The sequence below is a fragment of the Diceros bicornis genome, chromosome 27, assembly GCF_020826845.1.
Source record: "Diceros bicornis minor isolate mBicDic1 chromosome 27, mDicBic1.mat.cur, whole genome shotgun sequence".
Taxonomy (NCBI): Eukaryota; Metazoa; Chordata; class Mammalia; order Perissodactyla; family Rhinocerotidae; genus Diceros; species Diceros bicornis.
The window spans coordinates 29,824,962-30,113,319 of record NC_080766.1 but is presented as its reverse complement, the minus strand read 5'-3'; the positions used below and the strand labels follow the sequence as shown (position 1 = coordinate 30,113,319).

The 288,358-nt window shown below is 38.3% G+C and overlaps 5 protein-coding genes and 1 pseudogene across 14 annotated transcripts; 4 read left to right on the top strand and 2 right to left on the bottom strand.

Moving 5' to 3' along the window:
* Positions 1-67,605: 67,605 nt before the first annotated feature.
* Positions 67,606-136,714, bottom strand: MAP3K7CL (MAP3K7 C-terminal like). The gene is made up of 5 exons (XM_058522981.1): positions 136,058-136,714; positions 98,511-98,619; positions 86,854-86,915; positions 76,341-76,456; positions 67,606-68,012 (listed from the first exon to the last, which is right to left on the bottom strand). Exons 1-5 carry the CDS (start codon positions 136,073-136,075, stop codon positions 67,832-67,834), a joined length of 486 nt encoding a protein of 161 aa, XP_058378964.1. The 5' UTR covers positions 136,076-136,714; the 3' UTR covers positions 67,606-67,831.
* Positions 136,715-159,767: 23,053 nt separating this feature from the next.
* On the top strand, positions 159,768-173,425 carry CCT8 (chaperonin containing TCP1 subunit 8). Its single transcript, XM_058522980.1, has 15 exons — positions 159,768-159,873; positions 162,345-162,435; positions 163,144-163,223; positions 164,557-164,706; positions 165,178-165,358; positions 165,469-165,530; positions 166,491-166,628; positions 167,560-167,738; positions 168,453-168,519; positions 168,597-168,684; positions 168,773-168,888; positions 169,442-169,513; positions 169,592-169,756; positions 170,089-170,208; positions 173,210-173,425. The coding sequence occupies exons 1-15, from the start codon at positions 159,814-159,816 to the stop codon at positions 173,285-173,287; spliced, it is 1,647 nt and encodes a 548-aa protein (XP_058378963.1). The 5' UTR covers positions 159,768-159,813; the 3' UTR covers positions 173,288-173,425.
* A 1,395-nt stretch (positions 173,426-174,820) lies between these two features.
* USP16 (ubiquitin specific peptidase 16) lies at positions 174,821-201,651 on the bottom strand. Of its 5 annotated transcripts, none has more exons than XM_058522975.1 (18): positions 201,543-201,651; positions 198,297-198,398; positions 196,455-196,633; positions 193,132-193,235; positions 192,236-192,339; positions 191,082-191,266; positions 190,167-190,262; positions 189,181-189,311; positions 188,798-188,885; positions 187,659-187,737; positions 186,245-186,336; positions 185,367-185,423; positions 184,275-184,451; positions 181,351-182,011; positions 180,159-180,253; positions 179,143-179,229; positions 175,143-175,299; positions 174,821-175,033 (listed from the first exon to the last, which is right to left on the bottom strand). In XM_058522975.1, the coding sequence occupies exons 2-18, from the start codon at positions 198,355-198,357 to the stop codon at positions 174,909-174,911; spliced, it is 2,478 nt and encodes an 825-aa protein (XP_058378958.1). In that variant the 5' UTR covers positions 198,358-198,398; positions 201,543-201,651; the 3' UTR covers positions 174,821-174,908. The 5 variants fall into 5 exon arrangements, with proteins under 5 accessions (XP_058378958.1, XP_058378959.1, XP_058378960.1 ...); XM_058522976.1 differs by lacking the exon at positions 201,543-201,651 and adding an exon at positions 200,931-201,526; XM_058522979.1 differs by lacking the exon at positions 174,821-175,033 and adding an exon at positions 178,886-178,955 and having other exon boundaries at positions 175,224-175,299.
* Positions 201,652-204,704: 3,053 nt separating this feature from the next.
* LOC131392804 (RWD domain-containing protein 2B) lies at positions 204,705-218,264 on the top strand. Of its 3 annotated transcripts, XM_058522974.1 has the most exons (8): positions 204,705-204,842; positions 208,412-208,786; positions 209,664-209,838; positions 209,928-210,059; positions 214,852-215,078; positions 215,166-215,233; positions 215,358-215,720; positions 216,347-218,264. In XM_058522974.1, exons 5-8 carry the CDS (start codon positions 214,872-214,874, stop codon positions 216,579-216,581), a joined length of 873 nt encoding a protein of 290 aa, XP_058378957.1. In that variant the 5' UTR covers positions 204,705-204,842; positions 208,412-208,786; positions 209,664-209,838; positions 209,928-210,059; positions 214,852-214,871; the 3' UTR covers positions 216,582-218,264. The 3 variants fall into 3 exon arrangements, with proteins under 3 accessions (XP_058378957.1, XP_058378955.1, XP_058378956.1); XM_058522972.1 differs by lacking the exon at positions 208,412-208,786; XM_058522973.1 differs by lacking the exons at positions 208,412-208,786; positions 209,664-209,838; positions 209,928-210,059 and having other exon boundaries at positions 216,347-218,263.
* A 571-nt stretch (positions 218,265-218,835) lies between these two features.
* LOC131423058 (RWD domain-containing protein 2B-like) lies at positions 218,836-228,761 on the top strand (annotated as a pseudogene).
* A 2,330-nt stretch (positions 228,762-231,091) lies between these two features.
* Positions 231,092-285,621, top strand: LTN1 (listerin E3 ubiquitin protein ligase 1). Of its 4 annotated transcripts, none has more exons than XM_058522968.1 (30): positions 231,092-231,197; positions 236,004-236,207; positions 236,704-236,802; positions 237,571-237,801; positions 240,206-240,258; positions 240,975-241,155; positions 248,488-248,661; positions 248,983-249,173; positions 250,233-250,368; positions 251,229-252,038; positions 252,897-252,938; positions 255,474-255,663; positions 256,140-256,379; positions 257,209-257,362; positions 258,136-258,280; positions 258,745-258,931; positions 260,427-260,586; positions 261,527-261,631; positions 265,787-265,929; positions 269,662-269,797; positions 270,033-270,177; positions 271,061-271,274; positions 271,755-271,992; positions 272,345-272,419; positions 274,397-274,583; positions 278,537-278,708; positions 279,601-279,821; positions 281,393-281,587; positions 282,491-282,658; positions 283,239-285,621. In XM_058522968.1, exons 1-30 carry the CDS (start codon positions 231,156-231,158, stop codon positions 283,299-283,301), a joined length of 5,301 nt encoding a protein of 1,766 aa, XP_058378951.1. In that variant the 5' UTR covers positions 231,092-231,155; the 3' UTR covers positions 283,302-285,621. The 4 variants fall into 4 exon arrangements, with proteins under 4 accessions (XP_058378951.1, XP_058378952.1, XP_058378954.1 ...); XM_058522969.1 differs by having other exon boundaries at positions 271,061-271,278; positions 271,762-271,992; XM_058522970.1 differs by having other exon boundaries at positions 231,093-231,197; positions 271,758-271,992.
* Positions 285,622-288,358: the final 2,737 nt, after the last annotated feature.

Sequence of the window (288,358 nt, the reverse complement as noted above, 5' to 3'; positions counted from 1 at the left end):
CCCAACCAAAAGCTAGATCAGAGGGAGTACATTGATATGGTCCCTACGCAGATCAGCCTCCCAGGGAACAGAGTGAGGTGGAGAATGGTGGAGAGTGGAAATGGGCGGGCCCATGGAAGACATCCTTCATAGAAGACATCCTTCATAGAAGAGTGTCATTTTCTTATCCATACAAAGGCATCAATGGAGTTGGCAGCTACCTTAGTGTCCACATTTTATAGTTGCAGGAAGACAGAAATAATTTAAATGTCCATCAATAAAGGACCACAGACTGAATTAATGTGCATGATACAATAGAATGCTATTGGGATTTTTTTTAAATGAATGAAGAAAATGTATATGGACTAATCTGAAAAGGAAACCACTAAAACATTTTAAGTTAAAGTGTGAATGATTCTCTCAATGTATGTGTATACACATACTTAGACAGATAACATACATATAGTAGGAAATGTTACATTATATAAGAATACAATTTTATATGCCTGGAAATTTCTGGAAGGATACCTGAGACTCTTAAAAGGAGAGACCAGGGAGAGACAAGAGGAGAGATTGTTGGGAGGAACAGAGTAGGATACTTCATATTTTCATTATATTACTCTTATAATAACAAAACAAAAGTAACGTAAAGGTTACTTTAGCAAAAACTATTTTTAATATTCTTTACCAGAGATGTATTAATACTTTGAAAAATACATGTGATATAAGATTAAGACATGGCACAATTGCATACACAATGTAATTGTAAAAACCTATTAGAAAATATATAGGGGAGAAAACTTAAAAAAAAGAAACACCAGACGTTAACAGCAGTTGTGTGGGGGCCGGCCCCGTGGCTTAGTGGTTAAGTGCGTGCGCTCCACTACTGGCACCTGGGTTCGGATCCCAGGCGCACCGAGGCACTGCTTGTCCGGCCATGCTGAGACGGCATCCCACATACAGCATCTAGAGGGATGTGCAACTATGACATACAACTATCTACTGGGGCTTTGGGGAGAAAAGGGGAAAAAAAAAAAGGAGGAGGATTGGCAATAGATGTTAACTCAGGGCTGGTCTTCCTCAGCAAAAACAGGAGGATTGGCATGGATGTTAGCTCAGGGCTGAGCTTCCTCACCAAAAAAAAAAAAAAAGAAAGAAAGAAAAAAAAAAACAGTGGTTGTGTGTAGATGGGGTTATTGACGTTTTAACTCTTTTGCATTTCCTAAATGTTTTTAATGAGAATACGGTACTTTTATAATGGAAAAAGGAAGTATTCTAAAGTGGTGGTTTTAAACTTTTAATGAAGTGGAAATTATTTTCAAATGAATTCTTATGCAGAGCCCCAATCATAAAGAAGACATTTAAACATTTTCTGGATGGATTTTGAATGTTTAAAGTTAAAAATGGTTGGGAACACCAAATGTAATGAGATATTAAAACGTCTTCAATCTCATTACATAAAAACTACAGAAAAGTGGATATTGTTATCAGTCATCACTGAACATTTAAAAAAATGTACATACACATTATTAGTACTTTAAACCAAGTTCTGATTTCTTAATTTTTCTTCATTGAGCAAAGAGTCAGATTATAGGAAAAAGTTGAAAGCTAGAAATGTTGACTTTAAACATAAAAATAAATAGAAATTTTAGTCCTAGCTAAAGCTGAATAGGGAGTTTAGTTCTAAAAATCTCTACATATAGCCTTCTTATTAGGAGAGGAGAGGCAAATACAAATTATATGATTTCAGGAGCTTGGATGGAACCCCAGATTTTTAGAATCTGCAACAGGAGAAGGACAAAGGAGTGTTTGTCTTTTTCTTTAGTGAAGCTGACTCTCACCCACACAGCTCTCCTCACAGAAGGAAAGCCATGTTGTAAAAATTCCATGTCTCATTTGTGACTAAATGAAACATCGGAACACTTGCTGTACGATACAACTTTTAAGGGAAGGTTAGCCAGTTTTCTTCTTGGAAGAAGAAATGAAATCATCCAAAAAAAGCACTTTGGGTACTATGACGAGAATGGGGAAATAAGCCCTTCCTCTTGTGGGTAAAGATGCAGCGTTACTATATCTAATAGAGAATAAACTAAATAGAAAATATTTAAAGATATATATATAGAAAAATAGAAAATATTTAGTAGGAAGTTTCTGTTAATATAAGATATAATAAGAAAGATAAGTTACATAAAATTCGCTGACTACCCATGTTAGAAGTTCATGTGACCAGAAGACAGAGCTTTTATTGGAAAAAAAATAATCATTCAATAATATATATTCTACTTTTTGTTGATTATTTTCTCTATGTGAACAAGAATCATTATATAGTAAACGGGAAATTAATTGGGTGCTGCATGAAATAACATTGGACAATTTTTGTTTTTAATTAACTCAAGTGTAGAGTTATAAAGAATTGAGATGTAGGGAATAAACCAAAGTTTTTCCATTGAGAAGTGGTAAACTCACATTCTTACTAGAGGTCAAAGCAAACTTATTGCCTGCATTTCCTCACCTTCTTTTTCATAAGGATTTTGAAGTATGAGAAATCTTGATGTGGACATTCTTAAAACAGATGAAGAAATGTTTCCCATTTTTCACCTTGTACAATCAATTTAAAATATGAATTTCAAATGTAAAATGTGAATATGACTATAATTCCCAAGGATATTTCTTTTAAAATTGTTTTCAATAGATTTTATTTTTAGGGCAGTTTTAGGTTCACAGCCAAATTGATAGGAAGGTGCAGAGATTTTCCATGTACCCCCTACCCTCACTCACATATACCCTTCCCCCATTATCAACATCCCTCCAAAGAATGTACGTTTAATAATTGATCACCCTACATTGACCCAAAGTCCATAGTTTACATTAGGTTCACTCTTGGTGTTGCACATTCTATCGCTTTGGACAAACATATAATAACATGTATCTACCATTATAGTATCATACAGAGTAGTTTCATTGCCTTAAAAATCCTATATTCTGCCTATTCATCCTGGCCTCCCTCCCCCAAGCTCCTGGCAACCACTGATTCTTTTACTGTCTCCACAGTTTTGCCTTTTCCAGAATATCATATAGTTGGAATCATACAGTATGCAGTCTTTTCAGATTGGTTTTTTTCACTTAGTAATATGCATTTAAGATTTCTCCATATCTTTTCATGGATTGATAGCTCATTTCCTTTTAGCGCTGAATAATATTCCATTATTTGGATGTGCCATAGTTAATTTATCCATTCACCTACTGTAGGACATCTTGGTTGCTTCCCGGTTTTGACAATTATGAATAAAGCTGCTATAAACATCCATGTGCACGTTTTTGTATGGACATAAGTTTTCAGCTCCTTGGGACGAATACCAAGGAGCACAATTGCTTGATTGTACGGTAAGAGTATGTTTAGTTTCATAAGAAACCACCAAACTGTCTTCCAAAGTGTCTGTACCATTTTGCATTCCCTCCAGTCATGAATGAGAGTTCCTTTTGCTCCACGTCCTCTCCAGCATTTGGTGCTGTCAGCGTTCTGGATTTTCGCTGTTCTAATAGATGTGTAGTGGTATCTCATTGTTGTTTTAATTTGCATTTCTCTATAGACATATGATCTTGAACATCTTTTCATGTGCTTATTTGCCATCTGTATTTCTTTGGTGAGGTGTCCAGTGTCATTTCTTGATAGGACAAGTATTCCTCAGAAGCACATTCAAGTCCTTTTCTGCAGAAGCACAGCCTTGAGAGTGGTCAGCCTCAAATTAATATCCCTGCATAAATTTTTCAAAGCTGCCAAATAAAGGAATTTTTTTCCTTTAGAAGAGCAAATGGCTTGAAATCAGAAAACCTGGAATTCAGACTCAGCTCACTCTTAGAAGCTGTGAGCAAGACACAACTTCACTTGGGCTTGGTTGCTTCATTTGTAAAGTTGACAGGTCCCAGATGGCCACCACGTCCCATAATTCCCACTGGACATCATTCCATAAATACGTATTCTAACAAATCCAGGCTCAAGTGAAGACAAGTACCAGGGATGTAATGTACAACATGATGACTCTAGTTAACACTGCTGTATGATATGTAGGAAAGTTGGTAAGAGGGTAGATCTAAGGTTCTCATCGCAAGGAGAAATTTTTTTTTCTTTTCTGTTTATTATATCTATATGAGTGAATGAATATTAACTAAATCTATTGTGGGACTCACTTAACAATACATGTCAATCAAACCATCATGCTGTACACCTTAAATTTATACAGTGATGTATGTCAATTATTTACCAAAAAAACTGGAAAAAAAAGAAAAGAGATAATGCCCCTTGATAAACCTATAAAATAACGATTTCTCTTATAACTAAACATTCTAGTGAACGGCTACCCTTTATCTAACAAAGTAGCCTGCACACAGTTACTTCTTAATAAATATTTGCTGGAATACTTCAAGAATATAGCCTGTGCATTCTTCTCATCGGTTTTTTTTCTTCATAATTATTAAAAAACATCAAATAAAAATGTGTGGTACATTTTCTCTTTCTCAAACCATTTCTCATGAATACAAAACTTTAGATAGAAATAATAAAGTTTAGGTATAAACATGGAACATTTCTCAAAATGATTTTCAAGTCACAACATCCTTATATCTTTGTAATGTTCAGTTACTCAGATAGCGTAACATAATACAACCTTTCATAGTAATCTTATCATAAAACTTAATTAACATCTACATGGGCCGGCCCTGTGGCTTAGCGGTTAAGTGCACGCGCTCCGCCGCTGGTCGCCCGGGTTCGGATCCCGGGCGCGGATCCCGGGCACGCACTGATGCACTGCTTCTCCGGCCATGCTGAGGCCGCGTCCCACATACAGCAACTAGAAGGATGTGCAGCTATGACATACAGCTATCTACTGGGGCTTTGGGGAAAAATAAATAAATTAAAAAAAAAATCTACAAAAAAGATTAAAATCCTGGGTTAAAAATAAAACATTTGTAGAAATATATTTTCGTATTTGTTGTTAACATTTGACCAACACTGTATGGACTGAGAGAGTAAAGGATTCATGGCCTAGCTCTGTCACTGTAAGCTGTAACTTTGGGCAATTGATTTTAAGCTTGGCTTTCTTATCTATAAAATGACCATCATTTTATAATGGTCCTCACAGTTTGGTATATGGAGAGTGGAAAAAATACATACAACCCCCACTTAACACTCAAATATGGGTGCTGATGGCCCAAGAAGCTTGGTTCATTTGTTCCAGTTAGCTTGCTGGCTCTGAGAAACAGCTTAGGAATGACATCAAACCACTGAAGTTCATTTTCTTGTAATAGTGGTGGAGGTGGTTGTGGTTTCAGTGGTTGTGTTTGCAGAGAGTGGGCAGAGAGCTAGAAGTTCACTGAAATTTATCTGACCAAGATCTGCTATAAGGTGAAAGTGTGTAGCTGCTCTGGGGCTGCAAAAGTGAGACAACTTGCAGCTACCACATAGTTGGGTCAGGTCTATGCCTATAACAGCAGATCTCTGAGTTGTTTACAGAAACGTACGCCTAAAATGAGTCCACTGTCTTCAGCTGCCAGGATTAATGTCCCCGTGGAGCAGGTCTGAGCTGTTTTTAGGGGCACGGCTCGGGCAAGCTGTTGAGAAATGTGGCCTAGTGCACCCAGGATTCCCGACATAGGTAATTAGGGTTGATGGTCCAGTTTCCAGAACTATCCAAAATTACAGAGAGGGCTCCTGTGGGGCCTGGGCTTGCTCGGCTCTGTCAGGCTCTGTCATCGTTGTCTCCTGTCTCTCCAGTAAAGAGCCTGAGGAGATGCTTGCCAGGATGAGCACATGGAGAGAACACTTACTCTAGCAGTTGGCAGATCAGAAACAGAAACTCAGCTGCCTGAGTTTTAATCTAGTGTATTTCCCAACCACACTTGGGGAGAGTAAATAAACCGTTACCGTTTTAATTATTTGATGATGAAAATAATATTTTTAGCTTTCCTGCTGGAGAGAGTATGCATCAAAACAGCACCCTTTGCCATATGCTCGGGTTTATGTACCCCACTTTTTTGGGGGGCTCCTCATTTAGCTTCCTTTGATTTACAAGACACCCATGTGAAGGTTCCTGAGGAAAGATGTATTAAAATACTTGAAATATCCTAGGCCTCATCTTCCTAATCTTTAACGCACTACCTTTAACAAAATTGATTTATATTTTTCAACCATGAAAATACAAGAACTCAATGTGTTTGTGAGTTCTGGAAACCTTCTTGAAAGTAGTTACATTTTTTTAGAGTACTTAAAATATTCAAGAATAATTACAAGTAATGGCATATTGCCCTTGTTCTCCCCCACAATTGGTGCATTTCTCACACTTGCATACAACTGCTGATTGAGAAGTTGCTTAACTTTCTAACTTCTTTTTATTAATAAAGCATGAAAGAATTGTTGTCATTAATGATGAATCATACCCTTAAAGGGGTGGTAAATATGGGCAGAGACATCAAAAAAAGTGGGAAGACATAGGACCCCTCCACCTTCCCAAGATCAAAAGGAGTAGGACCACATAATGTTAGAACAAGAAGGGACTTAGAAAATGTCTATCCCCCAACTCCTCATTATATAAAAGAGGACATAATGGGAAGTAGTTTGGCCCACCTTAGAAAGCCATTTGTGACTGATATAGAACAAGAAAGTAGATTTCCTGTCTCTTTCCATTAAACCAGACCTCCATTGCCTACATTGAGGTAAGTCAATGGTGTTCTAGAAGAAAATCTGCATTGCATTCCACCTTTTTGTTAATAGCATCCAATCTTGGCCTCCATTTCACAATGTAGAAAGAATAAAGGGGAGATTAAAAAAAAGGGAAATGTTGGAACTATCGGGAGGTGGCTACTACCTTATTGCAGTGGGCATAAAAGTGAAATACAGGGTGTCCCATGAAGTCAGGAAACAGGACAAAATCATTTTCAGCTATGAGTCAGTTACATTGTCAAACAATACACTCAGTCTGTATTTCTCCAACTTTCAGACCCCTTAAAAAGTATAGTGATTATATTATTTTACCTGCACTCCCAGAATTTTGGGGCAGTCAGTAGTGTTTTATTAGAGTTTTTTCTTTCCCCAGATTAGCAATTAGGCCTATTGCTTTAAATGTAGAGCAAATCCAGCTCACCTGAAAGCATATTGAGCCTGTTAACTTGAAAACGTAACTAACATATTGTTTTAACTACAGTTTATCCTATGTTTCCTGACTGCAAATACATTGTAAAATGCGGACTAAAAGGCAAACAACAAGAAATTGTTTGTCAAGAAATGCAGTAGATGAATAAAGTAAGCTGACTTAGTCAGGTGCCTAAAACCTTTTAAAAGATGCTTAATAAATGAATCTACACTCTGATACTCTTGAACTATTTAAGCCTTAAAAATTACCAAGCTCATTTTTCAGAATGTGTTGTTTTGATACCTAATGCTGGAGAATAAGTTCCCCAAGGGTAGTGGTACATGTCAATTTTATTCATTGGGAGTCCCCAATACTTGGAAGTGTGTCTGGCACATAGAAAACATTCAATAAGTATTTTTAAATGAGGGCTGCCATACATGGAAAGAGGATTAACTTGGTTTGTCTAGCTAAATAATCAGCTCACTGAACACTGAGTGGTTGAGCAAAATCCCCAGTGCCTCTTGCTCGAGGATGGGTTGCATAATGAGAATCCCTCTGACCACATAGGTTATCTGGGAATTACATCAAACATGTCAGCTTAACAAAGACACCTCAGTGAGTTATCTTGGGAATTCATCATCTTCTGCATGTCTAAAGAAATACAGCACATTTTGACAGAGAGTCACAATTCACGGTTTCATGATATAATTGACATAATTGCAGCACTTAAAATAAGTTTTCCTTGTTTTGGGGTAGATCTTGCCATCCTCTAATGCACACTGTATTTTTTTAGAAGAGGATATAAACAGTGAAGAACAAACATCTTAATTATATAAAGTGTGTTAGCATAATTCTTTTTAGAGAAAACTTCCTCATTTTAAGTATGTCATTGTCAAATATATTGCACAACTCTAAGAGGCTACTCTTTTGGTTAGTAGGGTGAAAGAAAGGCTCTAAAGGACCCAATTACTCATAGAGAAACTGAGAAAGTGGAAAATGTTGGGAATTAAGATGAGACAGACCAAACAAGCTTTGGGTTTCTACGGTATCAGTAACCACTGCTTTGCAGTTAGAGGTGGAAACTCTACCTGCCTGACATACTTTCTGGAAAAGCCTAGGTTGAGGAGGGGTGTGAGGTACGTGGGTGGGGGCACCAGAAAAAAATTATAGAGAAGAAGAGCTGTGTTCCTTTTTAAACAAAGCAGTATGTAGACGGTACAAGAGCTACTGCTAGTGGCGTGGGACGAAAACCCAGGCAACTTGACTGTAAAAATGCCAACCCAACAAGTAGCTGCAAGGCAGCTCACGGAATCTTAAGAAAGGGAATTTTATGCTAAATCAGTCTCTTTGGTGCATAAACTGAAATCGTATTACTTGGCAATATCTTCTCTCCAGAGCATGAGCCATGAATCAAATCACCATTGTTCTTGTCTGAGTTTCACCACTGGCCAACAGTGGGGCATTGGGCAAGTAATAACTCTCTCAAGGTCTCAATTCCATGTCTCCAAAACGGAGAGAATAGTCCCACTTCTCATGTCTATAGAGGCCTTTGCACAGGGGGTGGCATACCGGAAAATGTCAATAAGTGGTAGCCATTATTTTTCATCTTCTGTAGGGAGGGGTATGGACATTTTCATTTCTTTTTATATTTTCCCTTGGTATTTCAATCAAGTTCTTTTCCAAAATATTGGGTTCTCGTCAAAAGTGCCAACGTGGAGTAAGAAAAGGTGATAATGTCATTGTTTGGATTTGAAAGAGCATCGAATGCAGGGAGTCCTAGTACAGTAACTGCAGTTCCCTGAAGTAAGTCAGCATGAAAGGCAGTAAGTCAGCACGAAAGAAGATGGGGAGCCTTGAGGCAGTCATTCCCCTCTCTATTGACTGCTCTGCATTATATGTTCTTTTCTTTTCTGGAACTAGACTGGGTATTTTGTTCATTCATTTGTTTAGTTACTCATTCCATTCATCACAAATGCCAGGCATTGTGTTAAATGTGGAAAAAGAGGGAGAAAACAGCTGGAAGCCCAAGCTCTTTCAAATCCCAAGGTCCAGGAGAGGATCAGACAAGGAAAATGACAAATGTAATGCCGACTGATGAAGGGGAAAGGTTTAAGGAGATGTTCCCATGCAATTCCATTTCTGATAAAAGACCACTGATTTTGGTGCCAAGACATGTAAAGATGGTAAAATATTTTACTGACATTATGTATTACAATACTTACTGTTCTTCAAAAAAGCCAATAAAAAGAAATAATTATAGGAGGGCTTCTTTTACTTTGTTAGCAAAGATGTTTTGCATATACTGGAAACCATTCTGATTTCTGGAAAGAGAGGGAAATTCTCTGATTATTCTACACTGAAATCAGATTTTTCTCCTATTTCAAGTTTATTATAGGAATTCATTATTGTCACAGGTCAGAAGCACACGTCCTTCTTTAGACTTCCAAGAAAGTCTAAAAGTCAAGAAAAAGAGTCTCACCATCTAAGCTATGTGTCCCATGAAAAAGATGCACTGATAAAACAGCAAGATAATCCAAAAAAATTCACCTGTGGAAAGTGAGCAAAAATGTTGATCTCTATAATCCCTCTAAATCAGGGAAATAGACTCATGTTGTGTTCTTATTATAATTAATTAATCAATTAATTAAAATCAGAGAAATAGATGCATTTATTCTTATGTCTTGCTCTTCTGTTGTCTTCTACTTCTTGAACTTGTCTTGGAGCCAAGTCACCCAGGTCTCTGCTTATGCCGATTCCTGCATCTTCTGGCCTGGCTCCAAACCACAATGATTTTGCAGCTGCAAGAGCACGATTTCAGAGTCAGCCAAAAGAAGAGGAAAGTGGACTTTTATGAACACCAAAGCCACCAAATGAAATCAAAAGATGAAGTCGCTATGGAAAACAGTATGGATATTCCTCAAAAAATCAAGGATAGAACTACCATATGATCCAGCTATTCCACTGCTGGGTATTTATCCAAAGAACTTGAAAACACCAATGTGTAAAGATACATGCACCCCTGTGTTCATTGCAGCGTTATTCACAATAGCCAAGACTTGGAAGCAACCTAAGTGCCCATCAAGGCACGAATGGATAAAGAAGATGTGGTATATATACACAATGGAATACTACTCAGCCATAAGAAACAATGAAATCCAGCCATTTGTGACAACATGGATGGACATTGAGGGTATTATGCAAAGTGAAATAAGTCAGAGGGAGAAGATAAAATTCCGTATGATTCCCTTCATTAAGTAGTAGGTAATAACAACAATAAACAAACCCATAGAGACAGAGATTGGATTGGTGGTTACCAGAGGGGAAGGGGGGAGGGAGGAGGGCGAAAGGGATAATTCAGCACATGTGTGTGGTGATGGGTTGTAATTAGTATTTGGGTGGTGAACATGATATAATCTATGCAGAAATAGAAGTATAATGATGTACCCCTGAAATTTATACAATGTTATAAACCAATGTTACTGCAATAAACAAAAAATTAAAAAAAAAAAAAAGATGAAGTCAAACGAATGGAAGCACCTCACAGCAAAGGAGATATGGTCTATCTAAGGCAGGAATCAGTGAACCTCAAGGGAGTTAGAACAGAGCCAGACTTCATCTCACCAAAGGAAGACTGGTATAGGCCTTCCTAAATGTGAAAACCAAAGAGATCTTCTTCTCTCTCCTTTATGTAACAGCATTCAAGTGTAGGAAAGATAGATTTATGGATCAGAGGCTTCTGTCCAGAGCCACACCTTTCTCCTGAAGTTACATGTCTAAAACGTCAGCTCCAAATGATGGGTGATGTATTGTTTCCCATATTGGCTCCCTTCCCTATAAGGTGACTACACAGCCCAGCCCATTTCCAGGTGACTTGTAGTGCCTCTGAACAGGCGGAGTATACTTCTCTGCCACATTATCAGGTTTGGCCATATGACTTGTCTGAGCCAATGAAATGTAAGCAGAGGTGACAGTGTGCCAGCTACAAGCAAATGCTTTGAAGAATCACATTTTTCAGCCAATTGTCTCTTTTTCTCTCTGCCACAAAAATAGCATGTCCCAACTAAGTGCTGCTCTTTTACTGGTTCCTGGAAAGAGGAGATACTTGGAGCAGAATCGTAGCAACTGACAGGCAACCCCCACCATGTAATACGAGTGGGAAATGAAAATGTGTTAGTGTGAGCCCTGAGATTTGGAGACTGTGTGTTACTGCAGCTAAGCTGACTAATATATCTGATACCACAAAGTAATAACACAACTGTACAGGGATAGCATCCCATCTCCAAGGGCATCCCATCCCTTAAGGGGCTTGGATTTTATTCTAAAGATGAGCAAAAGGAGATTAGATAGGATTGGTTCGAGCCCTATGTCATCTATAACCAGACAGTACCAGCGATAAAAGAACAATTGTTGGACCACCCTAGAAGATGTGGGTTTCTATAAAATAAGCCATAGTTATCCTGACAAGTCATAATTAACTCTTCCACAGTTCTAGGAGTGGCCATGAAGTAGATCAGCCTTGATGGAGTGGGGCACAGCATAGGTTTATATTTGTCCCACTACAACTCATTTCTTAGAATCCAAAGCAAGTTAATTTGTCCTCCATGCCCGAGTTCAAGGAATAAATACACACAGTCAAGGCTATTAGAGAGTCACTAAACAGAAACTTTCCTTTGGCTCTCAGTTCTTCAATTGCCTTTACGACCCCACCTTTCCGTTTAACTTGTTTACGTATGAGCTGTTTGACTGCTCTACTGCTAAGCCAGTGGCCTTGGGGTACAATTACTAATACTTTAAAACTCAAAGTTAGCATGTTTTTCAAATCAATTAAAAGCATTTAAAACTATCTAGAGAAGAAGCCAAGAGCAACCAAAGTCCTAACCACCTGGACAGGCCCACAGGAACTTACAGGGCCTGACAGACCCAGTCTTGCCAGGACCAGCAGGGAGCGGAGGAGAGATGCGAGATTCAGAAAATGAGTTGGATGTTGGAAAAGCATGGCAGAGCAGAGGGGAGCTCTCTCTAATCCGGGAAGGACAGACAGGGCTGGGAAGCAGACTTCAAGCATAGCTATGGGAGCTATATCCCAATCACTGGCAAGCTTAGCTTGATGGTGGGGCCCAGGCCTCATAAGAACAGCCAGCAATGAGCTGACTGGAGCAATCAGAAATGATGTCTACTGTCCCTGGGGTGAGTTATTCTTCAGAAGATGAGTATCAAAGAGGATTCACTCTTTGGCTAGACAAACTTGAGGAGATGACTCACCTTCTGGGACTTAGGAGTCTGGCAAAGGATAAGCAGAAGGAATTCACGGAAGACAAAGCTCAATGGGAGCAAAACAAAGATTGTCCAAGGATGTCCTATCACAGAGCAGCCATATCTGGAAAGGACCTGAGAGACAGTTTTCCCTATAAAACCTGTCCTCTTCTTTTACAGATGAGGAAACCGAGCCAAGAGAGGTGAAATGACCCACTCAAGGCCACACAGCCAGTGAGAACATGGCAGAGGCAGGGCTGAGGGCCAAATTTCCCATCTTCTGGTGAGAGCTATTCCTGAGTCCCTACACTGGCCTGTTCTAAAATAAACATAAGGGCTTTGCAGGAACCTAAAGTCCAGTCCAACAGGCAGAAGGTGTGACTACAGCCAGAAGGGCTTATGAATCTTGTCACAACTGACAAGTGATCAGCCCAGAACATTGACCCTTATGCTCAAAGTTTCCAAAAAGAATAGGGGTATTATGATACTATTGTATAGATGTTATCTGTGTGTGTCTTGGAGGGTGGAGGGGGATTAAACCATGTGATCGCCAAACCATTCAAAGTTCATATTCGAGAATTCCATACGTCAACTGTATGGTCAGTGGTAAGGTTCCTCTCTAATGAGAATTCCTTAAAGCATAAGTAAAATGCATCACACTCTATTTGGGGCTGGGGGTGAGGAAGGCAGGTGGGTGGAGTGGAAGGAGGCCAGAAGAGGAAGGAAGATGAGGGAAGTGCTTAACAAAAGCACTTACTGACAAATAATGAAAACAAAGAACTTGACTGGGGTGGGTGCAGCTATATTAGGTTTTCATATGAGAAACAGAGCAAAAGACTCATTTAAAACACTTTTAGGTAGACTGAAAGTTGTTTGAAAACACTAGATTGACATAAAGATCTTAAAAATATGCATAAAATGCACATTTCCGTGGATTTTCCTCACCATTGCCGGTTGTCAAACTTTCACTTCCTCCCAAATCACATTCTAAATACCCATTCAGCAAAATATAATATGTGAGATCATAAACAGACATCTTCAACTATCAGAAAAGCAACTTAACTTCATTCTACAAAGAATGAAGCCTCCGGTAGAAGATGTTCTTTTCTTTATCACTTAGTTGCATTTGGGCTTCACAAAATGATGAACTCTCAGGAGGAGAAGCTTCTCTAGTCTTTGCTGAATTCGTTTAGTTACTTCTATGGATGGCCTCTCGTGGTTCCCCTTCTTACTATTTGGGGAAGATTATGACCAGCGTTTCTCTTTGCATAAACCACACAATAACCATGACCTCAGAATAGCTTTCAGGGCTTATTGAGCTGTGACAAATCTCAAACAACAATGTGAGTTAAAGCGTTTCAAAGAATCACTGAGGCATCAGAGCTCTTCTGAAAATGATTCTGTGACGTGACTATCTAATAGGGACCAAACCTGTTTGAAAATTAAGAGACAGTGAGAAACTAGATAGGCGATGTGATTCCATGACTTGGGCTCCTCCTCTACAAAGAAAGCCAATGCAGACACAAGAAGGCATTTAAGCCCATACTCATTTTAGAAGCAAATTCCTTGTGACTCCCTCCACCCGTCCACTCCTCCTTCCTTAGGTCCCTACTCGAGACCGTGAACCTGATCCTTAAAGGAATTAAAATCCATCTACAAAAGGGAAAACATTAAGTGGATTGATTTTAAGCTTCACACAATAATGCATTATGTATCAGAGCAATATTTGTCTTAGCATTGATATTAGAATGGAAATTTGGTCTTTGTCTAGAGTGGTCACTTTATAGCCAATTTTTAATCACAAAGCATGGTAGAGGTCCCAGAGAGAGCATGGCTCACACATAATCCAAGAGCCTTTCTAGTCTGTGGCTTCAAAATCACCTTCCCCAAGAAGAGTGAGCAAAGTTGATGTCAGAGAAACCCAAATGACCAGTTTGAGTTTCATTTCCCTCCACTCAAGACATAATGATGAAATACCACAAAAGTAACTGCTTTAAAAAACACCTAGATTCCCCAGGTTGTTTTAGACTTTCTCATGAGAAAAAGCAAAATAACTGGTGGGAAAAAACTAATGTAGAATTAGTTTGGAGGTTATTTCTTAATGCCGAGGTAATTAAGATATTTTGATCATCTTTTTATTATTTACTTATAATTTTTAAAATTACGATGAGATTATGTGGCCTGTAAAAATCTATACTTTAATATTTGTTAAAGTCTTTTTGGTGAACAAGCACACATATAAGACCTCAGGTAGGTATATGCTGTGGACTGAATTGTGTCCCCCTCTTCAAAACCTATATGGTGAAGCCCTAACCCCCAGTACCTCAGAATGTGACTGTTTTTGGAGATAAGGTCTTTAAAGAGGTGATTAAGGTAAAATGAGATATTAGAGTGGGCCTTAATCCAATATGACTGGAGTCCTGATAAGAAGAGGAGATTAGCACACAGACACACACAGATGGAAGACCACGTGAGGACACGGGGAGAAGACAGCCATCTACAAGCCAAGGAGAGAGCACTCAGGACAAACCAAGGCTTCTCTTGATCTCAGACTTTTAGCCTCCAGAATTGGAGGCTTTATACTTTGTTATAGCAGCCCTAACAAACTAGTACAGTATATTAACTATATACCCCAACATGTACATTAATAAATTAAAAATTCACCACTGGGGACTCACTTAAAACTAAATATAATCTGTCTCTCATATTTAATATTTTGTTAATGTCCACATTTCATCAGAGACACATCTGAATAACCAACATAATGACACAATCAGCCTGGAAGTTTGGGCTCTCAAATCTGTAATTCAACTATGCGGGCATCAACATTCACAGTTTGCTACTATCATCTCCACTTTACAGATGTGACAAATGAGGCATTAAAAGGCTAAACAACTTGTTCAAATTGTGCAACTGGAAAAGGCATGGGCTAGGATTTGAACCTCGATAGCCTGAGTTGGAAGTGGTATTCTTACCAATCACAAGACTTTACCTCTGCAAGGAGGGAGAAAAGAGATTGTGATATATGGTCGTCCCCTTTTATTCTCTATTTCACTTTCAGTGGTTTCAGTTACCCACAGTCAACCATGGTCCAAAAATATGAAATGGAAAATTCCAGAAATAAACAAGTCATAAGTATTAAATTGCAAGCTGTTCTGAGTAGGATAATGAAATCTCACACCATCCTGCCCCGTTCCGCCCAGGACATGAATCATCCCTTTGTCCAGAGGATCTAGTCTGTAGACGCCACCTGCCTGTTAGTCACTTAGTAGCCGTCTCAGTTATCAGATTGACTGTCACGGTGTCACAGTGTTTGTGTTCAAGTCACCCTTATTTTATTTAATAATGGCCCCAAAGCACAAGAGCAGTGATGCTGGCAATGTGGATATGCCAAAGAGAAGCTGTAAAGTGCTTCCTTTAAATGAAAAGGTGAACGTTCTCAACTTAATAAGGAAAGAAAAAAATTGTTTGCTGAGGTTGCCAAGATCTATGGTAACTTTTATTACAGTATATTGTTATAATTGTTCTATTTTATTATTTGTTATTGTTAATCTCTTACTGTGTCTAATTCATAAATGAAACTTTATCACGGGTATGTATGTAGAGGAAAAAACATAGTATATATAGGGTTCGGTACCATCCCCAGTTTCAGACATCCACTGGGGGTCTTGGAACGTATCCTCTGGGATAAGGGAGGACTACAGTATTCTGATCTTTAATGGCTAAGAGAAAGGTTGTATCACTAGCAGAAACAGAGAAGATTTCAAAGTTTTGTTTTGAGGGGAAAACAAAAGTTGTTTGAGCTGGATGTTAGATCTGTTAACTCCAGTGGAGCTGGGAGAGCCAGGGCATATGGCCAGTGGTGGGGATAATGGGGCTCCTCTGCATAAGAAATGGAAGTAGATGAGACCTTGAAGCAGAAAATCCTAAAGAGACAAGAGAATGACAAGGACTTTGAGTAGGGCCACGATTAAGAAGAGAATGAGGGAGAAGCATCTATGAAGAAAACACAGAGTCCCAGGGATCAAGGGTAAAATAATGTGAAGGATGCGGTGGCAAATACACAGAATAGCAAACCGCTGACTTGTGTTGTTAGCAAATAGAAATAACTGTTATATTGAACTATTATGAGGGCAGCCAATTGGTTTGACTTAACTTTCATTATTGAGGTATTTGGGTCACTATATAATAAAAACTTGCACTTTCAAAAAACTCAATTCTTGGTGTTCAGTTAAACACAGGAAAAAATGTAAAGTAGATAGAAACAAAAACAAATTGGCTTTTCAAATAATCACAATGATCTGAGTATGAAAGAATGCTATAAAATCACTTCTTAAATTCAGAAAAATATTTAAGTGCTTAAAAAACCAACAGAGAGGGGCCAGCCTTGTGGTGTAGTGGTTAAGTTCAGCCTGTTCTGCTTTGGCAACTGGAGTTCCCAGGCCTGGATACCGGTCGTGGACCTACACCACTCATCAGCCTTGTTGAGGCAGAGATCTACATGCAAAATAGAAAAAGACTGGCACAGATATTAGCTCAGGGCTAATCTTCCTCAAACCAAAAAAGTTAAAAGAGAAAAGAAAAACCAACAGAGAGATAGTTACGTTTTGACAAAATAATGGATACTAGTAATACAAATATCTAGTGATCCCTAACTTGTGACAAACCGAAAAAATAAAACTGTAATCTAATAAGAAAGAAGTAGAAGCCCTGTTGCTTGGCTTAATCAGTGAAAAGAAAAGGTCTTTTAGAGAAGTATTGTCGTTGTTGAGAAAGAAGGAGAATCCCCCGTCTGCCCTTTCCCTTAAGGTTCTTATGGCCGGCCAAATAATTAAGAGATGGGTTAGCAGGAGAAAATAATACCAAGTTTAATAACATGTGTACATGGGAGAAACCAGGGAAACTGAGTTTCTCAACAAACAGCGGAAATTTTCACCTTAAATAGCATGTTCAGTTGGACAAAGGAGGACGTTGAGGGTCGGGGAGGAGACAGCTATAGGAGATTGCCAGAAAGCACAGCAATTAATGGAATGTAGATTTAAGTCCTCTCCTTCCATCCTGATAAGTGTTTCCAGAGATAAGGTGATCCCCCTCTCTTCCCAGTACAGAGAGGGAGATACCTTTACAAATGTAAATATTTGGTAAACAGAACTTTGAAAAGAATGGGCTTAGCAAGGACCCTGTCAGTCTCTCCACACCCAGAGTTAAATTCCTTTAGGCAGTTAGTGGGGGAGGTCAAATGTCCATCAGAGAAAATAATTAACTTAAAGAGATATATTTTGGGGTGGCCAAATTTTGATCTCCCACATCATTTATGGAAAAATGCATATATCCCACACATTTATTATCATTTTTCAAAAAATTAGACTAAATCTTACTACTTAACATAGAATCTTTGAGTCAGAAAAACCATTCAAGCTAAACCACCACACCATATATATAGGCGGGAGTTCCTTCTGCAACATCCCCAACAGTGGTCACTCAATAGTCCACATCACTGTCTCTGTTAAATACAGAAAATTCTTCTTAATATTGAGTTTAAAGCTGCCTCTCTGTAACATCAATCAAATGCTTCCCTTGGGACAGGGTAAAGCAAGTCTGGACCAAAATAATTAGCCTCCCTCTCATTAATCTTCTCTTCTGCACATTCCTAATTCTTCCACTGGATCTCCTAGTAAGTAGTTTTCAGACCCTCCCTGTTGGGCCATCATTATTTGTGTGCACTCCAGCTTAGCAAATGACCCCTAAAATGTGACAGTCAACTTTTAATACTATACTCCAGCTATGTTTTGACCATTATAGTTTACTCAATAAACAATAATTGAGAATTTATTAAGTGCAAGACACTGGGGATATAAAGAGGCATAAAACATGGTGTTTAGAACTCAGATCTTCTGGACGTTATCTGCAATTAGAAGACTGTGTTAAGTTTTTGGCAGCCATGTAGTCTTTTGACTTCACAACAAATTCACATTTGTTCGTGTTTTATTTATTTATTTATTTATTTAATTCATTTATTTTATGAGAAAGATCAACCCTGAGCTAACATCCATGCCAATCCTCCTCTTTTTGCTGAGGAAGACCGGCCCTGAGCTAACATCTATTGCCAATCCTCCTCCTTTTTCTCCCCAAAGCCCCAATAGATAGTTGTATGTCATGGTAGTTGCACATCCTTCTAGTTGCTGTATGTGGGACGCGGCCTCAGCATGGCCGGAGAAGCAGTGCGTCGGTGCACACCCAAATCCGAACCCGGGCTGCCAGCAGCAGAGCACGTGCACTCAACTGCAAAGCCACGGGGCCGGCCCTATTTTTGTTTTCACAAAAACTTGTTAAAAAAAGTTTTGTGTGTTCTATCTCATCATTGTAAAATTGACCTTTTGAAGGTGACAATGGGAACTAACATATTTAATGTCATTTTATAGCCAGTTGTCCAGCCTAGTGAGATTATATAGAACCCCTCGTCTTTCACCCCCAGCTTTGTGAATTGTAAATTTGTAAGTTTTATAAACATGGCTTTTATGTTTATGTCCAAGTCACCGATAAAAATTTTCACAGGAAAAGTCCAAGAACAAAGAACTGTGGCAGGCCTGGAGAAATTTCCTACCAGGCTGACCTCCCTTGATTTATATCCTTTTATGTGACTGTCAACTACCTGAAAAGCCATCTGTTTGTAGCATCAGCCATCCCACATGCCTCTATCCTGTTCATGGGATATTGAGATTATTGAGGTAGGCTTTATCCAATGCAATATAATAATAAAGATTGCCAAGGGTCTATTTGTGCTGTTTTTAGTTACTTCTATGGAAAGAAGAAAAAGAAGAACTGTACAGATGGCTAACTGATAAGAAAGCCAAAGGAGGAACCAACCACAAAAACAACAGCAGAAACTGTAAAGAAATGACAGGACTCAGATAGTGGGGCACACCGCCAAATCATGTGCAAATGGTCATGAGAATGCAGAAATCCTTATCCTCTAGGGAAATTCCCCTGTTTCTAGGAAATATGCTTCTTCTCTCCCCCGGGAATATTGTGAAATAATTTGGGATGTGTGAAAGGAGCACACTGTATATTACAGGATGAGGTAGATGCAATGATTATAGAGGTGGAGAACACCTGATCATACAATCATACATCATACAATCATACACAATCTCACATACCTAGATTGTGATCACACACTCTAGGAAATCTATGATAAAAGAAAATGAGAGTTTACTTTGACTGACCTATTCTTAGTAAATGTATGTCAGTCTCTATTGACTACCATCTTTTGTTCCAAGTGTTCATCAACCATCTAGCTAATAAAAGATTCTAGATTTCTCAAGTCTATTTTTTAAATATTTGCATATTGCCAGGCTTCTTTCACTTCTATAATTCCCTAATATCTCTGACAACACATCCAGAAAACCTTTACACTCTGAGAGGTAATTTATCTAATACTAGAGGCATGAACACATTTAAGATCTCTTGAGGCTCTCTTACTCACTTCCCAAATCCCAGGCTTGGTGATAGAGTGGAAAGAGAACAATTTTGGATTCAGAAAGCCAAATATCAAGCTCCTGGCTCTGCCACTTATTAGCAGTGTGACTTTGGGCAAACTGCCAACCCACACAAGCCTCATTAAGTTTCTCTATAAATTGGAGATACCTCTTAATTCACAAGGTTAATATAAGAATTAAATAAAAATATGCAAGCAAACCAAAGAAATAACAAAATATTAGCAAATTAAATCCAGCAATATATAAAAATAATTATACAATATGACTAAGTGGTGTTCATCCTGGAAATGCAAATCTGGATCAATCAATGCAATCCATCATATCGAGAGCCTACAGAAGAAAAACCATATCATTATATCAACTGATTCAGAAAGGCGTTTGACAAAATTCAACATTCATTCCTGAATTAAAAAAAAAAACTCTCTGCAAACTAGAATAGAAGCAAACTTCCTAAGCCTGATAAAGTCATTTGCAAAAAATCTTCAGATAACATCATACTTAATGGTAAAAGACTGAGTGCTTTCCCCCTAAAATAAGGAATAAGCCAGAGATATCCACTCTCACTACTCCTATTCAACATCACGCTAGAAGTCCTAGCCAGTACAATAAGGCAAAAAATGAAAATAAAAGGCCTACAGATTGGAAACAAATAAATAAAACTGTCCCTATTTGCAGATGATGTGATTGTCTACATAGACTGTCCCAAGGTTTCTACGAGAAAAAAAAAAAACCTCCTAGTAATAAGTAGGGTTATCATGGTCAATGACATAAGGTCACCACATAAAAGTTAATTATATTTCTATCTACTAGCAATAAACAATTGAAAACCAAAATTAAAATCACAATACCATTGATAATAGCTCCAAAAATATAAAACGCTTAGGTATAAATCCAATGAAACATGTTCAGAATCTACATGCTGAAAACTATAAAACACTGATGAAAGTAATCAAAAAAGACCTAAATAAGTGGAAAGACATACTATGTTCATGGACTGGAAGATGCAACACTGTAAAGATGTAAATTCTCCCTAATTTGTCAATAGATCCAATGAAATCTCAATGAAAATTTCAGCAAGATTTTAATAAACATATACAAACATTTTAAAACTGGTATAGAATAGCAAAGGAACACGAATATCCAAAACAATTTTTAAAAAGAGGAATAAAGTTGGAAGAACCACACTACTTTATTCTAAGATTTACTAAAAAGTTACAATAATTAAGACAATGTGGTACTAGTGAAAGTTTAGACATACTGAAGGGTGGAATTAAATAGAGTGCCCAATTAGACCCACACTAATATGGCCAATTAGTTTTGACAAAGTTCTAAAGGCAATTCAGTGTGGAAAGGTAGTCTTTTCAACAAACAGTATTGAAATAATTAGACATTCATATGCAAAAAATAAACCTCAACTTAAACCTCACACCTTATACAAACATCAACTCAAAATGGACCATAGATCTAACTGTAAAACATACAACTATAAAACTTTGGGATGAAAACATAGGAGAAAATCTTCAGTATCGAGGTTAGGCAAAGTGTTCTTGGACGTGGCATCAAAAGCACAATCCATACAAGAAAAAATGATAAATTAGACTTCATCAAAATTAAAAACTTTTAGGGGCCAGCCCGGTGGCGTAGCGGTTAAGTTCACACGTTCCACTTTGGCGGCCCGGGGTTTGCCAGTTTGGATCCTGGGCACAGACCTACTCACCACTCATCAAGCCATGCTGAGGTGGCATCCCACATAGAAGAGCTACAACTCTGCAACTATGACACACAACTACGTACTGGGACTTTGGGGAGAAAAAAAAAAAAAGAGGAAGATTGGCAAAGATGTTAGCGCAGGGACAATCTTCCTCAAAACAAAAGAAGAAAAAAAATTAAAAACTTTTACTCTGTGAAAGATACTGTTAAAAGAATGAAAAGACAAGCTGTTGACTGGGAGAAAATACTTGAAAATCATATATTTGACAAAGCACTCGTATCCAGAATGTATAAAGATCTCTCAAAATTCAACAGTAGAAAATCAAACAACTCAATTTAAAAATGGGTAAGACTTAGACATTTTATCAAAGAGGATGAGGATGTCAAGTAAACACACTAAAAGATGTTCAAAATTACTTGCTGTTAGAGAAATGCAAATTAAAACCAGGATGAGATAATACTACATAACTATTAGAATGGCTAAAATAAAAAACACTGACAATACCAACTGCTGACTAGAATGAAAAGCAACTGGAACTTTCATATACTGCTGGTGGAAATGCAAAAATGGTACAGACACATTGGAAAACAATTGACAGCTTCTTATAAAGTTAAATGTAGACTTACCATATGACCCAGCAATCCCATGCCTAGGTATTTACCCCAGAGAAATGAAAACTTACATTCACACAAAAACTTTTACACGAATATTTATAGCTGCTGTGTTCATACTTACCCCAAACTGGAAAGAACCATGCTCTTCAATGGGTGAATGAAACTGTGGTTCATTCATTAAAAGAAATAATACTTAGCAATGAAAAGGAACAAACTATTGATTCACACAACACTTTGGATGAATCTCAAAGGCAGTATACTGGGTAAAAGAAGCTAGTCTCAAAAGGTTAGATACTGTAATATTCCATTTATTAAAAAGATAAAACTATAATCACAGAGAACAGATGAGTGTTTGCCAGAGATTAGCTGTAGGAGGAGGATGTGATTACCAAGGAATAGCACTAAGAAATGGTGAGAGGATAAGAAAACTATTCTGTATCCTTATTGTGGTAGCAGCTACATGAATCTATCCACGTGTTAGAACTCAGAGAACTGTACACCAAAAGATAAAAGTCAATTTTACCATATGTTAATTTAAAAGTTTGCCATAAAGTAAAAAAAGATATACTCGAACACACTTCATTTTTATTTCCTTTTCTATAAAATAGGAGTTTTACACTTACTTTATAGGATGCAGTTAAATAACAGGCAAAACTGTTTATCAATGTGATTTCTGCATCGAGTAGTCAAGCTTCCTCAGGCATAAAGTTTGGAACAGAGGTAAGTACATGTATTTCAATTTTACAAGTTAAATTAAAGGCACAGGCCCCTGTGAGAACTGGCTTTAACTGAGTATCATTCTTTAAAGGAGTTGCTTTCCTGGACGACTACCAGAATCTTCTCCCTAAATGTCTGTTGGGTCAACCCCAGGTGATTTTCTTCTGTTTTTGTTTGAGTTCTACGTTACCCTTTGATTCAGTTCAGTATCCCATGCTAACTGGTCAACCATGCACTGATTTACAAATTTTAAATCAATGGTCAACTATGAATTAATTTACAAATTTTAGAGATTTTCAAGTCTCTATTTGAAAAGAGCTCAATGTTCAGTTCTTAAAATAGAGTATATACCATCATCCATCTATAGCTCCAACAAGTGCTTGACCCAATGCTTGAACTGTAGAAATTCCAAGTCACCTCTAATGAAAGCCATGAAAATTGACTTCTCTCCTTTCCCCACTGCCTCTGGCAGTATGGTCTTAGAGACATTCTAAGTCTCCCTGACTTTCAGAGAACAGAGAATAACTTCTAAATTGGAAACTATCTCAAAAATCTTCTTCCAGTGTTAACACACACATACACACCAGCATTACTTCAGAAAAAGAAATTACTGTTTAAGGTGGAGGAACAAAGCGGCCTGGTAGTACTTTTTACCTAATACCTAACAAGAAATATTAACTATTTTTGAAACTGCAAAAGCAAAAGTTTAGCAGCAGATTCCAAATAAAGTAAGGGCTACAACTAATTGTCATTAACTTTAATAAATAAAAATAAAAGAGGCAGAAGATTGTGTACCACAGCAGAAGAGCATGGCATAGCTCCTAATTTCACTCCTATCTCCTAAGAAGCCACATTGGTCTGCAAACAAAATCCTGAGAATTCTCATCTACATATGCTCACACACACATCTGAAAAGAAGTAAATATGGTATATATTCTTATCTTCTCCCTCTTTTGACAGGGAAGGGTGAAAAATAGGCACTAAAGAAAAGCAGGAGATGTACACAACATAACTGATTTTCTGTGAAGGAAATGAAGTCCCTAAGATGCTCGTGAATTGAGGACCAATGTGAATCCAAGATCTAGGCATAGAATACACCCCAACCAGTCAAGAGAGAATCCAGGTGCATGGCATTAAAGAGTCTCAAAAGTGAGAGCAGAGGCCAGCCACACACACACACACACACACACACCATGCCCTCAGGATACGGGATAGTGAACAATACACAAATCTCTGTTGTGGTAGTGATGGGTGATACAACAAACTGAAGCTAGGCTAGACTCAAAGTCTGGTCCAGATTTGAGTACTGGTGAGAACATTCAGACTCTGCTTAAGTTACTTGCACTTATTTCACAATGAAGTCACCAAATAGCGCTAAAGTTCAAAGTTTCAAGTGGGTGGGAGTAGATCTCAATGCCTCCCTTTGCTCCTCAAAGAAAGTCACCTAAAGTCCAATGATATCTTAAAGAAAGCAAACAATCTGCTGGCTAGAAGAGTGAAGAACCATGGCCAAAAATAAAAGTGAATGAAATTTTTAAAATAATAGATGGCATGACAACAGTGAAAAGATACTATAGACAAATAAGAGAAGAAGAAAGAACGTATAATATATAAATAATAAAGAACCTAACCTAGAAAAAACAAAGCAAACAAGAAACAGAAGGAAAATTTTCAGAAGAGCTTTGAGTAATAGAATAAGTTAACAACCACCGCTTGAATTTGACAAAATAAGAGCACAAAGATTAGATTATAAAGAACATTATAATATGAAAAGAGAAAATACTATTCTCAGTATTGAGGACCAAAACAAGGTCATTAAAAATAAGCAAGTTAAGAACAACAAGAAACAAACAAATAAGACTGAAAAAGCAAGAAAAATAATCAACTTACACTTAGAAAAAGATTATGATCTTCATAGTAATGAAAAGGAACATGGGTGCTTAAAGAATCATAGACAAACTACTAATATAGAGGACCAAAACTGGCCCTGAACAAGTGTATAATTGATACCGTAGAGGAAAAATAACAACTGGAACAAAAGAAATATTACAAAGATCTAGTACAGGACAATATCCCTGAAATGAAGAACTAAATCTGCACAGTGAATGAATATGGAAATTAAGTATAGAATTCTGTACATTGATATATGTCCCTGTTACGTTAATGAATTTCAAGAATGAAGAAATAATTATTCAGGCATCAGGAAAAGCTATCACCTCCACAGGGAAAAGAAAATCAGACAGACCTAAGACTTCTGCACAGCAACATTTCATGCTCCACTGTAAATGAGAATTGTCTGCAGTATACTGTCCAATATGACTGCCACTAGCTACGTATGGCCTTTGAGCACTTGAAACGCGGCTAGTTCAAACTGAGATATGCTGTAAGTGTACAATACATGCTGGATTTTGAAGATTTAGTATGAAAAAAAGAATTTAAAAATCTCATTAATATTGTTTTATGTTGACTACATGTTAAAATGATATTTTGACATATTGGGTTAAATAAAATATATTCTTAAAATTAATTTTGCCTGTTCCTGTATATTATTTTTAATGTGGCTACTAGAAAATTTAACATTACATTATGTTTACATTATATTTCTATCAGACATCATTGATCTACATAGTTCTTTACAATATAATAGCCACTCAAGATGTTTTAAAGTAATTTGTAACTGGTATATATTTTTGAATATAGAAAAAATAAAATTCAGCTCTCATAAACCTTTATTGAAGAAACTACTTGATGAAATTCAGAAAAGAATAAAAAATGAAGGACTCAAAATTGGAGAAGTCATGATAAAGAGGGCTACTGGTGTGTATGGTATCCATTTAAATATAATGATACCAAAAAATGCAGAAATTATGGTTACAAAGCAGATAATAAATATTATAATTCTTGATAATATAAAAAGTAACAATATAACAGGAGTAAACAAACTTTTCCTGAAAAGGGCCAAATAGTAAACATTTTTAGGCTTTGTGAGCTGTATGGTCTCTGTCAAGAGTATTTAATTTCACTGCTGTAACTCAAAAGCAGGAAGAGACCACACATAAACAAAAGGGTGTGGGTGTGTTATACTAAAACTTTACAAAAACAGGGCCATATTGCCCGCATCAAGATGACTCAGTTTCACTGCTGCAGCTTGGAAGCAAGAATTGACAATAAATAAACAAATGAGCACGGGCAATGGGACAAGTTACAATAAAACTTTATTGACTAAAACAGGCAGCAGGCCAGATTGGGCTGTGGTTTCCTAACCCTGTAACAAAGGGGAGAGAAGAGAAATGCGATATGAGAAAACTCCCATCTTCATAGTGGGTATTCAAAAACGACTATCTAAAATTGTAATATACTGTTTTAAAAACACGTAAAATCTATAGTAAAATTAGTTTAATATATTTTGCTTTAAGGAGGGCTTTTGCAGAAAATAATATTTTTGAGGATTAAGAAATCTTAGTCTAAAATTCAATTTCCTTAGTTTTATCTAAATTTATTTTCTCTTTCAGTTAAATTCAAATAACATTGAAAAAATTTTTACTTTAAAAAGTTACTCACAGATTATTTTTATGCCACAGGATTAATGTATTCCTTCCCTCTTGCTCTTTAACCCTTTTATAACCATATAGCAAAAAATGGGTATGATTGCATTTTTTTTAAATGGTCATTGAAAAATATTTCACTTGGAATTGAAAAATTTCAGAGTACAAAATAAGCAGTTATGTTACAATTACCATCTGTCATGTTAGGTTCCATATTCTCCAAATCTGACCCATTAGAACCCTCTCTGCTTTTTCTCTGAGTTCCCCACTGTTTTTCCGGATAGCATTAGCTATTCTTTAAAATGAGCCACTGGTTTTTTTTCAGCTTAGGCTCTTTGGTCAACTCAGGTCAACCATCCTGATAATGTGTGATCCCCTCTCATATCATCTGACCCTAAAAATACATCCCGCCAAAGTCAAAGAATGTGTTTTTTTTCCCCAAGATATTTAAATAGGTATACGATTCCTAAACTAAAGAATTATAACTAATGGAATTTCAGGCACGGAGGGCACTGGGGTGAGGAAATTCTTTCATCAAGACCCCTGTGGCCAGTCACCATTTCTGTTGCCGTTTTGGTCCTTCAATTAGAAGAGATCGTCCAGTCTCTGTAGGTGGAATGCTGTCCACAGAACACAACTAAAATCAGAAGGGACTTCCCGGTTCTCTGAGAAAAGCAACAACTGGACCTTCATAAAAAAGTCAGATATCTTTTACAAGGGAGATTAATTTCTAAAATGATAAATCTTTTGCCTGATACTTGTTCAAACATGAACTCAAATGTCCTGAACCCTTTATTAGATACAGTCTTTCAGTCTAATTTCTTCCTTAATACTTGAAAAATCTTACTACAATTCTAAGCATGGCTAGAACACCTTAAGCAAGGTTGCCAGTCATTAATTAAATACCAACCATTTCAATTTTAATACTTTCAATGACTTCTATCATGTATTTGAACATTAATCTAAATATAATAGTTCAGGCCTAAAAAGAAGAAAAGAGAAACTTTTTCACCTGAATAATCCACATTCTCCCCCACAAGTAATCTCATCTCAAGAACAACCCGTTTTCTGAAAATCACTATCACTGTCATGGAGCCAGTTTATTGCAGAAAAAGAAAAATGAAGTTTCTTGTACTGTACAGATTATATCTATTTTCCTCTGATCTCATCATGGCTCTTAGGCTGTGTCATCTTAGTGGCAATGTAAATTGTTAGATAATTTTTATGATAGATATATTTTACTCAAGCGCCATTCAAATATTTAAAAATAATTTTCTCTTGAAGAGAAAAATCTATTCCAGACTTCAGATAGGATAATTCTCATGCACTCCTTAAATAGTAAGGTACGTCATCAACCTCAAAGCGCCAAACACTCAGGGTTCCTACAGAAATAGTCATTCTGTTTGTTCAGCTGCACATCACCCCACATATCTCAGCCCATGCATGCTTGGTATATTTAGTAAGTGCTCAAGTTGCTTATCTTTCTTTAGCATATTCTTTAATAATCCCAAGTAAGAAACTCCTGCTGCTCTAAAAATTTATCTCCATTTTGCTTGTAGTCAATGAGTCTTGTGGTTTGAGATTCCTTCACCCATGCTTTGACTCAGAGGAGGTTATCACTGCCCACAAAATTCCATTAAAGGAGCTTAGATAAGAGAGGAGATCATATTAGGATGCAGGAATCAGGGATGTCTGCATCCACAATGCTAGGCATTGCGGTAACCACCAAAGGCAATATGAGAGTGGGAATGGCTGGGCCCATGGAGCCCACTGCTCTGCTGCAGTGTGTCTTGATTCTCACATCCTGGTCAGGGATAAGGAGAAGAGTGAGTGAGGGCCCTGGTGAATTTATAACAGTGTATCCAAAATATTGGTAGGTGCTTTCTGGGTTCCAAAGAAAAAGGATGTACTACTAAATAATTTCTAATCAAGCCTCAACTTTTGTTCCAGGAAGACAAGGAGACGGTTGCTGTATTTGTTCCTTGTTTGTTTTTTTTGCCTCGACTATGAACAAGGAAGGAAAACAAAAAAAGAGGCAGATATTTAAACAGAACATCTGAGATCTAGATTCAATTCTGGAAGGATTTCTAGACTGATCAGTTAAATATAGAGATAATTTACTAGGTGAGGTTGTAAACTTCTCACATAGCAGGGTTTTAAGAAGATCTTGAGCAGTCATTAGAAAGCAACTAATTGCTTTTTTAAAAATACAAAATCACGGATCCTGTAACTTCAATATGTCTCCTTCATTAGTACTGACAGCCTATCTAATATTATGGTTACAAGCATGGCCTCTGGAGCCAGACTACGTGAGCTCAAATCCTAGGTCTGCCATTTATGGGCTTGGTCAAGTTAACCATTTAGTGACTCGGTTTCCTTGTCTGTAAAAGTATCTACCTCAAAAGATTGTTGTAAAAATTAAATGTGTTAATTTAACGTGCCTGGCACATGGTGAGCACCATCTGTGATTGCTGCTATTATCTTCATTGCACATCTCACATTTCATTTCTTATCAGGATAAAATACTTTGTTTAAATTTGATTTTCTTAATGTCTTTATAGATATAGTCTATAATGGAAACCTGGCATAAAGGCAAAGACAGATGAACTATTAAATTCTACTATTCCTTATTTATTCACTCACTTTGTGTGTTCATTCATTCATTCACATGGCATGTATTGAAAACTTATTATGGACCTTATATAGTGCAGGACTCTAAGGACACAAAGAGAAATAAAATATAATCTTCGGGAGAGAAGAGAGAGTCACATATGGTGCTAAGCACATCAATGTCACAGGTCGTATGGTAGGAGAATGAACAGTGTACAGGGGAGATATGAGTAAGGGAAAAAGGAATTCTACCCTGGAGAAGGGTTAGGAAAAGCTCTACTGAGGAAAGGATGCTTGAGCTGAGTACTGAAAGATGAGCAAGTTTCCCCCAGGGTCTGGGTTGGTCTGAGGACAGCATGTTATATGTAAAGACGACACAAGGACAACCTCAGCAGGTGAAGCAGAGGTCCTCCAGCAACCTAGTGGACAAACCTGACACAGACTTTTCCCATGCTAGATAAAACAGCATAAGAAAAAATAGCCATGCTTGAAAGAAAGAAAAGGAAACAAACCCATGGGTTCAAGAAATGAAGAAAGAAATCAAATGCAAAGTAGTAAATCAAGCTTATGCAGCAGCCTCCCAAGGGCTTGTCAGCCTCCTTAGGAGTGGAGGCTGAGTTTTAGTGTCCAGGCAGGAGAGGAAAAAGACACAGCCCGTATGAGGTGGAGAGCTGGAACTGAGATCTCTGCACTTAGCCAGGTCCATCTATGAAAAGGGAACCAGAAATACTCCACCTACCAGCCCAGAGATGTAGCAAGGAAGTTCACCATCTGCCTGGAGTATAGGGTGGGGAAAAAATAGAAAACCTAAAACCTAAGGCACACGTGAATGGGAGGGTCCAATTTGTATTTTCCCCATGGTATCAAAATTGCAGGCTAAGACACTAACATAAAGCTGATCTAGAACCCATGAAACCACTAGGAAACTGGCAAAACTGGTTCTTCGACTACTTAAGGCACTACTCCCATGGGGAAAAAAATCAACCCTTGCTGAAGATTATCTCACAGTAAAATAAATAAATACAAATCACACACACAGACACACAGAGACACTAGGAAACAACCCACCATCATGGGAAAAAGTGAATAAATGTAACACATGGAAAATTCACGTCACAAAAACTAGATATAATAGATCTGAGCAAGGCTATAAAATAAGTATGGTTTAAATAACCAAAGAGATAAAAGAAGAAATAGAAACAATGAAAAAACAGGATGATGATGAAAAAGACAAAGAAGTTAATGCAGCATGGTCCATTTAGATAAATACTTGGAACTCAGCATCTCTACAGTGGGTAGGTGAGGTGGGGAGTGGAGGGGTGTAAGGGTGGTTGTGTGTATTGGTGGGAGTATAGAAGTAGTCATGTGTATTAGGGTGAATAGAGGTGGTTGTGTTGTGTGTAGTGGGGGGGTAGAGGTGGTCATGTGTATTAGTGGGGGTATAAGGATGGTTGTGTGTATTAGGGAGGTAGAGGTGGTAGTGTGTGTTGGTGGGGATGCAGTGGTGGTTGTGTGTATAGGTGGAGGGTTGAGGTGATTGTGTGTCTTGGTGGATGTGCAGGGGTGATTGTATGTGTTGATGGGGGGATAGGGGGAGAATAGAGAAGATGCATCAAAAGATAAGTCCTGAGAGGTAGATAGGATCAAGTTATGTAGGGTCTTGGATGACATCCTAAAAAGTTAAACTTTATCACTTAGCAAGGGGAAGACTTTGAAGAGTTTTAAACAAGAGAATAATGAATAGATTTGTTTTAGAATGTTCTCTTTGGCAGTAATTGGAGAATGATTGAAAGGAGACAAGAATGGAGGTATTGAGACCACTCAGAAGATTTGGTTACAGTGGACCAGATGTCTTTAGTTCCAAGCTGCATTTACAGGCCCAAAGAACATTCCTATACACTTACTAGAGCTCAAAACTTTGTCCTGCAAACACTAGCAGAACCCCAGAAGCTGCAGGACTGCTCCCAGCTTTAGCATACATGGAGCATTTATGCTGTCAGATGTTACAGATGTTGGGGATACAGAGATGAATAAAAATGAGTTCTGTGTTTCTCTCCTTCTCCAACTGCTCACAAACTAGCAAAAGAATCAGACATGTAAATAAATAATCGTTACACAATGTAATGTATATAAGAGAGGTACAAACAGAACAGTGGGGAGCTGGGGCAGAAGACTGTTGACAAAGGCATTACAGAAAAGGGAACATGTGAGTTGAGTCTTGAAGGAAGAATAAGAACATTCTTATGCAGGAGGAATTTTGTAACTGCAAAGACTCATAAGTGTGACATCTATATGATGTAATTTCAGGAAAGACTTCCCATAAACTTCATATCTTGATGATATTCTGTCATATGAGTCATCATGTAGTATAAGCGAAGAATAAAACTTGATTCTCAGGGAGCTTTTAATACAACGATAATTCCTTATTTTGGTATATCTTAACAATTTTACAAGCATTACACATATTCTCTTATTTTATTCCCACAATAACGCTGTGAGGTTGATCTTATTCTACCCATTTTGAGATGAAGAAATTTATTAATAGAAAAGTAATTAAAAACAAGACTAATTCACAAGAAATAACAAATTTTATAGGCAAAGCAGTGTGTGTAATGGTGGTGGTGGGTCCACAGTTGTTCCATCTCGCAGGGAAATTCACAACTGTTCTGAGCAGTTCCATCTAGGCCAGGACACCCTGTTTTTCTTTTACTCTTCCTGCCCTGACAAGGTGACTGTAGGGTGGAAGAATAAGCCACCGCAAAATACGCCACTTTGGCATAAAGATTATTTTGAGCTGAAGACAATTGAAAAGAAGCAGATATAAGAAAAGCTCTCTGCCCTACTCCTATTTGCCTAAAGGCAGGACATAAATTTACAAAGGTGTCCCCCACCCCCCTTCCCTCTCTACCAAGAAGGACAAAAGTTAATCACCAGAGACAAGTTTAGGCCCTTATCAGCCTGAAGAAGCCACCGGAGGAATTAACATAAACTTTACTAACTAGCCTTTATGTATCATGGGTTTCCCATACCTTTGCCTTCTCACAGTTTGCTGCCCTAGAAGCTCAAAGACCTTTTCCTTTGTCTTGTCACTTTTCTAAAAATTTATTGTTCCTTTGCTAAGATGCTATATAAGCCCAAGTTCTAACCACCCCTTTGAGTTACTCGTCTCTGAATGTTCCCATGTGTAAGTCTGATGCACACGCTAATAAACTTGTTTGTTTTTCTCTTGTTCATCTGTCTTTTATCTGTCAATTTACAGGGCTCCAGCCAGGAAACTTAGGATAGTGGTACAAAAAAGTTTCCCCTTTGCTGCAACTACCCCACCTCTATTCAGGGGACAAATAAAGGCTCAGTACTTTTAGATGATGGTCTGTCCAGGGACAGTAGGTTACTGAGGGCAAGTTGATCTCAAACAGAGGGTGGCATTGACTCCCTCCACATCCCCGTCCTTCCTCCCACTCCCTGGCTCCACTCTGATGACTCTGTTGCCTTCACACCTTCCTCTCATATCCCAATCGTCCTTCTGCCGTCTTCTCATGGTCTCAGCCCCAGACTTACGTAGCGTTTACAAGCAAGCATCTGAAAATGCTTAAGTACATGTTTGATTAGAATCTGGTGGTGCCCTTGGGTTCAGGTGAGGGTAAGACATAAGGAAAGGGAAATACACAGATATCAGATTAATATTCAAGATAACCCTGCCATGTGTGCTATAGCCTAAAGAGGAAATTGGAGTTCAGAGAAAGAACAGCTAATTTAAACGTAGGAATTTTGCCAAGGCCAGTGCTGGGCTGGGATGGAAAGGCATTTGGAGAGGAGAGAGAAGCTTATAAATTTGAGGACTGAACGGCATCTTAGAGATCTTGGAGTCTGTCCTTCTGCCACCCCCACATCTTAGTCCTGGTCAGAAGGGCCATAATAAGCAAAAGTACAGCTTGGACTACATGGAGCCCTGTGAGGAGGCAGGCCTCACAAAGGACATCCTTAATTTCAAGAAATAGTAGGAGAACAAGAGGATTTGGAAAAATATAAATCTGTGAATAATGAGCACTTCCTTTGATAAGCAGAACCAGTGTTACAATTTTATTAAGTTCATATTTCTTGTCCACTAAAGAGTCCATTCTCTTGACCCAGGAAACCCTAGAGGAACAGATTGTTCTTAAGAATGTACTATGTTCTTGAATAGCGGATGTTAATTGTATCTTCCCACTCACAAGTACATTAGTGTACTAAATTGCTTTCTCTTAGTGAGGAAACCTCTTGTTTGTGAATTATGTATCTTTGATTGGACAGCAAATCTTTAGGCCGCTAGCAAACTATTGAGAAGATTACTATTCCACCATAATATACTATCATTCAAGTATGTAAAAATACTTTGAGTTCTGGGGAAGAACAGCCTTATACAAATAAACTCTAGGTGTAGAATTAGCCACTCAGTTTAGTGCAGGCACTGGCGAACTTGATCACAAGGGCCAAATCTGTGTGCCACTTGTTTCTGTAAATAAAGTTGCATTGGAGCACAGCCACACCCAATCGTTTAAGTACTGTCTATAACTACTTTCCTGCTATCACAGCAGAGTCGAGTAGTTGTGAAAGAGACCGGATGGCCTGCATAGCATAAAGTATTTACTATCTGGCCCTTTCCCAAAATAGTTTGCCAGCTCCTGGTCACTCTTAGTTTTGTTGCCTGCAAAATGTGAATAGAAATACATCCCGATCCTCGCTATCTCCCTCTATCCAATAAACCTTTACCGAGCACCCACTATGCAGTAGACCCTGAAGTAAGCACTGTGTGGGAGGGGTACAAAGATGAAGAAGACAAGGCTCCTGCCAGGAACATTCTAAGGGCTGAGAAAGAGGTAACATGGGTAATTTGGAGGTGTGTTAAAGATTGAGATAAAAATATGCTCTAACAATGTGAAGGCAAAATAGGAGGAGAACTTACCGGAAACTGGAGACAGCATTCTGGAGACATCAAGCCACAGCCAAGTGACAAAGGATGAGAAGTTAGCCAATGAAAGGGCTGAAAGGAAATTGGGAGAATTCAAAAGCCTACATTGGCAGTCAGAAACCAAATATTGGCTCCTTCTCTTTGCGTTTCTGCTGTAACAGTCTTTACTGAGACAATGGATCCTGAAGGCTGGAAGACTGGGAGTGTCTTGTAGATTACATAGTTTGCAGTTTACTTCCTAATGACTTGCTACTTAAAGACCAATGATGAGGAAGGAAAGAGTGAAAACCTTTAATATTAAACTTGTGTAAAATGAAGCTTTTATCTCCGTGAATCTCTAGTCGTATTTTTAAAAGCCACTTAGAACTTATTGATAAATCACTCTATGTGCAAAAAATATAAACATCATATTTTTTTTCTTTTCTTTTTTTTTGTGTGTGAGGAAGATCAGTGCTGTGCTAACATCTGCCAATCCTCCCCTTTTTTTTTTTTTGCTGAGGAAGTCTGGACCTGGGCTAACATCCGTGCCCATCTTCCTCCACTTTATATGGGACACCACCACAGCATGGCTTGCCAAGTGGTGCGTTGGTGCACGCCCGGGATCCGAACCGGCGAACTCCAGGCCACCGCAGCAGAGCACGCGCACTTAACTGCTTGTGCCACTGGGCCAGCCCCAACATCATATGTTTTTTAATGTGTAAAAATCTGGACAATATCCACTCTGTAACAGGGTATGAAGTAAAACTTTTTCAGTCTCATTTTCGGCTAAGCCCCCAAAACCAATTCAATAGGTAACAAGTAACCCCCCAGAGGAAATTCTTAGTAAACTTGTCTACATGGTGTGAATTGAAGATAAAAAAGATCCTAAGCTCCAGAAGTACCTCTTCCACGAGCCACTTAAATTCTAGTCATTGGAGGCACCCTTGTGGGTTAACACAGTAAATTTCCAAAGGCCATTTATCATTCAGGTGTGTATACTTGGTACCTGAGCGGTATCACACATTAATGTCTTTCCTTTCACCAAAAACACTAGCAGGAATTATTTTTTCTAACTAGTAATCGAAAAGTAAAACCTAAGGGCCTAGGACAAAAGACCACAAATCCCGTCAGGGTTTTTAGGAAGCAGGAAAGATCTGGAACATGAGACACTGCCCTGGAAGATTTAAATGGACTATATGTTGTAGAAAGAGGTCCAGAGAACAAATAGGAAGCATAAAGACTGAGGGCTTGTTTTTCCACGTGCAAGGTCTGTGAATGTGTGTGTCTATGTGTTTGTACATTTGTGTCTCTAGTGTTTGGCAGGGGCAGGGTTTACAGAGAGAAAGAAGGCAGGATAGTACCAAAGAAAGGAAAGAATGGGTGGGCAGAGTTTATCAGAGAGAAACTTTCCCACATTCCAGTTTCTGCTTAGCCATTTTTTTTAAGGACACTTTTTTTTTTTTTTTGCTGGGAAAGAGTCACCCTGAGCTAACACCTGTTGCCAATCTTCCTCTTTTTTTTTTCCCTGTCCAAAGCCCCAGTACATGGTTGTATATTCTAGTTGTAAGTCCTGCTAGTTCTATGTGAGCCACCACCACAACACAGCTACTGACAGATGGGTGGTGTGGTTCCATGCCCAGGAACCAAACCCTGGCTGCTGAAGCGAAGCATGCCAAACTTTAACCACTAGGCCATCAGGGCTGGCTCTGCTTAGCCATTTTATAAATACGGCCATGCATCTCTTAAGGACGGGGGTATGTTCTAAGAAATGCATCATTAGGCAATTTCATTGTTGTGCAAACATCATGGAGTGTACTTACACAAACCTGGATGATATAGCCTACTACACACCTGGGCTGTATGGTATAGCCTATTGCCCCTAGCCCACAAACCTGTACGGCATGTTACTGTACTGCAAACTGTAGGCAGTCATAACACAATGTCTAAATATATTTAGATATTTGTGTATCTAAATATATCTAAACATAGAAAAGGTACAGTAAAAATACAGTATCAAAGATAAAAAATGGTACACCTACATAGGGCACTTACCATGAGTGGAGACTGCAGGATGGAAGTTGCTCTGGGTGAGTCAGGTCAGTGAGTGAGTGGTGAGTAAATGTGAAGGCCTAGGACATTACTGTACACTCCTGTAGACTTTATAAACACTGTACACTAGGCCACACTAAATTTATAAAAAATTATTTTTCTTTCTTCAATAACAAATTAACCTTAGCTTACTGTAATTTTTTACTTTATTAGCTTTTTAATTTTTTTAAAATTTTGACTCTTTTGAAATAACGCTTAGCTTAAAACACAAACTCATTGTACAGCTATACAAAAATATTTTCTTTCTTTATATCCTTATTCTATAAGCCTTTTTCTATTTTTAAATTTTTTTATTTTTGTTTTTTTACTTTTTAAACTTTTTTGTTAAAAACTAAGACACACATACACACACTAGCCTTGGCCTACGCAGGGTCAGGATCATCAATATCACTGTCTCCCACCTCCACATCTTGTCCCACTGGAAGGTCTTCAGGGGCAATAACACACATGGAGCTGTCATCTCCTATGATATCAATGCCTTCTTCTGGAACACCTCCTAGAGGATCTGCCTGAGGCTCTTCTCGAGGAGGTGTCACTCTTATCAGAAATGTATCCATGGTGATTTGCTTTGTTGGTTTTTCTTGTTCATTATAGATTTGTTTGTAAGCAGATAATGCACCATGAACATTTCTCTCTATTAATGAAAACTTTTCCATGTTAGGGTCTATGTTTTCAAAGTTTTAAAGGAGCTTGTTGAGGTCTTCAAAAGCTTCTGCTAAATGCTTAACTGTGAATTTTCTTGGGGTTTCTTCTTTTTCGTCTCCTGAGTTTCTTTTTATCTTGCCTCTTCTTCAGCTATGCATTCCTGTTCTAGTTCCAACAATTCCTCATTAGTCAATTCCTCAGGAACCACCTCAAGAAGCTCCTCAATGTCATCCTCATCCACACACAGGGTAAAGTTATTTGCCATCTCGACACAGCCTTGTTGATTTTTGCAATCTCCTCACCCTTGCCAAATCCTTCAAAGTCATGGACAAACCTCTTGAGTGTCTTCTTCCAGATACCATTCATACACTTTTTGATGACATCACCTCAAGCCCAAGCAAGGTTCTTGATGCAGTCATAGATGTCGTAATCCTTCCAGAATTGCATCAGTGTCTTCTCAGTGTCTTCTTCGTTTACAGCAATAGCCTGGGCAAAGGTCCTCCTCACATAGTAGGCCTTAAAAGCTGCTATAACTCCATTGGTTGGATCAAAGAGGTGGTGTTTGGAGGGAGAAACACTGCTTTGACATTGGGATAAAGATCACCAGTAAAAGGAGGATGTTCATGAGCATTATCAACAATAAGCAAAATCTTGAAAGGTATGTTATTCTCCAAACAGCACTTCTCCATTTTGCTGGGAGAGCAATTCAGGAGGCATCTTGGAAGAGGAGCTGGGTCACCCGTGACTTCTTATTGCTCCTGTAGTACACCGGCAGTGCGTGCTTACTGAAATGCTTGAAGGCCCTGGGGTTCTCACTGTGCCAGATCAAAAAGGGTTTCAACTGTAGCCTGCAGCATTGCACCCAAGTAAGACTGTTATCCTGTCCTTAAAAGCCGTGAGACCTGGCATTGACTTGGCCTCCTTATGGATGGAAGTTCTTTCAGGCATCTGTTTCCAGAATAGGAAGGTTTCACCCATATTGAATATTTGCTCTGGCAAGTAATTTTCCTCCACAGTCAGCTTATCTACAGTTGCCAAAAATTCTTCAGCTGCCTTCACATCAGCACTTGCAGACTCACCACTTACTTTCACATTATGTAATGAATAACCATTCTTGATTCGTTTAAATCACCCAGAACTACCAGTAAATTCAACATCATAGTCAGGTTCAGCCTTTTCTTTCAACATCACAAAATTTTTGCTTTGGCCGTGATCATCGTGGTGCTGAGAGGGATACACTTCTGTGTCTGGTCTTCAATCCAGGTCATTAGAAGTTTCTCCATGTCTGTTATAGGTCCTTGTCAAATTTTTGTTAGTCTCATTGCCTTCAATGAAGCAGATCCTTTAACAGCTTCCATCGCTTTGTTCTTCAAGATTGTAGCTATGGTGGAACAGGACATGCCTGACTGGAGAACAATAACCGTAACTGATTTTCCACATTCATAGCCCTTGCTCACTTTTAATATCATTTCTAGATCAATCACTCAATATGGCCCCTTACTGGCAACATTACCAGTGTATTTTGTATACTTAGGGGTCCTGATGAACAAAACAACACAAGATTAAATCAAGCACTAGAGAAAATGATACAATCAAGAGATGCAATAAACAAGAGATGTGTGAGGCTGCTGCCAATGTAACACAGCATACTGTTTTACAATAAACTTTTCTATCTATTTATTTACTTATTTGTTTGTTTATTTTTTGTGAGGAAGATCAGCCCTGAGCTAACATCCATGCCAGTTCTCCGCTTTTTGCTGAGGAAGACCGGCCCTGAGCTCACATCCATTGCAAATCCTTCACCTTTTTTTTTCCCCTTTTTCTCCCCAAAGCCCCAGTAGATAGTTGTATGTCATAGCTGTACATCCTCCTAGTTGCTGTATGTGGGACGCGGCCTCAGCATGGCCGGACAAGCAGTGCGTCGGTGCGTGCCCGGGATCCAAACCCCGGGCCGCCAGTAGCAGAGCACAAGACTGCTAAGCCACGGGGCTGGCCCTAAACTTTTCTTTTTAGAAGTAGAAAGAATACACTCTAAAATAGTGATAAAAAATATAGTATAGTAAATACATAAACCAGTGACATAGTAGTTTATTATCATTACCAAGTATTAGGTACTGTATATAATTGTCTGTGCTATACTTCTATATGACTGGCAGTGCGGTAGGTTTGTTTACGCCAGCATCACCACAAACATGTGAGTAATGCATTGTGCTATGACATTATGAGGGCTACAAGGTCACTAGGTGATAGGAATTTTTCAGGTCTGTTATAATCTTATGGGACCACCATCGTATATGCAATCCATCATTGACTGAAACATCATTATGCAGTGCATGACTGTAATCTTAAGTCTATAATTAAAAGGTAAATATATCCTAAGCCTGACAAAGGTATTTCTACATATTAGTATACAACGTGAACCATTTGGAGGTGATTTGTGGTCAACAAGATGTGAATATTGGTATTTTTTTGTTTTGAGTATCATCCCCCGAGTGTTGCTCTTTATAGATCTTGTACCTCCTAATTTTGAAATTACTTCCACCAGATGCAAATTCATTCTCTCAGTTCAGTGAGGGTTATCACAGTGCACTATATCTCAAGTCCTAAAGAGAGGGGTTAGCACAGATATTATCCAGGGGTGGGAAAGGAGGTCTGACAGAGGGTTTGAAAGAAGATTGTTTTCTACTTTGCCTCCTAATAAGGCCAGCCGATTCAAAAACTGGTTCCATATCCAAAACGTGATTATCAAGTCATGAAACTAGTTTCTTTATGTGGCATATAACCCAATCCTGAAGGAAAAACCCAACTAAAAGATAATATTTTTAAAAACACCATTAGCAGTACATTTAAAATAAATTAAGAGCTCCTAGGAGGCTTCCTTGGAGGCTATCACTTGTGCTAGTCCGTTATCTGAAGTCTTTGCTGGTGGGATGGTGGCAGGTAGGCAGTATACACATCTAAAAGCTGAGTCTTTTATTTAGTCTAATCTCAAATTTTAGACACCTGTCAGAAAAGCATAAAATAAATCAAAGGGCTCAGTCAAGTCATTCAAAAGTAACATAAACAGAAACAGAAGATGGCAGACATACGGAACCAGCAGTGACTTCTCTTCACTGTGCTCACGTGCTCATCACTGTGCCCAGGTTTTCCTCCATCCTTTTTCTGTGTACCAGTCAAGCCTTCCCCATGGACTACAGGTGTGAAGGTATCTTCGACTTTACGTCAAGCATTTCTATCACTTATGTAACGTTATCTAATGGACCACTTATGTCATTATTTTTAAGAAACAGTCTCTAAATAATGGCATTGTAAATATTATAAAATTTGTTCCCACCTGAGGTACAAAAAGGGTTTTTTCCTATATCCATAAACTAGAAAATAACATTAAGAAACAAAAATATCGCTCTAAATTTTAAGTTAACAATGGAAAGAAAATATTCCTGGGGCTGCATTGTCTCACACGGTAGCCATGGGTTATATGTAGCTATTTATATTTAAATTAATTAAAGTCAGAAAATTCAATACTCTGTTTCTCACTTCCATTAGCCATGTTTCAAGTGTTCAACAGCCCCATGTGGCTGCCATATTTGACTGTGTAGATATGAAACATTTTCATTATTACAGAAAGTTATTTTGAACAATGCCATTCTAGAGTTTCAGAGCCAATCATTTTTGACACTGGGGAAAAAAACTCGTTTGCTCTGCGTGACTAGATTCTTAATATTTTAATCCTCAGTGAATTTGAGTTTTTGTGAAGTATGAAGGTATGTGATACCAGAGGCTTGTAAGAACAGAATATTATTCCTCATTTTAGAGTCAGGCTGAATTCCCTTGATAATTTTATTTTTAAATAGCTTTATTATGGTCAAAAGACAGGGAGAAATCCAGAATTGCAAAACTTTTTCCTAGAGGCATGAATGCCTTTCAGATTGCTTGCAAACCATAAAAATTCAGCACTGGGGGATTTAAAATGTTGAGTTAGTGACCTTATGCATTTAGTTTTTTCTCAGAAATTTTTATGGTTTCTCTACTAAAGACACAATGCACTTCTTTGTAGCACATTCTTTTCCCATATTTGTAATTTTCACTTCCTTTTTACATGAAATTTATTTTAATATATTAAGGCTACATTATTTACTGACACAGATAGATATTAGTGCAAGTATTGAAGAAGAAAGAACTTTCAGGAACATTTTTGGAATTCTGTCATTTTAAAGGCTAATAAACCTAGAGATTTGTTATTTGTCTGGAACAAGAAAAATTATGAGGTTTCAATATTTTAGATTTCACTATACAGCTCTTGATTCTGACAGTCACACTTGTAAAAATAAATTATTATGATAAAGAATGTTATTTTTCATATAAGCAGAATTTATGTTTTTAACTCTTAGGAACTCTTTTTAAGTAGAAAGGGATCATTAATACACCCTCCACCCTTTCCTACGATTAAAGAAAGACTTAGACTGACTTTGGAAAACAAATTGACAGTTTAGAGAACAATTTAGAGAACGTTATTAATTTTCTAAAGTTTACTAAGGTCCCCCTTATAATTTTCCCAGGGCCAACCATAATATTAGCATAAAATAAAGCACATAGGATATTAGAATTCAGAAAAGAAAAAGAGGAACAAAGGTTTCGATTGAAATGAATGGTAACACTTTTGAATTTCCAGGAAGGGAAGCACTGCAAGGAATTCCAGATGGAGCACGCAATGAGACAAGGGCGTAAGAAGAATGAGCATAAGTCAGGATGAGTCAGAATGCCAAATGCTGTAATCCAGGCTTTTCAGACTTAAAGTGCATAGGGATCTCATCTTGCCAAAATGCAGCTTTTGATAAAATAAACCTATATTAAGCCCTGAGATTCTGCATTTCTAACAGGCTCCCAGATAATGTGTGCGATGCTGTGCCTCCATAGACCACATTTTGAGTAACAAAGCTGTGATAGACTCAATTACCCTAATCAGTAAATAACTCAAATTTATATTGATGCTTTGTTATCTGAGACTAGCCTTCAATATTTTACTTCATTTGATCATAAACAAATGAAATAGGATTCTATGAAATATCTGGTCTTATACATCACCTCAAATCTACTATGCTTGTCTTTCCCAAATTGGGTGTGATTAGATATGCCAGTAATAAAAATGCTCCATGCTCAAAGAGGTTTGGAAAATGCTGAGTTAAACACAGATAAGTTACTTTACTACAAGATCCTCAGAGCCTTTAACATAAATGTACATTATTGAATCTTCAAGAGAGAGAATTGACCACACCATAATGCTTTCTTCCCAGTAAACCTATTAACACCTCCTGGAGAAACTTACCTACACTGTGAATAGTGAGGTTTTGAATACAAGTTCTCAAGTCTCATTGGTTCTTAAGTTCCTAGATAATACCTTGGTCAGTGTAATTGGTGACCTATACTTAAATGTAAGTCACTGATAAGAGAGTTTTCAAAGAGGGTCAAGGCATCGGGTTAGAAATAATGATCACTTTTGCACCAGTCAATCAGATGGGGTTGAGCAGAGAATGGCTACTGTAGAAAACACAGGAAAGAGCATCATGTTGAGAATGTACAGAAAACCTGTTACAGAACTGGCATGTTGAAAACCACCATTTCATTTGGTACAGCATAGCTGTAAGCTGTAAGGAAATGATAGTGGCAAACTGGACAGACCAGTCTTCTGCGTACCAAACAGAAACTGAATGGCTCATCACAAGTAAGAGGAGAAGTGCCCCACCCAGGAACACCGTTTAAACAGAAGTTTTCCAATAATACCATACAGTGCCTGTGATCATTGCCTTCGCAATTGATGAGCAAGAGCAAATGTTTTCCAGCACAAGATTTGGGAAGTCTGATCTCAACTCTGCCCATTATGATGACTGGGAGAGAAGCTTCTAACTATATAAAATATGTGAAGTCCAAAGCTTCAAGGAATATGCCTCTGACTTTTCTTTGGACTGGTTATGTTGAAATAGACAGTAATTGAGGTTTTGCCTAAAATAAATGGACACAAGGTGTTGATAGGCCACTTTCTAAGGTGAATTCTAAGTAAGCAGATAATGAACTTCTTCCTTGTGATATAAAAAAATTAAAAGAGCTTCAACCAAACTGACTTTCTCTTTTACACATATGTAGGATTTCATGCTTTTAAACTTCAGGGGGAATTAGCAAATATACTCTCATGATAGCTGAGTCTCCCTGACATCAAAGTCCCATCCCATAGGAAACTGGGGTGTGATGGTTCTCAAAATTTAACTGCATCAGAATCACTTGGAGAGCTTGTTAGAACACAGATTATTGGGACCCACCCTGGAGTTTCCGATTCAGTTGGGCTGGGGTAGGGCCTGAGGATTAGCATTTCTGACAAGTTCTCAGGTGATGCTGCCTCTGCTGGTCCAAGATCCACACTTTAAAGAACACTGCTGAAATGGAAAGAGCCTTAGTGATCACCTGGGCCATCCCCTTACCTTACAGATGAAGAGGCTGAGGCACATCCAGGAACTTATCACTCAAGGTGGGGCCAGAAATAGTCCCCTTGGCCACAAGTGCTGTGTGCCATCTCTGTACTCTTCTCAGTTGTCTACTGTGTTTCAATCACATGTCCGGTCTCTCAGACTGTAGCTCCACCCACACTCTCCTCTCTACTCCTGTATCAGGAAAAACTGTGAAAGACTTTGATGTGGGCAAAAAAGACTACTGGGTGTCCTATCTACCCTTCTAATGTATCTTTGCCTTTCACTATCTTTCAGCTATTTTACCACTCTGAAAATTGTAGAAAAGTGATAATAATGCAAATGATCCTTTTCTGAAGAAATGAAAGTGAACTGGGCTTTGTGAAATACAATTGATTATTGGATTGTTGGTATTAACCAAATATACATTTATTTGTAAAACTATTTCAGTATTCCCAATTACCTCGATGTGTGTCTGTGCTCTTTCAATTCTCTCTTGATTTGTAACACCTTACTGGGTCCCACATTTAGTAATGAGTTACTTAAAATCATTGGCATGTGTTCATTTAATATTTGTATAATTTGTGTCATGATTTTACCTTTTTTAAAGTCTATCTTTTAATATCCTAAAAAAGGGGAGTGCTTCTTGAATGGCAGAATAAGGACCCCAAAAAATCTGCTCCTCCATAAAAGCAGTGGCAAAAATTGTCAAAATCAACTTTTTCCAAATTCTGGAAATTAACTAAAGGATTGCAAAATTCCAAGGAGTATTTATCAAGAAAAATGTCTGAATCTTGGTAAGAACAGCTAGCTGCTTTGTGGCATTTTAACTTGACCTAATCCTGTCTCCCTCTTGCCAGCTCCGTTGTAGCCTTGAAAACCAAAATCTTTACAACTATGTTAGCTGTGCAAACCAGCAGTCCAGCAACCACTGGAGAGGGTAGAATGAGTTTGGAACTTCCACAAAGCCCTATAATTGCTAATATTTGACCAGAGTGGTAGCTCATTGAAAATCCTCATTCTTGGGGTTTGTCTTTATTTGACCAGACTCAGAACATGCTTTGTGCCAACAGCCCCATCTCTAGGGAATTTGCTGAAAAAAAAAAAATCAGTGGCAATTGTTTAACATTGCAGTTGCCTGAGACGATGTCACTGGGTGGGGCTAACCAAAACACTTAAAGAGAACAACTGGAGAATGAGAGGTCCACAAGGGACTTTGAAAAGCTCACACATATTCTTGAGAATCTAGAAGACCATGTGCAGGGCTGCGTGCATGCATAGGAAAGACCTAAAAAGGTCCTAATCTCTCATCTCTAGCTTGCCTTGAGGCCCTGCACAAGCAGAAAGCAAAGGCTAAGGCAGGGTTGTAAACTGCCTGCAAGATCATTGAAGATATACCCCAACACATACACATAGCCAATCAGCAAAGGCTGGGAGACTTATTGGTTCAAAGCATTTATGTAAATCTCTGTCTAATCATTAGCTGATCACTAAACTAACCAGTCAGAGACTTCGATGGCTGCACATGACAAAGAACACAGACTTTATAGAAATAGTGCAGGAAAGTCACTAAACAAATAAATAAACAGCAATAATAATAATAAAAAAAACCCACAGCAACAACAACACACCCTGGGAAGAGGAGAGCATCTGCTTTCCGGAGTTTCCACAATATACTATTTAAAATATCCAGTTTTCAACAAAAAAATGTGAGACACACAAAGAAACAGGAATGTACAGCCCATGCAAAAGAAAACAACCAGTCAGTTCTCCCTGACAAAGTCCAGACTTTGGACTTATTAAACAAAGACTTTAAATCATCTAATGAACTAAAGGAAATCATCTTTAAAGAGTTAAAGGAAATTATGAGAATAATCCAAAAATGCAATCAAGGAAACAATTCCATTTACAAAAGCAAAAAAAAAAAAAAGTTTAGAAATAAATTTTTGCAAGCACAAGACTTGTACACTGATAATCTACGAAATGTCATTGAAAGAAATTAAAGAATATCTAATACATGGAAAGACATCCCATATTCATGGATCAGAAGATACTATTGTTAAGATGGCAGTAATCCACAAATTGATGTATAAATTCAACTCAATCTCTATCAAAGTCCTAGTTGCCTTTTTTTTTTGCAGAAATTGACAAGCTGGTCCTAAAATTTATACAGAAATTCATGGGAACCAGAATATTTAAAGCAATCTTGAAAAAGATGAAGGAAGTTGTAGAATTTAGACTTCCCAGTTTCAAAACTAATTATAAAGCTTTTGTAACTAAGAAAATGTGGTACTAGCATAAGAATAGACATATTCATCAATGGAACAGAACTGAGTTCAAAAATAAACACTTGCATTGATAGTCAATTGATTTTCAGCAAGGATGACAAGACAATTAGATGGATAAACAATAATGTTTTCAACAAATGGTGTTGCAAGAACTGGATGCAAAAGAATAAAATTGAACCCCTACCTTACACCATATATAATAATTAACTGAAAATTGACCACAGACCTAAATGTAGGAGATGAAACTATAAAACTGTTAGAATAAGATATAAGAGTAAATCTTCATGACATAGTTTAGGCAATGTTTTTTAGATATGACACCAAAAGCACAAACAACAATAGAAAAAAAACATTAACTCAATTTCATAAAAATTAAAAACTTTTGTGATTCAAAACAATAAATAAAGTGAAAAGACAACCCACAGAATGGGAGAAAATATTTGCAAATCATATATCTGATAAAGGACTTATATATAGAATATATAAAGAACTCTTACAACTCAACAATAAAAAGAACCCAATTAAGAAAGGAGGAAGAGTTTCCTCCTTGAAAAAGATACTCATCATTAGTCATTAGGGAAATGCAAATCCAAATCACAATGTGATACCACTTCACACCTACTAAATAGTTATAATCAAAAAGACCAGTAAGAATTATTGGGAAGAATGTGGAAAGGTTGGAACCCTCAGACATTGCTGGTGGAAATGTAAAATGATGCAGCCACATTGGAAAGCAGTTTGGCAGTTCCTCAAAAAGTTAAACATAAAGTTATCAGATGACCCAGAAATTCTTAGGTATATACCAGTTCTTACTCCTACCCAAGAGAATTGAAAACATATGTCCATACAAAAACTAATAAATGAATATCCATAACAGCATTTTTCATAATAGCTAAAAAGTGGAAATAACACAAATATCCATTAACTGTCAAATAAACAAAACGTAGTATATCCATATAATGGAATATTATTCAGTCATAAAAAGGAATACTGATATATGCTACAACATGGGTGAATTTTAAAAATATTTTTCTAAGCGAAAGAATGTAGATCCAAAAGGCCACATTTTGTACAACTCCATTTATTTGAAATGTCCAGAATTGGCAAATTTGTAGAAACAGAAAATAGATTAGTGGTTGCCAGGGAATGGGGATACAGGGGAATGGGGAGTGACTGCTAATGAGTAAGAGATTTCCTTTTGGGGTAATGAAAACATTCTGAAATTAAATAGTGGTGATAGTTGCACAGCTCTGTAAATATACTGAAAATCACTGAATTGTACACTTTATTTTTTCCAGCTATATTTAGATATAATTGACATATAGCATTGTTTACATTTAAGGTGTACAATGTGATGATTTGATACACTTATATATTGTGAAATGATTACCACAGTACAATTAGTTAATACTTCCATCACCTCATAAAATTAAGATTTCTTTTTTTCTGTTGAGGAGATTTAAGATGAACTCTCTTAGCAACTTTCAAGTATATAATACAGTATTGTTAACTATAATCACCATGCTGTACATTAGATCCCCAGAACTTATTCATCTTATATCTGGAAGTTTGTACCCTGTGACAGACATCTCCCCATTTTCTTCACCACCCACCTGGCAACCAGCATTCTACTCTCTGTCTCTAAGAGTTAGGATTTTTTTTTAGATTCCACATATAAGTGAGATCATACACTATCTCCAGGTCTATGCATGTTATTGCAAATAGCAGGATTTCCTTCTTTCCCATGGCTGAATGATATGCCACATCTTCTTCATCCATTCATCCATAGACAAGCACTTATGTTGTTTCCATTTCTTGGCTATTGTGAATAATGCTGCTATGAAAATGGGACTGCATATATCTCTTTGGGATCTTGATTTCATTTTTTTAAAATATATACCCAGAAGTGGGATTGCTGAATCATATGCTAGTTCTATTTTTAATTTTTTTATTAAAGTACAATTGATATACATTACATTAGTTTCAGGTGTACAACATAATGATTCGATATTTGTGTACACTGTGAAATGATAACCACAGTAACTTTAGTTACCGTCCATCACCATACATAGTTACAAAATTATTTTTTCTTGTCTTGAGAACTTTTAAGATTTGCTGTCTTAGAAACTTTCAAATATGCAATACAGTACTATTAACTATAGTCACCATGCTGTACATTACATCCCCATGACATTTATTTTATAACCAGAAATTTGTACCTTTTTACTCCTTCACCCATTTCACCTACCCTACAATATTTTTAATTTTTGAGGCACCTCCATACTACTTTCCATAGCAGCTGCACTGATTTACATTCCCACCAACAGTGCACAAGTGTTCCTTTTTCTCCACGTCCTCACCAACACTTGTTATCTCTTGTATTTTGGTAATAGACACTGTAACATGGGCAAGGTGATATCTCATTGCGATTTTGATTTGTGTTTCCCTGATGACTAGCAATGTTGAACATCTTTTCATGTACCTGTTGGCCATTTGTATGTCTTCTTTGGAAAAATGTCTATTTAGATCCTCTGCCCATTTTTTAATCAGATTGTTTGATTTTCTTGCTATTGAGTTGTAAATCAGATTGTTTGATTTTCTTGCTATTGAGTTGTATGAGTTTCTTATATATTTTGGATATTAACAATTTTCAGATGTACGGTTGCAAATATTTTCTCCCATTCTGTAGGTTGCTTTTGCATTTTGTTGAACGTGTCCCTGCTAACCAAACTGGAAAGCTGAATGTATCTTCCCCACAGAAACAATACTACACGTACTTCAGTTACTTGGGGGTGGGATTTGCTTGGGTGGGCTAATCTAGGACTTCTCCTAAAAATCTTAGATGTTCCCACTTCCAAACAACCAGCTGACAAACAAATTTAGATCAGACCCATTCTTCTGTTCTTCAGTCAAAGAAACTTTATGTCTGTCCTTTTTTCTATTGTTGTTTTTAATCAAGTTGATGCTGCATTCCTACAGAAAACTCCTGAATATAGGTTTTGAAAACTTCCCTCCTGTGACTCAGGACCTTGGGTAGAGAGAGCACAAGAGGAAGACGGAGCAGGGGTTTTCCTGGCGGGGTGTGGCAATAGTAATGACTCAGGCTACTTCCTTATTCTAACCCTTTCCATCAGTGGGGCCTGGGGGAAGCTATCTGTATTCAGAGGGCACCTTTGGTATAGTGATTGCTTTTTGTTTTCCTTTTGCCACATGCAAGGCAAGGAAATAAAAATGCAGAGCAAGATAGAGAGGGTTTAGAACTGTAACTGTTACCGAACCAGGTTCCTTTTTGCCCACTGCCCAGAAAGCCAGTCACTGAGACAACAAGATTGCAGCAGAGAGAGGGTTTAATCACAAGGCAGCCAAGTGAGGAAAACAAGAGAACAAGTCTCTCAAATCCGCCTCCCTGAAAATAGGGACTCAGGGATATTTGTGGGGTAGGGGGCAAGGTAGTCTGAAATGTGGAGATAGATGATTGGAGGTGAGGAGAGGTGAGGTAATTGACAATCTGTGCAAGCATAGTCAGACTTCACACTTCTTCACAGGACACATGTTCACAAAATGGCTGTGTCGGCATGATCTGAGTGTGGAGTTTTTAGCCTCTTGACGTCAAAAGGTCACTTATCAGACATCTTTGCGGGCCCAGTTGATGGGTTGGTGGTCTCAACTGGGCTGAAGTGGACAAGGAATTCTAATTCCTGAAAAACAGCTCAAACACCAATTACCATGGTGATAACCAAGGAGTTGTCATCTATAGGAATCCAGTGGGAGTCAGATAGCATATTGCCTAAACAGCACAGTTAACAATGCGTGGGTAAACAGCTAAAAGCTATAGCCAGTAATCGCAAAAAGGAAAAAAACTTTAGTTCCTAGCTACCGAATCATCAATGGCTAATGTTTGCAGGTTTCATAACTACAGGATAACAAGAAACAGTCATCTGTAAAAGAAATGGAACATATATTAATATTCATTCCCTAGTGTATGCAAAAAAAGAAAGTCAAACAGCATATTTATTTTTTGTGTGTAGTCAGGTACTAAATGACTCTTTAATGATGCAAAGCCAATTGAGAGAACAGAGACAAAGAAGAAAAAAGGAGAGACAGGAGTGCAAAGAAGAGGATAGCATGAGCACAAATTAGCTTTCCAATGTGGGTAGTTCTAGATAGTATCTCAGTTCCCCAAATGATCTGTGTTTTGTCGTTTCGTGGCATTACTCTTTTAGATACTTTCTCTTTGAATGGCTAGAAGTCAACAGTTCCAGACTCTAAATCTGTCTGTTAAAGCAAAGCATTCAAGTCCTTTCCAAGTCTCTCCACTCATAAAAAGAGGAATAATTAAGGTTTTTATACCTTGAGAGATTTCTCAAAGCATTGCACAGAGATGAAACATCAACAATTCTATAATGCTATCTATAACTTAAAACCGAGGGGAAAGAAGCCATGTTGTTGAGGAAAGCAAAGCCACAAAAAGGTTTCTGTTTAATTCACTGATCCCTGCTGCTTTTGAAATACTATAATTCAGATCATTCGGTGAAAGTTGTTTGCTTAAAATTTCTTCTTCTTTATTAAAAGAGGGACTTAGAGTAAGGAAGGCATGAATTTCTATTCCATAAAATAGGCGTAACCCACTGTATGTGGTGGCATGAAAATTAAATTTAAAAAATTATAGGTAAAACACCTAACATGGTGTCTGGCACATGTTAAGGGATCAGTAAGACTTGGCTGTCGTAGTTTCTATTACTATTGGTGTTATTATCATTGTTATTATTGTAGAGGTGGATCTTTGAGTGACGGGGAGATTGCTGGTAGTTGGATAACTAATCCAAATCATTCAGAATGCTTATATTGTATTTCACAGACATGTACAGAAAATAGAATGATATTTCGGTTTTTGAGTGAAAGTATAATTAGTTATTGTCAGACCCTCAAAAGAATCCTTAATTTTTATGTTATTATCCAAAATGAATTTCAGTCCCAAATTCCTGTATGTGAATCTTTGATCCCAACAACTAATTTTATCCGCTAGTCAATTTCTGAATCTTGAGTTATTTATCATTACAAAGATGTCAGATGCACCAAAAGCACCCTTTAAAGAAAGAATACATGAGAAAAAATGGGAAAGACTTTGAAATTTCCTGAGTCCTCTCTAGCTCATCCATCTAGCTTATCTATGCCTTTGTTTGCCTCGAACTCAGCTATTTTATAACCTTTTAGATATAGAAGTTAACTTGTAGAAAATTGATTGTAATGCAAATAATTCCTGTCCATAAAAATGCAAATTTCATTCCTGTAGATATTGACCAATTTTGCATTTATTTGTAAGTTCATTTCACATTCTTTATCTGACTATAAATGAGTAGTTCTCTTTTGAACTGGCTGCAACATGTATTGGTCCCCCATTAATTCCTGAGTTAAATAAAATCTTGGATACATGTTCATTTTATATTGTATAAAAGTCATAATTATATCCTCGTTTAAAACGTGTTCTTTAATAAGTATAAGCATCAAATTTATATGACTCCCTGAAGAACGCATCTGAAATTCAAACACATTACCTTCCTTGTAAATTTTCTAGTCAAAGTCAGAGTTAAACCCTTCTTCCTATGGCTTTTGGACAGTAGCTGTGAGAAAATCAGTGAATCCAAGATGGCTGCCTACGCTTACTGAGCAGTGCCCTGGGTGTTTTGAATAGCTTTTTCTATACGAGGAAAACCTGCAAAGTTTCTAAGACAACATACAAATAAGTTGCTGAGGGAAAACAGGTAAACATTAACCAAAGAGAAGGAAGATCTTTCTAGAGGGTGTCCTGGAGAGAGGATTTAGAAGCCAAATTTGAGTTAAAAGAGCACAGCAATATTAGTTCATTTCACAAGAGTGTATTCAAGACTAACTTTGATGTTTTAAGCGAAAATTTGGTTAACGTCTTTTGAGAAAGCAAAATACTGAAAAACAGTTTGTTCTCATATTTTATCATTATAGTTGTATTTTTAAAAATATAGGAATAGAACTATTCAGCTTTTCTCTAGGGAAAATATTGCTAAAATTTCAACCTTTTCTTTTTACTTCCTTTTAGCTTACATAATTATAGAATTGAATATTTTATAACTATAATACCATTCCAGTTATACAAGTAACATTTTATATAATTGAAATAATTTTGTGGGAAGAATTTAGTCAACCCAGCTATGTAACCATTCATGTAGGTTATAGAATCATAAAGACGTTTAAAACATATTTCTATGCGAATGTGTAGTATTTCTAACAAAAGAGGTACCAAACTATAATCATATAGGGCTGGTCCGGTGGCGTAGTGGTTAAGTTCACACGCTCCACTTCAGCTGCCCGGGGTTTGTTGGTTTGGATCCTGGGCATGGACCTACGCACCACTCACAAAGCCATGCTGTGGCAGCACCTCATACACAAAACAGAGGAAGACTGGCACAGAAGTTAGCTCAGGGCTGATCTTCCTCAGCAACAAGAGGAAGATTGGGGGGGCCAGCCACGTGGCTTAGCAGTTAAGTTTGCGCGCTCCGCTACCAGCGGCCCGGGTTCAGATCCCGGGCACGCACCAACGCACCGCTTGTCGGGCCATGCTGAGGCGGTGTCCCACATACAGCAACTAGCAGGATGTGCAACTATAACATACAACTATCTACTGGGGCTTTGGGGAGAAAAAGGGGAAAAAAAAAAAAGGAGGAGGATAGGCAATAGATGTTACCTCAGGGTTAATCTTCCTCACAAAAAAAAAAAAAAGAGGAAGATTGGCAGTGGATGTTAGCTCAGGATCAATCTTCCTCACCAAAAAAAAAAAACCGAACTATAATCATATAAGCAGCAATTGAAGATTATAGTGACCCCATAATGAATATGACTAATGATACTAGTGGGTGTTTAATAGAAAAAGGGAGAAAAAATATGAGTTTAAGTGTGTGTCATTAACGTGGAACATTTAGTAAAAGATTGCAGAAACCTAATGAGAGCTTTTTAGAATGAAATACAATAAATGTTCTTAAAACTACTGATATTTCTTTTACTTGTGAGTATTCTTCCTACATTGCCTGTCATTAATCTGATTAGAAGGTGAGATAATTTCACAATCACTACGCAAGCATCACCTCTCCTGCAAAGCCATCTTTGATGTTCATGTGACAGAATTAGATGTTCTCTCCTTTCTGCTTCCACAGTGTATATGCCATAAATGCTCAATAATTGTTATTTACCCATGGGTCTATATCTATAGGTGTGATAGAATGAAAACAACGTAGATGTTGGAGTCTAACCCGATTTGAATTCCAAAGTAACTAATTGCTAGTTGAGTAATCATAGATGAGCAAATAAACATTATGAACCTCAGCAAGATGCACATAACAATTGTTATAGTATTATTGTATATATTTACATACACAATCATCTTATATTATTATTGTATATACTTATACAGTCATGAGTCACTTAATGATGGGGATCCGTTCTGAGAAATGTGTTGTTAGGCGATTCCATAGCTGTGTAAACATCATAGAGTGTACTTACCCAAACCTAGATGGTATGGCCTACCACACACCTAGGCTAATGGTACTAATCATATGGGACCACTGGCGTATGTTGTTGACCGGCGCATGACTGTATATACAATAATATTGTGGTATTGTTATAAAGATTAAGGGAAATTACATACATTGGTACCTTGAGCACATTACTTACTCAATAAAAGTTATATAAGCATTTCCACCTCTTACCTAGATCATAAATAAGCTATTTCCATCTGTTTCATTATATATTTACTACTTAATGCCAAATAGATATTGTAATAGAAAAGTGGAAAAGACTAAAATTATAAATTCTTCAGAAGTTGTTAGTATTTCCCATACACCCCCATCTTGTTTTGATAACTCATCATTAGTATTCATTTTTTCCTCAACTTGGCTACAGATGCTGTTATGACACCACTGTTTGAAAAAAAGGCAAACAATTGAGCAATTTATGACTCTTGCAAAATGCTCCTGGTGGTTCTTCTTCATTATTTACAGAGAGAGACTAATGTCCAGCCCTGCTCAACTGGGTAAAGATGAAACATTTGCCCAGACAGACAGATCTAGTCCTGCTTGTTCACAAAGTTTGGCCAAGGTGAAGGGGGCGGGGATACTCAGGAGATTGAGACTTTGACACATGTGGAGTCACCAACCCTGCCCAACCATCTGGCTGGGTTTGTCACCACCCCAGTTCACACCTTCTCACACTGGCCAAACCAGATTTCAGCCAGTCTCTGAACCTGCACTGCCTTTTCACCTGGGATGTCTTCTACTTGAACTGCATTTCCTCACATTTTGGCTTGCATCCTTTGGAACTCAACTCAGTTCTCATGTTTCCTAGAAAATCTTTCCCAAATCATCTATCTTTCTCTAATATCCCCATTTGTTGTTACTGCCTTCGAGTTGATCTGACTCCTAGTGACTCTGTACAGCAGAGCGAAGCCTTGTCTGTCTTTTTGCCCCATCCTCTCACCTTCCAGCACTGTATCAGACAATGCTCTGCAGCTATTCACAGGGTTTTCATGGCCAGTTTTTCAGAAGGGTGGCCTGGTCCTTCTTCCTAGTCTGTCTTAGTCTGGAAGCTCTGCTAAAACCTGTCCAGGTGGGTGACCCTGCTGGTATTTGAAATCCTGGTGTCATAGCTTTCAGCGTCACAGCAACACAGAGCCTCCACAGTGTGACAACCAACAGATGGGTGGTGTGGTTCTCTGACAGGAGTCTGAACCGGGGCTGCAGCAGTGAGAGCACCAAATCTTAATCACTAGACCACTAGGGCTGGCCAATATCCCCATTGCACCTCTTAAAAAGCAGAAATAATCTCTTATAGGCCACGTTCCTCTCTTTTAGGGTCGATAAAATACAGGAGGCCCAGTCAAATCTTTATTTTAGTAAAAAATGAATAATTTTTAGTATTAGTATATCCTAAATATTCTGAGACATATGTGTAGTATTTGCTGTTTATCTGAAATTCACATTTAACTGGACACCCTGTATTTTTATTTACTAAATCTGGCACCCCTACTCTCCCATCTTGTGCTATAGGATTGTATTACGTCGCTTGTCTTGTATTACACCATGAGTCACAGGTGTCACCAGGTTCTTTGAGGCCAGGAATAGTGTCCAATTCCTTTGTTTCACCACCACGTCTACCTCATCCTTCCTGATACTCCACCACCGAACACCCCGCACATTGTCTTAAATGCCACCGAGAGAGCAAGACTAGCTCCTTATTGATCCTTTCATTCCTTCTTTCAGTTAGCAAACATCTATTAAACTCCTACCACATGCTAGGCACCGAAATATATTTCAGAGATACAACTTTAAACAAGACACAGCCATTGTCATCAAGGAGTTCCCAGCTCGTCCAGGAAAACAGGCATGTCAGAAAGCAATTTCAGTCAATACCGTAAATTCTAAAATAAGATGAGGTGAGAACACTAGGGAAGGCACCAAACCCCAGTGTCCAGGGGTCCAAGGAGTCTTCTGGAAGGAAGCAGAAGCTAGGCCAAGACCTAATTATTAATAGGAGTTAACCAGGTGAAGGCAGAGTGAGAAGCCATTCCAGACAGAGAGAACAGCATGAACAAAAGCTCAAAGTAAGAAAGAACATGGCATTAATATTTAATTCGTTAAGCAAACCTTCCTTTTAGTTCAAGCTTGTTCTGAGGCATGGAAGCCACTGGCTTTTGAGGTCTTAAGCCACTTTGTAACAGTTTTTTCTCAAGGAATTCAGTGCCGACACCTCTTTTTTTCTCTTACCACTTCAGCCTTCCCTGAGCTCCAGGCCAGTTTCTTTCGTCCTCAGTTTACCTAAGCATCTTCTTTGAGAACGTAGAGCTGAAAGTGACCAGCTGTCTTGGCTCCCCTCACCTCTCTCCATTCAGTCTCACTCTCTCTGCTGCATCCAACATTCTTTCTTTGAGTGATCCCACTCACCCTTCGCTCTGTATTTCCTACATTGACTCAACCACATTCCATACAGCTGTGATGGCGACATTCGCGGGGTTCCAACTCTAAGAGTGCAATCACAGAGAAAATAATATCACATCCCTGGTGAGAGGGCTAAAAAGCGAAGGCAGGAATTTCTTAGGGGAAACCCGTTTAAATAAGTTCTGCTTCTTAACCAATGTCCTCTGTGTTAATCAGCTATTCTTAGTCATGTTCACAGCCCTACATGTGCCTACCATGAAGCAAGCACTCAGTAAGCTGTTGATGTAGGAATTTACCTTTTGTTTTAATTAAATCTTCAGTTATGGCCAGGTGGTGGAATTGAACAAATATAATGAACAGTAGCTAGCTTTCTGTGCTGCATGCAAAGCCGGGAATTTTAAGTGCTATATAGAGTTTGTGATGACAGGGTTATCTGTGATGGGTAATTTTATGTATCGACTTGACTGGGCCACAGAATGCCCAGATATTTGGTCAAATATTATTCTGGGTCCTTCTGTGGGGTGTTTTGGGATGAGACTAACATTTAAATCGATAGACTGAATAAAGCAGATTGCACGCCCTAATGTGGGTGGGCCTCACAATGCATTGAAGGCTTGAATGGAGCAAAAAGGCTGACCATCCCTGAAGTAGGAGAGCATTCTTCCTGCCTGAAAGCCATCGAATTGGGACTCAGCTCCTCCTAGGTCTCAAACCCGCCAGCCTTCAGACAGGAACTACACTGCTCACTCTCCTGATTCTCAGGCCTTCAGACTCAGACTAGAAATACGTTATCAGCTCTTCTGAGTCTCCAAACTTAAAGAAGTACCAAACTTACTGACTCATCCTGAAGATCTTGGATCTTGCCTGTCTTTATAATTGCTTGAGCCAATTCTTTATTTTATGTATATATATATTAACATAATAAATATGTTATAAATTAATATATGTATCTCCTATTGGTTCTCTTTCTCTGGAGAATGCTAACGCAATATCACAGGAAATAAGGCAATCAGAAGCTACTTTGATTAGAATACCTGCCTTTAATTTGCCTCATAAATCATTCATGATCCAGGTACATCCCATCTCCCTGGGTAATGAATTCATTCTTTGCTACATGTGGATGATTTGATTCTTATAGGTCATTTTTCCATATTAAATGTCAAGGGCCTTTGAAGGGTATTCCTAGTTTATTTGATAGGAATCGGTCTCCTACAAACAGCCCCACGAATGTTGGTCACATGTGTGTACATGACAATGAAGCTGCCTAAGATCCTACATTATATTAGGGGCAGTCAGAAGACAGGGAAATGCCTGTGAGCTCTGATATTCAGGAATAAAAGGGAAAAAAAACTAGGTTAAAGCCAATTATGCTTTCTCATCAGACCCTCTCACGTCCCATGGTGGTACACAAAAGTAAAGATTTTGGAAGGAAAAGGAGATTTGAGGACATGGGAGGAGGGGAGGAGGTGAGAGGTTTGGGGGGACTTAAAGGATATCAAAGTGTGAATGTATAAGGCTAAGCAGGGCCAGCTTCATAGATGAGCCACCTGTGCAGTTGCACAGGATCCACACTCAGAAGGGCCCTGCACTGGCTTTAATGCTTTACTGCCACCATCTTGAGATTCTTAATAATTTTTATTTTGCACTTGGCCCTGCAAAATATGCAATTGGTCCTGATGCTACATAAAGCTTTCTTTAAGTTTGGTGACCAATTATAAACTAAAAGTAAATGTTTATTCAACTTTCTACCTATTGATTATTCTAATGGCCTTACGCTGGGATCCAAGAATAATAGCAAGCCAAACTGAGATCCCATAGTCCCATGCTCTTCCCATAGATGGAAGAAACAGGAGGCAAGAAATGACTTTGAGCAACAACCATCAGGAGCTAGGTGCAACTAGTCCTTGTGAAGAGCTTGAGAAGCAATGCAAGTTCCCATTAGCAGTTCTTACCAGAGCTTGGATAACTGCTTCTAAAATCAAGGACATGACATCTAATAATGGGGTAACATCTGCCCCTGCTCCATGGCTTCAAAATCCCCAATCTAGGAACTGAGTAAAGTAATTTGGCACCATTGTCAAACCTCCCTTTGTCATCCTTCACTCTGGGTGTAAGAAAAATGGCAACAACCCAGGAGTGTATGACTTGTTCTATGAAAGTAATCACCCTTACTTCCATTGTAAGCATGAAGACAGACCAAATCGCCTATTTCCATGTCTTATACACACACGTTCATATAAACCCAAATGTGCATCACTGCACCAAGTGATGGAGCTTTCTATTTGTGGAGATAATTGTATGTAACATACTCTGGACAGATATTTAAAAAGAAGGAATTGGAGATGATTAATACCTTCCAAGAACTTTCATCTGGTAGGACAGAGGAAGGCACAGCTACTCAATGAGATACATGAAGAGCCTGACCTGCTGACATGGCAGTACTCTTGATCAGCTCCCAAAATAAAAGACTACGCCAACATCACTGCTGACTCACAACTACCCTAAAGGGTTTGAGTTCCCCTCCTGTGGCAGAATCTCCTGCTTGTACCCCTACACATTTCACCCCATATCCTTGCTCTCCTTCTTCCGTATTGAGTTCCAAGCAATAGGATTATGTTAGAGTTCTCCAGACAAACAAAACGAATAGGCGATATATATAGAAAGAGATTTATTATGAGGAATCGATAATAAATTCCTGATTATGGAGGCTGATAAGTCTCAAGATGTGTCATGTGCAAGCTGGAGGCCCAGGAAGGTCAATAGTTTAGTTCCCATCTGAAGGCCAGCGGGCTTGAGAACCAGAAAGAGCCAATGTTTCTGTTCTAGTCTAAAGGCGGGACAGAACTGATGTCCCAGCTCAAGGCAGGCAGGCAGGGGTTGTTCCCTCTTACTCGTAGAAGAGTCAGTCTTTTTGTTCCATTCAGGCCTTCAACTGATCTGATGTGGCCCACTCACATTAGGAAGGGCAATCTGCTTTACTCAGTCCACCAATTGAAATATAAATCTCATGCAAAACACCCTCACAGACACACACAAAATAATGTTTGACCAAATATCTGGGCACCTCATGGCCCAGCCAAGTTGACACATAAAATTAACCATCTCAGGGATATAACTGGAAGCATCTTATAGCAGCTTCCAAGATAGCCAGCCTACTCCCTTGGCCCCTCCTCTTCTTTATCCCTTTCTTCTCCTGGTGCCACCATCTTGGACTATGATAATGAGCTGGCGCAATCTTGGACCATGACCATGAGCTAGTGCCATCTTGGACCATGACATTGAGGGACATACCTCATTAATGGCAGAGAAATTTTAGGCCCTGAAGATTTTATGGGGCTGAACCTCTATATTAGCCCAAATCTCTACATCCCCAGTCTTTTACATCAGAAAAGAAAGAAGCTTCCACCTTGTTTAAGCCACTGTTATTTGGTGGTGGTGGTGGTTTGGGGAAGGGGGAGAGTGTCTGCCCTTCCCAGCTGATTCTGATCCTAACTGATGTGTCTCCCTTTTTCTCCCATTTCACACTACAGGACAGAATTATGGATTGTACAACAAATTAGCTAAAATATCTATGACTAGAAAGAGAGAAAACTGTGCAGCCCACCAACTTTACAGAGATGGTAATAATAAACCTTTGTACAGCACAGTAATGTTTTGCACAGTCTTTCACAACATTACTTCATTTCTTTCCAAAAATAACTTTGTGAGGCAGAGAAGGCAGATGTTTTTACCCACATTTTCTCTCTGAAAAATCTAGGATTGTCCCTGCTTGGATGATAATTTGGTTTTAATTGATTCTTCACATTAAGCTAAGCAAAACTCTGCACTATCAAGTGGACAATCTAATATCTTATGAAATAGAATGCTGTCACTTTGCAAGTATTTGGGGGGAGCTTTAAAACCTCTTTATAAATGCAAATTAAGCCTTAAAGCAAGATTATGAGATAATGATAAAATTCTGTTTTAACGTAATAGACACCAAAATGACTTTGCTAAATTTAAACTGCATGTCAATGAAAACTTATGGTCACTGTGGAAAAAAAGGGCCTGTTATTTGCCTGTTGTGATAGTTTTTAAATAAAGCAAGGAGATGCTATTATTGGTGTCACAATGCATGTTAGCATTAAATGCTAGGAGAAACCCTAAGGCTGCAAGAAACTATCACTCTTTTAGACGTGTTTCTCAAACTTATTTGACCATGAAACAGTGTTTTCTTTTCTTTTCTTTTTTTAAGAAATGCTTATTTCAAACACTGGTGTTGCAAGAGCATGCTTTTGGAAATGCTATACCATATCCTACTTCTAGGACACTTTCTTCTCACTAAACAGACTGCAGTGAAGGATGGGGGCAGGGTTACAGAGATACACTTGCAGAGCCTTCTCCACACCACCCTGCTAATGAAGATTGCCAGATTTCTCCAATAAACATACAGGATTCCCAGTTAACAATGAACTTCAGATCAGTAGCAAATTTTTTTTAATATAAGTATGTCTTATGTAATGTTTGGGACATACTGATACAAAAAAATTATTCATTGTTTATCTGATTTCTGAAATTCGGTTTTAACTGGGCATCTTATATTTTGTCTGGCAACTTTACCCTTGATCCATCCCCAGGGAGGAGGAACTGCAGGTCCCCCTAGTTCATATTTGCAGATGTTTAATAGGGCTTTACAACTAGGAAGGACCACAGGATTCAAATCAGAAGCCTGGCCATCCTGCTTTCTTTATTAGCTTCTGAGGCACATCCATCTCTTTAGTTTGTTGGTGGTCTGTGCTGGAGACTCTCCACGTGCCCCTGCTAATCCACTCTCTCCCTTTTCCACCCTGCTCTGTGCCCTGGGAGACTGGCTACTTGGACCACAGCAACTAGGATCACTTGTCCTCTGGCTTCTGGTTGAGTTTGGCCAATGGGAGCCATGAGCAGAAGATGGAAGGACAGGAGAGAAAGACTGAGGTATTCATCCTCTCGGCTTCTCCTTGCCAAGCCCTGGGTAAGCTGTGGCCTCACTCCCCCATCAAAGGACAAGTTCTTGAGGAGTTCCGTGGGGGGAAGCCTCTCCTACAGACACAGTTCCAGCCAGGTCCTAGATCTGCTTCCTCCGTCCTTTGCCCTCAAAGACATAGGAGAGACTTTCCACAGGCTGCCAGGCCCAAGGGCTTCACCAGCCCTCTGATTTCCCTGAACTCTGCCTCCAACTTTGTAAATAGTCCCTTCATTAAGTTTTCTTTTATTGGCCTCTTATGAGTGTGCTCCTGTTCTCTACCAGGACCCCGATTAATACAGGGCAAGACTGAGATTTAGGGGAAATGGAGATTCCCTGTCTGCACCTTAATCCTAAATCTCAAACTCAAACCTAGGTTTGCAGAATGTCTTGCTTTGGGGGTTTTAACACCAACAATAAAGAGGTTCCTGGTTTCCCATTTCTGGATCAGCTAGCTAAAAATCAATGATGCCCTTCAGTAGGCTTAATAGAAGCTATTGCTACTCTCACTACTATTATTATTATTAGCCCCTAAATATCTGTATTTATAATATTGCAATGATTGTGTAAGAGTTTGGGGTTGGAGGCAGTGTATCCAAATGCCATCAACACTCATCTCTTTCTGCATTATAGGAAAGGAGGATGTACAACCAAACAGAGATTTGCATGCAGACCACAGTGACTCTGTGGTAAGTCTTGAGTCTTACTTCCTGGGATCTGAGATCTGACCACTGTGTGTTTACCGTGTTAGTTCCCAGAAGTCAAAAAACTCTAAAATTTGGTTGGCAAACCAGCTGTTCTCAGAATGCTTAGGGCTACACACAATAACAAATGAAATGAAAAAAACAAAAACAAAAACAAAAATTTTTTTTTAAAGAAAAGGGAAGAAACCACCCCAGCTTACCCATGACCGATTTCTTGCTTTTTTCCAGCTATTTTTAAATAATCAAATCGCCGTAGTATCTCTGGCATTCTGGAGATGGCGGGGTTGTGAGTCATATCCTTATTTACAGGAATGATGGGGGAAAGTCAGCATGTTCAGCATTTACTCCATTTTTGAGAACTGAGGGGCAATTAAGAAGCTTGAGTAAAAAGCTTTTTCACACATAATTTTACCTTGTCCTGCTATCGCTTCATCTTTCCCTTTTCAAGACTCAGACGGGAGAGAACGGCCCCTGCCCAGACACGTTCAGTGACAGATAAAATAGATTGAATGTGGCAGAGTATAAATGCAAATTCTCTCTAGTTTGGCTGTAAAAGTTAGTTCCTCCCCTATTCACACTGACTGAGTTGCTCTGCTCAAATTCTTGTCCTCAACTCCGTAGTCCAAAAGTAGCCAATACAAAGTTTTTAAAAAGATGAACTCCTTAGAGAAAAACTTTGTTTTCCAACTTGCATGACTCAGGCCATAACCTCACAGTCATTATCATTACCTCGATAATCTACACTCATAAAACCTCCCCTTTTATCTACCTGCCCCAGAGCTGCCTGAGAGTGTGCACGGAAGGGGACCGAATAGGGTCATTTTCAAACTTTCAGAGAACAAGATGAAATAGATATGGTTTTAACACTACAACTTAAAACTCTCTTGAGTATAAGACATTTTTCCTTCAGGAAGCATTTGTTTGTAACCATGAGAATTAATATATTCCCAGTTAATTAAAAAACATGGACTATTAGAACTGGAAAGGTATTCAGAGAATCTGAAAGTTAATGCCATCAGCTTCATGGGCTGTTTTGTGTCTGTCTGTGTGCATTTCGCTTTCTATGCTCATGTGCCACATGATCTGCACTCCCATCTCTGATTATTATCATTCCTTAAAAATAACAAAGACGGGTGAAAAATATTGTCTTAAAAGTTCTAATCGCATAAGAATATTCTCTTACCAGCTCTGGGTTTGGCTTTCAAACTTTGAAACATGAGATAAACATTAAAAAACAGGTGGATCAGGGGCTAGCCCAGTGGCATAGTGGTTAAGCTTGTGTGCTCCACTTTGGCAGCCCAGGGTTCACAGGCCTGAATCCCGGGTGTGGACCTACACACCACTCATCAAGCCGTGCTGTGGTGGCGACCCACATACAAATTAGAGGAAAGATAGGCACAGCTGTTAGCTCAGGTCCAATCATCCTCAGCAAAAAGAGGAAGATTGGCAACGGATGTTAGCTCAGGGCCAATCTTCCTCACCAAAAACAAAACAAAACAAAACAAAAAAACAGGTGGATCATAGAAATCTTCATTAAAATGTAGGATTATTAGTGTCACTCGATTAAATATATTACTGGTGACAGTGAAAGTAGACTCAGTCTGTCTTTTATTCTGCCAAGCCACATGATAAGGGCTTACTCATTCTCTAGAGAGAATAATATTCATTAAAATGACTTCTCAAACAAAATGTGCATAATAGCCCTATATAAGTAAGCTAGCCAGCTGTCTAAATATGTATAGTATAAATAACCCTACATAGCACCCTAAGCAACTTAAAATGAGGTAACCTAAAAAAGAAAACTCTTCAAACATGTTACCCTAGAAGATAATGTGTTAACATGTTACCCTTGTGCTTAAAATTCTTCAATGGCTTCCCATTGCTTTTAGGATTAAGGCCAAAATTCTTGACATGATCTTCAAGTCCCTGCCTTATTCTACAACCTCATCTTGTACCATACCCTCCCAACCTCTTTATGCTCAGCCGTACTGGCCTTCCTTCAAGTCTTTGAACGTGCCCCAGGGCCTTTGCACATGTGTTCACTCCATCTAGATGCCTTCCTCCACCTGTCTTTTTTGCCTCCTTAGCTCTTATTCATCAGATCTTAGCTCAGTAGTCACCACCTTAATGAAACCATCCCAGACTCCTCATCTCAGTTAGATTCTCTTTCTTATGTGCATTCATAATCTTCGTTTTCTTTCTGTTTGGCACTTACTTCATTTATTTGGTGTATTTTTTATCTATTGCTGCATAACAAAGCTCCCCAAAATTTAGTGGCGTAAAACAACAAACAGTTATTATCTCAAAGCTCCTGAGAATCAGGAACCAGGAGCAGCTTGTTGGGTGGTTCTAGCTCACAGGTTCTCATGAGGTTGCACTCAAGACGTCAGCCAGGCTGCAGCCATTTAAAGTCTTGCCTCAGGCTGGAGGATCTGCTTCCAAGTTCACTCGTGGAGCCTCAGTTCCTTACCACGTGGGCCTCTCTGTAGGCCTGCGTGAGTACATGGCAGCTGCCTTACTGCAGAGCAAGTGATCCAAGAGAGAGCAGATGAGAGGGAAGCTCCTGTGTCTCTTATGACCTAGCCGGAGAAGTCACATACTGCCACTTCTGCTTTGTTCTGTTAGAAACAAGTCTTTAAGTCCAACCCACACTAAAGGGAGTGGGGGGAATTAGGCTTTGAGGGGATTTTTAGATATAGTATTTTAGGACTCCCTGGGGTGCGTGTCTAGGTAAATGTCTATCTCCCTTACTAGACTAAGGGTTCCTTGAAAACAGGACCCATGTTTCCATTGCTCACCGTTGTGTTCCTGGCACCTTCCAGAATGCCTGGTTAAAGTACAAGTATTCAATAAATGAAAGGAAAGAAAGAGAGAGAGAGAAGGAGGGAGGCAGAGAGGGAGGAAGGAAGGAATGAAGGGAGGAAGGGCAGAAAGAAAGAAAGAAAGAAACACTGTATTTGAATTCCAGCTCTGGAGAAATTCCAGCTCTGCATAATTTGTAAGGTACAAATTATGTAAGCTTGGTTTCTGGTTTGGAGAACAGGGATAGTTATAGCTACCTTTTGGATTGTACACCTAAAGCTAATACAATATTATATGTCAATTACATCTCATTTAAAAATTAATTAATTAATTTAAAAAAAAAGAATTAAATAATACAGCCTCTGTGAAGCGCCTAGCATAGTCTGGCACAGAAGGGGCTCATTAAATGTTACTTCTCTTCACCTTCTTTGCTACAGTTACACACGTGATCCGTGATCCATCCCAAGTCACTTGGATTCTACTGCCCATTAGGTCCCTCCCATCCCTCCTACTCTGTTACTCCGTTTGAATTGCTACCACTCTCTCTTCTTGCACACTCTATTTCTATTAGCCTCCTAACAACTCCTCTGCCTCTAGTCTTTATCCAGTGTGAACCATCCCACGCACTGCAACCATATTAATTGTCTTCAAGTCCAGTCCTGATCATTCACTCCTCTTTTCAAAATGTTTATTTTGTCCAAGCTCCCCCCACAACCAGGACCCGGTGGAACTTCCCAACTTAATTTCTCCCTCTCCCTGCATATACTCTACAGGAAGACTATCCACTGTTCTCAAATGGGTGGCCCTCACTCTGCGCTTCCCAGCCACTGTCTGTCTGCTCATGCCATTCTTTCCTTCTTTGAACGCCTATTATAAACTTTGTTTATCTTATTGCACTTATCTTTGTCCTTATCTTCCAGGAACTAGAATATGTTTGCTATTTCTGCTACTAAATTGGAGGCTAGGATTGTGTCATTCATTTTTGCATCCTCTATTGTTGTTACTCTGCCTTGCACTTGGTAAATGTATAATAAACTTTTGCTGAGTTAAATTTGAATTTCATATCCGTTTTAGTTCCTTGTTTGTACTGAGTTAATGATACATCCAAGCCCAGGTACCAGAATGAGATAGGGAAACATGCTTTGCCTATACCAGTGATGAGAGATTTGACTTCTAGCCACGTGTAACCACATTCTTTTCCTGACTGCATAAACTAAATGGCTCACAAATAGCAAATTCTTTAGTAGAGCATGCAGAATATAATGTGGGTTACATTTTCCTTTAATTCTCTAAAGCAAGCCCCTTCACCTTAATAATATTAGGACCTCTGTACTCAATTTTAATCCTCTATAACATTTTCTTTATTGCTAATAGCAAGAATATTGTAAATATATTTGAAGATAGAAAATTCCTAAATGATACTGTGTTATATAGATAATATGCAGTGGTAAATAAGATTGGGGGAAATTCATCAAATGAATGAAAAGATGAGACCAATAATATAAGAAATTTTGCCATTAAATTTATCTGACAATGCTACGAAAGTAGATGATGTTTTCATATTTTTAATGAATAAAAGTCTGCTTAAAACACACACACCTAGGGAAGTGCTTGCTTTTGAGTCACGAATAGATATCTTTTGGAAACACACAGTAAAATTTCAGGCTGAGAGTATAGTGCAGATATGAAAACTATTTACTCAGTATGTCCTTAATATAATACCAGTGGTATGCAAACATTTTAACCGTGTTAAATTATTTTCATTCTGGTAGAGCAAAGATATGTTGGAACTATATTTCCCTGCCTCTCATTTTCTATAAGGGGCCACGACTGCTTGAATTGTGTAAATATGTGTAACCCTCTTCAGATGGGCAGTGACCAAAAACTAATCCTTATATTTAAAGGTTGGTAACTAACACTTCTTCCTCGCATTCCATTAACCCTGGATTTATATAAATTTAGTGAACAATCCCTCCTTTATATTAGTATTTATAGGCCTTGAGATTACTAAAAAAGAAGATTCTGCCAGTAAGGCCAGCCCGTGGCCTAGTGGTTACCTTTGGCACGCTCTGCTTCGACAGCCCAGGTTTGGTTGCCGGGCACAGACCTACACCACTTGTCAGTGGCCATGCTGTGGCAGCGACCCACATACAACATAGAGAAAGATTGACACAGATGTTAGCTTGGGGAAAATCTTCCTCGGCAAAGAAAAGAAAGAAGGTTCTGCCAGGATAATAGGGACTTTCGCTTTGGTCAAATGTTAAAGCAGCTTAAGGGTGAATGGGCTCGTATAACATTAAAACTTTGAGATGTATCGAAAAGCTTCATTTTACAAATAAGGAAACTGAGGATCAGGAAGCTTAAGGACCTCATGGACTTGGCACCAGAAGGCAAGAAACCCCGTGGCGTTGCAACACGCTTCCCCTCGGCATTTGCCCAACTTCCCAGTGATTAGCCTAGCCCATACTTGGCACCATTGGCATGTTGGGCCAGACAATTCTTGGTTGTTGAGGTGCTGTCCTGTGCATTGCAGAATGTTTAGCAGCATCACTGGCCTCTATTATCTAGAAGCCAGTAGCATCCCCTCATCCTAGTCATCACAACCACAAAAAAAGTCTCTAGGCTTTGCCGAACATCCCCTGGGTATAAAATCACCCTCAGTTGATAACAACTGGTCCAGCCCAGGCCATCTTATTGTTTTAATCAACTATTCTCTTTTACGTTTCCTTAAGACACTAATGCATCATATTCAGTATTAGAGCTCTGAGCGGTTTGTATGAGAAACCAAAGTCTTTCCAAGAAAAGGGACTTTGCTGCTTTTTTTGGCACATACAAATACAACTAAGAGCAAATTCTGGCTAGGGTTAGCCAACCCCAACTTCTAGTATAAGGGAGGTTAAGAAAGGGACAAACTACAGACTGATAGTTTTGATCCATGTTTAATGAAACAGAAGTTACATGAATAGAAATGGACATAAAACAAAGGGATCAATTTGGGAAAATATGGCGGTAAATAGAACTAGGGAAAAATCATTTTAATCTTGAATTTACTCATATATTCCTTTGAGTTATTACTGATCCACAACATATCCTTAAATCCAAAACAAAGTAATGGTTGTGATTTTACTGATGTTTTCATGGGAACTCACCCAAGTACTAACCGAACAATACTTTTCCATGTCTCCCGTGCCACAGAACGCACACAAGCAAAGGCGGAGATGTTTACTGGGAGGTCACGTGGTGTGAAGAAAATGCAGCCTCTTCAGCTTTTTATTACAACAGCAAGTTAGCACTGGCAAATGCGCTTTTGGCACAAACATGCTCTCTACTAATATTTTCATGAGAAAGCTTTATGATATATAACCATTTATTCTCAGCACAATCAATCATCGCGGGATTAAATCTAACTCTGGCGAATGTGAATAAACGCAAGGAAGTTTTTGACGGTTCAGATCTGAGCACAGTTGAAACATCAAAGACGTGAAATTTAAAAAATACACAGAGGTGGAACAGCAGTGAGCATCTCACTGGTCTGTTTCATGGCTTCATTCTGTTCGGCTCATGCTTCTGAGTGGAGTCAGTCGATATTCTACTTTTATCATTTTCTACCCAGATATACCATAGGATCATAGCTTCCTAAATAAGAAAAAAAAATACCTTTGGAAAAGAATTATGATCTCTGAAAACATATACTGGTAATAGGTTCGCTTTAATTCTCTTATTTAAAATAAAATCTCCCTTCTCTCAAACTAGATCTGGCCAGCATTAAACTCATTACAGATGTTTGCCATGCAGGTAATAAAGAGAAGAAATAGCTTTATTCACTATCCCTTTAAAATAAAAATCTTTCGGCCAGTGCATGGCAGTCACAAGCCTCTCACGCTTACATTGAATAACCTAAAGTTAAGAGGGGCCCTGTCTCTTCTGATACTGTATTCTAAGCTTCTCCAGTTGCTCTACACATTGTGACTGCGCCAACTGCAGTGTCCGGTTCTCCTCCGTCAGTGCCTCGAATTCCCGAGCCAGCTGAGCAGCGTCCAACTTCTCCTTTTCTGCCTGATCCAGCTTGGCAAGGAGCTCCTTTCTGAAGATTCAAGGGGGCAGGGCAAGGAAGAAGCACAAAATGTAACGCAGACAAATTCAACTATACAGTAATAGATTAATGGAAGCAAAATGTTTCCTTCTGCTCCTCTAAATTTTACCCATCTCTACTTGCCTCCAATGACTGTTATTTTCCCAGCTTCGCAAGTTTTAGATCCCTTTATTTTCTTCTAGCACATCTACTAGGCACATCCAAAATACTAAACATCTACAAGAAAAGTTCAAGAAGTCCTTTGACAGTCAAAAAAACGAGATCTTTTTAGAAGCACAACAAATTGTAAAAATTACATATACATATATATATATAGACATATACAGATAGATAGATAGATATGCCATCTCTCTGAAAGAGAGAACCCCAATAGTGTGTAGTGTTGGCGAAGGGAGAATAAAGCACAATTGAGGAATTTTTTAATAATTAGTGAATCCAGGAAAGGATATGGGAGTTCTTTATACATTTTTCCCAACTTTTCTCTAAGTTTAAAACTATCAAAATAAAAAGTTACCCTGGGAAAAGGACAAAAAGCAAATCAGAATAGAAGTTCTAGTATTTTCTTCCTGCACCCAAAGGTCTGCCTTGTGCACCTAATTTGGTGACCACTGAGCAAAACCAGGCATGGGAAAGAAAGTGCCCATTAGGGACAAAGAGGTGATAATCTGGAATGTTGATATGCATATACACAAAGTTCTTTTGGGATCTTATTGATCTTTGAATCTTCCATGGTGTTTAGAATATAAAGGCTTCCAATAAATACTTGCTGAATGAATAACTGAAGAGTAAGGTACATCAGAGACAAATAATGTATATGTTAAAGATGATGAAATAGAAACTCAGAGTGCTTAATTTAATTGAAAAAGTTACACAGCTAATAAAAAGGAGCCAGAAATCAAAACTGTCCTTCTGATTGAATGTTTAGGGCCCTTTGCCTGTAAGTAGAGTTTAAGCAGTAAATGTCAATAATTAAATATTAGTAAAGTTCCTATGTAACTATCTTAAAGAAATTGATGAGTAAAACTTATACAAATAAGAAAGAGACATGCCTCTAAATCCTCCCACCGTCAGATCATCTATTCCCGTTCCTTTTTCCCTTTCAAACTAACTGCGTCACCCAAATAATTCACGTGGAAACAAATGTCTGCTTTCACATCATGGTATGGAAGTCGGCAGTACTGGGTATAATAATGACTATTGTCTTTGTTCCATCTCTGACTTCATTTAAAACTCCTGAGGACATCTGTTATTAATTTTTACTGGTAGGGAAAATAAATCACAAAATCACAGATTTTTCAACTAAAAGGAAGGGTGATGATTGCCTAGTTCAATCTCCTTGCATCAGAGAAAGTCAATAATAATTTCTTCCTTACTGGAATCAAGAAAACTCAACTAATAAGTTTCTAAATTAGTTTCATGTATTTGATAAGCAATTATACATGTATTCAATGAATACTGTCAAAACATCTGTTGTCTCCAGTCTAGGACCTATTTATATAGACATATTTATGTTCATCTGTTAGAAATTCATAATTAAACCCTGGTATATCAAGCTACAGAGACAATCTTATAAGTAGATGATCTGAGGGACAAATCAATATCCATAATTGGCTAGAATGTGGTCTTATCTTTGATTTCTTGTTTATCATTTCTATGATTCCCTTCAACGTAATGTAATATGGGGGTAGAAGACCATAGTTACAAGAATCTTATTTCTGAAGTCAAGAACCTGTAAAATAGCTTTCCACATGATGTACCTCAACAGTGAAAAGGCCATAACCTTGGGTCCCCTGTAGATCATCTGCTGTCCCCATCCTAAGCCACATGGCTGGAAAAATTTTTATTTGCAAAGACAAATTGGGGAAGGGAAAGTCCAAGTGAGTTGCTAAAGAGAGCTTTGAAACTTTGTGGAAACTAATTCCAAAATTAAGGAGATTCTTTATGTTGCAGGAGGTTGGGACATGGATTCATCATTAGAACAAATATTTCTTTGTTTCTGGAAATACCACTACCATGGTTTTGGGGACTTTCAAAGTTGACTAAAGACTTTTATTTGGAAAAGACAAAATCCTAGGTCCCAATGAACGAAGGAGTTTTGGGTAATAAGGTCATAAAATATTATCTTCCTCATAGGGAGAATTTTATTTTAAATAGTGATATAGACTGCACTGTTGGTGGTTCTTGAGAGATGTGTGTTCTAGTACAAGCATTTATCCACAGGAGAGAAGGAATGGATGCCTCATGATGACAAAAAGGATGTGAAAGTCCACCTTCATTTTGTGCAGGTAGAAGAACAATAAAGGGTATTGAAATGAAATTTCCAAAGCACAGTCTAGACTGTGGTGTTGAAGCCCTACAAACAAATAATACATGGGGAACAAATGTATTTTACCTTTTGGGAACCAAAGGGCAACACTCTACCCTTGCAGGAAGAAGTGAGATTTGCTCTCAAGTAGAGCTTCTCAGTCTTGACACTCTGACCTTTCGGCCCAGACAACTCTTGGTTGTTGGCGGCTGTCCTATACGTTGGCATTATAGAAGGTTTAGCAGCATCCTTGGCCTCTACTTACTAGATAACAGTAGTACCTCCTTCAACCCCACCTCCCACCCCTTGGATTCATTACAACGAAAAATGTCTCTAGACATTGCCATTGTCCTTTGGGGCAAGGGGTGATTTGGTTTGGTTAAGAACCACTACTCTAAAGGAAATGGAGTTTCCCACTATCAACTAAAAAGAGTTAATTCAGAGATAGGAATAAGGTGAAAGGCAAAATGTTTCCTTGCTCTGCTCCCTCGAGAGACTGGAGCCTCTTTCCTTAGCAAGGAAGACCTACTTAAACGCATTCTCATTGAGTTGAGATAAAGATTCTGTCCATTTTAATATGGTTCTTCAGACAGAGATTTAAGTGGAGATATTCCACTTAATGAGACTGGGAAATGAGATTCCAATTAAAGGGCTGGACTGCATGTAGCGAGGTGGTATAAAAGGCCCAAATCATTATGATGGGGGCATGAATGGAAAGTATAATCTCACAGCCTGATGAGGTTTGGCATATTGGAATTTCACACAAAACTAATTCCTAAAAACTAATTCTCTTTGGCTATACCTCTGCCTCCTTGAGCAAAGTGAAGAACCAGGACAGTTCTTTGGTCCTTCCATTCATTCACTCAACAAGTATTTATTGAAATCCTACCGCAAACCAAGCACTGTCCTCAATTCTTGTTAGCCAGGTTAGTCTCTGGAAGCATAGCTCCACTGTTGGAAAATGAACTCAAATCCTATACCTTACCCAGAAGGCATCTTCCCTATATCTTAGGAAAAAGGATGGAACTTTTCCCCCACATTACTACATACCCTGCAAACACTTGTGGAGAAATATCTCCATTTACTGTTTTTTAATGACAGTGGAAACCTAATTTCTGGGGACTGAGTAAATATTTAAGAAAAATATCCTTGGAATATAAAAGTGATGTTTGTTTTTCAATGTTTTCTAGCTGTGGGATCCTTTTCCAAAGAAAATTGTACCCTGAAGTGAAACAAATAAAACAGATAAAATTGGACCCTCTCTGGTTGGTCCTTGTACAGTCCCCTGCCTGACACCCTCTCAGTCTCCAATCTTTAAGAGGTTTCCAAGAATACAGTTTAAAAATCTCTGCCTTCAGGAATTTCCTAAAGAAATAAATGTTTCTGGTTAAACATAAAAAGCTCTTATTATTGGAAATTTCAGAATAAATTAAATGCCATGACTAAAAACAAATCAAAACAGGGCTATTTTTAGACTATGCTTTTACAAATTACATATGCTCCCTTTTCCCCCATCCTGATATGTTCCCTTCAATTATCATTTTATATGTTTTTGAAAGACATGAAAATATAGGTCTAACAAGGATTTTGGTATTCCCATATGAAAACTCCTTCTAACGTGTTGCCTGAACCCACTAAAATTATACAAGATTTTTTCAACTCAATAATAAATAGACAACCCAATTAAAAACAGGTAAAAGATCTGAATGGACATTTCTCCAAGAAGACATGGAAATGTAAAAAAGCACATGAAAAGTTGCTCAACATTTTTAGTCATCAGGAAAGCGTAAATCAAAACCACAATGAGACATCATTTTATACCCACTAGGATGGCTATCATCAAAAAGACATAATAAGCATTGGCAAAGATACGGAGAAATTGGAACCCTCATACATTTCTGGCAGAAAGATAAAACAGTGCAGCCACTTCAGAAACAGTCTGGCAGCTCCTCAAAAGGTTACGCATTGAGTTATCATATGACCCAGCAATTCTACTGCAAGGTACATATTCAAGTGAATTGAAAACATATGTCTACACAAAGACTTGTACACAAATGTTTATAGCAGCATTATTCATAATAGCCAAGAGGACAAACAACCCAAATGTCCATCAATTGGTAAATGGATAAAGAAAATGTGGTATATCCATACAATGGAATATTATTCGACAATAAAAAGGAATGAAGCACTGACTCATGCTACCACGTGGACAAACCTTGAAAAAATTATGTTAAGTAAAAGAATCCAGTCACAAAAGACCACATATTGTATAATTCTATTTCTAAGAATGTCCAGAATAGGCAAATCCATAGAAAGCAGATTAGTGGGTGCCAGTGGCGAGGTAGGGGGAGGGAAGAATGGGGAGCAACTGCTCAAGGGTACAAGGTTTCTCTCCAGGAGGATAAAAATGCTCTAAAATTGTGATGATGGTTGCACAACTCTGTGAGTGTCCTGAACAACCACTGAATTTTTTTTTTTGATTATACAACATTTTTCAACCTGACTTTTCTAAGAGTTTATCTCTTTTTCTGACATTCTAAGTCAATCTTCTGAACACCACAGCACCTAGCACAGTGTTTCATACATAGAACAGACAAGTGCTTTCTCCTTTGGACAAGATAAAACACTCTATCTGGAGCAAAGCAAACTCCAGAGCTGATCTATTTGTAGTTTAATCATATACTTTAAAAACTTTCTGTCAAACAATTTGCTAATAAATTTCAAAAGTCAGAAAATGTCTATATCCCACTTGCATAAGTTCCTATTTCATATACAAAAAACTGCATGTGGTGTATAAAAATGCTTATGCTAGGGGCTGGCCCGGTGGTGTAGTGGTTAAGTTCACAGACTCCACTTCGGCGGCCCGGGGTTCATGGGTTTGGATCGCGGGCACGGAACTACGCACTGCTTATCAAGCCATGCTGTGGTGGCGTCCCATATAAAGCAGAGGAAGATGGGCACAGATGTTAGCCCGGGGCCAATCTTCCTCACACACACACACAAAAATGCTTATGTTATAATATTTATTGGAAAAAGCATGTATACATTTCATGTTACTATCTATGCAATTATATAAAAATATGTATTCACATGTAAAAGGCCTAGAAAGAAATAAGCAAAAATGATAGCAAGAGTTCTGTAATGATGTCAGAATTCTTGGTAATTTTTTAAAGGTTTCAATCAAGTTGTCATTTTCTTTTTCAAGTGAAAAGAAAAAAATTTTTCAATAAAGGCAGGAACAAGCTTTTCTTACATAATTGGTCAATAAGCCAGAAGTGATTCTTTAGACTAAATTCACCCCATGCTAAGTTTATAATCTTAGAAAATGTTTGACTGCATCCATCCGATAGAAATGATTTCAAATAATAGTTCTATCAACTCTTCTCCTCGCTCCTCTGCAGTCTCTCAAACTTGATCCAGGGAGACCCCCTCTGGAGATGAGAGAGAAGTTCAGCTTAATCTGTGCCTGCATGACTCCAATAAAGAAAAACTCTTTAAAACACCTGAGTTAGTGTCTCTTTTTGTGTCTAACTTACACTAGCCAATCACCAGAGGCAACATGATCAGTCACATTCTACAAAATGATGTGGAAGAAATTCTCATCCAAATCACCAAAAAACAGAAAGCAAATTACTTGGGTCAAATCCATTTGGCCCAATTTATCTTGCTTGAAAACAAAGACTGTTCAGGAAAATATCTGTTGCAAAATGAATTTCCACTTCAGTAAAGCGTTAATGAAAACAGTGATCATTGATAACCTTTGGAGGACCAATCGCATCCATTTATAAATATAAGACATAACCATACTTCCTATTTCAACAATTTATCTTAGCCATCCTTTATTGCTGATATGACTGTATTTTAAATATAGACCATAGAAGTTGCAAATAAAACATGTACGCACAGAGAATATTACTATCTCCTATAATCAACCATTCTAAGTCATCCTCACGCATATTTCACCATATGCACAGCTCCCTGCTTGGTGACTGAGTACAAAGAGATGTTCAAGGGTGCCCATGTCTGTGGGGAATGATACACAGTCAGAAAGACAGGACAGAAACTTAAAAGGATAATTCTTGATGGCACTAGCCTACAAAAAGCACCAAAGGAATCACTCCAGTGAATTTTCCTTTGCTCAGGAGAAGAGCTGATCATTGCAGGATGGTTGAGGCAGGGATATGGGCTAAGCCTTCCTCTAGAAAGGTAGCATTTGGGCAGACAAAGAGCAAAGAGGGAGCACTCTAGACCTTGAGCTTGGTGTGAGCAAGGACAAAGAGGCAGGAGGGTTGGCTCCTGCCCTGAGAAAAGTGAATAGGCCACCCTGAGGTTGAGCCAGAACATTCTACAGAGGTACTAAGGCCATACTGGTATGTCTTGAAATCCAGGCCAAGAACAAGGTGTCTTTTTCTAGCAATGTGAAACCAGAGGCAAGGAAACCAGTTACAACATTACATTGACCAAGATTTCAAGTACTAAGTCTCGATCCCAAGGGTGGAAGCAGGAATAGAGAAAAAGAAACTTGACTTTATGAAAAAGAAAGGAAAAAAATAGTAAAAGAATTTGGCTTTTGTCTCACATCTAGCCACTTATTTAAGGAGAAAAGAAAAAAAAAGATAATATTACAATTTCAACACAAGTCCAAAGTTCAAATAGGTTTGGGGAGGAAATAAGATTAGTTTTGCAGAAACAGCAGGGATATGTTTCAATAAAAGACCAGATGAGTCACCCTCATATCATTATCCTATCATATTTTTTTAAATGCAACATACAAAAATATAAACTCACAGAACATATAATTTAGTGGAAGAGTCTTGCATTGCAAAAAAAAAAAAAAAAGCCACACATAAGTTAATTTAAATATCAAAGTCCTCCATTACCTGCAATCTGAGGAGCTTATAAATAAATACATAATTACCAGGTTTTTTCTGTCTCAAAACCACAGATCACACACACACACACACACACACACACACACACACACACACAGAGGAAGACACGTTTATAGCCTACTGATTATTCAAGTCCTCCTTTAACTTCATCACTGGTCACGTTACAAATAAGTTTCTTCAGTTCCTTTATGACACTTTTTTATAGCTCAGATTGTGTGTGAATGTGCCGTCTGAGCATTCCAATCAATTTATGAAAACTCTCAGACCAAAAAGAAAGTCTCAGAATTGTGAGGGAAAAATTGTGTTTCTGATCTCATGAGCATCTTTTAATTCCCTGTAACCAAAAGTCCAGGTAGGATTTTATGTTTGATCAAAAGATCTCCCTAAGAAATGTGCAGGCACAAACTGACCACTGCTGTGACAGAAAGGTGTCTGATGCTCTGAAAGTATGAAAGAATGGGGACCACTGGGGTGAACATCAGCAGAATCGAGTTCAATTAAAAAGGAGCAGAATTCTGAAACAGAAAGTTATGAGTGAGTAAAATCAGAGTGCTTTAATTAATAAAGCTGTACAACTCCCTACAGCAGAACTGTAATGTTAATAGAAGCTATCAAGATAAAAATTAGACTACTGGATTATAAAATACAGTTAGTCAACAAATACGTTACATTAGTCCAAGAGCTAGACCAATGGCTACTTACTTGATGTGGGAACTCTGCCATGTAAGCATTAATTAAAATTCACCCCAGGCCAAAGTACTGGGGCCTCTGGGTACATTCACAGGGAACATCATATGGCTCTGGGTGGTATTTTGACATTTTTAATTTCCTGAACTAAAAATGCTTATTAAAAAATTAGGTTTGGATAGAAAGCTCTCTTGCTGTTCCTCTCACTACTCCGTAAAGTATTTAAGCCAGAGCAGTTCCATTGGGATCATTTTTATAATCAAATATAACATACATGTAAGTTGCCTAGTAACCTCTGAACCCTGGAACATCATTCCTCCTTGCCCCCTCCCTCCCCCTCACTCCCATGCTCAGCCTGTCCCTTCCCTACCGCCCCTACTCCACGACCAGCTGACCATGTTCAGAGGTGAGGGCGCCCAGGGGGACGGTACTCACTTCCTTTCCTCAAGCAGAGCGATTTCTTTCTTGACCTCATGGTATTCTTCCGCTATTTGGCAGTGCTGTTTAAACACCTCCATTGATTCTGGGGAGTCATGACAAGGTGGCAGAGGCTTCACAAACAAGAAGAAGAAGAAATCAGTACATTTTCTTGCATCCAAATAAATTATCAACCATTTTGCTCTGCTGAGGTTCTTTAGAGGGAGATTTTGTGCGTGAGAATAGCATCGTCAGCCAACACTGGACAGAATTCGGCTGATTCTACTTGACTAAAAATAGAGAGGTGGACTGATATTCCCCACGTTCATCTTCCAATGTCATTCACGGGCGTTCTAAGAGCCCAGCCAGAGCTGTGAGACCCATTACATGTCAGTTACCCGCCATGCGTTGGAGTAAATAAGTCTGCCTGATGATTCCACGCTTCCCCCCAGAAATCCTAAACTCTGCTTTAGAGAAGGGTAGTGATGGGGAAATATGTCAGTTGTCTGTTTCAATTACCCCTGGCTTTCTGTTCCTGGAACCCAGAGGCATAAGCTCATCTCGTAGAGGGGAGTTACCCTATAGGAAAGGCCGTCGTCTGGGAAATGCATCCAAACTGAAGAAATGATGCTGGGCAGGAAATAATGCTTGCAAGGATGAACAAACGATGTGAAAGACCAAACCCCAAGTAAAAAGATGCTTATAACATGTGAGGTCAAAGAGCATGAATTTGTGTCTTTGTTTTTCTCCTATCCAGGAAAGCAACAATTGCCAGCATGGCAAGCCTTGCTAACCAAAACATGTTGAAAATCCTACTTCTAGAAATTATGTTGAAAAAACTAGCTATCCCTGAGTTTATAATTCTATTTTCTAGTTAGCAACGTTATTAGAAGCATTACTTTTAGAAACACTAGTTAATAGTCTTTTAAAGAGTTTTTTTAATTACCCTTTTCAATTACTTACAGAAAAATGTTATATAATATTGAGAAATACAACTTCATTGTTAAATAGGCTCTTCAGTCTAATCCTTTCTTCATAGTAGTCTATATATGTAAGCTATGTGTCTGACTAGGTCATATTCTCACTAATTTTATATTAGTAAATTGAGAACTAATGAATTTTTTTGTATTTGCTCCTCTCATTATATTCTTCAAGGACACAGATTTCTTTGGGTGTCATATTTAGCAATCCCACCCAGGATGCAATAGAAATTCTATAAAGTTTATTGTCTGACTGATAGATGAGATGACCCTTCCTGTTTATCATGAGGCCTCTGAATAGAGATCTTCTGAGCAAATAAAATTCTAAATAGATTTGGATGGAATTTACCTTCATGTGGAATAGCCATTGTGTCCTAATTCCTGTAAAATATAATAATAATTGTATATGTAGCATCTTTCCCTACAGCCCCATGAACACATTCACAGCATAAACTCAGCCTGTTGGAGTCATTATCCCTTTCTATAAAGAAATAAATGGAGAAGTATTGCCTAAGAGTATTACAGTATAACTCACCCTATGAGAAAAAGCTGTTGCCAAAGGAATTCAGAATGGCTGACTCCTCCAAGTCTATGTCCTAGAAATCACTACCCCCTCATCAATTTTCACCTGTTACACTGGCAAATTACCAGGTATAACAGTAAGGGGAATGAAAGCAATTTACTCTGGGCACCCTAGCCAAGCTGCTATTAAATCATCTGTGCCCTGTTAAAGGATTTGCATCCTGGAAGGCCCTAGGACTCCACGCATCCTATTTCCTGTCCCTGTGAACTCTCATAAACTCTACTCAGTGCAGTCCATAACTTGCCAGATGTAGGTACCTGAACCACGCATTAGCGTCGTTACCTATGTGACTACCAAAAGATTCTAGGGCTCTGTAAAGGATTTGCATGCATGACAGGATATAGAAGAGAGCAGCCATGTAAAGGGAGAGATGTCCTTTGCTGCTATAATTAAAAAGAAAAACTGAAAATTACATATATAATTTTCTTAAGAAGAGAGTGGTCTCTTTTCCCCTTTAGGTTGCCACCTAATGCTTTTTATTAAGTGGGAAGTTTTTTCATTTGTTCTTTTTTTATTGGCGCTTCTTAATTATGGGAAAGTTGAAGACATTACACATAAGGAGCATGATCACGCTGCTAAGGGTACATGAGGATAGGGAGTATTTCAAGATATATTCAGTGTCTATGCTCTTAGCCAGATGATTGTACAACTTATACATCATAATATTTTCAAGATTTCTCATAATTAAGAAGTAGTGTCAATTAAAAAAGAATAAGCCAAAAAGGCTTAGTGTTTCAGGGAGTAAAAGGATGCCTGGTGTCACATCAGCCTCCAGCTCCTGCAAGCTGTCTTCACCCCAACCGGACATACAACCCAGCACCACTTCAAGTTCTCCCAATTTACATGAAAACATTAAAAAGCAATATAGATTTTTTTTTAAGCAGGGAAGGAAGTTATCTTACATAACCCACCACAACATTGTAAAATTATCTCATTAGTTGCCAGGGGCTGGGGGAGGGAGAAGTGAGGAGTTATTGTTCAATGGGTATAGAGTTTCAGTTTTGTAAGATGAACAAGTTCTAGAGATTGGTTGCACAACAATGTAAATGTATTTAACATTACTGAGCTGTACACTTAAAAATGATTAAGATGGTAAAATTTACGTTATGTGTTTTTTTGAGTTTTTTTTGTGAGGGAGATCAGCCCTGAGCTAACATCCATGCTAATCCTCCTCTTTTTTTTTTGCTGAGGAAGACCGGCTCTGAGCTAACATCTATTGCCAATCCTCCTCCTTTTTTTTTCCCCCAAAGCCCCAGTAGATAATTGTATGTCATAGTTGCACATCCTTCTAGTTGCTGTATGTGGGACGTGGCCTCAGCACGGCCGGAGAAGCGGTGCATCAGTGCGCGCCGGGGATCCGAACCCTGGCTGCCAGTAGCGGAGCAAACGCTCTTAACCGCTAAGCCATTGGGCCGGCCCTCGTTATGTGTTTTTAACCACAATAAAAAAGAAAGTTAATGCAAAAAAAACTATCATTAAATCTTTCTGCTGCTCCCAGCCTCTCTTCTAAGCATTGCTACCAGGATTCCCTAACTGAGGCTCACTTCATTTGCACCCAGCCTTTCTCTGCAGGGAACTTAAAACTTCTCATCCCTTTATAATCAGGAACCATTCACCACTAACCCCAAATGTTGATGGACAAATCAGTGCCCTCTGATCAGCAGGACCTACTGTCCTTAGAAGGCATTTGAGATCATTGGATGTTTACCCCAGCCCAGGAAACTCATCAAATAATTTTTAAACACATAGCATTCTCATCCCAACAGGAATTCTGGTGAATAAGAGTGTTAAGATACTTTAGCTCAGAGCCGGTCTTCCCCAGCAAAAAGAGGAGGATTAGCACAGATGTTAGCTGAGGGCTGATCTCCCTCACAAAAAAAAAAAAAAAAAAGAGTTAAGATATTTAGGTTTTATACCTCATATAAAAAGTAGAACTATAGAGTAATGAGATGTGTTGTTCTGTGAGATATGTTCTGTATGACATAAAACACTCTCATTGCTCTATGGTATAATGTGTGTTTGCATGTTCTCGTGTATGTGTGTTGTGTCTTCCTCACCAAGGGGGACTCTCTCTTACCGTCTCATAACTCTCCAAAATAAGAGACAATATATGACCTAAGTATTCATTGAATAAATGTTTTTGCCTGAGGAAATAGATTCCTAATATTCAAGCACAAGAATCAGATCTTCAATTTAAAAATGGAGCTGCCAGTAGGCTTATATCATTTGATATTTAAAACACTATTACTCTGAATTAATTGGCCATACATGGGTTTAAGATACTGTTTAATCCATGTTCACATTAAAAACTAAAAAATAACTTAAAAGATGCCTGTGGTAACCAGATGAATAACATCTGTTAACTTCTTGGAATAAAAATTAACACATTTATTTTTATTTTAATTCTCATTGCTTAATTTTGACTATTCTTGTCCAAGAAATCTTCATAGTTATAATCTCATGCTGGGAATGGATGAGCAATAAATAAACTCTTAATGTTGATAGTAAATTTGTTTTTGCATCGGGAGGAGAAGACTTCCTTGTTATTTTCTCTGTAATTTCGCTACATCCTCCCACACTTTGGATATGTTTATTCACTCTTGCTTAAAGAGTGAAATATTGCATTCCAAAGATATTTGATTTGAAAATGAAAATGTAAAGGTATTCTTCATGTACTGAAACATAAATTCTGTGGGATCACAGAAACAACTTTTCAGAATCACTTAGCGCCACGGTGTCTAGTCTACGCACAACACAGGCAGTTCTAAGAAAGGTTAAATTAAGACATTCTCTTAACAGTGCCTCAAGCCAACTTGGAAACACATTTTTCCAAGACACAGATTGGGGTTTGGATGAGGTCAGAGCCCAGGAGGGGCACTTCCTCCTCACCCCCTCTCCTCCATCTCCGCCGCCTCCTGCTGCTGCCTGAGGATGCAGCTTGCAAGGGCCTTAAATTACAGGGCGGTGCTAGTGAGTCGCTACTATCTCTGGTATCCATCCCAATCATCAGGACCGATTTAACAAGATGAAGTAACAGAGAAACCACAGGCTCTTGTTCCAAGAATGCTGGCTTGAGCCACACCATCCCATCTCCGCTCTCTGCCCGGGCCATGGGTTTATAGCAAGCTCCTCCCAAAATGGACTCCATCCTCTGGAGAGGTCCCCGTGGGAAAGGACCCAGCCAAGCCTCTCTCTGCAAGGGCAAAGCCAGCTCAAGCGTTTCCGTTTTCTACTTGGCTTCTTCAAATACTACTGGCCTATCCACTTCAAAAGTGTAAGAATTTAATTTTCCTCTCCCAGCTTCCCACACACAAGATATATTTAGGAAGCTAAATATTCTACAGTTGCTGAGCTGACTCTATGTTTACTCCTTGATTCTCAGTGTTATCTTTATTTGGGGAGTGAGCGGGGGGGGGGGGGGGGGGGGGGGGGGGGGGTCTGGTTTAAATTTACGTTACCTTTCAATGTCCCAAAATTAATGAGCATAATTAGTTAAAATTAAATGGAAAAAACATAGTCCGGACTAATTCTAATATTTGAAAACTTTATCTTAGAATTTTAAATATTTTAAGAACTGACATTTCTATAGTATCTACCTTATAGTCAAAGTCAGCACTAGTAATTATAATGCATGTCTTTTACATTATACAACATTGGAATGAAGTATATTTTAGTCATTTCTATGGAGGTAAACAATATAAAAGGGAGCAAGAACTCAAGAGTGTCTCAAACTTTTTCAACAAGGCATATCCCAATGACCGCTGGGCTTCTCAGAAAAAATAGAAATACAAAAAGTAGCGTTGTAAAGCCCAAGGTATCTATATATATTCTGTGTGTCATGGCAGCCAAAGAACAACTGTAAGATACTTTGCAACATGTGTATGAGAGAGATAATTACAGACATTTTCAGTGCATTCTATGGGACTATTTCCTAAACAAATTTACAGATGGATGTTCAAGACCACTGTAGCAGAATCCTAGAAGGCTAAGACTTCATTTTCTACCATTTTAATTTCCCAGATATCAAGTGATATGCTGATGCAAGACCTAAAAGAAGTTTCTGGAGTGACTGCTTGGATAACAAGATATTATGGTACACAACTGAAGCTACGAAATTGTTTATTTGTGGAGGTGACATCAGTTTCTGGACTTATCAGACTCTGTGTGAGAAAAGGCAAGTTCAATGTGTACCACAGAAACACCTGTCACTGTCCTCTCAGATTAGATGGGAGGACTTTAGGAGGGATTGAAGCTATTGCTCAATTTGGTTAAAAAAAAAAAAAGAAAAGTCATATTGTTTTCCAAGTACCTTAGCTTAACGAAAAGAAGAGGGCATCAGAACCTCTATCCCTAACTCAAAAATCCGAAGAGACGCTTCTTGTATTTCAGTTTACACATATAAAGATAAATTACTTATTCTTAAATATTTCATTCAATAAATGATTCACTAGGGAATGAAATTAACATTTATTGAGCAACTATTTTTGCCAAGCACTGTGCTGGATCACATTTAATTCCCACAACAACACAGTGAGATAAACATTGTTATCTCCACTTCGCAGTTCAGACAAGTGAGGTTTAAAGAGAGTAAATAACATGCCCCAAATCACAAAACTAGTAGGTGTGGAGCTGAGATCCAAATCCAGGCCAATCTAATGCCAATGCTGATTCTCCAGTCATTGAAATTCCCGTTAGGGAGTTTATTACAATCTACTCGTTGGCATGTCCTCTGCCTGATCATAAAAATATATTCCTCATTCCAGTGCAACTAAGACCACATTATAGGGTAGCTTTGGATCATCTATAGATCAAACCACAGTCTCCAAAACATAACAACATGGTTAAATTTTAAGACAAATTTGGTCCTAACCCAAACCCTGGGACTATGAAAGGATTGTACCATCCTTCAGAATAGAGGAGAGGTCAGTCATTACCTCTTTTTCAAATAGAAGGAAACTGAGGTCTAAAGAAAAGTAACAATTGTTCATTCATTCTTAGAAGTGGACATAGAATTGGGCCTCCGTTCTTTTCACTGTATGGTCTAAACCAGCTCTGGCCAAACACTGCTTCTAATGGGTATGGAGAATTTAGAAACCAAGTTCCAGGATAGGAATCCACACAAAATAGAATCAACCTAACGCCTGCCCCTGGGCTGAGGCCAAATGCCCACAAATGAACATTATAAGGACATGTTCATTTTAACACCTACCTGACCCCAAAGTCTCTTGCTCAACGTTCTGCATTAATAGAGACATCAAGAGAAATGTTTGTCACTGCTATTCTTGCACAAGGCTTTTTATGGCTTCTATGAAAATAGAAGCACAACGAATTACATGCTCAAACATGTCCACATTCTTGGCAAAGCAACAGAAAAATCTTGGGGGTCAAACTGGTGATGGAGTATCTACCAAACAGACACTTTATAGCTGCATTTTATAAACTGCAAACGAATGTGTAATGGATATCAGAAAGTCAGAAGAGATTTTACAAGGTTCTTTTATAACTACGTTATGGCAACCGTACAAACCAAAACCAAAAAAATCTCTACCTATCAAAGTAATTTAAGCAGTTCATAGGTTCCACAAAACGTGTAAGAAAAAGAAGACTACCTAGATTCAGAATCGGAGATCTGGTCTGAATTAGAAAATTTATTTAGACCAAAATCTGGCCTCATGTTTCTCATCTCTAAAGTGGAGACATAATAGCTAGCTTACAGAATGGTTGCAAGGATCCAATGTGATCATTTGCAGAGAAACACCCCTCGCCTAGCAGAGACTGAACATGCATGGGTGGGATTTAAATCTGAAGGTATGCAGAGAGTAAAGCTGGCAATAATCACCTGGCATCATTTATTTTTCACTAGGCAAGTTTTTGAGGCTCCGGTAGAGATAATCAAGAGTCAGTTCATCCTCGAGCAAAGAGTGACAACCACAAGGCACTTCATATGCCTTTGTAACCTAATTTTTATTCTTCCGTAGAGGATGATGATAGTCGGTAAAATTCCAAGAGCTGTTAGACTGACTGTAAAGACAGCCTACACCATGGAATGGATTGCTCCTCTCGTACATAAAGCATTTTCATTGCTTTCAATACAGAGACTTCCTGCTGCAGAATGGCTTAAATATGTATGCTTATGCTAAGCGTGGAAACAAGAATCTGCTTTTATATGTACTTTTCTGTGTTAGCTTTCTCCTTTCAAACTTGGTCGTCTCTTTTTTTACCGTGAAGCATAGCATAAAGGTAACAGGCCACAGCCTTAGACAGGCAACTCTAACCAAATGACTTGACAACTGGCAAACGTTTGTAACAAACTCAATCATATCCTTCACGTAACAAACAAGCACTTAGTTAAATGCTTTTAGGTGTAATGCCAAGAATGTTCTCTCTGTTCATGAAAAGGTGAAGCAATACTATATTTTAAGGGGGAGCGGATCAAAGGCCACGAGTCAGAAACCAGCCTCACAACTGGCTAATTCATTAAAGATCAAAGAAGATGAAATAACCTCATTGGATTAAAATAATTAAACAATTTCCAGGCCAGCCCCATGGCTTAGTGGTTAAGTGCGTGCGCTCTGCTACTGGCGGCCGGGGTTCGGATCCCGGGTGTGCACCGACACACCGCTTCTCTGGTCATGTTGAGGCCGCGTCCCACATACAGCAACTAGAAGGATGTGCAACTATGACATACAACTATCTACTGGGGCTTTGGGAAAAAAAAAAAGGAGGAGGATTGGCAATAGATGTTAGCTCAGAGCCGGTCTTCCTCAGCAAAATGAGGAGGATTAGCATGGATGTTAGCTCAGGGCTGATCTTTCTCACAAAAAAAAAAAAAAAAAAAAAATTCCAATATATGTCAAATGGAATTAAAGCTATAAAATTCAACCATTTGATGCTTCAATAGAAAAATTATCTGGATAATTGCCAGGAGTGCTATGAATTCTGTGAAGAATGATCCATGAGCCAGGGAACACTGTTAACCTTCCCAAAGGAAAAAAAATTCTGTTGTCACTACAAAAAAGGAGACTTAATGATCAATCATTTGATGGGGGAACAGGAACCTGAATATGCTTTTACTGTTTTGTTTTCAAAACATGTTTACTCCTTATTTTCATCTAATTTCCATGATAATAAAATTGCTTTGAGGTGACAGTTAAAATAAAGGAGAAAAAAACTATGGCTGGGGAAGAAATATAGTTATTATTTTACAATCCCAACTACACCACCAGCAGCACTGTGAGGATAGATCCTAAGAAGGAACGTTGTGTGTCATGTGAGTGTGCCATGTGGAAAAGCAGAGGGACGGCTGAGTTGTTCTCCATGGTGAAAAGAAGTGATTTGGGGGATATGGTTAGATATCAGGAACCAGAATAGCTGGGTTGAAGACCCTGCAGGGGGCACAGGAGAAGAGAGAGATAAAATGGCTGATAGCTGCAGAGGAAATTTTAGAGGAGAACAGAGCTTTCTTTTAACAGATATGTGGTGATCAGTCCAATTCCCAGACAATCTTCAGTAATAGCCACATAACTGATATTGCTCTATTGAGCAGGCGTTCTGTTGGAGGGCTGTGACAATGCCCAGGACTGCAGCAGAGATGAGAATGAGGGCTCCTCCAAGAAGCCCAGTGACACCTATTGTGCTGGGTGGATGCTTAGGGGTCACCTCAGCAGTGGAGCGCCAGCTCTTCCAACCTCACCTAGTTGCTGCCAGGTTTTTAACTCAGTGCACTGGGTGCTGAGATAAGAACTGGAGCCAACACAAAGGGACACCATCTTGGGCTGCATGAGGGCTCATTCTTGGTTCTTCCCACCTCTGCCAAGTGCTGTTCAGGACCGGGGGTCACAAACTCAAGTGACTTCGGGATACCAAGCACACCCACAAATGGAAAAAGCTGGTGGGTGTAAGATAAGAGGGAACGTCAGAGCCTGTTGGAAACTGGAGGTTGCAGATCCCTCCTAAAGGCTTTCAAAATCGATATTTAGGAAAAAAAGTGGTGACCAAGCAAATGTCTGTGCACAGGATTCAAGACCCCTATTAGACTTGTCCAAATGTACCTGCAAAGTGAAATACTCAAGTAAATGTCTGACCCAAGGCCAGTATCCAGGTATTTTAGGCAGAACCTCTTCATAAAGCTGACTTTGCCTGGAATCACCATATATCACCTAAAAAAATTACAATGTCATGAATTAGCTCCTTTCAAATAATTCTGGTGCATTAAAATGGGATATCTTGGATAGATCATCCATAAACTAGGCATATGAAATATTTTTCTCATGGGTCAAATCAGACAGTTTTCAGAAAGTTTAACTTAAAGTAATTATATTCTATGAAAGTTGTCAGAAGGCCAGCCCTGGTGGCCTAGTGGTTAAGTTCAGCCTGGTCCACTTTGGCTGACCTGGTTCGGTTCCTGGGAGCAGACCTATACTGTTCTGTTAGTGGCCATGCTGTGCTGGTGGCCCACATACTAAAAAATAGAGGATGATTGGCATGGATGTTAGCTCAGGGTGAGTCTTCCTCAGGGGGAAAAAAAAAAGTTGTCAGAGAACTGGGAGGGGGTAGGACAGAGTAGAGAAAGGAAGATTATTCTGAAATCTTGCCACACAAGACAAATCTCCTCTGCACAGTTTATTATGTAATCTCTAACCCCCAGGGGTCAAACTTGCAATGCTCAGAGACGTCCACAGCAAAGAAGAGCAGGGACCAGCCCTGTTCCCGGGCTTCAGAACTCCTCAGAAGCGGGAGCTAGTTTACAGTATAAATTCTTGATATTCTGGTGCTATTGCTGGATAACCATACAGGAGTGTTGTATGATGATTCAGCCTGACTTTGGAGCTCTAGAAATGCAACCTTGATGACTTGAAATCTCACCTCTCTGTGTCCACATCAGTCTTTCCCAGTGAGGCCACTCCTCAGCTATTTATATTTCGTGAAACTAAGGAGGAAAGAAGAGAGGCTCTAGAAGAATCCTTACCTGTAGATGCTGTTCTAATTCTGGAAATTCCAGAGGAATGGCATCTTCAGGAGGTGTATCATCTAAAAGATGAAAATAAAATGATTCTTCACTATAGAGTCCTTTCTCTCACAAGAGTTGTCCTACTGTTAAATCATCTTTAGACTTGCGGAGTTAATCCATCAGTATATAACTGCTTCAGTTACTCCCATCACTTCATTTGGGGACACACAGAATGCACAAGACAATTTTGCTCATTGTCAGTACAAACAGAAGCACAGAGAGCTTAGTTGCCCTGACCAAAATTTTGCAAACAAGTGTCAGCATCCTCAAATGTTCAGTCTGGTAGCTCTCCAGTTAAGAAGTACTGCTTGTCTTTCAATACTCCTACTGAGCCAAAACCAAAAAATATGATATGCAGGAAAGTGCTTTAACAAGGTGTTAATGAGGCGACCAGAACAACCTCAATGGGACAGAAGAACGTGTTAGTGAAAAATAGAAGCATTAGTTCTGCTCTGAATTACTCTAACGGTGGCAAGCTTTGATAGTTTTGCCCACTGCTCTTAACACAAACCACCACTAACAGGCAGTTAACCAGAGCCTCGTTCTGGGTTACAGTGGGTAACGAGCAGCATTCCCAACCTGGGGCTCAGTCCACTGCCTTGATGCGGGAGAGCCTGAGCAGAGGGAGCCGGGCAGTTCTGTCATAAATTGACTGCCTGGCAATAGGCAGGTGTTGCTGGATGAAAAGATGCAGTTCTCAGAAGCATCAGAGGAAATTAGAGAGAAGTTTGGCCTAAAATATCCAAGTCACCCCCAAATCTCTTCAAGAACATCCTGCCGACCCAGCTCTGGCACTAGGGGACAGCCCCACCATATCTCCAGGCAGACTCTGGCTCTGCAGGTCCAGTGGTCATTCATTTCCAATCCCCTCCTTGTTGACAACACCTAACCCAGGCCCTAGGACTGTGAGAATAAGACAAAATACAGGCTAAAAGAATAATTAGAAACCAAAGCTATTTTAAATTATAATAAAGAAAGGAAAGATAATGGTTTTTATGTTCTTACTACCATAATCAAATTTATTTCTGAAAGCTGTTGATGTTCTGTTTGAAATAGAGGAAGTGATAGGGGCCATACACAGTGCAGAAGCAAGTATCCTCTCCTTACGCATGGAAAGCACATTCCAGAATAAAATGCAGCACCCAAGGAGCTCCCAGCAACGGATTACATTTCTTTGAAGGTGCCAAAAATAATCACCAGAATGATAATTCAAACAAGGACAGTATTAACCTCTGCCAAACACCTCAAGGGTCACGTATCTTCATAGCCTCTGGTATATTTTCATCAAGAGTAGTATAGTAACACTCCCATTTAAAACTGGCTTAAGACAATGACAATGCCTCACCGAATTTGAACCCATTTGTTCCTGTACCCGTGACAGACAATGGATGCCTATGGGTCCACTGACACTGTTTAGCTTCACAGAGCAAGTAGAAATGGGGAAATCTTCCCAAGATGCTTGCAGCATGCTAGAGGACTGTCTTAAGAGGAAATAAGGAGAATCTAATCCCCAGGCCCTTTGAATGTTTTCTTCCTACTCAGAGTAGGGGTGACAACTTCTGTCAAATACTGTAGCTTTTTTAAATCCATCCTGTCATTTGCAAAGAATTGGACAAAAGACAGAAATATTCACTTGCTGCCACTGACCATTTAGAGGGAGGCTTTATTATAAAACCTATATTTTGTAAACTGATTTTGGTCTGAGGTGCATTTAAGTTTACTTCAATAAAATATCAATAACCCACACATCATGATTTTTTTAGCTCATTGAGTTCAAGGCCAGGACAATTTGGTGTGGGTAAATGGGAACATATTATACTTTGGCATCCCAACCCTAATAATCACAGATGAGCAGGAACTCATTAGAAGGAGGAGAAACCACTTCTGGAAAGTACCAGAACAGATAGTGCATTCTAGAATTCTAAGACAGCCAGGAAAGGTACTCAAGGCTTCCTGGGCTTAATCCACCTTTCTCCCTGTGAAGTCACACTCCTTCCTCCTCAATTATAAAAAAGAAAGAAAAAAAGTTATCCATTTTCTTTACTATAGTAAAGTAAATAACAAATACTGGTGTGACCCAGAATTAATAAAGCCCATTATAGAAATGTATGTCATTATTTATAGTCACACCATGTAGAGTCATATATATGTGACCTGGCTGATAAGTAAAGCTTAAGATTGGATTCCTTGAGTTGAAAAAAAAAAATCTAAATGATTGACATAGAAACAAACATATAATGGATGTTTTAGAGAGACAAGCAAAATAAAAGTAAGACTTTTGTGAAGGAATGGATCAAGTCAGATTAATCCAACCAGGAAACGGCAGCTGAAACAAGAAAACCAAAGACAGATGTAAGGAAACTACTGAGTTTGAGAGCCAGTCCTGCGTGTCACCCTCAATGCCATCTGGTTGAGCTGGCATCCCTGCCAGCCAGAAATTTCAGAGCTTGCAAAGCTGCTTACAAAGCTGCCCCAAGTTGACGTGTGGTGTGTTTACTCTTAAACAGTGGCTGCCTTCTTTGACTGGTTTTAAAAATAGGCAAATATTCTAAAAGCAGAATGATGAATCACAGGATTGGGCCAAAACGAAAGAAGGAAAATGACTCAGGCAGACTAGTAGCACAGCTGTTCCACAAACATTTGGCTGAATCGTTGTAAAACGTTTTGACAGTGATATTGGATCGGAGTTCCTGGGAGCAGTTAAGTTTGTTTTGACAATTCAGAAGCACCAAATAGACGGTACAGTAGCTATGCAAGAGACCCTCCCCAGCAAATTTGGCTTTTTTTAAAAAAGGGAGAGCAGTTGCTAGATATGTTTATAATGTGACAGAATTAGAATGCAAGTACATTTTTATTAAAATATATTTATTTACCAAGTATTTATTGAATGCCTATTATGTGTAAGGCAGGGACTGAGGCTCTATGCCAAATTGGCAAATCACTTTATCATATTTTTTAATGCATTAAGGAAATAATTCATAGGCTTCCTTTTCAAAATGGCTTGATGGACCAAGCAAAACATATCCTAGTGAAATTTTTAAAGGATAAAATATAAAGGAAAGAATTAAAGAGGAATTTTTTTTTAAATAAGCAGATGTTCACTGCCTGTTTGGCAAACATGATGTAACTAAGTCAATGGTACTTAAGATAGAACTTTCTTATTGGTATCCCAACCGTTATGACATGCCATAGTACATTTTATGATGGGCTCATCTCAGCATCTATTGAGCAGCTGTTGGGTTGTTTTTGTGGTTATTCTGTTTCAGATTTCCTGAAATTGTTTCTCCATGAATCGGATAAGTGGGACCCATTGGGTCTGTAATCCAAATCCTCACTGTGGTTGAGCAACGAGAGCTATGCAGTCAGAGTTCTTAGAGAATGCTGAGCTGGAAGGGGCTAAGGAATTATCTGGTCCAGAACTCTCAGTGTAGAGCAAAAGACAAGGGTCCCCAAGAAGGGAAAGGAGTCTCGTAAGACTAAGGGGTGTCTGGCAGCACAGAGCTCTTCACCACGCCCCTCTGCTTTTCCTCACCTTCTAATCCAAGAGCTCCTACGCTTTTATATTTCACGAGCCCGTGAAATTTTCCCCAAAACATTGGGAATCATGCCTTAGAGAACCCAACTTGTTACTCAGCTAGTGAAGATGATTCAGAAACAACTACTGTGTATCATTAGTATCTCTTTATGACAGGGAGAACATTTCAACACCAAAATCGTTAGACAACCATAATCTTAGAAGAGAAGAACATTCATTATATTGGATAAATTTAGCTATATAGACAAAAACAAACACACACACAAAAACCTCGCTGCCGTGTCCTTATTTCTTTTGTTTTACATTAGAGAGGTGAAAACTTCATCAAAGTCAGAACAGGTCTGCAAACCAGCATTTGAGAACCACTGTTCTAGACAACATCTTGCCTGGAGTTTGGAGTCAATTATCTCTCCCTTGCACTGTGATCTCCATCTTAGACGTAACTGGAGTCTAGGCTGGGAAACTCTAAATCCACACAGAGAAGACCTCAAAAGAGGGAGAAGCCACACTCAGAGGACATTCCCAAGCCCCACCACATTCCCCAAACAAGAACTCAACAGGCAGCCCTTAAATCCATTCAGTCTGTCTATACTGCCTGCAGTCAGAGCCGGCTTCATGGCCATGCACCTGTGCAGGCACAGAGAGGCCTTCGCCCGTGTGGGCCCACACTTGGTTTAATGCTCTGGCTATAGTGTCTTGAAATTCTTAATAATTTTTGAACAAGGAACCCCGCATTTTTCGCACTATGCTTCCACAAATTATGTAGTTGGTCCTGCCTGCAGGATGACCTGATTGCTGGTATCCTGGAGACCATCCTTCAAGGCACCGAGGGACAAACTGATACTTAAGGGACAAGTGAGTTTGGGCAGTGGCCACAGTGCCAAGGCTCATGCAAAAACTTTCCTGGGAACTGTTTGCCTATGAAGGCTCCTAACCACTAAGGGCACAGCGGGTCAGTGCAACATTCAGTAGGACAGACCTGCATTTAAATCTCAGGTCAGCTCTTTTTAATGGGTGAATATGGACAGTCAATGTAACCTCTTTGAGACCCAGTTTTCTCCTCTGCAAAATGGGCATGATATTCCCTGTCTCAGAAACTTGTTATTAGTAAAGGAATACGTATGTCAATCATTTAGCCTAAATCCCAGTACATGGGAAATAATCTGTGATAATAATGAATGCTTAATATAATTGAGTTTACTTTCCATTCCTTTTCACCATCAACCAAACTAATGGGGTAATGGGGAGACAAGGCACCTGTGTACGCATATGTGCATATGTGGGTATGTGTGTAATGGAGGGGTTGAGAGTATTACTCTTCATCATCTGAGTGATACAAAGAGAACAGGTAGGGTGAATATCACTGACTCTAATTACTTAATTCTCCCCATGCCATCTAAAGGAGATTTCCCTGGTGCAGCCGCAACCTCAGGTCCTGTGGGTTTATTCTCTTCATTTACATCTGAATTTAAGAAGCATTTCCCTTTTACTTCCCTATCAAAGCAAACGCTTTCTATATGAAATATTGTCCAAAAAAATTTAACTTATATATGAAAAGTCTTTGAGTGCTTTCATTTTAAATCTAAATTGAGATTAATATTTTATTTATAGAAATAAAATAAATGATATAAGGTTGCCAAGCCACGTTACTAATATATCAAAAAATTTTTAAAATTTCTAGATACCTAGGTTCTTGTTAGAGCATCACATCATTTTGAGACACATCAAAAGCTTTTTCAAACTTTGTTCCCTGCTTATTAAGCATTAGAGATATGAATTCTTTAATGCACATTGGATTTTCAGGGCACATAAATTTAAAAGTATAGCTATAGATATGGATATGGATATAAATACAAATATGGATACTGGTAGAGATTTAGTGTGACACCTAGCAGATTGTCAGTTCTTTATAATCAATAATAATCACCGTGTTATCTCAACCAGTATCTAAAATTATCAGGCAAACAAGATCATACATCAAATAGACTGAATGATTTCTCTGCACAGAGAGCTCTGATTCAGTTTAAAGACAGGTTTTATGTTTCTCAGAAACATTCATCTAGTCACTATTACTGTAGCTATCATTTTGTGCATCTTATTGATTCATCCTTTTGTAAGAATATTTTTACTTATTCAGCTTATAACATACTCGTCCAGAAACATCTTCAAAAAGAGCCTTTCGGAAGTACATTTATTCCTCAGCACCACCACCAAATAAAATTTACCTCTCCTTTTCTTCTTTCCTACTCTATAAAAATATATCAGAACTAACCTTCTTCCTTCATTTCTCATGAGCATTGGGGAAGCTCTTTGCTGTCAGGAAGATCCAGGATTCTCTCTTATTACGTGGACCCTACCTCCAAATGGGGAATAAAGTAAAAACAGCCCCAAGGGCCTACCTTTGAATCCCTTCTAACTATTTATTAACTGCTTGATTTGAGGCAAGTTACTTAACCTCCCTTAGCCAACGGGCCACATCTGTAAAATGGGTATAATAACATCTTCCTGCAGAGTTGCTCCCAGTGCTAAATTAATGAGATGGTACAAGGAACAGCACGCAGCTACTCAATAAGCATTCATTTCCTTTCTGGCCTTTCTTTACTGCCTTAAGCAACAGATTCCAACCAATAAATCCAGTTGTATCTCAAAGAATCTTCATTGATATCAGAATAACAAACTCAAAGTGGTTATAGATATTGGATTATTGATTTTATAGGCTCTGATAATTAAGTTTCTACTATAGTTTTCAACTCTGTGCTCTGTAAAGGATGTAAATATAGGAGATCCTCACTGCCACCCCACTCACGAGGGGTTTCGACTGATCATTGTCACTGCGTGCTGTGGCATCTTTGAAGGTAGGGTCAGAGTTGGGACAGAATGAGACTTGAGAGAGTTCCAAAAGCCTCACCCAGCCCCTGTTTCCCCAAATGCCATCCTTACCAAGGTCATTGGTAAAAGTCCAGTGGGAACTTTATCACTTGACTTCCTACTGATTCCCCTGTGGGTATGCAAAAAAACACGCTGAGAGAGATAAAAAAGTAAACCTCAATATTCACTTATTGCTTAGTGTGAATGAGGTTTTCCAGAATCTTTCTGGAGAACAAAGATTGAGAGCATGGAAATTTTGGGGCTCTGAGGAGAAAGAGGGAAATAATACCAAAAAGTACCAAGGGCAGAAAAAGTTGAAGGAAGGGGACAATGACAAGAGACACTTCACTTGCATCAAAATTTTGCTGAAAGCCAGTTTTGCAAGTGTGCAAAAGACATTTACACAACACCCAGTTAAATTAGATTCAAGGGTAGCTAATTCAGCTACTCCACATAATTCCCACCACAACACAAAACACCCTGATATGTGAGGAGAAAATAGTATTATTTAAAAGAGACACCAACAGAATGGGTCTTGGATTTTTTTAAACTAAATGTTATATGATTAATTCATGCCCAGATATGAAAAATTCTAATAGCTTGGAAGAATTTTTTCAAAACAAAATGCTGAAAGCTACTCTTTCTAAACAAAAATTAAAAACTTAAAAAAAAAAAAGAACCCCAAAGCCAAGGTCTAAATTTACATAAGAGTGTGCCAGATTTTAGCTCCACTGAAGATAAAGAAAACGCTCCAGTAATTAACATGAAATCCTCATGTCAGTCCAACCGAAATTCTCTCTTATTGGAAAAGAGCCAGTGATTCTCTACTAACCCAAGAGGGGGGATTCATATTTCTTTCCTTAACTCCACAAAGGTCTCAATTTAGAAAGTTAACTCTTTGGAATTCCCAGTTTGGATGTAATGCCAATCGTACCATTAGCTTATTGAAGACAGGCATTTCTGACTCTGGGAATTGCAGTTAGCTAAGTGTTACTTGATGAAGGGTTCTGATGATAGGCTAGAAATGGTGATTGCATTTTAAAGGTCTTTTTTTTTCTTCCTAAAAACTTTCTTCCTTTATTTAAGCCCCTGGAGGTCCACGGTGTACTTGGAGTCTTATAGTTCATTCTGCTATCAATGAACGATTATCAACTCCCCGTCTACCAGGACCCTCTGTCACCAAGTCCTTTGAACCCTTCCTTCAAAACGTACTTTGAATTCAGTCATCCCATTCCATTCTTTAATCCAGGCTCTCATTACTTCATCTCTATACCATTATAAAAAGCCTCTTCCATTCTCTCATCTCTCCCCATTCCAAACTATTCCACCAATTGAACATTTACCATATTCACCATATTACTCCCCTGCTCAGGAACTTTTGACAGCCTATTGCTTCTGATCAAATCCAAACTCTTTTGTTGATCTTTCAAGATTGGCTTGGCTATTCTAGTCTACTGCTTTCTAAACAGATATTCTACATAGGTGCCAGAACAATGCCTGGCTCAAATCAGGGCTCAATGAACAGCATGTTACTCTTCCATAGTTCAAACCTCTGCTCCAGTTGACAAGAGTTTTAGTATTTCCTGAATAGATCATGCTCTTCCTGACTCTTAGGTTTTGCTCATGCTTTCTGTTTGGAGGGAAAAGGAGGAATTGCTAGAAGATGTACACATCTTTTAGCTCCCTTTTTTGTACCTGGTACCCAGAAAAGGCACCTCTCCTACACTGCCTTTCAATACCCTACCCACCTTCAAGCCCAGGTAGACTCTCATATCTTCCAAAAAGCTGTTTCCATCTGCTCTGGGTGGCACAGATTTTTCCCCAAATCCCTTTGCCTTATAAAATGCATAGTAGGAATCATGCCATAGTCGTCTTTTGCACATCCCACTCACCTTGGGCAGAGTGCTGGAAGCACAGATACTAAGTAAAGGTGAACTAATTGATAAGAGGAAAAGCAGAGATACCCAGAACCCACCAACTGGACAACTAGTCCCTAAATAATTGCAGGTCAGTTATACCATAAACTCTACCTTGACATCAAGTAGAAGTGTGAGATGTAGGTGGGACACAAAACTGCTTAGTGGTTTATATTTTCCTTAATACTCCAGAATCAATTATCATAAACACAGGGACCAGTTGAGTACTTAATTTGTCTTAAGCACAAATGCTTTACCTATATAATGTCATTTAACTCTTACAACAGCTCTGTGAATTATTATTACACACATCTTAGGGGAAACTGAAGTTCAGCAAAGTTAAGTGACTTAAGCAAGAGACTACAAATAGTGGTGGAGGTGGGTCTAGAAACCATGCCTCACTGACTCCAAAGCCCTGTGTCCTTAACCTCTACACAAATCATCTCAGAAAAATATGCAAAGAGAAGTCCTAACATAACTGAAGGAATGAGTACTGTGTTAGGCTTATAAGAAATGAATAAGTCAACATTCACAGGCAAAGAAGTCTCTTCTCATGGACTTTGCTTACTCCTCAACAATAAATCCACGAATAGGGAATTACTCCCCAAAAGTTCATCTTAGTTTCCCCATTTACTGTGGAAGTCTAGGATGTTTCCTCCCTAAATGTGTGGTCTGGAATGCACTGGAATTCAAAAGGCATGCACAGTGTGTGTGATGGCAAGTGTTGCTCAGTGTGATGTTCCACCTGCTCCTTGCTCAAGAATTCAGAGGGAGTGGCCCCAAATATCTGCAAACCATCTTTCTGTGCACTCACACTGCATGTGCATGCAAAAATACAGATTGCTGGGCCTCAATCTGGGCCTCCTACATCAGAATATACAGGAGGAGGGCCTTGGAAAATATATTTTTGATGAGTGCTCTCAGGTGATTATTTTAAGAAAGGTTGAGAATCACAGAACCTCAGCTCCTGTCTTCCTTCTCTAAGTACCCTTTCTAGAGATATGGGGACATGTCCATCACAAGAAAAATACTTTTTAATTTTGGTAGGTTCTTCATAAGGCTTCCTAAGCATCTTTTTGTAGAACTAGAAGGTAGGAATTACTTGAAATAAATGACAATCACTTTGTGAAGCTACCATTTCAAAAACCATGAATTTCAAAAGTGAGCATTAGGACATTTGTTAGGACATTTGAAAGAGACTAAAACAAATCAGTCTAAATTGACTGATGAAGAACATGAAGGGCTCCCAGTCAGAGGTCAAGACAGTTCAAAGGATGGCAGCAAATTAATTACAAGTCGTACATCTTGTACCTCAAGGAAGAGTCTATTCATGCAGCCCAAAGATCAAGATTCACCTCTCCATGGCTCTTTTCTGTACATAAATTAAATTCTGTTAAAAGGAAGATGAAGGAACAGTACATTTATTTGTCTCATCCAAAATTATGACATAATAATATTTTTTGGCATAAACAAGCTTCATATACTGAAATTTTCTTTGAAAAGCCATTGATTGTAACAGGACTTGTTCTGCCCATGTGGGACATGAACACAAGGAAGAAAATTATACATCTTCTTTCTCCCTGGATTTTGGGTTTTCATGTGTCTGTCTTGAGAGCTAGCCACTCAAGCACTGACTATTTCTCAAAATCTTGCATTTCTGAGATGCATAAAAACAGGAGGGGCTTTTCTTTTTCTTCTTAGAGAAACAGCATGGAATAATGAAGAGAGTTCAGATTGTCAAGTCTAGAGATCAAAGTTTAAATCATAACTTTGTTACTTACGAGCAGTGTGGTCTCTGGACCTCAATCTCTGTCTCTGCAAATTGGGACTACTAATGCCCACATTGCATGGTTATTTTAAAGATCGGAAATAATGTACATGAATACCTAATTCAAAAGAGAAATGCAATTAATGTTGGTTGTCATTTCAATGTTGGGATGGACTGGTTTGCCTATTGGGAGATTTCCCTTCACCACTGTCTTTCAAGGCAACCTCTGAGTGGGAATACAGGACAACAGCAGGCCATGGGAAGCATGTTGGAAGAACAGATAATGAAGAGTCAAGGCTTCACCTCTTCCCACTCTAGAATAAATCCTCCACTGAGGAGTGCACCATCCAGGAAACCAGGGGATAGATGTGTCACCACCATAATCACTTGGTATAGTAAAGCCTGAAGTGGCTGTATAAGGTCAGACTTCACGGAGCCCAGATCCTTACTTTGTACTATTTTGGGTCCCTTTTCATTTATTACTTTTTAAAGTGTTACCACTACATGAGCATTGTAGAAAAACACGTAGGTAGGTAGGTAGGTAAGTAGATAGATACATAGATAGATAGATAGATAGATAGATAGATAGATAGATAGATAGATAGATAGGTAGGTAGATGGATGAATGGATGGTTGGATGAATGTATGTATGTGTAGATGGATGGACGGATGGACGGACGGACGGACTGACGGACAGACAGAGATAGATAGATAGATAGATAGATAGATAGATAGATAGATAGATAGATAGATAGAATTGGTCCTCAAAAGACCCAAGGTTTAAATGATAATGTTTTTGAGCATGTCTTATATGATTTTAACAGATGACATTAGACTGAGAGCAAAGGCTGACATCAGTGGCAGAGATCCAAGCCTCCATTCCTTACTACTGTGACCTCACACCGCCTGAAGTCCCCTGTCAAAGGTGGTGCAACTCAATATCTGTGTTAAGAGGTCATTGAGGGGAGCCATGATGAGGAGCTCTAAGTATGGCAGCCTCACCTCAGACCTTACTATTTTGAGAGGGTCCGCCTCACCTGTCCCATTCATCACTCCCAGTGAAGTCTGTTTATTTAGCCAGAAGTGTGGGAGCACCAGTGAGCAAACAGCGTTCGGAACTCAGGCGTCAGGAAACGCTGCTGGAACCAGGACAGTGATATTTTTATATTACCTAACCAACTGCCAACTCTTAATAAACGTTTCCTCATGCAGTCTTAACAATGACATACTTTGCTATCATTAGAAATTGTTACAGCTCCATAAATTCTATAATAAAAGAAAGCTAAAATGGGGAAAGTATAAAAGAAGAAGAAATGTGCTAAAACAACCAAAGGATTGAAGATGGGGGAAGCATCACCAGAGGCATTTCTGGAAGCCACACTCGAACAATGCATGATGAAAAATCACACTCCCCATCATTAGGTCCTTCCAGGCATGCATTTTTAAACGCCCTTTGTGGAACTAGAAAAGATGATGGTAAAACGGGGGCAGGCAGGAAGGTGGCTCTTTGCCTCGGATCAGAGCATACCTGAGGCATTATCGAGGCTGAAGGCGATGCGTACTGGCTTATCCGCAGGTACCCTGGCTGTGCTGATCATGTGGGCACCTGCGCCTTGGCCTTCCCCTGGGTCTTCCAGCTGTAGGGAAAAGAGAGAGCTGTTGTCACTTTACCCAAGGTCATTCCTTGAATACTCAGGTGCCCTTGGAAATTAGAGAGGAAAGTAAGTAAACATTGATTTCTTATGTTAAAGATACTCCTAGTTCCTAGCTTTCTTTCCCTACATTGAAAGTATTTGCCTACCCCATTATAAATTACTTTCATGGCTTATAGAAAAATTGCTTTAGAAATATACATCTAGAATGAAATACACAAGATGGAGCAAAATCTCCACTGCTCTCACTTTTTTAGTATCCCTTCACACTGACCAGCCCAACTCTGGCCCTTCAAGGTCTTATGTAGTGTTTAATTTTTAATTGAGGGAGGTAAAGAAGTCTTACCAGGGCATCAGATGGCTTCAGATTAGACTAGCTTTTCACACTCAAGAGCCTAAATCGGATCTGAATTATTGATCTGGGAGCAGTAAAGAATGAGTATCATAGAATCATTTCAAGAATACCAAAGACTATTTAAAAATACCCCATAGTTATATTACGAATATGATGTGCTTTAAATATCTGATTAACTACCTGTAAATCTATCAAACATTTCTAAGGTTGTACATCTTGACAATGTATGACACAAGCAAAAGATAAAACCTAAAAACATCCTATTGATGTTCTATTTCACCTATTAAATTATCATTTAATTAACAAACCAAGATAGAATGAATGGAAAAACATCCTACAGATAAGATAGGTTGGGATGGGCAAAAAATACATGAATATGTCTATGCTATAAGAATAGAATTAGCCCAAATGCATTTTAACTAAGATATTTGATCATTTTTGTCCAATGAGACTAGGAAAAGATACTATTATAAACACATGATATCTTTGTTATTTAACTATATATATTTAACTTTTCTATTTTTAGTCTTGCTTCCCCTAAACTCTCTACTTTCTCTCTCACGGAATCAGTAAACCAAAAACTCTGAATGATATTTTAAGGAAAAATGTCTCTAAAAATGGCAAAAACTAAATCATCTCTTTAGCCATCCTTAGCGAGATTCTGGGAACTGCTTTAGCAGGACATTTTCTCATAGCAAGGTTTCGGACTTTTTCCCATAACTTTTCTGTATCTAAAAATAGTGTCTAGAACACTGAATTTTGTTTTTACAATTATTTATAGAGCCAAAGAAAATGCACATACATATATATACATACACACACACATATACACACACATATATATTTAGACATACATACATATGGAATCATCTTACCCAGTGTATGAAAAGAGAACAGGCTTATATTAAACACCTAATATAGTTTTGGAGAAAAACCAGCAACTGTTTACCACCCAGTTAGAATCGTATTTGCCCATTCATTTAACAATACAAATAGCAATGAACCATACAGCACTCCAAGTCATGCCATTCTAAGTTAGAAAAAAAGTAGCAACATGAAACATTCGATGTAAGAAAAGGGTAGTAGAAGATCGCTGTTACTCAACTTAGGATTCGTTTTATCTTAGCTCTGACATACATTTCTGTGTAGTCTCATCTGCTTAGAGTCAACTTTCTTGTTAGCCACCTGTTCCTAGGGAATAGAACAGACTGTCTCAAATTTAACAAAATAAACAATAAAAATCCACTCAAAGTTGTAGCTAAAAGAAAAAGTCTTATTGTTACGCACTGTACCATCATCAAAGCATTTTATCATAACATCTAAGGATGAAAAGCTGCGCTCCTCTTTTGGCTAAATCTCCCAATGCTTCCCTACACCGAGAAATAAAGCACAAGAGGTGGAAATTTGCCTCCAGGATTTTGTAAAGAGATCTCTGGTGTGGTTTCCAGCAACGGGAAATGGAATTGATAAACACAGCTAATCAGAGCCCCTCCCCTCCGCGCCACCGAGAACATCTGTCTGCCTCTGAAAGGATGGCGGCAACGAAGAGAGGTGGATTTTGAGTTCCACGAGGTGTTGACCACAAGAGCCCCTCAACCAACTTGCCTTTTCATCACACCGCCTGGGGAAATGGACCACTGGTTCCTCCTCTCGGCTGTAACAGAGCTTTGGTTAAGTTGCTGGTGCTCCGAGCGTTTAGTTCGGTTTTCACACCTGTTGCCTTACCTCACTTGGTTGAGTGTCTACACTTGTGTAATCCAGGGCCAGCCGCTGCCTTGGCCAGTCGTTGCCTTTGTGGAGTAGAGACTTAGCAAGAGAGCAGGCTGCACCTGCTACATAGCAGCCACTGACAATCTGAGGAGCAATGACAGCTGTCAGGGTGGCTCGCTGCTACCTGCTCTCCCCCAGACCCCAGCGTCCCACGGGGCCTCTCTGTTCCTCTTCCCTCCACAACTCCTCTCTCCTTTCCTTGCCTCTCCAACAGCCAGGATGTTGTCATGCTTCTAGAAAAAGCAAGAGCAAAAGAAAACCCTCCTCCTGTCAGAGGCATTGATAAACAGCGAGTTGTGGCGAGTCCAAATGTTTTAATTCATTAGTCCTGGCAAACCTAAAATACAAACAGTCTTGCTTCACAAGACAGGAATGTCTTCAGCATGACCCAATCAGTGCCTGTGTCTATTCCAGCAAACTGGCAAAGATAGCATGACTCCAGTCAGCAAAAATGTCGGCAGCTCCAATCAGCTCAGCGAGACCCAGCCAACTTGGACGGGCCGCAGGCTGACTCTCAGATGGTAGCAGCGATGATCCCCATTAAGAACTTGAGGTTTGAGGTTGAGCGGCTGATGGGCTCAGTGACTTGATCCCATCTAGAAATACAACTGACCGCAAAACCAGTCAATGGTCACTAGCAATGGACCGGTAGGGTTTTTCAACTCTGATAAAAAAGCTATTAACCTGAATATTAATAGCACTTTAAAATAGTTGGGTGGTGATGTTGAGGTTAAATAATTAAAGATAAACAAGTATTAAGAGAATGCAACAACAAGCCACAGACTGGGAGAAAATCTTTGCAAAATATGTACCAGATAAAGGACTCATATCCAAAATATAAAAAGAACTCTTAAAACTCAACGACAGGAAAACAAACAATCCAATTTGAAAAATGGGCAAAAGAGCTGATCAGACACCTCACAAAAGAAGATATACAAATGGCAAATAAGCATATGAAAAGATGCTGAACACCATATGTCATTACGGAATTACAAATTAAAACAACTATGAGATACCACTACACACCTACTAGAGTGGTCAAAATCCAAAACACTGACAACACCAAATGCTGGTGAGGACGCGAAATGGTACAACCAGTTTGGAAGACCATTTGGCAGTGTCTTACAAAACTAATATACTCTCACTATATGATCCAGCATTTGTGGTCCTTAGTATTTACCCAAAGAAGCTGAAAACTTACATCCACACAAAAATTTTCACACAGATGTTTATAGCAGCTTTATTCATAATTACCAAAACATGGAGGCAAAAAAGATGTCCTTCAGAAGGTAAATGGATAAACTGTGGTACATATAGACAATGGAATATTATTCAGTGATAAAAAGGAATGAGCTATCAAACCATGAAAAGACATGGAGGAACTTTACGTGTGTATTACTAAGTGAAAGAAGTCACTCTGAAAAGACTACATACTGTATGATTCCAACTATCTGACATTCTGGAAAAGGTAAAACTATGGAGACAGGAAAAAGAGCAGTGGTCGTCAGGGATTAGAGGCGAGGGAGGGATGAATAGGCAGAGCACAAGGGATTTTTAGGGCAGTGAAACTACTCTGAATGATACTATAATGGTGAATACATGTCATTATACATTTGTCAAAACCTCTAAAATGCACGACACCAAGAGTGAACTCTAATGTAAACTATGGATTTTAATGAATAATAATGTATCTATATTGGTTCATCAGTTATAAAAAATGTACCACACCAATGCAAGATGTTAATAATAGGGAGGAGAAATGTGAATAGGAGGGGATATATGAGAGGTACGAGATATATAAGAACTCTGTGCTTTTCACTCATTATTTTTTTGTAAACCTAAAACTGCTCAAAAAATATTAAATTAATAAGTAAAAGGACTTAGCAGGTTTCCTTGCTCTAATGAATAAAAGGCTAATTTGTCATGATATACACAGCAGTAAGCTGCATAGACTCAGATGATTAGAGCACTCACATATAAACCTGTTTGCATTTCTAACTGCAAATTATTCCAGGAATTATTATTACCGTTTTGATGTTATTTTACAGTTAATAATATCATCTTACATAATGCATTATAATTTTTCAAGAGTCTCATCCACTATCTCTTCATCTTCTGAATAATCTTATAAAATAATTATGGCCAATATTGTCATCCCTATTTGACAGATGAGCAAACTGAGACTCAGACAATTTAAGTAACAGGCTCAAGGATCAATGACGATTATGGAATAAAGGACCCGGATAGGATCCAGGTTTTCTCATTTTTAGTTCATGCTATTTCCACTACACCAGGATGCACTCTGTATGAAAGATCCAATTGAGTTTTTTCATTAACAATGTCTGACTCTCAACTTCTGGCTTGGAGGACACAAAGGTATAACTTCCTTCAATCGTCTAGCATCCAGGTTCATCTGATACCAGCCATCCTTACACGACACCTAAGTTCAACCTCAAGGAAATCAAAGTTGTGTATCTTATGTGTGCTGATGGGGAAGTGGATACCACATCCACAGTGGGTCCCAAATCAGCCCCTGGGTCTGCCTTCAGAAAAGCTGGTGGTGATAGCGATATTGCCAAGAGAATCAGTGACTGGAAGCATCTGGATTCCAGTGAAACTGATCCTTCAGAATGGAAAGTCCCAGAATGAGGTAGCACTTTCCTCCTCTGCCCTGATCATCATAGCCCTTGGGGAACCACCCAGAGATGGAAATGGGCAGTTACACATTAAACACAATGGAAATATCGCCTTTTATGATATTTTCAAAGGCACCTGACAGATGCAGAATAGATCTTTATCCAGAGAATTCTCCAGCATCATTAAGCAATCCTGCGGACTGCCCAGTGTGTGGGCTGCAATGCCAATGGCTCCACCCTCATGACATCAACAGTGATATGGTGGATGCCCAGTTGATAAAGAGCTACAAAGGAAAAGATTTTATTAAAGGATAATTTGAGAACAGCAAGAAAAGAACAAAAAGAATACATCTAAATAGTCTAAATGTGCTCTGTCCAAGTTTAATCATATAAATTCAAGGTTTTAAATAATAATATTCACCAGTTCTGTTCCCGTAGGAGCAACAATGTATTTTTTGGCTCTTTATCTAAACACTTCCAAGAGAGTTACAAATCTGAAACCCAAGTGAAATCCCTTCCAACTTAACCCAAAATAATTACATGGTATTTTAAGAATTCAGTAGAATTATGCTAACTCAATCCAGAAAGGATTGTGTGTGTACATAATAATATTAACAGATTAACCATATGTCTCTGGGTAGAAGCAATAGATGTAATTTTTGTTTTCTTCTTTTCAGCAATAAATTTTTTTTTAATGTTATGTGGAAAGTTATTTTTAATAGTATTCAGGGAGCTTTTCAAATAATGAACTCTAGACTTGCTTCTGTGTTATGGCCTATAATACACACAGTAGCTCATGGTATAGACTGTTGTCACAATTAGTGTGATCTCAATTTCTTGATACAATTCAACATGCATTTTGGGCAAAATTGGTATGTTCCAGGCTAGTGTTTCCCAAATTTGCCTGATTACTGGGTTCCTTTTAAAAATACCCATTCCCAGGCTGTGCCATGGCAGTGACTCAGTAGACCTGGGATGAGCCCAGGGTTTTGTAAAGTTAAACAAGAAATACTAATGTTTATACACAGCTTTAGAGAATGGTTTAAAAGACATTTTCACTAACACTGAAGTTAGCTCTCCACTGCTATGTAATATAAGCAGCCTACAGTCTCCAAAAAAGAAATGTCATAATAGTGAAATAACCAGTCTTCCCTTATAACTATTGTCAGCAGTTTTTTTTCTGTAAAGGGCCAGATAATAAACGTTTTACACTAAATGAGATATTACCACCTCTGTTGGAACTACTCATCTCTGCCACTGTGGCACACAAGCAGCCACAAACAAAGTGTATTTGAATGGATGGGCTCCAACTTTATTTACAAAAACAGGAAACAAATGGACATGTCTGTGTTCCAATAAAACTTTATTTACAAAAACAGACAGCAGCCTAGATTCAGCCCACAAGCCATAGTTGACCAACTCCTGCATCTCCTTACTCCAATCTGAACATCCAGTGGACAAGCTCGGCACAGCTCCACGTACGGAGCCACGTGGCACAGGCCGAGTCTTCCTGGAGAAAAATAACTTCTCTTTTTCTGCCCCTCTCAGTTCCTTCTCTTCCCTTTATTTCTCCCAACTCCATCCCCACAAAAAATTCTAGTATATCTGACTTTCTTCAGTCAGTGAAGCAAACACCCCAATGTTATTTATTAACCTTACTGTTCTATAAAACACTGATACATCTGCTTGAAAGAAACACTGGTGAATAAATACTTAACTAAGTAATTAAGTAAAAGGACTTAGAAGGTTTCCTGGATCTAGTGAACGGAAGGCTAATTTGTGATGATACACAGCACAATAAAGCTCTACAGATTCAGATGATTAGATTCTTCCAACTGGTTCCAGGTACTGCGCACATAGGCATGGGGGGAAAGCAACTCGAGAACCTGTTGCACAACGTGAACTGATCTCCAGCCGTTGTTCTTTTCAGTGGCCTCTTCCTCTGCTCCCAGACCCCAGGCAAACCTCAGGTGAGATTTCCCACACTCCTGAAGACGTGTCTTTGCAGTTCCTACTTGCAGCGATGTTGTCATTCCTTTGTAAATCTCTTTTCAGGGTAATACAGTGAAAGATCACAAAGCAAGGATGGAAACTGAAAGCCAAAATCAAGGCTGTCCCTCCCCAAGAACTTCTGATCATATGTTGTCACAGACTTTCATTTTAAAGGTGACTGGGAGCCACTTTCCTAATCCAAGTTCACTTCAGGCTTCAGAAAGCAGAACAGTCAACTTCATATCATTTGTGACCTAAATAAAGCTCAAGAGAGAAGTAAGTAGGATTAGAACCATTAAACCACTCAGTGGGTTCTCTTCCCTGGGACTTGTGGTTTGGTTCACTCATTGAAAGAGACAGAGTAGTGTACAGTGTTTAAGAGTCTGGCTGCCTGGGTCCCCAACCTGGCTCTGTCTTGCTGGTGTGGGACTTCCGTTAAGATACTTAACTAACCCGTGCCTCAATTTCCCCAAGTATAGGGGATAATTATAGTACCTATGTTGTTGGCTGTTTTGATGATTAAAAGACTTAATATAAATAAAGTACTTAAAACAATGCCAGGAAGACAATAAGCACTATATAAGTAGAAATTATTATTTCAAGGGGGCAAAAATATAGGGAAAACCACCCCAAAGGGTCCCTAGAGTTAGAAGATCTAGGTTTGAATTGTGATTCTGCTTTTAAAGGCTGTGTGAGTTTAGACTAGACATTTCACACCCCCAGGCCTCAGTTTTTCCACCTAGAGCAGGGATCGGCAAACTGTTTCTGTAAAGGGCTAGGAGGTAAGTATTTTAGGCTTTGCAAGTCATACAGTCTCTGACACAATTATTTATCTCTATTGTTTCTATTGTCAAAAGCAGCAATAGACCATATATAAGTGGATGGATAGACTCTAATAAAACTTTATTTACAAAAACAGTAAATAAATGGGCACAGCTGTATTCCAATAAAACTGTGTTTATGGACACTGAAATTAGAATTTCATACAATTTCCAAATGTCACCAAATATTATTCTGCTTTTTCTATTTTTAAGCTTTTTTTGAGATGTAATTGACATATAACATTATATTAGTTTCAGGCGTACAACATAATAATTTGATAATTGTATATATTGCAAAGTGATCACCACAAGTCTAGTTAACACCCATCACCACACATAGTTACAAATTTTTTTCTTGTGATGAGAACTTTTAAGATCTACTCTCTTAGCAACTTTCAAATATACAATAGAATATTATTAACCATAGTCACCATGCTATACATTATATCCCCAAGACTTATTTATTTTATAACTGGAAGTTTGCCTCCTTTTGATACTTGTCAACTACTTAAAAATATAAAAACCATTCTTAGCTCATGGGCCACACCAAAACAGGCACTGGGCCAGATTTGACCTGAGATCTATAGTTTTTTGGGGTTTTTTTTTTTTTTTTGGTGAGGAAGATTGGCCCTGAGCTAACATCTGTTGCCAGTCTTCCTCTTTTTGCTTGAGGAAGATCGGCCTTGAGCTAACATCTGTGCCAATCTTCCTCTATTTTGTATGTGGGATGCTGCCACAGCATAGCTTGTTGAGCAGTGTGTAAGTCCATGCCCAGGATCTGAACCCACAAACTCCGGGTTGCCGAAGCGGAGTGCATGGACTTAAGCACTACGCCACCAGGCCGGCCGCTATAGTTTTCAGACCCTTAATCTATAGAATTAGCCAATAAGCAAGCATGGGAAAACTCCGGGTCTCTCAAACTAGAATAATATTATGTGTGTAGGTGTGTGTGTGTGTGTGTGTGTAGTCATTGTTTTGCCTTTTTAAATTTGATTTATATAGAATTTAAATGGTTTTTCACTATATGTTTATCATGTATAGTAGACTAGATTTGACATATGTGTTCCTATTTCTATAATAACTTAGACATCAGGCTCTTGGCGAGAGAATGACATTTCCTTTAGTATTCTTGATTACGGTAAAATTATATTATTTTATATTTCAACATTTGTATCTTTCTCGAGAATAGAAACTAGAAGGACTAATAAAACCAAGTCTTAAAACTCGTTAGGATAGTACAGATAGATTTATTTTATCATTTTAAGATCATCCTAAGGAAAACATGAATTTCTCATCGTCTGTAAATATCCCATGTGTATCCCATAAGGCAAGAACATTCACTTCTTTCACGCAATCAAAGAGAACTATCATACCAAACAACTACCACCACAAGAATTCTCCAACCTCATCAAACATCCAGACAGCATTCAAACCTCCAGTTTTCTCAGAAATGTCTTAGATTACTTTTTCAGTTCATTTTTTATTTTTAATCAAGACCCGAACAAGGTCCAAATATATAATTGGTTGCTATTTTTTTTAAATCTACAGGTACCACCTCCAACTCATTTTTTTTGCAATTTATTTGTTAAAAAAACCATAGAGTTTCCCACAGTTGTACCTCACCACAGTTGTATATTGTCTTTTAACATGCTTCTCTGTCCTCTAGATTCCCTGTAAATTGACAGTTGAATCCAGAAACTTGATCAGATTCAAGTTTGCTTTATTTTTTTGCAGAATTTTTTCAGAGGCAGTGAATAATAATCTTATAAAAACAAATATTCTCCAATATTGACTTAGATAATTTTGATAATAATTTTACTTAAGTACAAGCATAAAACTATGTGAGAGCTTCTTCTGAAATTCTCATAAAACCAAGTTTAAAAAGCTCTTACAAAACCATGTTGACAAACTAGATACAAATAAAACAATACAGTTAAAATACAATTTAACCACATTCATTTAACATGACAGAACGCTTTCCTGAAGATAAGCAAGAGCACACAACTTGAACAAGGCATTCATTCTGTAGCGCAGACCCATTTGAGTCCCTCCTCTCCACACTGCTACAGGCATGACCACTGATTCCTTGTGGGACTTTTCCTCCATGACCTGCTTTGAAATTCATGTTTTCTTGGCTCCTGTGACATCCATGGCCTTCACACAACAAGCATACACTGTGAGCAAGGTGCTGAGAACCTGGTGTCTGTAAACATTAGCCTCCTTTTTTCTAACCACAACCGCTTCTTCTGTACCACATTAGCCCATGAACACAAGCCTGTTAAAACTGGAAGGCTGAAACAGATGTATCCTGAAGGGTTTTCAGACATTTCTCAAATGAACTTCAATTTTAAGGTCACATCTTTACTGAAATTGTTAAGGAAACTCATCGAACGATTTCTAAAAATCCCACTGAGCTGTATGCTCCATTAAATATTGTGGCTCTCTGCCCTTGTGGTGTATGTCTCTACTGTGAAAGCCTCCTACTGTCAGAGAGGACCAAATGCCAGTCAAACCTTCCAAGTGAATGAGAGGAAAGAAAGAAGAAATTTTAGCTCTGAATTAGTCAGGATTCTTTTAGCTGCAAGAGTCAAAAAACAATTTAACATTGGCTCGAATAACAAAGGATATTTATTGGCTCACATAGCTAGGAAACCCAGGGTCCTTCTCATTTCAGAAATGGATTTATCCAAAGGCACAAAGATATCAGGAATCTGTCTTTCTCCACCTCCTGGATCAGCTTTCTCCTATGTTAACTCCATTCTCAGATGGAGTCTCATGAGGTGGCCACCAGCTGCCAAAGCTTACATTCTACCAGCTTTACAAGCCCAATGAAAAGAGAATATTTTTTCCTCACACTACTTGGGTAGGATAGTCATTGGCCAAGCTTGAGTGCCATATCCATCACTATGGACCAGGAGGAAAGTACTTGGGCAGTTGAGGCCCACATCATGGGCCCACCATAAGGTTTGGCAGAGAAGGAATTTTTCCCTAATTGATAAATTGATCTTGAGCATACCAAACCAAAAAAAACAGAAAGGAAGGAAGGAAGGAGAGAAAGAGAAGGGGAGGAGGGAAAGAAAAGACAAGAAAGAAAAGGCTACTTAAAAATCCTATGCTAATACCTTCATAAGTAGGATATGCTAGTGTCCCATGAGACATTCTAGTTTCAAGATGATGGTGAGAAATGACCTTGATGGGCAAATGCTATGAACCAAACACTCAGCTAAGCTCTTTTCACACACATGACATCACCTAATGCTCAAAACACCTATTTAAAACAGATGCTGTCATTCCTGTCTTATAGAGGAACAAACTGAGACTCAGAAAGTTTTAGGAATTTGCCCAAAGTTCCAGAGCTAATAAAGTATTAGGCCAATTTGTTTGCCAAGATAAATCTCTTCATCCACAAACCAAAATCCTGTTCAAGGCTTACGGCTAAAACTGCCTTTGTAGGAGATACCTTTTCCTATTGCCAGGGTAGGAGTATCAAAAAGCCATTTCCTTATGAAGGATAAATGCAAAGTCTCAGGAAGTACAAAGAGGTTTGCTTATTTTATTTTATTTTATTTTTTTATTTTTTGGTAGGAAGATTCACCCTTAGCTAACATCTGTTGCCAGACTACCTCTTTTTTTGCTTGAGGAAGATTAGCCCTGAGCTAACATCTGTATCCATCTTCCTCCACTTTGTATGTGGGTGGCTGCCACAGCATGGCTGATGAGTGGTGTAGGTCCATGCCCCCGAGATTTGAACCCACGAACCCTGGGCCCCTGAAGCAGAGCACGCCAAACTTAACCGCTATGCCATGGGGCCGGCTCCAGGTTTGCTTATTCTAACAATCTAATACCAGCAGATACAAATCTAATCCCCTCATTCAGTGAATAAAACCATGAGTTATCCCTTGTGCAAGGAATTCCTTGAAGCCTTCATAACTAGCAATCAGAGAAACAAGGAATATTAGAGTGGAATAGGATCTCAATCCAATTCCTTCTTGAGGAAACTGAGACCCAGGAAAAGAGAGTTATGCCTTTGGACTGGAGAACAAAAAGGAAGGAGATTAGCACTAAAAGTTCATACTTACTTCAGCAGCATCTTTATTAGCTTTAATTTATACAGGAGTAGAAATATACCAACCAAATATTACCCGTGAAAGCAGAAAGCAGGAAGGGATTTAGAACATTGAAATTTGGAAAGAAAGGTAGAAGTGAGGTAGGAAAAATTCCTAATCTCACTGACCTGCTCACACAGAATTTCCTCTGCATCACCTCTCCACGCAGAATTGGTAACCACATTGGGTTAATTCTTCCTCAGAAATGTGTCACAACATCCAGGTGATGACTTCGTCACCTAAATTCCTAACATGACTCTCTTCTAGATCATTCTCCACACAGCCACCATTGTTTACCTTCCTTTAAAAGAGAAATATGAGTCACTATCATACCCTTGTGAAAAGCATTTGTTGAGCAGAGGCAGCTTTCAGAGACCCTCACTCGTGCAGACCCTTTGCAAGGCCCTGGATGGGGCCATTGCAATGGGTTCACATGGCCTTTTGTCTTTGTAAAATTTGCAAAAGTGAGATAGATTAAGTGCATCAGCTAAGACTTCTGTCTCTTACCATTCCAACTTCCCATCTGTCACACTTCCCCTTGTGTTGGGTGGAAATGGAATAGCTCTGGGAATTTGGCTAAAGGGAAGTTGAGTTGGGGATACATTTACTACTCATGTATTTATGTGGTTCTATGACTTGTATAGAGTATGTTTCTGGCTGAGCCAGTGTAGAAATGGCTTTCAGTATTACCCCACCACCCACTGTGCCAACTCACACAACATGACAGCATGAAGGTGCGGGGCTGTCAGTCATCTCATGGTATTGATCTGTCCTAGGGGGCATTCATGACTTTGTAGCCTTTATCTCCAACAATACTTTATGAGCTTCAAGCACAACTAACCAAGATCCACACCCCTATTCCTAAAGAGACTTCCAGGTAAAGATGGCAGCTTAACCATTTTCTATTTCTAAAACCCTACTAAAATGATAGTCAAGTTTTGTTGTTGTAGTTGTTTTTTGTTTTTATTAGCTTTGTTTTGCTTTTAGGCATGAATCCACAAGAATGGGAAAGGACACAAGAGGAACAAAATTTTGTGAGCTGGAAAGCAGGTGGAAGAAATGATAAGAAGTGATTAGTAGACAGGAGAGAGCTGAATCAAACTTAAAGGAGGAAAAACTGAGAATCAAAATAGATTACACTCCTCCTAAGAGGAGAAAAAATAAAAGAATTAGTAGTCAGAAATATTTTTGGAGTTCCCAGTAACAACATTGGAAACCACAAGGAAATGGAGTTAGTCTTGAATATTCCAAAGGAAATATCATTTCCAACCTAGAATTCCATACCTGACCAAACTATCAATCAAGTCTGAGGATCAAGGTCTTAAAAAAAAATTTACATCCTGTGCACTTTTCTCAGATAGCTACTGGAGTAAACCAGGAAAGAGGAAGTCTTGGATACAGGAAACAGAAAGATCCCACACAAGAGGGGGTAAAATAATCCTTCAGGATGACTGTAAAGGAGATTACAGAGTGACACTGTGTACCAGAAAAGGAGGCAGCCCATCTCCAGTCCCCGCAGAAGCAGGTCCAAAGGCCACAGGAATGGCTCCATAGGAATAAGAAATGGTTAGACTTTATTGGGACCATATGAGAAGAGATTTGGACAGTTGGTAGAAGGGCAAAGAATTTTAGCGTTGCATTCGTGACAAGTACATGAAATGAAAAAGCAAACAAACAAAAAAATGAACTCCAGCGGCAGTTTGTAGCAAAGTAAAAGTAACAGTAGTTGACTATTTGCCTCAGCTATGAATAGCATTTACATGACCTTAACAATGTAAATACTGAATATTGATCTAACTAAAATTATAGTACTGAAAGGAGGTGGCATAGAAGTGTGCTTGTGTGTGTGATGGCGTGGGGGTGCAGGGAGAAAAGAGCCAAATCCTCATCCTCCATGGGGGGAAGCCAACAGATAATGACCCACCCAGACTGAAAAAGAGCAAGAAATTGTCATGCAACATGTCTTGTAGAAGTGGGAAGTAAAGGGCCGGCCCCGTGGCTTAGCGGTTAAGTACGCGCACTCTGCTGCTGGCGGCCTGGGTTGGGATCCCAGGCGCGCACCGATGCACCGCTTCTCTGGCCATGCTGAGGCCGCGTCCCACATACAGCAACTAGAAGGATGTGCACCTATGACATACAACTATCTACTGGGGCTTTGGGGGGAAAATAAATAAATAAATAAAATCTTTAAAAAAAAAAAAAAGAAGTGGGAAGTAAAGACCAACATAATCATCTAGAGAGTAGTTACCTCTGGAATGGGAAAGATGGGAAGGAGGAAGGCTGAGCCCTGCTGGGGATTTTTGTAACAAATCTTGCAGAGCTATTTGACTAATGTTTGAGCATGTAAACCTTTGATAAAAATTAAAATGTTTAAACATCCATTTGTTACTCACTCTTGCCTAGAGGATAACATTCAGCATTCAAGGCCCTTCACAATTTGTCCTCTTTTTCTCTGTGCTCATCTCATGTCCCACCCTCCCTACAATGGGGCCACATTGAACTTTTCTCAGTGCCCTCAAACACTACAGCCTTGGTGTCAACGTTGTACCTTTGTAGATCAAGGCTGTCTCTGCTGTCACCTCCCCTGTGTTACCATTCCAGTCTCAGTACTCCCAAAGCCCCCTGTTCATCTGCATGTTAAAGCACTTAGCAGTACACACCATTGCTGCCATCTCTTTACAGGTTGACCCCTTCCCCCCCATTAAACTACAAAAGCAAAGACACATGCACAGTGCCTAGTCTATGGCAGGAGCTCAATAAATGTTTCTGGAACTAAATTGAACCTGCGATACAAGTGCCTAGTAGGGAAAACACCCGTAGAAGCCAGGGACACAAGGAGGAAAGTTAAGAGATATCAGTTTACTTTGCCAGTATCTCTAATTTTGTCTACTGCCAGACTTGGATCCAAGTTAACTTTTTAACTTTAGGTCTGTTTTTGTGAAGAATCAGTAGCCAAAAAGCCACAGGTATGACCAAATGGATTGAGGCACCTCTGCCGTAAAGGTCATGTTTGAAAAACATACCTGCTCATTGTCAAAACAACAACAGGCTGTTGTTTTGCCTAGGGGCATATACTCTTCAAGCCAGAGCTGAGTGGCTTCAGAAAATAAAGGGGATTTTAAAAGCTGTGTGAAAGAAATGAAGTGAGGAAAGGGAACCAGAGAATGGGATGCCAAGAAGAGAAACAAGAAATTCCAAAGGGGTTGTCCAAACGGACAGTCTAAGTTTGTCTGTGGTATGTGATGAAACTGCTACCGAACCAGGTTCGTTTTGCCCATTGCACAAAAAGCCAGTCACCAAGATGAAGAGTTTGCAGCAGAGAAAAGGTTTATTCACAAGGCAGTCAAGCAAGGAGGTGGGAGAACAAATCTCAAATCTGCCTCCCCGAAAATGTGGACTAGGGATATTTATGGGGTAGAGGGTCAGAGTCGTCTGAAGTGTGGGGATAGTTGATTGGAGGTAAGGAGAAGTGAGGTAACTAATGATCTGCACAAGCATAGTCAAGCTTCATGGTTCATCATAGGACGCATGTTCACAAAATGGTGGTTTGGAATGATCTGAGGGTGGAGTTTCTGGCTCTCTGACCTCAAGAGGTTACCTATCAGACACTTGCACAGACCCAGTTCGTGAGTTGGTGGTCTCAACCAGTCTGAACTGGACAGGGGTTGACTCTCAGTTCCTGAAGAACAACTCAAGCATCCATTACCATGGTGACCCAAGCGTCAGGTATGTTATCTAGGAGCAACCTACTGGGAGTCGGATAATATATTGCCTAAGCAGCACAGCTAACAATGGGCAGGCGAACAACTAAAAGCTACAATTAATAACTGCCTACAAAACTTTAGTTACTATCTATCTAATCATTAATGGCTAACCGTCCACCAGTTTCAAAACCATCCTCTCTGTCTCCTTAGGACACATTTAGTAAAATCTACGTCATTCATCAATGCTTTTGGAATTGTGTATCTTGAGGATGTAAAGAAGCAGTGAGTCTGAACTCAAAGCTGGTTGAGGGGAGACAACAGAGGTTACCCAAAAGGCACAATCACTTTTGGGTATGACACTATTTGTGAATAGTGTCACAAAGACCAATTATAGAGAGTTTTAGCAATCATCCAAATGAGAAGCAAGCGATGGAAACATTTTGTTGTTGATGGTGGTGATATTTAATTAATCAAATCACCAGCTCAGACTTTTCCATTTGATTATCAGTTTAGATATACTCAATGATTTCAGAGGTGGAGTCAAAAGCAAAATGACACGGAAGTGTAGTGGGGCATGAGATACTTCTTAGCAAATCTCCTTTTAGTGGAAAAAGTCACTGACGCAAAGAGAGATGAAAGAGGACTCTCATTCCATAAATGGCATCAAACTGTTTTAGTGCCCTTTTCATTTGGCTCTGTAATTCATTTAGCCAAGTTGAGATTGTCCCTTCACATCCCTGGGCCACAATTTCTTCATCTGGAAGGGGGAGATTTAAAGTTGATGCTCTTTACAATTCTAAATTCTTTCATTTTAGGAGGTGGAGGAGGCCTAAAATGAAAAAATAATTATCATCCTCAGAATTCTTTCCCTAGTTTTGATTCAGAAAAGAGTCAACTGGTTTGTAATAAACCAAAAATACATTTTACAGCAGTCATCAAGAACAGAACAGAATGAAGATAATCCCTCTTCTTTTTCCTGTTGAAGCCAGTTACCAACACCACCCTGAATTTTACTGCCAAACCCACTTAGTCATCAGATATGTCGTACCCAAGCAAAATCCATTCAGTCTTGATTATACTGTGAAACCCAAGGACATCCAGAAAAGTGACAAGGAAGAGATTCTGTTTTGTTCATCAAAACATTTTTCAAATTAAGCCATCACATCCTAAAATAGTGGATTAGAATCACTCAGCAGGACTTCTTCCTGAAAGCATGCAAATGTACAATCCTTGTTTAGAAGCGGCGTGTCAATTACTTGTGCAGATACAAAAATGACTGTTAGCTAAGGCCTAATGAGACACCTGTCAATTTCCCTTTTTTTAGCTTAGCTACTTTCAATTCATAGGAGTTGCCCAACACAAACAGCATTTTGCTGACAGTTCTGTGTGTGCTTAAGCAGTGATAGCATTCAAACTAAAACGGAGTTTCAGATATTTCCATCCACTTCTTAAAAATACATTTTAAGAATTACAGTATTAACCACAAATGAATGGCTGCCCAGCCTCTCAAATCAGATATGAAAATAGCATTGTTAAGTCCATCAGAGAAGGGACAGCTTCCCGTCATTGCTCCAGCTAAACGAGAATGAAGAAGATTTCCTAGAAGAGTCTACAAATAGAAACTGACATTTTCCTGGAAGAGAAAAATCCCAGTGAAGGACAGAAGATATCTCCCTTTGAGATTTGTGAATATGTTAAATATGAGAAACCTATCAATAGTTAGGGAGAGTTCACAAATGCTTTTGTGTTTGAGATGAAAGCATGCATTATTAACCAACAAAAAACCTTACTCAAGATGAGCATGATGACCAAGAATCAAAGCGATATTTACCAGTTGCCAAATTAATCCAAATAATTCGAATTAGACAAATCTGTACTACAAGATCCTTTATGGCCTGCGTTCCATGAAAATGAAAGTTATTTATCTATCAGGAAAACATTCCTGAACACGAAAATAATTTATTGCTTTAAAAAGCCCTCTGGACTAGCTATAGCTAATTCATACTTTGAATGGTAAAATTATTTCTGTATTCAAATGTTTAAAGAACTCTCTGCAGAGCCTAATTAGTGTGCTTTTAGAATTCTCTTTCCAAATTTAGATTCTGAAATTCACAATGAACAAGAGTGACATTCCCTTTTTACCAAGAAAAGAAATTAAGATTAATCATAATATAGACAGAATAGTATTTTGTACTCCATTTAAGTTTTTTAAACAAATATTTTAAGAAAATTTTGTCTGCCATTGATCTGAGATGTTTTTGATAGTTTTCTTTAAGGACACATTAAGAACAAAACATAGAGTAATTTTAACTAGGTCTTTCCAGTTGTGTCTACAAGGGCAGTAACAAAGAACTGGGGCATGTGTAATTATATTACTAGTGTTAGAACCAGATTTCTTTTAAATAATCTAAATCATCCCCTGGTTTAACACATGAGGAAATTCATCCATCACTTATATTTTCATTTATCTTTTTAATATAATTTACGCTTTTTAGTTTTGTTCATATTTGATGATAAGATTCCAGTCATTTACTTGACTCTTCTAAATTCATATGGCTTAATAAGGTAAGAATAGCATGGCTTATCCAATGACAGAGTTAGTATACCTTTTTTATTTATTTTTTTGGTGTGGAAGATTCGCTCTGAGCTAACATCTGTACCAATCTTCCTCTATTTTGTATGTGGGTCTCCACCACAGCATGACTTTACAGTGGTGTAGGTCCACGCCCAGGATCTGAACTCATGAATCCTGGGCTGCCCAAGTGGAGTGCGCCAGACTTAACCACTGTGCCATGGGCCTGGCTCAAGAGTTAGTGTATCTTGAGGTCTATTCTAGATTGCTATAGCACTGTAAATATAAAACAAATAACAAATAAAACACAAAACACATGAGTTGCATATTGCCACTGTCTACTGCTGTGCATGGAACTTTAAAAGCATTCAAAATGCTTTTTGAATCAACCAATGCAGATTGGATGGATGACCTTCGCTGAAGAAAGCATAGAGTATATGTAAATAAACTATGCAAGAAGCCACAGAACAGACAGAGCCTAGGCCTCACTCTACCACCAACTCACTGTGTTTCCCTGAGCTAGTGACCATCTCTTCGGTTCCCAGATTATCCAATTGTCATTTTTCAGGTTTAACCAACATTTCTATAGACTGCATGTGTGCCAAGCACTACTTTCAGGGCTTTAAATACAATAATTCATTTAATCCTCACAACAATCCTATGGTCCAGGCCTGCTTCCCGGTCAGTGACACAGGTCTCCCTGCTCAGGTTCCCACACTTGGTTTAGTGTTCTGCTGTCGCCATCTTGAAATTGGAACAAGGGGCCCAGCATTTTCATTTCGCTGAAATTTGAACAAGGGGCTCATTAATTATGTAACCAGTCCTGTCTATGAGGTTAGAACCATTATCACTCCCATTTTACAGATGCAGAAACTGAGGCAAAGAGAGGTTAAGCAATTTGCCCCAGGTCAAAGTTGTTATTAGAGCCTAGAGTCATACCCTGCAGCCACCGTACTTACAGAGGAGATATTGGAAGCCATTGTGCTCAGTCGCCAGCTGGTTTTGCAATTCCAACTAATGTCTTTACTAAAAGGAATGTTAATTTCACTCTTCCCTCCTTCAATCAACGCTTTTTTTAGATGCAGAATTGCAGTGGATAAAGAAAAAGAGATGTTGTATTCACAAACAAGCCAAATTTGAAAAAGAACTGCTTAGCTAAATGAAAGGTGAGAGGGTTTTAAACGGTCGTGGCAGGGGTTTGGCTATTTAAACGACAAGCTAAACAAGATAGCTTTTGGGCTATTTCAGGCTCTGGTCCTCAAATTAGAGCTTTTAGGAGTGGGATCCAGCGCCCTACATGGGGAACCAAGTTAGCCGGGAATGGCGATGCCACGGCAGCGGCGGGACACATCAAAGGAAGCACTCTACGCTGCCTTTTATAGATGTGAAAACAGCACTACTGCCCTGTTGTCCAGTGGGCACACATAAATAAAAGGCTTGCATCAGCTAAGGATCAAGTACTAAAGAAAAGAGTCAAGATTTCCTGAGGGCTCTGAGTCAAAGGTCGAGTTCCCTGTGGAGAGAAGCATCTGGCCTCCTTTGGCTCTCAGAATTTCCTGCCCACCCTTTCCATCTCCAACTTCTATCTAAGGTAACTGTGGGTGTTTCACTTTGACTAAAATCTATGAGCTCAAGGGGATGGACTGTGGACATTCTCCATTAATCCAGGGCCTGATCCACACCATATAGGCTCTGAGAATTATCATTCTTCTTATTATTGTTATTATTATTATTATTTGCTATTTTTTAGTTTTCTGTCTGCATTCTGCTTTTGATTTTTAAAAATCAGGAAAAAAATTCTTTTGTTTTATTCATTGCAAAACTAACTTCAAAATATAGTTCAATCAAAAAGCCGCCCAGATTTGAGCAGAAATGATATCTCCAAAGAGAACCATGGAAGCTGCTATTCAAAACCCAGCACACTCCTCATTGCCAAATGCCCTTGCCTAGTGCAGACTAGAACCAAGCGAGCATCACTGAGCAGACCCGGTAATCGATGGTGTCGTCTTATATGAATGAACTGTTTTAAAGAATCTTAGAGTTCTCTGATAAAACTGCATAATATTTTCTGATTGGATAAAGTAAAGCCAATGGGATCCCATAGTTCTTAGATTATTATGATTTTCTGATTGGTCGATAAGGGCCTCTATGCCTTTTAATATTTAGTCAGTCAGCCAATGACAGTCTTCTTAGGAGGTCCCCCAACCTCTGTCTTCCTGCTCACAACTACCAGGGACTAGGTGAGGTTTCCCAAAGAGCCTTTCATGTCCCCAAATCCATTCTGCGTTTGTCTGTTCTCAGATAATCTGTCCCTCCAATCTGGCCTGGAATTCTTTTCAGTGGCATCATTTCTCTGTGTGCAAAGTCAGAAACACTGACCCTAAAAGAGCAAAATTGAAGATGCACCTGTGAAGGTTGTGGTTGGCAGCAGGGGAGTGTGGGAGATCAAAATTTGGCCACCCTGAAATATATCTCTTTACCTTGATTGTTTTCTCTGAAGGACATTTGACCTCCCCCACTAACTGCCTAAAGAATTTGACATGGTGGCTCCTTCCTGGAACAGATCTTCCATCTGATGGCTGTAATATAATGTAAAATAGATGTTACAATAGGAAAGGCACCAACAAGCCCATCTTATCGGGAGTCCTGTCTCTCTGGCCACATTCTTTGGATGACCCTGCGAAGAGATGCCAGACAATCATTTACATTTATAAGGGAAATCTCCATTTGTAAAGGTATCTCCCTCTCTGTTTGGAGAAGAGAGGGGGATGAGCTCATTTTTAGTGACATATCAATGTGGAAGGTGAGGCCTTGGGCTGCATAATAAACCTTACTCTTGTTTACTGTGCTTTAGTGGTAATCTCCTGTAACTGACTCCCCCCACCCCCAAAATCCTCCTTTGTCATTGGCTGAAAATGGTATTTAAGACGAGAATTTCTGCTATTGTGTTGAGAAACGCAGTGTCCCTGCTTTCTCCCATGTATACATGTTATTAAACTTGGTATTATTTTCTCCTGCTAACCTGTCTTGTTGATTATTTGGCCAGCCAGAAGAACCTTAAGGGAAAGGGCAGAGGGAGATTCTCCCTCTTCCCCCGACAGGAGCATGGAAGGATAGTGTCTAACCTTGACGCCTGAACACAGAAACCATCTGCAACTACACAGCTCACTGTCTACATTAGCATCGCTTTACTATTCCAGGAAACTTGAAAGATGAAGTTGCAAATAATTTGAGTGTTTCAAGAGCTCCCAAAAAATTTCCTAGACTATTCACTAGCCATCATTAGAGTAAATAATCCCCTCTCAGAACAATAGAGCCCTTAGCCAGACTCATTAAACGATTGTTGATGCTTCGTAACTGGTTTCACAACTCTCATTTTGTCCACCAATCCTAAAAGATTATAAAACAAACTTTGCCCAATCCCAGTCAACCCGCACCATATTGAAAGACCTGCCTTACACCAGACCCCATAAATATCCCACCTTTACCCTCCTACCTCCAGGAAGCTACTTAAACTCTGCTTTGCTTTATCAACATTTTGCTATTTGAAGGCTTTTTTCAGAGAGTCAGTAATCAATATTCTCTTCCCCTCTACTACCAACTCCAATCTATTTGTCTCCCCTGATCACACAAATGCCAAGTAATTAGTTACTAGATACAAGGAAGGCCTTGGGCTCTGTGGGAGTTGCAGAGGAGAGAAGTGGTGCAGGGCTTCCTCCCCAGTGGGTTGGGAGAGGACCTGGAAATCAGCACTGAAGAATCCAACTCAGCCTGTAGGGATCTACAGACCCCCAGGAAATGGTTTTCCTGTCCCTCAAGAGGTGAGCTAAGCCCACACTGACCTGGAAGCTGAGAAAATATAACAGAAAAAGAAGAAGGACTTGCCCTCTAGGTGTCTAAGCAATGGGCTAGTAGCCTGCCTGTGTCTACTCTACCTTTCCAAGAGACTTGGCTGCCACCATCTGGAGACCCCAACAAGCAGATCTATGCCACAGGGAGTGGTCAAAGAAAAATACACACACGTATTAGAAGGCTCAGTGGTCACAGCGGGAGAACAATCAATCAGATTGTTCCCTTGTAGCGCATGCCAAGAGAAACAGCGTGGAGGAGAATGCCTTGGGGAGAAATGAAGTCCCAATTCAGGTCCAAAAATAGTCTGGAGCTAAAACTTATCATTTTCCGGCTGACATTCCATGAGATGAGTTGGAGGAATGGAAGGCCGTGTTGAGATTCAAAATAGCGGTGTAAAACATCTAATGGAATAAATATCTTAAAGCACAAAGAAAAAATATCAATAGATGGAAATTATGAAGGAAAAGTAAAGAATTTTGAGGGAAAATGGTTACAATCCAAGGACCCTGTATCCCAATCACCTGCCAGTGTAAACACAATAGAGGTTCCAAGGGACAGAGGGGAAAAAGAAATGAGAAATAAATCTTGACTATATACACGCATACATTCAGATAGATATAAAGACCACACGTTATATATAGACACACATCTGGATACAGACAGATATATCTTGATAACATATATGTAAATGAATAATGATATACTACCTAAGAATGTGTATAAAAGTATTAATAAGTTAACATTTATTAAACTATGAAAGAGGCACTGTTTTAAGTACTTGTCATGCAGTAACTAACTTAACCCTCGTAAAATCCTCATAAGAACAACACTAGCATTAGCCTCATTTCACCAAAGAGGAAACTGAGGCACAAGGTGATTAAGTAACGACCCATAGTCACAAAACAAGGAAGGAGCAGAGCCAAGATTCAAACCCAGGCAGTCTGGCTCCAGATCCTAAGTTTTTAAACACAATATCCCTGAATTGTTCTCAAACAGGGACTCCTGAACGAGAAATACACTGCAAGGAGGAATTCTAACAAGAGTATAGAATCAAAAGTTAATCATTTCACCAAAAAGTATTGGAGTTGAGAGGTCAAGTTGGAGGGTGAGGAGGATTTAGAGAAAAGTTCCAAAGGTCTCATTTGCTGGAGGAAAGGCTTCTGTACGAGTATTCTGAAGGGGTCAGCTAATCAAGATGGGAAGGGACACATGGTGCAGCATAAAGAATATCTTGATAAAGACAATAAATGGTATCTTGTCTTCAACAATGAGAGAGAAATACATATATGATTATGAGGACCAAAAGGGAAGATAGAATGGAAAAGTATAGTAATTATCAAAAAAAGGAAAGAATTGCAATTTGATCAGACATACCAAAGAAAGGAAAAAGGAAAAATAACAATCTAAAATAAATAACAAATATAAAATCAGATATAAAGAACAAAATCTAATGCATCAATCTTTAAACTACAAAGCAGAGACTATCAAGAAATCCTAGCTGTAGACTAATTACAAGAAATACCCATAAAACAAAGTGATAAAGATTTGCCTTGATAAGGATAGAGGATGGCATCTACTTTTAATCCTTCCAAAAGCTACAGCAAAAGGCTTTGTAATGAATGAACACAAAACCTTAAGGAGAAGGAGAATTGGAGAGGAGGCAACACAAAATTTGGGTTTGGAAATATCCAGATATGAGAATGACAGATGGCTAAGCACACCAGAGGATGTAAGCCATCAGCAGGGAAAGTCAAGAACCAACTTGATTTACAATGCAGAATCCTCCAAAGCCTCAGGAATTGGTGGCACTAGGTACCTGTGGAAGTGGGGACAAAGTGAGAAAGTAAAATAAAGAGGATGCATTGAAATCTGTTGAGACATAGTCAGACCCTTAAATTCCTTTCCTACTCCAAACTCCCAGTGGAAGAGTGATGCTTTATTCTCTGGTGAAGGGGGAACAGAGGCCATGTGGATACATCAACCTGGAAACAGGGAGGATTGAATGAAAACACATGGTCTTCCCGTCCTCGACTTCCACACTGCTGACAAGCCCCTCGCCTACAGGCAGGCAGGAGACTGGAAGATTCTTCTCAGGGGAATCTGACAGGACCAAGAAGACAGATCTAAAGGTATTGATATCAAGAGGAGGAGGAGCTCCCAACAAGGCAACAGCCGGATCACCCTCCAGTCCACAAGCCCACCAGTGCACTCAGAGCTTCCATCCAGCCTTTTAGCTCTTTACTTTTAAACACGAGCAGACAAACAAGGATCACCAGACACCTGAGGAACATCTCCAACATGGAAGATAAAGACCAAAAAAAAAAGCAACTTGGAGGAAACAGAGACTGCTGAGAGAGAAAAAAATACTTCTTTAAGAAAAATGTATATAGGGCTGGCCCTGTAGCCTAGTGGTTAAGTTCAGCACACTCCATTCAGCAGCCTGGGTTTGGTTCCTTGGCGCAGACCTACACCACTCATCAGCAGCCGTGCTGTGGTGGCGACCCACATACAAAATAGAGGAAGATTGGTGCAGATGTTAGCTCAGGGTGAACCTTCCTCAGAAAAAAAAAATATATATATATATATATATTCAGATTTAATATATATATTTAGATAATATATATATTCAGATTTAAAAGAAGATATTGCATCCATGAAACAAAAATAGTATAGTATAAAAAAATAAACATTCAGAGAAGGAAAAGTAGTTCTTTGAAATTAACAACATGAAAGTAGAAACGAAAAACTCAATAGAAAGGGTAGAATAAAAAATGAAAGACCTACCAGCAAACAGAACAAAAAGGCACAGCAATGGAAAATGGAGCAGGGGGGAGATAAAAAAATTAGAAAAGTAGTCCCACCAACATTTGGATATAAGAGTTCCATAAAGTGAAAAAGTAGAATATGTACCTCAAAGTTAATGACTTTAGTTAAAATCTGTAATTAAGATGAGTGATTAAAGTACATAACGGCAGAGAAATATGAATATATATTCATATAATGGATGTTTTCTTATGAAGGAAAAAAATAGATTAATTTTGTGTTTAAAGTAAAATGTCTGGTCCCAGGATGCAATGGAAGAGAGTAAAAGAAAAAAATTTGAATGGGTACAAGTTGTAGAGTTTTGAAGAAAAGTAAAAATACAGGCAAATTTACTGAGTCAAGGAAATGCAAATTAAATACACAATGTAATATCACTTTATACATCATCAGACCGATAAGCTTTTAAAAACAGATAACATCTCTCGTTGGCAAGGTTGCAGGAAAAACATAGAGTTACTAATCTAGTGTTGCTAGATTAATGTCTTCTTGGAGAATAATCTGACAACATCAATTAAAATTAAAATTATATATATACTCTTTCACCCAGAAATCTCCGTGGAGTCTACACTATAAAAAATAAAAGAGAAGGGGCCAGCCTGGTGGGGTAGCAGTTAAGTTCACATGCTCTGCTTAGGCAGCCCAGGGTTCGCAGGTTTGGATCCCGGGCACGCATGGACGCACTGCTTGTCAAGCCATGCTGTGGCGGCGTCCCATATAGAGCAGAGGAAGATGGGCATGGATGTTAGCCCAGGGCCAATCTTCCTCAGCAAAAAGAGAAGGATTGGCAACAGACGTTAGCTCAGGGCTAAAAAAAAATGAAAGAGAGGATACACGTACAAGACAGTTTATTGGAGCAAAGTACATAACGGCAGAAATGGAAACAAAGTGAGTGCCTGTCATTAGTGGAACTGTTGATTCAATCATAATATTTTCACACAAGGGAAAGATACACAGCCTTTCAAAAGAATGAATTAGAGCCATCGAAGTTGGTTTGGAGGGATTACTACTAAGGGTAGTTAAGTGAAAAAAGCAAGTTGCAGAAAAGCATATATAACATGGTTTCTTTGTATAAAACATATACATAGTCATATGTGGGTTTATGCATATGTATGTTTGAATATGATTAGAAGAGCACAGAGAAAAAATGTGAAAGGACACTTTTATTAACATGGATCGGGAGGAGGAGCAGTGGGTAATGTGGGGACACCAGGGAGGGGCAGAGAGGAAATGAGGCAAAAAAGAAAAGAAATTCACTTAAAAGTGGAGGTGAGATTTGATCACATTTATACATTCTTGCATGGGTGTATGAAAAACTTTGGAATTTATAGGAAAAATATTGTTTTGTTTTGTAAAAAGAGAGAAAACGATTGGATAAGATTAATTAATTGTCACTTTGTGAAGCACAGAGAATCTTATGATCCGATATCCTGATTTGGTAAGTTTCAATTGCGAGGGAAACGTTGAGGATTCAGTTCAAGTGTGTAGGTCTCAGATGACTTATTCTAATATTGAGATCTACAGGATTCCCTAGGCATTGTGGATAAGAGGGACTATGAATAAAAGAAGAGGAGCAGAAAAGACAAGGAAGAAACTAAAGTTGGACCGTTTTACCATTCTGCCTAGGGCCAGCTTGCGGCACAACTGTTTATATCAATTGCAGTTTATTCCCAAATGCTTGGGACTATCACTTATAGACATGCAACATTACTATACCTGTGTGTCAGGGAAAAAAAGTGTTCTACTTAAGTTAGATATGTGCTGTGTGAATCAAGAAATGAATGTCAGTAGAGTGAAATACTTACAGAAGCACCAGTCAAAATCCATTCCTATATCAATGTCTACAACAATTGACAAAGAAAGAACAATCGATTGATATGATGGGGTTTTGCCAGAAGTCTCACACATGAGAAAGTCTTCACACTTCCTGGTCAAGCACTTTTTTAAATCGTTAAGCTCTCTCTGATTTCAAGGGAAAAGAGACTTAAGTTGATTTTTCTATTACTAATCAAAATTAAATTAATTACTAGAGCCGATAGTAATAATGGCATCAATTAAATGGGTGTAAAATAAGCATTACTCAACACGCACCATCTGATTGTACGTAAAGGGGTTTCTTCTTCCTTGGATCTCACAGCACTTAATACTCATCCAGACTCCTCCCTATGTCCACACCCAGGAGCTCTTACTAGGAAAGGAGTGGAGCAAAGGTGGTTAGGAAGGAGGAAGAAAGAAGCATCCTCACCCAGCCCTGGATGGTTGCCATAATTTGGAGATGGGATGATGGATGAGGCTTCTCTGAGAGGATCCAGGCAGGTTAAGAATGCCTGTCTGGTAGGATGCTACAAAATAGCAACATAGGAATATAATTCTGCAATGAAGAAGGGGAAGTTCATGGACTCTTTTGAGCTACTTTTCCAGAATCAGAAAATGGTTTGGGCCCAGCCTAAATTGAATTCAGATTCTAGTTGAACTTTGGAATTCTAACCCAAGCATTTTTGCATGTTTCATTTTGACTAATTTTCACACCATTTGAGTTGATCAAACACTGCAAAATTATTTCTGACTATTTCATTTGACCTCCTAAACATTCTGCGGTTTGTTCTACTGAGGCAGGAAGATGAATTAACACAGCCACTAACATCTGTGTTTTACTTTACAGTTTACCAAATGTCTCCTTATACTTTCTCTCATTGGCTCTCTCAATGGTCCTGGGAGCTAGCACCAGCAAAGCAGGGATTATTATTGTTATGCTAATTTAACAAATGGAGATACTGGGACTCAGAGGGAGAGTGGCTTGCCCAAGCATACCCAGATGCTGAAAGGTTGACTGCCTTTCAAATTCAGGTCTTCTAAGATTACATTTGGTATTGGTATAAGCACAGGGAAATGTGTCTTTTTTGTCTGTGTGTGAGGAAGATAGGCCCTGAGCTAACGTCTGCCAATTCTCCTCTTTTTTTGCTGAGGAAGACTGGCCCTGGGCTAACATCCATGCCCATCTTCCTCTACTTTATATGGGATGGCACCACAGCATGGCTTGCCAATCGGTGCATCGGTGTGCGCCCAGGATCTGAACCGGCGAACCCCAGGCCGTCTCAGCAGAGCGCATGCACTTAACTGCTTGCGCCACCGGGCCAGCCCTGGGAAATGTGTATTTTTTATATGCTACTGGTGGGGGTGCCAATTGGTACAATGTTTCTGGAGGACAATTTGGCAATAGCTATCAAAAGTCTTAAAATAGGTCTCAGTCAGCTCGAGCTGCCATAACAAAATATCACAGATTGGGGGCTTAAACAACAGAAACTTATTTCTCACGGTTCTGGAGGCTAGGAAGTCCAACATCAAGGTGCCAATCCAATTCCTGGTGAGACTTTTCTTCCTGGCTTGCAGACTGCTGCCTTCCTGCTGTGTCCTCACATGGCAAAGAGAAAAAGAGAGCTCCCTGGTGTCTCTTCTTATAAGGACATTAATCCTATCAGATCAGGGCCCCATCCTTACGATTGCACTTTAGATTAAGTCCTTCTATATAGCCCCTGTCTCCAAATATAGTCACACTGGAGATTAGGGCTTCAACTTGTGAATTTTGGGGGACACAAGCATTCAACCCATTAACAATATGCATACCCTTTGAGCAAGTAATTCCTCTACTAGCAAATTAACTCAGGAAGATAATTAGACCCATTTTCTAAAATATATGTACAGGATGTTCCTTGCAGTGTTGTTGGGGAAAATATATTTCTAAATTTCAGCTTACTCTTATCCAAAAAGAGAGATAATAATAATACATACTGCATAGAGTTGTTATGAATATTATGAAGATCTAGCACAATACCTGGTAAATAATTGTTTCCATATCAGTTAAGATATTTTCATTAGCCATTAACAGAACACTCAATAAAAATGGCTTAACCAACAGACATTTATCCTCTCACATAACAAGAAGCCCACAGGCAGGATTAGTTAACTTAGCAGCTCAATAAAGTCAGGGCTTTCATTAGCTTCCCTGTTGTTTTCATAACTTTATTTCCTCATAGTCTCAAGATGGCTGCTGCAGCTCTACATACCACATCCCCACATGACAACTTTCAAAGGTAGGTGAGCATGGTGAGGGAGGAAAATCTTTCCCAGAAGCCCACAGCAGACATCTCCAGAACAAGGTCACATCCCTATCCTAAATCCTACTGCCAAGTCTTGCTCAGAGCTGGGGCATCAGGCTGGAGTGGAACTAGCAGCAGTGGGGATTTGATTCCAAGTCTTGCAATAGTGGACTCTCCTGCCAGAGGTCATGCTTCAGGGCTGCCTCATGTAGTTGTGCAGACTGTGATCTGGGCAAGGGCCCAGACCAAGATGGGTGGGTGGGGGCCCAAACCCAGCTCAGCTCTGCTCTCCAAGCCATGACTCCATTGCTGAGCTCCATCTACCTGGAGAAAGAGGCACCTTTTTTTTTCAGAAGCACCACATTTTGGTACCATCAAAAGGGCTTACCAAGCCCTGGACCACACATAGGACGTTGCCTTTTTCTAATTTATGTGCAGATTCCATATGGGCCACCTGTACCCTTGTCAAGCTTGATCCTAGAGACTGGGGACTGGAATGAGTCTACAGATGAGAAGACAGGCAGATTTAAGGGATCCCAGTTGTGGGAAGAAAAGGCCAGTTAACAGCCAAGGACTGCCTAGGAAGTACTTTTACAGAATTATCTTTAGCAATATTTTAAGGAGAAAAATTTCCTTCCATCCTAAAATGGAATCTCTTCCAACAGAGTTAGAGTGCAGGGCCATTTGCATTCCAGCCAAGGGTGAACTCCGGACAGGACTCACCCTCACTCCTATGCGGTGCAGGTAGATAATTTAAAGCATTCTTGAATGCCACCACTCCTGCTCCCCCACTGGCCCTTCTGCACTGAACTCCTAGAATGAGATCTATGAAAAGAATGCCCTTATAAGTGAGCTTCTTGTAGCTCTCCCTGGAAGATACCATGGGGTTTGGTGCCCCTGTACCTCTATATGTGATGTTTATTCCCACTGCCTGGAATCTCCTACCCCTACTCCACTTCTCCTCCAGGTAAACAATCACTTGCTCCTTCCTCAAGGATCCCATTGAACTTGAATGTCCTTTAGATCATTAACCACATTTCACAGAGATTATTAGTTTACAGGTATGACTCAACAACTAAGCAGGAAACTCCTCCTCTGGGCCAAAGACCTCATCCTTATCATTTCAGGTGTCAGCTCAGAGCTCAAGGAGCTCAATGGAATGAGCAAGGATAAGAATGAAGGGCAGCATCAGACCTGTTGAAGGTTAATAATCAGCACATCATGGGGGAGGGGTGGAAGGGAAGGGACGAACATCTGTAGGAGGATTGAGAAAGATCAGCGAAAAAGGCCTTCCTTAAGCATAATATCCCTGAGGGCAACCTCTTCTTCCAATGAGGGAGTCCTAGAGACAGAAAGCAAAAGACCAGGATTGGTCCAGACCCTAATCAGCAAGGGGGCTGGATACCTGGGTGGAAATCAAATGTGCATCCTGGAGCAACAGGAGGCTGCCAATGAGAGCTTCTTCCCTTCTCTTTAGGAAACAGCACTTCCCAGTGTGAGAAAATCCTATCCGTGGCTCTCCAGCCCCCACTGTGCGTCGTCCTTCAATGGGACCCAGAGTTTGACTGGTTATTCACAAATAATTATGAAATGTATCTGGTGGGGGGCAAAGCTAGGCATGTGTGCCCTCAAAGGATGGACCAGTGAGTCGCCAAGGCGTGAAAAGACTGCGGAAGGATACCGTGTAGAAGACGGTACATGCAGAAAGACAGTGGCCAGCTCGGTTAATGAGGATTAGCCAGAGGACGTGCTGCGGTTCATAGCAGACGTACTTTTGGGGTGATGCTTCCTGGAGTGCTGTAATTAGAGATGGCCACACACACATTCTGTCATTTAGGCAAGTCAACAAGTACGCAGCCCTTTCTTGTGTGTGATTCCAAATACTCCCGGCTCAGGACAGTGTCAAATTTCTACGCAGGATTTTTCTAATCCAGACAAGCTTTCCCTTTGAGCAAAGGAGGCTCTCAGATTCATGGTGTGTGGGTACAGCTGGTCAGCGCAGAGTGGAAGACAGCAAAGCTCGCCTCCAAGTGGAGGATTTGCTTATTGTTCAGTCCACTGCTCAGCTGGAAAGGAAATAACTACTGTGCGCATCCCCACATAGACCACATACAATGGGATGGGAAGACGTGAATGCGTTTAAAGGTGTGGACAGAGGTTTTTTTCTGCCCGGACAGCAATAGGTTAAATGTGAACCATAGCTCTTGCTGAGAGGAGACCTGGAGAATATTTCTGAAAGGAGAATAGAAAGAACCTTGAGGGGAAAAAAATGTCTGTTGTTTTTAAAGGATCGTCTGGGGTGGTGCTGATGCCGCTGGTCCAAGGTCCACTCTTTGAGGAGCAGGGCTTGGAGGACACAAGGCCTGACACTGATTTGCAGGAAAATGTGTATCAAGAAGAAAAAAATGTAAATAGCATCATGGCAGGAGTTTGCATTGATGGAAACTCAACACAGTGGGCCAGAGGGTTGGGTAGCCAGGAAGGATGAGAACAGGATGGCCCTTTTGAAGTAACTTTCTACAGAGCAATAAGTACCTAATACAGAGGAATTTGGCAAAGGTTCCTAAGAGAGACATACAGAAATATCCTCTTTACCTTGATTTTGTCATATGACCCAAGGAACTCAAGGTCAGTTACCAAGAAAGTAAGCAAGAGATGCCTATGCAAGAGAAAGAATCATGGAGCTGCTTTGTGTCAAAAACCAACCCAGGAAATGAAGAGAGAAAGTGCAAAATGCAAAGCCCATACCTCCCTCCCCCCTGCCCCAGTCAATGCTGGGCTAAAGGTGGGAGGGTGCCCTTTAGCAAAACAGTTGTGACCCCACCAGACCAGGCCCCCCTCCACTTCCTAGACCTCTCACTGGTCAGAGTGGGTACGGGTATCAAGGCCACCAGAAAAGCAATGGAGGTGCTACAAGCAATCAAATGTGTTCTTTGGGCCCATTTTCCTCCCGGGTCTCGACTTTATTGTGAGTGATCTTAAAGGCACTAGGAATCCAGAGCAGCCCAAACCACATGTTCAGGCTCTCTTCCGCTGGAGACTGGTGCAGATTTGGAGGGGAAGAGGCAGTGGTGGAGTACGGGATTGATTCAAGGTGGAGGCAGTTTGAGGTCTTGCTACAAAGACCCTACAATGTACTAAGCTGCACTGATACCATTCACCAGTTGTCTTGACAATGAATGTGTTCTGAGAGGAGTCAGGCTTCTTTCACTGGCAGAGGTACTCTGTTCAAGCAGACAGCATATACTGTAAAAGTAAGATGCTTTTAGCTGCAAGTAACCAAAATCCCAACTCAAAGAACTAAAACAATAAGAAAATGTACTATCTTGGGTACTAGGAAGAGCTGAGGTAGGGTAGCTCCAGGATTAATTCAGTGGCTTGATGACTTCATCGTAACCCCAGCGTATTGTATTAGTCAGGGTTCTCCAGAGAAACAGAACCCCTGGGATATATAGAGATATCTAGAAAGAGATTTATTATGAGAAATTGGCTCATGCACTTATGGAGGCTAAGTCTCACTATCTGCCATCTACAAGCTGAAGACCCAGGGAAGCTGGTGGTGTGGTTCCAGTCCAAACTCAAATGCCTGAGACCCGGGGGAGACAATGTTATAAGTCCCAAACTGAGACTGAAGGCCCAAGAACCAAAAGCACCAAGATCCAAGGGCAGGAGAAGATGGATGTCCCAGCTCAAGTAAGAGAGCAAACTCACCCCTTCTCTGCCTTTTTGTTCTACACAGACCCTCAATGTTTTGGATGATGCCCACCCACATTAATGAAGGTGACCATCTTTACTCAGTCTACAGATTCAAGTGCTAATCTCTTCTAGAAACACCCTCACAGACACACTCAGAAATAATGTTTTACCAGCCATCTAGCCATCCCTGAGCCCAGCCAAGTTGACACAAAATTAACCATCACACCCAGGTTCTCTACTTCTCTAAGTTCTGCTGTTCTCATTGTGTTAACTTTATCCTTAACGTGACTCCTCTCATGATCACAAAATGACAGTAGCAATTCCAGACATCACAGCTAGATATGATAAAATCAAGGCAAAGAAGAAAATGTCTATTCTTGTATGTCTGTCTTAGGAATCTTTGCCATATTCCTGTGTTTTAGATATCTATTTCTGCATAAAAAACATTACTCCAAAAGTTGGCAGTTAAGGGAGGGATTGGCACATTTTCCATCTATAAAGGGCCAAATATTAAATATCTTTGTCTTTGCTCATGTGGTCTCTGTCACAATTACTCAACCTTGCCATTGTAATGGGAAAGCAGCCATAGACAATATGTAAATCAATGGACATGGCTGTGTTCCAATAAAACTTTATTTATAAAAACAGACAGCAGGCTGGATTTGGCCCTCAATCTATAGCTTGCCAACCCCTGGATTAAAACAACAAACATCTGTTTCCTCACACTGTTTCCATGGGTCAGCAATCTGAGATGGGAGCAGTTTGCTGGGTGGTTCTGGCTCAGAGTCTCTCATGACAGTGTAGCCAATCTGTGGGCTGGGGCAGCAGTCATGTGAAGGCTTGACTAAAGCTGAAAGATCTGCTTGCCAGATGGTTCCTTCATATGGCTGTTAGCGAGAGGCCTCACTTCCTCATTACATGGACCTCCCAATAGGGCTGCTTAAGTGTCCTCACAACATGGCAGCTGGCTTCCCCAGAATGTGTAATCCGAGAGAGAGTAAGGAAGAAGCCATGATGTCTTTTACTACCTAGTCACACATATTCTGCTGTATCCTATTTTTTGGCATTAAGTCATTTGTCCAGCCCACAATCAAGAGGAGGGGAATTAGTCTCCCCCTTTTGAAGGGTGAAAAGATGAAAACAAGAAGGTGATGGGATCAAATCAGTCTTGATGTATTGGCCAAATGTGTGATCCATTTCTAATAACTGAAATTCAGCCTTATTCCTGAGGCCTGTTTCCACTATGTACTTAATTTCTCCATTCCTTGGGCCTCAGTTAATTGGCCTGAAATTCTCAAGACTCTTTTTCACATGTGCTACTAGGAAATCACAGGTATGCCATGCATGGTTGTACAGTTTGTGCGCTGTATAAGAGGCCCAGATGAAACGGAAAATAGGGGCTGAAATCTAGCCTGCGCTCAGCTCACCAAGCCTTGTTCCTTGAGGAAGGAGACAATTTTTGTCATTCTTCTGCCCGGAGGAGGCAGCTCTGCAGGGATCCACATAAGGTGACTTATGTGCCAGTGATGACCCTGGGGTATTGATTTTTTGAATGATTTACCCCCAATCTTGATATATTTGGCTGTCATTCCAGTCTGTTGAGATTTATTTGGATCCTGACTCTGACATCCACCACATTCTCCATCTCTCCCCACTTTCTCTGTCAGTGGGCTGCACACAGCCAGAGAGTACATAAGATGGAGTTCAGGTGAAAAATAATAGAACTTCTATTTCTGGTTTTATTTTTTTCATCCAAATCAAGAAAGAAATTAAACCTTACTATTAGTTAATAAATTAGTGCTGGTGGATGTTTATATTTATAAACAATTATACATATATTGAGGTAAATGCTTAGAAGTTTTTACAGATGCATGATCAAGAAATATTAGAGATGATTGTTTTATATCATCATCTAAGTCACTGATGAAAAATTGAAATGAGGCCAGGCTGAGAAGAGAACCTAGAGATGAACAATGGTCTAATAAGCTGTCTGGATACCATACCGTCTGACCCAGCACCTAACCCAAATCAACCATGTGGAACAGATACGCCATGCAACAGCCTCTAAGATGGTCCCCAGTGATCCTGCCTCCCGGTTTTCACACCCACATAAATGACATTTCGCATGATGTATCATGACGATGTATAAAATCCTGAGCCAGAGATATCTAGCTAATTTAGCTCCAAAATCCACACTCTTTTCCACTAACAATAAGTTATTCCATTATCTAGCTATATGACCTTGAGCAAGTGACTTCAACCTCCTCGTAGTCAGTTTCTTCATCAGTAAAATTAGAGACTGAAACACATTATTTATCTCTAATATTATAAAATTGCATAACCCTCCTCTGCTTTATTTACAGTCCCAGAAGCAAATTTAAGTGATTTTTATACTAAGGAATGTTGGGGGGGCCGAAGATTTGAAGCTTACTTGATTTAGCTGAAGAAATGCGTCAAAGTCCAAAACCAGAGGCTTGCGAACGTCCGTTGTTTATGTAGCTGATGCCAACAGCTTCCTGTATGGCCCAGTGCTGCCACTCAGAGGATAAAAGGGGGACGAGGTCTGTTTCTTAGGAGGAACAAAGAAGAGGCCTCTAGCCTACTCTGACCATCTGCCAGCTGCAACCAAGGTAATAAAAGTAATAAAATTTAATTTTGCTGCGACTCAGTACATACTCTTAATACAGTGATGTGACAGTTGGAACGTGTGGGGCAATGAGGGAAAGAGGTAGTGCAGTGTCAAACAGGGACAGTGTGATCAACAGCGTGATAGTTGAGGATGTATTTGCATATATTGAGATGTTGTTTTACTTTTTACTATGCTTTGTTATCATTGTCACTGGCTTTCCGCGTGTATACTGTTTTGAATCTTTCAACCCCTTGAAATGTGCCTTCAAAAGCTCTAGTATTTCAAGCTATGCCTCAGTCCCAAAAAAGTGAGAACTATTGCCCTAAACCCTAGGACAATGGCGCAACATGGTCTGGTAGGGAACGCTTTCGGTATAACTCATGTCAAAACTCTACCTGCCACTGGCGTCTTTGGGAGTTAAAGAAATAGAGACATTCACCTTTCACCTGGTGAGGAGACTGCTGTACTCATAACTGAGGATGCAAAGTCCAGATAAATAGACAGATAAGGTAGATAAAGATACAAAGAGTTCCCTCTTCCTCAAAAGAAAGAAGCCCAATAACAAATCTCCTTTAGAGTTTAATAATGTTTGGCAAGGCAATCTAGCTGGAAGCTTGTGGGCTTTGCTATCTAGTCATTCATTCATTCATTTCTTTAACAGCTCTGCCCTTTACTAGCTAAGTGAACACAGGCCAGTTATTTGCCTTCTCTGAGCCTTAATTTCCACCTTTGCAAAAAGGAGGGAATTATAATACGTCCCTCATGAATTATTGTGAGGATTAAAGAAGATAATTTATTTGAAAGAACAGCACACGGTGGTGTAAATAGTGGGAATTCAGTAAATGTTCAATTTCCTTCTTTTGCATTCCTTTTTTTTTCCTTAAGAAATTTGCATTTGATCTATATTTTTAAAAGATCACCCCAGCTGCCCTGTGGAGATTATGTATAAATGGAAAGAATGGAAGCAATGAGGTGGGTCACGAGGCTACTGCAGTTGTCCAGATGGGAGAGAATAATGGCTTGGACTCAGACGGTAGCAGTGTTAAAGGGGAGAGTGGGTAGATTCAGGGTGTTTTAAAGGTAGTTGACAGGACTTACTGTGGGGCATGAGGAAAGAGAAAAAACTCTTGTTAAAATTTTTATTTAGCTTATTTCATCCCAGAGAAAGGGAACTTGACCCATCGATGTTGTCTAGATTGCATTGTCCAATAGAACTTTCAGTGATGATGGAAATGTTCTATATAGGTGCTGTCCAACATGGTAGACAGCCATGTGTGCCCACTGAGCACTGGAAGTGTGGCTAGTGTGACTAAGGAACTGATTTTTTTTATTTAATTTTAATTAAATTTATATAGCTATCATATTGGACAGCACAAGTCTAGGTAATGTACCCCCTAGATGTTTTCCCCTATATTCTCTTCAAATTATACAGACACAACAATTTACAGAACCTACAATTTGCTTTCACGTACATTCTTATGATCTTGTCCAGTCTTAACTGCTCAACTAGTTTCTGTTAATTGAGCTAAAACCTGAAAAAAATTATCAAGACTCTTCTACTTCTATTAATCCCAATATTAAAACATTAATGGGTAACCCATTTTGTCCAATTGTAAACATCATATAAATTATATCCTTACATGTTTTAATTAAGTTGGAATATTGCTCCTCTGCCTAATTTATGTGAAATCAATTGCTGTGGTAACTACATATCATATTTCTTGACCTTAATGCCTATAGGAGAAATGATTGATTTCAAAAGGACTCAGAAGGAAGGCTATGACCTAAACAACCTGGTAATAAATCTGACTGTCTGCTAGCCTAAGTACTGAAGTTGTCATTGGACCACAGGTGCTTAGCAGGCACTCAAGGTCAACTTAAGGGGAATTGCAGTGTTGATATTAAAATTAAAAGTAAATTTTGATTTTTTTTCTGTCTCATATTTTATGCACAATATTAGTATTTTCAATTGATAAGAGCCCTTTTTGCTTTTCTTCCTTTCTCTTCTTTTCTCATTTTCCTTAAGTGAGCTCCAAATATCTCTGGCTACCATATAGTCCACATACACCTCAACAGTGTATTCAAAAACAAACTTATCATTTAAGCTACATTTAGGGAAAAGTTCAAGGCCTCACTGTGGGATGCATACTCCCCCATCTTCCTTCTAGATACTTGTAGTGAATATTTTTTGGTTCTGTCTGCCCAGCATCACTTTGCCCCTTTTTTTCTGATAACCACAACTCCTTCCTCCCTAAAGTAATATCCCTTCCCCACTACCTGTGATTTTGGTGGGAAAGCCAATCACAGTACTCCTCCCACCCCCTAGCCACAATGATTGGCCTAGAATGGTACAGATGCAATCAGAGTTCTTACCTGGGATTTTAGACTCATCCTGGAAGAAAGGAGACCTCATTTTCCTTTGTAGCTAAACTGAGACGCTGTAAATCTTGAGCTGCCTCTGATCATGCCCCGTCATTTCCCAACCATATGGAGGAAGCAGCTCTGAACTGGAAGAGAGAAAGACCAGCACATAGAGGAAAGTAGAGTGGAGTAAGAGAACAAAGAGACAGAACCGATGATCTCATTTCACACCCCCTGAGGCCAGGTCCACTCATGGGCTTCAATCAGCCATCCATTTCTCTTTTATACTTAAGCTCTATGAGTTGGGCTTCTGACACCTGTAACCAAATGTGTCCTGTTGAATGTAGTACCTCTCCCAACTCATAAGGAGCCACACTCCCCTTCACTCTCCATGCTCCAGCCATACTCAAACACTCTCTCTTGTCATTTTGCTCTTTTATCACTGGGCCTTTGGACATATCATCCCTCTGCCTGGAGCCTTTGCCTTCAGATCTCAGCTTAAACATCACTTTCTTTTGGAGGTCCTCTGTGACTTTTAGATGATGGAAATTTACCTGCTATTCAGTGAAACTGGCAGTTAGCCATTAATGATTAAGCAGCTAGTAACTATGGGGGATCGGAATTGGCCACCTCAAAATATGTCTCTGCCTGAATGACACTTTGGCCCCCACACTCACTAACTAACCAAAGAAGTTTGGGATGGGAGGCCTACCCCCAGAACAGGCCATTACAATAGACATCTCCGGTGTCTGGGTGGGTCCCTGCTAAGCCCATTCTTAGTTATGGTTACCCTTTATAAGAGACATTTACATTTGTAAAGAAAATCTCCATTTTTAAAGGTATCTTCTTCCCTGTACCAGGAAGAAGGGGAGGATGGCCTTACCTAGAAAGTTATCAGAAAGGAAAGCAAAGACTTAAATCTGCATGATAAACTTACTCATTGTTAACTGTGCTGTTTAGGCAATATGCTATATGACTCCCACTAGGTTTCTATAGGTAACGTCCTCTTGAAGCTGGGGTCACCATGGTAATGGATGTTTGAGCTATTTTTTTCAGGGACTGAACCCCTTGTCCACTTCAGGCTGGATTCAGACCACCAGCCCATCAACTGGGCCCATGCAGACATGTGTCCGATAAGCGACATTTTGGCGGCGAGAGGTTGGAACTCCACCCTCAGGGCATGCTAATGCCGCCATTCTGTGAACATGTGTCCTACAAAGAGGCATGAAGCCTGACTACACTTGCACAGATCATCAATTACCTCATCTCTCCTCACCTCCAATCATTTCAGACCACCTTGCCCCCTACCCCATAAATACCCCTGAGTCCCTATTTTGGGGGAAGCAGATTTGAGATTCATTCTCTCATTTCCACACTTGGCTACCTTGTTATTAATAAACCCTCTCTCTCTGCAATCTCATTGTCTCAGTGATTGGCTTTCTGGGCAATGGGCAAAAACAGACCTGGTGCGGTAACATCAGCTCCTGTGACACCCTGTGCTTCCCTATCATAACACTCACCTACTTTATTATTATTGTCTCTTTGATACTTGTCTTCACCACTAGACTCCAAGCTCCATGATGCCAGGGCCTGTATCTCTTTTTCACTGACGTATTCCCCAGCACCTAGAATAGAGCTTGGACCAGAGTAGGCACCTAAAGAATATTTTGAATGAACAAATAAATGAATAGTGTTTTCTCTTATACTTTCCCATTTGAATCTGACACAAATCTATGTGTATTGTCAATATATTATCAAAGCATAGTGTATGTTTTCATACTCACTTTTTAACAGATAGAATCAGGCTGGTAGACATTAAGTTCTCTAAGATCCCACAGCTCAGAATGCCAATTACTAGGCTGGAATTGTGATATTTTGACTCCTAATCCAGCTCACTTCTCACTCTAGACATTAACTTCCAAAAATATGTTTCCATCAACAAAAAATGATAAGCTCTTCAGGTGCAGCCTGGGTTGAGCACCACTTTTCTAAAATCAGCTGATTTTTTAATCTTAAAAACAGCTGAAACCACCTAGTGGCATCACTCTAATTGTTTTGTGTGTCTCTGTCGTCGTTCTAATTCTCTTAATGAAATTGTTAGTTCCCTGAAACTTTAGTCTTGCTGCTCAACATGTGGTCCCTGAACCAGCAGAAATGACGTCACCTCGGAGCTTTTCAGAAATGCAGAGTCCCAAGCCCCACCCCAGACCTATTGAATTAGAAACTGCATTTTAACAAGACCTCCAGGCAATGCCAATGTACAGCCAAGGCTGAGAACCACTGCTCTGGGGTAATCAGTCACATCAGATATTCTCGTACCATAACATGTATTCACAGCACATGCGTTGAGGGGTGACTGTAGGTAAAGGAAAATACTTAATACCAGCTGTTGAACAATCAGGTTTCAATGTGGTCAATCAGGACAATGAGACAAACTGAAAGTAACAACCAAGTCTTTATTCACTTCCTACAACAGTGCAAACATGAAGCAAAAGAGAAAGTTTCCAGCTCCCCTCTGTTCCATTTTTCCTCCACGGAACAGCACAGGCGAGGATCAGATGACATGCAGAACAGACAGAGGAATCGACTCAGGAGCAAAAGGAGCCCCCAAACAAAAGGCTCTTGCCTCTTTATGGATCCCGTAGGCTGGAAAGAAGAGGCAGGGGAAGGGCTAGGAATGGAAAGATGAGTCCAAGTGAAGTATTCTAGCCATGACCCCCAGTAAAGAGGCCTCAGGATGGAGGCATCTGGGCTAAGAAGGCAGCTATGCATATGACCACAGGGGGATGACAGCCTGAGTCCTTGAGTGTAAATCCCTCCAGAAAACTGTAACGTATCAGCCTTGCACCAAGTCTGGAGTAAGGAGGGCAGCTTCCCTTCACAAAGCCTGCCGGACGTAGTCTGGTAATTGCCTATAATCACACATATCACACAAAGGATTTGGGCCTGGAGCCGGACTCCTCCACTGGCTGGTACAAACTTTGTACCATTTAACAAGTAAAGACACTAGTTTGCTCAGTAGTCTAAACAAAGCAGCCTATGAAATCAACCAATGCATATTGATGGACTTGTCTCCAGCAATGGTTCTCAAAGTGTGGTCCCTGGACTAGCAACATCAGCATCACCTGGGAACTTCTTAGAAATGGAAATTCTTGGACTCCTGACCTTCTGAATCAGAAAATGTGGGGATGGGGCCCAGCAATTTGTGTTTCCACAACCCCTCCAGATGATTCTGATGTATGCTCACGTTTGAGAAGCATTGCTGTAGAGGAGGGTTTCTCAAACTCAGCACTATTGACACTTTAGGACAGGTAATTCTTTGTTGCGGGGGGTGCTGTCCTGTGCATTGTAGGATGTTAGATGAGTCTTTGGCTTCTACCTACTGGATACCAACACCATCCTCATAATGTGACACCTCAAAATATCTCCAGACATTACTAAATATTCCCTAAGGGGACAGAATTGCCCCCAGTTGACAACACTGCCCTAGAGTAAGAACTCTGGCCTAGGCTGGTCCAAGCCTACATCACGATATATAAATAATCCGTCCATAACATACTCATTCAAGTGCTCACAGATATGTGACAATGTGACATAAACTAAGGTTTGAATAGTTTGCAGTTTACAAAGCACTTGCATATATATGTCAGTTATTCCTCACATTAATCCTATGAGGAAGGTAATTATCATCATTTTTATATTACTGGTAAGAAAACAGATTCATACAGGTTCCTCAGTGTGCCCGAGGTTGCTGCCTAGTAAGTAGCAGAACTGGAACTCAAACCTAGATCTTTCTTTTCACAGATAAAGAGAATTATCTTATTAAATGGATTATGGAGGGGATATTTCTAGCCTTGAATGATATCATTGCTCTGGTAACAAATTCAATATTAGCTGAGAAGTGACAGTCGTAGGAATACTTAAAGATTGTTCAATATGAAAAATGTGTTATGTACTCTAGATTAGCGTAAACCTATCCATAGGTGTCGCTGTGAGCTGTTACTTAGAAATAAAAGCTTTATGATTGTTATGCTGAGCCTTAGTCAAAGATGTAGGGGAGATTTGTACTCAAATCAGAAAAGCAAAAAATAGCACAATGAAACAAATTCAGGAATAGTCTTTCTCCTCTAAACCACAGCCCCTGGTGAGAAAGTGAAACCGAATCAGAATCATTGACTGAGCGAGAGAGGAAAAGGACCCCCAGAACACCAGAGAGCCATTGTCCCGCTCTGACCCAGGTCCCTGTAGAATGAAGTGCTGCCCAACCAGCATGAGGCTCCTGTGGAGCAATGTTTCAAAAAGCCTGCACTGCCCAGGACTTCCAGAGAGTGGATGCCATACTCATCCAGAGGTGAGCTGGGGATTTCCAGGGCACAGTAATAGACTTTGGCTTCTGAGCGAGCATCCCATTGCCAGCAGCCAGCTCGCTGACCTTTGGACGGTCCTCCGACATGGCCAAACTTGTTGCAGAGTGTAAAACTGAAATGCTAAATAAAGACCAAGGCCAAATCAAAGTCATGATGAGACGAATGACCCCAGACAAACCTTTTGATGTCAGTTCTTTTTTGCCCTGAGAAGAATTTGAAACCTCTTGCCTCCTCTTTAGAGAGGATCGTTAATGGTCCTATAAACTGGAGTTTAAATATGGAAACGTTTCTAATCAGAGGAAAGAGCACTGGGCTGCGAGTCAGAAGGCCTGGGTTCTAGTCCTGGATGCTCAACAGAGAACCCACTCAACATCCCTCGGTTTCAGGTTTGGTTTGGGGTTTTTTTCTATAAAACAGAGAGATCTGATTACAGGAATTCTAGGATCTCTTCCACTTGTAGAATTCCACTCTTTACCAACATCCTAAACTTGCAGTTAATATACCCACAACTTGGGAAACACCATACATAAAGTTAAAGAAGTTGGGATTCGGAGTCAGGCCCACCCAGCGTGAAATCCTTGCTCTGCTATTTTCTAGCTGGGTCACAGTGGACTACTCTCTAACTCTTCCCATCCTCAGTTTCCTCATCTTTAAAGTTCAGGTGATAATCACAGTACCTAACCCAAAGGGCTATTGTGATTATTAAATGGAATCATATGGGTAAATAATTAGCAAACAGTCCTTGGCACATAGGAAGTATGCAATAGATGATAGTTATTATCATATATTTGAAAATGGACACTCAGAAAAATAAAATTGAAGGTTCTGATTAAAATCTATACTTCATATTGTGATTGAGGGAATTAGAGCCACTTAAAAATTGACTGGCTAAGAAATATTATTTACATTCTATTAAAAAGATCTCAGGGGGCCGGCCGCGTGGCGTAGTGGTGAAGTGCACACGCTCCACTGCTAGCGGCCCAGGTTCCGATCCCAGGCATACACCGATGCACCGCTTGTCAGGTCATGCTGTGGTGACATCCCATATAAAGTGGAGGAAGATGGGCCCGGATGTTAGCCCAGGGCCAGTCTTCCTCAGCAAAAAGAGGAGGATTAGCATGGATGTTAGCTCAGGGCTGATCTTCCTTAGGAAAAAAAAAAAAAAGATCTCAGAACTGTTAGATGACAGTCTCTCAAAGGAACGCAGGCCGTTTCTCATGTTTCCTGCATGATACAAATTAGTAGAAAATTAGACATAAAGGATCCCTGCATACATAGCACCATTTTGTAATATACTGTTTTCTGCTAGTTTAGTTAGGGATAGGGAAATTGTGAATGGAAGAAAGAAAGTATAGAGCTGCGCTGGCCATTTCAGTAGCCGCTGGCCACACGTGGCTGTTGAGCGGTTGAAAGTCGTCAGTCCAAGCTGAGATGTGACGTAAGTGTAAAATCCACACAAGGTTACGAAGACTTCATACCAAAAAAGGAAAGGAAAATATTTCATTAATTTTTTGTATTGGTTATACATTAAAATGATAAAATTTGGAGTGAATAAAATATTTAAAAATTAATTCCACCTGTTTCTTTTTACTTTTTTAATGTGACTACTAAAAATTTTTAAATTACAAATGCAGCTTGCATTATATGTCTATTGCACAATGCTGGTTAGGGGGAAGGGAAGAATGCACACACACACACACACACACACACACACACACACACACACAGAGTGAGAAGAAAAGGAAGCCCCAAGGACGCAGCAAATTGAAAAAACATCAGCTCATGAGGGAGGACACAGGCTTGTGGATCCTAGCTCCACGTAAAGAAATGAAAGCATCAAGATTAATTTTTCTATTAGCAGAAAAGCTAGAGAGACTACATTCCCGCATTCCTAATGCCTTTTACATATTCCACTTTGAAACATTTGGTAGAGGAAAGAAAAGAGAAGTTGTAGTCCCTTCATCTCTTTTCATTGGTTAACAGTTTTTACTCTTATAAAACAACTTGCCCTCTTTTGGTAGGTGGCTGGAAAGACCTAAATTAAGGAAAGTGCACCCTCTGCAGGCTACTTAGCAATATTTTAAAAGACAAATAGGCACAGTGAAGGAGTCTGTAAAAATAATAGAGAATGAATAAATGAATGAATGAGTTACGTTTCACATTATTGCATTTACAGCTTTTACTATGGATTCAGTAATGATGGAAATAAAGGCAAAAACAGGTTTCATAGTGTGGAAACTATTATTAGATCACTTCAACCTTTTCTTCTTTTCTTCCCTCCTGCTCTCCTTCCCTCCTTCCCTCCTTTCCCTCCTTCCTTCCTTCTATCCATCTTTTTCTTTCTTTCATCCTTTGAACAACTCAGACACACCTTTTTTATAAATCCTGTGTAAGGACAGAAGGCACAGGGTCAAATTCAACTTAGAGATTTATGCCACTTTATTTCTATACAATGTCTTTATGAGGTTAATACTTCCTTCATGGGTCTGAGCCCAACCTGGCAGACAAGGTCAAGAAATAATAAGGCCGGGGCCGGCCCGGTGGCACAAGTGGTTAAGTGCTCACGCTCTGCTTCCATGGCCCAGGGTCCGCAGGTTCGGTTCCCAGGCACGCACCAGTGCACCGCTTGTCCAGCCATGCTGTGGCGGCATCCCATATAAAATAGAGGAAGATGGGCACGGATGTTAGCTCAGGGCTGATCTTCCTTTGCAAAAAAAGAGGAGGACTGGCATTGGATGTTATCTCAGGGTTAGTCTTCCTCACCAAAAAAAAAAAAAGAAGGAAATAATAAGACAACAAACATTCACCAGCTACAACCTTAGTAGTGTCAAGTGCATAATGCTAAGCAGCCCTCAACTTAGGAAAGGGTTATCTTCCCAGAGGCTGTTTATATGTTGGTGGTTTAGAATTGGAAATCTTTTTCTCACTTGTTCCTGGGCCAGTTTGCAAATATACAAATACACATTAACCTATAGTGTATCTGAGACAGACTACTTATAACACCATTATTTCTACTGTATCAAACAGTAATATATAACAGTATTTTTATGGGAAAAGACCACAACAAAGGCCCAGTTTGGGATCTTAGGACTATCTTCCCCCAAGCAGTATGAGCAACCTTCCTCAGATTCTTTTTTTTTTTTTTTTTTTTTGAGGAAGATGGGCCCTGCGCTAATACCTGTTGCCAATCTTCCTCTTTTGTCTTTTTCTCACCAAAGCCCCAGTACATAGTTGTGTATCCTAGTTGTAGAGTTGTAGGTCTTCTATACGGGATGCCGCCTCAGCATGGCTTGATGAGCGGCGACTAGGTCTGCGCCCAGGATCCGAACCGACAAACCCAAGGCCGCCAAAGCAGAACGCGTCAACTTAACCGCTACGCCACTGGGCCGGCCCCCCTTCAGTTTCTTGATTTAGGGAGGAGAGGTATGTCTGGGACACCCATGCCAGATATCCCCAGGACCAGTATCTTGTTAGCTCTCTATGTTGCAAAAAAGGAAGCTAACTCACTGGGACAGTCAACCCCAAGATTTCCAAACTGGAGAACAAGGAAATAAAAGAAAATTCTCATCATCATGGGATCAGAAAAAGCAAGACCACAAAAGGTGGACTGCCCTGCCTTCTTCAACACACACACACACACAAACACACACACACACACTTTTCTCTGTGTCATCGAAACGACTCATTTCATAAACTGATCAATTGCAGGCTAAGACTACCTGTAACTATAACAATGACCGGGCTTCAGTAGCCTCAAGAAATACAGCGTCAGTGTTATGGAATATATTTCCTATTAGCATTTTTATTATTTGCAGCATAATTTATTTTAAAACCAATTTAATTCTTTTTAAACTATCAAATAAAACTAGCATGCTTAAATTAAACTTTGCAGGGTGTGAAATAACTTAAGGAGAGCTTATGAGAGGGAGGTTACAGGAACCCAGAAATTATGCTTATTCCTTACACATAATTCAAAACATGATGAAAATGTAATGCCAGCCTGCAAAATTGTGTGCTTTTTGTCAAATATGGATTACGTGTTTTAAAATAAACACTTGCAGGAGAACACAACAAAAAGTGATATCATTTATTATTTGCTGTTTCTAACGCTTATATTTAAACTTCTTAATCAAGAATATTTGGGCACAGCCTAAATTGTGTCTATTTAAGCTTCATTTCTCATAGTTAAACTGTGGAAAAAAATAAAAGTATCTATCTTGATCAGAGTTATTGGAACATAAGTGAAATATTTTCATAGCTCTGCTCTCTCTTGAGTGCAGTCTTGAAATTGAGCACTTTTGAGAAATATGGGCACTATTTAATGCATAGCGGTTCAATAAAGAAACTCTTACCATTCAATTAACTTAGTAGATTAAAACACAACCAAATTCCCCTCTTGGGCATCTAAGTTTAGTTTTCAGCTATTACCTATATGTGAGTCCAGGTTTGATGTGAAGAGATCTCTTAATCAGTGTCTTATAGAAAGGTAGTCAAGAAAATGGGCTTTGGGCCGGCCCCGTGGCTTAGCGGTTAAGTGCGCACACTCCGCTGCTGGCGGCCCGGGTTCGGATCCCGGGCGTGCACCAACGCACCGCTTCTCTGGCCATGCTGAGGCCGCATCCCACATACAGCAACTAGAAGAATGTGCAGCTATGACATACAACTATCTACTGGGGCTTTGGGGGAAAAAATAAATAAATAAATAAAAATTATAAAAAAAAGAAAATGGGCTTTGGAATTAAGCCTGGATAAATACTACATAAGCTTTTAGGAGCTGTGTGGCCTAAAACAGATGATTTAACCTCTCTGAGCTTCAGCTTCCTAATCCAGAAATTGGGGTTTATTGATTTACTGAATACCCACCATGTGCCAAGCACTGTTCTAAAAGGTGGGCACATAATAGTAACGGACGCATTTGGTCCATTCTCAGGAAGATTACTTCCCAATTGGTGGAGATAGTTTTTAAAATTAATTAACATAAAAAATTTCAGGGAGTATTAGATGTTATGATGAAATAAAACAGGGTGACGGGAAAACAGTATTGAGGAGGTTCTTTAAACAGAGTTGTCAAGGGAACCTTCTCTGGGGAGGTGAGATGTAATCTGGGGCCTGAATGACATGGAGGAGTCATCCATGCTAGGGTCTGGGAAAAAGGCGATACAGGCAGAGGGAAGAGCTGGTGGAAAATTCCTAAGGAGGGAATGAGCTTGGCATGTTCCAAGAACAAAACAGACCCATGAGGCTGCAGAGGGAGTGGAAAATAAGTAGGACATGATGTAGATAGGGACTAGAACATGCTGGGCATTAGAGACCCTGGTATAGAGTTTGGTTTTTATTTTAAGTCCAATGTGAATCCATTAGAGGTTCTCATAAGGGTGGTTGTGAAGATGAAATGAGATAACATACGTGAGGGGCTTAGAACAACGCTAAGTTGTGCTAACTAGTTACTCTAGTTGAGTAACTAGAGGTAATGTCATCGTCATCATCGTTATATGATAAACCCTGACATATAATACCATAAGTAAGGTCCAAAATGTTAATTCCTATAAAATTCAGGGTCAAGTTATTGCAAAATTAGTGAAAGGAGAACAGGGCTTGAGCAGATGATGGGGGGTCAATTGCTCATCACTATAAAGCCAAATTCTCAATATCGTGGGGCACGGTTTACTGTATTGTCTTTCTTATCATCGTTATCATCAATTAAATTGAAGTCAAATCTTAGGCCAGCACTATTCACCATCCTTAATTTTTGCCATCTGAAGTGAAATGACAACACACCTACGGTGGAATGAATCTGAAGGAGCCATCCTAAATGCCGTGATCACTATGAAATGACATAAACATTCCTTAATTTCCCCCGGAGCATCATCGGGTAAGTGGGCTTTCTATTTCCCAGGCTTGGTGAGAATCTTTCCACCCACTTCCCAGAGCTGGTGGGCAGCAAACACTTAACGGGGCTGGGAACATCGAGCAGTCCATTTCAAGTTGGAAATGGACTCACATGGGTGCGTCAAGGATTTTTTTTCCTGGCCACACTTGATCATCTGTGCCTTCTCTTTCTGCAAGAAGACCATATAAAGCAATCCTTACTCCGTGGATCATTTAGTTTACTAAATCATGGTTTATTTTTTCCTCAGGATATCACATGTTATTTTAGTCAGTTTTCAAAAGGTCTTAAATGACTTGGCTTGAAATTGGTTTTGTATTAAGGGAAAGAACCGGTGTCCCAGAGTTTCAATCAGCACTTCAACAAACAGGCAACTGACCTCCCCCAGATTGCCCAGAGGGTGCCAACAGCAATAGTTGGCTTGGAGACTTCCAAGGTTCATTTCTCTCTGCTGCTTTTCTACATTTTTCCTACCCTATTTTCAATGAAAACAAGACTACAGTCAACAGTCTTATGGAAGAGACTGGAGGAGGGTGGGCATACGGTAAGATCTGTCACCACATCCCACGTAACTATTGAAGGTGCAACGGTCTGAAACGCCTGGTCACTTTGCATGGCAATAATTTAACCACCTGAGTTGTCTTTCATAGGGAGTGATAAAGAGTTATGATTCCACATCAAAGCCATCATGACGTTGCTTCAAACAACACACTAACCATGTCATTAGCATTCAATTAATGTTAAACATAGTAGCATTTTGGTCATATATAATATCGGAAGAATGACGTTTTCTACATAAATGAATTTTCTAGACAAGTGACGTTCTCTCCATCAAGAGCCAAAATATGTTTCAAAATTTTTCATCATTTTTTATAGAATTTAAATGTATTTAACATATTCAATGACCACTTAAACAAGGTGCGAGAATCATTATTTATTTTGTTTCTTTATAGCCAATGAGCACTTTAAGTGGAAAACACTGATACATGCAATGGCTTCACTAAATAGGCTCGAGTAGCCATCTCTGATTCTTCCAGTCTCCTTTGAGTCTGTCAGACTTTTGTCTGTCTGGCTATTGTCTGTCACTTCTTGCTATTATCAGTAGGTCTGACTGTTCTTGTGGATTCTCACACCTATTCTCACCGGCTCTGTGGGAGAAACCAGACTATAAAGCCTAGGGAATGAGTGGCATTATTTTACAATTCCCAATCCAAAGACCCCAGGTAAGGGCCTAAGAGTCATTCCATGTCTCAAATAAGAAGAGAGTGCACAGGCTTGGAAACTTGCATTTTCCCTGCTAGCTTTTTTTTCCTTTTTCCTTTGTAATTTTTTGGCGAAGTTTGAGAGTCATCTTGACATAAGTGACTGTGTATTAGTACATTTTCTAAACACATTCCCTTGTGTCTCTTATTTCTAAGTAAGTTTTCCTATTCATCCCAGAAAGTTAGTTTCTAATTGTTGTTAGACTGTCTTCCTAAGTCATCCAAAATCCCTGTATGATGAGCCAGCCCTGATGGCTAGTGGTGAAAATTTGGGGTGCTCCAGTTTGGTAGCCCAGGTTCGTTTCCTGGTTGCAGAACCACACCACTTTTCTGTCAGTAGCCATGATGTGGCAGGCACTCACATAGGAGAACTAGAAGGACCTACAACTAGAATATACAACTATGTACTGGGGCTTTGGAGAGGAAGAAAAAAGAAAAGAGGAAGATTGGCAAGAGATGTTAGCTCAGGGCAAATGTTTCCCAGCAAAATTAAAAAAAAGAAAAATCCCCGTATGATGATAATAGGGGGATGAAAAGATCTTTTGGAAGGGATTTTTGATAGCCATCACCCTCCTTTTTTTTTTTTTAAATTTTTTGTTTATTGCAGTAACATTGGTTCATAACATTGTATCAATTTCAGGTGTACATCATTATACTTCTATTTCTGCATAGATTACATCATGTTCAACACCCAAATACTAACTACAACCCATCACCACACACTTGTGCCAAATTATCCCTTTCGCCCTCCTCCCTCCCCCTTTCCCCTCTGGTAACCACCAATCCAATCTCTGTCTCTATGTGTTTGTTTATTGTTGTTATTATCTACTACTTAATGAGGGAAATCATACGGTATTTGACCTTCTCCCTCTGAGTTATTTCACTTTGCATGATACCCTCAATGTCCATCCATGTTGTCACAAATGGCTGGATTTCATCGTTTCTTATGGCTGAGTAGTATTCCATTGTGTATATATACCACATCTTCTTTATCCATTCGTCCCTTGAGGGGCACTTAGGTTGCTTCCAAGTCTTGGCTATTGTGAATAACGCTGCAATGAACACAGGGGTGCATGTGTCTTTACGCATTGGTGTTTTCATGTTCTTTGGATAAATACCCAACAGTGGAATAACTGGATCATATGCATCACCTTCCTGCTTCATCAGGATTTCCTGATGTGATTTAACTTTCACCTTGGTGGTGCAATTTGGCACAGAGTCAGAAGAGTGAAGACCTGTAAGAAACAGAAAATAGCTAAATCAAATAGCAGTGAGGAAACGTAATTGCTCTAGCCAACCACTACATAAATAGACACATAGATTCTTTCTTAATTTTATTCCCCTGAGACTAATGACTGACCCTAATGAAAATCCTAGTGGAAATCATTGTAATAAAAATAACTGAAACATTAAGAATAGGAGAAGTGAAGATGACGATGGCTAATAAGCATTTGAACCATCAAGCATCCTTACTAATCCAACCACAAAAATAAGTACTAGCTCATGGGCCAAGTACCTAAAAGAAATCAGGGATCATCTCATATGAATCAATTAGTGTGTGTACCTTAAGGAAAAACATTCTACAATAATTCTTTATTCTCCTTATTGTTTTTAATGGAATCGATGTATAGTAATCTAAGAAGGTCTCAAGCTTGTTTTATGCTTTGGTATTGTGCTACTTATAGTGCAGTTGTATTTCTAGCAAAAATTGTAAATTCTTCTTCCTAAATTAGTTTAAAAAAATAATTCTGAAATGAGGTTTCTAACCCATTTAATCATCCTCAAACCATCTGTAAATCCATAAACTAGCACTTTAAAAAATATATTTAGGGGCTGGCTCTGTGGCCAAGTGGTTAAAGTTCCGCACACTCCGCTCTGGTGGCCAGGATTCTCGGGTTCAGATCCCAGGCATGGACCTACTCAACTCATCAGCCACGCTGTGGAGGCATCCCACATGCAAAGTAGTGGAAGATTGGCACAGATGTTAGCTCAGGGTTAGTCTTCCTCAAGCAAAAGAAAAAAAAAAAAAGAGGAAGATCGCCAGCAGGTGTTAGCTCAGGGCAAATCTTCCTCACCAAAAATATATATATATATATTTATAGCCCACCTCACTCCATAAAGGATTTGATATGGCTTGTAAAAACAAATAAAATCAATATGGATTTTTTTTTACTTTTATTTATTTATTTATTTCCCCCCAAAACCCCAGTAGACAGTTGTATGTCATAGCTGCACATCCTTCTAGTTGCTGCACGTGGGATGCGGCCTCAGCATGGCCGGAGAAGTGGTGCGTCGGTGCACGCCCGGGATCCGAACCCGGGCCGCCAGCAGCAGAGTGTGCGCACTTAACCGCTAAGCCACGGGGCCGGCCCAATACGGATTTTTTTTTAAGTTGAGATAGTCTGGGCAAAATAAGAAAGAACAAGCAAGAAAATGATAAAACCAAGTAGTGAGTAGTATACAGAAATGTCACACCATAGTACCGTATATTTGGTAGAGATGGGCTACACATTTGGCTCAAAGTTTCCAGCAGTTTAAGAGAGATACAGAAAAGTAAGACTCATAGAGGCCATAAAATAAAAACAATAGTTCAATGATGAGGTAAGTTTTCCCCACAGGTCATATAAAAAGGATACCATGTAATGAAATGTTTGACACCCACAAAAACTGGCCTAGAGTAGAAACAACAGTCCATTACATTTGACTGTCCATCTTACTATCCTTTATTATAAGACAATGATATGATACTAAAATGCAATTTGTCAAACTCAATTCTCCAAAGACCTAGAACGTTGATGATCTGGCTTGATCTAGGGACAAAATTTATTATCTAAATGAGAGTGTACTGCATGGCATTCAGAGAATTTCCCTCAAACATAAATTTTTGCAACTAGGCTTTGATAAGGATTGGATAAAAGATGGTTAAAAATTATATTCTCAAACTAGAATCCAGGATGCAGATATTCTGGGTAGTAGAGTAAGACAAAAAAAATTGAGGAAATAACCAAGACAAACACTTAAATACCTTTAGAAAGGACCAATATCGTGCCTTCCAAAAACTTCTGAATTAATTTCAAAATATAAATAAATGGAAAAGTAAGACCTCAAAGCTCTACAACACAAAGAACAACCACACTAATTTTTAGCCTGAATCTTTTCAATACAGATATTAACAGCTACTCACTGTGGCTTAAGAAAAAAAAAAAATCTCAGTAAAACATCAAAAGAAAATTTTCATTTAAGTAACACTGCCTTCTAACGAATCCTACAAGGTAAACTGGTTCCAATAGTTTCCTAAGATAACTTCTTGAGTGGAATTGTTGAATACAAAGCAAAAGAATGTTGGAAAACTCTTGCCAAAAAAGATGATTGGGGTTTGAGTGGCTATGGTAGATTGACTGTACTAGTGTCCTCAATTTTCATTCCTCCTTGCCTCTACACTCTTTGATACTGCCCACCCACACTGACTCTGGGCTTGGACATGTGACCTACTTCGGCCAATGGGATGGTCACATTTGATAAAGCAAATTTGACAAAGTATTTGCACATTTCTGGTTGCTCTCTTGGAATCCTCCACTTCCATGAGCACCAGACCAGGTAGCCTGCTGGATGATGAGACCAGGTGAAGCAAAACTGAATTGTCCCAATTGAGGCCTCCTAACCTACCAACCCCCAGCCCACACATCTGCGGACTGCAGATACATAAGCAATCTGCACCTAATACAGCAAAGCATGGTGCTGATCAACCAAAGTGCCCCACCAGTCCTGGGCTTCTGAAAAATAATAAGTGGTTGTTGTTTTAAGCCACTGACTTTTGGAGTGGTTTGTTGTTGCTAACTGATAGAGCAATTGCTGACTGCTACAGTGCCTGAGTTTAAGCCGTTTCTTTACGTAATATTAGAAAATACAACCAAGAGCTGGTAAAGTCATTTCTAGAGCTTGATATTATTAGTAGATAATACTTCCTACTTTTATTCTCAATGTGAGTGAGGGGGGATTCAATCAATTCATCCAAAAGTAATATTGAATATTAAGAAACAAGTAAAAATAAAGGGTGAATGCATCCCTGTTTTACTTATGTTGAAATAATTATTTAATTGATCAGGAGACTGTTCTTCCAAACCCAGATCTTGGCACTGATGTTAAGATGAAAATTCTATGTGAGAATCAGGACTGGGTTCAATATTGTACAGTTTAGCCTACACCAGTCCCTATTCACCAAGTCAAATACCAAGTAAAGATCAATAAAACTGTGAAAAATCATATCTTGCTCTTGAAAGATTTTTGCATGAAATATACAGAAAGGAAAGGTAATTTACTGTGGAATAGCCTTGTCAAAATCCAGCTCCTTGCATAGAATATTGGCCTGAGAAACCCATATTTGCAATTTGTCATGGGAAACTAGCTAAAATATTTTTTTTTGAAAAAAAACAATAATCTGACAAATTCATAATTCAAAAAGAATAGAGGATTTATATTTTTTTCAAAAATTGGGGGTAGTGTGAGATATACGTACTTTGGTCCGTCAGAACAAAGTTGGAAAGGCCAGTTACCAGCAGACCACAAACAATTTTAATAACAGAAAATCTTCAGTAGGTAACTTTTCATTTGACCTTTTTAATCAGTAAGACTGAAAATAAATGTTTCCTGCATGTACTAGAAAGAAGCAATTTATCTCAAATTATAAACTTGAGAAAAGAGAGTCTCTCATATTGCTTGATTTTTGGACTTCTTCAATTTTCCTCATCAGGTTCATTCTCAAAATCATTCCTGATTCTCAGTTCTGGGCCAGCCAGAAGGAATTAATTTTTAAAAACCAAAAATTTTTAAAAATCAAAAGTAAGAATTGGATTTGGCAAGATCCTGAATGACTTCTGAATTTTATCTCATACGTTAGCTCACAAGCTTGGCCATAACTGTTTTCAGCTTCCTAACAATCATAAACACAGGAATTGTCTCAATTAGCATCCCACGTAGGAAATAGAAACCACTCTAGGTATTATAAGCAGAAAGAGTTTTAATACAAGGAATCAGATGCTTCAAAAATCCACCACGGGATACAGAAGCAAGCTCTAAAATGGGCCTCCAGGATTAAATCCCAGATGTCACAGAACTGACCTACCTTGGGAGCTATACTTTTTCTACTATTAGAAAGATGGGGAATCAGCAATCACCACTGAACGTCCTGAGATCAAGAACACACCCTCTCAGCTGTGATCCAGAGAGCAAGAATCCAAGATGAGGAAGCTGTCACCGTCTCCATAGCTGACCCTCCACACAGAGTAACTACTGGAATAGTGATGCCAAAAATGCATCCTCTCATGACTCTACTTGCTGGCAGAACAACCAAAGCAGCATGAAAATAGACCTTGTCTCCCTATCACTTTCCAACCCTCACATGAAGGTATCTAACTGGTGGAGACTTATTATATCTAGAACCATAACTGCAAGGGAACCTAGGAAATACAGTTTCAGCTCTCCGGCCTCTGCAATACAGGACAAGTGAGCCAGTCTAGCATGTCCATCAGAGGAGCTATGGCAGTAACTCCCAATTTCACTAAAAGAGGGATTGATAAACACTGTTCTAGTTTATCAACAATCTATTCACTAAAGCTGAAGGGAAACCTCTCTCTCAAGTGACCTAAGGTAGAGATTTCATCATTCTCCAGTGATATAAGGCATCACCAACAGAATTTAAATGGCTTACTCCATTTCACCTTCCTCATCCTCATAATCTAACCAGCTCAATCGTGGCTAGACACAAATAGGCACCATGGCAACTCAGCCAACATTTAAATAAGGGGAAAAAGATCGCTTTCATCCAGTTCAAGATCTCCATTCTCAGAATGGTTATAAACAGGGAGTGATTAACTATAATACATTTCATATCTTTTTATTTTTGCCTTGATCCAGAAAACTCTAAGGTTTTCTGCTAAGCACAGCATAGCCTTGGACAGATTGACTGGACTACTTATGAAACTCTGAATGTGAGCTCACATTGGAACAAAACAGCCACAAAGCATTCCTTACACTAAGGTTATAGAGGATCCTGCCCCCCTGGTCACCATTGAGTGTACCAGGAACTCTTAGGCCAAGGCAGCCATAGAGGCTTGTGGTATTCTTGACTTGAGAATTCAAGAACTTGAGAATTCGCCAGCAGAACCTGGAGGCTTTTTTGTTGGATAGCAATAAACTGAACCAACCAGATCTTCTCTCTTGGGATATTTAAAAATGAAACACACAGAGACCCACCTGAGGGGGTCAGGGAAGCTGAGAGACACAGAGAAAAGGAAGCAAGCTGAAGCTAAGATGTAGAGAGAAGAAAAAGAGATCAGCAGTAGTAAGAGGTGAAGAGAAGCAGATGCCATCTTGGTAGAAGCCATAGAAACAGAGATAAACTAAACTATGAGAATGGTAACTCAGAGATGCCCAACCTATGGTGGTATACATGAAAAGTCATCTGACTCTGGGGACATTGTGCAATTTCTTGCTTTTTTATAATCCTTAATAAACCACACCCTCTACATTGATCACAACATGTAGATTTCCTTTCCTTGCAACTTTGACGTCCTAACTCATACACCACTGCTCCCAGAGTAGAGGGAAATGACCTCTCCAGGTTTATCCCTTGAGTTAGCATTCAAAATGAGCAGACTCTGTCTGCAAAGGAAGTTGGTGAGGAATTTACCATTCCTGATGTCCCCGAGGTCCCTATAGAAGTAGCTCAGGGGAAGGTAAATCTTCCATCGCTCGATGGTTTGAGGTTTGAGGCATGTCTCATCTGTTCTTTACCAGACCAGGTGTTTAAACGGTTCTTCCTATGGGGCTCACAGAATCAATGAAAGTCTAAAGACAACAGAAATCTGGCCCAACACCCAAGCAGACAGCAGGTGGTCTGATAAGGGCAATATATGCATCAAGGCAAATCCCATCTGATTTACCAGAGAAATTAATTAGGACAAAAAAATTCGTATGAGAATAGGAAGTGCTATGGACTGAATTATGTTCCCCCCCAAATGTACAAGTTGTAGCCCCAACTCTCGATATAACTGTATTTGGAGATGTAAGGATGTAATTAAGGTTAGATGAGGTCATAAAGGTGATGCCCTGATACAATAAGATTAATGTCCTTATAAGAAACCACATCAGAGATCTTGCACACAGCAGGATGGTCGCTGCCTACAAGCCAAGAAAAGAGGCCTTAGAATGAAACCTACCTTGCCAGCACCTTGATCTTGGACTTTCCAGCCTTCAGAACCGTGAGAAAATAAATTTCTGTTGTTTAAGCCACCCAGTCTGTGTTTATTTTATTATGGCAACCTGAACTGACTAAGAGAGTTTGGTAGCCGTCATCCCTCTGCCCCCTGTAAGTTTGAAAAATGTGAGCATGACTAGCACATCCTTAACGCTGTAAAAGGTTTTCTCCCTATAACTAGGAAGAGGGACCTAAAACCTTGGATATAAGGCAATCAAATGATTAACATAATAATCATTTGTAAGTTTCCTTGAGGTTTTTAACATAAGGTAGTGCAGGAACCTTATCTTAAGGCCCCAACTATGCCATATTCTAGTAGAGGAATCTTACTCATTGGAAGGAAAAATCCTCCAGCTAAACAGCCAAAAATAGAGAACAGACTTGGTCACAGCACAGGGACGGATATCAGCAAATGCAGCATCTGCCTATATGCGTTCAGCATCAATCTAGCTCCCTCTTCTGAATTCGAACATGGCCTCCACCACCCCAGTATTTGGAACACAGGCTCTCTGGACCAAGATACCATTCCAGATGCTGAGCTCACAGGAGATTCAATCATCTAGAGAGGATCCTCTTTGTCCCTAGAAAAAGTGTCAGGAATGACAACTGAAACCATCTATACCCACACAGCTTGCTGTCTACATTAGCATGACTTTGCTATTCCAGTGTCTTCATCAACATAACTTTATTCTAGGAAACACTGGCCCAGGAAGATAAAAGTTGCAAATAACTGTATTGCTCATTCCAGAAGCATCCTGAAAGATCCATCAACTGTTCAATAGAAAGCATCAAACGACAGTTTACACCTCAAGACTCTTTGAACCCATTGCCTCAAAATCCTTACCTTGCTATGCCCATCAATCGTATGTCATGATCGTTACTCAAACTTCCCAAGCTCCTACATTGAAAGACCTTCCTTAACTGGACTTCAAAAACTCATAAATATCCTAACTTTGCACACACACACACCCCCCAACTGAGATGCTACTAAGAATCTGACAAAGTAGTGCTCTCCCTGATTGCAGTAGAATAAACTCAGCTTTGTCTCATCAACATATTATCTTGGTGATATTTTAGGAAGCCAATATTCTATAGGTGTCAGGAAATAACAGAGGATAACCAAAGGGTGTGAGATCTCTTGCAACATGTGGCTGGAAAGGTGTTACTTCAGAAGAGTGGGCAGGAAGGGTAAGCATCCAAATGGTGGAATGGCAAGATAGGCCTCACTGAGAACAAGGAATCGTCACTAGAGTGAGCCCTCTGAGGATAGCCACAAGGAGAAACAGTGCCAAGGCACTGTAGGGGAACGGCTCTGCCAAGGTGCCATGGCAACTTTGCATGTTTCTACACACACCAAGCAGGCAGAGGCTTGCCCCGAGCTAATCTGAGTCTTGGCAGAATGCCTTGTGATCCTCCTGGAACACAAGAGGATAGGAGGCCTGTGAAGAGCTTCTCCCAGGCAATTTCTCTCTTACCTCCCTATGCCCCTTAGGAAGTTGTCATAGGAAGATGATGAGGCAGTTTCTCATCATCTCCAGTGTTCTGATGGGCTGTGGATCATCCTGCCCCAGCCCCCTGCAGTAGAGATGGGTAGAATATATAACTGATCAGCTACAGTCCAGAGTTAACTCCTCAGCAACTGGATACCCCACCACTTGCATTACAATCTCTTAGTTCCTCTTAGTTCAGTGTCATTCTTTTGATGTGCGGGACAATGACCTCAAGGAGCTGGGACCTTTGGCTAATCTTCCTCTCACTGTCAATGTAAGTAATAAACTGATTCTAAAAGTGGCTCCCTGTATCTTCACCAGCCAAATCAGTCAGGAGTTGGCCTTGACGTTGCCCAGTCTCACGTGTTCTTGACAGAAACTACATGAAGTTTTGGGATCAACATGGCAGTCTGAGGCCCAGTCTAACTCCCAACCTCACTCTCACCCCATAGATAAAAGGCTAGGAATGGGAGGTTTCCAGGGAAATTAAGACACAAAAATAACAATTACATTGGGAGACAGTACTTCTTTATACTCTTTTGGTTTTCCCCAATCCTCCTGGCTTCCCGCTTCACTCCTTACCCCTCCATTGGAGGGAGTTATCTGGTTTAATGGGTGACTGACACGGGGCCACCTTTCTTTCTGGACTTCAAAAATTATTATATGGAGTTAACCCTTTAAAAGTCTCTCTTCTTCTTTTCTGCTCCTCCACTCCAATTCAGTGTAAAGCAGCAATCACGGACAAGAATGTCTACACTTTCACACTAAGCCATATCCTCCAAAGTCCAGTGATACGTTGAATCCCAGCTGCCTGACTCGGATTTCACTTCGGTAATTGTTTCCAAACTCTGAGAGGGAATGGGGGTTTCCTTAAGCCCAAAGAAATTTGATTAAAACAGAAAAAAAAATTTTAATTTATAAAGGAAAATTAAGAGATTTTCACAAAAAAAAGAAATTGAAGTGAAATAATAAGCCAAGACAAAATGAGTCATAAAATCCAAAGCCAAAGGGAAAGAATTAAATTTTGATGGAAAAATAGTGAAAACTAAGATGATATAGTAACATGAAATAAATAATACAAATGCAGGGGAGGGAGAAAAGTCAGAAGAGAAAATATTTGATGGGAGTTGGTAAAATTAAATAAGAATACCAAAAAAATTAAAACACATATACAAGGCAAAAATATTAAAATAATTCTGAAGTACAGAGGTTAAAATTTTAGGCAAACAAAAGATAGAGAGAAAAATAGAAACAAAGTCACAGGAAACAAATGGTAACCTGAGTCCTTATCAGGGTCCTGAGTTGGCTTAGACATCTCCAGACCAAGAGTGTAGTTCCTCCTGAATGGGGAGCTGAGGGGGCAGACACTCCCAATCTTCGAGGCCTTAGCTCTCTCCTGGGTGCTGGAGGCCATGTTTTCAGTTGGCACCTAACATGAGGGCCCTGGGCTCTTGAATCAAAATAGCCGAAACCTACAGTCTCCTTGGGCTTCTGCAAACTCCTAGGCAACCCTTTTGATTGCTTTGTGACGTTCTCTGGTTTTACAGCACGTACATCTGGATGAGACAAATAGAGACCACACCTCGTGATTCTTTGGTCTCCTCTTCTAGATACCCATTTGGTCATCCATTCGTTCACTTGACAACTATTTATTGAGACTCTACTCCATGCCATGCCCAGTGATAGGTGCTGGCAATACAACACCTACCTACTGGTTGAGAAAGATATAAATAATTCTGTCATTACAACTGCAATAAGTGCTATGAAGGAGAAGCACAGAAGTTATGAGAATGACTAACAAGGAATGACTTGGGAGTCACTGAAGACTTTCTAAGGAAAAAGTTTATGTTGACTGAAGCAGATATAACTCAACCAAAAGGCGGTGAAAGCACACTCTAGGTAGAGAAAAGAGTAGAGGTGAAGCCCCTGATGCAGAGGCGGTAAAAGACAGGATGAACTATTCAGGCTATTGTGACCAGAAGACAGGAAGATACATGTGAGCTACCCAGGCACCAAAACCTAGGCCTTGAAGCCACATTCAGGATTATTGTTTCTTTTCTTTTCTGGGTGAGGAATATTTGACCAACTATTTGGATCCAGCGGAAATTTTGCTCTTGATGTTTTGATTCTATAATTATGAATGCACAGTTTAACCCAAATAATACAAAATTAACGAATTTTCATCTAAAAAACATTCTTCTTAGCAATTAAATCAATTTAATTTCTTGACAAATTATCATACAGAAGATTTTAATTGATTTCAATCCTTTCCTTTTCCTTTTTACTAAAATTAATGTAGGATCAATTTTTTATCACGAACTTTCCATGGAAATTTGATTCATCAATTGGTTTGTCCTCAAGTTTAATTTTCCATGGTCCTTATCAAGATTTGATTCCTTAGTTATTTTTAATTAATTAAATTTTATCAAGCGTCATTTTTAGCCCCTTTCAGTTTTATGGCACACTAAATCTGTCCCAATTTAAAGAAAATAAGTAATTTGCACTTGTCCAAGTCAAAGAACAAAAGTCAAGCCAAAACGTTCTGCTTTGGGTTTTCTGCATTTTCTGCAAGAAAAGTGGATTATTTTCATAATGTGAAATTACCCTTAAAAGTACTCTATTAGCATTCAGTCTTTTTGAAATCAGCCACGTGTTGACATGCGAAGACATATAGATCAGGTTTTAAAAGATCTGGGGAGAGTAAAAGGGATTTATATTTCCAGGAAAAAGCAGGAAAGAGGAATATACACAGTGACTAAGAACGTGCATTTTGCAGTCATTCTGATCTTGCTAGGAATCCTTGCTTTAACATTACTAGCGCTGTGATCCTGGACAAATTACCATTTGTAAACCTCAGTTTCCGCTTCTATCAAATGGAGATAATAGTAGTTAACTCGGAAGGCTGACCATTAGCTTAGGTCTTGCACGTAAAGCAAATAACACAGAGCCTGGCACATATGAGAACTCAGCATGTAGTTATCCTTACGGATTTTAAGTATTACCGTCCCGTCCCCAGCGCTTCCTACAGAGCCCCAGACAGACCAGACGCCCAGCCACAGATTTTTCCGGACGAGGGCAGACGCCCTGTCTCGGGAAAAAAGTGAACACCTGCCCCGATGTTGTGAGTGGGCTTGGAAAATAACTTGGAAATTAAATTTAGGAGGGAGGCGTGGCTTCTAGGTCAGAAATGGCAAAAACGTAACGTCGCGGCCACGGAGCCTCAACGGCTGACACTCTCGGCAACCAGCCACAATGGCCTGTGCCGCCTGCGCTTGCGTCGGCCCGATCGATCGACCTGATCGAGGATCGTCAACCCAGTCCTGGCTGCGGGAACTGCTCTTTCTCGCGAGGTTTCAGACCAGGAGGCTGAGGGAAAGGGCGGGCCCAGCTGAAGAGAGAGGCGGAGCGTGAGGCCGCGGCACGCTGCGTTCCCAGCAGGCCGTGCGTGCCCCTCGCTTCCTCCCGGATCCTCCGAGCGAGCGCGTGAGGGGCTCCTGCGTACTGGCCATGGCGCTTCACGTCCCCAAGGCCCCGGGCTTTGCCCAGATGCTCAAGGAAGGAGCGAAGGTGAGGAATGGAGGAAGGGAGGGGGAGGTGGCTGCCGCGAGAGAGCAGGGCCTACTAAAGGGCCGAGCGTGCTCCCCCGGCGCAGAGATCGGAGGAAGAGAAGGTTCCAGAAAGGGAGGTGTTCTCGGGAGGGCTCGGCCCCCGAGGCCTGCGGGCGTTTCCGTTCTTGTGCGACCCCGGGGGGAATCGAGGAGGCAGAGGCCGCGGGTGAGGGGCAAGGCCCCGGGATTCGCGTTTTGCACTGACTAGCTGGGGAAGCGTGAAGCCGCTTGTGCGTTTTCCCTCCATCCGTGAAACGGAACTGATGAGGCTCTCCTCCCTTAAAGGGTGTTGTGAGGGTGAAGGTGGATAACGGAGGTGAAATTGCTTTGGGAGCCGCGGGGCCGGTTGACACGCAGTTCGAGGATGGGGCGATCCGAGAGGAGAGGAACAAGGGCCAGGTCTTGGCAGCTTCCTTCCAAATGAGAAACAGAGGGGCTCCCTATTTAGTTCGCAGAAGTAGTGCGTTGTAGTAGGACAGACACTTACAACCCAAATGAGTTTTGGTCTCAATTTAAGGTTAAGTAGCTTGTAAGACTTACCCCCCAGGGTCTTACTTTCCTCATCTTTAAATTGAGATTGGACAAAAAGGTGGTACCTTTAAGTTGTACCTGTCCATCTGACCTGTGTAACCCATGGGTAAGTGACACCCTGGTCTAAGTAAGTAAAACTGCTTTGTTTTATGGCCAGATCTCGAACGTAATTTCAAGAGCGCGATTTTTAACAACCCCTTAAGTTTTAGGGAACCAGGTTTTTGTTGGCAGGATGCACTTTGGGATAACAGTATACTAAATAAATATCAGGGTTTAATGTAAATGTTGGTGGAACAAGTTTGCTGAAAGGGACATCGGTTGCTCACTTTTTTAAAAAGTCAGGCTGAGAACTCTTCGTAGTTTTTATTCTTCTGAGGCAGAAATAATAAATGAACAGATAAACAAGGATGATTTCAAATAATGATAAAGGAAACAAACAGTACTGTAGTAGAGAATGACAAGAAATAAGAAAGTCTGCCTCCAAAAAAAAGGTAAGGGTTTAGGGTAGATAAAACAATTAAATAAGATGTTCAGGGAAGAGTTCTTAGCTCAGTTTCTGGGTGACAGAAGGAACCAGCCAAGATTAAAGGGAGAAGTGTTCCGGGCTGAGGGACCAGTAAGTACAAAGACCCTGAAAATGGAATGAGTTTGACCTTTTTAAAGAAAACAGTGAGAAAGGTGATGGGCCTGAAGCTCACCAAGGGAGGGCAAGAATGGTAAGAAAAGAATATAGAGAAGCTGTAGGCAGTGGCCAAACATGTAGGGCCTTGTAACCCTGAGGCAGGATTTACATTTTATCCTGGGAGGGATGGTAAACTTCTGAAGAAGGGTTTGATGGGATCTAGTTGATGACCTGAGGGCTGCTCCTCAGGGGTGGGGGATGTAGGAGTGTAAGCCAGGGGATCACACTGAGTGCTCTTGTAAGAGTCCAACTCTTGTCGCTGAAGACACTGCTTCTAAAGTGGTTATTAACCTTGTTTGGATCACAGTCCCTTTAATGTATGTTATAAAAGCCGTGCCTTATACTCTAGAACAGTACTGTCTGATAGAACTTTCTGTGATGATGGAAATGTTGTGTATCTGTGCTGACCAATATGGTATCCACTAGCCACATGTAGCTACTGGGCACTTGAACTGTGGCTAGTGCAATTGAGGAACTGAATTTTTAATTTTAATTACTTGAAATTTGAATAGCCACGTGTGGCCAGTGGCTACTGTATTGGGCAAAGCAGCTCTAGAAAAACGTTCACATGAACACTAGGTTCATGAAACCTATCTAAGGCCACAAATAAATCCCAGCTCTAAAAAAAGCTCAGTGTAAAATTTGAGAATTTTAGTACTATGAGCGATTCAGCAGTTTTTCAATATGTACACGTTGGAATTGTTGCAGTTCAAAAGCCTGTATACTTTAGTCCCTAAATATTTTGGAGACAGATAGGTTAAGTGGGAATTCCCAATGAACATAGAACTGCTGGCTTTACAGTGCTCAGGCTCTAACACAATAAGAAAAATATTCATGCCACATTTCAAGTTTTAGTCAGAAAGTACTGGTAAACTCTGAAAAGGTATTTTTACCTGAAATAGCTCATATGCTTTCTCTAATCAGTCTTAGCACTCTTCCCTGCACTTTTCACTACATCAAAAAAAATTATAGGCGCTGCATTTTGATGTGTAAGTGGGTACCTGTGGTTCCTAAAAATGTCATGCTTTGTTCATTCAACTATTGAGCAAATTTATGGATCATTTATGAATACCAAGCACCATGCTTTACGTACATAACTCTTGCTTGATCGAGTCAACAATCCTGTGAGGGTAGGTACTATTATTATTACTCCCATTTTACAGATGAATAAATTCTTGTTTTCACTGTCCTGTCTAATCAGAAGTTTCCTTTTACAGCATTTTTCAGGACTAGAAGAGGCTGTGTACAGGAACATACAGGCTTGCAAGGAGCTTGCCCAGACAACTCGTACAGCATATGGACCAAATGGTAATTTATAAATTCATGTTTTAAAAGATACAGTAATAGAATTTTGTGTACTAGCTCTTTCAAACTTGTTCTGAGGGTATTATATATAAAGTGACAGTTTTAGCCATAATACAGTGTGGCTTTGAAAGTTATTTCATAGTTCAGTGACACTAGTATAGGGTTTCCAGTTTTTAATTGGCAACTCAGATCTCTTTAGAAAAATAGGAATCAAAATGTTACTTTTTATGCTGTTAAGAGGATAGAAAAATTATGGTGCTTTCATTATTGAGATAGTGCTTAATGTTCAGTGTGACAAATGGTGAACGGTTCTTTTACATAAAGTGACATTATAATTTAAGAGAGAAAATTCTCTCTTGCTTCCTACCATCAACCTAAGTGATACAGATTTATGGAATAAGCAAAAACCTAAATATACTTTTAAGTAGATTATTTTGGTCTTTGTACATGTTAATATAATTTATATTTATTGAACAGAAATGTGACAAGGTTAGCATCCTCCCTAGTGAACAGTATAGGAGATTGGAAAGGAAAAAACTAATAAAGTATGGGGCTATGAGATAGTCTTAAAGAACAGATAGTATGTATTGAGTTCTTACAAGGTTATTTTAAAAAATGGACACAAATTTGTATTTCTTGACTAGATTTTTCTTGGGTACTTGGAGAAGGATTTTGAGTAATGAATTTCTTTTTCTAACTATTATTTTTGAGGAATGAACAAAATGGTTATCAACCACCTGGAGAAGTTGTTTGTGACAAATGATGCAGCGACTATTTTAAGAGAGCTAGAAGTAAGTTTAAGCCAAGAAATATTTTGGTGACATCAAAAATTAAGTATATTTTAACATAGAAGAAGCCTCTTGTTTCAGATTGGACAATAAGGGACTATTTTTTCAACTTGAAAATTTACACAGATTTTCCTAATTAGAGTCCTCTTTAAGTTTAACATTTTAGCCACTCAAAAAAAATCTCCTAAGTTATTAATTTATGGAAAGATTTGTTGTGATAAAAGTATATTTGCTAATAATCATACCAATTTGAATACATTGTCTCATTCTGTAGAGTGTGATGCTGAAGTGAGTTATTCCATACTGCAGAAACAGCTGATACTGAAAACTGATTTAAAAAAAAAAAAGTCAAACCATTGGCTGGCTATGTTAAAGTGAAACAATCAATTCATGGAATTTTGCTTTGTTCCCCTGTAGTTTTGATGTTGTAGTGTCTGTAGAATAGATACTGCCAGCAGGGTTATGAGGAAGGTCTGGACCTGAACAACATAGTGCGCCATTCCTCATCTAGCTGCTTTGTAGTTGAGTGATATGTTCAACCTCAGGAATTTTCCTGAAACTAGAGATATGTTAACGTTTCTCTAACTTCTTTAATAACAAGATGTTCTTAAAGTGTATATATGTATATGTATATAAAGGGACTTGTCACTGTGATTGTTGGTGTTATATGCAGTGATATTCTTGATTCAAGTGTGATGAAGATACTCTTTTCATAATAAAGCCATAGACCTGACTTTTCAGTTTTCTCACTGCTATCAGTTGTTACTCTAATGTTGCTTGTTTCTTTAAAAAAAAAAAAAGCATCAAATCCTAGGGGAAAAAACACTTAAAATTTTGATACACTTTTTTTAAGAAACATTTTATATTCCATTTTTTTAAACCGCAATTGATACCCCTTAGAATAAGAATATACATAGAAATTGACACTCATGACCAAGTTTACATGATGTGTATTTTAGCTCTCCTGAAGCCTTTTAAAAAAATGCTGAGGTTTCATGGTTGGAATTACTTTGTTTTTTAATATAGTGAACATATAATAATGTTCTGAACGTTATATACGGAGATGTATGTGCTGGATGACTGACCATCAAAACAAGGTACACTTTGAAGTTTTCATTTATAGTGATGCAGTTGTGCTGATAGGCCTAGAGGGAAATCGATTGTCTTCTTGTGGCTACTCTGTAAGTAGTGTATAGCGGTGTGATCGAATGGAGTTACCTGGCCCTCAGGGAGATTGGAGTGTATTAATTTAAGAAGAATGGAAATGAGTGATTCTACATTGCTTTAAGGATCAAATGCTTTAACTTGATATTTAAATTCAAACTCCTTCTACCAGGTACAGCATCCTGCTGCAAAAATGATTGTAATGGCCTCTCACATGCAAGAGCAAGAGGTGGGAGATGGCACAAACTTTGTTCTGGTATTTGCTGGAGCTCTTCTGGAATTAGCTGAAGAGCTGCTGAGAATTGGCCTGTCAGTTTCAGAGGCAAGTGTTCATTTTATAATGTAGTCCTATTTAATTTTTGCCCATTGCTTCAAACTTAAATAAGAACCATTATCATAGTAATAGCTAACATTGAGCAGTTACTCTGTGCCAGGCATTGTAGTACATATGCTTCACTTGCAGTATCTCATCCTATCCTTACAAGAACCCTATGGGTAAGGCCTATTAAAATTAGTCCCATTTTATTTTACATGAGGAAAGTGAGACTTAAGTTGGAAAAATCTTGGTCAAAATCTTTTAGCCAGTAAGTGACGAAGTTAGGATTCAAATTCTAGCTGTCACCAAAGCATACACCCTTAACTAGTAGGCTCTGACATGAATAGTCTGGAAGTATACTTTGTCATTTTATATTGAAAATAAATATCCCTATTCATTGAGTTACAAAAATAAGCTACTCCAAGTTATGTCAAAATTCTCTCTCAGAAGAAATAAACTTTTGCTCTTACATTTAAGGTCATAGAAGGTTATGAAGTAGCCTGCAGAAAAGCCCATGAGATTCTTCCTGATTTGGTATGTTGTTCGGCAAAAAATCTTCACGATATTGATGAAGTGTCATCTCTACTTCATACCTCTGTAATGAGTAAACAATATGGTAACGAAGTGTTTCTGGCCAAGCTTATTGCTCAGGCATGTGGTGAGTAAATATCAGTCAGTGAAAAGAACCAAAATAAAAATGTCTTAATGTGAGTAAGATATTTTCTCTGTTGTCCCAGTATATCTTGATATGTCTCTTTTTCTTAACAGTATCTATTTTTCCTGATTCTGGCCATTTCAATGTTGATAACATCCGAGTTTGTAAGATTCTGGTAAGTTTAGAAAATGCATTAACATTATCTAGATAGATCAGTTGTTTTTTGCAAAAAAAAAAATATATATATATGTTAATCTAAACCTAAATTTTACCTCAGGTTTTGAATACTTAGGACTTTCCTGCCTTTTAAGGCATCGTTTATAACATTTTGATATTGCTGGGTTGTAATAGCTGTTAAATATAAAAGGGTTTGACATTATCTACTTGTAAAGTCATCATTTTTCCGTGACAGCTTGAAGGATGAGAATAGTGCATAAACAAAATATTAATCTTTTGCATTCTTCATATATGCTGAATTATAACAATAAGCTTAGAAGGTGATTTTTGAATGGGATGGAAGTTGTCTTGTTGCTCTACAATAATGAAATTGATACTTTAATGTTAGTATTGAAATAAGAGTGAAATAAGAGTGTATGTTTGATAAAAATTTATGTGCTCGATATAGTAAAACTGATCATTGTAGTGGTTTTGTACATTGGCATTTGCTAACGTAGTTGAATTTAGCTTACCTAAGTACATGTGCTAGCTGTGTGTACTTACATATATGTTGTGTTTTCTGACTCCCTCCATGTACTGCCCTCCCCTTCCCCATTAAATTTTATGCTTGTGAGATCTGAAACTTTGTTCCCTGTTCTGTCTCCCATACTGACAGCTGTGCATGGTACTCGGCACCAAGTAGTTGGTGAATGAGTGAATGAATGGCTTAGAGTGGTTGTTCTCTACCTTTAGTTCTTCCCAGTACACTGAAGGACCCCTCTCCACCTCCACAGTGATTCCTACCTTGAGCAGACTGGTGTGCTGTGTGTCTACCACCGTGCTCGTTATCCCCGGGAGTCACCGCCTTGGTGTATCTTTTTATTTAGGAAAGGATATGTTTGGTGCATGCAGAATCAACAGCCTAGCCCTAATGTTATTTTCATGAGATCACTGATGATTTTGTTATTCAATTCCTTAGGGCTCTGGTATCCATTCCTCTTCAGTATTGCATGGCATGGTTTTTAAGAAGGAAACCGAAGGTGATGTAACATCTGTTAAAGATGCAAAAATAGCAGTGTACTCTTGTCCTTTTGATGGCATGATAACAGAAACTAAGGTATGTAGGATTCAAAACCTTAGAAGTAAAAATCTAAGGTTGCCCTTTCAGATTTATATTTTATAATTCTAAAGTTTTGAGGTAGAGTTTGCTCTTAATCCAGTGAATACTGCATAATTATTGAAAACTGCAGGATCATATCTATTTTTTAAAATCAGATATATTCTTTGAATACCTAATTCAAATACTAAATATTAAATTCGAAACATTAGATGGTGGCATTGTTTATATTTTACCCATTTAACCATATAACCCTTGACTTCTAGTAGAACTTACACACTCAGCAGTAAGATGCTCACTGAAGAGACTGTGGGTACTTGTATGCTTTACATTAAAATATTAAAAAAAAATGTTGAGATTCTGTAGCATCCTGAAACAAAAATATGCTAATATAATTCTAAATTGATTAGTTTGTTTTTAAAAATACATGTTAAGAAGTTTGAAGGTTGTGTTTATAGGTCACTGCTGACTTTCTTCCCTAGAATTCTTGAAATCTGAGTTGTTGATGGTTTTAAGTTTCACAGGTGTGGTGGTGGGGGCCGGGGCGGGTTAGTCATTTAGTCCACATTTTAGAAAAAGTTGGAGAACCACAACATTGTTGTTTTGGTATACTAATTGACATTTGTCAAAAGATAGATGCCAAGACACCTGCCCAGCATATCTAAAATTAGAGTATTTGCCCAACTTTTCCACCAAAGTGCCTGTCGAAGAGAGCAATACATCAGTTTGGGGAGTGGAGCTGTCTAGGAGCAAACTGAGTTTCTATTAATTTCATGCAGATTTTGTATTCTGCTTCATAATACATTCATATTTATCTTCATATTTCCTCCCAAATCTTTAAATTATTTCTTCAGTAAAATGTTATCCTATGACTTTGAACACCAAAGTAGTAAAATGGTTTTAAAGAGAATGCTTGCTTGTTTTGCTATAGGGAACGGTATTGATAAAGACTGCAGAAGAATTGATGAATTTTAGTAAGGGAGAAGAAAATCTCATGGAGGCACAAGTCAAAGCTATTGCTGACAGCGGTGCAAATGTCATAGTGACAGGTGGCAAAGTGGCAGACATGGCTCTTCATTATGCAAACAAATACAATATCATGTTGGTGAGGTAAGAGAGCTCTGTTCTATTAACCTGCATTGTGAATGGCTTTTTGGTGGTGAAATACTAAACAGATAAATTCGTCACACCAGGAAGACTTTAAAAAAGGGCAAGTATAAGGTATTGGATCAGAAGCAAAAGGACTTGACTTAATCTAGGGGGACAGGAAACACCTCTGAGAAAACTGACATTTAAGCTAAGAGCTGAAGGACCAATCAGCAGATGTTATTTTGAAGGAGAGGGAATAGCATTCTAGGCAAAAGGAACATCTTAAGAGACCAGACACAACCTGGTGCACACTGTCAGAGTGTGGGGTGAGGAACATAACTTTAATCCATGAACACATGGGGCACACTAGGCAACTTACCCATTCCTGCCTCTCCAAGCACCTGTTCTAATGTGCAGAGTAAATCCTTATTCTCTTCCTCACAGAACATGTGATTGCCCAAAGTAAAGCAAAAGTCTTTTATATACCAGGGCTTCCCTGGTGTTTTAGAACCTTAAACCCTTGACAAGCTAAGGAGACTTGAACTCTCCCAATTCTAGAATAATGCCATAAATTCCTTCAGTGCAATCCAGACCTATTCTGAGCTTGAACCTTTCAGGATCAAAAGAATGTGACTTGGAGACCAGCGTACAGTTTCCTATTTAATCTCTGCATTTTATTATGGTATCTGATGGAATTAAAACTTCTATTAAAGTCTTGATTTTGTTTTTTTAAAGGCTGAACTCAAAATGGGATCTCAGAAGGCTATGTAAAACAGTTGGTGCTACAGCTCTTCCTAGATTGGTATGTATTTTGGACAACATTAAAAGATAATTGAACCTATTTGAATTATTTTTATTACAACAGTCACTTTCTTACAGACAACTCCTGTCCTTAAAGAAATGGGGCATTGTGACAGTGTTTACCTCTCAGAAGTTGGAGACACACAGGTGGTGGTTTTTAAGCATGGTATGTATTAATGGTAAAATATGTTTATATAAGTGTGGGGTGTTCATTTTCTTTTTTTTTAACCCTCAAATATTTAATTTATTGACAGAAAAGGAAGATGGTGCCATTTCTACCATAGTGCTTCGAGGCTCTACAGACAATCTTATGGATGATATAGAAAGGGCAGTAGATGATGGTGTTAATACTTTCAAAGTGCTCACAAGGGTTAGTATTAGCAATGATCTTAATTTAGTCATTTGTAAGGCCTCAAAAACACGGTTGGCAGACTCCTGAACATCCTGAGAACTTCAAAATGAATGGCCTATGTAAAAGCAAAGCACTTTTTTTACTTAAGACTAGACTTAAGTGTCCATTGCTGATGAATATGATAGTTTTCTAAAATGATTATGCGAAGGAATAAACAGCAAATCAAGGCTTTTTTTTTTTTTTTAACTGTTTTAAAGGGATAGTTTATGCTTGTTTTTGATTATAATGTACCTTCAGTTCCTTAAGCACTATTCTTAGTGCTATATCTGTGGAAATGCAGATAAGGTATAGTGCTGTTCCCATTCTTAACTCTGGTCCTCCCTTTTCATATACCGGATACTATGTACGTTAAGATAATTTGCCCAAATCACTCGATGTTTATAAAATTTGTAGTTAGAATTTGAGTAAAAATGCCTGATTAAAAACTCTTAGTCTGGTGGCGGACTGGAATTGGAAAAGGTTAGAAAACTGCTTCTTAGTGACTTTTTATTTTTTCGACTACATATTATAGGATAAACGTCTTGTACCTGGAGGAGGAGCAACAGAAATTGAGTTAGCCAAACAGATCACATCATATGGAGAGGTATAGCTTTCTCTGGATACACTGACTTTCCTTGTGTTCCTTGAATAAAATACAGTAATAAACACACTTTTGTTTTAGACGTGTCCTGGACTTGAACAGTATGCCATTAAGAAGTTTGCTGAGGCATTTGAAGCTATTCCCCGGGCACTGGCAGAAAATTCTGGAGTTAAAGCCAATGAAGTAATCTCTAAACTTTATGCAGTACATCAAGAAGGAAATAAAAATGTTGGATTAGATATTGAGGTATTTGAAAAAAACACTGTGAACTTAAATTGTTTTATTTTGTGAATTTACAAGCTAAAAATAGAGGTAGTAAGTTTAAAAAGAAAATCAGTGAGAAAATGTTCTGATTTGTAAGCAAATAATTTTCATAATAATTACAAATAGTTTGATAGAGGAGAATTTACTTTTCCTTCTGTTTCATTAGTAACCTTTTGTTTTACAATGTGTATAGGGTAGCACTTTTGCCTAGTTACTTTACTAGTACTATTTAAGAGGCCATGCGTTTTTGAGTATAAACATTTTCACATAAAAGAATGTAAAGTGAAAGAATGAAAATTGTTTTGTGTTGACAGGCTGAAGTTCCTGCTGTAAAGGACATGTTGGAAGCTGGTATTCTAGACACTTACCTGGGAAAATATTGGGCTATCAAACTAGCTACTAATGCTGCCATCACTGTACTTAGAGTGGATCAGGTGAGTGAAAAGTACTAATTTTCATATGGTTCAATAGTATATTTTCATAGAACATAGTGCAGTTCCCATTCTGTTCAAAGGCCTGTTCCTTTACCTTCATCTTAGAGATGCTCAAGTGCCCCCAAAAACATTTCCACTTTATTTTTTTCTTCTATTATAGTTTTAAACTGTACAGAATATATTTCAGCTTATTCGAAATGAAAATCCTTCCAGTGAAAGAAACCTTTACCATTTTTAAACGGAAATGGGTAAAACAAATCTGATTTAGATTCATAGTTTTCAGACTTTTTTAAGCCGAAGAACCCCTTTGTATAAAAATCTAGAGAGGAAGCTTAATATGTAATATTCATACGGGATACGGAAGGACCAAAAAGTCCCGAAGCAAACAGTGTAGACTACCAGCTTGAAGGAGAAGGAAGCCTCTAGTTGTCCGTGAGGATGATAGGACCTGGGCTGTAAAATTTTTTTCTGTTGTGACAAGTTATGTCTTGAGGTACTAAAAGATCTTAAAGGTGTTAAAAATCATAGTATTTCTGCCATTTGTTTGAGGAATTGTGACAGAGGAAAAGTAGTGAAGACTATTGTGGGTTCAGAGATAAACCATAATTCATAATTTTTCAAAAAGGTGTTTTCTAGTAAACTTAATGAAATCCATTTTCCTGCAAAATTCTAGAACTGATTATTAAGCAATGAATTATTTGTAACTACTTAGAAGAAGATTGTGGGAGGCACAGTATAAATCCATTAGGTGAAAATCATGCCAAATTAATCTTGGAGAGGCAAGTTACAGGTAGAAATTAATGGAAAGGAAATTAGATGTATTCTAAGCACAATAAGGACTAGTTGGTGGTAGCTACAGCAAAACAAATTTCACCTTCATAAACGGAAGAACTTTTTTCCTAAGCTCAAGATGACCAAAAATGGAACTGGATATCTAGTTTCAACTCACTGGAAATAATCAAACAGAAACTGGATATTCATTTAGTGGATTTATTAATAAGGTGTTTTTATATCAATGTATTAGGTAGTTTTCAGTGGAAAAATATGTTTTTGGAGTTTTTAAGTAAAGATAATGGAAGCTTAAGGAAATGTTTGTTCTAAAAGTTAGTGTGTGGCTAAGAATAAAAAGGGAAACCAAACATAGAAGAGGACAGGGGAAGCTAAGTAGACTGAAGCGTGAGGTAAGCAGAAATTCTAATAGTGGAAGTTGCTATTTTATTTTATTTTATATTTTAATTTTATTTTAGTTTTCTTTTATTTTATTTTAAGGAAGATCAGTCCTGAGCTAACATCCACGCCAATCCTCCTCTCTTTGCTGAGGAAGACCGGTCCTGGGCTAACATCTGTGCCCATCTTCCTACTAATAGTGGAAGTTTCTTTACTGAGGAACTTTTTGAATGTCACTTATCCAAGCAAGACAATAATTATAACAACACAAGTGCCTTGGGTCACAAAGGCTCTTCTGAGTTTTGCTTTTAACCTGGAAGGCTGTGTTTTGTTTTATGGCAAGGGAGAATGTTCATTGTTATGTGCCCCTGGTCTTGGCACCCTGTATGTAAAATGTGTATGTGAAGAATCTGTCCTACTCCGTTACCCAGTTTACTATAATGAACTTGCATGCTTTAAGATAGTTGTACCTAATTTTTTATAGTATATATTCTGGAAAGTGACTTGCAAATTAAGTTTTAAGTGTTGGATAATGTCGTAGGATTAATTGTAGGATTAATCTTAGTTCAAAAATACCTTTCACTAGTTCTCAAATTATGGTCCCCAAATCAACAGCATCAACTACCTAAGAACTTGTTAAAAATACAAATTCTTGGGCCCCACCCCAGACCCACTAAATCAGGAACTCTGGAAGGAGGCTTAGTGGTCTGTTTTACATAAGCCCTCCAGATGATTATGATAGACTCAAGTTTGAGAACTGCTGTTCTAGGTACTTTTTTTTAAATCAAGCTACACTTCGGTTCTAAAATTATACTTAATGCCTTTAATTCAGTTTGAACTTACCCTTGATTAGTAAAATGTCATTCCAAGAATTTCAGGTTTAGATTTCTTAACAGAAGCTTCTGAAAAGGGGTGTGGAATCTATCTAAGGTGGTAATGAAGATGTTTTACAGTTTGTTGCTTGAGATACAAGCCAAACCCCTTGATGTGATACAGAAAGATCTCTTAATTGTATAAATTTGGGAAGCAACAAATAACTAGTTCCCATTTTGAGATTCAGAACATATATTAGAGTTTGAGAGTTTTACTTTGAGGAAAGTGAACTAATTTAGTTTAATAATTTAGCTGCTTCTAAATTTATTTGCGCCCATAGCTGTCACCACCCCCTTTTTTCCCAAACATAAATCCTTTAAAAATGCTAGATAGTTATACTTGGAAAATGCTGGGTTTAGTGCATTCCAGATAAATTAGAGACTTCTGCGGTGTTTTTTTAAGTTACCAGGGAACTAGGTGCTTGGATTTTTTGTTTATAAACACACTTCCTGCCACTTGAATGGTTATCATTTACAGGTACTAGAACATTTCAGTGTTTAACTTAATACATATATATTTATATATCAACCACTTTAGATTATAATGGCAAAACTAGCAGGTGGACCTAAAGCTCCTAAACCACAAGGAAACTGGGGTAGAGATGGTTGGCAGGACGAACCTCACATATAAATAGCAACTCAGGTGCCAAACTGACTTACACCAGTAATGCAAGCAAATATTTTTCACATTTAGCTCATTGGGTTATGGAAGTACTTGTCTTGGAATGCCCTTCACTAATGTGTGGATTTTGTTGCTGTTAATGTCCACAAAAGCAGGAAACTCTCACACTGCTGGAAGCTAACAAACAGTGCTCAAGTGTTTCACGTGCAGTGTATAACAGACTGCTTATATTGAGATGATTGCTTAATCATGAATCGTGCTAATAGAAAAATATTCTTTGTCTTCTGTCTAAAGGTTGAGTTGCTAAGTGTACCCTTATGGTTTTTGTTTTGTTTCACAGATCATCATGGCAAAACCAGCTGGTGGGCCCAAACCTCCAAGTGGGAAGAAAGACTGGGATGATGACCAAAATGATTGAATGGCTTAATTTTTACTGTAGGTCAAGGCTATATTTGTAGAAGTACTCTAGGAATTGCCTGATGTTTTCGTATTCTCCTTAAATTGTTTTGTGTTTGTATCCTCGGCTGGACGATATAATAAACATGTTGTTATCAAAGCCTCACTGTTCTTTTATCTAAATGACCTATTTGTCTCAACCTTGTTAATGAAATTAGCTTTGGGACTTAAGGCAAGTCACTTAAGTAATTAGGGGCCTGTTCCAATATATATCTGGCCTGCTGCCTGTTTTCGTACATAAGTTTTATTGAACACAGCCATGTTCATATACTTACATATTGTCTACTGCTGCTTTCTACAAGGGAATGGCAGAGTTGAGTTATGACAGACACCAAGTGGCCTGCAATGCCTAAAATATTTATCTAGCTCTCACAGGAAGTCTGTCGACCCCTGGACTAGATGTGGAGTGTATTTTCCAAAGCTCTGGCACTCATACAACTAGAGGTGACTTGTTTCAATTAGCAATGAATGATTCGTTGAATGGCTGGCTTAAAACATTTATATTTTAGTAAGGTATAAAAATACTTGTGATACAATTGTAAATATATCTCCTTATAATATATCTCCTTATATGTATAAATTAAGCAAGTCAGTTTTTGTAAAGCAGCTCTTATTTTTCCTTACAATCAGTAAGGAGTTTTGAAAAAGGAAAAAACATTGTAAAAAGAAGTTAAATTAACTGATTATATGGGACATGTGCTACTATGTATGTTGGTTATATAAAGTCCTCAAATAACACTTTGAAATTGTATACTGTTTTTGGTATTTGAGAGGAATTTTGGAAGCAGTATGGCTGACTGGGTCTTAAATAAACTCAACAAGTATTAGGAGTGATATCTCTTGTGTAACTGCATAGCACAACTTCTTTGTCCATCAAAGAAATCCTGATGGAAAACCTCACAGGAAGTTTAGACAGGCTTGGTATCCTCAAGGCTCTTAGGATTGCATGCAACACGGAAACACTGGTTGGCTTGGGTAAAAACAATTTATTGGGACCGTTAACAGGCTTGCTCCAGCATGCTGGCATTAAGGGGACCTGGTACCCAATTACTTAAGATTCCTAGGAGTGTCTACCTTGGGTCACTTAACAATTGCACAGAGCAAGTGCAGAGTTAGGCCCAGCTTATGCACACTGTACGGCATCAGAAGAATTATATGTGTTTCTCCCAATTAATTTAATACACGAAGTTTCATTAGCCAGTCAGCCTGAAACGTTTTTTAAAATGTTACCTAGTAGGGTTATTAAAGTCAATACAACCTAAAATCTAAGTAATAAAACAAGTTTTGGGGGTAAGTCAAGTTTATTGATGTGTTGCAACCCACCACCCAGACACATTTAAGCACAGAGGACTTAAGTAATTCTGAATCCTTTCCAGAAATGAAGCAGGAGTAAAAGCCACTATGACCATACAAAACCATTGTAAATTTTAGGTATTTTCCTTTCAGTATTTCAGTAAACATGATTTCTTCAGGCATATATTTCATTTTAAGTGAACATGATTTACAGTTAGTCTTTATTATTATTATTACAGCCATTATAAAAGTCATAAACATGTTTCCAGAGAAAGCACTTTCTGAAATTGTTAGAGTATTCTCTCATAAAATAGGAGGTAAGCTTGTGAGTTGAGTACTTTAGTTGTAGGCACAGCCTGCACATGTGTGTCGCTGATGTGAAACCACTGCCCTTTGGTTGATAGCATTTCAAAATCTGTCAAGAGGAAATTAAAATCAAATGTAAATGGAAAGATTCAAGTGCATTATTTTTTGATTTTGCCATAATAATCTGCTGAATACTAGACTTTTCCAGGATATCTTACCTTGTGGAATATTACCATGGAGAACAAGATTAGAGAGATGACTATTTGCAGTTCTTGCCTTGGCGTAGGCAGTATAATGCCCTGACCTCATGGTACCACTGTGTTCAACAACTCCATATAAGGAATACAGTACCCTTGTATTTTCTTCAGCAACATTCTTTAAAAATGAATAGAATTCGAGTTAGTTCTAGTCTCATTTATACAGATGCCATTGGCAAGATAATTTTCAACTATGCAAAGGGTCTCTAACCCTTAACTTTCAGAATACAGAAACCATTCATGAATCTGAACTTGACTACTATTTTCTCCCTACCTTTTCTCAGCCTGACTAGTGTCACAACGTTTTTATTAGAAAGTTGCCATTGTCGTTTCTCTGCTGGAAGAACATAAACCAGAGGCCGCTTGCTATAATCACAGTTTCCTGGCCCAGATACTGAACTGAACTTGCCTGAGTTTCTTGGAGTCTTGGGATCAGATAATTCCAAAATACCTCACAACTCGGTCATTCTAGTTCCTGCCCAGAATGTAAGCCTTTAACAGCAACAGGAAAGCATTTAGGTCTTGCCAAAAACCACCCTTACATTTTCAAATGCCCCCTAGGGATTCGTGAGAAGCACATTTAACCTCTCAAGTGCTCACTTTCCCCACTTAGAGTGGAGGATGCTTATTCTTTTAAGACCCCATATCCCATAGGGCTGGGAGCAGGGTCGGGTTTCTCCGAGCTGGGGACCACTTTCAGACGACTACTCCATTTATGTTCTCTTGTAAAAAGTCCTCCTGAACAGGCATCACTGTCTTTCCACAGTACTGTCATCTCTTTAATCTACAGCCCCCTATTCACTGAAGAATTTTATACTTCTTCACCCCAAATCCTGTCAGCTTCCTCAGGGATTTCAGTGTCCATCAATGAGCCCCGCAGGATTTCCACAGACATTCCATGTTAGCCAACTACAACCAGGACTATATTCTGGAACTGGCCATCACTCTGAACTGTCTGACTTCAGAAATCTTACTAATTTTCTAGTCTCAGTCCACATTTCTTCCAATCTTCCAACTTTCATTTCACCTATACTCCAGCCTAACAGGATCTTCCAATCCTCATTTTCTCCTGGCCTATGAAGCCTCTTTTGGCCTCATTCCTATAAAAAGTCTGTATCTTCGCTACTCAAAATGTGTCAATGGAAGAGTAGCATCAGCATTAATTTAGAGCTTATTAGAAATGCAGATTCTTAGACCCCACCTGAGACCTACTGATTCCCAGGTGATTCACACGCACATTAAAGTTTGAGAACTTAGACCACATGTATCACTCTCAAAAATAAGCTCTTTAGACCCACCACCAATCTTGCCACCATATCCAATTCATCACAAAACCCTACTCTGAATCCTACCTACCTTCCCCAACCCCACACGGAGACAGCTGCTATTGCTAGGAAACAAACTTATATAACCATGCAGATTAGTAAATTCATGATTTTCTACCTCATCAGGGTCCTCTGTGTGACCGTATAACCTTATAACTTGTTCCTAGCTGCCTCTTCCATGAATGTCCTTCACTACTGGCCCAAACTTTCACTACTCTCTCTCAGCCTCTCCTTATCCCCCAATGCTTTATTTTCTATAGTTGACCTCATTTCCCACTTCAGGAAAATTGACGCACAACCTACCCAACTACAAGTTGCCCCTTCTCAGGACAATGAAGTATCCTCTCCCTTTTGTTCACAGACGATACTCCAATTTTGTGTCCTCATCCCAGTTCTTCCAGCTTCCTCCAGAGTCTTGCTCAATCAATACTCTCTCTCTTTTCTCTATCTTCAACTTCCACATTTTTCTCTTGGCCTACAAACCTACTGAAGTCTCCCAGACTTAAAAAAAATTCTTCATTGATCCACCACTTTTCAACAAAGCCTCTAACATATCTACATGCTTCATCTCCAATATTCTCATTTATTTCACAACCCATTGATGTTACCCACACTTTCTGAAAAATCTGCCTTGACCTCTATACTGTGTAATCCATAAATACTTTCTGTTTTTTTTTCTCTGATATTCTGACACTGAGGCCACTGAGTCCTTTCCTTTTAACTTGAACACAGGGCAATGGCATTTTAGGCAAAAGATAGATTCCTGATGACCTTGTATTCAAAACCAATCCAACCAAAGGTTTCTATTTACCAGCAAAAATGGCCCTGCCCTATGGAGATATAAAAATAATTATAACTCACTCTATCCACCAGCTCTGAAATACCTTTCTTAGAGAATTTTTAATTGGGAGGGAGAAAGGGAGAATTTCTATCATTTCAACTTTTGCACATTAAGACTTTATTAATATGTTTATAGTTAAATATTTGAAATCTGAGTACATATAGTACTACAGTATAGCTTCTCCCAATTCTTCTCCAACATGGAGATTTGCTGAGATCCTTGGTGGTGTCCTCCTCTTCTACCTACACCTCTTACACCCAGATGCTTCCCAGAGTTGTCATTAACCGTCTCTTCTCTTTCTCTCTCCATGCTCTACACAGCGGATCCTATCCTCTCACAGTTTTTTTTTTTTTTTTTTTGGTGAGGAAGACTGGCTCTGAGCTAATATCCATTGCCAATCCTCCTCTTTTTGCTGAGGAAGATTAGCTCTGAGCTAACATTTGTGCCCATCTTCCTCTATTTTGTATACGGGATGCCCCCATAGCATGGTTTGATGAGTGGTGCGTCAGTCCACACCTGGGATACGAACCTGTGAACCCCAGGCTGCTGAAGCGGAGCAAACTTAACCACTGCACCACCGGTCTGGCCCCTATCCTCTCATAGTTTTAACCACCACCTATATACTGATTTCCAAACCTTTATCTCAAGCCCTAACCTCTCTGCCCTGGGCCTCAGCCACATGAATCTCAAAAACGTCTGAAACTCAAAGTATCCAAAACTGAACTCGTTATCCTCTCTCTACCTCCCAACCTGCTCTTCTCCCTACATTTCCTACCTCATCGTATGGCATTCCACCTGCCCATCTGCCTAGTCACTCAACCAGGCCCTGGGAATCACGGTCAACTCCTCTTTCTGTGCCACCCTCAGCCTCCGTTTAGAGGCCACTGCCTCATCCTCTAGAGCCAATTGATCATAAGTCTGGTTAATTTTACCTCCTGAAATATTCCTTCAATCTCCCCATCTCTTGCTCTAGTTTAAGCCCTCAACATCTATTGACTGATGTAATTCAAGAGCCTCCTAATTCGTTCTTCTGCCTCTAGTCTTTTCCTTAAAATCCAGCCTCCACGCTTCAGCAAGTAATCTATGTAATAGACAGATCTGGCTGTCACTTCAATGCTTTAGACTCTTCAGTGGCTCCCTAGTGCATCCACGATAAAGCCCAAATTCCTCACCATGATAATCCTCCAAAACCTCATTCCTATCTCGCTTCTCTCGCTCCATCTCCCAGCATTCCCTAGACCTCGTACTGTAAGTTCTAGAACTGCTTATACTGTCAGTCTCCACACCCACCATGCCATTTCAGGGTGCTTTGCCTTTGCTCCTGCTGTTCCCTCTGCCTGGAACACTTGTTTCTTCCTCACTCATCACATTAACTCTTACTCCTTCTTTAAGTACTAGCTGAGGCATGGTCTACCTTCACTGAGCTTCCCTGAACCGCCAACAAGCTGGGTTAAGTGCATACCTCCCCTGCTCTGTGTATAACAATTTTAACACCGAACCATATTAAATTGAGATTATCCACGAATATATCTGCTCACCTTGACTTTTGTGCCCTCACCTCCCAATACAATGTCTGCCACAATAATGGAGGTTCAAAAACATGTTGAACTGAAATAACAATTTAATGTTCAAAATGATTCATCACAGATCTTAAAATTATAAATGTGCAAAGATCAAAGACTCACTCTACTCAGTAATTCTTATCAACTTCATACTTATGTGAGTTGCTGTTGGAGAATTGGGTAAGCTACGATTTCCCTTAAAGGATTTTTCCAAAAAGACCATTTTCACCTACCTTACATTTAAGGGTACAAAAAGGAGCCAAATCTAAGATTTCCGGAAATGTTATGTGTTTGTTAACTTTGCGTAGGTTAAAACCAGCCTAAAAAAAAGAGGGATGACAGATTGAGTTCTTTTCCTGGAAAAGCTGTACACATTGTTAACTACAGTCCCACTCCAAAGCCAGAAAGAACGCCAACGTGCAGCCCTGTGCAGTCTTCTCAGGGAACTCCCTTCTTCCTGGCCACTAACTGATGCTGGGTTGGTGTGTTTTTGCTAAGTACACACCACACACCCCCCTCAACACATTAAGAAAGCTGCACCCATGAGAAAATTCTCAACGTTTCTGCTTTAGCCATCCAGAAAAGCCAGATTAGTCCAGAGGTTTTGAGTGTTTACGACTCAGCAACAGTAGAAGACTTTTCTGTGAAGCACACTCTCAGCCTCACTCTCTAACCAAGCTTAGTGAGTTGTTCATCAAAACCCACCCAATTAACCAAGCCCCTACCAACTACAGGAGGGAAAACGCTCTGAAGGTACTTTGGGAATTTGGAACTGAATTTGAAACTACTACTGCTTATAGCAAAAGTCTTCCAGAAAAGACAGGGTCACCAAAATGATGAAAATCCAGGGCACCAATGTCTTTTTATCAAGGATCAGTAAAAATAAAATACCACACACAAAACAGAAAAACATCAGGAAATTTCCTAAGTGTGAGATATAGCTAGTAAACTGGTCTTTTTTTTAAACCTGAAATTAAGGTTAGAGTAAGATGCTGTATTACTAAAAAGAGCAACATGCGTTCTAGTAAAACTGAGGAAGGATTGTGCCTAAATTTCTCCTCCACCTTGATATGGTATCTTCATCAAACCTTTTGTCCTACCCATATACATTTTTTTACTTTCCTACTTCTTTGAAGTTAGAATTAAGAAATAACAGAAAACCAAAGAAACACAGTAACATGTTGAGACAATATAAATAAAGCAGATGTTACATATTTAAAACAAATTTTGGGTAACAAACAAGGGGTACCTGCTGAAATCGCTTCAAATGAAGCGTGAGAACGGGAGGAGCCAGAGAAATTAGCATCTGCTTTTTGGCATTGGTGTAAACATGTCTCCTTTCACCTAAAGAAAGAAAGAAATTTTAGCAGTATGAAAATTAATTTAGACCTCTAAAGCATTCAGATTTGCCATAAAATCATTTCAAACATCTAAAGCAAGAATCAATAAACTTTCTGGAAAGGACCAGATAATAAATACTTTAGGCTTTGTGGACCAAAAAGCAAAATCAAGGATATTTTGTCATTATTTATATTTTAGAGAAAATTTTCCACAAATTTTTACTGATGGAATTCAAAATATAATAATAATAACTGAGTATGACTGCAGTGTACTGAAAAGAATGGAATACTTTTGGAGAAAGAACATTTTGGTTAACTAGGGTTCAAAGTAAGCATTCTCCACCATAAAATCATTTTCAAATGTTAACCTATAAAAAACATTTTTAGCTCAGAGACCATACACAAACAGGCAGCAGGTCAAATTTGGCCTGTGGACCACAGTCTGCTGACACCTGCTCTAAAGCAAATAGAACTGCTGTAAGATCAACACAATTTACTTTTTCTATTAACATGTAAATTTAAAAAAAGCTAGACTTTTAAAATGTTTCAAGAATTCTAGTAAGAATCCTTAGGAATCCATGATCTCTCCCTATCTCACTTACTCAAGCTCAAAGAAAGCGGAGGAGGGGAATTATCAATATCTTTCTGTTCCATATTTGAGGGAGACTGTAAGAAAGCACTGTCCTTCCAGTACTCCCAGGACCTTGCACTGGGCATGTCACTTTACTACCCTGATGAATTAAAGTGAGGCTTCCTGGGTGCAGAGATGAGGGCCACGGCAACTGCTGACAGGAAAGTGAAAGAAATACCCACTATCTGTAAGGATCCTGTTGTGATAACATCCCAGTGCGATGACTTACCCACAGGGAACGGTTTCGGAGAGCAAACTGTCCACTTTAACTGCCGTTGGGATGCCACAGAGTACTAGCCATGCCAATAAAGTCCTGCTTATCCATCCTTCTACTAAAATATTTACACAGAAGAGGGAACTTACTGATGCCATCCAAATCCTGATACAACTGAAACAAAAGTACTCTACCTATGCAGTGCAAAATGTGCCCCTGAACATTAATTTTACTTTCTGTGAGAGAATTTAAATACCTTTTATATTTGCCTTTGGTCCATTATACTGTCTCCGGGTGCATACTTCACAAAGCAGTTTATTTGCATCTCGAAGTTGCTCATTTCGAGTGAACTGATATAAACAATGTTGGATTGAACACTCATCTGTATTGAAAGCTTCCCTGTTTGCAAGAGTACAGAAAGCAGTTTCTGGATCTTCATTTACGACCTCATATACCTTGGTCCCAGGAGTATGATTGTCATCCAGAATCTCTATATTTATTTCATCAGGCTGGAGAACAGCATTCAAGTTAAGGTTTTTGAAACCACTGGAAATGTCCACTTCTCCATCGCTCCCTTCCTTCAGGTGGGCACCATTTAAATTCCTAGTACACTCAGCAGAAGATGCCAAAACCTCCAGATCATTGTCCATGTTGACATTTTTCATATCTACTTCCTCTGTGGAATTTTGATTGTCAGTTACAATTTCTATCATTTTTTCTTGGCCATTCAAATCTTTGTGATTAACATAATATTCTTTATGTGTAACTTCCTCTTGTGAGATATGGTTGGATTTAACCTCCACTTCTTCCTGAAGTGACATTTCAACTTCACATTCATTATCTTCAGGCTGGTCAATGGTACAAATATCATTTAAATGAAGAACTTTCCCTTGAATTTTTTGTTGCCTTCGTTGGTTCTGCGTAAAAAGAACAAAACATATTTTTTTAAATAGAGACACAGAGGAAGAAAAAGAGAGAAAGAGCACACGTGTACCACATCAGGTTTTCTTACTCATCAATTAAAAATAAATAAGTTAATAAGGAAGAGTTTACTCCCAGACTTCTCATTCTAAAAGTTCCTTTACTCTCAGGGATCAAATAAATTATGAAGAAAAGTTCTTTAATTGAAAGCAGGAATAAACAATAACCAATCATCAAAAACTGTCACACTGGAGCAAAGAAAAATGTGCAAGGCATGGTCTCTGTCCTAAGAGAAGTGACCTAGACAGAGCGGTAAGACTGGTAAATCCAAGAAGCCAAGTATCAAACCACGTGGTGAGTGATTACACACATAACAGGAAGGGATGTATCCATGTGAGTTATAACTACTGGGTCAAAGTCTCACTCAGGAGATAAAAAACAGACTGAAAACTCAAGGATGCATAAGTGCAGGACTGGTTTGGGCAGAGGGACAGAGGAAAACATTCCAGGGAACAAATGGCCCGAAGTTAGGGAGGAAGCAAGGAAGCCACGCGTACAGAGGACAATAAAGGATTTTCCCCCCTAAAATCACCTTCTTTGCCATTTGTAGCCTATTTCCAAGTAGAGAGGCAGAAACAGGCATTTCATCAAGACTCCAGCTACTAGACTGCCTGCAGACTCAAGTGACTGGCATTTCTGGTTGTAACTAAAAAGGACAGGCCCTGCAAGGATAACTTGTAATGCCAGAAGGCTGAAGGGCACACAGGACTAAGGACACAAATATTTTCTGATGTGCTTCAGCTAAAAGAAAAATGGGGAAAGAGTGTAAGCGAACACTTCAAAGAAAAGGAAATACAAATGGCTCTTAAACATAAAACCATGCTTAACTTCACTTACATTAAAATCAATGGAAAATAAAACTGCACTGAGATAATATTTTCCATCCATCAGACTGACAGAAATCTAGAAGCTTGATAACACACTGCTGTCGAGGATCAGGAGAAACCAGAAGTGCCATGTTGCTGGTGGGACTATATTGGCACTACCTTTGTTGAGGGCAATTAGGTAATATGTACCAAAGCTACAAATGTACCCTACAGATGACATACGTATAGGGTTACTCACTGAAGCACTGGCCATTATAGGGAAAGACTATAAACAACCTAAATCAACAGAGAAATGGCTAAATGAACTGTGATACACTATAAAATGGAATAGTATACAGCTGTTAAAACAATGAATCTTTGTGTCCTGATACGGAAAGATCTCTAAAAATCTAATTAAGTAGATACAAACAAACAAAAAGCAAAGTGCAAAACAATGTGTATAATTTTTAAAAGGAGGGAAAAACAAGACTACCTATTTGTATTTGATATTTTCCAAAAGAAACTACAGAAGGACATGTAAGAAACTAATCAAAGTGGTTATCCATGTCATAAAAGGAGAGGGATGAGGGAGATTTTTATTGAACACATTTATATATTTTTTAATTTTTTTTTTTTTTTTTTTTTTTTTTTTTGCGAGGAGATCAGCCCTGAGCTAACATCCGCCAATCCTCCTCCTTTTTTGCTGAGGAAGACGGCCCTGGGCTAACATCGGTGCCCATCTTCCTCCACTTTATATGGGACGCCGCCACAGCATGGCTTACCAAGCAGTGCGTCGGTGCGCGCCCGGGATCCGAACCAGCGAACCCCGGGCCGCCGCAGCGGAGCGCGCGCACTTAACCGCTTGCGCCACCGGGCCGGCCCCTATTTTTTAATTTTTGAACATCAATGTATTAACAACTCAAAAAATTGTTAAAAACGAACTAAAACTTTTTTTAAAAGTTGTCACAAGTAATGCAGGATAAAAATAAAAGCACCACCTGTTCTTCATACATACTCAAAGAAACTTCCCTGCAGAGAATACTAAATGAGCTACTTCTATAATTACCAAATGAAAATGCTGTATTCAAAATAGCAGACATGTCTACCAATGTCACTCAGACGTCAAACTCAGTACAATCGTGTCATTTAACGATGGGGACACGTTCTGAGAACTGCATCGTTGGGTGATTTTGTCATTGGGTGAACATCACAGAGTGTACTTAACTCAAACCTAGACGATAAAGCCTACTACACACCTAGCCTACATGGTACTAATCTTACCAGACCACCGTTGCATACATGGTCCGTCATGGACCAAAATGTCGTTACGTAGCACATGACTGTAGTTTGAAATACGAAATTAGAAAAGTGTGGTTTCTTCCTGATCACCCACCTTGGCTTGCTTTTTGGCTTGCTTCTTCGCTTTTTTCTGCAAGTGCTTACTCGCTCCTGAAGGAATATCCTTTCTCTCTTTCATGTAACTGTCGTTATCTTTTTCTTCCTCGCTATCTTTATCTTCATCCTCCATTGTCTTTTTCAGATTTTTACCATTTATATTTTTCTTACCACTCTTAAAATATGGAGAGAATATGGGCCAAAAACAAAATTTTACAACTACTGTTTGGTGAAGAGATTTCATGTTACCTAAATTTTTCTATTCCTATTTTACACTAGATTTATTTTCTACAATGCTTGAAAATATATCCAGGACAAAATTTATTCATCTTAAATATTGGACAGCAACCTTCACATACTGAGAAAACAAGCAAACAAACAAATAAAACAGTAAAAAAATGCAAGTATAACAGAAAGGAATCTAATGACTTTAATTAGATGCAGGTGGTATCACACTGTAATTATGTCCATTTCTAAATGCACTTTCTGTTTATAAGTGATTTACATGTCCCACTACAGGTGTTCCTTTTTATTCTTTTTTCTTTGCATGTAAATGATAGTTTTAGAGAAAGAGAAAACAAAGTAGGTTTGATAAGACCTTCATCACTATGTAACAGTGATTAAAGGGACCCCTAATTCATATTAAGTTGAATAATGATTTATCCAATATTCATAACACATTCTCTTTTTGCCTACTACTACTTGATAAGAACCAAATTAACATGGCTTAAAACTGAGATACTGTCTATTAACATTTATGAACTTAAGACTGTAAGGGATTTGTGGTTAGTCTTAAATAATGAAAATAAATAGTAACTTTTAATATGACAAAAATACTTCCCTATATGTAAACTAATGAAGCTAATTATCTATGAAGAATTCTAGACACACGATCCTCCTTTTAAAAAAAAAAGTATTTACCTCATTTTTTATTCAAATCTTTAAAATTCTTCTATGTCAAATAGATTAAGAAAAATATCTCCATGAGCTAGTAACGTACAAACTTGGAAAACGTGACAGAAATTCCCCTATAAAATCTAACATAGGAAAAAAAAATTCTACTTAAATGAAACAAACTCAATAGTCTTACCTGATCATCTAAAACTGGTAGAGACAAATCAAGGAAAGATTCATGAACCAAGGAGACCTTAACCAACCAAAAAAAGAAAACATAAAAGGAAAGAAAAGATTCACTTTAAATATTATACAGTAACATCATGGAGGGGACCACTAAGTTTTAAAAGTAAAGGTTTGGGGCTGGCCCAGTGGCATAGTGGTAAGTCTGTGTGCTCAGCTTTGGTGGCCCAGGGTTCGTAGGTTCGGATCCCAGGCACAGACCTACACATCACTCATCAAGCCATGCTGTGGCAGTGTCGCACATACAAAATAGAGGAAGACTGGCACAGATGTCAGCTCAGGGCCAATCTTCCCTACAAAAAAATAAATAAATAAAAGGCTTAATAAAATGAAATAAAAAATTACACAGCCTTGAGGACTGTGGGTTACAGGAAATAAATTAAAATGTTAAACTAACTTCTTCCAGATATAAGGAGTCTTCATAGTTCCAGCAAAGAACTATGCATATTTGGGTAGTTGAACAAAGAATATCTTATGAAACCAGACATTTCTGGTTTTGAAAGAAACAACTGATAGGGGCCGGCCCAGTGGTGTAGCAGTTAAGTGCGTGCGCTCCACTTCAGCGGCCCAGGGTTCACAGGTTCGGATCCCAGGCACGCACTGATGTACCACTTGTCAAGCCACGCTGTGGCAGCGTCCCATATAAAGTAGAGAAAGATGGGCACGGATGTTAGCCCAGGGCCAGTCTTCCTCAGCAAAAAGAGGAGGACTGGCATCGGATGTTAGCTCAGGGCTGATCTTCCTCCCAAAAAAAAAAAAATGAGAAACAACTGATAAACTGTACTCTGCTAATATTAATGAATAAATCCAGTCCACACTACATCTACTTACAGTTCTGCATTCATCACACATGATTGTACTAGTTAGTTCACCACCAAAGATGCGGTCCACAAAACTTGGTACTGATTTTTTCTTTTCATAATCTATAAGGGGAAAAAGTTTCTCAATTATCCCTATATAATTACTTGAATAAGTTAAAACCACTTACTTATCGAACCCTAAAATTTTATTTTTAATTTCCTATCCCATAAACTCATTTTTCTCTATTCATAATTACTATAATTTTATTTTCATGCTACAGTCAGCAGCATATACTCCCCTTTTGAGCATAACACAATTATATAATCACATCCCGTGAAAAAGAAAAAAAAGTTCTTATTCAAAATCTAGTCAGTGGAAGATAAATTGTGCAAGTCAGTGAGACTTGCTGTATATCAATGTCTCCACTAGTAAAACGAGCAGATCGTGGTAGGCTGGATGATATTCGACTTACTTCTAGCTCTAACACTCCAACATTCGACAGCAATTTGGGAGAGAATGCATGTAACTTGCTTTGTGAACTCTAAGATTGAACTCCATTTAAAATATAAACAAAAACCAAAAAAAAACCCCTAGGAAAATGTTTCAGACAAAATCCTCCTTTTATTTTTCTATGTTCCCAGAAATAACCTTGCTAAGTTTAACATAAGGTGATATAATTTTACTACCTGGTCACCCAACTTTGTAAATACATGAAATTTATAAGCCTTATTCAAATGATAGGTGTCCACTTATACAGAAACACATTTCATTTCAGGTAACACCAGCAGCCACAACTCTCTCTGTCACTGGCCAGGCCCTAAAGACCACCAAGGAGGCAAAGAGTTGCTATGTGCTGATTCTAAACTGTGCTTTACAATACAGTAGCCACTAGTCATCTGTGGACATTTAAATTAATTAAATTAAATAAAAATAAAAATTTAGCTCCTCAGTTGCACCAGTCACATTTCAAGGGCTCAACAGCCATACACAGCTAGCAGCTACTGTATCAGACAGCAGAGATATAGTAGAGTTCCACCATCACAGAAAGTTCTATTGGACAGATCTGTCCTAAATCTTTAAATGCCACACAACAATAAGAAGGAAGGTGGCTCCATGATTGATAAACCAGCCACTGAAAGCTTACACAGACAAGTTTAATTCACTTATCATTGCTAATTAGAAGGCTAAGCTTTTGAAAAATAAAAGTGATGTCATCTTACCTCTATCTTTATAAATTTCACTATAATATTGCATAAATACAATACACCAAAAGTTAAACTTTCCTAAATAGTCACCTTTGGAGTACCGAATAATTTTTTTAAATTAATGGTAATGAAGAGAAATTTTATGTTACTGTGGGTTCGAAATACATGTGGCCAGCAATCTTGTCTAAGGCACAGAGAAATTCAACTATAGTGTTTTAGTTCAAAAAGTCAGACATTACCTTTAACTTTATTTTTTAGTTCTTCATCCAATTTTTCAGTAGAACTACCAAATGCTTTAAGAATTCCTTTAGTCACTCTCTAAAAGTAATAAAATGGATAGATATACTATTAAATTTTCAATTTTATAGTTATTTTCCTTAGAAAATATGCAATCAAGTCAAGAAAGTGATCAAGAATTAGCTCCCCAAATTTAATGAATAAAAATTAATTTCTAAAATCACATTTTCAAAATTAACTCAAGGAGCTAAAAAGAATTACACTTATTAAACAATCACTAACCCCTGAATAAAGACACTGCCTTATCATTTCAAGATTTTAAACTATTTAAGCCAAAGCTTTTCAGAACATGCCCACCTCCTTCAGAAAGACCACTGAAATATCATGTCCTAGAAGTAGAACGGTTAAATGAGAGCTACAGGGACAGACTCCAGTGCTCAAAGCTCAGCTCCACATTAGGGGGTGACCTTGAACCAGCTACTGAACTTTTGTACACCCTAGCTTCAGAACGTATGGAACGAGAAGATGACAACAGCATCTACCTCAGAGAATGGTTGTGAGGACTAAGTAATTTATTAAAATACTGAGAACCTGCTTGACATAAGAAGAAAATGAATATTAGCTATCACTATATCATTACTATTATTAATTATATTCACATCCTCAGATACATTACTTTACATCCTGTACATCCTGGCAATTAATAAAAATTTTAAAATGTAACAAATGTTCCCTGACTCTTACAAAATGAAAATATTTCCTAGATTCAAAAAGCTGTGTTAAACCACAGTCAGAATAGGAGTAAGGGTGCCTTGCAACTGGGAATTGTTTTGGGAGAAACACTTCCCAATACTTTGTAGCTCTCCTGGTACAGGCTGGTACAACAGAACCCTTAAAAAGCAATTATGTTGTAAAGATCAGGCAAAATAAAGCATCATGAAGAGGAGAATCATTTCTAATTCTCTTCATTCATTCTAATGATTAAAACATACCAGTTGAAAAGGCTGACAGTAGAAAAAAATTTTAAAATACAATGCCCTCAGTAATTAGTTTTCATGGCTTTCATAACCCCTAAGACATCAAATGACAGACAAGTGAATGAAGATGGGATTATAAACTGCACTGGTCAAAATTTGCTAACTTGGTGTTCTTCTGCTCTCATTCCATCCAATAAATAGCGAAGCAGCTCCTGGCTGTCTTGCTGCTGATAGCCTTTAAACCGCGCTGCTCTATAGAATAAAAAAGAAAAGCAATGATGAGTCTATTAAAATATGAAACTATTTTTACAAAACCTTAGGATCATAACCCAAAACTTGGAGTGTTCTAGTTTCTCAAAATGTCTATTTAGTGCAACACCACCCTTGGCAGATTTAATTTTCACATAAAGTAAATGTTTTTTAATCCAAATGAAATACACCATGCTTTAATATATGTACTAGGTTGATTCTACTGTTACTAATCTTTTCATATTATTTCTCAGCATCTTACTGATGCACGAAAAACACAATCAAAGCAGATACTCACTTTTTACAGACCTGAGAAAACAGTTCTCTAGGTGTCACGATTCCCTTTTTGGTCTCTTGCATCTCATTAAGAAACTGGCTCATGGCTAAAGTAAGAGGGCCTGGAGGCTCAAGGTTTATTTCTAAGGGTTCCTGAATATGGGAATAAAAATCACTCTCTTCAGTCAAATTTTGAAATCATTTATTTTACCAAAACGTAACTAGTCAACCTACATTGCCAATGTTCCTGGTAGACTGTCCCATTTAAAAGTTCCAAATGTGCATCAAAAGATAGAGCAAGTTTCTGGTCATAGACTGTTTTATGAAGAATTCAGTTCTACTGTTTTAGTTTTAGATTATCAAAAACTTACTACATAAGAATTCAAAGAGCCAAAGTAAAATGTAAATAATAAAAATGGAAAAGGTAAAATTCATTTGGCTAGACAGCTTTTAAGTCATCTTAAAAAACGTTAAAAATAGGGGCCGGCCCGGTGGCGCAAGCGGTTAAGTGCGCGCGCTCCGCTGCGGCGGCCCGGGGTTCGCTGGTTCGGATCCCGGGCGCGCACCGACGCACTGCTTGGTAAGCCATGCTGTGGCGGCGTCCCATATAAATTGGAGGAAGATAGGCACAGATATTAGCCCAGGGCCGTCTTCCTCAGCAAAAAAAAGAGGAGGATTGGCGGATGTTAGCTCAGGGCTGATCTCCTCACAAAAAAAAAAAAAAAAAAAAACGTTAAAAATAATAATGCACGCCTAGAGCTTCACAAATATCAACAACATTCCCAAGAAGGGCCAAACACCAGGGCACAGCAAAACCTGGCAGACACACAGCAAATAAATGTAAAGGCCCCGGATCATTTCTATGAGCCTGAGAAACTTTAACCTGGTAGCCTAAAACAAAACTAACAGGAAAGGTGAAAATCAGCAACAATTCTTTAAAATAATTTAGGATGAGGACATTCAGAGAGGAAAATTACTGATTATAAAAAAAATTTTTTAAGTACATACTGTTAATGCCAAATCAGGTGGTTCAATTTTTACAATTGTTCCAGACATTTTTACTTCTTTTAGTAGTTCTCTAAGCACTGGTGTTTGTGACAAATTCTGGAATGTAGGATGGAAAAGAAAAGGAAAATTACTTAAAGGCGTATCAATTTATTCAAATATTACTTAAGTATCTATTCTATCAAAACAGAAAATCACTATCAACACTGCAGTCTTTTTCATCTATCCTGGGAAACAAACAGTAATAGCATGGGGCCGGTCCCATGGCCTAGTGGTTAAGTTTGGCACATTCTGCTGCAGTGGCCCAGGTTCACAGGTTTGGATCCCAGGCGCAGGCCTACACCACTCGTCAGCCATGCTGTGGTGGTCACCCACATACAAAATAGAGGAAGACTGGCACAGATGTTAGCTCTTCTAGCTGACATCTTTGCTGAATCTTCCTCAGCAAAAAAAAAAAAAAAAAAGTAATAGCATGCTCTTCTCCCCACTCTATTTGGCTCACAAATACTTCAGTTCTGAGCTTATCCATCACCACAGAAGGGCATTCTCCCACCATCCAATATGAAGTAGCAACCCTACCACCACCACAGTTCTCTCACCACCACTCACCACCCCTTGCAATCAGGTATTTGTTTCTGTACTAGGTTATCCTGTGCTTCCCCCACCCAAGTGCAGGTTCCAGGAGGCCAAGAGCCCTCATGTTCATGTTCATGTTTTGAACCCTATTGTACCCCAGTGCTTAGCACAGTGTTTTACTGTCATGCAAAGTAAACATTTCCTTGAGTTTTCTTTGAAAACATAGACATAAATTACTTAGGGGGAAAAAACTCAATACCGTAAGTAACAAATATGCAAAAACATCCTATAACATGAGGAAAACACTAGACTTTTAAAGGGAGAAAAAATTACCACTGGCACCTGCATAACTGCATTGAAGAAGCATGTATTTCCCAAATTACTGAGTCCCTTCACAGTTATCTGGGAAGTAGAATTCGTGGAAGGATTTTCTTTAGCCATGTTTTCCTTTTTTTCTCTCTCTTGTTCATTTTTACTCTCTTTTTCTAATTTTTTATTTTCAAGCTCAATGTTACCATTATCTTTTGCTGTTTAAAAAAAAAAAGGGAGAAGAAAAAAATATTTAGCAAAATGTGTAATAAATAAAGCCATACCAAATGCAACCACACTTGGGACAGAGTTTTAGAATCTGTGAATTTTACCTAATATTATTTGTCACCTGTTTGATTTTAAATGTTTTCTAATAAATATAAGTAAATTACCACTGAGAGAAAAAAAACAATAAACAAAAAATTCCAAACTGATGTAAGCATTAATTTGACAAATGAAACCAAACAGTATATGCTTTGGTATAAATCCTTTTTTTTACAGCACCAAAGTTTTCACAAATGAGCATGTCTTACCTTGTGAAATTAGAGTATAAACTAATCAAGTAAAGAATGCGGACGTGAAATAAATTTTTAAATCAATTCCGTGGGTCAAGAACTAATCCTGAAGTTAGGAACAAACAATTCTGGCTCTGTCAAAGATACTTCTGTGACTGTAAAAATCTAAACCAGCTTAAAGCAAATGATGTATGCCAACCCAATTCATTTAATTACGCATGAAAAAAAATCTGAGAAGTATATCTTGGCTTTTGAAAGAGCTACAAGTACTTTACTTTTATATCATCCAAACAAATGTAACAAAGTAAATTCAGTATAAGGTAGGTCTATCTTAAGCCCCTGTGCCAGGGGATGGGAACAGAGCATTACTGCGCTTTCCTAAGTCCAGACTCTTCATCAACCTCACTAGATTATTTCTCAGATTCTCTTCTAACACCTTATAATTATTTATATTCTCACTATTTTACATTCTTAACCAAACATAGTTTCATAGTTTAAAATCAACCATAACTGATGTTATTCACTTATATGTACATAGTTTCATAGTTTAAAATCAACCATAACTGATGTTATTCACTTATATGTAATACTGTGTAGTACAGTAAACCAATCTAATATCAGCAGACGTATAGAACCACATTACAGTATATATTAAGAAACAAATGATTTTACCTGATTTTGGAGTTGTAATACCAGCTTGTTTCCTAACATAATCAACCACCTGCCCCAATCGGTTTGAACTACAATACTGGACCTCATCATCACATAGGTAACACCTGTGTCCCAAAAATCAGAGAAAAGTGACAAACTGACAACCAAAAAAGGGGACAAATTATAATTCCTGGAACCCAAAGTGTGTAACCTTCAAATTATTCTACTAGAGAAACTGAAAATAAAGTGTTTATATTTTCTTGAAGAAGACTATCCATATTAACTCTGGTTTACTATTAATAAGGTTAGCCCAATTTATGGCTACATATAAATACTGTGAAAAAACTGCAAACAAACATTTTACTGAAATGGCTATTTATAACATTAAAGTCAAAAGTTTTTTCTACTCTTCAAAATACAGACATATATCATCAAAATTAACAAATTTTACAATAGACAGGTGATGTTCCATGAACACTGCTGTATAAACGGTTTTTAAAGATGAGAAAATCTGTTTTAATGATGTTAAAATACAGGAAATACACATGCCAGCTTGACATTTATTTTCATGCAAATTCATTGCCAAAATTTTACTATATTCTCAATTTATCTGGGATTTGTTCTTAGTGTCCCATTTTTAAACTAAAAACAACCTACCAGATGCTTTATAATATCACAAGCAAGAACAACAAAAGGGTGAAGATTCCTAAGTCTTCTACATGCTACAATTTTTGTGTTTGTACAATACTAAGGAAAAGCTTCTCAGAACATCACATTCTCTAGCCTTCTGAAAGTGATGGTATTTAAACAAATATTACAAAAATTTTAACTTTCTTGCTCCTTAAACACTTCCAACACCTGTATTCTACAATATTTCATATAATTTCCAGTCAATGAGCACAAGAGTTGAAACTTACCATACACTCCAGTTGTCCAAACTAAGAACCAGACAATGAGGTTCAGATCTTGGTGTCATATAGTGCTTCAAGGCATGCTGCTCCTGAGAATTCCTGCCGCAGCCCTAGAAAATCAGAATCATAAACCTCAAAGCCACAGACATTCGCCAAGAGAGGAGAGAATTCATAATCTATAACGAACAAGAAGTGGCTTGAGAAATTCTGCCATTCCTAAAATTTTCAAAATAAAATGTTACACTCTAGAGAGAGTCCAGATTTTATTAACACTTACATATGAATAGGCAACTGAGGACATCTAAGAAAGAAGGTATTTAGAAAACTATGTGCTAAAAGTACTGTTCATCTCCAACTTGTCCTGTCCAGTCCCATCTAAACCACACTAATGCAATCATTCACCAGGTCTAGTTTGTTTAGTCTAGGTCTAGTTAGTCACTAGGTCTAGTCAGTCCTTACAGCTTCCTAAATATTTTCCTAACTTCAACCTCTTTCTTCATATACATTATTTTTTTTTCAGTTTAATGTTCCTAAAACAAAGCTCTGTTCATATACTCAATTCAAAAATTATGAATTGCTCTTAAACTGCTAATCAACAAACCTGATACCCTCTGACCCCAATCTACCTTTCCAGGGTTAACTCCCATATTCGCCTAGTCACAATCCATCTACCAGCTAAAGACACACTCAGTGCTTTCATAGCAATAAAATTTTGTTCACGTTATTCCATTTGTCTTGGAATCCTTTACCTTTACTGCCACTGATCAAATCCCACCCACTTCAGGATCTTACTCAAAGGCCACCTCCCCTCAGAAGCCTACACTTATCCTCCCAGATAAGAAAACATTGTATTCTTCCTGTAAATAAACTCCTACAAAACATTGTGTAAATTCTTGATGGCATTCCTTATTTTCTACCATATATTAAAGTTGTTAATGTTTTTATCCTTTCTCCCCTGGACTGTACATCCTAAAGGCACAAAAAACAGAATTAATCTTTCTATTACCAAAAAAAATCTAGCATATGGAAGGAGGTCAATAAGCACTAACTGAACAAGTAAATGGGAGATTTTCACCTACAAGATTGTATAGGCTTATTCAGAAAAGAACACGACCAGATTTTCTGCCTCTAGCTGGATAAACCACTGCTAAGAAATCGCTCTTCACTGTGTATCTACCTGAACCAGGCCACCAACTCCCCTGGACCACACAACAATCAGTGGTCCTGTTTCTACCCTAGCTGAAAATATGCTTTGGAGGGGAAATACTTATCAATGGCTTCTAATCCTTTAACTATTGCATCAAACACTATTGGCTTAATTTATCCCACTCAACATTTAATCCTAAAATAAATGAATTAAAATTTGATATCAATTTTGAAAATTGTAACACAATTTGAGATCATTTGAAATGTAAGGATAAGATGAGTTGTCTTAAGACAACAGTTAAGAATCACTTGCTAACAGTGTGACAGATAACTACAGTGGGGTGAAAATTAAGACACTGTCTTACCCTTAAGAATTAAAAAGGTAGCAAAATAAATAAAATTTATAATAGGAAATATATTCTGGAAAATTTGAAGTAGCAAAATACATTCATACTCATCATATGTTTTTAAGAGGTTCAATGAAAACCTTTCAAATACAAATAAACAATAAATATGTTCTTTGCCAACAAATTTTTTTGAATTGTCTGAACATAATGAGATATCACTAGTCACCTATGAGAATGGTTAAAAGAAAAAACTGTGACAATACTAAATGCTGGCAAGGATGCAGAGAAAGTGGATCACTCATATATTGCTGGTAGGAATATAAATGGTACAGCCACTATGGAAAAGAGTTTGGCAGTTTCTTAAAAACTAAACATTCAATTACCATAGGATCCAGCAATTTCACTCTTGGATATTTTACCCAGAGACAGAAAATCTTAAGTCCACACAAAAACTTGTACACAAATGTTCATAGCATCTTTTTTGTAATCACCAAAAAATGGGATCAGCCCAGATATCCTCCAACAGGGTAATAGTTAAACAAACTGTGGTGCATCTATACCATGAAATACTACTCAGCAATAAAAAAGAACAAACTAGCAATACACACAACTTGCATGAATCTTCAGGTGATTAAGTGAAAAAGCTAATCCCAAAATGTTGTATACTGCATGATTTCAGCTATACAGCATTTTTGGAATGACACAATTTTAGAAACAGAGAAGAGATTAGTGGTTCTATACAGGGGCTGGGGGAGGGATGATAGTAAGGAAGCAGGTATGATTAAAAAAGGGCAACACAAGAGATCCATGTGATGTTGGAACTGTTCATGTGTGGCATGAATGTGCCACTGGTTACATTGACTGTGGCACTGGATACACGAATCTACACAGGTGACAAAACTGTACAGAACTTAATATACACATACGCACATGCACAACACACACACAAATGAAGAAAAGTAAAACTGGGAGGATCTGATTAAGACTGATGGATCATAGCAATGTTAATAGCCTGGTTGTGATATTATCCTATAGTTTTATAAAATGTTACCATGGGGGGAAACCAAGCAAAGTGTACAGGGATATCTCTGTATTATTTTTTACATTGCATGTGAATTTATAATTACCTCAATTTAAATTTCCTATTAATTAAATTAAATTACCTAAATTTCAATTTAAAAGGAAATGAAAAACAAACAGCTCTCTGTCTGATCTTGAAGCTTCACAACAGCACTCCCTACTTACCTTGCCCCCACTAAAGGGGACCAGGAGGCCCTGACCTTTAGAACCATGGCAATACCTGTGAGCTGTTCTGCCACCCAAATACCGCCCACTCCAAAGACCAAGGTACTCATTCCCCCAGCTGCCAGGAATGTGGCCAGCTGAGAGCTCACAGCTCAGTCTGTCCACGTCCAGGAATTATCCTCAGTGGAAGGGACCTGCCTTGCTCAAAGTTAGTCCCCCCCTCCACGGGCAGCCCACTTCCAGTGACTGGTCTATGCACGAGCACAAAGGCCTGGGCCCTTGCCTCAGTTCAGGACATCTCTGAAGGCCACAGTTCACTGTGGGATCAGCTAAGGCCCTGTGGCACCGCCTCTTGTTCAGCTTCTCCCTCTGCCTAATCCTGCTTCCCTCACTGTCTTCCTGGAGTGAGACCTGAGATTACTTCCCAATAAACCACCTAGACCCAAATCTCAGTCTCAGAGTCTGTTCTCCAGGGAACATGACCTGGGCCAGCTGACTTTCTAGTTACCCATACTGTGTTTTAGGTGATACCTTCTATAATAAGTTCAAAGAGTTTTATAAAATCTCATATTGATCCAAATCTAAGCATACCTGATGGCCACATTTAAGACATAGCCAAACTGAACGGTTTTCTTCCGTTTCTTCTTCAGATTTATCTTTTACTTTATTGTCCGTCTTGCAATCTTGGCAAATATTCCATTCCACATTCACTAAAGCCTTTTTCAAATTACCTTGTTCCAATCCTTTTCTAATGTGTCTGCACATAGGTTCTATTGAAACAAATAATAGAGGAATACATGAGGTAAGATATGGCTTTCTTCAGTTAATCTCAAAATTTACCCTTGATTTGAACTTCAAAAATGAATTTACTCTATAAATAAATTGTTAGATAATCTGATATTTGAATATTATGAGATGATTATGTGAGAATGAGATTTTATCAAAATTTGAAATTTTGCTTTTTTCAAGTCCTAGTTATAACTACTACCACCCCAAATTCACTTCAATTTAAATTAAGGCCTTTTATTGTATTTATTATTCTCTCGATTTTAAAGGTTTGTAGAGAAGTTCCTTCATTCAGTCAACAATATAGTTATCACAGGCCTGGCACTATGGTAGATCCTAGGGAACCGAAAAGTGACCAAGTCACAGCTCTTCTCTTTGTGTAGCTCACATTCTGGCAGGAGAGGCAAATAAATAAATAAATGTATAAGAATCTCTAAAATAGGCTATAGCAGCACAAGAAGAGAAGGCTCAAGTCAATGAAAGTTTCACAGGGGAGGTAATGTCTATACAGTCTTGGAAGATATTAACACTGATAAAAATTTCTGATACTGATTAAGCACTTACCATGAGCCTGACACTATGCTAAATGTTTTGTATATATTATCTCATTTAATCCTCACAACCACCCTAGTAGGAAGACACTACCATCCCCAGTGACATATGAATAAACTCAGATTTAGTGCCCAAGGTCACATAACTTCTGAGTGGCTATGCCAGAATCTGGACTCCAGTATCTTCGACTTCAAAGCTCACACTTTAAACTAGGACCTCAGGGAGTAAAGAACAATCTGAAAAGGCCGCATCCCATGAACAAAGGTATGGAGGTGTAAAACGTAAAAGTGCATGCTGTCTCCTCAGAATGGCAGTCACATGTGTGTATAAATGACAAGTGGGACCTGAGAGAAAATGCTGTTGGGACCGGATCAGTAAAAGGCTTTGCAAGCCACTCTAAAGGGTGTCAGTTGTTGCAGGGCCCCTGGAGGTTTTGAAACTAGTCAAGTGGCACAATTAGCTTTATGTCCAACGAATTTGCACCAAGAGAATATAAATGCAAATGAAATCACGTGAAAAACTAATAAATCCCAGGAAGTAGTCAAAGAAACACAAACTAAAAAAAGAAGACACCCTTTTCAACTAGCAAATCAGCAAAAATTTTTACAGGGACTGATAACTGATAAAGGTTCAGGGAAACGGGCATTTTATCATGCTGCTAGCGGGCCTGTAAATTAGTAAAACACTTCCGAAAGGCAATTTGGCAACAGAACTAAAAAAATCTTGAAATACCATTTAATTTATACCATTTAATTTAATATATCATTTAATTCAGCAATTCTAATTCTAGGATCTGTACTAAGAAGACAACCAAATGTGCACAGAGATTTAGCTACAAAAATGTTTACTATTGCTCCATTCATAACACTGAAAAGTTAAAAACTATCTAAATAAATTATGACCCATGGTCCTTTATGTCAATGAAATACCATGCCATTAAAAATGTTGAAAAGACTGTTAAATGACATGTAGCTATAAACATTAAAATGCAAATTACATATTAATAAAGTACACCTTAATCCCATTTTTACATAGTATTATGTGTCCATTTAGGGATATAAACATCACTTTAAAGATTCAATTGGTGAAACATACCTAAAGATTCAGAAGAATCATCAATTGGAACAGTTTTTCCCTTTGTCCGTTTCTTTCCCATGTTGGCACTTTATGGACTACTTACTGAGACAAAATAACCATCTAGAAAACAAGATAAAGTTAGCTTGACAAAAAAAAAAGTATGTTTTATATTTCTCTAGGAGATAGTAATATAACTAAGCCACATTTTTTTGCATGTCTCTCACACTTTATAATTTACAAAGACCATTCACATATATCACCTAGTTTTCAATAAGAACTCTAAAGTAGATAGGTTAGTATTACCCATGTTTTTCACAGCTTAGGAAACTGATTCTTAGAAAGGTTAAGAGGTTTTCAATGAGTGTAAAGGTCAGGAGAGAACCTACATCTTCTTACAGAGATCTGGAAAAGTCTCGGCACTTCACACTATTAGGAATTGAACTTCTCACTACATAAATATGGAATGCCGGTGGCACTTTGAAACTTAACATAATTTCCCTTCCTTCTAGGCTATCTTTCTTAGCTCTGCAGTCTATGCAAATTTAATTGATAATTTCTCTAACAAAAATTAAAAATAATTCTGAAAACAATCTCCTAAACAGAGCTAGAAAATTTACAAAATAATTTCAAAGCCAAATATAAAACGTGATACACTGTTCTGCATTTTCCATACCAGGATTTCCTATGGATATCACCTAAGAATTGATTACAACTGCATTCTCAACTATTTACATTACTATATTGTTGCCAAAATCAGTTTGGAAGACTATGACAAATCTAGCTGCACATCACATCTTCACCTCTTTAGTCAACAATTCAAAATTAGAGGGGCTAGCCCCGTGGCACAGTGGTTAAGTTCCGCACACTCTGCTTCGGCAGCCCAGGTTCACAGGTTCAGATCCCCAGCACAGACCTACACCACTCGTCAACCATGCTGTGGCAGCAACCCACATATAAAGTAGAGGAAGACTGGCACAGATGTTAGCTCAGGGCTAATTTTCCTCAAGCAAAAAAAGAGGAAGATTGGTGACAGATGTTAGCTCAGGGCTAATCTTCCTCAGGAAAAAAAATAAAAAATTAGAAAACATGAAAAGGGATGAAAGTATATACAGGTCTACCTAACTTTAAATATAGTGATTTTGAAAACTTGTATTTTACATACACTAGAATAACTTAGCATCAAAATCACTTCAATAACTATAATAGCAATTTCACCTGGGATGCTTATTAAAATTCTGATGACTTAAGTGGAAACTAGGACATGGCACATATTTTTGAAAACATTTCCCAATTAACTCTGATACTTAGCTGTCATCCTGCCCTGGCTTAGAGTCTTAGAAGTATTCCTCTTTTAGCTCTTAATGGGTTAGCGAAATTAAAGGTAATTCAAAAAGGTTTTTATGAGAAATGAGTGCTACATCAGGTAATTGTTAACCTTTCCAAAGATTACCTAAAATGTAACAAGATTCCATGTTTACAAAATAAATGAATAAACTAACAACTAACAAAAGAACACCAAGTCTATGAGTATATATAAAACGAGGGTATATTTTACAAACTTTTTAACAGTGTTCCAGCCGACACTCCTGAGTTGTGCACTCATGGCCTTTATAAATTGATCCCCGATGCTCTGGTAATCCTGACTGTCATTAATTCTCAACAAAGAACCATTGAAGTTTAATTATATGGTGCTTTTGATCTTCAAAGCCCTCTCATAAACATTATCTCATTTGATTTTCACAACCCTTTAAATGGAGCATTTCCCTAAAGGAGGAAACTCACAAACAAAATGATGAAAGATCACAGGGTGGCAGAGATGGAACTACCATGCAGATATTTGGTTCCAAGACCACCACTCTCCATTCCAATCACGCCAGTCTCTTCTGGATCCTCCACTCCAAAACACCTTGCTGTGCCCCTATGCCTCTGATCTCTAGCTGGGACATTCTCTCCATCTATCCACCTCTTACCAGTCCTCCAAGAATTCCACTTCAAGGAAGCCTTAGGCAACCATTCTACTCTAATTAAACCTCTCAGCTGAACTTCCCCAGTGTTTGTTGTGTGCACGATTCACCTTGTCCCCTAATCAGATACAACAGTGGGCTGCTTCTTAAATCTTTAACCTGGACATGTGTTATTTCTCTATCTGGAATCTAAAGTTCTAGGAGAAAGAAATGGTTTCAGGCATTACCTTTGAATTGCCTATAGCACCTAGCATAGTGTTAGTACATAGTAGATTCTCAAGAAATACTTTTTGCATTGAAATAGAAAAAAGAAAATAGTACCTGAGGCATAAAGGATGATTATAAGGTGCAAAGGGAGGTACATAAGAATGAAGCAAACAAGTTCCGGTGAAAGAGGAAAAGGTAAAGAATGAAGAAGTCTGCAGTCATGAAGACAGCACTAGCAAATCTGGTGTGAAGACTGCAGTAGCCCAGACTCCCAAGGAAAACTTGAAAGACGAATTGTAATTGCTGCAGGCAGAGGACAGGAGGGAGTCACTTGAATGATGTGGAAAGAGCTCCAACGAATTTTTGACAACTCTACAGGGCATCTAATGAGTCGTGAGAATAAAGTACTGAGAGTACCATCAGCTATAAAACATCCATAAATCTATTACGTTTCTCAGGCGAGCCTTCAGAGGAGAATTACCTTCTTGGCAAATTACTCTTTGCAGGACTCCACACAAAATTCGAATCAAAGCTGATCTTGTCGGCTCTCAGATTAATCCAGTTCCCTTCCCTCTCTGCCCTCCCAGTCTTCCCACGCCTGCTCGGTTCCATTAAAAATGCAAGCGCTTGGAAAACTTTATCAGCAGGTCTTAAACATGGCTTTCAAGTTTCGCGTAGATCTGTCCTACCCTAGAGGCACTGAATCGGTTAGGTGACAGATCTTGGTTTTCCTACTGACCACACGATACGGACGCGACAGCAAACCCAGCCCCAACCCGTGGAGAGCCCAAAGCCGCGCAGCGCCCGCCACACCCCCGCTTCCCTTCCAACTGCTCCGCACCCACGGGGGAACCTCGGCGGCCACGGGGGTCGAGAAGGGCGCCAGCACCGACAACTCATTGGCCAGCTCCTGGAACTGACAGGACATGAAGCCAATGAGGACGCGGTACCGGGCCGAGGCCGCGTAACGTGCTTAAGGAAGCGGGGCCTTCCAGAAGAGAACCAGCTGGGAGCAGGAAAATTCGGACTCTAGGAGCGCTGGAAGTCAGGCGAGCGGTGATTGCGAGTCAGAGTCAGTGGGACCAGAACTCACCCACAACGACAGCGCCCATAACTGCATCCCCTAACGAGCCTTTAGGCTGGGCAGCAAGCTCGGTCTTCCTCCCGGTGACGAATAGAGAGCGACAGAGCCGAAGCCAGTGACCCCTAGAAAGCAACAACTTCCGGCACGCGGCATTATGGGAAATGGCTTTGGCCCCCAGGGTTCCCCGGGGCTGACGCTAGTTAATCGGCGCCTGCGCGTGACTGGCGCCGGAAGTCCAGCCGCTGCTGCACCTGGAGTCTGGCTGTCACTGAGTCTTGTCTGCTCGGAAGTAACTATGGGGTTATTTACATGCATCTAAAATATGGGTACCTGGTGGTGGTGGTCAGAGGTTTGGAGTTTCCTGGAGGGCTACCTTACTCAAGTATATTACACCTGAAGGCTGGCGAAGCCCGGAACATTTCAATTTCACACAGTTCCCCTAATTCTGTCCAGTCGACTTTTAAAGTTAAGTACGTTGTCTTAAACTAACCTTGCCGACGGAGGGTAAAACTTTCAAACATGTACTGTTTATTCGTTCAAAATAGGTAACGGCCAAGCCCTCTGCGAAGAGAATTAAACAAACAAGCCTCGCCGCCCTGGAGTTGTGTTATGCAGAAGATACAATGATCGGTGGGGAAAAAAGATGCAGATGCCAATAGAAAAAATAGGCAAGGGATAGAAACAATTCACGATAAAAGAACAATTGGTTGTAAAAGATATGAAGAAATGTTCATCCTTATGAGTAATCAAAAGTAGGTTAAGAAAGTGGCGTCCTCAGCTGTCAGATCAGCCAGAGTACGATGGTTCAACATGGGGGTGAACTGGCTTTCCTGCTCTTTATTGCTGATATAATAATTTTTTAAACTGTCTTTACTCAGCACACAGGCATTATTTTTGTATTCTAAAACACATCCTTAGGGCTATTGTACCACCTGCTTCCTCTGCCTAGAATGTTGTTCCCCTTGATCTTCCGTCGTTGGTATCTTATTGTAATTCTGTTCACACGTTAAAAGTCACTTTCTCACAGAGAAATTGGCTGAGCAACCTAGGTAACAGCCACTCAATCACTCACATCGCCTTAGTTTACTACTCTGCCCCGCCCCCCCCACCCTGATACATACACAGAAATGTGCAAATGTAACCTCTTTGAGAGATGGAACATCTTTGTCTTGTTCATGACTGTATCTCTAGTACCTAGAAGAGTCTGGAACATAGTAAGTACTTAATAAATACTTATTGAAGAAACATAGTCATTAGAAATTAAATGCTTGTATGAGAATGTTCATAGCCTCACTCCTAATAGCCAAAAAACTGGAAACAGCCCACATTTCCATCAAAAGAAGATGGAAAAACTTGGAATGGAAATACAATGGAATACTACTAAGCAATAAAAAGAAACTGCTGAGAGCCAGCCCTGATGGCCTAGTGGACAAAGTTCAGCATGCTCCAATTCGGCGGTCTGGGTTCCATTCCTAGTCACTGAACCACACAACCGGTCTGTCAGTAGCCATGCTGTGGCAGCAGCTCACATAGAATAACTAGAAGGACTTACAACTAGGATATACAACTATGTACTGGGGCTTTGGGGAGAGGAAAAAAAAAAAGAGGAAGAGTGGCAACAGATGTTAGCTCAGGGCAACTCTTTTCCAGCGGAGGAAAAAAGGAAACTGCTGATACTCACAAGAACATAGATGAATCTTTAAAATATGACACTGAAAGGAGACTTACACAAAGTACCTACTGTGTAATTCCATCCATATGAAGTTCTAGAACAGGCAAAACTATTTTTGCTGGCTTGGCTGGGGACTGACTGGGAAGGAGCATGAAGGAACTTTCTGGGGTGCTGGTAATGTTCTATATCTTAATAGGGTTTGAGTTACACAGGTCTATGCATTTGTCAAAACTTATCAAATATACATTTAAGATGTGCATTTCATTTTTACTTCAAAAGAAAAACCTAAATAGTTTGACTCCTAATGTTATGCTGAAGTACTTAGGGAGAAGTATACTCATGTCTGCAATTTACTTAGAATTGCATCAAAACAGATGGATTGATGGATGGAGTAGATATATGACAAAGCTGGTCCAGTAAAATGTTATGATAGTGTCTAGGTCGGTTTCTTAACCTCAGGACTATGGACACTATGGACCAATAAATTCTTTGTTGTAGGGGGATGTCCTGTGCATTGTATGAAGTTGCACAGCATCCATGGGCTCTACTCATGAGACGCCAGAAGCACCCTTCCAGTTATGACAACCCAAGATGTTTTTTGACATTACCAAATGTCCCTGGGGAGCAAAATCCCCCCTCCTCCTTCCCTTTAGACCTGCTCCACTGCAAAATTTTCTCAACTTTGCTGTATACTTGCAATTTTTCATAAAAGTTGGACAAAAAAGTAGATGTTTAATTACATTGAAAAATGCTCACAAAACACCAAGTAGAAGATGTAGCTATGAAGACCTATGTACTAATCTTGTTGTTGTAAAAAAAAAAGAAAGGTTGTGGAAGTTAGCAATAATACCTGATACCAATGAATATCAGTGTTTACAAACATCTTACTGATTAGATTTCTAAAATGAATATGTAACATAAAGAAAAAAGTGCATTGCGTGTATTTAGATATCGAAGAAAAACACTGCTAATAACTCTCCTGTTGGAGTCGCCTTCAAACTGCCCTTTTATTAGCCGGGATAAATTTCTGTGCATGCACAGGGTCCTTCCTAAGGTCGACATGGCCACCAATCATGCTCACTCCTCCCAAATGCCTTGTTACTCAGTGTCCTTCAGGGACCAGCAGCATCGCTACTGCGTGGGAAGATCTTAGGAACGCAGAATATGGGACCCCACCGGCACCTACCGAATCCCGATCTGCATTATACCAAGATCCCCGAATGATTCCTCCGCAAGTTCGAACCTGAGGAGCGTTACTTTAATGGACCATTCCTTGACCGAGGAAACTGTGCTGGCTATACTTCTCCCTGACAGTAGCAGTAGCCAGGAAATGCCAATGGGGTAGAATAAAATCTCTGCAACTGAGAACGTTGTAGGGCTAAGGAACCCCGTCGCACCAACGCATCCCGCGACCAAGAGGTCGCTGCCGCTCGGGCTTCCGGGACGTGCGGCCCGCGAGCGCGCATGCGCCACCCGGGGAGGGCACTTTCTCGTTAGTCCGGGGCCGCCTTGCGGGAGCGGTTTGTGGGCGTCAGGTTGCCTAGTCCTACAGTTCGAGGCTCCCTCTGGATGAGAATTGAGCTGTCAGTGCTGCCAGGAAACCCGGGGTTACAGCACGACGGGGTCCGTGGCTCCAGGTGAGTCTCTGTGCACCGGTGCCCAGCAGGCCTGGGGGTCTCCCACGCTGTCGCTGCCTGTTGGACATTCGAGAACTTGACGATGTGCCGGCCCCGCCTCCCCACGCGCTGCGCTCCGCTCATTGGTTAGAGCTGGCGTCGGAGTTTCCTGGCGCCGCCCACAGCCAGGGATTCCCCCCGACCCCCAATGCCCTGTCAGTTGTTAGGGGCGACAGCGCCTGCGCGCCGGGCTTCTGTAGTGGGCCCTGGCAACTTTCTGAGTGTCAGGACTTGGGCAGCCCAGACAGGCTCGGCTCTTTAAAAAAAAAAAAAAATCTGCAAGGAAAAAGAATGATTCCACTCTGGAAACTCAAGTTTCCTCATACGTTCTTACAGCATTCAGTGAAATCTTGAGTCAGAAAAGGGTTTTTTTTTGCACTGAAATCTTAAATGTTGGTTTTTTTTTTTTTTGGGATTAAAATCTCATCTACGAAAGTAGTTTGACAAATAAATAACTGCCTTGTGACGTCACTCCCGTAGTTGTCCGCCCACAGGTCGCTTGGTCCCAAACTTCTTTGCTGATTCCATTTCATCTTCCGGACTTCCAAACTCAATGGGGCCTTCTCCCAACTTCATTCACTCCCTGGGTGACCAGACAAACATGCCTCTAAATAAATGCTGATAACTCCCAACGTTACAGCTCCAGCTGGATCGCTTATAAACTCCATATTTGTACGTCCAACTGCCTGCTGGACATCTGTACTTAATAGGTGTCTTAGTAGGCACTTCACTACTTAGAATCTCTAAAACCAAGCTTCATGTTTCTACCATCTTCCCCATTAAATAAATGGCAAATCCATCCTTCCAGTTTCTCAAAGCACTGGAGTCATTCTTACCTATCACGTATATTTCATCAGTAAATCCTGTTGGTTCTCCTCTCATGTCCAGAATGTGAACGTTGCTCTCCGCCTCGACCATCACACCCTAATCCAAGCCACTGTCGTCCCTCCTTATGTCATTGTAGTACCCACCTGGTCTCTCTGCTTTCATCCTTGTTCCCCTCCACTGTTAACAGCAGGAAGCCTGGGCATCTTCATAAGTAAGTCAAACCCCTCCAGGGACCTTCCCTATCAGTCAGGATAAATTCCAAAGTCCTGGCCATGCCCTGTGAGTCCCAACATAAACCGCCACATTTTTCCTCTCTAACTTTGTCTCCTGAAACAGGTTAGGAGACACTGCCCCAGGCTCACTTGGCTCTAGCCACCTGGCCTAGCACCCTCCTGCCCCAAGGCCTTTGAATCTGTACCTTTTGCCTGGAAAACTCTGTGTCCAGATAAGCACATGGCTTCCTTCTTCAGTGCCTACAATCTCTTCCCTACAGTCACCTTAGCAGAGAGGTCATCCCTGACCATCCCTCGTAAAATCGAACCAGCCCTCCCACTTGCTCCTTATCTTCAGTCTTCATAAGTTATCCAATACACATATGTATTTGTTTTTGTTGTCATGGTCTTCTCCCGCTAGATAAAATCTCTACGACAGCAGAGATTTTTTGTTCCTTTTGTTCATATTATAGTCTTAGTGCCAAGGACAATGCTTGACATGCAATAGGTACTCAAGAAACATTTATTGAATGAATGACCCATAATAATAACAAGCACTTTTATAGCACTGATTCTGTTGCCAGGCACTGTTTTAAGCACTTTCCACACATCCTCATTTAATCATCATGGCAACCCTGTCACTCTCATTTTGGAGATGGGGAGATGAGGCACAGAGAAATTAAGCCACCTGCCTAGATTCACACAGTTGGTAAGTGGTACCTTGGCAGTCTGGTAACAGAGTGCATGCTTAAACCACTATGATCTAAAACCAAAGTCAATTCATTTCCTCTAATAACCATCTAACGAGTTGTTTCTTAGATTCCTCAACTCCAAAACAGACTAGAAAAGATATTTATGGAATTCCAATAAGTCCAGGAATTTTAAATATTTATGAAGATTTTTTTAAATAACAGAGCAAATGCTTAAGTTAGAATGTCAAGTTGAAATAGTAGGATATAAAATTATGTGAAGTCACTGGTTAGTAAAGAAAACATTGTGTTTAAAGGAGGGAGGAGTGTTTGCAGCTCTAACAGAAATTTGAAAAGGACTCAAAATGAAGATGGTGGGTAGCTTTGGCAATACTTAACTACTTAAATTGGGGTGGCTAGATGACAAAGCAGGGATTCCTGTTCTGTGGAGAGGAGAGCTAATATCATTGGGTCTGGAAAAAAATGTTCTGGGGTCAGATAGGTTTGGGATACTTTGCAAACTAAACCCTCTTCTTAGAAATTCACAGTGTGTATTGGGATCTAACAATAAAGACTCTGAGAAGTCACACAAAAAGTGTGCCTGTATAATTTATTGTCCAAATAAGCCAGTCAGGACAATAGGATGACCCATGGTCACCCTAAAGAAACCTGTTGAGGGATCAGCCCAGTGGCACAGCAGTGAAGTTCACATGCTCCACTTTGGCGGCCGGGGGTTCATGGGTTCCGATCTGGGTGTGGACTGACGCACTGCTTATCAAGCCATGCTATGGCAACGTCCCGTATAAAGTAGAGGAAGACGGGCACGGAGGTTAGCTCAGGGCCAATCTTCCTCAGCAAAAAGAGAAGGATTGGCAACAGATGTTAGCTCAGAACTAATCTTCCTCACCAAACAAAAAAAAGAAAGAAAGAAAGAAACCTGTTGAACTTGGTGTCATTCAGCATTTCAAGTACTTTTTAACCATCAAGGGCTTGCTGTGTGATGTGCATAAAAGCAATACTATGGCAACTGCTTTTGAGAGAAGAAAGAGCTTTATTGCAAGGTCGACCAGCAAGTAGACAGGACGCAGGGCTCAAATCTGTCTCCCCAAGCTGAAGTGGGGACAGACTTTTAAGGAGTTGGGAGTGGGAGCAGTTATGCAAAATACTGGCTTGGCAGAATCTGATTGGATGGTGGGAGCGCAAGGATCTTATAAATCCAGTGTGCTAAAACTCAAGGGACCCCTAGCTTCTTATGAAGTTCCCCATGCCGCTTTCCCATTACTTTGGGTTCTGTAGTTAGGGAACTTTTGGTTCCTAGGCATCTCGAGGTCATCTGAGGACAAGGTTTCCATCTTCTGCACATGCTCCACCTATATGACTTGCAGTTTGTGCTCATTGCCCCTGCAAGATAACTCATATTTTGTTGTTGATACAAATTGATAAAATAGGACCAGTTTGAATTGCTTTATGATGATTACAAACATATTTAACCACAAAATGCTTTGTGCATTTTTTTTTCCCCACCATGGCATTGACACCCTGGTAAACAGTGTTTTAAGGACATCAGTTGAAAATGCACTGAGATTAGGAACGAAGGGTCAGCATTGATTTATACACTGATATGTGGAGACAGCCCAACATGTGCAAGAGTGCTTCATATTTTCCTGACTTGTGTCCAGTTAATCCCAATGAATTCAACACCCCACCACATTTAGTCATTCCCATAATCCTTGATGTGCTTTTGACAGGACCCATTGCAGTTATGGATATGTCACCTGTGAGTAATTGCATTTCTTTTTAGGTGGAAGAACGTTTTTTGCTGTTTAAAAGTACCACACAGCGAATGAGCTAAACTGTTGACCAAATACCATTTTCTGATATTAAAGAAATGATCCAACTATATTGGATGAAATAAAGACGACTTGAATAAAGGGAGAAACCTGTTCCTAGAGGGCCTGATAATGGATCATGCAAGGCAGCCTTTGCGAAGTGGATCCACTCTCACTGTGCTGGCATTTCATGCTACTGAGTCTGTGAAACTAACCAGATTTTGAACTGGGTTAAATTCACTCCATGAGTAGCTGTCAGGGTCATCAGCAAGCTTGCCTTCCTCCTATGGGAACCTAACATGTCCCACTCCATTGTCTCAGACTGCAACACTGTTGCCCAATCACAGGTTATCTGAACTTTTTCCTGATAGATAGTTGGTACTCTCTTGCTTGTCTTGGTATACTTATATTAGACACTGTGTACGATCAGCTTGGCAAGGTGGAGCACGAGTTGATGGAGAGACATTAGAGGCAGGGTCCAGGTAAAAGGAGTTAAGGTTATGGAAGGAAATAGATATACACTCAACTTTGAAACTTTGAAGAGACTGTTTAATAAAGGGGCTATTTACAGAAGCATGGCCAGATTTAAAGGAACCATGACTACACCTAGGCCTGAGGTTCTGCTGGAGCTGAGGAAGAAGGGCTGCCTGCAGGAGCCGTGGTCTTAGGAGGTCACAGCCATTGTCAGAATCCCCCCAAAGCAGGGAAGGAGTAGAGAGGAAATACCTTGGCCTCCTTCTCCTCCCATCCTCCCACTTCCTCCCAGAGCATTGGCTGAACCCAACCACGAGCAAGTCAGAAGAGTCGAGTGCTGTAGGCTGAGGAGGTCAGCTGTCCAGAGGCCAGGGCAGGGAAAAGAATCATCAAGAATGAGTTCAGGGGACAAACAGAAATAACCAGCACAAGAGAAAATAATCCAAATGATCAGGCCCTGAAATAGGCCTTGGTAGTTGGGGTTTTGAGGAAGGGACAGGTTCAGGTCTGGGCTATTTTTCTTTTGTTTTCCTGCCTCGCAGACCTTTCTTCTCTCTCCCCACTATCCTCCTCCTCCACTTGGCTAAGGCTTACCCTTCCTTCAAGGCTCAACTCAGATCCTTCCACCTTCCTCAAATCTTTCCTGATGGCCCATGTCTGTGATCATGCTCTCATCTTAATCCCCATGATAATACCTATACTGTCATTTAACACTTAGCCTTCTATCTTCATTGTTGTCTATCTCATCAGATATACGTCTTGATCCTCAAACTAAATAGAAAGCTTCAGGAAGGAATGAATGATGAAGCTCTACATATAGTAGCTGTTCAATAAACCTGTATGAAAGATGAGAAAGAATTTCATGGAGACTCCACTAACCTAAATATTGGTGTTTGATTTCACAGAGTAAATTCTTTTTGAGAAGGTAAGCCATGTTTTCCTTTGGAACAATGGGATCAAGTTCTTTTTTTTCTTTTCAGAAGTGTAACCCTTCTTTTTTTCTGCTGAATTTAGAAGTACTACATGCTAATCATGAAACTTCAAACCATGTAGAAGCATATGAATTAAAAAGTGAAAGTCCTTCCCTCTACCCACATTTAGCCAACTGTTAATAGTTTGGTGAATTCTCTTGCTGACTTTTTTCAGGTATGTGTGATGGTATAAGAACGAATAGTAGCATCATAATTATTTATATTGTTCTACAATCTACACTTTTAGGTAACCATATATCATGAACATCGATATCAATATACATTTTTTAATTATATTATAATATTCTACTGTTTGTATATTTATTTATATTTATTTAAATAGTTTTCTGTTGCTGAACATTTGTCATTTCTGATTTTTTTCTTATTATAAACAATAAGCATTGAACATCCTTACAAACACATTTTTATACACTGTCTTACTTTTTCTTTAAGTTAGCTTCATACAATTGGAATTTTTAGATCAGTTTTCCTTATAGCAACTTTTTCCCCTATGGCAATTACCAGACATTAGCTCTTTTTTTTTTTACTTTTTTTTTTTTTAATGCTAACTTGATAAATTAAAAATATCGTGTTGGGGCGGACTTCCACTTTTGGGACAACCAAGTAGACGTATTTTACCTATCCTTCCTTCAAAGTACAACTAAGAATTCTGGACACTATATATAAAACAACTACAAAAAGACCCTGAAAAGTGGAGAGAAGAAGGCAGACCAGCTAAGGACCTTGGAACTCAAGGAAGGATGTGGTCATCCCTTCCCTGGGTATTCTTTTTTGCCACAAATATCCCAAGCTTGACACTGAAGAAGCAGCAACCCAGAAATACCAAGGGTACAAACCAAAAAAAAAAATTTTTTAAGCCCCAACAAAAGCCTGCTTTCTCTAATAAAGTACCAAAGAAGATGCAGCCCAGCACAACAGAAAACATTTGGATAATAATTGGTCTACATCAGGCAAATACCACAGAAAACACTGTGGCCTCTCTCCCATCCACACCAGCAAAGGGAACCTCGAGTCCACCTTCACTGATCTGTAACAAGCACCTCAATGCCCACCCCTTGTCAGGAAGGTGTCAAAAAAGTCTGATTAGGGACCCAGGACTTTCCTCCCCACCAAGCAGTAATATCGACTTCACCACAGTCTCAGTGTCAGATCCATGTCAGGTCCATGTCAGACCACATGGGGAGCCTGTACTTCTACCCTAGTGCAGCAATAACAAGGGAGCCCTCCTTCATCCTGCTGGGGTGGTGTCAGAGAAGCCTAGTGGTAAGTCAGAACTTTCACCACCACCTAGCATTAACAAAGCCACCCCTCACCAAGGTGGCAGTGGAGGCCACCTAGGGACCAATAATGAGGCGCTCTTACTCCTCTCAGCCAGGGAGATATTCACAGAAGCCTCCAGTGGAGCTGGAACTCTTATCCTCACCCAGCAATAATGAAGAGCTCCCTCCCCTCATCTGCTCACCTCAGATGTCAACAGAAGCTGAGTAGGGAACCTGGACTTCTCCCTCACCTGGCAGTAATGAGGCAGCACCCTCCTCTTTCCCTCCTGGAGCATTATCAGAAAAACCATACAAAAATGAAACATATAAATAATATCCAGAGTCTCATAACATAATACCCAAAATGTCCAGGTTTCAATAAAAAATCACTAGTTATACCAAGAACAAGGAAGATCTCAAACTAAATGAGAAAAGACAATCAATAGATGCCAATGCCTGGATGACAGAGACGGTAGAATTATCTGACAAAGATTTTTAAACACCGATCATAAAAATTTTCAATGAGCAATTACAAAACACATTTGAAGCAAATGTTTTTCATAGAACCTCATTAAAGAAATAGAAGATATAAAGAAGAACCAAATGGAAACGTTAGAACTGAAAAATACAATAACCAAAATTAAAAATACCTTAGATGAACTCAACAGCAGAAGGAAGATGACAGAGGAAAGAAGCAGTAAACTGGAAAATACAACAATAGAAATTACCCAATCTGAACAACAGAGAGAAATTAGAGAGAGATTAAAAATAAATAAACAAACAAGAGTTTTAGGGACATGTGGGACTATAACAAAAGATCTAACATCCATGTTATTCCAGAAGGAGAGGAGAAAGAGGACTGAGCTGAAAAAGTACTTGAAGAAATAATGGCTGATTTCTCAAATTTGACAAAAGGCATAAACAGATTCAAGAAGCTGAACAAAACGTCAAAGAGGATGAACCCAAAGAAATCCACATCAAGACATATCATAGTCAAACCTCTGAAAACTAAAGACAAAAAAATCTTGAAAGCAGCAAGAGAGAAATGAACCTTGGCTATAAGGGAAAACAATTCAAATAAGAGAGTATTTCTCATGAGACACTATGGAGGCCAGAAGGAAGAGGCATAATATTTTTCAAGTGCTGAAAGTAAAGAACTATCAACCCAGAATACTATATCCAGTGAGAATATCCTTCAGGAATGAAGGGGAAATCAAGATATTCTAGGATGAAGGAAAACTAAGAGAATTTGTCACCAGCACACCTACCCTAAAAGAATGGCTAAAGGAAGTTCTCTAAACTGAAAAGAAACAATAAAGGAATAATTATGGAAGAAATATCATGAATGAGCAAAAATATGAGTAGATAAAATGGGCTTTCCTTCTCTTGAGTTTTCTAAATCATATTTGATGGTTGAAGCAAAAATTATAACACTGTTGTGGTTCTAAATGTTTGTAGAAGAAAATTTTAAGATCATTATATTATAAATGGGGGAAGGTAAAGTGACATAAGGTTTCTATATTTCACTGACACTGGTAAAATATGACACCAGTAGATTGTGATAAGCTATATAGATTTGTGTGCATATATATATATAGTATTTAGAGTAACCACTAAAAAAGCTATGAAAAGAAATACATGCAAAAACATTATAGATCAATCAAAATGGAATTCCAAAATATTTGCAACCCACAAAAAGGCAGGGAAAAGAAAACAAAGAAGTGAAAAACATAGAAAACAAACAGAAAATAAAATGGTTGACTTAAGCCCTAACATATCAATAATTGCATTAAATATAAATGTCTAAATATTATAATTAAAAGACAGAGATTGACACACACACACACACACACACACACACACACACACACACACAAAGAATTATCTGGTCCAAAATGTCAATAGTGCTGAGATTGAGAAACCCTGAACTACAGACTAGTTAAAGTTTAGACTCTAAACTTTCAACAAATTCATGTTTTCTACTGGATACCACACCACTGGTTTCCAAGGTACCTGGTGCTGACAGTTCTGAGCCTTTCTGAAGTTCTGCAGCTCCCCTCCCCACCTGACCAAGCAGTTAATAGAGGGAAGAAAGCTGAAATCTAAGTTAGTTATTACCCCTTTCCATCTTCCAAAATTTTGTTGACAGCTTTTATCTGTTATTTTCTCTCCCTTTCTCTTTGAGAATTTATTTGTTTACTCTCATTTTAATGGGGGTTACAGAGAGAAAGGGAAATAAATACATGTGCTCAGCCTCCATGTTTTATCACAAGTCCCCATACTTCTTCTTGCAAGTAAAATTAAAATCAATTTATTAAATTCTAAAAATAAAAAAGTCCTATTTTGATTAGCATCTCAGTAACCTTTATAACTTTGGAGTGGGGAAGACTTTTCTAACAAAGATTCAAAGTCCAGAAGCTATAAAAGAAAAGGTTGATGAGTTTGCTTACTTAAAAATAAAAACTCATGAATGGCACACATAGACACAAAACACCATAAAAAGACTGTATTAAGAATTGTTTTTAAAAAGGAAGGGACTATGTAAAAATTTTAAACTTCTGTGTGGCAACTTTCTGGAAGGTAAGTTGGCAATATGTACCAAAATTTAAACTGTTGTACCTATTGATCCAACCTCTACAAACTTATCCTTGAATGTACAGTATTCAAAGTTCACCAAACTGTATATATAAAAAGAGCTTCCATTATATAAATGTTCATAAGAGAAAAAATGTGGAAACAACCCAAGTTCCCATCAATAGGTAAAGAATGCAATAAATTATGACATATCTACATGATTCAGTATGACAGTCAACCACTAGAAAGAATGGGATCACTCTGTGCTGACAAAGAATAAATCTCCAAAATATATTTGGAGGGGAAGGGATACAGGAGATGGGGAAAAAAGATATGTATATATGATCTTTTATGCATACACTTTAATTATGTATCCCACTCTCTACATTTATTTACATGTTATACCAGCATATATTTTCCATATATGTATATGTATAATGCTTAAAATGTTTTCTGTTTCTGAAACCCCAAAAACTCTTTGCCTTGGATCTGGGACTTAGGCAGGCAGGGGAAGGGACCATCAGCAGGAAACTATATCTTCATTTTTTAATCTTCCTCTACCATTTAAATTTTATAACCTTGTACTTTTTTTTTTTTTTTGGTTAACATGCGTTATTTGAGCTGTGAGATAATTAGCTTTTATTTTCTCTGTTTCATGTTCTTCTGCTTTTTAAACTAATAAATATTGTCAAGAGAACATAATTAACCACTCACATAAATAACCCTCTGACTTATTCTGTTCATTCTAGGTTTCCAAGGTAACCAGTTATAGCCTCTCTCCTAGCTATATCATTGATATGGCTTTTGACTACGTAATTAGTTTACTTCAATGAAATTGCTCACTGTGATAGCTCAAGATGCCAGATCAACTTTCTAGATACAGAGGAATTTGGTGCCTGGTTATTATTCGAGTTTTATGGCTCTCTCTGGATTGGTCCATATTTTGAGTCCTTAGGATATTACACCTGAATGTGGAATAATGAGGAGATATTCTGATTAAATTTCATATTTTATGAAGCTATCAAATACATTTTCAATAAGTACCCATATTGATCTATTGAGTTCTCCCAAGATTGTATTTGTAAATTGTCTCTCTTCTCCTTACCTCCTTAGAAACTTACGGATATCCAAAAATGACTGAGACCGAGCAGGCAGAGGCCCAGCTCTCTGAGTTAGAGCTGCTAGCCAGTATGTTCCCCGGTGAGAATGAGCTTGTCGTAAATGACCAGCTGGCTTTAGCAGAACTGAAAGATTGTATTGAAAAGAGGACAATGGAGGGACGATCTTCAAAAGTTTACTTTACTATCAATATGAACCTGGAAGTATCTGAGGAAGCAGTGGTAATTCAATTTTGCTTTGGGAAGAATTAAAACGTGTCAAGACTTAAAACAGCACTTAGGGCATTTGTCTTATTTTTTTTTTTTCAGGTAATGTTTTCTCTGGCCTGTATTCTTCCCTTTAAATACCCTGCAGTTGTGCCCGAAATTACTGTCAGGTATGTTACAGAAACTGGCCAACATTAGAAGTCAAAATTAATATGAGAATAAAAGCAGTTCTCAAGTTTGTTTTCTGTTCTAAGAAAATTTATTTAATTTTTTATCCCATATCTGTTCCATCAGATCAATATCATTAAGTAGATCCCAGCAGACTCAGCTGAACACAGATCTGACCACATACCTGCAAAAGAATTGTCTCGGAGATGTCTGTATATTGAATGCCACAGAGTGGGTTAGAGAGCATGCCTCTGGCTACGTCAGCAGAGACACCACACATTCCCCAGCTCCAGGAAGCACAGTCCAGCCAGTCGATCTCATTCTCACGAGACTCTGGATCTATAGCCATCACATCTACAACAAATACAAAAGAAAGAATATTCTAGAGTGGGCAAAGGAGCTTGCCCTATCGGGGTTTAGTATGCCTGGGAAACCTGGTGTTGTTTGTGTGGAAGGCCCACAAAGTGCCTGTGAAGAATTCTGGTCAAGGTTTGCTTTCACAAATTTTGTGTGTCATGTCAATAATTTTAGTACTAAACAAGACACTAGAGATGTGGAAATTAGTATGTCCCTGGGATTGTATCTTATGGGGATTCAGTATCAAGTCAGTGGATAAAACAGAAGTTGCATTTGGTCAGTATCACTCCCTCAGCTGACACAGTCCACATAGGAGATGTTCTGTAAATAGAACTTACATCGTGCCCCTGCCCAAGATGCTGTGTACCATCCCCTCCATTTCCATGGATCTGATTCTTCCCTCATCTAGTGATGCTGTAAGCTGTGTATATACTCTGTGAAACAAGGGGAGTTCTAATCTTTTCATTTCTCTAGTGATATCCTAAATGAGGTTCTGAGATGTCCCTTCAGGAATCTGAGGTTCAGCAATTTCCACATTTCTAAAATGCTGATATGAGGCAGAGATAATGGCAATAGATGAGATTGGGATGGGATTATGACCAGAATCATATTTGATTAAAATAAATCCCTGTGAGATAAGAATAGATTTCTTTACTTCTAGGGAAAGGCATTGATAAATCTGTTTTATAACTTCTATTTTCCATGCCTGGGAATACACAACACATTTTCAAAATTTCTATTTGAAAATTTCTTTTCAGACTCAGAAAATTAAACTGGAAGAGAATTTTAATTCGCCATCGAGAAGACATTCCTTTTGATGGTACAAATGAGGAAATGGAAAGACAAAGAAAATTTTCAATTTTTGAAGAAAAGGTGTTCAATGTTAATGGAGCCAGAGGAAACCACATGGACTTTGGTCAGCTTTATCAGTTTTTAAATGCCAAAGGATGTGGGGACGTTTTCCAGATGTTCTTTGGTGTGGAAGGACAGTGACTCAGCAGAGGAGTAGTTGAAAGTGTTTTGTCACTGTTGGCCTTTTAATTTTTTCCCCACTCTCTTTTGAAAGACTAAGTAATTTTACTTTAGTCTCATTCTAGAATGTTAGGGGGAAAAAAGAGAAAAAGTAGTATAACTGAAATGCATCTGTTAAAAATGTCATGATTGAAAGCACAACTGAGTTTCAAATTATAATCTTAAAATTGTTGATAGAAATTTCTTGACATATAAACTACCCATGTTGAAAGAGAAATTAATTATACTTGAAGATGATAATTCTGGTGGTCCAACTTGCCACCCATTCCCAACCCTCTTCCCCTTTCCCTGCCTCCACTAAAGAACCTGGAAAGCTAAATGCTCACTCTCCTAGCCTCCCTTGTAGCTAGGGGTAGCCTTGGGACACAGCTCTGGCTAGGGGACTTCAGGGAAAACTTTTGCTTTCTGGATTAAAATGATAGATGCAGCTAGGGCACCTCTTCTCCCTCTTTCTTCCACAAACACCAAAGTGGTGGCTGGAGCTGCAGTATCCTTTCAACACCAGGGAAGGACGGACCAAGAGAACCACAGAGATGTCAGTCCCCCATGTTGCTGAGCTGCTGATCCAACACCAGCCCTTGCCTATCTCTAGACAGCTAATTATGACATAAAACTAGTTTTATTGAGATTTCTATGCCTGTTACTAGCACTTGAAAGCTAGTTTGCCACATAGACTTTTTTCCCCCAAGCTTTAATTTTGCATCTTCCCTAGCCATTTGATACACAAATAGGTGAAGTTTTCTTAAACAGAGTCTGCAGTTCATCTCTATTTTTGTATACTTATGCTCTGCCTCTGCCCCTGGGCTCGTCTCACAGAAGGCTGAGGCACCAGCAGAGCTCAAATTTTTTAACAGGCCTTAGCAAATCATCAGACTGGTAATTTAGAGAATTTATTTTTGGCAAATTGGATTTTGACAAATTTTTCATCCTGGAAGTAGCTTTCTGTACATTGATTTTCAGCACACTGACCTAGAGTCAAATAAACACATGACTTGGTTTTTGAGGCTCTCCATAAATCAGTTCCAGAAATGCTTATTAAATATTTACTAATTGCTAGCACTTAGGTTGGTACCATGTGTTGGGTATTCCTTGGAGAGTCAGACTCGGTTAGAGTTACGGGGTTCAGAAGGGCACACAGTGCACTGTTTATCTTAGGAAAAAGTTGGAGGCAACCTATGTACCCATCACTAAGTGAATCAGTAAGTGCAATATGGTACATATTATGCAATACTATGCAGAAGTCAGAAGGAATAAAGTAGAACTAACAAAGCAATGTGGATAGATCTTAAATATAAAGGTGGTTAAACACAAATAAGAATCAGAATGGTATTTATAGCACAGCACTATGTTGGATGTGAATCTTATGTACCTCCTCAGATTCCTTCCCTGCTGCCCACCTCCTGATCGCCCAGTCAGTTGCCCTGGAAATGCCATCCTTCCTGTGCTGCCACCACACAGCCAGGTGGAGCAGCTGTTCATCTAGAGTTTCTGACTCCTCTAGCCACTTCCAGATTTGGATGAAATACCCTACAGAGCATGGGATCTGACATTCCTGGAGGCCCCAAAGGCGCGAGATGATGTACATACTACTTTTAGCTGGACTAAACTGCTAAAACTTTTTTAGCCTTTATACATTATTTTAATAAAAAACACCACATTGCTATGTACAAATATACAGATCACAAGTTTAACATAAAAGCATGGAAGGCAATAAAGTCGCTTTATAAGTTTTCTTCCCTGAGACAGACCTGTCAAATTTAGACATTGGATTATTAAACAGTGAGCAAGAGAAGTACAGATTTTCCAACCTCATGACTAGTAAATTCCTTTGAAAATGGATGAAAGTATTAGTCATCAAAAGAGCAAACAGCAAGTCAGATGGTCCTGCCAACATTGTATAATGTAAGAGACACAATAAAAGCTATAAGAACTGTAGTTAAATGTAGGCAATATAATTATTTTAGACTTTTACCAATGATTATATACTTGTTATATAAACATCCTTAAATGTAAGATTGTTCAGTATGATTGCATGTATATTTATTCCACAATGACAATTTGTCAATGTATTAATCTGATATACATCTTGAACCGGAATCATCTATAAAGAAATAATGATAAATCCTAAAAAGAAACTACCGGTCCCAAATCAAATTATGTTTAAAAGTCAAAATGGCTATAAAAAACAAAACTGTTGGCAGAAAACATTGGCTACATGTCCACTTTTATTCATAAAAGTAATTCCTGTACAAAGAATAGTATTCTTAAGTAAAACAAAACAGAATTTTTAAATTCTAAAATTAATCTCACAAATTCAAAGTAGTTGAACTTGGAGTCACAAAGTCAAAGCCAGTCTTGTCATCTGAACTTGAATATGATAAACTGCATCTGCTGCTATGCAGAACTGATTACTTTCAGCATTTATATAAAAACAGCTCTTACACGGTTTTGTCTGTGAGGTTGGTTTTTTTGTTTTTTGTTTTGTTTTGTAGAAAGCTGTATTTCAGGATATCAGGGAAACCCAACAGGATATGCCACTTGTGAAATTCCATAAGCTGCAAGGCAGCCAAGAGCTTATGGCTTTTAAGGACAGGTGCCTGTGTGTTACTTCCCTGTCCCCAGCTCCTCACAACAACCATTACAACTATTTAGGACAAACTAAGCTCATAAAAATTCTGCAAAGAGGCACAAGGAGCCTTCCAGTTAAACACAGTCTGGCAGTTTGATCCCATCCGGTCGGGAGGGATATAGGCGTTAATGTCCTTTGCCATCCCCACCAAAAGTCAAAGGCGGACCCTGCGAGACGCGGGGCCAGGCAGCCGAGGGAAGATTCCATTTTAGCATGAAAGGCGGGTGCCTGGCTACCTACAGACACCCTGGTCCCGTGCGGCTCCCAAGCGCTCGCGGGCTGCCACACCTTGGCCGGCTCCTACAAGCCCCGCAGCTCCCCAGCACCCGACCGCCCCCCGCGCAGCGACCGCGCGCGGCAGCGAGGAGCGCCGGCACGCTGCACGCATGCGCCCCGCCTGCGCCCGCGTCCCCGGAAGCGCCAGGCGCGGGGGGCCCGGCGTCGTGAGCGCTGCGGCGCCGGGCAGGTCGCCCTCCCGCGGCTGCCGGCGCTGCTTTTCGGTCTCTGGGGGAATGATTCTGACCCCAGCGCGAGTCGGTCGACTCGTCCTTCAAGTGGGGATCTAGCAGCCCCGCCAGGTGCCGTTCTGGCGCTGAGATGGGCTTTTTTTCTTTCTTTCTTTCTTTTTTTTAAAACACCTGTTATCTTTTGAAGAAAAAAAAGCATCAATCCGCATTCTCTTGGGCTTTCCCTGATGTTGCCACAGCTGGGAGAATTGGAAGAATGATGCTACCTGGGACCTGGGTGGTGCCTTCGTAATCCAGAGTGTCTTTCGATTTTAACTAGGGAATTACCGAAATGGAGGCTTAATTTTTTTCCCCCGGGGGCTTTTGGCGTTTCGGATTTTGTAAATCTGTTCTCTCCTGCTCCTCCCCGCAAATATGTAAATAAATATGTGTATATTACATTTTTATTAGAAAAGATGGCCATTATAGAAAATATAGAAACAACTGGATGTAAAGCTCACTCATAATCTTGCGCCCAAGAAGACGCTATTAAATTTTGGTTTTACGTTTTATATTCTAGTATATTATTTTTGCATATACGTATACGTGGTCTTTTTTAAACAATTAAGTCATACTGTACGTGCTGCTTTGTATATGCCTTCTCTCATTAAATAATAGATTGTAAACATTCCATGACATTAAATATTTTCCCACAACGTTATCGAAGACTGCATTGTATTTGGTTGTCCAAGTGTACTGTAATTGATTTCAGCAATTCATTGTTTTGGTCATGAAGTCACACGTTTTTCAGTTGTTTTGTTTTGTTTTTCATCAACAAAGCTACTGGGAGCATCCATTATTATCTCTTCAGGTTAGATTTCTACAAGTGGATATTCACTCTTAAGTCCTGCATTTGTCTTGCCAAATTGCACTTGTCAAAGGTTGAGACATGAAAATTGCAGTGCTTCTAAAATTTCCTTTTCCCTAGATTTTTACCAACACTGATTATCATTTTGCCAATTTAATAGATGAAAAATCTACATCGTTTTATGTTATCTTCATTGGACTTTTAGTGTGGGCTAATATTTTATATTTTGTGTACTGGTCAATTATATTTCTTTTGCTGTAAATTGCCTATTTATGCCTTAACTTATTTGTACTCATATGGGCAGCCTTAAAATATTTATTTGTAAGAATTTTTGTAACAGGAAGCATATTAACTCCTATTTAATGTTGCAGATATTTCACAAGTTTATCTGCTTTTTCTGACATAGGAAAAAAACCCACTTTTGAATTTAATGTACAGTGCTTAAGTTCATCAATCATTTTCTTTACGGTTTTCTGTCTTTGGAGCATTGAATGGAAAGGCTTCCCCTACTCCTAGGATAATTTAAAAATGTATTATATAAACTTGCAATATTTTTTTGTTTTAAAAAATCTTATTGTGAAATAGATATGTAACATTCATCCCATTTACCTTACTATAAAATATTTACCTTGTACAAAAAGGTAAAAAGAATAAAACAATGAACAGTCATAATCTTACCACTCAGTTTAAGAAACAAAACTTTACCAGTGCAGTTGAAATTTACTTGTATACTTTTACTTGTATAGTTGAAATTTACGTACTTTTTACAATCCTGTTCTTTGGCAGTATTAACCCCTACTCTGAAGTATGTATTATTCTCATATATTTCTTTGTACTTTTATGACATACGTGTGTATCCCTATGCAACATCTTGTGGCTTCATTTTTAACATTCAGTCATCAGCAATTCATTTTAGAGTGCTGCCTGAAGTAAGTACTTAAATTATTTTCTCAAAAGGTAACCAGTTGTTCCAATGATATTTACTGGATAATCCATATTCTTCAGAGGTTTGAGATGCCACTTTTATCAGAGCCTGAATGTGGGTTTCTGGATTAGCCATTCTATTTCAGTTTATTCCTGAACAACACTGTTAGAATTGTTATGAATATCTCACATTTTAAAGTCTAGTAGAACAAATCATTGTTATGCTCACTTTTCACAATAGTTTTCCCTATTCTTTCAGGTAAACTTTGAGATTGTTTTGTGAGATCTAAAAACAAAATCTTACTGAGAAGTCAATTGGGAGTACATTAGGTTTACATACTTAGTTTTTGAGATTTGACACCTTTCAAATATTGTGATTTCCCATCCTCTCCCTAGTTGTGACTCCGATTAAATTTTTGTAGCCTTTTTCCTCTAGGTACTGCACCTATGTATTGTTTTAATTTTTAAATATTTTGGACTTGATAATTATCTTTAGGCTTTTAATTTAGAACTCCTTTATTATTTTATAACTTCAAAATAGATGTTACAATTTGATTGGACAAATTCATCTCAGCATTATTTACCAAAAATTTCCTTTTGATTCTCTCTTTATTCTTCCAGATAAACTTTTAGATTATTGTTTCAAATTTCATTAAGACTTTGGTTTACATTAAAGTTATGGGTATTTTAATATCCCTAATACTAATAGCTAATATGTATTAAATGCTTACCAGGCCTGGTGCAAAACCCTTTTCAAGGACTATCTCATTTCTCTTTACAGAAATCCTTTGTGATAGATACACTATTATCTCACTTCACAGATGGTAAAACTGAGGATCAGAGAGGTTAAATAACATGTCCAAATTTGCACATTTAGTAGTTAAAGGAGCTGGGCTAGAAACTGAGATAGCATGAACTAACAAGCACAGTCTCGTGTCATTTTCCCATTTTTTCATTTTTCTGTCCAGAAACGTGGAGAGATATCTCACGATATTGCTACTTGGAATAGCATCTTTTTTCCATTATATTTTCTAACTTATTGTTAGTCATATCAATACCTTTATTGTATAGAATATTTGTTAATATTTGTTAATATCTGACTACATTACTAAACTACTTTACTCTTTTGGATATTTCTGCTATCGATCCTCAGGTGCTTTGAAGTAGACAATCACTATCTGCAAATGATAATCCAGTCAACTTCTTCCCAATACTTATACCACTTATTTGTTTTTTGTATATTTTTGCATTAGTGAGAACTACAGAACAACAGTCAAGAGTGATAGTAACTGAATGCTGTTTTTCCCTGAATTTATTGTTAATACTTATAATCATTATTTATTCAATAACTGTTTAACTACCCACTCTGGAACAGATGAAAGTGGATCTGATCTTCATTGAGTTTTGATTCTGGTTGGAGAGGAAGACATTTGACAACTATTGAGCCTATTATTTATTTTCAATTTTGATGAGTAGAGCAATCCACGAGAATGTACACACAGAACCTGACCAAGCTGAACTTAGTAAGACTGGGGTGTTTTGGAAAGAGGGAATGGCAAAGTGCCTTTTGTTTCGTAGGGAAAGTTTTCTTTTATTTTGATTTCTTTTTATATTAAAATCGTGAAATTTTTATGTGGTTCTGAAGTCAAGTCTACAGAACAAGCTCTGTTCGGAGAAGTCTACCTTCCCTCTCTGTCCTTTTCATCCTATTCCTTCCATTTTTATAAGGTAATCTTTTATTTTTAGTTAGTTTCTCTTTTATTCTTCCATTTTGAGTATAAGCAAATATAAATACATACACACACATGCATATATACACATACTCACTTCAAATATACAATTTGTGGATATAATCCCTTTTATTCCCCTTTCTTAGATTAACAGTAGTATTCTATACACACTTACTGCACCTTTCACTTAACAATATATTGTGAAGTTCACTCCACAGCAGTATATAGATATATTCCTCATTTCCTTTCACAGCTACATAGTATTCCATTGTGTGGGTGTACCATATTTTTTCAACTGTTCTCCTATTGATAGATATTTGTGTTGTTCCAGTCTTTTACTATTAGAAATAGTGCTGCTATGAATAGGCTTGTGCATTCATTTTTTCAACATTTTTTCCAGTATATTTCTAACATTGCTTTTTAAATAGACTTATGGAGGAACTATGGTTGAAGATGGAGGAAGTTTTGTGGTCAAGGGTGATAGTCAACATATTTAACAACCAATATGGCATCCAGTTGAAACAGACACTGGTCTAGGGCTGGAACAGGGTTTTGGAAGCTTCCTGATGATCCAGCAATTAACACATTAGCCACAGAATCACAGGGAGGTCAGAGAAGTCCCAGGAGGTGGCAAGGGCTGTGGAGGAACACTTGGGAGGGCTGAAGAAGGCCACTATGTACCAACTGGTATAGGAATGTTTTACTATTTTAACAATCATGCAGCTAACCAGTTCATACTAATTGAATATCAGCCCCATTTATATGTTTGCTGTTGGAGAGATAAGGAGTATTATTTGATAATAATGGGGAATTGGAGGGAAGATCATCTGCTGAAGTTGAGGAGGAAGGTAGGAAGGTCAGAGTTTTGAAGAAGTGTTGAAATAATTGTTGGGAGTCCTAGAAAATTAGAGAAAAATAGTAGTTGTTGGGCTATACTGAAGACACAACTGAGGTTTGGGATCATTAATTCTTAGTGGTCCAAAACTGCTCTTGACTAAATTATTTGTTTTCCATCTAGTACTAAGCTTTTCTCTGGTAAAGAAGCTGAAAACAAATAATTGGCTTTGTGTAGTATTTGGTTTCCCCAGACGGAGGGCTGAAAGAGGAGAGGAACAAGAAACTTCAAGGTATTGGTAAGAGAGTGATTGATATGAAGGATCATGAAATCTAAGCTGAATGATGAAGGAAGTAAAGAGAGAAGAGTCCTTAGACTTAGGGAGAAAATTTAAGGGTTAATGCAAGGTCCAGATTAGTTTAAGAATGGTCATGGTGGAAACGGTTAAACAAAGAATTTGGAAAGAGGAATTGTGGCTCAAGGGTGGGGCGAAGTTAGAGGCAGAGAAGTTTTATGTAGTAATATCCAGGTGTGACTGTGGTGTGGTAAATGAAGTGGAATAGAGGAAAAGGACGTGGGGATGAAGATTTTTGTAACTGAGAGGCCAGGATAGTGGATAAATATTCCCCATGGACCTTTTTAGGACTTAAGAAAGATCACCCAGGATGATATTAGGATTTAGGGTGGAGAGGCCAAGTGCCAAAGAGAATTTAGAGAATAAAAGGGAGTGAGCAGGAGGCTCAGATGTCAAGAGGTGTAGACTTGACAGGAGCCTGCAAAGAGCAATTTCTTGTTTTAAGGAAAGTGGGAACAAAGAAGACCCTGTCCCTAACCCAAGACCCTGAGCTACATGGAGTTTTGGACAATAAATAGTCTTTATGTGAGAGGACTGCTGTGGAACCGTTGTCATTAGCCAAATTGTGAGAAAATATTGAGGGTGGACATTGGCTAATTATGGAGCTGCGGTTCCAGAGGACATGTTGGAAGGAAGGGCTTAGAAGGGCAGGTGGGAATAGAGGTTAGACTGGCAAGGAAGGACGCAGTTATATGGAGATGATGGTGTAGTGGAGAAGTGTTTCTCATTTACATAAGTAGTGGAGAAGTGTTTCTCATTTACATATATCTGTATCTTTCCTGTCTTCATGAAGTCACCTTTACTGTTACAGGGTTTCCTCCCAGACTACGTAAATACATTGTTCATCAGTTTTAGATTTAGTGGTGCTATGAGTTTTTGTCTTTTTCAATGTTTTCATAGATATTCTCCTATGAGTTTGGGAAAGGCTGCTAGCAGGTGCTATTTTGAACTGGAAATTCATCTATATATTCTGCTAGTATTTTTATAGTTACATTTGTTTTCTTTTAGATATCCAATTCATTCATTCATTTACACCACCATAGACATAGCCTGATAGATATTTTCGCGTATAGTGTCCAGTAAGACTTTAACTTATTTTCTAAATTACTGTGAAACATAATTTACCCTCTTTCATACCCTCCCACTGGTATAAAAAGCACCGTTATCATAATAATCTATCTAGATTTGATTCTTGACTTCCTATTAATTTTTTATTGACCTATCTATTTATCTTCTATATGAACTATTTGTGTCTTTATAATCCATGTTAGTCTTTATAGGGCAATTTATCCCTTTAGTCTTTGCAAGTTCCTAGGCATTTTCAATATATTTATACTTTCAGATAAACTCTGGCATGGCTTCGTCAGGATTTGGGGAAAATTCCTATGGGGCATTTATTGGAATTAATTTAAATGTATAGGTTATTTAGTGTTGAATTTATATATTTACAATGTGCATTTTTCTTGCCCCAAACTGGTTTTTCTCTCCATTTTTCATAGTTTGCTTATGATACCCAATAACATTTTATAAGTTTTGAAAAATATATGCCCTGCGTATCTCTTATTATTCCTATTTTATTTTTAATTGCTATTTTCAATATGATATTTTGATCTTTCCATTGATTCATTTCTTAATTCATATAATCAGTAATTTTTTGGTTGCAAAGATATTTATTGATCATCTCTAATGGGCTAGGCATTTTTCTAGCTGCTGGGGAAATGCTGTGAACAAGACAGATGTGATTCTTTCCTCCATGAAGTTTATAATCCATTGGAGGAGACAGAAAACACCCGTAGCAGTTGTGGTGAGTATGGGCTGATACATAGTCAAATTATTCTTATTGCACATTTATTTTGTCATGTTAGTGAACTATCTTATTTGCTTAGTTCACTCTCTTGGATTATCCCCGTTGAAAAACAAATGCTCTCCTGGCATATGTATGCAGAGCCCCAGCTCTCTGAGTTAGACCTGTTGGCCAGTATGTCCCCCAGTGAGGACAAGTTCATTGTGAATGACAAAGTGGCTTTAGAAGAACTGAAGATTGTATTGAAAAGAGGCCTATGGAGTTGAGATCTTCCAAAGTTTACTTTGCTGTGAATATAAACCTAGAACTGTCAGCTGGATCTATGGTACTCTGTTTTCAGTTTGTAGAATATACAAAGATATTATGTGTAGAAGGAAAAATCATAAGGGTACTCTGCTTTATTTTCAGGTAACATTTTCTCTGGCTTGTCCTTCCCTTTTAAATATCCTGAAGTTCTACCTGAAATTACTGTCGGATACGTTACCAAAATTCTCTGCCTGAACTTACATCTAGTTTTTGGTATGAATAAAAATGGCCTGTCTGTGCTTTTTAAGAACATAAGGAAGTAACATTTTCTCATCAGGTCAGAGGCCTTAAGCGATCCCAGCAGACCCTACTGAACACAGATTTGATCTACTTGCACAGCAATTGTTGTGGGGGAGTCTGTTTACTGAATGCTACAGAATGGGTTAGAGAACATGCCTCTGAATATGCCAGCAGGGATCCCACACCTTCCACCTCCAAAGAAAGCACAGCACAACCCACAAATTCCATTCTTACCTGGCTGTGGATCTACAGCCATCGCATCTTCAACACACGTATAAGAAAGGATATTGTCGAGCTAGCAAAGGAGCTTTCCGTCTCTCTGTTTAGCATGCCTGGGAATCCTGGTGTCATTTGTGTGGAAGGCCCACAGAGCACATGTCAACAATTCTGGTTATGGTTTGCTTTTTTATTTTCTTTCCTATCTCTGTACTATACTAGCCTGTTTAGTACTAACTGAGGTTGAAGTAGATGGGGAAGCACATTCAGTCCTCTGACCAAAGGTGATTTCCCCATTGTAAAGGCAACAATGGAGTGGGAGTCAGTGCCTTCTGGTTCTAAGACTGTTATTGTGGAGCTGTGTCAGTTGCTTAGTCATTTCCAGATCTAGGGTCTTCATCAGACAGATGGTTGGTAAGATATACGTTACGTTTATTTATAGAGCCACTGAACTAGATGATTTCTAAGATACAGTGTGATTCTGAAATATGACTCTTTGTCCTAACTTGTAATGTTTTAAGTTATGTACACTATAAAATGTTACCTTTCTAGAAGTCTTGTGGTTGACTCAAAGTCCTGTACAGAGGGACACCCCAACCTTCACAAATCTAGAGTCTCATTTTTTTCTGAAATTGACTGATTGTTTAAGAAAGTCAGCCATTTCCCCTCATCTAAACTTCTGATAAGGGAAAGTGAGAACAAGAATAGGTGAGTTCCAAAATGGATTAAGAATTGGAAATACTGGGTAATAAAAATGTATTTGCATGAAATACAAATAGATTTCTTTTCTATTCATGTTGGTTGGTGGATTAAATGACAATTTTTTGTGTGTGTGTGAGGAAGATCAGCCCTGAGCTAATGTCCGATGCCAATCTTCCTCTTTTTTTTTGTTGAGGAAGATTGGCCCTGGGCTAACATCCGTGCCTATCTTCCTCTACTGTATACGGGACACCACCACAGCATGGCTTGCCAAACAGTGCGGCGGTGCGTGCCAGGATTCCGAACCCGTGAACCCCGGCTGCCACAGTGGAGCGCGCGCCCTTAACCGCTTGCGCCACCCGGCTGGCCCAACAAATTATTTTTTTTAAAGCTTCAGTACATAGTTGTGTATCCTAGTTGTTAGTTTAGTTCTCTATGTGAGCAGCCAGCAGCCACAGTATGACAACTGACAGACGGGTGATGTGGTTCCATGACTGGGAAATGCACTGACGCAATGTCTGTGAGAGCGCTGAATCTTAACCACTAGACCACTAGGGCTGGCTCAACAAACTGTTTTTTTTTTTACTTTTTTTTTATTGATGTCATAATAATTTATAACATTGTGAACCTTTAGTTGTACGTTATTGTTTGTCAGTCACTGTATAAATGCATCCCTTCACCGCTTGTGCCCACCCCCCAATCCCCTTCCCCTTGCTAACCACCAAACTGTTTTCTCTGTCTGTGTGTTAGTTTATCTTCCACATATGAGTGAAATCATGTGGTGTTTTTAACAAACTATTTTTAATACTTATGGACATACCTTAATTAAAGATGTCTATTCTGAACATTTATTTTCTGACTTAGAAAAATAACCTGGGAGAAAATTTTAATTCATCATCAAGAAGACATTCCTTTTGGTGGCACTCATGATGACATGGAAGAACAAAGAAAATTTTCAATTTTTGAGGAAAAATATTTGATGTGAATGGACTCAGAGGAAGTCATGTGAATTTTGGCCAGATGTTTCCTTTTTTAAATGCCATAGGACGTGGTGATGTTTTTCAAATGCTCTTTGGTGTGGAGGGTTAGTAACCAAATAAAGTAGAATGATGAAATATATTTTTAAGTACTGGATGTCTGATTTCCCCTCTGAGAAACTTTTTGGATTAGGTAAGACTATTTTAACATCAGATTTCTTTTGTAAGACAGAAGACACATGCACTCTTTTCTTAGGGAAGAAAAACTATAATTTGATGTATAACTCTTAACCTATTAAAACAAAAGATTACAAAATCGTCAATGGGAAAGGCAGAGTTTCAAATCTTGACCTAAAAAGTATTTCTTCACATAAAACATTTACATTTTGACAAAAATTAAATGTTATTTTTAATGTTCTTCTGTCCAGAAACCTTCTCTGCCTTTCTATCACCTACTATAGTGCTACAAACAATTCTTTTCTGAATTCTGAAGCCTTGTATAAACTAATTAAAACAAATTTGTGAGTATCCACTCTGGTAGACACTGTTTAGTGTACTGTGGCTTAAGATAGTCTCACCTTCAAAAGATAGATAGTAATGCTGAAAAAGACAAGCACAAGGAACTGTTATGTAACTGAGACTATCCATTTTCAAATGCTCAAACCAGTTACAAAATGGCGTTCTAGGAAAATCAGAGAGAGATCTATGTGGTCTGGAATAGTTTGAGGTTCTACATCAAGAGGCATAGATCTATGTTCTGAAATACGGGCAATGTCAAAGAAATAGAAAAAAATAAAATCATGAGATATTTTGAAGTGAGAATAGGCAGAATTTAGGAACCAATTAGTCAACAGGGACATAGATTATCACCCTGGTCTTTTCCTGCAAATTGTTTTTCCCTGATAAATCTGTAGGGAAGTCAGACCAGTATCTTGACTGTTCTTTCCAAAGGCCATGCTAATCTTTAACTCGCTGCTGTCCCTTTCTAGTCCCTCTTTGTTCTTCCTTTCATTCTGCTCTTCCTAATTTTGTCCAAATTTGGGGCTGAAGTTGTCATCCATGAAGATTTTCTGATTACTTCAGCAAGTTAATCTACCCCTCCTGTAGTTTTTTTGATACATGACACCCAAGTTATCACTGAATTGGATGATATCTAGTATTGTTTCCTAGGTGGTAAGCTGTTTTCCAACTATATTGCATAACTCTTAAGAATGAGGACACTGATTTAGGTAACTGATGATGTAAGAGATTTTATACAAACAACTCAAATATTTATTGATTTTATTTTTAATTAAAAGTATATGAATATATTCTCCTTGTATGAAATAAAATGTGTTCATGAATCTAACAGGAAGCCAGTTGAATAAAGGCGAAATAGTTTGCAGAGCCTCAGTGCCACGGAGTTGAGTATAAAAGGGTGTGTGTTGTGGACATGAGAGACAATAACCAGCAATATGTGGTTATGTTTCTCCAGTGTGATTCTGAGAAGCAAAATCACTTAAGTTACAAGATCCGTACATGTCAAATTTTAATAGAGACTGTCACATTACCCTCTTTTCTAAAAACTATTTATAACACTTTTGATATGAAAAAAACAGCAGGGGGAGCCAGCCCTGATGGCCCAGCCATTCAAGTTCTGTGCGCTCTGTGCGGCCTAGCCCAGTTCCTGGTGTGGAACCACACCACTCACTATCAGTAGCCATGCTGTGCGTGGCTCACATAGAAGAACTAACAACAAAAATATACAATTATGTACTGGGGATTTGGGGAGGGGAAAAAAAAAAAAAGAGAGAGGAAAATTGGCAACAGATGTTAGCTCAGAGCCAACTTTCTCAGCAAAAAAAAAATCACAAAAAACAAAAAACCTCCACAAAGAATACAACTAGTACAGCAAGACATTAAGGAATGCTTAAAAAAAAAAAAAAAAGTGGGGGGGGGGATTTAGAGAGAATATTGCCTAGAGAACTATTTCTCAGATTTTAACAAGAGCTGGGAATCTTGTTAAAATGCAGAATCTGCTTCAATAGTTCCAAGGTGGGCCTTACAGTCTGCATTTCTAACGAACGTCTAGGTGATGCTGATGATTGCATTTTACAAGGTCTAACATTTTCCTATCTTCCCACATCCACTACCATGCGTGAAAATGCCTCTCTGACGGCACTTGTCAATTTCCTACCCGCTAAGCAGGGAAAAAAATCTCGCTTCCGGAAAGCGCGGAAGGCAGGATTTGGCGCCAAGGCTCCAATGCCTGGCTTCCCATTGGCTAGGAATGACGTCACCCAGACGGGCGTGGCTCTAATTGTGACGTCTCAGGCGGCGGTTGGTCAGGGACGCGGCGGGAGGCGGGAGCGGACGTGGGGCAGCAGGAGGGCCGGGTGGGTGGCGGAAGGGGAGGGCCGGGGGAAGTCGTTCCAGTGGGCTCTCTTCCGGCGCTAGGGGCCGGAAGTTGTGGCCCGGCCGTGTCAACCGGGCGCTGCGGGCTGAGAGTGAGGCTGAGACCGCGACCATGGGCGGGAAGAACAAGCAGCGGACCAAGGGGAACCTGAGGGTGAGTGCGGGGTGGCCCGGCCGACCGGGGAGTCCTGGCCTCGCAGCGGCTGGCTCCGCCCCGCGCGTGCGGCCGGAGGACGTGTGGAGCGCGGCTGTGGGGAGGCGTGTGTTTGCGTGTCGAGGGTGACCTCTCCTGTGTGCGCGTCCCCGCGGGCGGGGTGGGTTATCTCTGAGCAGATTGGGGAGTTGTGCGAGGAAAGGTGTTCCATGCCAGAGCTGTCCCCACCCGAGCACACCCCCCACAATTTTCATTAAGAAATGGTCCAGTGTCAGCTTCAGCTGGAAGGTTACCTGGCCAGGGTAGCGGGGGTGGCATTGGGAACAAGGGAAGTGGGTGGGAAGCAGTTCCAGTGAGCCTGGTGTGCAAGCAATCTCGGATCATGTCGCTCCTTTGCTCAGAAACCGACTGTGGCTCCCCACATCCCTCGGGGTCAAGGCCACAGCCCTTAGGATGGTGTACGTGGTGTGTGGTCTGCCCCTCGCCGCTTTCCATCTCCCGCCCCATCTTCATCTCCTTCCTCCTCGCTGCCTCTGTCCAGCCTCACTAGCCTCGGCACTGAGCCTTGACCTTGCCTGGCATGCTCCGCGACGCTCTTTTATTAGGTGGCTCCAAATTTTGCTAGAGACACCTCAGTGAGGTCTCCCATGATCACCCTGTTTTAAGTTGTAGCTCTCCCACGCTCCCTGTTCTCCTTTCCTGCTTTATTTTACTCCATTGCACGTTGTATGTAGTTGACCCTCACCTCATTTACTGTCTTGCTTCACTGGGATATAAGTATTAGGAAGGCAGGTGTTCTTATCTGCTGCTTTTATCCTTGGAGCCTAGAGCAAGGACTGGCACATAATAGCAGCTCACTGAATATTTGTTTAAAGAAAACCCAAAAATAGATTAAGTCTATACGATTAGGGATGTTACAGTGATATTTTTTATGGTAGTAGGTTTGTTATGGCACATTCCAATTTTATGAGACTGCCTTTTTTCCTGTTTCTGATGCAGTTCTAGTGATTTCAGTACCACATTTTCTTAGATCTGTCACTTAATCTGTGTTGGAATATAATATCAACAATAATAATAGTACTTACCTTGTGCCAGTACTGTGCTAAGTGCTTTACTTGCATTCTCATGTAATCCTGTATTTTTTTTTACTTAAAAAATTTTCTCGGTTTTGAAATATTCCAAATATGAGGAAAAGTTGCAAGAATATTAGAGCGACAACCCATATATTTTTTACCCAGATTCACCAATTGTTAATATTTGGTCACATTTGCTTTCTCTCTTTATATATATATGTGTTTTGCTGAACCATATGAGAATTCTTGTGGAAATCATGACACTTAACTCCTAAATACTTCGGCATGTATATTCTAAAAACAGTGCCATTTTTCTACATAACCGTGAGCAATTAGAACACACAGAAAATTTAACTTCAGTATAATTTTCCTATCTAATAATATATATTATTGTATTCAGATTTCTATAGTCATCTCAATAATGTTCTCTATAACTTTTATTTTAGACATAGCATTTTAAAAAACATCTGAAATCCAATCAAGGATCACTCATTCCACTTAGTTATCATTTAGATCTAGACAGTTTCCCAGTGCGTTTTCTTTGTGGGCAGGTTCTTTTATGCCGTGGACAAGTTGGAAGAGTCTAGGCCAATTGTTTTTGCTTAATTTAGATTTGTCTAATTGTTCCTTACGATTAGATTCACGTTACACAGTTTTTGACAGGAATGCTTCGTAAATGATGTATTTTTCTCAGTACGTCACACCACAGGGCACATAAGGCCTGTTTGTCCCACTATTGGTGGGATTTGTTTAATCACTTGGTTAAGGTGATGTCCATTGTAAAGGTATCTCTTTCCGTTGGCTATTAACAAATAATATGTGGAGTGGTAGTTTGAGGCTGAGAATAACCTGTTCTCTCACAAACTTTCACTTAATGGTTTTAGCATTCTTTGATGATTCTTGCTGGAATCAGTTATTATTGTGGTGGTTTAAAAACTTATGTTTAATCTTAGCAACAGCCCAAGTAATCGTTTAATTACTGTTGTCTCATTTTAAAGATGATGGTACTGAGGCTTAGAGAAATTAACTTGCTCATTTAATTAAAAATTAATAAGCTCATGTAGCCAGGAAGTTGCAGAGTTGGGATTTGAGCTTCATAGTGGCAATCATTCATTCGTTCAACAGAAGAGTTTGAATACTGAATGCCATGTATTCGAAGATGATAGACGAATGTCTCCTATTCTTTTTTTTTTTATATAATTTTAATTATTTATTTATTTTCCCCCAAAGCCCCAGTAGATAGTTGCATGTCACAGCTGCACCTCCTTCTAGTTGCTATATGTGGGACGTGGCGTCAGCATGGCCGGAGAAGCGGTGCGTCGGTGCACGCCCGGGATCCGAACCCGGGCCGCCAGCAGCGGAGCGCACTCACCCAACCGCCAAGCCATGGGGCCGGCCCTCCTATTCTTGAACTATTAGTTTGATGATAGAGATAGATAAGTAAGCAGTTAATTATGTATTAAAGAATTATGATACAGGTATGAGTAAAAAGAAAGTAGGAGAATAGAGAAGAATGGTGATTGACCTGAGGGAGGCAAATGTTGAAAATGTGAGTGTGTTTTGAAGGATGAGGAGTTTGTCAGGCAATGAAAAGGAAGGAAAGGTTTTCAGGCAGAGAGAAAAGATTATGCAAAGACCAAATTGTAAAAGGGCCTAGCATGTTCAGGGAACCTTGAATTCAATTGGGGAGAGGAACATAAATGGCGGCAGCAAAATTGGGAGAGGGGAGGAGTAAGTGGGACAAGGGAATAAAGAGTGGTAGGAGATAACGCTGGGAAGGGTTAAGGCCAGCGGGTGGAAGATCTTGTACGTCTTCCTGAGTTTGGTCTTTAGCGTGTAGACTCAGAATTGCCACCTCAAATACCTGGAGAAGCCAGGCACAAAAGAATGAAGTAGGTGTAGTATAAGAAAATTAACTGCTAGAAATAGAATCAAAGTTCTTAATTTTTCAACTGTGGGTATAAGCATCTAGCATACAGTAGAGGAAGTAACAAGAAACAGTAACTATATATTAAATACAAAATAGACATTGAAAAAATACAATTCCTATGTTTAAAAAATAATTTGTTACTTTTAAATTGGAAACTAGAAATCTGATACCTTTTCTTCTGCATCTAGTTAGTTACTACTGTCAGCTCTGGTATTTCAGGTCAGTTCAGAGTTCAGCCTTGACTCTTTTAGCTTTTAGCAATAATTAGTTTTTTTTAATACTATTTCATTATTTCGTTTCATAATACATCTGTTTACAGATGAGATTATAGGTAAAATTCTGATGTCCTGCCACCATATTTAGTTTTCAGAATTGTATTGTAATTCACTAACTACTTTTGTAGCTCTTTATTCATGTACTGACGTTGAGAGAGGGGAACTGAATAATGTTAGTTCATTTTAATAAAGTTTTAAAATAGAGGGACCGTGTTTGAAATTAGTCTTAAATGCTACTGTTTTGAAAAAAAATTTAATTCAGGCCATTATTTTCATTTCTGGTCACTCATTTCAGTTAAGAAAGTAGTCCAGATTATTTCTTCTTTTTCTTTTTATAAATTTTCCTTTCTTCTTCTTCTTTTTTTTTTTTTTTTGCTGAGGAGGATTTGCCATGAGCTAACATCTGCTGCCAATCTTCCTCTTTTTTTGCTTGAGGAAGATTAGCCCTGAGCTAACATCTGTGCCAGTCTTCCTCTACTTTGTATGTGGGTCTCTGTCACAGCATGGCTGACGAGTGGTGTAGGTCTGTGCCTGGGATCCAAACCCGCAAACCTGGGCCCCCCAAGCAGAGTGCACTGAACTTAACCACTATGCCACAGGGCCAGACCCCAGATTATTTCTTGACAAATGAATTTCCCAAACACGATTTTTCTAGGTATGAGCAAATTAAGTCATACATTTGGGTAACCCTTTTAAACATTCTTATAGAGAATAAGAAACAGATGAGTTTAGATGGGTTGTAATGTCATCCTGGACATTGAACTGAGGCATTTTTTTTATTAGATGACAATGAATACATTAATTTCTTTCAATAGTTCAAATATGTTCTTTCTCTTTCACAACTAATCCCTTAACTTTTAGAATTACCAGGCTACTGTGTTATGTATCAATCAAACAAACCGTTGGAGGCTATTATATTATATATCAATCAAACAAATCACTGACTGTGGTTCAAAACAAAGGCATCTATTTTATATCCTGACTATTGTATTGATTTTTATGTCCATAATAATGTAATTTGTAACCGTTTTAGGCTAAAAGAGGTTAGGCTAGGCTTTGGGTATGTGGAAATGAGTTGTGTCTGCTCTCAAGAACTCCTAGTCTAGAAGCATCTATTATTAGATTTGTCCTATGGTGGTTGCTTAATAAATATTTGTTGAATGAATGGATGAATGAAAAGATGTAATCCATTTATGAGTTAATTTTACATTATTACACAGTACACATGGCCCATTAAGTTGATATTGTGAGCCATTAATGGATTGTATCCATAGTTTAAAAAACATTGTTTTGATGTTTAGGAAACCGGGAAATAGTTCCTAGGATCGTTATCGTAGGTTCTTGGTGAGGGAAACATTTATCCTTGGGGAACACTGCAATAGATGAAATCTTAGGCTAGGAAAAAAAAGTCCTCAAATAAAACCTTGTTTCACCATGGGATTTGTCAAGGAATTACTCTAAAGAACTCAAAGTTAAATTTTGAACTCTTCTTGGACTCTGACTTTTTTCCTCCCTCCTTTCTTATCAGCCTTCAAACAGTGGCCGAGCTGCAGAACTCCTTGCCAAAGAACAGGGAACAGTACCTGGATTTATTGGTTTTGGAACATTTCAGAGTGACTTAGGCTACGTTCCTGCTATTCAAGGAGCTGAAGAAATTGACAGTCTCGTGGATTCTGATTTTCGAATGGTGCTGCGGAAACTTTCTAAGAAAGATGTCACAACAAAATTAAAAGCAAGTTTTATCATTTTCATAAAAATGATTAAGAAAATCCTTTTGTTAAAATGTAATTGGCATATTTTGTGTAAAGAAAAATGAAGAATCATTTATCACTAATAGGTTCTTTTACAGTTGTACTTTTTTCTGACACATAGACTTAAGCTTGGTTTACACTTACCTTCTGGGTTATAAATTAGTTTGTTGCTCTGCACGTTTTTGAAGCACTTTGGAATTCTGAGTTTACAGTGTTTTCCATTAGAGAATGTAATTTTGACCCTGTGATTTAAATGGGATTTTTTGTTTGTATACGTTTTTTTTTTTTAAAAAACTGAAAAGTTTCTACCACAGTAGCCTGTGAAGAACCTCTTCAGATTAGTCCCATATGGCACGAACAGAAACAATGTATTGTCCTATTACATAAAATAGGCTAAGCTTCTAGAACAGAATAAATGTAATCAGTGACCAATATTATAGTTGTTGATCCTTAACGATGTTAATAATTTACTTTTAGGCTATGCAGGAATTTGGAACCATGTGTACGGAGAGAGACACAGAAATTGTAAAAGGAGTTCTTCCATACTGGCCAAGAATTTTCTGCAAAATTTCACTTGTAAGTATTAAGACTTTACTAGTTTATTTCTGTTGTATATTTTTTGGTTGAAGTCATGGGGACTATCACATTTATATGATTCATTTTCAGCGAGGGTTATGAGATGTTGTGTCAGTATCGTTATGCAGATTGGATCATGTTGGGTTGTATAAAGCCTATAGGGAGTCTTTGTTGTCAGAAATTAGGTCATTACCAGAGAGTTACCCAGATACTTTCCAATCATAGTAGATTTTGACCATTTGATTTCTTTGTATATTTGCTGCAGAAGAGTGAGAGTGAATTGCTTAATTGTTCAAAGCCTAGCCTTGATCTTGAATACAGTTGTTTTCATCTCATTGAGAAAAGGAGAGGGCTGGCCGGCCCCGTGGCTTAGTGGTTAAGTGCGCGCGCTCCTCTACTGGCGGCCTGTATTCGGATCCCGGGCGCGCACCGACGCACCGCTTCTCCGGCCATGCTGAGGCGGCGTCCCACATACAGCAACTAGGATGTGCAACTATGACATACAACTATCTACTGGGGCTTTGGGGGAAAAAAAAAAGGAGGAGGATTGACAATAGATGTTAGCTCAGAGCCGGTCTTCCTCAGCAAAAAAAAAAAAGAGGATTAGCACGGATGTTAGCTCGGGGCTGATCTTCCTCACAAAAAAAAAAAAAAAAAGAAAAGGAGAAAAAGAAAAATTAATCATATGCTAGGATGACCATATCTAGAAATGCCTGTATTTGTTTTTGTGGGCTAGAGCTGTTTTAAACCATGTTATATTTTTAATAGGATCATGACCGCCGCGTTCGAGAAGCCACACAGCAAGCTTTTGAAAAACTTATCCTTAAAGTGAAAAAACACTTGGCTCCTTATTTAAAAAGTTTGATGGGCTATTGGCTAATGGCTCAGTGTGATACGTATACACCAGCTGCTTCTGCGGCAAAAGATGCCTTTGAAGCAGCGTTCCCTCCGAGCAAGCAACCTGAAGCCATAGCATTTTGTAAGGACGAAATTACAAGTGTAAGTTCTTGGAACTGTTCTGCATATGTATTTTTTTTCTGAAGTGTTTAAGGACTATAAGGCATATTACAGTGACAGCTCTTTGACCTGACACTGTGAGGGAACGAGTAAGTGAAATATTTCCAATGGAAGATTGCCTTTTTAAAATGGTGTTCATCAGGATTGACCATTTTGGATTTTTAATAATTGACCCTTTAGATCGGATCTTTCTAAATTATTTAAATTTTCCACCTTTAATTTATAAATCTTAATTTATCATATTATCTAAAAGACTTAGCTACATGCTTTGTTAAATATAATCTAAAAAAAGAGTACATCTAAAAATTAAATCTAAACTTATTTTTCCCCGTGCTCGCATATCAATACATGTACACAGATCTACTTCATTCTTTTTGTTGGCTCTCTGATATTTCTTTGTGTGGATGTACAACAGTTTGTTTAATTTCTTCTATATTAATATACCTTTGGGGCTTTTCTCCAATTTTTTATTACACAAACTGCTTCAGTGAACTTTTTTTTTTTAATTGAAGTATCATTAACATACAATATTGTGAACATTCTTGAATAGATCTCTTCATACTCTGTGGAGTGATAGTTATCAGAACTTGTAGTAACCATATGTTGGGTCAAAGGATAAGAACATTTAAAATTTTTATAGATGTTGATAAATTGCCCTTTGAAAGGCCATACAAATTTATACTCCTGTTAACAGATATGAAAGTTTCTCCAACACTTGGCCAGCACTTTTGCCAGAGTGATATCAGCCATAACTTTTGTGGCTTTCAGTTCCTCTGTGTCTAATACTGTCCTTCCCCATTTCTTCCCTTGTTATTTGCTATTCCTAATATATGGACTGGAAAAACCAGACAGCCAAGGTTCTTAGTATTATATCAAGAAATAAAGTAGCTGGACTGTAAGTGAGGGGGGAATTGAGGATTTAAAAAATTCACACTTGAATTCATACCCTTATTTAGTGCTCCTGTGTTTCCATAGCACCCTGTGTGTAATCCTACTGAAACATCCTCCCTCCTTTCTTCCTTTCAGTTAGTCAACCTTACTGTGGCTTCCCATTATACTTGCAAGTCCAGATTTCTTATCTTGGCCTATAGGGTTCCACATGGTCTAGTCCCTGCTTACCTATCTGATCTCATCACCCAGCACCTCTCCTACACATGCACACATATACATTCTAGACCCCCGTTTAGGTTCTTGGTTCTTCTGTTCTTCATTTCTCTGGTGTACCAAGCTTGTTTTTCTAAAGAGAGTGTTTTTGGCTTTAATCATGTTCTCAAAGGGAGTTGTGTAACCCAACTGTAAATTAATCATTGGTTTATTTAAAATATCAAGTGATAAATGTTATGAGAGAGAAGTGTCATGCGTTTGGACACTAAGAGTTTTAGAAGATGGATTTTAAGACACTTAATTTGGCTGTTCATAGTTTTTTGGTTCGTTTGTTTGGTTTTTTTGTTCTTGACTTTGTTATATGTGGATTATTTCCTCCATTATTTTCCGTTTAATTGGCCATGTCACAGTTCATTACAGATATTGGGTTTGAGCTTTCCCAAATTCAAAACCAATGTGTTAGAGAGGAGGTAGGCAAATGAAGATCAAAATGTCAGATTTATAGACAGTATGTCATAATGTATGTAAGAACATGGGCTCTGGGTCATGCCATTGGATTCTAGTCCCTTTGTGCTATTAGTTGGATGTGTGACCTTGGACAAGTTTCTTTGCCTCCATTACCTCATCTATTAAAGTGGGAATTAACTTGACTTCATGGAGTTTTTGTGAGGATTAGTTTAGTTAATGCATGAAATGTGGTCAAAGCAATACCTGGCGTATGGGAAAGCTCAATAAATGCTAGCTGTTCTTATTGCTGATAAAATAGATACTGGAACAGTGGGCTTCCTGGTACTGCACACTCCAGAAGTAGGCAGACTTACTCGCATTTCAAATGGACCCTTGGACTTCCTCTGTGATGGAGCAGAGCACAATATGTGTTCTCTGTGAGCAGGGAGGTGCTCAAAAAGAGAGGAGAGGAAAGCAGAGCCTAATTTTTCTCCCAAACTTACTAATTGGGTATTCCATCCACTTGATCACTGTGTGCGAGAGGAGTGGAGAAGCAAGATGCCAGGAATATTTAGGGAAAAATTCTTTTTGATGGAAACTGGAAGTGTTTAGGAGAAGTACCCTGTCCTTACCCCAACAGCAGCCAACCTTGGGGATTGACAGGGAAAGAAAAATAGGTAAAATATTTTCAAACCTTTTAGTTTTGCTATTTAATTTTGCTACTTTTGTGGGAAAGGGACCAAAAACTTTTAGGGAAGATGAGGTTTATGGTCTATCTGTTCACCATTGACAGTTCAATAAAATCTGAGGGCTATGGAATTTTCCCCCTCTCTAGGTGCTGCAGGATCATCTTATAAAAGAAACGCCTGATACACTCAGTGACCCACAGTAAGTTGTATTGTGTCTATGACTCTTGTTAAGGATTTGTTTCACTCATAGGTAATAAGATGATAATTTCAATGTGACATTTTTAAAAAAGGGATTCAAAATGTAGAGAGGAAAGTACTTAATATAGTACTGTATGCCCGGTGCTGTTTTAAGTGCTTTTACTTGCAAATTGTCCTGCTATTTAACTTGAATTATCTGCGAGCTACACGTTGTGTTCTTTTACAAAGAGATGTTTTTAGATTTTTCCCACATTTATCTTTTGACGGTCGTAGCAGGAACCATTTTAAGGTCTGGTTGAAAACAGTTGAAGAACTATGAATAGTTCTATTGAAAGAGTAGTAAAATGTTCCATTTACTTTTGTTCTTAGATTCTAATCAAACTGTTAAGAGTCCATAAGGGAAAGTAATCTTTGATGCATTGATATCCTTTCCCCAGAATGACCCTATTAACTGCTACTGAGAGCAGTGTCCTTGCACACTTATTTCAAGCCACAGCTTCTCATCTACTTTCACCTTGTATTATTAAAAAAATATATGATTAAAATTCTGTGAATGTTTGTATTTTGTGTGTGTGGGGTGGCACAGGGAGAATAGAATATAGAAATAAAGCAACTTTGGTAGATATTTAATGATAAAACATTTAAAATAGAAGTACCAAATATGTAGTTTGGCTTATTCTCAATCCTTATGTATATTTATTTTCTTTTCACATCAAGAACTGTTCCAGAGGAAGAGAGAGAAGCTAAATTCTATCGAGTTGTGACTTGTTCCTTATTGGCATTAAAGAAATTACTTTGCCTGTTACCTGATAATGAGCTTGAGTCTCTGGAGGAGAAATTTAAGTCTCTTTTATCCCAGAATAAGTTTTGGAAGTATGGAAAACACAGTATACCTCAGGTATCTTAATCTTGTTTATTTTAAGACATTTCTCTGATACCTTCTTTTCGTCTGATCTTGTTTCTGTTTATGCTTTATGTTTAAAACTCTGCAAAGACATCTTTGTAGTGGGACTGAATTGCCTCTGTTACTAGAATGTTATTATATTTTCACTTTTTTATTTAGCTATTTAGACTTCAGATTCAGAGTTGAATTATACTCCTCTGTTCATGGCACCTTAAAATTGTTGGTGTATGCAAGGCTCTTCTTGTTTAATGTATTTATTTTTTCCCTTTTGTCCCTGTCTCCCTTTCCATTCTCCACCTCCACCAGCTGATCATTCTAATGTACTTCATGCATGTCCTTTTGTTTGTATAGTTGATTCTCATTATTTATAGTGATTATCTTCTATAAAGTCCCCATGGACACTGCATTAGTGAATACTGAAGCACTGTTCTTAGGAGAAATATAGGATTAGGTTCCTTCGTGTCTTTGGTCACAACATTTTTGTCAATTGGTCAGTATATAGCCTTGTTTTATGTATGTCTGTTTAAAGACATCTCATTTAATATATATTGTTGATTCGTTAACATTGAATTCACGGACAACAGCACTAAAAGTCATGCCTGAATGAAGCTTATCGAACACGTCTTTTCTCTGTTAGGCATATCAGAGCCTTTTTGCAGGTGTTTTTAATCCACATAAATGGTATTGTGTTATAATTCATTCCATTTATTGATTTTTACTTAGTTCTTTTTTAAAAAAGTACTAAAATACTTTTAATCCATCATGTTCCATATATATATATCTGGTCCATGGCTTCTAACTGCTGTGTAGTATTCAGAAGTTTGCATCCATTCCATTTTACCTGTCCATTCCCCCAGTGATAGACCCCCTGATTGCCTCCAACTCCCTGCCCTCACAAGTAATGCAGCAGTGAATATCTTCATGTGTCCTCAGATCTGTTAGAATTTCTTTTTCTGAAATTCTCTCAATTTCCAAATTGCTGAGTTAAAGAGTATGTGCATACTTTATTTTCTGAAGAAGTGCCAGATTGCTCATCTGAATGGCTGCATTACCCTAGACTCAACCACCAATGCACGATGAATCCTGTATATCCTTATATTCTAGCCAGGACTAGGCATCATTCAGCTTCTTAATTTTTATCAGTCTAATAGGAGTTCAAATGTTCTCTCTCTTTAATTTTAATTACTCTGTTAACTAGTGACTTTTAGCATCCTTTACAAGCTTTTTAGATTTTTGTGTTTCTTCTGTAAACTAGTTGTTCATGTCTTTCTCCCTTTTTTTCTATGAGAGTTGTTCTCTTGTTTTACTGGAGTTCTTTGTATATTCTAAATATTAGTCCTTCTGTCATTTTTACACATTGCAAATAATCTCCTATTCTGTTACCTTTCACGTGTCCTCTGGAAGAAAGAAATTTTAATGTTGATGTAATCAAAGTCACTGATTTTGCCTTATGCAGGCCTTTCCCACTTTTAAGCCATAAAGATATTCTTGTATTTTTAATAGTTATATCTTTTTTAAGTTATATTTTTTTATAGTTTTACCTTTCATATGAAGTCTTTAATCCATGAAAAATCCACTTTTTATATGGTGTTAGGTAGAGATCTAGTTACATTCCTCTTTATGTCTAGTGAACCAGTTTTCCTATCATCCAGTAAACTATTCATTCTTTCCCTATTTATTTATGGTCCGCCATTATGGTACATTTAGTTCCCATATGTTCGTAAGTTTGTCTCTAAACTCTGTCTTCTGATCCAAAGACCTTTGTTTCTTTGTATGCCAGTACCACTGTTAATATGACATTATGATATGTCCTAATAGCTGCTCAGGTGAGTCACTCTTTTTTAGTCATCATCTTCAAGATTGACTAAGTTTTAGAACTTGATTCTTCCGTATCAATTTGAGTGCATTTATTGAATTCCTCAAAAAAGTCTAACTAGAATTTCAGTTGGAGTTGCACTGAATGATTTGGGGAAACTTGCTGTCTTTATGTTGTTGAGCCTGATGTTATGATGAACCTGTCATATCTCTCAATTTATTCAAGTGTTTTAAAAATATCATAGAAAAAAAATTTTTTTGGTGAGGAAGATTGGCCCTGAGCTAACGTCTGTGCCAGTCTTCCTCCATTTTGTATGTGGGTCGCCACCACAGCATGGCTTGATGAGTGGTGTAGGTCAATGCCCAGGATCCGAACCTGCGAACCCTGGGCCACCGAGGCGGAGTGTGTGAACTTAACCACTGCACCACCAGGCCAGTCCCAGTCCTAGAATAATTTTTTAACCAACTTTATTGAGGTATAATGTACACACAATCAAATGCAGCCATTTTAATCATACAGTTTGATGAGTTTTGGCAGATGTAATACACTCATCTACATGTACATACCCATGTAACCACTATAATCAAGATATAAAACATTTTTATTACCCAGAAATGGGTTTCTTGTGTCCCTGCTAGTCATCCTTCTCTCTACTCCAGGCAACCATTGATCTGCTTTTTGTCACTACACATTAGGTTTGTCTTTTCTAGGTTTTCATATATATGGAGCCATATATTACTCTGTATCTCGCTTCTTTTCTCAGCATAGTGCTTTTAAGATTTGTTCATTGTTGTTGCATGTATCAGTAGTCCATTCCTTTTTAGTGCTTAGTTTCATATACTCTTTGTATGGACACATGTTTTCATTTTTCTTGGCTAAGGAGAGTAATTGGTGAGTTATATGGTAAGTATACGTTAAATTTATAGGAAGCTGCCAAACCATTTTCTAAAGTGGATGTACTGTTTTGCACTCTTATCAGCAATGTATGATATTTTTAATTGCTGCAAATCCTCACTTTGATGTTTTCAGTTGTTTTAAGTCATTCTCATGGGTTTGGGATCAGGGGATCGACAGACTACGGCTCATGGGTCAAAATCTGGCACACCTGTTTTGTAAATAGTTTTTTGTATTTTCTGTGGCTGATTTCATACTAACAAAGCAGAGCTAAGTAGTTGCAACAGAGACTATATAGCTTGCAAAGCCTAAAATATTTACTCTCTGGCTCTTTAAAGAAAATATTTACTCACCTCTGGGGTAGAGATTTTTCATTGTGGTTTTAATTTGCATTTCCCTGATGGCAATGATGTTGAACATTTTTTAATGTGCTTATTGGCCATTTGTAAATCTTCTTTTTTGAGGTGTCTATTCAAGCCTTTTGCTCATTTTTTTTTTTTTTTTTTTTTTTTTTTTTTGTGAGGAGATCAGCCCTGAGCTAACATCCGCCAATCCTCCTCTTTTTTTTGCTGAGGAAGACAGCCCTGGGCTAACATCGGTGCCCATCTTCCTCCACTTTATATGGGACGCCGCCACAGCATGGCTTACCAAGCAGTGCGTCGGTGCGCGCCCGGGATCCGAACCAGCGAACCCCGGGCCGCCGCAGCGGAGCGCGCGCACTTAACCGCTTGCGCCACCGGGCCGGCCCCCTTTTGCTCATTTTTAATTTAATATGTTGTATTTTTTATTTCTAAAATTTCTACTTGGTTTTTTGTATTTTCTATTTCTTTGATGAAATTTCCCTTTTTGTTTAAAGACTCTGTTTTTTTAGAGCAGTTTTAGATTCACAGCAAGATTGAGGAAAAGGTACAGAGTATTTCCCATTTACCTCCTGCTCCCCTCAAAAGCATAGCCTTCCCCATTATCAACATCCCTTACCAGAGTGGTACATTTGTTACAATTGATGAACCTACATTAATAGACCTTTATCATCCAGAGTCCATAATTTACATTAGGTTTCTCTCTTGGTGTTGTACATTCAATAGGTTTGGACAAATGTATAATGACATGTATCTGTTTCTTATTTTTTTTCACTCATTGTTATGTTTTTCTTCACCTCACTGAATATAGTTATAAGAGCTGATTTAAAGTCCATGTCTGAGAATAACATCTGGGTCATCTTGGGATTGGCATCAGTTAACTGTCTTATCCCTTGAAATGGGATCACATTTTCCTGGCTCTTTATATGTTGAGTAATTTTAGATTGTATCCTGGACATAGATATTTAGATTATATCCTGGAATTTATGTTTTGGAGACTGGATAATGTTATATTGCTACAAAAGTGTTGATGTTTTTGTTTTAGTAGACAATGAGCTTGGTTAGATTCAAACAGCAAAACGTCATGCCTGCAATGGGCAACATCTGAGATCTCATTTCAGTTCCTTAAGCCTTAGTTTTAAGCTGCTTTCAGTTTACCCTGTGTATGCATGGGTCAAGGGTCAGCTGTAGATGCAGGCTGTTTAAACAGAGAATGTGGAGATTCCTTTCTCTGGCTCTCTCCTTTCTAGAATTCCCTGTCACTCTCTTGCAACCTTGTTTACCCTGGGCTCCTTTTCCTGCTTCTTCCAGTTCCTCCAACCAGAAGGATGTCAGGCTTTCTATTGGAGTTGTGGCTGTCCCTGTGCCTCTGTGGTGGTGACTGCAGCCACCTTCAGGGCAAAGCTGCACAAAATGGGAATCAATCTGTGTGGATTGCTTGACTCCAAGTTTTGATTCCCCTCCAAAATGTGTATTTCAGTCTTCAGAGCCCTCAGGTAGTTGTTTTTTGTGTTTTGTTCACAGAGCCTATAGTCGTTCTTTGTAGGAAGATCAATGTATTATCAGTCTCTCACTACAACATATTCTTTTGGCCATTTTTAAATTGGGTTTTTACTTTTGAGTTGTGGAATGTGCTTTATTTATTCTGGTTGTAAGTATTTTGTCAGATAAAGTATTGTGAATGTTTTCTTCCAGTCTGTGGCTTACCTTTTCATTTTGTTAATGATATTTGGAGAGTAGGTGTTTTAATTTTGGTGAAGTCCAGTTTATCAACTTTTTTTTTGTTTTTAATTTTGATGAAGTCCAGTTTATCAATTTTTTTCTTTTATGGTTTGTGCTTTTGATGTCTTATCTAAGATATCTTTGCCTTCTTCAGGGTTGCAAAGATTTTCTATATTTTATTCTAGGATTTTTATAGTTTAGGTCCATTTAGAGTTAATTTTTGTGTATGGCATAACAGTGAGAGTCTAATTAATTTTTTTCATGTAGGTATCCATTTGTTGAAAGACTATTCTATACTCACTCTGGCACCTTTGTCAAAATTCAATTGACCATACATGTCGGTTTTTAATTTTAGACTCTATTCTGTTCCATTCATCTATATGTCTATCCTTACATCAGTACCACACTCTCTTGATTATTATTGTTTTATAATAAGTTTTGAAACCCTCCAACTTTGTTCTTCTTTTTCAAAATTATTTAGGCTATTTTAGATCCTTTTCATCCTAGAATAATAATAGATAATACTCTCCATACTGAACACATCTTTATGGTTTTTGTCATTATTGTGAAATGGATTTTCCTTTTCAATTACATTTTCTATTTTGTTTCTACTGATATATAGGAGGACTATGCTTTCATATGTTAATTATATATCCAGCAACTCTTCCAAACTCCTGTTAGTTCTAATAGTTTGTCTTTAAATCTTTTTGAATATTTTTTATAGCTTGTTATTTTGCTACAATTATAGATTGTTTTTTGGGTTACTTTCCAATTCTTTTTATTTCCTTGTCTCTTTGTATTAATTAGGTCCTCCAGTACCATGTTGAATAGAAGTGGTGATAGCAGGCATCCTTTTCTTATTCCTGACTTTAATGGAAATAGTTCTAGACTCTCAAAGTTAAGTATGATGCTTGCCGTAGATTTCATAAGGTTTAAGGTTTCCTTTTTATTCTTAGTTTGCTGAGTATTTCTGTAATAAATGAATGCTGATGTTTTCTTGATTGTGTTTTCTGATATGTTTATATGATCATACAATTTTCCAGCCTAGCATATAAGAGAAAAACTTAGTCATTCTGTATGTATATCTTTTTAAATACTCTGCTGACATTGATTTGGTAATATTTAATATAAAATATACAGAAATAAAATATTTTGTGGGGTTAAATATATGTGTGTATATTTTTTTAATCCCAGAAAACATTGTTATTACACTCACAATCTTGATTTGGATTTACCTAAATATTTGTTGCTTTGTTTGCTCTTTATTCCTTTCTTCATCTCTTAACTTCCATCTGGGATCATTTACCTTCCGTGTGGAGTGTGTCCTTTGGCTTTCTTTTTGTGCTGGTCTGCTGGTGATGAAGTCTTTTTCTGCTCTATCAAAAAAGAGGTTTTTATTTCACTCTCATTTTTGAAAGATAGTTTTATGAGGTACAGGATTAAATACGGGCAGTTATTTTTGTGTTGAATATATCATTCCACTGTATTCTGATTTACATTGTTGCCATCGAAGTCAGTTATGAGTCTTAATGTCCTTCCTTTGAAGGCAGTTTGTCTTTTTCCTCTTGCGACTTTTAGGATTTTCTCTTTGTTTTTTTTTCGCAGTTGCACCATGATGTGTCTTGGTGTGGACACATCATTTCTTTTTATATATCCTACTTGGGATTTGTTGAACTTCTTGAATCTGTAGATTGGTGTATTTCATTGGCTCCAAAAAATGTTCAGTTATTATCTCTTTAGATATATCCTTTGCCTCATTCTCTCTCTTCTTTTCCTTGGGGATTCTGATTAAATATATGTTAAGTCTTCTCACTATCCTCTATGTATCTTATGCTGTCCTTGGTGTTTTTGGTCTTTTTGTCTTTCCATGCTACTTGGTGAATAAATTCTTTTGCTCTGTGTTTCAGTTCACTGATTCTCTCTTTATCTGTATCTAATCTGCTCTTAAACTGTGAATTGAGCTTTTATTCATATATATATATATGTAGTTGAGAGATTATGCTTGGTTCTTTTTCAGATCTGCTGTGCTTTTTCTAAGGTCTTTTTCCTGTCATATTTCTTTAAACTTCTGTTTCTTTAAATATAATAAGCATTGTTCATATGGAGTTTGTAACTGATAATTCTGAGATTTAAAGTCTCAGTTCTCTGTGTTATGTTTCTGGTAATAGTGGCTCATGATGACTTATTTCTTGTTTGTTTGGCTGTATTTAACTTTGTGCTGTTTAGTATATTCCTAGGAGTAATTTGAGGCCCTAAATGAAGGCTTCTGCCGGTAAAAAGGATTTGTGTTTGCTTCAGCCAAAAAAATAGAAAGTTGAATTATTTCTACCTTCACTTTTAGCTTAGTAATTACTAATGTCTTTTCAGTTATTTGATACTGTTAAAAAGATTTTAAAAAGTATTTTTTCTAGCCCTTTTAGTTTTATTAATGGGAGGGTTAGTATGAATAACCTATTTGCCATTACCATAAATAAAAAATCTTATCCCAGCTTTACTAGGCTTTAATTTAATTCAGCCTTCTATTTTTTCTTTTAGATCCGCTCAGCTTATTTTGAGTTAGTTTCTGCTTTGTGCCAGCGTATTCCACAGTTGATGAAAGATGAAGCATCCAAAGTGAGCCCATCAGTTCTACTGAGCATTGATGACAGTGACCCCGTTGTATGCCCCGCTCTCTGGGAAGCTGTGCTTTACACACTTACAACTGTTGAGGTAGGTCAGAGAGGTACATTTAGTACAGGGAATATTTGTCTTAGTTGTAATTTAGAAGCCTTAGATATGATGCAAGAGAGAGCCTATCAGATTATTATTATTCCAATATCTAAAACATATTGGAAAAATGCTTTTTTGCAAATAAAATACTAATAAACTTTTTATAATTTTGGAGTTTTAGTTTTTAATGGTGGTGAGAGATTTTAGCCTCTTTAGGTAGGATACTTGATTTTTATTTTTGAGAGCCTATATGTCTTCTCTCTTAATTGGGAAAATATGTTTATGATCTCTAATTATTATTATAATGTTTTCTTTGGTTAGGACTGTTGGCTTCATGTAAATGCAAAAAAGAGTGTGTTTCCCAAGCTGTCAGCTGTGGTTCGTGAAGGTGGTCGAGGTCTGGCTACTGTCATATATCCTTACCTTCTGCCATTTATCAGCAAACTCCCTCAGTCCATTACAGATCCAAAGTTGGATTTCTTCAGAAATTTCCTCACCTCTTTAATTGCAGGGTAAGGAATTTAAATTCTTGATCTTTAAAGCAAAAGAGATTTTTCTTGTTTTCATAAATACATAGAATGACATACTCATTATTGTCTTTCTTATTTAAATTTCCCCAAATTGTTTTGCTGTTTATTAAACACTTTTAAAGTTTTCAGATAATTACAATTGGAATTTTTTTCTTGGGTACTTTCTAGGCTTTAATGGTAGTTCACAGCAGAAAGTGAGACAAATATGGTAAGGCCCTTGATGGAAACAGTTCATTTTTCAAATGAGACATTTTTTTTATGTTGATAAATACAGATACCCAAATGCAGAAAATGAACCAGTGAAGTTTTTTTTTTTTTTTTTTTTGTGAGAAAGATCAGCCCTGAGCTAAGATCCATGCTAATCCTCCTCTTTTTTGCTGAGAAAGACCGGCTCTGAGCTAACGTCCATTGCCAATCCTCCTCCTTTTTTTCCCCCAAAGCCCCCCAGTAGATAGTTGTACGTCATAGGTACACATCCTTCTAGTTGCTGTATGTGGGACACGGCCTCAGCATGGCTGGAGAAGCGGTGCGTCGGTGCGCATCCGGGATCCGAACCCGGACCGCCAGTAGCGAAACGTACGCACTTAACCGCTAAGCCACGGGGCCGGCCCACCAGTGAAGTTTTTAAAACTTCCATAAACTTATATATGATAGCTGTTTAAAGTCATACTTAAAAAATTATTTCAGTGTATTTGTTGAACTTAATAAATAAAAGCCAGTTTTATTAATGATTAAAACTTTGTTTTCACTACATTATTATCTTTATTTGTTTAAGTCTTCTCTTTCAAATTTGCAGGTAGATTTGTTCATGAATAAAAAAAATCTGTTATCTTTTGTTGACCCTTTTTTGAAAATATGCTTTTTTTTCACAGTTCTTCAAGTTCATATTCTAATTGGGCTGTATTTTGGTTGGTTGTTGTTAGTTTTTACTTTAAAAAAATCCTCTTCTTTTGGTATGATGCCTTTCCTGTGTCTTTATTTTTGAGTTGCTTATTTTCTTTTTCATGAAGGAGTAAGCCACAGTTATTTATTATTTCTCAGGCTATCAACAGAGAGAACCAAAACCAGCTTTTCAGAGTGCTCAGCAGTAATATCTGCTTTTTTTGAATGCTTACGTTTTATAATGCAACAAAACTTAGGTGAGAAAGAGATTGAAGAGATGCTCGTCAATGATCAGGTATTTATAATGTGAAAATCATCAGTGCCTTTGCACACTGACTATAAAGAATCAAGCTCATTTTGTCTTGTTGCCATTTTATTAATTAGCCTTCCTTGTAAAGATTTTATTTTTATAATTTGCAAATTGAGTAATGTGTATTTATGACCAGATAAATAATTCTTTACTGTCAGTTGCTAGCATAATACCATAATGCGTAAGTACTAGTTAGTCTCTGGATGTACAAATCCTAACTGTTTTAGAGAGCTGCAATGCAAAACAGAATTTAGATGTTATTTGTGTTCTTTTGTATTAAGTTTAAATTATGCAGTAATCATCTTGTTGCTTCTAAAATATTCAAGTATCTTTATCCTTTTGTGAACAATTGTGCTTGGCTTTTAGAACCAGTGATGAGAGCAGGTTCTGGAATATGGTTCCTTATGGTAGGAAATTAATTAATGAAATTGTATAAGCCCAGATCCTAGTTGATGTCTCAGATAGTTAACTTCTCTTCTCTTTGTAATTTAAGAAAAAGGGTTCTGAATTCTGTGGGTCCTATATGTCTTTCATATTGGCTTAGAAAAAAGCCAGAAACTTGCATAAATTCAGAAGATGTAAAGAAAACTTTATTATTTGTTAATGACCAATAATCTTGGTCAATTATATCATAGAAAAGAAATAATTCAGGGGAGTGCAGTGAAACCATTGAGCTCTTTGTATGATATGAAAATGGTCTTCAAGTTAACTCTTTTCAGAGATCTGGGGAAAAATCCATGTTTTTCAGCTATTAAGTATGAAATTTTATAATGTTTTACAAATGCCTTGTTTAAATTTTAATTCTCCTGAAAACTGAACTTTTGTAATTTTACGTCCTCTTTCAGTTGATTCCTTTTATTGATGCAGTTCTCAAAGACCCAAGATTGCAAGATGGGCAGCTGTTTAACCATTTAGCAGAAACTTTAAATTCCTGGGAAGCCAAAGCAGATATGGAAAAAGATGATAAAACAGCTCACAACTTGGAGAAAGTGCTACTAAATTTCTGGGAAAGACTGTCAGAGATCTGTGTTGAGAAAATCAATGAGCCAGAAGCTGATGTGAAGTCCATTTTGGGTGTATCTAACCTATTACAGGTCCTTCAGAAGCCGAAGAGCTTATTGAAGTCAAATAAAAAAAAAGTTGGTAAGGTTAGATTTGCTGATGAGAGGCCTAAAAGTAATAAAGAGAACGAAAAATGTGTCTCCTCAGAAGGAGAGAACAGTGAAGTCTCTGAATTAATGGCTGAACCTTCTCTCACTCATAATTGTTCAGACATTATATCTCCACTAAGGAAAAAACCTTTGGAAGACTTGGTCTGTAAGCTAGCAGAGATGAGTATTAATTATGTCAATGAACAAAAGTCAGAGCAACATCTAAGGTTTCTTTCTACTCTGCTCGACTCCTTCTCTTCAACGCAAGTATTTAAAATGCTACTAGGTGATGGAAAACAGAGTATTGTCAAAGGCAAACCTCTTGAAATAACCAAACTTGCACAAAAAAATCCTGCAGTGCAGTTTTTGTACCAGAAACTAATAGGTTGGCTAAATGAAGATCAAAGGAAGGATGCTAGTTTCTTGGTGGACATTTTGTACAGTGCCCTCCGTTGCTGTGACAATAATATGGAAAGAAAAGATGTCTTGGATGATCTAACTGAGGTACTCTTGTTGTATATCTTTTTAAACTGTAATGGTTTACACTGGTACGCTCAATATAGATGAGTAGAATGAGACCTGCATAGGGGTTATTTTTGGATTGTTTCTTTTTTAAGATTTTATTTATTTATTTTTCCCCCCAAAGCCCCAGTAGATAGCTGTATGTCATAGCTGCACATCCTTCCAGTTGCTGTATGTGGGACGCGGCCCCAGCATGGCCGGAGAAGCGGTGCGCGCCCGGGATCCGAACCCGGGCTGCCAGCAGTGGAGCGCGTGCACTTAACCGCTAAGCCACGGGGCCGGCCCTTGGATTGTTTCTTGGCTATGAATGTCAAATTAAAGACAAGTAATAGGGGCTGGCCCATTGGCGTAGTGGTTAAGTTTGCACACTCTGCTTTGGCAACCCAGGGTTCACGGGTTCGGGGCCCCGTGCGGACCTACGCACCGCTTATCAAACCATGCTGTGGCAGGCGTCCCATATATAAAGTAGAGGGAGATGAGCACGGATGTTAGCCCAGGGCCAGTCTTCCTCAGCAAAAAGAGGAAGATTGGCAAGAGATGTTAGCTCAGGGCTAATCTTCCTCACCAAAAAAAACAAACAAAAAAACCCAAAATAAAGACAAGCAATGTATTCTTGATTGTGATTGAAAAGTGTGTGAGACTTCTGGGTAGGTGTTCAGTAAGTATGTTAAGATGACAAAAGTTGATAATAAAACGGTAAGGGCTTTCAGTCCATAGTTTTTAAAGCTGGGCTAGCTAAAAAAGTTTTGGTTTTGTAGTGGTTACATGGTTTATATTTACTTGTAAAAAGTTTTACTATTTATTCTAGCAGATTGTTTCTAACTCTTTTTGTTCTTTCAGGTGGATCTGAAATGGAATTCTATTCTTCAGGTCATTGAAAAGGTATCTCAGGGACTTGTTTCTTTTTCATTTTTTGTATATATGGGTATAGAGAAACTAAAATTACAGTCATACTCACACACTGGTATGTGGCCGGGTGTTTATGTTAGAGAACTTCCGTCTTACTGTAACTTTATTCCCATAATTTGGGAAGACATTGGTGTTTGCCTTTCTGTAGTATTATTTTTCTCGTTAGGAATATCAGGGAAGAATGAACAGGCTCTGGAAAAATCAGTGTTTCTTCCCTGGTACGTAACAAAGGGAGAGTTAAAAAAACATTTTATTATCTTGTAAACTAAAGCTACAGGTTTCTGCTCTTTTCCTAGTTACTTTTTCTTCTATAGACGTGGATTGAGTGGTTCTAGCTTTGCCTAGAACGCATCAGGAAATTAAGTTTGTCTTGTTCTGGAATACTACACAGACAAATTAAAATCTTCTAGCCTTTGATTGCCGCTTGACGAAATAAGAAAATTAGCGATAAGAATAGTGAAAAGTAATCAAGGAACATAAATAATTTAGAAATTTAAAAAAATAGCTTAAGTATTCTTTCCTTATGAAGATGTAAATGATATAACTTAACACTTTTCCAACCACAGAAATGTTATGACTAGCTACCTAAAATTATTCTTTTTTTTTAGTGTTTTTTAATTTTACATAGATAACTCTTTAATTCACAAGTTTCTTATTTTCTTTTAAAATTATGGTAAAAAATACATTAACCTAAAATTTTCCATCTTAACCATTTCTGACTGTACAGTTCAGTAGTGTTAAGTATATTCACATTATTGTGCCACTGATCTCCAGAACTTTTTCTTCTTGCAAAACTGAAACTCTGTACCCATTAAATAATAACTCCCCATTTCCCCAATAGTTTATTTTTACAAAATAAATACAGACTACTAATTTACTATTTTTCAGAGAGAAATATTACTTATCAGGCACACCATTTGCATTACTTTATCCAGTACCTTCTCTCCCTATAGGCAGGCTACATGAAAAATCAAATTATGAGAAAGCTGCTTGATAAATCTAGAATCAGAGCAAAGGGAAGTAATAATTTGATAAGAGAAGACTGATATGTCCATTTCCAACTTAGGAATGTACCTGCCAGGTAGTTTAGATACATCTGTTGGGAGGACTGTCCTCTTCCTGAGCAGTGTTTGGAAGTTCATAGGCAGTGTTTGCCCCCTATACTTCTATGACTGACTAGCCTCCCCACCCGCTTGAAGCTGATCAGATTCTTTTTGTAAATACATTGAAACATTGAGAAGTTGAACATCATGTCTTGATAACCTGAGAGACATTTTATTTAGAAGTTTATTTTCTGGATTCTGTAGGATTCTATAAAATATATTGGTTTATTTGGTAAACTATGTTAGGAAAGCCAAAGTATAGCCGTCTAAATTCTAATTTTTCTTATTTTTATGCATACTTTAAGAGCAGAGTCCTAAAGTCAGCTTCTTTAGAAACAACCCTGAATTTTGTAACCAGAAAAGGACCTTAGAGATTTTCTAGGTTAATCTTTATTTTTCAAAATAGGAAATAGGCCCAGGTTGGTTAAGAGATTTGCCCAAGGTCATAAAGCCAGAATAGTGGTAGAGCTTGGGCTAGGATAAAAGCTCTGGTTACCAACACTTTTTTAAATAAAAGGATAACGGTTTTTCAGGCACTACCCAATCCACACTTGGATTTTTTTTTTCCAGATTGCTTTGAAATGAACCAAGTTGCAAATTCCTTTCTTCTCAGCCATTAAAGCAAAAGAAGCTCTGGGAACATGGATCAGCATGCTTTTGGGGGTGGATTTACAGTTTTTTTCCTTGCTTCTCTCCCCCATGAAAATAAATCAGCTGCTGTCAGATATCTGGCTCCAGTAACTATTTCAGAGAATTTAGGGAAGTAATAATAAGTCCCACCTTTCATACTGAAGTAATTTACCACGAATATATAGTAATTGTTCTTTAATTTTAGCAAAATTAATGAACAAAAATTTAGTATCTATAGAGCGTTTTAAAATCTGTCTTGGAAGTTCATCCATTCATTATTCATTGAACATATCTCCAGTGTTGATAGCAGATGTCAAAGAAGTTTAAGACAGTCTCTGCTCTCAAGGAACTTACAATCTCATTGGAAACAAGACATACACAGATAAAACATTATAAATAATATTACAATTCAGTAAGTGCTTTAGAAATTCAGAGAAAAGCAGTGATGAATAGGGGCTGAAGTGGATGGGGGAGACTTCATAAAGCAGGTGGGATTTGTATTGATTCTCAAAGAATGGATGGGATTTTCATAAGTAAAGAAGTGGGGGAGTATTTACGGTTGGGAAGATAGCGTGAGTAAAGGATGGCCGTGTACGTAAGCACGGCTTAGTAGGGAACAAGGAAGATACCAGCCTTCTTAGAACCTTAGTACGAGGAGTGGGGGATAGTGTTGGGGCCATAATGATGAAGGGAGGCAATATGGTACAAGTACTATTTTAGGCAGATATACTTTTTGATCTTGCTTCTAATCTTTTCTTTAATTTTATGGTTTTAGGCGTGTTCTAGTTCAGATAAACATGCTTTAGTAACTCCTTGGCTAAAAGGAGATATCCTTGGAGAGAAATTGGTAACCTTGGCAGATCATCTTTGTAATAAGGACTTGGAATCCACAGGATCTTCTGAATCTTATTTCTCAGAAAGATGGACTCTTCTAAGCTTGGTATTATCCCAACATGTTGAAAATGGTAGGCAAATATGTGGCTTTTGTTTTTTAGTAGGGAATAATCTTTTCACTTTTTGGGAGGATTCCGTGTTGCTCAGTTTGCATGTTACTGGTTGAGAGTAACAAGACTTAGTTCATCCAAATGTCTTAATTTTGTAAGCACCCTAAATGTTTATTAATCTTTGTAGCATGACTTGGAAGGCATTTAATATTTTTAGTTTCATATTCTAAAGGGTTTTGCATTTAGCAAAGCTGTTCACTCTAATTTTGTAGAGAATTGCTTTTTTTGCTTAATTTAAAACTGCTTTCTTACATGAGGGCTTTTATGTGTGAGAGAACAGACTGATTTGTTGGTATCATTTTCTTTTGTCTAATACATAAACACTTGTTTTTTAAACACATGGAAAGACCCAAGTGGTTGTTAACCCAAAGTAAGGTGTTCAGCAATGCACTGTTAATATTTTTTATTTTTTGTCTGTGTGAAATTTTTTTCCCTAGATTACTTGATTGGAGAAGTATATGTTGAAAGAATTATTGTTAAACTTCACGAAACTTTATCCAAAACAAAGAAATTGTCAGAAGCTGAAAATAATGACTCATCAGTGTCTTTTATCTGTGATGTGGCCTATAACTATTTCAGCTCAGCGAAAGGATGCTTGCTAATGCCATCATCTGAAGATTTATTATTAACTCTCTTTCAGTTATGTGCTCAGAGCAAAGAAAAAACACATTTGCCAGGTAATAGCCTACTGCTCAAATGTTTTGTTGGGAATCTCCGGCTCTGACCTTCATAGTGTAAGTGCCCAGGCTTTATTAATTGAATCATAATATGTTTTGAAAGTTGAAAGCATTTTGAGTAAAAGGCTACAAATCTTAAACACTTTCAGCTTTAGAAACCAAGTTAAAGATGAATGTAGATGTTATGTCTAAAGTTCTTACTTGATATCAATGAAACAGTTTTGGAAGAGACCATGATAGATGAATTAGAATCTTAGCCTCTTCGCTCAGTAACTCTGGCAAGTTGCTTAATTTCTTGATGCCTCACTTTCTGCATTCATAGAGGGGGATATTAATATCTCCTTCTCTTATAGTTAAAAACATTCAGTCTTGGTGTATATCAAAATGAAATGGCGATTGCCTGTTTAAGGACTATATTCTTGCCTCATATGTTAATTCAGACTTATTTACGAAAGGAATATAAAAAAATACTATTGATAGAGAGCCCTCCTCCCCAACCCTTTCTTTAATACTAACTACTGTGTTTGGAAAAGATATAATACTTTTCACATCTTCAAAAGGACAACTCTCTTGTAAATAAGTTACGAGCAGAAAAAAACTAACTTTAAAAATCTTAGCAGTTTTATATTTATATGGCATGAGCTAGCTTGTCTTATTGCATATTTATGACATAGTTATTTTGTTTTAGCAGTTGCTTAGTAATTTTATGTTTTCTTTTTTTAATGGTACCTTAAAAATCTCGTATTTGCCATGAGTTCTTTCAGACATTTTGTACTGATTATAGTTATTTCAGAGGGATTACAAGTTACTCTTGACATCTTGATTTTAGACTTTCTTATCTGTAAACTGAAAAATACTTGGCTCTCTGGTGTGAATTTATTGGTCCATCAAACTGGCAGTACATATAAACCGAGTACCTTCCTACGTTTGTCTGCTTTATGGCTGAAGAACCAAGTTCAGTCTTCATCTTTGGATATCAAAAGGTAACCTTTTTATGCTCAGTTGCACAGTATCTCTTTAATACTTGATCACTGTCCTTAAATAAGATTCCATCATTAGTGTGAGTGCCCATGAAAAATGACTTGTTTCATAAGAAATCTACCAATTCTAGGAGAAGATCCAAACAGATTTTTCCAAAAGGATTTTGTTTTAATGATGGTCTTCTTAAACTCACTTAATTGAAGAATGACTTGTTACAGCATATCTGCTGGACTCCTAATTTATGGTCAGTGAAGTGATGGTGGTGCTATCCCGTGTCTTCGGCTGGTGTGCATTGTCATTGTAACCTCTCACGGCCACCACACATAGTGATTGTATTATCTTGGGGTTTGGTAGCCACTGTTTTAAGGTGTTGAATTGCAAATATATTTCACATCTCTTACCTAAATCCATATGTAAAAGTGAAAACTAAGAGAATGCATCCAGAGGCTGTTGGGGTTGGGTCAAATCTTTTTCTGGTCATCATGTTCTTTTCATGTAATAAGGTAGCTGTGTTTCAGAAATACCTAAAATAGGTCAGGTGCCTTCATTCTGAGATAGGAGCAGCACTCAGTTTCAAATCATAAATGTTGGATTAAGTTCCCAGTTTGACTGTGTGTATGTTGCTGGGGGTGGGTAGAGGGGTCACTTACTTTTATTTTTATTTGTCTTTTTGTTCAGGTAAGCTATTAACCGCCACAGGATATTTAATATGTACCAGGGTGTTCAAGTTAATCATAGCATAACTACAACAGTTAAGTTCTTGCATCATTTTCAGTCTTCAAGACCTCTTGTCTACTGTTGATGACTTGCTAAATGCGCTTCTAGAGAGTGAAGATACCTATCTTCTGGGAGTTTATATTGGAAATGTAATGCCAAACAACAGTGAGTGGGAAAAGATGAGACAATCTCTTCCTATACAGGTATGTTTGAGATTAGAGAGAGAGTGCTTATCTCATTCTGAAGTTTGGATTTAATGCAAGCTTAAAGATCTTTATTTTATTCTGGGGAGGAAATCGAGTATCTTACTTTGCCTTTTGGTCTCTGAATGCTCATATATTGGATGTTTGCTGTTTGCAAGACACCAGTTGACACTGGCAGTTGCCATGGTACAAAGCGAATAAGACCAAGTTCTGTCCTAATGGAGTCTTAAAGAAATACACATGTTGATAATTTCCTTTAGTAGAAACCAAACTTCTAGGCTTCTGTGGTTTTACTAATAAACTAATAATAACTTCATTTTTGACATTATACTAGTAACATTTTGAAGATAATCTAATGACTTCATTTTTATTCCCTAATTGCATAGGTAGTAAATGGTTTATAATATGTGATGATTTATAATATGTGATGATTTTGTGTATAATTTAATGTTTTCTTTTTACAGTGGTTGCATAGACCTCTTTTAGAAGGAAGATTGAGTTTGAATTATGAGTGTTTCAAAACAGATTTTAAAGAACAAGATACAAAGAAGCTTCCCAGCCATTTGTGTACTTCAGCATTATTGAGCAAAATGATATTGGTTGCACTGAAAAAGGAAATAGTCCTAGAAAATAATGAGCTTGAGAAAATAAGTAAGTATATATGAGCATTCAGATATAATATAAATGTAAATTTTGAAATAATTGTAAGTATAATTTTGAAACAATTTTGATTACACTGCAATTTAAATCTTTAAAGAATCAAGAATCTTTAGCTCCTATTCACTATTTTAGTGATGAGAAACTTGAGGTTACTTAAGTGATGAATGTTAAATTGCAAATCAAGTGGAAACATGCTGAGATCTTGCTGTAATCTTGTTAGCTGTAGAGCAGAATTTGGTATAAGATCAGTTACTCAAGGTGGCATGACATAAGCAGATCCTATGGCACATAACCCTAAAGAAAATGGTTAAGTGAGTCTGATGTTTCATCAAGGATTCTGAATTTCCAGTTACTTTTTGAACCACTGTACCTTGTATTCATAGGGCTCTAGTTTTTTTCCTGGCAAGTGGAGGTTCAAATGTTGAATCTCAAGAAGATTTAGGATTTCAGAAAAATTCCCCCATTCCAAGAAATAGTATAGAATTGCAAGTAGCAGGGTGACCTGTACAAAATGGTGTTAAAGGTAGAGGATTTGTATACTTCCTGTGTCAGTCATGTTTGTAAGACGTGAGCTGTACCACAGTTACTAGTAGAGGGGAATCTATGCCCTGTGGAAGAAGGCTGGGACACCTTTGGCTAGCCAGCTCCACGTGCAGTTAAGGGCAGGGACATTCACCTGCAGTTTCCATTGCTCACAGAGTGAACCTGTCCAAAAACAAAACTGGAAATTAGAGTAATATTTTTTGTAATAATTTATTTTTATTAATTGTGTTACTGATTACAAACTGACAACACTGTGTATTTAATCTTCTCATTAACCCTATCAGTTAGATATTTTTATTGTTGTTTATCTTATCTTGACTTGATTAGAGTTAGTTTAGCTTGTAAGCGGTAGGATTAGATTTTGAACCAGGTCTCAAGTCTTCTGACTCCAAAATCCATACATGGCTTTATAAAAGAGAGTTGTGACTTTAAAAACCTACCTCACTGTTTAATGAGGTAGATTGTAGTATCCTAATTGATAACTATATATACAGCTCATTTGAATCCAGACCAGTCTGTCACCAAAGCCCATACCCTGTGATTACTGTGTCATGCAGTCTCCCATCTCTTAACACATTGGCTTGAACATCTCATCTCAAGTCTTGGGTCCCTTAGTTGTTTATCCTATATGCAACTTCTTACCACTTGTGGCAAAAATAGTAGGAAGATTCTTCCAGTATCTCTGGTAACGTAGGTCCCTGTCACATTCTTAACTAATCAGAAAAGGTACCTAGTAAGATTTGGGAGAGGAGTGGTATTTTGTATCAGACAAATGTTCTTGGTTTTCATTATCATTGAACATCTCAAAGCAGATTTGAAATCAGTTCGTAGATATTTGGAGATTAGTGGGCACAGCAGTGTTAGAAAATGGGGCAGAGCAGTGCAAATGATGGAAAGGTCTGTTCACACAGTGCGCTTGATAACATGTTGTCCATTCTGTTAGTTGCAGAACTGCTCTATTCACTGCAGTGGTATGAAGAATTAGACAATCCATCTATTTTTCTAACTGGATTTTGTGAAATGCTTCAAAAAATGAATATTACATATGATAACTTATGTGGACTTGGTAATACTTCTGGCCTTTTGCAGCTGTTATTTAACAGGTAAGAATCCCTTTCAATTTCCATTTTTTTAATGACTGTTTCACTAGTTTATGGCTTTGTTTCAGTAAAATGTAAGTCCACTTCATGCTAATCTTTCAATCAGAAGGTTGATCTAAATTAATCCCAATTATTAATGATAAATTCTTTGTGGAAACTAAGTACTTGATTTACTCTTCTGGGGAGATATTTGGACTTTGCCTGTGTTATTAAATCTGTAAATTCATTCAAGGGGTAGATGTCAATGAAAGAAATAGAAACCTGTAGAAGTTGTTTTAATTTGTCATCTGTGACCCATCCTGCCACTACTCTCAAATTTAACCTTTTACCTCGCATGTTGTTACAGGTGTGTTGATACTATAACCACAAAACCCTCTCCCCTAGATGAGGAAGTCGGTGTGGAAATGGAGTCATAGAGGTTATAGCAGAAGTTTAGCTTGTTAAAATTGCTACATTGAACTACTTTCTCTTTAAGAGTTTTTCACTGGCCTATAGTGTTTTGAGTATGCTTTGCAGTATCAGAGACCCCAGGCTGTACAGGTCTTCCTCTACAGTCCCACTCCACATACTTAGAACTTTCTTCAGCGGATGTTAATACCTCCTTGGTTCCTCAACTTAAAGCAGCCTAGGTCTCCTCTGGGGTATATCCTTGTCCCAGCTGTAGCCTCTGGTCCTCAAGCCTCATCTTTAAGGTCATCTCCCCTATTGGGACTTGAGGGGTTTTGGGATTGCCTGGGGATGGGAGCTCAGTACCAGTGGTGAAGTGTCAGAAGCCTAAGCTCCTAATCCTTTCGGTAATGGCAGTTGTTTGGGTGCAAAAATCCTGTGTGAACAGATACCCTCACAAGGTGATTTATTTAATTCTGTAAAAGAAATCCAGGTAAACAGTGTTTAAAAATCTTAAGTACATTTTCAAAACGGATTTTTTTTTTCCCTTTTTTAGGTCCAGGGAAAATGGCACCCTTTGGTCTCTTATTATTGCTAAGTTGATCCTTTCCCAAAGCGTTTCATCTGATGAAGTAAAACGGCATTATAGGAGAAAAGAAGGGTATTCTTATTTAAAATATTTTTACTTTGTAATTTATTGTAATTGGTCACCTTGGCAACCCCCAACTAACAAAAAATTTCTAATGAATCAAGAAAACAGGGTTTAGGAAATGAGGAAGTTACATTAAAGGAAATGAGAATTAAAGACTTCAAAACAATTTCAATTGTTTTAGGTTTGGGACACACCTTTTTTAAATAAGCACTTTTAACTTTATAATATTTTGTTGTGGAATTTTATACTTATTTTAAACAATTAGCCTTTCATAAACTTGTTCTCTTTTCCCCCCGAAATCTTTCTGGTTGAAATCTTTCTTTTTCCCCTCCCTACATCTTTGTTCTATCACTTTATTTGGAAGTGATAGGGAAAGTTACTTACTCTTCTCTTAAATAAGGATCATCCCATTGAAGTCTATTCTAGAAATGCAATAAATGTGTTCTTAAGACAAAGAAATAGATTATGGAGTTGGACATCCTAGAGATATACTAGAGTTAATTATACTAGAGAAGCTGAGCATTCAAATTAAACACTTAGCTGAAATTTACCAAGGGGTATTTTGAACTTATTGATTTACCAAGAAGAATTCTGAAATGATATGTGTATGTTCTGGGACAGTAGAATTGTAAACTAAATTTCAATTTTTTTTATCTTATTTAAAAATTTTTAAAACATTATTTTGAGGTAATTATAGATTTACATGCAGTTGTAAGAAATCATACAAAGAGATTCCACATATCCTTCATTCAGTTTCCTCCAGAGGTACCATTTTGCATAACTTTAGTACAATTTCACAACCAAGAAAATGGCATTGATACAATCCATTGACCAAGTTTACAGGCACTCATTTGTGTGTGTGTTCTGTGTAGATCGCATATTTGATCACCACCATCACAGTCTAAGATACAGGATAGTTTTATCATGAGGATCTCTTGTGTTGCCCTTTTATAGCCACAGCCATCTCCCTTCCTCCCGTTCTCCTCATCTCTGGCAACCAATAATCTGTTCTCTCTCCCTATAGTTATATCATTTAGAAATGTTATATAAATGGAATCATACAGCATATGACCTTTTGATATTGTTTTTTTATCCAGCATAATTAAAAAATTTTTTCTGATTATAAAAGTAATAGGCAATTAAAGAACTATTAGAACTAATTACTAATGAGACGGATATATGCTTGACATACAAAAATCAATAACTTGCTTATTTACCAGTAATAATCAATTAAAAAATGGCATAGGAAAAAATTCTATTCACAATGACAATAAAACTATAAATACTTAGAAATAAATATAACAAAAAATTACAATTATAAAACTTTAGTAAAGATCACAAAAGATGGGAAGATAAATTGTAAAAATGGTTGTATCAATCTATAATTTCAATGCCTTCTCAATCAAAATTTTAGCAACATTTTTTGAAAAACTTGACAAACTGTTCTAATCATAGTATGCATTTGAAGGAAAAAACGCTCAAGAATAGCTAGAAAATTCCTGAAAGAGAAACATGAAAAGGACTTGCCCTGCCAATACAGTGATTAAGCAGTATGAAATTGGTGAATAGACAAACCAGTGGATCAAAATACAGAGTCCAGAAACCAATCCACACATATATGAGAATTTAGTTTTTGATACAGGTGACCTTTCAAATCAGTGAGGTGAGTCAGTAATAAATGGTGTTAGGAAAATTGGATATGGGTTTGAAAACAATAGTGAGACCCCTCCTTGACATTCTACTTAAAGTCCAGATGCAGGCTAGATGTAAAGAACAGAGCTATGAAAGTGTCAGGGGAAAGAAGAGGCCGTGTATAATCTCGGCGTGGGGAAGATCTTCTTAAGCAAAGCACAAAACCCAGAATCCATAGAAGAAATGGTAGATATTTGATTTTGTAAAAATGAAAACTTCTAGCAACTTGTGCCCATCAACAGATGAATGGATGAAGAAAAATGTGGTATAGAATACAATGGAATATTATTCAGCCTTAAAAAGGAAAGAAATTCTGACATGCCACAATATGGATGAACCTTGAGGACATTGTGCTAAGTGAAATAAATGAGTCACAAAAAGACAAATACTTTATGATTCCACTTACATGAATTACCTAGAGAAGTCAAATTCATGGAGATAGAGAATAGAATGGTGGTTGCCAGGGGCTGAGAGGAGAGGAGATGGGGAGTTCTTGTTTAATGGATAGAGTTTTAGTTTTGTGAAATGAAAAGAGTTCTGGAGATTGGTTGCAACAACAGTGTAAATGTATTTAACACTACTGAACCGTACACTTAAAAATAGTTAATATGGTAAATTTTGTTACATGTATTTTACCGTAATTAAAAACTTTTTAAAAAAGAAGCACAGACGATTTCTGTATGACAAAAATATAGTAAACAAAGGTTAAAGGACAGGTGACAAAATGGGAGAAAACATTTGCAAATTAACAAAGAATTAATATCCATAATATATAAATAGCTTCTATTAATTAGTAAAACTATCCAAATTAGAAAATGTGTCAAGGACTTGAACAGGTAATTCATAGATAAAATAGTTAATGGTACAGTAGTCCCCACTTATCTGTGGGGAATACGTTCCAAGACTCCAGTGGATGCCTGAAACCATGGCATCCGAATATTGTATATGCTATGTTTTTTCCTATACTTATATACCTGTGATAAAGTTTAATTTATAAATTAGGCACAGTAAGAGTAACAACAATAACTAATAATAAAATAGAACGATTATAACAATATACTGTAATAAAAGTTACCATAGATCTTAGCAACCTCAGCATATGATTTTTTTGCTTTCCTTATTAAGTCAAGAACTTTCACCTTTTCACTTAAAGGAAGCACTATATGGCTTCTCTTTGGCATGTCTGAATTGCCAGCATTGCTACTCTTGTGCTTTGGAGCCATTATTAAGTAAAATAAGGGTTACTTGAACACAAGCACTGCGATACTGTGACAGTCAATCTGATAACGGAGATGGCTTCTAAGTGGCTAATGGGTGGGTAGCGTATACAGCGTGGATACGCTGGACAAAGGGATGATTCATGTCCAGGGTGGGATGGAGCTAGACAGCATAAAATTTCATCATGCTACTCAGAACAGCACACAATTTAAAACTTATAAATTGTTTATTTCTGGAATTTTCCATTTAATATTTTCAGACCGCAGCTGACTGTGAGTAACTGAAACCAGGGAAAGCGAAAGCATAATTCATTTATGAAATATGAAATATGAAAGGATTTGCCTTACCAATATTAATGACAGAAATACAGATTAAAAGAAGCACATTTTATCTACCATGTTGCCAGGAATTAAAAAGATTTATTAAGTGTGCAGCAAAACAGTCACACTTGTACACTTTTGGTGAAAGTGTAAATTGATTACACTTTTTGGAAAGCAATTTGAAATTAAGAAAATATAATACATTCAGATCCTTTGATCTTGCAATTCTACTTCTAGAAATCTAACCTAAAGAGGTATTTGCACATAGACAGAATGATATCTGCTCAAGGACATTTATTCTAGCGTTACTTGTAAGAGCAAAAATTTGGGGAAAATCCCTAAACGTTCACTAATAGGGAAATAGTTAAATTATGATAGTATGGAATATTTTTGTTTTTGTTTTTAATTTTAATTTTTGTTACATAGCTTTAAAATGAGAATAATTATACCCATATGTTCTGATGTGGAAAGATCTACAAAAGTTTGTAAGTGGCAAATAATTCAATAGTATGTTTAGTGTGCTCTCATTATGTAAATAAACCCAGCTATATATATGCACGTATATGAATATCAGTTCATAGAAAGGACATGCACCTGGCACTGTTTATATGGAATTAGTTGACTCTTTAAAGAAAGCATAATCATGTATTGTTTGTGTAATTTTAAAAATTCATACATGGGGAAAAGTTATATATGCTTATTTTAAAAATTAGAAATGTGAAAAAAAAAGAAAGAAGCAGCAAAACATAATTATCCACAATTTCATCATCCAGAATCAACAAATGTCCATCTCTTTTCATGGTTTTATGTTTTTCCTGTAGAATTATTTTATATAGCGGAATTATTAGTCTTTTTGAATAGTCTGAATGAGAAGAATTTTCTGAAATAACTGCATATTTAGGATAAATGTAATTCATACTTTTTCTTTAAACAGTTTTTTTCCACTAACAGAAGGTAATATGCATACCATTCAAAGTCTCTGTCCATTTTTGTCAAAAGAAGACAAGAAAGAATTCATTGCTCAGTGTATACCTGCCCTTTTGGCCTGGACTAAGGAAGATCTTTGCAGTACTAATGGTTAGTTGCTTGATAATAAATATTTCATTAATTTAATTATTGCTTGAGATGAAAGAAGTGTTTCTTAATGTCTAAACCCAAATCTAGCAGAGATAAATTGAATTATAGCTGATTTATTCCTAGTTTATACTTTTGCTACATAACAAGTTGACAGTCAATAGCCTGAGTGTCATTGGAGTGTGGCTGTTATCATTTTGTAGTACAGAAATGCTATAGCCTTAAGAGAAGATTTACAATCACAAATACAGTCTAATCATTTCTTTTCCATCTGTAGCTTTTTTAGCTATGCCTCGTTTCTCCCTAGTCAACCAATGATTGAACATATAAAGGCAAAAGAGGGAATAGCTTTTGTTGTATTTTAAACTTTTTGGATACTCTGCACCCTATTAGTTCATTTGTTCATTAACTTAATAAATACTTATTGAGAACTTGCTATGTTCCTTTTGTAGAGAACACAGACATAAAATTATGTGATAACTGATGTAGCAAAAAGATGTCTTGTGTGTGAAAGTGGCAGAAAAGGAGTTTTCCCCTCTGCTTTGAGGTGTCAGTGGTGATTTCACAAAGAGAAGTATTTCAACTGAGTGATGAAGGATAGTTTTCCCTATGGACATAGTTGGGGAAAAGGCATTCCAGGTACACAAAAACATAAAAGAGTGCAGATGGTTCAGTTTGGCTAGCATTTAAGGTAGAAGGTTGGGAACAAAGGATGTTAGGATGCACAAGAAGATGGATTTTGAGAAATGTTGGGGAACCGTTCATAAATGCCTGATTTTGTAGGTTAAGGAATTTGGACTTTAAGCAGTAGGCAGTAAGGAGCTTTTGGCCCACATTAGATAGGAGAGTAGTAAGACTATCACATATACATTGGAAAGATTATTTTGACAACTGTATGAAGAGTGAATGTGAGAGAAGAGAGATTGGCGGTAGAAGACCAGAAAGGAAGCTATTGGAATAGTCTTAATGAAAGATAAAGAGAGATTAAATCAAGGCATAGGTGGAAGAGAGGAGATGGAAATGAAAGAGATTAAGGAAACAGAATTGATGGGGCTCTCTGATTATATTTCTGGATAGGGTAGATGGATGTACCATTAGACCTTATAGAAAACCCTGTGGCAGACCGAGGGTTGGGAGGAGGATAAGGAAGGAGTATACAGGGAGCTAATGTTAAGTTTTAGACACATTAGATTAAGGTGGCTATGGAATAAATATTCAAATGGAGATTTTCGGCAAGCAATAGGCTGTTGACTGGATGGAAATACTGCTTTTGAAGTCCACATCGTGTAGGTGGTAGTAGTATAATCTATAAATGAGGATGAGCTTATCCAGGGAGAGTGAATGGAATACCAAGGGAACACCGGTACATAGATTTAAGGGGTATGTGGGTGGAGGGAGACTTGAGAATAAGGACTACACATAAAGAAAAGGGAAGCAAAGGAGGAATTTTAGGTAATATTCATCACCTGTGTTAAATGCCACAGAAGGTTAAATAAAATTAGAGACTAAGAAGTGTCCATTGGCTTTGGCATTGTTGGAATGAACAGTGGTGAGAAAGTTGAGCCAGATAGTCTGTTCTAGGTGCTTGGTGACAAGGGACGTAGAAAAAAGGTGAAAGCTGGAGGTGAATATAAGGTCAGAGTTTGGAAAATATGTGTTGTGAGGAGAAGGAGGAATAGAAAATAGAGACAGGGAATAATTGATAATAGTTCCCAGTGAAAAGATGAGAGGGGAGGGCAAGTCGGATGAGATCTAAAGCATAGTTAGAAGACATGAACCTTGTGTAGGTTGAGTGACTTTCTTCTGACACCAGGTAAGGAGAAGTGTAGGATGGATGTAGATGTGGATATAGAGGGGGTTGGGAACTTCATGTGTTCCTTACTAATAAGCATCATGTCTCTTCAGGCTAGGTTGTTTAATGAATGGAAACTGGATTGTAGATTTTAAGAAGGGTAGTGCAAGTTTGAAATAGTGGAAGAAGATGCTCATCAAAACATTAATCAAAAAGAATTGCCACATGGCACCAAGGGCCAGCCAATGTCAAAAATTAATTTTTGTGGCATTAAGCTTCACGGTTGAGTTCACCTACAGAGTTAGACTGTGGGATTAGGTTAGGATTTGCAGTTCTGGCATGAGGATGCAGTTGAACTGACTGTGCGTGGAGGAAAGGAGTGCCTAATGGGAGTGCAGGTGATTTCTCCAGCTCACGTTATAACTGGAGGGTGGCAGAGAGGAGGAAGGGGCAGGAGATGGAGCTGTGGTGTCTCATGACTCTGCTGTTCACACAGACCAGAAAGACCAGAAGGTGCACAGCTGCGTGGAGGCCCAAGAGGAGGAGGATGTTTTTGAGATTTGACAATCAGTTTTGCTCTGCCAGCCAAAGTGATGAAACAGAATTAGCCAACAAATACTTTTTAGTCATTAGAAAATCAGTTGTTGCTGATTACACTTGAGCCTCTTCTGTTTTGCCAGGAAGATTAAAAAAATCTGCCTTTAAAGGACGATTAAATACATTATACTTTTTTCCCTTTCTTCCTTGGTTCCCTTTGGCTACAGGATAAAAACCTAAGTCCTTAGTTTGGCCACTGAGACATTTTACCATCTTACTGCAACTGATCTCTTCACTTTTACCTCTTTTGCTTCCACCCTGGACCCTGGCCGTGGTACATTCTCATAATTTTGGAACAGTCTGTACTTTTTTATGACTTTGTGCCTTAGCACTCCATGGAGTGCCCCTTTGCTAGTCTTGCAGACTCTTATTTATCTTTTGATAAGTCCCGGTTCAAACGCCAACTTTGGGAAGCCTTTTCTGCCTCAACCTAGACGGATATGGTTGTTTCCTGTTCTGGGCTCCCAGTCTTTGTCCATATGATATTCTAATTTGCTTTTGAGTCTGCCAGTACTGCTAGATGAGTCCCTTTAGGGACTGGATTTTGTTAAGCTTTCTTGCCCCAGCGTCTAGCAGCGTACCTTGTATTCATTCATTTATTCATTCTTCCTTTAGTCGATCAAAATAAATGTCTCTGTATCTCAGGCATTGTGCTAGGGGAGATATAGAGTGATAAGTAAGACAGACAAGGTTCCTGCTCTCATGGAGCTTACTTTCTAACTGAGGAGATAATAAATAAGTGAACAAATATTAGTGCTATAATGGCAACAAACAAGTGATATTTGAGAGTAGAGAAATGCCGAGGGGCATACTTTATATACTTGGGAATTTTATAGAGTGGAGGCAATATTTAAGCTGAGAGTTGGAGTATACGAAGGATCCGGGGATTCTAAACTGTGAGGACCCCATAAGAGCTTTCCAGACATAGTAGATGCTCATTGAGTGCATGTATGAATTATGGAACAGTATGTTCTATTTTCCATCCTTATTTAACTTTGCACTGTAGCTATGGTTTTTTTTGTTTTTATATGAGCAGTGAGTAGCTGAATAAGGCCTAAACTTAAGAAGCCAAAACAAAAAAACAGCATAGGTTAGTTTAAAGCACCATAGCATTCACTTACATCCGCCCCACTTCCCTTTTCTGTGCTAGGTGCTGGGTGTGGAGATAGGGTCTGCCCTGTGGAGCTTATGAGCTTATGTGTTGACTCTTTCATATAAGCCCTTTTTAGAATTCTGAACCTGGGGACGTCTCAAGACAGTTTCTGACCTGTCTCAAAGTAGACTTTTTTGTAGTAGCAATACAATTTTTAAAAAATTTTTATATTTCATTTTGAATTTTACTTTAGGAGGTTTTGGACATCTTGCCATTTTCAATTCTTGTCTGCAAACCAGAAGCATAGATGATGAAGAGCTATTACATGGTATATTGAAAATTCTAATATCCTGGAAGACAGATCATGAAGATGTTTTTCTTTTCAGTTGGTGGGTGATACTTTATACTATGTTTTCCTCCCATATACAATGTGGACTCAGATTATGTATCTTAGAGTCATAGTTTTGTAGAGTAATAGGGTGGTAGACATTTAAGTCAGTCTTTTATAAGTATATAAGATTTAAAATAGAATATTTTCTTTTAAAATAGAATATTTTCTAATTTAATGTCTATGTAATTCTTTAATGCTTTTCTTGTTTTGTTTTGCTTTTGTCTTTATCATAGTAATCTATCAGAAGTAAGTCCAGAGATACTGGGTGTAAATATAGAAATAATCCGGTTCCTTTCCCTATTTCTGAAATACTGCTCATCCCCTTTGGCAGAGAGTGAGTGGGACTTCATCATGTGCTCCATGTTGGCTTGGTTGGAGGTAAATGTGTCTTCACCTCTGTTGAGTCTTCATGTATATCTCTATACCAGAACTATTTACTAATCTTATCCTTTAAGTAATGGTTGTAATTATAATTAGCTCCTTTGCAAACATTTAAACACTTTATAGATGTACACCAGCTACTATCTGACAGAACAGTAGAATGATAGAGGGTTAATGTCTACCAGTGTCATTCAGTGATCAGATCTCCTAACTTCTCTCCATTAGCTCATTTTATTATAAAATTTGCAACACAGCCCTTTGAGGTTTTATCATTTTGTGGCAAGTTTTTTGATCTTTTTGGTTCAAATTAAATTATTAAAGTGTGCTGTGTTAGTGTTGCCAGAATAATGCATTAGAGATAAGGCAAATTCAGAGGGAATTAGGGTTCTTTTTAGGACCCAAACCAACCAGGTGTGTAAGAGTTGTGGGCTCCGATGCAGCAGGTCAGTCAGGGTTGAATTGGTCTGAATCTGTGCTTTGCCTGCTATTAGCTGTGTGGCTGAGGGTTTTAAACTTGACCTAATTGAGCCTCAGTTTCCTTATTTTAAAAGAACTTAATAATGCCCAATTAGTAGGGATCCTGAGAAGATTATAAATGTCTTCAATGTATTTGACCTGATAAATGGTAATTGATATTGCTTTCATAGTTTTAGAAATAACAAAGAGCATTTCAGAATAAATCGGTCGATTCTAATTCCTAGTATTTAGTTTTGAAAAAAAGTTATTTTGATGTAAAATATATAAATGTATCCTGAGACTATACACTTCAGCAGCTTTTTATTTAAAGGTTAGAGAGATGAAAGAGACTTGTCTTTGTTGCCTTGATTTGTGGTGTTCTGGTAGAAAAGTCTGCTTACCTGTTTCCTTTTCATTTCTTCAGACAACAGGCGAGAATCATGCACTGTATTCGGTTCCACTTGTACAACTATTCGCCTGTGTCAGCTGTGATCTGGCCTGCGAGCTCAGTGCTTTTTTTGATTCCACGACTCTGGATACCACTGGAAATCTTCCTGTGAATCTAATCAGTGAATGGAAAGAATTTTTTTCCCAAGGCATCCACAGTTTGCTTTTACCTCTTTTGGTGACTGTTACAGGCAAGTGAAAAGGGGAGTAATAATTGAGATTCATGAAAAATGACTTGTTGAAAAATTCAAAACAAAGGCTTTGGATGTTTAAGTCAGACAATACAGAATAGTAAAAGAAAAGAGTCAGAGAGAAAGCTTGGCATCTCTGAAGCATCATATATGCTTCTGCTTTACAGACAGGAGTTGAAAAATGGTAAGGTATCCAAAGACCACTGCAAATTAAAGTAATAGTAATTCAGATAACATGAGTGGATTTTATATAACTCTAACCTCTCTCTTTCCTCTTTAAGGATGAGATAATAGAAGTCATTAAACAATTAAGATTATGTGAAATATGTATTTACTTCATATTTCTAGTTAGAACTTCTCTAATATTTGTCAAGTTTTTATTTTATTTTCTTGAATTACGTTTGATTGTCTGTGAATAAGTCAAGCTGTATTACTCACTTTCTTTTGGGATGTGCATGTTTCTTCCCTTTTTGTCATCAGTAGAAAGCAAAGATACATCTGAAACATCCTTTCAGAATGCAATGCTGAAGCCCATGTGTGAAACATTAACATATATCCCAAAGGATCAGCTGTTAAGTCACAAACTCCCTGCGAGATTGGTTGGTGGCCAGAAAACAAACTTGCCAGAATATCTCCAGACTTTGTTAAATACATTGGCCCCATTACTCCTCTTCAGAGCTCGGCCTGTGCAAATTGCTGTTTATCATATGCTCTACAAGTAAGAATTCTTCCAACGGAAGCAATGTTATGGTGGTCTAAAAAAATAGAATATATGTATAGTTTTAACTCTTAGTCATTAAAAACAGTCAAAGTAACAAAAAAAACCAAAAACAAAGTCAACTTGACCTTGCATTTCAATAACAGGGATGCCAAGTCTTTAATCTTCGGGGACAATCTTCTGCATACAAAGTTTACATTTAGATGGTCCTGGGCATACATAGCTATTTCAGAAAGAAACCATTAAAAAATATACTCAATACAAAATAAGTATTGGTCTTTCTGCTCTTAAGCGTGATTTAACAGTGAACAATTTAATATAAAATAATTTAAAATAATGTTCTAATTTCCAGGTTGATGCCTGAATTACCACAATATGATCAGGATAATCTAAAGTCATACGGAGATGAAGAAGAAGAACCAGCCCTGTAAGTTTTTTAAATAGTTTGTTTTATTAAATTCTCATAATCCATCTCACTTATAATGACGATAGAAGACTAAAGCAACGTAAAAGCTCTAAATTTAGAGTATATATTCATTCAACAGATCTTTTAAAGTTATCTGTAAGATATAAATGAAATCTAAAGTTCGTCCAAAAAGATTGTTTCTCTCTCCTTAATTGTTCCTAAATCATATTTTCAGTGTGCTACTGTTCAGTAAAACATTCTTTGCCCACATGGTAGCTGTAGAAAAAGTAGATGAATTCAGATATCTCTTGAGCACCCACTTTGTGCAAAGAATTAGTTAAATGCTGAGGGGAGAATACAGTGTTTGGTAAACATTCTTTTTCTTAAGGAGCTTGCAATCTAATATAGACAATATTACCCTGTAATAGAAGACAGTGTATGACAAGTGCTAAGAAAAAGGGTAGATAGCATGTTATGGAGGCTCAACTGCTGTGCACTAGGAAGGGAAGACTTTCTCTTGAGGAAGAGACCTTTATGCTGGACCTTTCAGGTTGGGTAGCATTTCAGCAGGGCAGAGAAGACAGTATAAGTTAAGGAAACACCATGTGCAAAGGCATGGAGGCATGAACGTTCAGGATGTGCTTGGGGAAGTTGAGTAGTTGCCTCTTAACATATTTTTTTATTGTCTATATCTTCTTCCACTGGAACGTAAGCTCTGTGAAGGCAGGAATTTCTGTCTCTTGTTCCCGACTATACTGACAGCTGACAGCACCCAGAGTGGTTCCTGGCCTAAGGCACATTCATGAGTAGGGCTCATTTGTTGAATAAAAGAATAATTGAACAAATATATGTGAAGTAGCTGGGGAGGGTACAGTGTAAGATAAAGCTGGAAGCGTGCTTAAGATAATGAAGGCCTTACAAATGCCACTTTTTTAGGGTTTGGGGCACTATTTGGTAAAAGATGGGATACCACCAGCTGATTCTGGCAATACTATGGAGCATAAATTCTGTAAAGAAGCAAGCAGAGGTGGAGACCATTCTAGAAGTTATAATGGTGCATGGAGGGCAGTGTAGAAAGTGGAGAGAAAAATATTTTAGCTAGTATTTGTAAGATCTAGTGACTGTTGATATGGAATAGAGAAGCATTGGTACATGAGATGGTGATGTTGAAGATGAAAACCTAAGGGCAGAAGCTTGAAGAAGACCTATGTTTATGGGCTCAGAGAGGGAAGCGACAAGGGAGGAAAGATGACAGAGGTGAAAGGAGAGAACCAAGGAGGGTCATAGAGAACAGAATTCAATAGATATACACAAATATTTCACTTTTTAAGAATCTCTTAAGTTCACTTTAAAGTATTGATGAGTGCAAAAGTTGAGTAACGAAGAAATTTAACATACACTGTCATGAATTAATGTGAATGTTAAATTTGCTTTCCTGAAAAGGCATAGAGTCCATGATCTCTTTACCCAGTGTAGGATGATAAAGGACCTGGTAGGACTTGGTAACCCTCATCGTTCCCCTGACTGGCTGAGGGACTGTAGACCAATCATTTAGCTTCTCTGGTGTGTGATATTTTTTCATCTATAAAGGCTGAAATAGATGTTTTCTGAAAGAATCTTTCCTTTAAGTTCTAACTTCTAGAGTCTGTATTTTTATAGCATATATATATATTTAGTATATATCAAACATATATTTAAAAATATTTTATGTTATATATTGTATGCTTTTTATATTTTTATATAAGTATAAAATATATACCTATATAATACGTATTTTGTGTATATTATATATATATTATATAACATTTTATGTCTTTCAGATTCTATAATTGCCATTATGTGAAATTAGGAGTTAAAATTGAATCTATAAAGGGGAACTTTTAAAATGGTTTTTGGAAAATAGAGATTTTTCTAAAATACTTGAAGTTTATACATACTGTCAATTTGTTAGGGGATGAGTTATAAAGAAAATTATAGTGTTTAATCATTGATTCTCAGGTCACCACCGGCAGCACTGATGTCTCTTCTTAGCACTCAAGAGGACTTACTAGAAAATGTTTTGGGGTGTATTCCTGTTGGACAGATAGTTACTATTAAGCCATTGAGTGAAGACTTCTGTTATGTTTTGGGATACCTCCTCACTTGGAAATTAATACTTACTTTCTTCAAAGCTGCTTCATCTCAGGTATATAAATTTGTGACAACTTTTGGCAGTTCTGTCCTATATATATTTTTCTGTTAGTATCTTAAACCCCTTCTTTTCCCCTCCTTTTGAGAAAAAAGAGAAAATGCCATACATTTTAATCTAATTTTATCTGGCTAACTTCAGACATTTTGCTAAATTTAGTTCTGTCCTTACTTCCTCACCCTCCCACAGTTATTTACACACACACACACACACACACACACACACACACACAGTTTCTGCAAGAGTATTCATCTCTGAAATGTGCGTGCATTAATTTTTTTTCTGAGTGTAGCCACCAAGTCCTTTTATCACAGGAAACAAGATTTGTATAATTTAGTTTTGTACTACCATAGTAATAATTTCAAAAAAATTGGATCTTGCTATTTTTTTCTTTGGTCAGCTTCTGACTGTTGTGGGAGATTTCAGTTAATACATCATTGGAAATTTACTTTATTTGAAAATCAATGTTTAGAGAAAGAGCTATGAGACATTACCTATGTAATTCACACTATTATTTCTAAATGGTGAATATATCCTATAATAATAATTTTGCCCAAATTATTCTAGCAGCCACTAGATGTCTCTGTTGTCTCATGTTTAGGAAGAAAGACCTCATTGTCCAGGTAGGAAGCTAGAAAAATCTACTCCAGTTTTTTTTTATTCTTTTAGGCAAGTCCCCACTTAAATAATTTCAACAAACTTTGAATTATTTTAATAAAGTATATGACATCTTAGACTTAGTTTCTCACTTCATATTTAAAGTGTGACTAAATATGGCATTCATTTCCAGTGTGATTTTTCAGAATTCTTAAACTTATAATTTGTCATTTCTAATTATCCGTACCTTGGTACAAATATATCAACATATGTATCTTTGCATTTGTATACATAAGGGAAAATCAAATCACAGAGGTAACGCTGATCTAGCTGTTTAGATTGTTTTATTTCTCTTCAGGCTTGCCATTTATGTTTGTGACCTGAGCTAGTTTTATTTGCTGATGATGTATTTCAAGAGCTCCTTGTTGGGCTTTTACGTTCATTTCTTAAAATATTGTTGATCTCTAAAAAATTGCAGCAAATTGAGGCTTCCATTATGTACAAGAATTTTTGTTCTTGTCATCTTATATTCAGAAATTAGGAAAATGGTCATGTATCATCTTTTTCATTAAACCAGCATGGAGGCGGGAGGTGCAGAGAATTATAGAGCAGCATTCATTGAGCCTGGAAATTGAACTGAGCTGTGAACACATAAACCAGAATAACTCACTAAATAACACTAATTAGATGAATCCCGAAACAGAATTTTTTTAAAAACACCTTAATCAGTGCTAAATCTGGATTGTTTTAACGTTCTTCTCAAAAAAACTCATAGTGAATCAAATGGAACTGTGTGTGTATTTGTGTTATAGTTTTTTGTTAGTGACATCAAGTCGATTCTGACTCCTAGTGACGCTGTGTACAGCAGAGCAGAGCCCTGTCTGGTTTTTTTGTGCCATCCTCACACCTTTCAGCGCTGTATCAGACAATGCTCTACTTCTATTCATAGGGTTTTCGTGGCCAGTTTTTTTGAAAGTGGGTGGCCAGGTCCTTCTTCCTAGTCTGTCTTAGTCTGGAAGCTCCGCTGAAACCTTCCACCATGGGGGACCCTGCTGGTATTTGAAATCCTGGGCATAGCTTTCAGCATCACAGTGACATGCAGCCACCAAAGTCTGACAGCCGACAGACGGGCAGTGTGGTTCCCTGACTGGGAAATGAATGCGGGCCACCATGGTGAAAGTGCCAAATCTTGACCACTAGACAACCAGGTTATAGCTTTACTGAGATATATTTCACATACCATCAGATTTACTTATTTGGAGTGTTCAGTTTGGTGTTTCTAATATGTTCACAGAATTGTGCAACTATTGCCACTATCTAATTTTAGAACATTTTCAACACCTGAAAAAGAAACCCTTACCTGTTTGTAGTCACTTCCCATTTCCTCTCAAACCCTCCAAGCCCCTGGCAACCACTAATCTGTGATCTGTCTCTGTGGGTTTGCCTATTGTGGACATTTTACATATGTAGTCTTTTTGTCTGGCATATTTCACTCAGCATCATGTTTTCAAGATTCATTCCTGTTGCAGCATGTATCAGTACTGGGTTCCTTTTTATGGCTACATAATATTCCATTGTATGAATATACCACATTTTGTTTATCCATTCATCCATTGATGGACATTTAAGTTGTTTACGCTTTTTTGCTATTGTGAATAAAGCTGCTGTGAACATTCGTGTGTAAATTTTTATGTGCACATACGTTTTCATTTCTCTTGTATACCTAGGAGTGGGATTGCTGGGTAATATACATGTGTTTTTACAAGCCCATTGATATGTATGATTAATTTTTTTAAAATTCTACTTTCCTTCCAACTTTTTATTTTGAAAAAAATTCAAGTATACAGAGAAGTTGGAAGAATAATTCAATGAAAAGCCATATACCCTTTTCCTAGAGTCACAAATTTTTAACATGTTGCTACATTTGCACATGCTTTCTCTGTATTTTCTTTTTTCCTGCTGATCTGTTTGAAAGTAGGTTGCAGACATCATGATGCTTTACCAAAAGTATTTAAACATGTATCTCCTAAGAACAAGGACATGTTTCTGCGTAAGTGTAATATAATTGTTACACTCAAATTTAATTTTGATGCAATAATATTATCTAGTCTATATTCAGATTTCCCCAGGTTTCCCAGTAGTGTCTTTTATAGTTTTAATTTCTTCTCTATTGAGGATTCAATCAAGGATCATTTGCATTTGTCTGTTGTCTTTCTTTAGCTAAAAATTTCCCTACCTTTCTTTTCTTTCTTGTCATTCACCAGGTCAGTTATTTTGTAGACTATCTTACAATTTGGATTTGTCTGATTGTTTGCTCATGATTAGATTCTGGGTAATTTTTAGCAAGAGTACTTACTGCACAGTCATGATGTGTCCTCAGTGTATCACCTCAGGAGGCACTTAATGTCAGGGTGTCCTTTTAGTGTGATGTTAAGTTTGGTTACTCAGTAAAGGTAGTGTTCTCCGGATTTCTCCATTGTAAAGGTACTTTGATCAATGTATTTTAAGAAACAGTTCCAAATCCTATGGCTTGATCCTTGTATTTGAGTGTTCATTGTGTTCAGAAAATGGTGTCTTTGTATTATGAGGAGATGCATGGTGTAGTGGAAGAAATCATTTTAAAACAGGTACAAATACCAAAGAGTTACAAAGTAAATGTGAACAAATGAAAAGTCTGTCATTGAGGGACAAGGACTTCCAAAGCACGGGTCTCACACAGATACGTATAGTGCATCCAGTGGTGCCAAATTTTCTTGTTTTTAAAAAAGAAACCAGAAACACATATTTTTATGTGAAATTTCCTGATTTACAAAACAACTGTGAGAAGACCTCCAAGACATTTTGGACTACCAATTTGTGTTCTCTGTCCTAGAGGGATGCTGGGGTGATGGATATAGGGTGGGGTCAGCCATGAAAATGGGATTAGTTTTAAGTAGGATTTTGAAAGATTAAGGACTATGGTGTGGAAGGAATGTGTGGAAGACTTGCGGGGAGAGTGAGTGAATCACTTGTGGGGAATGGTGAATAATTTTCTTTGCTTAGAGATTCCAAGTAGAGGTGAACTTATTAACAGAGAGACAGTTTGGAAAGATGTTAAAAGCATTTGCCTAATAATGAGGGATAGTGAAAACGTCTGCTAGTTTATGAGGAAAGGGAGCAGTGCCATCAAATGGCACATTTAGAAAATAAGAATGTGGCATGTATTTTGTAGGACTTTTCCATGTATTTCTAAATGTTCAAATTAATGCATTTTTATTGTGTTCTTATACAATCTGTTATACTTTGATTTGTTCTTATCTACTGATTGTCTTGGTTTAATTGGGTTTACTAGCAAATTCTTTGCTCTCCACCAGCTTCGGGCTCTGTATTCGATGTACCTTCGGAAAACAAAGAGTTTGAATAAATTGCTCTATCACCTGTTCAGGCTTATGCCAGAAAATCCAACCTATGCAGAGACAGCTATTGAGCTTTCAAATAAGGACCCTAAAACATTCTTTACAGAAGAGCTTCAGTTGAGTATTAGAGGTCAGTAAGTTGTGTGTTTGTGTTCTCTTGGAGACTAGGTTCAGACTAGGGTGTATTATGCTTTACCCGAGAGTGTGGAGAGTAACCCCAGATGTGGGTCCTGGCTATGAGAATGTTGAAGTGCAAGATTTTCCATATTTCTCTAAATAGGACACATAATTATTAGATCTTATGGACAAGGTTCTTAAGAATTTAGTAAATTTTTGAAACCTAGTTTGTTGAGATTGTTATTGTTTACACTGTAAACAAATATTATGTGATAAAGTTTTATAGATCTGTAAATAAGTAGTCTTCAGTTGGGGAAACGAAGATGAGTAAAATTTATTTCCTTTGCTCTGGGAGCTCCCATTTTAGCTGAAGGGATAGACATACCTGCATCTAGTAGTACTACAATGTTATAAGTGATTTCCTAAGAATAGGAATTTTTTAAATGCCTTGGAGATCTGAGGATGGAACTGCATCTTGTGAGTATGGAGGTGGGTATTCTAGGACTTTTGCATAACACATCCTTGAGCTCTGGGGAAAGTAAAGGAGGCCAAACTCCCTTTCATTATTTATAAGACTGAGAATCTTTAATTTTTCCTCCTTTTCAAAATATGTGTTCCATTTTATTTGCAATCTTTCATGTGAAATACAGAATTCTATTTCTAGGCAGAATTTTCAGTGTCAGTTGGGATCTTCATACTTTCTACTTCTTTTTGCCATTCTAAATGGTTCACTTTGAATGTGTGGGAGAAAGCTAATACTCTGGTTTCTTTGGTATGTCTTTTTTATGAACTCTAGCACTAATGTTGGGGAATTAAAAATGATTTTCTAAGGAAAATATTAATATTAGTCTGTTATTCTATGTGAGAAATACATGTTACTAACTAAGAATTTGCTTTTTCCTCAGAAACAGCAACACTCCCATACCATATTCCACACTTGGCTTGTTCGGTCTATCATATGACATTAGAAGACTTGCCTGCGATGGTTAGGCTGTGGTGGAATAGTAGTGAGAAGCGTGTTTTCAATATTGTAGATAGATTTACAAGCAAGTATGTCAGCAATGTTCTTTCTTTTCAAGAAATATCTTCTGTGCAAACAAGTACACAACTATTTAATGGCATGACGGTTAGTATTGTCTTGAATTTTTTTCTAGAAAAGTTGTTTGAATATTGGTTATGTCTGTCATTTGTAGTGAGTATTATCACAATTGTAGCCCCTGGTTTAGAATTTATAGAAATTGTCTACTTTATTATCTGATTCTTCTCTATCACATCTCAATAATAATGTATGAATTGAAACAATGGTATAATTTCATTTACCCCCACCAAATAGTTTTTGAACATTCATTAGTTCATTCAAAATATATATTGGAATGCCCTACAGATGCCAGGCACTGTGGGCCAGTCATCTGGGAAATGAAGAGTTTAGTAGAGCAGATTCCTGTCCTGTAATAACAATCTAGCAAAGGGAAAAGAGCGATACTGACAATGTTTTTTGCATTAGAAACTGGAAAATGGCACATTAAGAGAAAGAGTGCTCTGTGATCAGAGTGAGAAAGGTTCATCTGCTGAGGAGGTTAGGTGAGACTTTGAAGGAAGATTACTTTGAGGTCGGCAGGATTTTGTTATGGGGAAAATGAGAGGAAAGACATTTAATATAGAGAAAATAGTATGGCAAAAGCAAAAAGCACGGAGGTGAGAATATAATTTCTCTGATTGCCCAAGAAATGTTGAAAAACCCAGTATTCATATAGGGTAGGATTCCTGAAGGTGAATAGTCAGAGAACAAACAGCTTTTATGATAAATTAGGGCCATATTGGGAAAGACCTCAAATAACAGTCTGAAATATTTGGTCCTATTTTAGCCACTGAAAATTTTCCTTTGAGGCAGTGACACAGTCAGAATTATAATCTGTGAAATTGCTCTGACTACAATAGATAGCATGGGCTGTTGGCATGCAGCTTGGGTTCAGAGGAATAGTTAGGGGAGACTATTGGTGTAGACATTATGAGCAATGAGCAGGGCCTGAGTGAGGCAGTATCAGTGGGAATGTAAAAGGGGAGGGATGTGAGAAATTTTGTAGTGATTTATCCAAACTTGCAACTAGTTAATATCTGGGATGCGGTAGAAGGAGAAATTTAAGATGATGCTATGGTTTTTAACCTGGAAATAGGGAAGTCAGAAGAATAATTTTGTAAAGGATGATAATTTGTGTTTTACGTTGAGTTTACAATGCTAGTAAAAAGCAAAAACCAGGTATAAATATTCTGAAGCTGATGGTTCACTCTGAAGCTCAAAAGATTTCTGTGGTAGGGAAGGACTTGGGAGACATCTACAGCAGTGATATTTGATACCCTGGGTGTGGAAGACAAGGAATAATTAATAACCCATTCTGTCATTTGTTTATTCAAAAACTATTTAACTGTTATGTGATAAGCCTAATATAATGAAATATACTTTCTTATGAGCAGTGTATTTCTTTTAAAACAAATTTTGAGTGTCATAAAATCACTATAAAATATGTCATATAGCTAAACCTATTTATTAAATATCTCATGTCAAATAAATGAATGTATTTACCTACGTTTTCTTTGAATGAGGACTTTGGCTGCTAATAGTCAACTTCTCAAGATGTTTTTTATGAAAGAAAGGAAAGAAATTGGGCAAAAAGAATAATTACCTTTCACGTGTTGCAGGTTAAAGCTCGAGCCACAACTCGAGAAGTCATGGCGACTTACACCATTGAGGACATAGTCATTGAACTTATAATACAGCTGCCCTCAAATTACCCGCTGGGGTCAATAACAGTGGAAAGTGGGAAAAGAGTGGGAGTGGCTGTTCAGCAGTGGCGGAACTGGATGCTGCAGTTAAGCACTTACCTCACCCATCAAGTACGTTTCTAGGCACACATTTCGTTTTCCACACTAGAGAGAAAGACTGCTGATGGACTATTTGAAAAGGCAGTAAAACAGAAACTGTATCTGTTCTGCTGAAGGTAGAAATAGATATTATATTTCCTTGGATAAACACAGGTATGTGCCTAAATGACTTGAACCTGCCAAGCTATTTTAATTTTTAAGGCTCTACAATTTTTTTCTGTTGTTTGAGAGGAATTGACTACTTCATTGACGTTGTAGACAATATAGAACAATATATGGTATTAGGAAATAGTTTGAGGGGGAATCTTTTTGTGAGATACTGGACAGATGAATGCCTTCTGAGATACTTCTATTCTTACATTTCAACTCTCCTCCTGTGATTAGAGAAATCCCAGTACTTTCACTTTGACTTTCAAACAACATGTAAGTCTTCTCTAGTTTTGTTTGCACATTGTGGTGTATCTCTGGCATTCTACCGTAAAGAAAAATTATTTTAAAACAGATATATTCACCAATATTGTAGAGCTGGGAAAAATCAGCAGTTGAGAAGGTGAAATAATTAATTTCATCATTTTTAATTAAAAATTTGGAGAACTGATCTAAATCTAAATGATTTAATTATTTAAAAAGTTTCATCAAGCAACAAGCTGAGACTAAAAAACTTGAAGTATTGGTGCAGAAGCCTTTCTTTCAAGTCAGCCTTTAATGGAGAAAAATTGTATTCTGGTTCCTAAAAAACTTGGGAGGTCATTTTAAAAACCAACATTCGTAGAACTTAGGTGATGTGAATATAGCCAAGCAGGTTCTCTTCTCTCCAAATTATAATTCAACTTCAAAATTTGTGAAATTGAATAAAAATAATTAATTGGTGGTCTTCAGTGTATTTTGACTTTTTTTTTCCTTCTTGTTTAACAGAATGGAAGTATTATGGAAGGCTTAGCATTATGGAAAAATAATGTAGACAAACGTTTTGAGGGTGTTGAAGATTGCATGATCTGTTTCTCAGTCATTCATGGTTTCAACTATTCTCTTCCCAAAAAAGCCTGTAGAACATGCAAGAAAAAGTTCCATTCAGCCTGCTTGGTAAGTCTAAAGAGAAATTAACTAACTTATATTTTATGTAAATTATATATGTATGATATCTAACTTTGGAAAAGAAAACAATTAATGTTAAACTCTTAATTGTAGTTAATGGGAGACATATTAAAAAATGATTTTTCAAAATAATTTACTGAGACTGGTAGCATCAAAGCACTTTAATAAATGGATGTTTCTAATATAGTCTCAGCACTAAAAAAATATGTGGTCTTGTGAGATCGAGACCATAAAGGAGACTAAAAGAATTGGAACTGGGGGCCATCTGGCATCAGAGCTTTTTGCTCTTTTTAAGCATCACATTGAAAAGAAAGTCACTCTGTGTTCAGTTTTTTTGCAGGAGGTCTTCCTTCCGTAGCTCAGTGTTTGTGTGCATGAGCCTAGGTAGAAAGAATCTTACTGTAGCCTTTGAAAGTAATACTGAGTTGTATTGATTTTGGAGATAAATGGAGGGAGCAAAAATTTCAGTATTCTCCCTTTTTTACTTATTTTAAGGTTACTTTAGATGTGTATGTAAAATGACAGCTTTAAAAAGTTCTTGTAACATTTAAAACCTTTTCTTTTTCAGTACAAATGGTTTACGTCTAGCAACAAATCTACTTGTCCACTCTGTCGTGAGACCTTTTTCTGAATTTTTTTTTCCCCCATTGGAAGTGGTCCCTGAAGTAAATCAAGCAAAGGCAGTGGATTTGGATCCATGTTAAAGTGTTCATGTGAGGAGGCCAGTGAGCATTACTTTTAAATAGGACCTTCTCTGGAAAATTATTTTGCTTAATGTAATGATCCTAAAATCAGGTTTACTTATCTTTAGATTGCTTTGTAAATGTTTGGAAACCTTTTCTTTTACATAAGAATATTACATATTTGAGAGAATATTTATATTAATAGTTTAATCTCTTTGTATATTTAAAAATAAATATGGAAAAACCCTAAATTACAGAATTAGAATTTGTGAAAGCATCGTACAACTGTATTATACTAATAAATCCATTCAGATTCTTGATCTATATTCTAGGACAGTCCAAGTGAGGCAAATGAATTGAGAGGGTTGATTTACATCTATAGACATTTTAAGACTTATTTATTAGTTATGACGACAGAATTAATTAGTATTCTGATATTTGTAGATTATTTTAATGATAAAAATGACAACATAGCTTATCTTAAGCTATTTGAAGCATGCTCTGAAATTCTATATAAAGAGTGTGAACTGAATTTTAAGGTGCCTCTATTTATCAAGGGTTATGAAATTCCGAAAATTAAATTATGACACTGACCTTTTGCTGTGGAAGAAGAATTTCCATATATTAGTGAAATTTGAATTGCAAACTTGTCAGTGAATTTATTACTCAGTTTGAGTGAGTCTCCAGAGGGTGAAAATTTGAGAAAAATATGATTTAGGTTATTTCATTCATGAAGCAGAGAGGTAGTTATCCCTTTAGTGAGAGGGAAGAAGTAAATGAGTATTTCTGAAATTTAAGATTGGTGGAAAAACAAAAAATTTTAAAATGTTGCAGGAGACTTTCAATTTTGTAAGCAAATTTTATTACTCTTACTGGCCGGAATTACACTAAATTAGAGATTTGAGAGAACTAATTTTTTCTAGCCTTCGGAAGTGAAAGTTAAGAATTTTAGTACTAAGTAAAATTCAGTATAAAAGGCTGAAGTGGAGTAGGTGAAATCAGCACTATTACCCTGAAAAATTGTGCCCAAAATATAAAAGTGTAGAAGTTTGGAACTTGGAGTAATTTTATTGCAGTCTTCCATTAAATGGGAAATACTAGCATACCTAATAGCAAGGTTACTTGAGAGATCAGCTAATCATCTCTGTTGCAACTGTTTAATTGGCAAAAAGCAACTCATGTTAAATAAAATTACTGCTTACCATCAACTGGGTAAAATGGTTATTATTGACACAGTATGAATGTGGTCAGAGTATTGTAGTCGAGAGTGAAATATTCCGTATGAGTTACAGATCTCTTGAGTTGTATTTGTAGATGCAGTGTCCTACCCAGTTTTGTCTGTCTCCTAAATTTTTCTCTGTAATATTTATTATCTTCTAGCCTTGAGGCTCAAGGTCAGTAAGTGAAGTACAGATAGCAAAATTCTACCTCTTCTTAACCCCTTTCTTAAAATATTCTCCATCTTTCTATGTCTCTCTCTGACATAGTAATCCCAAAGGATTGTATTACTCCTCTGTGAAAGTTACACACTTTTCCTTTAAAAATGGTTTTATAATAAGACTTTGTTTATAGATTTTCCAGTATTGGTACTTCTTGGTTTCCAATCCAAACCCCAAGTAGAAAAGAAAAGGGGGAATAATGGAGCATTGTTTTTCCACGGTAGTATTAGGGCATCTGGGTCTTGGTGAAACACTGTAATTAAGTGGGATACCTACTCTTCATACTTAGGACTCTTAACACATTTCTTTGAGACTTGTAGATATAAATGTAAAGCTTGTTACTGTTTATATGCTAAAGAAAAAGCTCTCCAAAATGAGACTGAATTCAGAATACCACATTAATGAAAGTTTTATTTATATATAGCCTTGACAACACTAGATAGCATCCCTTAAAATTCTAGCATAAGGAAATTTTAAAATTGCATGAAATTCAAAGCCTATTAGCAAAATTATTAATTTAAAACCCCAATGTAAATTGCAAATTTTAGAATTTATTTTTAACTCTTATTTATTACATGCTCTAATGTATGTACATAAGTTTCTGTGGTTTAAATAATTGTTATTACTTGGTAAGTTTTTGTGGTGTGAATAATTAATGTTATTATTTGATTGTTATACCATATGTGCCCATTAAGATTCTTTTTAATTATAAAATATTTCAAATATACAGAATAATAATAATAATATATAAATGCCCTTGTACTCTTCACAAACTATTTTGCCATATTTGCTTCTGATTTTTAAAGAAATAAAACGTTACTCTTTTGTACTCCTCCCTGACGCCATCTCCTCCTTACCCCCAGAGCTAACCTACTATTCTGAAGTTGCTGTGACTCCTTCCTATTTAAGATTTTATACTTTACCATGTTTGTATCCATAAATAATATATAGCAGTTTTTTAAAAAATTATATTTGTGATATCCTATTGTATGTAATCTTTTGTAACTTGCTCTTTCAACTCAACATCAGCTGCTGTTTAGTATCGTATTATCTCGGTTTACTTACCAATTCCCCCACTAATGGTCGTTTCAGTTGTTATTTTTTGCCATTTTGAACAGTGCTGCAAGTATACATTCTTGGTAATGTTTTCTCATGCAAATGTGCTATAAATTCTGGACATATGCCCCTAAGTGGAATTTCAGGTAGTAGATATGTATACTCTGTGACTTTAGATGTTGTCAAATTGCTCTCCAAAGTGGTGTGCAAGTTTGCACTCCTAATGGCAGTGTAAAAGAAGTCTTGATTTTCCTACCACATCACCAACACTTAGTCTTATCAGACTTTTTAAGTTCTCTAGTCAGAGCTGTGAGAGAGTAGCTGTTTGTTTTAATTTATATTTCCCTGACTGCCAAGAATCTTAGCTTCGTTTCTTATATTTATTGGTCATTATTTTGTGAATTTATTATCTATATGTCTGTTTTTCTCTTGGATTATTTGTATTCTTATTGATCATAATGCTTTTTCTGTTACAGGGCTTTCTTCTAGTATGGGGCTTGACTTTAACATGGTCTGTGGCTATCTTGAATTGTACAGAATTTTTCATTTAAATTTAGTCATATTTATCCTCTTTTCCTTTATGACTGAGCCTTTTTGTATTACATTAGAACAACTTGTTCCTTTTCTAAGGTTTAAAAAAATTATATTTTGTTCTAAAAGTTATAAATTGCAAAATATGCCTGATTCACCTGAAATAAAATTTTGTATGACTGTTGTAAGGTAGAAATCTCACCCCATATTGATAGCCAGTTCTCATAGCGTCATTTATTAAGTAGCACACCCATTCCCCACTGACTTTGTAGTGCCTCCTCTCTTATATTACCAAATCCGCTTGTATGTGTGGATTGCTTTCTGGGCCCTGTATTCTGTTCCTTTGGTCTATTTATCTGTGTTAATTCTACACAAATTTCTTTGCTTTAAAAATTAGCTTTATAATTAATTTTGAAGAGTAGGTGAGTAGTCCTCTATTCTTGTTCTTCTTCAAGACTTTCCCTGGATAGCCATGTCCTCTGCTCTCTAGAACTCCCTTTCCCCTCCTTGTTGACTAGGGCCAATTTGTCCTTACTATAATGAGTTGTCTTATGAAAGAATTTGGCAAGAGTCTGTCTAGGTTTTATCTGGTGCAATCCGGTGAATTTTCTGGCTTTGCCAGATCTTATCCAATTATTCTTAGTTATTTTTTTTTTTTCAAAATAGGAGACAAAAATTTTGTATATTTGTGATGAAATCCTTGAACCTCTCCATAAATTTGTTTTCCTGTTTTATAAAAATTCATTGCAAAAGTACTTTGGGCAGAGCAAGGAGTTTAGCATGGAGGTCTGCTATTTCCATAGCTTTGATAATGTCTTTTTTTGTTACTGTGGATTTCTTTTTAAGAACAGCAACTTCTTTGGGTAGCACCAAGGCATCAAATAATTTGTGTATTTGGTATCTAGATTTTATAGGGATACCTGAAGAGGTTAAGAAACTTTCATTTCCATGGAATTCCAAATTGATAGTTGTTTCAAAAATATACTGGCTATAGTGTATTGATTTACTCTTCATTTTTAGCAATGTGATGTGCCCTGTAGAAAACCACAAGTTTGGCCACTTGAGCTTATAAAGGCTTTTGTTAAGGTACTGGATTCTAAAAGACTCTGGTGTGGTTATTGTATAATCACATAGTATTGTTCCTTTTCATTCTTTAAGATAAGACTCATTAACAAGCAGTATTTGTAAGAATTTAGTAGGGGGATGTTCACAATGTCTGTTCAGGGCATGGACACTTCTTGAACTGCAGAACCATAATCATGGGATTCTCTTTCATCAGCTAAAGGTAATAGAGTTTCTGGATTTCAGAGGGCCACACCAATTGATGGAAAATGAGAAAGTGGTAATATTATACTTTATGTGGTACCATCGGATTTACTCTTGCATATTGATCCTGTACCCTGCACCCTAGCTGAACTTGTTTACTAGTTCTAATAGTTTTTTTGTGGATTCCTTAGGATTTTCTATATACAAGATCATCTCATTGGCAAATAGAGATAGTTTTACTTCTCCAATCTGGATACTTTTTAGTTCTTTTTCTTGCCTAATTGTGCTGGCTAGAACCTCCAGTGGCAAATAGAAGTGGTGAGAGCAAATATTCTTGTCTTGCTCCTGATCTTAGGGGATAAGCTTTCAGTCTTTTAGCATTGTGATATTAGCTGTGGTTGTTACACTCAGATTTAAAGGTGAACTTAGTACAAATGCTGAAGATGCTCCAACTAATTAGCCTAGGCTGTAGTTTCTCTGATGCAAGAGAAAATAAGCTATTGGATCAAAGGATAGGCTGAAGGAGGCAATGGATTGTTGATGTATGCCATGATGTTGGAAAACCATTAGAGTGGAGTTTCTCAACGTCAGTACTGTTAGCATTTGGAGCTGCCTGATTCTTTGTTTTGGGGACTGTCCTATGCATTGTAGGATGTTTAGCAGCATTCCTGGCCTCCATCTACTAGATTCCAGTGCAACATCCCAGTTGTGAC

Coding starts and splice junctions, on each gene's coding strand:
- MAP3K7CL (XM_058522981.1), bottom strand. Junction 76,457..86,853: donor AATTAGAACAGCATCTACAG/GTAAGGATTCTT, acceptor TTGTTTGTGAAG/CCTCTGCCACCTTGTCATGA. Junction 68,013..76,340: donor GCTCTGCTTGAGGAAAGGAA/GTGAGTACCGTC, acceptor TTGAATCTTCAG/AAAGGAGCTCCTTGCCAAGC.
- CCT8 (XM_058522980.1), top strand. CDS start 159,814: ATGGCGCTTCACGTCCCCAAGGCCCCGGGCTTTGCCCAGATGCTCAAG. Junction 162,436..163,143: donor TACAGCATATGGACCAAATG/GTAATTTATAAA, acceptor ATTATTTTTGAG/GAATGAACAAAATGGTTATC. Junction 169,514..169,591: donor AGATCACATCATATGGAGAG/GTATAGCTTTCT, acceptor CTTTTGTTTTAG/ACGTGTCCTGGACTTGAACA.
- USP16 (XM_058522975.1), bottom strand. CDS start 198,357: ATGGGAAAGAAACGGACAAAGGGAAAAACTGTTCCAATTGATGATTCT. Junction 191,267..192,235: donor TATTACAACTCCAAAATCAG/GTAAAATCATTT, acceptor TTTTTTAAACAG/CAAAAGATAATGGTAACATT. Junction 182,012..184,274: donor AAGCCAAAAAGCAAGCCAAG/GTGGGTGATCAG, acceptor CTTTTTACGCAG/AACCAACGAAGGCAACAAAA.
- LOC131392804 (XM_058522972.1), top strand. CDS start 214,872: ATGACTGAGACCGAGCAGGCAGAGGCCCAGCTCTCTGAGTTAGAGCTG. Junction 215,079..215,165: donor AAGTATCTGAGGAAGCAGTG/GTAATTCAATTT, acceptor TTTTTTTTTCAG/GTAATGTTTTCTCTGGCCTG. Junction 215,234..215,357: donor GTGCCCGAAATTACTGTCAG/GTATGTTACAGA, acceptor CTGTTCCATCAG/ATCAATATCATTAAGTAGAT.
- LTN1 (XM_058522968.1), top strand. CDS start 231,156: ATGGGCGGGAAGAACAAGCAGCGGACCAAGGGGAACCTGAGG. Junction 256,380..257,208: donor AGAAAAAACACATTTGCCAG/GTAATAGCCTAC, acceptor TCTTGATTTTAG/ACTTTCTTATCTGTAAACTG. Junction 279,822..281,392: donor AACTATTTAATGGCATGACG/GTTAGTATTGTC, acceptor CACGTGTTGCAG/GTTAAAGCTCGAGCCACAAC.